The sequence below is a fragment of the Oncorhynchus mykiss genome, chromosome 27 (genome assembly GCF_013265735.2).
Source record: "Oncorhynchus mykiss isolate Arlee chromosome 27, USDA_OmykA_1.1, whole genome shotgun sequence".
Taxonomy (NCBI): domain Eukaryota; kingdom Metazoa; phylum Chordata; class Actinopteri; order Salmoniformes; family Salmonidae; genus Oncorhynchus; species Oncorhynchus mykiss.
Window position 1 is genome coordinate 15,493,238 of NC_048591.1, and position 288,358 is coordinate 15,781,595.

General features: G+C 43.2%; 6 protein-coding genes and 1 pseudogene across 33 annotated transcripts in view; 3 read left to right on the forward strand and 4 right to left on the reverse strand.

Annotated features, from left to right (window-relative positions):
• Positions 1-9,474: 9,474 nt before the first annotated feature.
• LOC110507175 lies at positions 9,475-29,292 on the reverse strand (annotated as a pseudogene).
• A 31,140-nt stretch (positions 29,293-60,432) lies between these two features.
• Positions 60,433-65,308, reverse strand: LOC110507169. The gene is made up of 5 exons (XM_021587059.2): positions 65,126-65,308; positions 64,769-64,949; positions 63,772-64,008; positions 62,265-63,450; positions 60,433-61,629 (listed from the first exon to the last, which is right to left on the reverse strand). The coding sequence occupies exons 3-5, from the start codon at positions 63,908-63,910 to the stop codon at positions 61,443-61,445; spliced, it is 1,512 nt and encodes a 503-aa protein (XP_021442734.1). The 5' UTR covers positions 63,911-64,008; positions 64,769-64,949; positions 65,126-65,308; the 3' UTR covers positions 60,433-61,442.
• A 13,836-nt stretch (positions 65,309-79,144) lies between these two features.
• LOC110507160 (alpha-2-macroglobulin) lies at positions 79,145-110,924 on the forward strand. 4 transcript variants are annotated; one of them, XM_036965762.1, is made up of 36 exons: positions 79,145-79,307; positions 80,006-80,189; positions 81,344-81,500; positions 81,681-81,733; positions 82,222-82,242; positions 82,415-82,583; positions 82,704-82,788; positions 83,046-83,160; positions 83,301-83,412; positions 83,496-83,605; positions 83,805-83,972; positions 84,133-84,369; positions 86,284-86,347; positions 86,655-86,800; positions 87,923-88,072; positions 88,547-88,777; positions 89,085-89,187; positions 89,276-89,399; positions 89,502-89,727; positions 89,886-90,012; positions 95,621-95,742; positions 96,596-96,647; positions 96,796-96,879; positions 97,191-97,367; positions 97,840-97,921; positions 99,270-99,426; positions 100,052-100,126; positions 107,145-107,310; positions 107,413-107,609; positions 107,911-108,126; positions 108,326-108,444; positions 109,222-109,312; positions 109,554-109,622; positions 109,840-109,945; positions 110,361-110,404; positions 110,563-110,924. In XM_036965762.1, exons 1-35 carry the CDS (start codon positions 79,231-79,233, stop codon positions 110,402-110,404), a joined length of 4,416 nt encoding a protein of 1,471 aa, XP_036821657.1. In that variant the 5' UTR covers positions 79,145-79,230; the 3' UTR covers positions 110,563-110,924. The 4 variants fall into 4 exon arrangements, with proteins under 4 accessions (XP_036821657.1, XP_036821656.1, XP_036821658.1 ...); XM_036965761.1 differs by having other exon boundaries at positions 110,361-110,400; XM_036965763.1 differs by having other exon boundaries at positions 89,085-89,175; positions 110,361-110,400.
• Positions 110,925-110,931: 7 nt separating this feature from the next.
• Positions 110,932-221,373, reverse strand: LOC110507155 (pleckstrin homology-like domain family B member 1). Of its 23 annotated transcripts, none has more exons than XM_036965742.1 (29): positions 221,082-221,373; positions 188,604-188,705; positions 186,757-186,880; positions 182,767-182,937; positions 171,366-171,491; positions 157,335-158,860; positions 139,947-140,258; positions 139,038-139,184; positions 138,611-138,748; positions 138,074-138,133; positions 135,418-135,546; positions 132,682-132,837; positions 130,744-130,854; positions 130,236-130,325; positions 129,071-129,196; positions 128,010-128,129; positions 125,555-125,713; positions 125,034-125,174; positions 121,652-121,768; positions 120,786-120,888; positions 120,322-120,414; positions 119,328-119,622; positions 116,434-116,524; positions 116,005-116,151; positions 115,652-115,871; positions 114,421-114,506; positions 114,184-114,213; positions 113,459-113,497; positions 110,932-112,925 (listed from the first exon to the last, which is right to left on the reverse strand). In XM_036965742.1, the coding sequence occupies exons 1-29, from the start codon at positions 221,106-221,108 to the stop codon at positions 112,785-112,787; spliced, it is 5,127 nt and encodes a 1,708-aa protein (XP_036821637.1). In that variant the 5' UTR covers positions 221,109-221,373; the 3' UTR covers positions 110,932-112,784. The 23 variants fall into 23 exon arrangements, with proteins under 23 accessions (XP_036821637.1, XP_036821641.1, XP_036821640.1 ...); XM_036965746.1 differs by lacking the exon at positions 221,082-221,373 and adding an exon at positions 209,952-210,292; XM_036965745.1 differs by lacking the exon at positions 221,082-221,373 and adding an exon at positions 191,692-191,858 and having other exon boundaries at positions 139,998-140,258.
• Positions 221,374-251,767: 30,394 nt separating this feature from the next.
• Positions 251,768-274,885, forward strand: LOC110507625 (major facilitator superfamily domain-containing protein 1). Of its 3 annotated transcripts, XM_021587729.2 has the most exons (17): positions 251,894-251,976; positions 252,216-252,268; positions 252,505-252,583; positions 252,775-252,887; positions 253,502-253,544; positions 258,449-258,516; positions 258,597-258,705; positions 258,814-258,916; positions 262,574-262,672; positions 264,562-264,673; positions 269,892-269,948; positions 270,226-270,382; positions 270,673-270,770; positions 270,941-271,053; positions 271,132-271,179; positions 271,374-271,440; positions 271,978-274,885. In XM_021587729.2, the coding sequence occupies exons 4-17, from the start codon at positions 252,778-252,780 to the stop codon at positions 271,979-271,981; spliced, it is 1,188 nt and encodes a 395-aa protein (XP_021443404.2). In that variant the 5' UTR covers positions 251,894-251,976; positions 252,216-252,268; positions 252,505-252,583; positions 252,775-252,777; the 3' UTR covers positions 271,982-274,885. The 3 variants fall into 3 exon arrangements, 2 of the variants coding, with proteins under 2 accessions (XP_021443403.2, XP_021443404.2); XM_021587728.2 differs by lacking the exon at positions 252,505-252,583 and having other exon boundaries at positions 251,768-251,976; XR_002471155.2 differs by lacking the exons at positions 252,505-252,583; positions 271,132-271,179 and having other exon boundaries at positions 251,770-251,976.
• Positions 274,886-275,137: 252 nt separating this feature from the next.
• Positions 275,138-276,145, reverse strand: LOC110507085 (P2Y purinoceptor 4-like). The gene has a single exon (XM_021586958.1). It carries the CDS (start codon positions 276,143-276,145, stop codon positions 275,138-275,140), a length of 1,008 nt encoding a protein of 335 aa, XP_021442633.1.
• Positions 276,146-282,967: 6,822 nt separating this feature from the next.
• LOC110507626 (schwannomin-interacting protein 1) overlaps positions 282,968-288,358 on the forward strand; it is a 355,356-nt gene continuing 349,965 nt past the window's right edge. Inside the window, exons 1-2 of the mRNA XM_036965812.1 lie at positions 282,968-283,005; positions 283,269-283,359. Of these exons, the coding sequence (XP_036821707.1) occupies positions 282,983-283,005; positions 283,269-283,359 (114 nt within the window). The 5' untranslated portion in view covers positions 282,968-282,982. The remainder of the gene's footprint in view (positions 283,006-283,268; positions 283,360-288,358) is intronic.

A 288,358-nucleotide genomic window follows, 5' to 3' on the forward strand; every position in this document is an offset into this window, starting at 1 on the left:
CTCCTCTAAACAGGCTGATTTATTGTTGAGACATTTTTATTTTGGCCTGTTCCAAATTTCCAAATGTAATGTATAATTTACTCCTGGGTTTTAGGGAATGCGGTGTGGTACTTTTTTGGTCCTGTTTTTTTGGTCTTGGGTTTTTCTCATCTTAAGTCTGATCTTTACAATGACGAGATGTTTTGTCGCTGTATGTGTTCCCCTGTATTTTCATGGTTTCAGTAGAGGTCTTTTCCATTTGCCATTAGACCTAATTACCCGCAGTACATATAAGTCCCAGTCTAAATGTGTCCTGACATTTTACTCTTTGAAGACAAGGGATGATTGAGGGCAACCTTTTCATTCCCAGTGTTGCAAGAGGGCAAGTCTGAGCATGAACTCTGCTCATAGCTATTGTATTGCCAATACACTGTGTTGATGTAGCATTTTTTTCACACAGAATTTCTCCCAGTAGATGAAAACTCAGATTGGTCTGAACCTGTCTGAATGCATCTCAAAGCAAAGGTTGATTGCTTGTGCATTTGTACGTCATGAATATACAGTCAGGTCCATCATTATTGGCACCCTTGAGAAAGCTGAGCAAAAAATGCTGTATAAGATATATAATACACGTTCTTAGCTATATTGTATGCAAAACAAATAGGGAAATGTTATTATTTTATACTAATACAATTGCTGAGAGAAAGAGATTTTGTTTAAAAAGTCATTTAAAAAAACTCAAAAAGATACAGGTCAAAATGATTGGCTCCCGTGTTTTCAATACTCTAGCACTCTCCCCTTATGAGGTTAATGACACTAAAACCTTTTTCTAAAATGTTTACTTCTGAATTAATGAAATGTTCGTATTGATACTTGAAGAATATAACTTCTAAATGCCTTCTGAGCTTAGTTAAACCGTCATACCCTATCAGAACCCCAAATATAAGCTTGTTTCAATCCAATGTTGGTAAACAAAGTAAATGTGAACAAACACTTTATAGCCCCAAAATATGGTTAAAACTATAATCTTTATGTAATGGATGGTCAGTCCTTACATCCATAGCTCTGTCTATGAATTTGAGAGTGGTTACATTTCCCCAGCCCCATCCTTCAGCTTTTTACCAAAACTGGGGTGAGGAGGTCGCTTTGTTATTGTCTCAACTGCTGATTGTCGCTTTAACAAGGGCCCCAGGACCAGTGGAAGCAAAATAGCTCCATAAACATCAAAGATCCACCAGCATATTTTACCATAGGTATATGAGGTACTTTTCTGCATATGCTTCCGTTTTTCAACTCCAAACCCATCACTGGTGTGTTTGAAAAAAGGCTATATTTTCATGGCATCTGACCATAGCGCTGGTTTAAGTTTGATAAACAGAATTGGCACTTGGATTGGAATCGGTGCTATGATCAGATGACATGAAAAAAGGTGTGTTTGGCGTTGAAAAACAGAAACATATGACGAAGGTACCCAAGGGGGAGGGTGCTAGAGTATTGAAAACAGGGGTGCCAATCATTTTCACAATTTTTTTGTATTATTTGTTAAACCATTCTCGTTCTCAGAGCAGTTGTATAAATATAAAAGAATAACAAAAATATATATAATACGACCTCTTCAATCCAGGTCAAAGAAGTTGTAAATCAACAGACTTGTTGATGCAATTAATTCTTTTTTAGGCCCAAATAAGTTGCAGAATGCATCAATCACTTAAATGATGCACAACGCACCCTGCAAAGTGTATGCTTTACACCTGTATAAAATTGTAATTTATTACTCCACAACTATAAACTCATTTATTTCAAGCATATGAAATCCAATGCATAGAACTACGTTGCTACACTGGAGACTTTGCATTATAGAATTATTACTTCCAAGATCACTTGGGGAGAAAGAATTACTCCTGAAAAAGATAGCTTTCCTGCAGTCAATGACCAAAAGCTCCCCCTGGCCTCATGGGTGGAACGTTATTCACATGTGTTATAATTTATAATGAATAAAGATTATTTCCAAATATCCGGGGTTTCTATGTCAAACATTTTAAAATATATATATTTCAGTCTTCTGTGCTGTATATAAAGTGTAATATTGGAATGCAAACTCAAAATGTAATATATTTCAACTCTATGTCTGACATGGTACAGGTGTTTTCTTTAAAAAAAATTAAGTCCATATGTAAGGTTCTGTATTTATTTTCTTAGTCAACCTTGTGTTCTGTTTCGTTGTGTTCTTGAACGTAGCCCTGTCTTTCATTTTTGTTCATTGATTTCACCTGTTAGTTACTCACCTGGTTTCATCAGCTCCTTATTTAGTTCAGTTCATTCTGTTTGTGCCTTTGTGAGGTATTGTTCGTTTAGACTCTACTAAGTCTTTTCCTAGCTCATTTGTGAGAACCAGTTATAGCCTTCAGTCCTAGTTTTGATTCACCTGCCTGTTTGCCTACTTGTGTATGACCATTGCGTTCCTGTGACCACGATTCCTGCCTTCTGTGAAGGTGAAATAAACACCTGCAGCAATCAGCGCGTGAATCTAGACCTTTTTCTCTCTGAGTATTCATTACACCATAAGCATGTGTGTGAGGTGCATACTTTTGTTTCAAAGTAGATTTTTTTAAGACTACCAAGAATCACTCTGTGTGACCCTGATTTAGCCAACTGCAGTAAAAGGTTATTAAACAAGATTTTACAGCAAGTTGAATGTTATAGTAAAACCACAAAATGTGACTCTGTAGGCTGGCTATGTACGATGGCAAACCAGCCTATAGAAGCATCTGGCATGTGCTGGAATACAAACACTAACTGAAGGAGAAGATGAATTTACCTGATATCAGGCCAATAGCAATCTCACCCATGGCACCTTCCATGGCAGAGATTGGATGTGGGTTTTCCCCCCCATCTCTCAAAGCTATGAGATAAGAAAAATACCTGTTTATGCATACAGTACCATTTACCAGAACCACAATTACATGGTCTAGCTTCTGAGTTCATAAAAATACAATTATTCCCAGCAGTGCTTAATTTACAGAAACATTATTTATTTTTTATTTATTTTTTGAAAGTGAATCACCATTGAGACCAATATATATTTTATAAGTGAACCCTGCAAATACACAAGTTATAAAATATGTAAAATAAAATACAAAATATTATAAATATTCAAGAAAAACAATCACATTCCTCAGCAAGGAGGTACCTAAACAACATTTTGAACTGCCCTAGAGGCACCAAAACCTGCAGTTGTAGGGAACTCTGGTTGTTCAATATATGGGGTGAAAATAAACTAAAAAAGCAGATTTACCTAACTCTGAGGAGACCGAAGGGGTTTCCAGAATGTTCCATCCCTGAGACCGGGCATGGTAACTCATACTCGCAAGGTTATTCATTATCTTCAGATGAAAAATGTTTCATTTTTAACCCTACCTGTCATCATAGAACCCTTTTGTTTTAAAGCGCTACTCAAAACCAATATCACAGGAATTAAATGTGAAGTATTTCACACAATACCTAACTAATCCTTGTCTCCTGAAACCTGTTAGATCATGGAGAGTGCCCACCAGAGCGCTGCCTTTCTGTGATGCTTCTTGGCAGCCATAGCATATGTCCCGCCCTCAGTCTCAGGGCAGCTGTGCAGGCATGTTGGAGCATCTCTTTAGCCAGAATGAAGGTGCTGCATTCTTAAAATGATACAGGAGATACACTGGCTGCATTAGTTGAGAGCCATGATAAGAATCACACACTTCAGAGCTAATGACATAGTGCATTTGGAAAGTACTCAGGTCTGTACATACACTTAGGTTGTGTCAGAGTATGTGCTACTGGTGTTGAAGTCAGGTGCAGGAGAGCAGAGAATTGTGATCAGGCGCACACTTTATTCGGCAGAAGCAAACAACAGACGGACGCAACAGTGTCCAATAAACCTCCAGCCAAAGGCAAAAGTGCAAAGCGCGACAAATTCACAAATAAGCAAAAATGTTTAACAATTAAACATACTCCTGGTTGAAACATAGTACCTGGGGAAAAACCAGCTAGGCGCGTCAATACAAAACACGTAACAAAACAATCCCACACAAAGACATGGGGGGGGGGGGGGGGGACAGAGGAATATGTACATGCAGTTGATTAGGGAATGTAAACCAGGTGTGCAGGGAGCAAGATAAAACAAATGGAACAATGAAGAATGGAGCGGCGATGGCTAGAAGGCCGGTGACGTCGACCGCCGAACACCGCCCAAACAAGGAGGGGAACCGACCTCGGCGGAAGTTGTGACAGGTTGGAATAATTAAAACTTGTTTTTCAACCACTCCACAAATTTCTTGTAAACAAACTATAGTTTTGTCTACTTTGTGCATGACAAAAGTAATTTTTCCAAAAATTGTTTACAGACAGATTATTTCACTTATAATTCACTGTATCACAATCCAGTGGGTCAGAAGTTTACATAGACTAAATTGACTGTGCCTTTAAACAGCTTGGAAAATTTCAGAAATTTATGTCAAGGCTTCAGAAGCTTCTGATAGGCTAATTGACATACAGTAATTTGAGTCAATTGGAGGTGTACCTGTCGATGTATTTCGAGGCCTACCTTCAAACTCAGTGCCTCTTTGCTTGACATCATCGGAAAATTCAAAAGAAATCAGCCAAGACCTCAGAACAAAAATTTGTAGACCTCCACATGTCTGGTTAATCCTTGGGAGCAATTTCCAAACGCCTGAAGTAACCACGTTCATCTGTACAAACAATCGTACGCAAATATTAACACCATGGGACCACGAAGCCATCATACCGCTCAGGAAGGAGACGCATTCTGTCTCCTAGAGATGAAAGAACCTTGGTACGAAAAGTGCAAATCAATCCCAGAACAACAGCAAAGGACAAGCTGCAAGCTGAAGAACACCATCCAAACGTGAAGCACGGGGGTGGCAGTATCGTGTTGTGGGGGTGCTTTATAGCAGGAGGGACTGGTTGCACTTCACAAAATAGAGGGCATCATGAAGATGGAAAATTATGTGGATATATTGATGCAAAATCTCAAGACATCAGTCAGGAAGTTAAAGCTTGGTCGCCCATGGGTCTTCCAAATGGACAATGACCCCAAGCAAACTTCCAAAGTTGTGGCAAAGTAGCTTAAGGACAACAAATTAAAGGTATTGGAGTGGCCATCACAAAGCCCTGACCTCAATCCTATAGAACATTTATGGGCAGAACTGAAAAAGCATGTGCGAGCAAGGAGGCCTGGAAACCTGACTCAGTTACACCAGCTCTGTCAGGAGGAATGGGCCAAAATTCACCCAACTTATTGTGGGAAGCTTGCGGAAGGCTACCCAAAATGTTTGACCCAAGTTAAACAACTTAAAGACAATGCTAGCAAATACTAATTGAGTGTACGTAAACGTCTGACCCACTGGGAATGTCATGTCAAAAAATAAAAGCTGAAATAAATCATTCTCTCTACTATTATTCTGACATTTCACATTCTTAAAATAAAGAGGTGATCCAAACAGACCGAAGACCGAACATTGTTACTAGGATTAAATGTCAGGAATTGTGAAAAACTGAGTTTAAATGTATTTGGCAAAGGTGTATGTAAACTTCCGACTTCAAAAGTATTCATCCCCTTTGCTATGAGAATCAAAATTGAGATCAATTGCATCCTGTTTCCGTTTATCATCCTTGAGATGTTTTTACAACTTGATTGATGTCCACCTTTGGTAAATTAAATTGACATGATTTGAAAAGGTACACATCTGTCTATATAATGTCCCACAGTTGACAGTGCATGTCAGAGCAAAAACCAAGCCGTGAGGTCTAAGGAATTGTCTGTAGAGCTCCGAGACAGGATTGTGTCGAGGAACAGATTTGGGGAATGGTACCAAACCTTTTATACAACATTGAAGGTCCCCAAGAACACAGTGGCCTCCATCATTCTTAAATGGATGAAGTTTGGAACCACCAAGACTCTTCCCAGAGCTGGCCGCCCGGCCAAACTGAGTAATCAGGGGAGAAGGGCCTTGGTCAGGGAGGTGACCAAGAACCGGATGGTCACTCTGACAGAGCTCCAGATTTCCTCTGTGGAGATGGGACAACCTTCAAGAAGGACAACCATCTCTCCACAGTACTCCACCAATCAGGCATTTATGGTAGAGTGGCCAGACAGAAGCCCCTCCCCAGTAAAAGGCTCATGGCAAAATTACTGAGGATAATAGCGGACTACACTTCCATTCCTATTTGCCATATCTTCAATTTAAACATACCAGAAAGTGTGTGCCCTCAAGTCAAAAGTTATTCCGCTACCTAAGAATAGTAATGGCCCCTTTACTGGCCCAAATAGCCAACCAATCAGGATGTTACAAACCCTTAGTAACGATTGGGAAATAATTGTGTTTGACCACATACAATGCTATTTTACAGTAAACAAATTGACAACATACTTTCAGCATGTTTATAGGGAAGGACATTCAACAAGCACAGCACTTACACAAATGACTGATGATTGGCTGAGAGATCACAGAGGGTGTTATTTAATGGAAACCTCTCCAACATAATCCAGGTAGAATCAGGAATTCCCCAGGGCAGCTGTCATTTTCATTTAATCTTTACTAACGACATGCCACTGGCTTTGAGTAAAGCCAGTGTGTCTTTGTATGCGGATGACTCAACACTATACAAGTCAGCTACTACAGCTTCTGGAATGACTGCAACACTTAACAAAGAGTTGCAGTTAGTTTCAGAATGGGTGGCAAGGAATACGTAAGTCCTAAATATTTAAAAAACTGAAGGCATTGTATTTGGGACAAATCATTCACTATATATTCACTAATATATTCACTAAATATTGTAATAAATCATGTGGAAATTGAGCAAGTTGAGGTGACTAAACTGCTTGGAGTAACCCTGGATTGTAAATTGTCATGGTCAAAACATATTGATGCAACAGTAACTAAGATGGGGAGAAGTCTGTCCATAATAAAGTGCTACTCTACCTCCTTAACAACACTATCAACAAGGCAGGTCCTACAGGCTCTAGTTTTGTCGCACCGGGACCATTGTTCCGTCGTGTGGTCAGGTGCAACAAATAGGGACTTAATAATATGCATGTCAATCTCTCCTGGCTCAAAGTAGAGTAGAGATTGAATTCATCACTACTTGTATTTGTGAGATGTATTGACATGTTGAAAGCACAGAGCGGTCTGTTTAAACGACTAGCACACAGCTCAGTCACCCTTGCATACTCCACAAGACATGTCACCCGAGGTCTCTTCACAGTCCCCAAGTCCAGAACAGACTATGGGAGGCACACAGTACTAAATAGAGCCATGCAACTCTATTCATGCAACTATATTCCACATCAGGTAACTGATGCAAGCAGTATAATTATATTTAAACAACAGATAAGAACAGCAGGGACTGTGAAGCAACACAAACATAGGCTCAGACACATGCATACACACACATGATAACATATGCACTAGACACACATACACATGGATTTTGTGTTGTAGATATGTGGTAGTGGAGTATGGGCCTGAGGGTGTTGTGTGTTGTGAATTCTGTGATGAATGTATGGTAATGTTTTTAAAATTGTATAACTGCCTTGATTTTGCCAGACCCCTGGAAGAGTAGTTGCTGCCTTGGCAGTAGCTAATGGGGATCCATAATAAACACAAATACATATACAGCTCATTTGGGGTTTGCCAAAAGGCCCCTGAAGAACTCAGACCATGAGAAACAGCTGCAGGGACTGGGAGAGTAGTCATGATTGAGGGAAAGATGAATGGAGCAAAGTACAGAGAAATCCCTGACGGAAACTTGCTCCCAATCTAATATCTCTAGAGTGACCTGAAAATAGCTGTGCAGCGACGCTACCCATCCAACCTGACAGAGCTTGAGAGGATCTGCAGAGAACAATGAGAGAAAGTCCACAAATACAGGTGTTTCAAACTTGTAGCATCATATCCAAGAAGATTTGAGGCTGTAATCGTTGCCAAAGGTGCTTCAACAAAGTACTGAGTAAAGGTTCTGAACACTTATGTAAACGTCAATTATTTTTTGCAAAATGTTCCAAAAAATCGGTGTTATTGTTGTGTAGATTGATGAGGGGAAAAATAGTTGAATCAATTTTAGAATAAGACTGTAACGTAACTAAATGTGGAACATGTCAAGAGATCTGAATACTTTCCGAATGCACTGTATCATCTCAACATAGCTGTCATCTTTCTTCTTAAGTACTATCAAGCAATGCAAACACAAACACAAAGAGGCTACAAGGTAGGTCAGGACCTTCATCCTAAGGGCATTAACACGTTATAACAGGAATAAAAGGTTGAAGGCCTGATGGAGGACGTTGTCATTGGTGATAGATTTTCAAGATGTGCCAAAAAATATAGATATATTTTAGAGATAAGACTGTGGTTCCCTTGATGATTTATTTGGAGTTTAAAACACTTTTATTATGCCACACTGTTAGCTGTGTTTCATTTCATACTTAATTTTGATAAGATAAAGATAAGCATTTTCTGTTTAATCTTCAACTGAAAATCAGAATGTTCTGTAATAGTTGTGTTTAGAGCATATCGTGTGAGGCCTTAGAACTGTCAGTTCTGTCCACTCTGAAACGTATTAGTATGCTATTGAAGTCTTAAATTGAGTAATGGCATTCAAATGAATTTACAAGTTAACTTTCATTAAAAACATACAGAAAGAGTAGAGGTTTGACAATTATTGACAGAATATGTTTGACATAATACATTTTGAAGCCTCACACGGTCTTCAGGATCTCTAAATACTGTAATGTAACATACTGTAACGTAACATTCCTTCAAACACAAACCAATAAACTGAAAGTCTTGCTGGACCTCAGACCTGTAGTAGTTGGTTTTCTTCAGGTGGGTGTGGCAGGTGTGCTTCAGAGCCCCTTCTCTGATGGTTTCCCCTGGGGCCTGGGGGGTGGTAGACATGAAAAACCCACAGGGGAGCCACAGATGGGACGGCCAGATAAACAGAGAACCAAGGCCTTTCCCACTCTTGGACCATAGTTAGCTGACAGCCATAACTTCTGATTTCAAAAGATAATGACAAGAGAGTGCAAGGCTACAGGCAAGATGATGTTTTCATGTTTTATGTCAAATACTCTTCAAAGCAGACCCTGGATAAATATCAATATGGGTTCAGTTAACAATTGAATGACATCTCAGAGTAACTACTTTTAAAACAACTGTATTCGATTATGGTTGTCAGAAAGGAGGTATTTCTTTAACAAATAAACATCTTACAAGTAATTTAAATTGATTCGGGACAAATCATTCAAGGCCTGTCTTTCAGTTACAGCATCTATAATACATGACAGCAGTTATTTTAAGCACCATGTACCTGAATTATGAGCAATAGAAATACAAGGGTTACCGACATAATACATTCATTTATAACCCATAGATAAAACATTCATAAGCATTCTGTAAACATTTCAAAAATGATTATGACTGGTTCCAACACTAATATATCTTAGACACTGGGGAAGAAGTTTGAGGAACTGTTCACATATGTGTATTTGTCATCCTGATCCTGGTCCTCCAGAAGTTTCTCCAGAGGGTTGGGCTCTTCAGCCACAGCAGGACTCTGCTCCGGGGGCTGGGGGTCCTGCTGGGGCATGGTAGGGGTCACTGTCATGGACATGGGAAGCAACTGAGACCAGCCAGAGTGGCAGGGTGAAAGGCAAACTGCACGCCCGATGTAGGGATGGTGGTTAGCGGCTGGGTCCACGGGATATAAGTCAACACTGAGTCCTGGAGGTCCACTTGCGTGAGGGCTGTGGACGTAGGTGCTAGGGTCTGAACCGACAACAGTGGATGTGTTTGTAGTCAAAACCCAGCTGTGTTACAACTATTTTGTACAGGTGAAGGTGTATATTACTATGCTCTGTGGATATGATGGAATGTTTACAGAGTTTATGCTTTAAACCTCTTAAAGATCATACCCTTTTTTTCAATTTTTGCCTAAAATGACATACCCAAATCTAACTTCTCAATCAGGGACAGCTGTCTATCGTTGTCTCTGATTGGGAATCATACTTAGGTTGCCCCTTTCCCCTCCTTTCAGTGTGGGTAGTTGACTTTGTTAGAGGCATTATAGCCGAAGTTAAGCTTCACGGTCGTTTCCTTGTTTTGTTGGCAACATTTCTATAAATAAAAGGAAAATGTACGCTCACCACGCTGCACCTTGGTCCGCTTCTTACGACGCCCATGACAAACTGCCCATACATAGCTCAGGACCTGAAGCAAGGATATGCATATTCTTGATACCATTTGAAAGGAAACACTTTGAAGGTTGTGGAAATGTGAAATTAATGTAGGAGAATATAACACATTAGATCTAGTAAAAGATAATACAAACAAAAAAACATACTGCTCATTCTGTGCATGATTTCCTGCAAGACAGGAATGTCATTGTTCTGCCATGGCCAGCGAAGAGCCCAGATCTGAATCCCATTGAGCACGTCTGGGTCCTGTTGGATCGGAGGGTGAGGGCCAAGGCCATTCCCCCCAGAAATGTCCGGGAACTTGCAGGTGCCTTGGTGGAAGAGTGGGGTAGCGTCTCATAGCAAGAACTGGAAAATCTGGTGCAGTCCATGAGGAGGAGATGCACTGCAGTACCTAATGCAGCTGGTGGCCACACCAGATACTGACTGTTACTTTTGATTTTGACCCCCGCCCCCCTTTGTTCAAGGACACATTATTCAATTTCTGTTAGTCACATGTCTGTGGAACTGGTTCCGTTTATGTCTCAGTTGTTGAATCTTGTTATGTTCATACAATGTTTACACATGTAAAGTTTGCTGAAAATGAACACAGTTGACAGTGACAGGACGTTTCTTTTTTTGCTGAGTTTAGAAAGAAAGCCAGAGACAGGTCATTCCTACATTTGAACATATACATTTATTTGATCAAACAAAACTATGCTACATTTTATCTCTGGGATCCTCAGCATGACAAATCAGAGCAAGATTACTGAATGTAAGTACATTATTTCCCTTCAGAGGTGAATGTATCAAAACAGTTGACGTGATAAAAATGTTTTGTTGTTGTGCACTCTCCTCAAACAATAGCATGCCATTTTTCACTGTAATAGCTACTGTTAATTAGAACTGCAGTTAGATTAACAAAAATGTAAGCTTTCTGCCCATTTAAGACATGTCTATGTCACAGAAAGTTGGCTGTTGTTTAAAACGTCATTCTATTCAAATTAGCACACGTTAGCATCCATCCCGGTTTAGGGACACCCATCCCGTAGAGGTTAATTCAATTGGCATCAAGATTAGTTGCTCTTTCACTCTCCCCAAAGTTGGTAAAAAGAGGTGTGTGTGTGTAGGTGAGTATGGAGGATGGGCCCACCATGTACATGTCAGTGGGGAGGGGCAAGGTGGTGGAGGTAGTGGTGGTGGGGTCATGTTGTTGGAGGTACTCTGGGTAGGACCAATGGTTAATGGGCTGGAGAGCAGTAGCTGCAGGCTGGGCTATCCAACCTGCACAGAGGCCGACATCATTGACTGTGGAGGAGTCATTGGATAGGCTACTAGCCACTTCAAACCTGGAAGTCCCTATGGATATACCATACTGGGTTAGCACTAGTAGCCAATAGTAATGTTTAGTAGTTGTGCAAATGGTAGCCAATAGTTTACCATTAGCACTAGTAGCCAATAGTTTAGATTTAAACTTATCCAAATAAATGATGGGAATATATACTCCAATTCACTTACCAAGACGTGCATATGAAGGCAAGTTGTTGTTTGTGATCCCAACCTGTGAAAAATATGTACTGAGAAATCTACCTGAAGGAAGGGAATCTAAATTCACTCCACTTCACTCTTTATTATTTAAGCTGAGTTACAATGGTATTTGGGCTTTAAAGCTCAGGAGTTTACATTCAAATGCTGTATGTGCATTATCAACGGTAAACCCCGGGTGGTGAGTGATTTTAATCCTTTTAAATGCCAACATCATTTCAACAGTAGCTACAAATCCACTGGCTTATATAGGCATGATCCCTGTGTGTAGAACAATGTATTCACTTGCATTACTTCACAGTTGAATAATAAGTAAATGATATCCATTTATGTGTGTGTGTGTGTGTGTGTGTGTGTGTGTGTGTGTGTGTGTGTGTGTGTGTGTGTGTGTGTGTGTGTGTGTGTGCGTGCGTGCGTGCATGTGTGCGTGCGTGTGTGTGTGTGTGTGTGTGTGTGTGAAGTATGTGGGAATTTGGAGCAAACAGTGGAATGGCAGAAAGGATCTGGAACAGGAGACTATTAAATTGAATCCAGGCATGCAAATTCACTTGGCAGGCTGGAGCACTTAATCGTATACTGTATATTGTTGTTGCAAGAGGTGTTCCATATATTATATGGTATATTCATCTATTACTTCATTTTGCATTTCTCTTTTTTTTTTAAAGACAAATACCACACATTTAGTAAAATAAATTGAACTCAGTCTAACTTCTTCTACTGATCAGCTGAACCCTTCCCGGAACCTCTGAGAACCTCTCTTTTTAGACTATCAAGTCCCTCTGAGAACCTCTGAGATTCAAGTAACACAGTCCATTTAGTTGGGTATCCCTCCTTATTTTAACAGGCCCTCGATCTTTCTATCGCATCAGGGTCTGTTGTTTGGAGTGTAGTGTTGAGAATGCCGTACTCTGTGTGCCTTGTGAGTTTTCAGGTAATTAATAGGTTGAGAGGTTGGTAAGAGGGCTCGTTGGCATGGCTGAGCGGAGCTGATTTGCATAGGCCCTGTGCCCAGCCTTGCAGCCAGGCAGTAACTGTCATGGAAAAACACCTGTATTATATAAGGAGAAAATCCCCTTTTCTACCCTGCTGTAGGAATCTGATCTGATCTTCTCCAGGCTCCTTTCAGTTGACGTTGTGCATGTCCAGCCGAACGAAAGGCCATCTCTCTCGGTTTTTAGGGCATGTTGTAAAGATAAGAAGAAATGCTGAAGATTCTGTTTGACGCTTCAGGATGACAGGTTGACACTTATCTAAAATGTTTCCAATTGCATTCCTGTGGCTTGGCCTCTGTTCTCTTTTGTCTCCTGCTCTGTCTTGTTCAATCCTCTTATAGAATGACAGGCTCACAAGCCCTGTCATTTTGAATTCCGTAAAGAGAGTGTGGAAGACGTGAAACAATTATTACTATCTATCAACAATGACAAACCACCGGGGTATGACAACTTGGATGGAAAATTATTTAGGTTAATAGCGGATGATATTGCCACTCCTTTTTGCCTTATCTTCAATTTAAGCCTACTAGAAAGTGTGTTCCCTCAGGCACGGAGGGAAGCAAAAATAATTTTGCTACCTAAGAATAGTACAAAAAAACAGAACTGGTTCAAATAGCCAACCAATCATCTTGTTACAAACTCTTAGTAAACTTTTGGAAAAAAAACGGTGTTTGGCTAGATACAACGCTACTTTACAGTTAACAAATTGACAACAGACTTTCAGCACGCTTATAGGGAAGGACATTTAACAAGCACAGCACTTACACAAATGACCGATGATTAGCTGAGAGGAACTGATGAAAAAAAGATTGTGGGGGCTGTTTTATTAGACTTTAGTGCGGTTTTTGACATAATCGATCATAGTCTGCTGCTGGAAAAACGTATGTGTTATGGCTTTACACACCCAGCTATATTTTGGATAAAGAGTTACCTGTCCAACAGAACACAGAGGGTGTTCTTTAATGGAAGCCTCTCCAACATAATCCAGGTAGAATCAGGAATTCCCCAGGGAAGCTGTCTAGGCCCCTTACTTTTTTCAACGACATGCCACTCAGTAAAGCCAGTGTGTCTTTGTATGCGGGTGACTCAACAATATACACATCAGCTACTACTAGGTAAAGCTCACTGGTCACGATGGCAACACCCATCCGTAGCACGCGCTCCAGCAGGTGTATCTCACTGATCATCCCTAAAGCCAACACCTCATTTGGCCGCCTTTCGTTCCAGTACTCTGCTGCCTGTGACTGGAACGAATTGCAAAAATCGCTGAAGTTGGAGACTTTTATCTCCCTCACCAACTTCAAACATCAGCTATCTGAGCAGCTAACCAATCGCTGCAGCTGTACATAGTCTATTGGTAAATAGCCCACCCATTTTCACCTACCTCATCCCCATACTGTTTTTATTTATTTACTTTTCTGCTCTTTTGCACACCAATATCTCTACCTGTACATGACCATCTGATCATTTATCACTCCAGTGTTAATCTGCAAAATTGTAATTATTCACCTACCTCCTCATGCCTTTTGCACACATTGTATATAGACTCCCCCTTTGTTTTCTACTGTGTTATTGACTTGTTAATTGTTTACTCCATGTGTAACTCTGTGTTGTCTGCTCACACTGCTATGCTTTATCTTGGCCAGGTCGCAGTTGCAAATGAGAACTTGTTCTCAACTAGCCTACCTGGTTAAATAAAGGTGAAATAAAATAAAATAAAATAAATAAATAAATAAACTACAGCTAGTGAAATGACAGCAACACTTAACAAACACTTAGTTTAAAAATTGGTGGCAATGAATAAGTTAGTCCTAAATACTGTATAAAAAAACCTAAAATAATTGTATTGGGGACAAATCCTTCACTAAACCCTAAACCTCAACAAAACCTTGTGGTGAATAATGTGGAAATTGAGCAAGTTGAGGTGACAAAAATGCTTGGAGTAACCCTAGATTGTAAATTGTCATGGTCAAAACATTGACACAACAGTGGTTGAGATGGGGAGAAGTTTGTCCATAATAAAGCATTGCTCTGCCTTCTTAACAGCACTATCAACAAGACAGGTCCTGCAGGCCCTAGTTTGGTCGCACCTGGACAAGATGGCGCCGATAGAGATGGCAGCTTCACTTCGAGTCCTTAGGATACTGTGCAGTATTTTGTTTTTTATGTATTATTTACATTGTGTATGTATGTATTACATTACATTTACATTGTTAGCCCAGAACACCTTAAGTGATATTACACACACCCGGGAAGAACTATTGGATATCAGAGAGACATCAACTTACCAGCACAACCAGCGCTACGACCAGGAATAAGACATTCCCAAAGCAGATCCTTTGTCTGCACCTCCCAGGGCATTTGAACTGATTTTGCTTTCCAAAGAGTTATCCGGGATTGTAACATACTCTGTTTCATGGAAACATGGCTAGCTGGGGATATGCTGTCAGAGTCCATACAGCCAACGGGATGTTCAGTGCATCGCACTGACAGGAATAAACATATCTCTGGTAAGAAGAAGGGCAAGGGTGTATGTTCCATGATTAACGACTCATGGTGTAATTGTAACAACATACAAGAACTCAAGTCCTTTTGTTCATCTGACGTAAAATTCCTCACTGTCAAACGCCGACCATATTATCTCCAAAGAGAACTCTCCTCAGTTATCGTCACAGCCGTCCGTGTATATCCCATCGCAAGACGGCCATCAAGGAACTTCATTGGACTTTATGAAAACTGTAAACCATACAGTTGAAGTCGGAGGTTTACATACACCTTAGCCAAATACATTTAAACTCCGTTTTTCACAATTCCTGACATTTAAACCTAGTAAAAAGTATCTTTCTTAGGTCAGTTTGGATCACCACTTTATTTTAAGAATGTGAGATGTCAGAATAATACTAGCCAGAATGATTTATTTCAGCTTTTATTTTTTCCATCACATTCCCAGTGGGTCAGAAGTTTACATACACTCAATTAGTATTTAGTAGCATTGCCTTTAAGTTGTTTAACTTGGGTCAAACATTTCAGGTAGCCTTCCACAAGCTTCCCACAATAAGTTGGGTGAATTTTGGCCCATTCCTCCTGACAGACCTGGTTTAACTGAGTCAGGTTTGTAGGCCTCCTTGCTCGCACCCGCTTTTTCAGTTCTGCCCACAAATTTTCTGTAGGATGGAGGTCAGGGCCTTGTGATGGCCACTCCAGTACCTTGACTTTGTTGTCCTTAAGCTACTTTGCCACAACTTTTGAAGTATGCTTGGGCTCATTGTCCATTTGGAAGGCCCATTTGCGAACAAGCTTTAACTTCCTGACTATTATCTTGAGATGTTGCTTCAATATGTCCACATAATTTTTTCTTTCTCATGATGCCATCTATTTTGTGAAGTGCAACAGTCCCTCCTGCACCAGTCCCTCCGGCTTGCAAGCCTCCCCCTTTTTCCTCCAAACATAACGATGGTCATTATGGCCAAACAGTTCTATTTTTGTTTTATCAGACCAGAGGACATTTCTCCAAAAAGTACAATTTTTGTCCCCATGTGCAGTTGCAAACCGTAGTCTGGCTTTTTTATGGCGGTTTTGGAGCAGTGGCTTCTTCCTTGCTGAGCGGCCTTTCAGGTTACATCGACACAGGACTCGTTTTACTGTGGATATAGATACTTTTGTACCCGTTTCCTCCAGCATCTTCACAAGGTCCTTTGCTGTTGTTCTGGGATTGATTTGCACTTTTCGTACCAAGGTTCTTTCATCTCTAGGAGACAGAATGCGTCTCCTTCCTGAGCGCTATGATGGCTTCGTGGTCCCATGGTGTTTATATTTGCGTACGATTGTTTGTACAGATGAACGTGGTTACTTCAGGCATTTGGAAATTTCTCCCAAGGATGAACCAGACATGTGGAGGTCTACACATTTTTGTTCTGAGTTCTTGGCTGATTTCTTTTGAATTTTCTAATGATGTCAAGCAAAGAGGCACTGAGTTTGAAGGTAGGCCTTGAAATACATCCACAGGTACACCTCCAATTGACAAATAATCTGTCTGTAAACAATTGTTGGAAAAATTACTTGTGTCATGCATAAAGTAGATATCCTAACCGACTTGCCAAAACTATAGTTTGTTAACAAGAAAATTGTGGAGTGATTGAAAAATGGGTTTTAATGACTCCAACCTAAGTGCATGTAAACTTCCAACTTCAACTGTAAATCCTGAGGCTGAATTTATTGTAGCAGGGTCTACAGACAATCACAGATTACAAAAAGAAAACCAGCCCCGTCATGGACATCGACGTCTTGCTTCCAGACAAATTAAACAACTTCTTTGCGTGCTTTGAGGACAATACAGTGCCACTGACGCAGCCCACTACCAAAGACTGTGGGCTATCCTTCTCTGTGGCCGACGTGAGTAAAACATTTAAACGCGTTAACCCCCGCAAGGCAGCTGGCTGGTGTGTTTACGGACATATTCAATCAATTCCTACTGCAGTCTGCTGTCCCCACATGCTTCAAGATGGCCACCATTGTTCCTGTTCCCAAAAAGGCTATGGTAACTGAACTAAATTACTATTTCCCTGTAGCACTCACTTCTGTAATCATGAAATGCTTTGAGGGACTAGTCAAGGATCATATCACCTCCACCCTACCTGTCACCCTAGACCCACTTCAATTTCCTTACCCCCCCAATAGGCCCACAGATGATGCAATCGCCATCACACTGCACACTGCCCTATCCCATCTGGACAAGAGGAATAGATATGTAAGAATGCTGTTCATTGACTACAGCTCAGCATTCAACACCATGGTACCCTCCAAACTCATCATTAAGCTTCAGACGCTGGGTCTTGACCCTGCCCTGAACCACTGGGTCCTGGACTTCCTGATGGGCCGCCCCCAGGTGGTGAAGGTAGGAAACAACATATCCCCTCCACTGATCCTCAACACTGGGGCCCCACAAGGATGCGTTCTCAGCCTCCTCCTGTACTCCCTGTTCACACACGAATGTGTGCCATGCACGCCTTCAACTCAATCATCAAGTTTGCAGATGACAATACAGTGGTAGGCTTGATTACAAAAAATGACGAGACAGCCTACCTGGTACGGCAACTGCATTGCCCACAACCGCAAGACTCTCCTGAGGGTGGTGCGGTCTGCACAATGCATCACCGGGGGCAAACTACCTGCCCTCCAGGACACACCCGTTGTCACAGGAAAAATATCATCAAGGACAATAACCACACAAGCCACTGTCTGTTCACCCCGCTTCCATCCAGAATGCGAGGTCAGTACAGGTGCATCAAAGCTGGGACAGAGAGATTGAAAAACAGCTTCTATCTCTAGGCCATCAGATTGTAAACAGCCACCACTGGCACAGAAATGCGGCTGCCTACCTACAGACGTGATATCGTTGGCCACTTTAATAAATGGAACACTAGTCACTTTAATAATGCCACTTTAAGAATGTTTACATATCCCGCATTACTCATCTCATATGTATGTAATGTATACTGTATCCCTCACTATCTATTCTTTACTATCTATTTCATCTTAGCCACTCTGTCACTGCTCATCCATATATTTTATACTTATATATTCTTATCCCATTCCTTTACTAGATTGTGTGTATTAGGTTTTGTTGAAGAATTGGTGATATATTACCTGTTAGATACTGCTGCACTGTCAGATCTAGAAGTATAAGCATTTCGCTACACTCACAGTAACATCTGCTAACCATGTGTATGTGACCAATAACATTTGATTTGATTTGAATACTGTTCAGTCGTGTGGTCAGGTATCACAAAGAGGGACGTAGGAAAATTGCAATTGGCTCAGAACAGGGCAGCACGGCTGGCCCTTAGATGTAATCTCTCCTGGTTCAAAGTGGAGGAGAGATTGACTTCATCACTACTTGTCATGTTGTCTTGTCTCTGTCCTTTCCCTTCACCCTGTCTCCCTCTGCTGGTCGTGTTAGGTTACCTTTTCTCCCCCGCTTTCCCCCAGCTGTCCCTTGTCTCCTCTAACTACCCATTCACCCCGTTCCCCACCTGTTCCCTTTTTTCCCTCTGATTAGGTCCCTATATCTCTCTCTGTTTCTGCTCCTGTCCTTGTCGGATTCTTGTTTGTTTGTGTCATTCATGCCTGAACCAGACTGTCGTCATGTTTGCTGTAACCTTGTCCTGTCCTGTCGGAATCTGCCGGTCCATCTGAGCCTACCTATGTTTGGTAATTAAAGAAGCTCTGTTTAAGTTGATTCGCTTTTGGGTCCTCATTCACGCACCGTAACAGAAGAATCCGACCAAGAATGGACCCAGCGACTTCGGATCCTCTCCACTCAGCCGTCGAGATCCAGGGAGCGATGCTAGGCAGACACAAGCAGGAATTGTCTGCTGCTCGACATGCCGTTGAGACCCTGGCCACCCAAGTCTCCAACCTCACAGAACAGGTTCACCATCTCCGCCTCGATCCACCGGCCACTTCCAGGGCTTTCGAATCTCCGGAGCCCAGAATCAATAACCCGCCGTGTTACTCTGGGGAGCCCACTGAATGCCGCTCGTTCCTCACCCAGTGTGATATTGTGTTTTCTCTCCAGCCCAACACTTACTCCAGGAGCACTGCTCGTGTCGCCTACGTCATATCTCTCCTTATTGGACGGGCTCGTGAGTGGGGCACGGCAATCTGGGAGGCAAGGGCTGAGTGTACTAACCAGTATCAAGACTTTAAGGAGGAGATGATACGGGTTTTTGATCGATCTGTTTTTGGGGAGGAGGCTTCCAGGGCCCTGTCTTCCCTATGTCAAGGCAATCGATCCATAACAGACTACTCTATTGAGTTTCGCACTCTTGCTGTCTCCAGTGGCTGGAACGAGCCGGCCTTGCTCGCTCGTCTTCTGGAGGGTTTCCGCGCAGAGGTAAAGGATGAGATTCTCTCCCGGGAGGTTCCTTCCAGCGTGGATTCCTTGATTGAACTCGCTATTCGCATTGAGCGACGGGTTGATCTTCGTCACCGAGCTCGTGGAAAGGAGCTCGCGCTCTCCGTCGCCTCCCTCTCCGCATCACTACCATCTTCCTCTGCCGGCTCGGGTGCTGAGCCCATGCAGCTGGGAGGTATCCGCATCTCGACTGAGGAGAGGGAACGGAGAATCACCAACCGCCTCTGTCTCTATTGCGGTTCCGCTGGTCATTTTGTCACTTCATGTCCAGTAAAAGGCCAGAGCTCGTCAGTAAGCGGAGGGCTACTGGTGAGCGCTACTACTCCTGTCTCTCCTTCAAGATCCTGCACTACCTTGTCGGTCCATCTACGCTGGACCGGTTCGTCAGCTTCCTGCAGTGCCTTAATAGACTCTGGGGCGGAGGGCTGTTTTATGGACGAGACCTGGGCTCGGGAACATGACATTCCTCTCAGACAGTTAAAGGAGCCCACGGCCTTGTTCGCCCTGGATGGTAGTCCTCTCCCCAGGATTCAGCGTGAGACGCTACCTTTAACCCTCACTGTTTCTGGTAATCATAGTGAAACCATTTCTTTTTTAATTTTTCGTTCACCTTTTACACCTGTTGTTTTGGGCCATCCCTGGCTAGTTTGTCATAATCCTTCCATTAATTGGTCTAGTAATTCTATCCTCTCCTGGAACGTCTCTTGTCATGTGAAATGTTTAATGTCTGCTATCCCTCCTGTTTCCTCTGTCTCTTCTTCACAGGAGGAGCCTGGTGATTTGACAGGGGTGCCGGAGGAATATCACGATCTGCGCACGGTGTTCAGTCGGTCCAGGGCCACCTCTCTTCCTCCACACCGGTCGTATGATTGTAGTATTGATCTCCTTCCGGGAACCACCCCCCCCCGGGGTAGACTATACTCTCTGTCGGCTCCCGAACGTAAGGCTCTCGAAGATTATTTGTCTGTAGCTCTTGACGCCGGTACCATAGTCCCCTCCTCCTCTCCCGCCGGAGCGGGGTTTTTTTTTTGTCAAGAAGAAGGACGGGTCTCTGCGCCCCTGCATAGATTATCGAGGGCTGAATGACATAACAGTGAAGAATCGTTATCCGCTTCCTCTTATGTCTTCAGCCTTCGAGATCCTGCAGGGAGCCAGGTTTTTCACTAAGTTGGACCTTCGTAACGCTTACCATCTCGTGCGCATCAGGGAGGGGGACGAGTGGAAGACGGCGTTTAACACTCCGTTAGGGCACTTTGAATACCGGGTTCTTCCTTTCGGCCTCGCTAACGCTCCAGCTGTCTTTCAGGCATTAGTCAATGATGTCCTGAGAGACATGCTGAACATCTTTGTTTTCGTTTACCTTGACGATATCCTGATTTTTTCACCGTCACTCCAGATTCATGTTCAGCACGTTCGACGTGTCCTCCAGCGCCTTTTAGAGAATTGTCTTTTTGTGAAGGCTGAGAAGTGCACTTTTCATGCCTCCTCCGTCACATTTCTCGGTTCTGTTATTTCCGCTGAAGGCATTAAGATGGATCCCGCTAAGGTCCAAGCTGTCATTGATTGGCCCGTCCCTAAGTCACGCGTCGAGCTGCAGCGCTTTCTCGGCTTCGCGAACTTCTATCGTCGTTTCATCCGTAATTTCGGTCAGGTGGCAGCTCCTCTCACAGCCCTTACTTCTGTCAAGACGTGCTTTAAGTGGTCCGTTTCCGCCCAGGGAGCTTTTGATCTCCTCAAGAATCGTTTTACATCCGCTCCTATCCTTGTTACACCTGACGTCTCTAGACAGTTCGTTGTCGAGGTTGACGCGTCAGAGGTGGGAGTGGGAGCCATCCTTTCTCAGCGCTCCCTCTCTGACGACAAGGTCCACCCATGCGCGTATTTTTCTCATCGCCTGTCGCCGTCGGAACGTAACTATGATGTGGGTAACCGCGAACTGCTCGCCATCCGGTTAGCCCTAGGCGAATGGCGACAGTGGTTGGAGGGGGCGACCGTTCCTTTTGTCGTTTGGACTGACCATAGGAACCTTGAGTACATCCGTTCTGCCAAACGACTTAATGCGCGTCAGGCGCGTTGGGCGCTGTTTTTCGCTCGTTTCGAGTTCGTGATTTCTTATCGTCCGGGCTCTAAGAACACCAAGCCTGATGCTTTGTCTCGTCTCTTCAGTTCTTCAGTAGCCTCCACTGACCCCGAGGGGATTCTCCCTGAGGGGCGTGTTGTCGGGTTGACTGTCTGGGGAATTGAGAGGCAGGTAAAGCAAGCACTCACTCAAACTCCGTCGCCGCGCGCTTGTCCTAGGAACCTTCTTTTCGTTCCCGTTCCTACTCGTCTGGCCGTTCTTCAGTGGGCTCACTCTGCCAAGTTAGCCGGCCACCCTGGCGTTCGGGGTACGCTTGCTTCCATTCGCCAGCGTTTTTGGTGGCCCACCCGGGAGCATGACACGCGTCGTTTCGTGGCTGCTTGTTCGGTCTGCGCGCAGACTAAGTCCGGTAACTCTCCTCCTGCCGGCCGTCTCAGGCCGCTTCCTATTCCCTCTCGACCGTGGTCTCACATCGCCTTAGATTTTGTCACCGGACTGCCTTCGTCAGCGGGGAAGACTGTTATTCTTACGGTTGTCGATAGGTTCTCTAAGGCGGCTCATTTCATTCCCCTTGCTAAGCTTCCTTCTGCTAAAGAGACGGCACAAATCATCATCGAGAATGTTTTCAGAATTCATGGCCTTCCGTCAGACGTCGTTTCGGACAGAGGTCCGCAATTCACGTCTCAATTTTGGAGGGAGTTTTGCCGTTTGATTGGGGCTTCCGTCAGTCTCTCTTCCGGCTTTCACCCCCAGTCTAACGGTCAAGCAGAACGGGCCAATCAGACTATTGGTCGCATCTTACGCAGTCTTTCTTTTCGCAACCCTGCGTCTTGGTCAGAACAGCTCCCCTGGGCAGAATACGCCCACAACTCGCTTCCTTCGTCTGCGACCGGGCTATCTCCTTTTCAGAGTAGCCTCGGGTACCAGCCTCCGCTGTTCTCATCTCAGTTCGCCGAGTCCAGCGTCCCCTCCGCTCAGGCTTTTGTCCAACGTTGCGAGCGCACCTGGAAGAGGGTCAGGTCTGCACTTTGCCGTTATAGGGCGCAGACTGTGAGAGCTGCTAATAAGCGTAGAACTAAGAGCCCTAGGTATTGTCGCGGTCAGAGAGTTTGGCTCTCCACTCAGAACCTTCCCCTTAAGACGGCTTCTCGCAAGTTGACCCCGCGGTTCATTGGTCCATTCCGTATCTCTCAGGTCATTAATCCTGTCGCAGTGCGACTTCTTCTTCCGCGATATCTTCGTCGCGTCCACCCGGTCTTCCATGTCTCCTGTGTTAAGCCCGTTCTTCGCGCCCCCGCTCGTCTCCCCCCCCCCCCCCCCCATCCTTGTCGAGGGCGCACCTATCTACAGGGTACGTAAGATCTTGGACATGCGTCCTCGGGGCCGTGGTCATCAGTACCTAGTTGACTGGGAGGGGTACGGTCCTGAGGAGAGGAGTTGGGTTCCCTCTCGGGACGTGCTGGACCGTGCGCTGATTGATGATTTCCTCCGTTGCCGCCAGGTTTCCTCCTCGAGTGCGCCAGGAGGCGCTCGGTGAGTGGGGGGGTACTGTCATGTTGTCTTGTCTCTGTCCTTTCCCTTCACCCTGTCTCCCTCTGCTGGTCGTGTTAGGTTACCTTTTCTCCCCCGCTTTCCCCCAGCTGTCCCTTGTCTCCTCTAACTACCCATTCACCCCGTTCCCCACCTGTTCCCTTTTTTCCCTCTGATTAGGTCCCTATATCTCTCTCTGTTTCTGCTCCTGTCCTTGTCGGATTCTTGTTTGTTTGTGTCATTCATGCCTGAACCAGACTGTCGTCATGTTTGCTGTAACCTTGTCCTGTCCTGTCGGAATCTGCCGGTCCATCTGAGCCTACCTATGTTTGGTAATTAAAGAAGCTCTGTTTAAGTTGATTCGCTTTTGGGTCCTCATTCACGCACCGTAACACTACTTGTATTTCTGAGAGGTATTGACGTTGAATGCACCGAGCTGTCTGTTTGAACTACTGGCACACAGCTCGGACACCCATGTATACACCACAAGACATACCACCAGTGGTCTCTTCACAGTCCCCAAGTCCAGAACAGACTAAGAGAGGCGCACAGCACTACATACAGAGTACACAGAACTCTGTTCCACATCAAGTAACTCATGCAAGCAGTAAAATTAGATTAAACAACATAAAAAATAAACCTTATGGAACAGCGGGACTGTGAAAAGACACAAACACAGGCACAGACACATGCATACACACACATGATAAAATACGCACTATACAGACATATACACATGGATTTTGTGTGGTAGATATGTGGTAGTGAAGTAGTGGCATGAGGGCACACACTTAATGTGTTGTGAAATCTGTTGTGAATGTATTGTAAATGTTTTTAAAATTGGATAACTGCCTTAAGAGTAGCTGCTGCCTTGGTGTAATAGGTAGAAATATAAATACACTAAATTCGTAGTTCTTGTTATGTTTCCCTCGCCGCTCTAGGGGGCACTGTCTTGGCATTGTGGAGATGAAGTCCTCGTTTCCTCGTCAGCAACCTCGTTTCCTCGTCTGAGTCTCAGACTCGCACCCCTTGCTATGGCTTTTCATCAGGCAGCCCTAAGGACGGCGCTATAGAGTCAATCACAGAAAGGAGAAACTGTCAGTTAGCTTATATCCGTGTGTCAGGGCAGCAAAGGGTTGAGTCTGCAACTTAAGACCTGTAGTTAGCTGCCCTGGGACTACAGGTGCAAATGAGCTTTGGCTATCCACGGCACATTTACATGGATGTTGCATTACTGTAGTATTGTGTAATATAATGTGCATTTTCCCCTGTAAATAAAAATATAAATATTATTAATTGATTGCTCTTTAAAAATGTAGGTTGAATTTCTTATTGTTTGCTTCATGGGTGTGGTGGGGAGGTGTGCCCCTTTCTGTCCTGAGGTAATTTCAAGACAGTATTTTTGTCCATTTAGGAGACAGCTTTTGGCTCGAGAGCACCCCTAGTAACAAAAGTTATGTAAACAGTCTTTAATAAGAGGTATCATAGATGTGATTTGCTCCACTGATAGTGGTTCTGATTGGATAAGTGAACAGGAAGGAACATAATAGAAACAAAAGTTGAAGCTCAAGCTCAAGTGTGCTACACCCAGAAAACCGTATGTCTGTAGGCACTAAGACAGACCGAAACGCATGCTACCTCAGACATTCTGCATGTATTAGCTTGAAATGAGTGTGGTGGCCTCTTTAAGTAGGCCAAGTTGGAATTTGAAACGCACTTCTATTGTGAAACAAATATTTTCAACAACATGAGAACAGCACATACTCACTTGCTATATAAACTGTAATCTTTTTACAAACAATTTACTTGTCAATTTGATAGACTAGAATAGGCTATAGAGAATTTAATGCTGAGACATTATAAATAGAGGGAGCCATTTTCCCATAGGCATGTCATTAATGACAACATATTCAGAGTTTGATCGATGGACTCAGCGTGAATGAAAAATACCTTTGAGTCATAAATTGTGAGCAGCTCTGTTATCATTGTTGAAACGGATATTTTGGAAGTATAACTGTTACCAGTTCACATCTATTCCCTTCGTCGACTCCCACTTAATTAATTAGTTTTTAATTAACAATCTTCTCTTAATGATATGAACCAGTAGATATTTAATGCACATTCATGATAACTTTGACTCACTATCAGACACACTACCTGATCTTTCTCAGTGACATAATTAATCAAAAGGTTCAAAAGTTAGACATCACTCAACTAAGGCAAGGCATCTGCAGATGAAAAATCATGGTCTTTAGGCTCAGGAAATTGGTCCATAAAAATGTTACTTATTTAATACACACTTGGTTGACACCGGAAAGGAATATCATACCTTGCCTTTGACTTATACATTCCCCAGGTTTGACTATATGGTTTGACTATATTTTTTTAAACTTTGCCTTTAAAAATCACTGTCACATACAATAAGACACTGTTTGTCTGTGCACGTGTGTGACCAAGGTGTGTGAAACCGTGGGAACCCTTTTCCTGTTGTCAAGTGTCTAGAGACTGATGATGATATATAATGCAGAGAGTAAGGCCCTATGGTTTCAGATCTGGCTGTACACTGTAAGCACTTGGCCTGTTTTGTTAGCTGGATCGAGTCCTGCCACTTTCCTCTCCAAATCTAAATCAGAACATGAATGATTTACCCCCCAGCACAGTAAAGTACACTGACTCCAGGAGAAGTCAGCTGATTTAACTTTTTAACCAAATAACAATTTTAAATTACATTCACATTATCATTCAACTCTATAAGGCCCAATTATTAGCAGACAATAATGTAATAACAATTACTACTCCACCCCCATCCCCCCTACCCCTGCTGCATTCCTACATATCACTCAATGAGCCCATCAACGCTGCACTAAATGTCCTCCTACATCTACCAAGGGGCGGCAGGTAGCATAGTGGTTAGAGCGTTGGGCCAGTAATCAAAAGGTTGCTGGATCGAATTCCTGAGCTGACAAGGGGAAAATCTGTCAGGCAGTTAACCCACTGTTCCCCGGTAGACTGTCATTGTAAATAACAATTTGTTCTTAACTGACTTGCCTAGTTAAAAAAAAATGTTTTTACACTTAACTTACTGTGGTGCAAAAGACTGTAACTCATCCCATTGTAGTACATAATTCTGAATGTGTTGTTTCACCTGGAGTAGGATCAATGAGTAACTTCATATTACTGAATTGTTGATTATTTTCCATATTAACTACAGTATGGAGTTGTTGTTTCATCCAAACAGTGAAACTATAGTAAACAACCAGCTAATTACAGTAAAACTTTAGGCAAGTTGAAGGATAAGCATAAACTTAAAAAGTGAACTATCACTTTAATTACATTAAGTGTGTCTGTACTGTAGTCAAACAGACCTCATGCAGCCCCCGAGAAAGCTGTGGGCTCTCACAAGCAGTAACCACATGTATAGCATGCATGTCAGTGGGAAAGGAAGCTACGGCACACAGCATTACTCAGAGGTCAAACCATTAGAACCAACGGAAGGTAAAAGCATTAGCTATATAGCTGTGAAACGGAATACAGTGCATTCGTAAAATTATTCTAAAATGTATACAATTATGTTTTTCACTCATCAATCTACACGCAATAATGACAATGCGAAAACAGATTTTTTGATATTTTTGCAAATGTATTAAAAAAAAGAAAACAATAACACCTTATTTACATAAGTATTCAGACCCTTTGCCATGAGACTCGAAATTGAGCTCAGGTGCATCCTGTTTCCATTGATCATCCTTGAAATGTTTCTACAACTATATTGGAGTCCACCTGTGGTAAATGTAATTGATTGGACATGATTTGGAAAGGTACACACCTGTCTGTATAAGGTCCCACAGTTGACAGTCAGAGCAAAAACCAAGCCTTGAGGTCGAAGGAATCGTCCGTAGCACTCAGAGATAGGATTGTGTCGAGGCACAGATCTAGGGAAGCGTACAAAAAAAATGTCTGAATCATTGAAGGTCCCCGAGAACACAGTGACCTCCATCATTATTAAATAGTAGAAGTTTGGAACCACCTAGAGCTGGCCGCCTGGCCAAACTGAGCAATCAGGGGAGAAGGGCCTAGGTCGGGGAGGTGACAAAAAACCCGATGGTCACTCTGACAGAGCTCCAGGAAACCTAGCACCATCTCTATGGTGAAGCATGGTGGTGGCAGCATCATGCTGTGGGGATTTTTTTCAGTGGCAGGGACTAGTAGACTAGTCAGGATCGGGGGAAAGAAGAATGCAGCAAAGTACAGAGAGATCCTTGATGAAAACCTGCTCCAGAGGAGTGGCTTCGGGACAAGTCTTTGAATGTCCTTGAGTGGCCCAGCCAGAGCCCGGACTTGAACCTGATTAAAAATATCTGGAGAAAAACTGAAAATAGCTGTGCAGCAACGCTCCCCATCAAACCTGACAGAGCTTGAGAGGATCTGCAGAGAAGAATGGGAGAAACTCCCCTAATACAGGTGTGTCAAACTTGTAGCATCATACCCAAGAAGACTCGAGGATGTAATCCCTTTTTTTAAAACTGTTTTTGCTTTGTCAGTATTGGTGGATTGTGTGTAGATTGATGAGGAAAAAAACGATTTAATCCATTTTAGAATAAGGCTGTAATGTAACAAAATGTAGAAAAAGTCAAGGGGTCTGAATTCTTTCTGAATGCACTGTATCATGTCATGTAAAATGCTGAATTTCATACGTTTGGAAGACCTTCATTATTTCTTTAAATAATGCATTATTATATTCCACTACCTATTGGTGAATATAACCTCTTAATGTAACTGCAGCAACCAGAAACTGTACAAATGGAAATTAGATTGAGCGAGTGTGTGAGGGGGTGTCCACATGTAATATGAACAAGAGCAGTTCTATTTATATATTTAATTGATATTAAATACAGCGATCTAAGAGAACATTAAAAAAATCGCGATTTCAGTCCTATTCCTCATAAACACAAACACTCACGAGCATGCACGCACGCCAAACACACTCAGACACGCATGCACACACACAATTCTGAGCTGTACAAAAGAGGAAGCAACGCAGCTGTGATGTGTTTTACAGTGGTGTGGCACTCAAGATTTTTGGCAACATGAAGACCAACCTCCAAATGATTGCCTTCCTGTTTCCAAAGGGGCTTCAACATAACGCTTTCTCCAGTGATTCTGACAACATTGATTTTAGCACTTTTACCACACGTCAATATGCTGAAGTAGGCAGTTACTCTCGTTAAAATTGTGGATCTCAAATTAGGATTTGGTTTGAAGTGCTACTTAAACACCATCCCTGTCTCTGATTAAAGAATGCAAAAATCCTTCTGTCCAAACAGAGGCCTACTCTTTTGTTCCTTTTATACTGGCCAAAGTATTACATCTCCATCTGCTGCTTTAGAAATACTTTCTAAGTCAAAAACCACAGTAAATCATCTTAACCATGACACTAGAGTGCATAACGGTGAGGAAGCTTGGAGAAGACTATCCATCAAGACTGACCTGAAACATGTCGCCACACGACCTGAACGGTTGACTCAGCAAATACTAAGTAGAAAATCCTTTTTCTGTAGGGCATGTTGTATCAATTATGACCCTCAACCTCTGACCCCAACTTTTAACCCTCAATGACAATGTGCAAAATGCTCATTCTCATGCCATAGTTCTCAGTGCTGTTATCTTGTAGTAATCATATGGACTTGTTCAACACTGTGCACATTTCCACAGCGCCCACATACAGTACGTACTGTATGATGACTGGTCAGTTGGAGGAGGTAGGCTAATTGACACTGAGTCACTTGCTATTACTTTCCATGCAATAATATGTTAGCATGCTGTAGTAAAGAATCTAACTGATTCTGTTAGGCAACATTTGATAAATTGATTAAAAAAAAAGTACAATATCATGCTTTTGAATACAGCACAACATTTGGTCAGATAAATGAATTAATTAACGAGTTGATGGGTCAACATTTCAAATTTCAATTTCGATTCAATTTTTTGAAAGGATCATGTACTTACATTTCTCCCAGGGCATGCTCTACAGCTGTCAGATATCTCAAGCTCTGAGTAATTTGTTGAGTTGCTTGACTTTTCTTAATAGGATCTGAGTTATGAAACAGAACCACAGTGAGTGATGGGTTTCAGTGACTTTCTTTATAGCAGCCGCTACAAAACCTCAAGTGATGTCACATCTCTTCCAACCACAGGTTTCCCTGAGTGGTCCCAGTGTCACCAACGCTCCACTGACATTGACTGAGAGCTTGACTACTACACTCTTTTACACTCTAAACATGTCAGTGTTCACCAAGATCCATTAGATGAGATGTATTTTACTTGAATGGTACCTACATAAGGACTATGAGAATTTGCGATAAATGTTTTATTATCCACACAATTCAAATAGTAACTATTAATAGTTACTGTTTTCTTTACATTCTTTATATTCAAACAAGATTACAACAGAGTAAGTATTGCTGCACAATATTGTACATGAAACAGTTCTTCCCCTCGTAAAGCCTGTAGAAATGTTGATTCATGGGGAAAACAAAGATAAAAATGTGCAGTTTTACGGCTAATCTCATGCTATTCTACACATTTTGCCATGAGGCTGAGAGAAACTGTTGCCGTTTAAAAGCAAATTTCCTGAAATTCTACACATTTTGTCATACTTGTGGCAAAGGCAGACAGATTAATAGGCTACACATGCAATAGTGTCTAAAAGACACATATAATCAACATTTCCAGGGTTTGAGACATCCATTGTAATCTTCCTGATATGTTACCTATAGCTACTATTTTGACCAGAACTAGAACATAATGAATACGTTTTAACTTACATTATCATGGTGAGATAATTATGTAGTTCCAGCTACTACTACTACGCCCTTGTCTAAAAGTTATCACTGTTCATTCTATTTTCTTCCCATGGCTTTTGAATGAGTGCACTGACTGATGCAAAGTATGGCTTCATTTAGATAGCTGATGCAAAGGAGCTGTTATAGAGGGGGTTTCAAATGATCACAGAGGTGTTCTGTGGCATTAAGCAAAATGAGCCGCTTGGATTACAATGAACATTTATATTCACCATGATGTATTTTGAGTGTAACTGTATTGTAACACTGAGGTTGTGTCTCTCAGAAGTAGCTTTCTGATTTCACAAAGGAAGACACCTCTCTGACTGACACATGCACATTACATACCCAGACACGCACACACACACATTTTCAAAATGTTTACAAATTAATACAAATAAAAAGTTGAAATGTCTTGAGTCAGTGAGTATGCAAACCGTTTGTTATGGCAAGCCTAAATAAGTTCAGGAGTAAAAATGTGCTTAACAAGTCACATAAGTTGCATGGACTCATTCTGTGTGCAATAATAGTGTTTAACAGTGTTAATAGTGTTTTTATTGACTACCTCATCTCTGTTCCACACACATACAACTGCACATACAATCTGTAAGGTCCCTGCATCGAGCAGTGCATTTTAAACACAGATTCAACCACAAAGGGAGGTTTTCCAATACCTTGCAAAGAAGGGCTCCTATTGCTAGATGGGTAAAAAAATAAAATAAGGGAATTCCCCTTTGAGCATGGTGAAGGTATTAATTACACTTTGAGTGGTGTATCAATAAACCCAGTAACTATAAAGAAACTGACAGAGTGAAAAGAAGGACGCCTGTACAGAATAAATATATTTGAAAACATGCATCCTGTTTGCAACAAGGCACTAAAATATATATTTTTTAAATGTGGCAAGCAATTCACTTTTTGTCCTGAATACAACATTTTATGTTTGGGGCAAATCGATTAAAACACATTACTGAGGACCACTCTCCATATTTTAAAGCATAGTGGTGGCTGCGTTATGTTATGGGTATGCTTGCAATAGTTAAGGACTGGGGAGTTTTTCAGGATAAAAAAATAAATAGAATGGAACTAAGCACAGGCAAAATCCTAGAGGAAAACCTGGTTCAGTCTGCTTTCCACCAGACACTGGTAAATTAATTCACCTTTCAGCAGGACAATAAACTAAAACACAAGGCCAAATCTACACTGGACTTGCTTACCAAGAAGACAGTGAACTTTCCTGAGTGGCCGAATTCAAGTTTTGACTTAAATCTGCTTGAAAATCTATGGCAATGATCAACCACCAATTTGACAGGGCTTGATAAAAAATAAAATAATGGGCAAATATTGCACAATCCAGGAGTGGAAAGCTCTTAGAGTCTTACCCAGAAAGACTCACAGCTGTAATCGCTGTCAAAGGTGCTTTTACAAAGAATTGACTCAGGCATGTGAGTCAATTCTATGTAAATGAGATATGTATTTATTTAATTTTCAATAAATGTGCTAAAATGTATAAAAATATGTTTTCACCTTGTCATTATGGGGTATTGTGTGTAGATGTGTGAAAACAAAATCTATTTAATCCATTTTGAATTCAGGCTGTAACATGTAGAGTAAGTTAAGGATGATTAATACATTCTGAAGGCACTGCTCCTGTGTAGGGATACCGATGACTCTGGAAAAAAACAAAGAATGTGATACTTATCTTCCTGTATCTCTACTAGTACTTTATTCCTCTCTCACATGTAAAATCTCCATTTAGAAATCCTTAAACCCTCAACAAAGCAGAGGAGTTTACTGGAACGGATGGTTCAATATATGAACAACGGATTAATATAATTTCTGAGAGAGAAATATAAATTAAACTTGGACAGCACAGATTTGTTTTGGTGATGGTATCAGAAATGAGTATGACATGGGAAAAGTACGAACCGCGAGGAAAATGTAACTCTTAACATCGTAATTTACTATGTCAATTACACAGACATGAACGGATGCATGCGTGCAAGCACACTCTCTCTCTCTCTCTCTCTCTCTCGCTCATTCACCATTTTAATCCCGCTTTCAGCCCCTGTCTCCATGTCACATGCACACACTTGCTGGAGAGCAGTGAGGGGGTAACATGATGTTGCTGATCTAAGAGGGAATTTCCTCAGGATGCCCACAAGGTAAAGCTAATGTATTATGTTTCAGCCCAAAGGTTGTAGTCAGCGTCATTAGTGGAAGTGTAAACTGTATAAGGGGCTTTAAACATACGATATCAGGTGGTTGAGCCAATCTAAATTTGGCAAGCAACATCGGTATGATCTATTTTCTCCTTATGACCACAAGGAGGCAACCAAAGCCCCATGAGAAGCAAGCAGAAGCTCTCACTTAGATTGAAAAGCTAATATCAAAATGGACAATCAGTCGTTGAAACAAAAATGATTGACTGTCTCTACCTTATCATTCTGTATCTAAATACTGTATGAGGAAACATTCCCAAATTCAGTGGTATCAGGATTCAATGTGTTCATCAGGATTCAGTCAAGTTCTCCTCAGACATTGATGAACATATCTGATCAAGATAGTACCTCTGTCTAGACAGGAGGTAATGAATGTGATAATATTAAAAGATGTTCTAGATGGGACGGTGTGTGTGTGTGTGTGTGTGTGTGTGTGTGTGTGTGTGTGTGTGTGTGTGTGAGTGCATGCACCAGTTTGTGAGGTGTGAGGGCAGTATCATGAGATTACCCGGAGCAGTGTGTTTGTGTGTGTGTGCCAGGCCAAGTGAGGGCTGTGCTAGTTCCTACGGCCTGTGTGTACATGCCACCTCTCCAGAGAGCTGCAGCAGGCCAGGACCTGCTAAAACAAACATGAGCAGCCTGCTCCAGTGGCTGTGCACTTCCCTTGCACTTCTACTCCCCACTCAATCCCACTGCCATGAGATCAACAAGTCTAAGTCTAAGTCTAAGGGTCTAACACGGGTGAGGATTTAAGACGCCATATAGCCCCATCTCCAGGAATAAAACTTGGGTTACTTCGGACATCTTGAATGAATCACTTAGTACATTTTGTAAAAAGGCTTGCACAGCTGTTAGTCTTCATATAATGGTCAGCAACAGGAGATTTGGGGTGGAATATGTCAATAGATCTGTAGAGTGTTGGTCTTCAACTGTCCTGGTTCTTCCCAGTGTGGGAAAGGCTATACACTAGGTCTGAGTGAGTAAATACTTAGCAAATACCGAAAAAAGGGTTCAAAGGAACCGGTTCAAAGGAAGTAAGTTGATATCAATCAATATACAGTACATATCCTGATAACAAAATGGTACTGATAATACAGAAACACAGCTGTAAAACTACTCCTACAAGTAGCTATACAAGACAGGTAACAGTGGACTTTAACCAAATGACATAAATGGCATAAATTGCTCCACACTATGCCAAATACATTAACTGGAAAAGAAATTCAAGTTTTCCACTACGTTTTGTTATTCACTGTAATACACTACCTTTTTTTGCCTTGCTTACTTAAAAGCGAGCACTGTTTTTAGACATGGAGTTTATGGTTTGTTTAATTGCTCGATAAACCAGTTTGAGTCTCTGTGCGGCTGTCTGAGACCTGCATTCTTTTTGATCAACAGTTAATCAGTAGGTGTTCTGTAATGTTTTATATGGTCATGATGCCCAACGAGAGGACACTGAGGAGGATGTTCATATCGATAGTTTAGAAGGAACTAGAGCTGGGAAATTCCCTATTCCTCCCCAAGAAAGATGAACTCCTTCACGGATGACAAATTACTTAAAAAACAAGCTATGGCAAATCAGTTACTGTATGAGTGACATGCTAATGTAGGCTAAAATAGAGTACTGCATGACACAGAGGATTTCATACATGTAGAGTAAGTGTGTGATGCCTGTGGGGATATTTCCTTCACAGAGCAAACTATTATTTGTAATGCACCTGAGCAGTATCTGCCGTTGGACTCTGCCACTGAAGCAAATAATGAAAGACAATACCCAAAGCTAGCTAAAAAACACTGAATTATGCTATCTTTCACCAAGAAGCGCTCCCCTGTTTCCAAGTACCATAATACCCATGGCAGAGTATACTATGTACTCTCCCTGAGAATCCTGTCTGTCATCTTCTCACTCATAGACGTCAGCCATGGTTCTCAAATGCACATGGACAACACTTAGGCAAGCGATTTACCTCCTTGCCACAGATTTGTAAATCACTACATGATTCTAGCTATCTCTATATCAACTCTGTGAGGAGGACAATGTACCGTTTATGATGGATATGTTTCTATGTTGTGAACAAGACAAGACATCACCTGCTAAACTTGAGCTATTTTGGCATACTGTCAATTGGACACACGTTGCATACACGCTCTGAAATAGTTTTCCTAAATTAACTATTACTCAAGTTGGATTGACACCCTTCAGTGCCTCACTTCCTCATTCAGTGACTGAACGATGATAAATGGTGCCCTGTGAGGGACTTTCTCAGTATAGCTTGGTTAAACAACAGCTTTCCACTGAAAAGCACATACTGTACGGCCATGCAGCCATGCAGCCAGGCGTGCAGTCAGTCAATGGACCACTCACAACTGTCTTTTTTCTCCCAATAAACATCTGGAGCAAAGTAGCCTATTTAGGTTGCCTTTGTCACAATACGACAATGACATCAGAGAACTGCCTAAAAGGTACATTTTCTTGGAAACATGAGATCTGAAGACTTTCTCTCTAGTTACTACACTCTTTGGTAAAAGGGTTCTAAAAGGGTTATTTGGCTGGCCTCATAGGATGACCTTTTTTGGTTCCAGGTAGAACCATTTTTGGTTTTAGGTACAGTAGAACACTTTTGGCTTCCACATAGAACCCTCGGTGGAAAGTTTTTTTCATGGAACTATAAGGTGTTCTACCTGGAACCAAAAATGGTTCTTCAAAGGGTCCTCCTATGGGGATAGCCGAAGAACCATTTTAGGTTCTAGATAGCACCATTTTTTAAAGATTGTATTATGAGTCCTACAGCTATTAAAGAAAACACAATGAAAGTGGGGAGAAGAACAGCTCATAGGCCAACTAAAGTGAACTACTGTAAGGCCACAATAAATCATTAACTTTAATAATGCAATGATGCAATAACACTAATCCAACATTGGCTGGTTTCAACCAGCAACATTTTAATGTATTACAGAATCATGACACTGCTGATTTACTGTAAACTTCTCGCAGGAATGCCAGTTAAATTATAAATGATGAAATAGGTGGGAGGCAGGGGCAGGCATGGCTGGAGTCGGAATCAGGAGCAGGTCTTTGAGTTTAATTTTTATGGGGGGGTTTTAAGAGCAAAATACCATGGAAATGGGCATGCCCTTTTCAGTAGAAATTCATACATAGATAGCATTGACAAAACTAGGCAACAATAAGCCCCAGCAGAACATCTTACATTGAATACAAACAAAAAATAAAATCTAACTTTATTTGTCACAAGCGCCGAATACAAGTGTAGACCTTACCGTGAAATGTTTACTTAAAAGCCCTTAACCAACAGTGCAGTTCAAGAAGAGAAAATATTTACCAAATAAACTAAAGTAAAAAATTATAAGAAGTAACACAATAAAATAACAATAACGAGGCTATATACAGGGGGTACCAGTACAGAGTCAATGTGCAGGGGTACAGGTTAGTCGAGGTAATGTGTACATGTAGGTAGGGGTGAAGTGACTATGCATAGATAATAAACAGCGAGTAGCAGCAGTGTACAAAACAAATGGAAGGGGTGTGTCAATGTAAATAGTCCGGTGGCCATTTGATGAATTGTTCAGCAGTCTGTTAAGGAGCCTTTTGGTCCTAGACTTGGCACTCCGGTACCGCTTACCGTGCAGTAGCAGAGAAAGTCTATGATTTGGGTGACTGGAGTCTGACAAGTTTTTTGGGCTTTCCTCTGACATCGCCTATTATATAAGTCCTGGATGGCGGGTAGCTTGGCCCCAGTGACGTACTGGGCCGTACACACTATCCTCTATAGCGCCTTATGGTCAGATGCCGAGCAGTTGCCATACCAGGCGGTGATGCAACCGGTCAAGATGCTCTCGATGGTGTTAGCTGTAGAACTTTTTGAGGATCTGGGGACCCGTGCCAAATCTTTTCAGTCTCCTGAGGGGGAAAAGGTGTTGTCGTGCCCTCTTCACGACTGTCTTGTTGTGTTTGGACCATGATATTTAGTTGGTGATGTGGACACCAAGGAACTTGTTACTCTCGACCTGTTCCACTACAGCCCCGTCGATGTTAATGGGAGCCTGTTCAGCCCGCATTTTCCTGTAGTCTACAATCAGCTCTATTGTCTTGCTCACATTGAGGGACAGGTTGTTATCCTGGCACCACATTGCCAGGTCTCTGATCTCCTCCCTGTAGGCTGTCTCATCATTGTCGGTGATCAGGCCTACCACTGTTGTGCCGTCAGCAAACTTAACGATGGTGTTGGAGTCGTGTTTGGCCACGCAGTCGTGTTTTTTCCATAAGGGTGAGGACTATGTTAGGATTTTTGTACGATGTTCTCAAGACATTTATTTTACCAGTTGTCAGGACGTCACTTGATGTCCCTGATGGTCACAAACCATTATAATTAAAATAATGTTATGGTTGTTTTAAAGTAAGTGGTACGCTGTTCAACTAAAATATGACCCATTCTGGGAATTGAAAACACAACCTCTCGATGTGAGGTGCGCTGATCTTTCTGTATCCTCACAAAGTCTGTAGCATTACCTTACCTATAATGCATATTTTTACTCAGTAAAGGAGGGTTTTCTGTATAGTTGTCTAATGTTGGTGGGGTATATTATTCTGTTTCAATCTTATTCCTGAATCACTATGATAGTTTTTCTTGAGTGTATGTTTTACAAAGCTGAGATTTACTGCAATTTACACAGATGTGCAGGCTTGGGTAGGTTACTTTCTAAATGTAATCTGTTACAGTTACTAGTTACCTATCCAAATGTGGATTACCCAAACTCAGTAACGTAATCTGATTACATTCAGGTACTTTTAGATTACTTTCCCCTTAAAAGGCATTAGAAGAAGACAAAAATGTTACCAAATGAATGACATCTATTGCAGGGTAAATCAATGTTAAAGTTTACATTGCTGGACATATATTCCAAACCATCACTTTCTACTACATATAATAATACGATTAAATTGTATCTTTACATTAAAAACCAAATTCTGAATTCCAGTCATTCCAATAAATTTTATACCCCTTGATCTTCAAGAATAGGACTTGGAAGTATAGATAAGCCAAATTGTTTTACCTGAGCATAACCCCATAACTAAGGACTTATTAGCCAGGCCTACTCTGTTGTCATGGAGGACTGATTGGGCTTACTGATTCAAGTTTTTAAAATGTTTTTATTGTCACACCCTGATCTGTTTCACCTGTCTTCGTGATTGTCTCCACCCCCTCCAGGTGTCGCCCATCTTCCCCATTATCCCCTGTGTATTTATGCCTGTGTTCTTTGTTTGTCTGTTGCCAGTTTGTCTTGTTTGTTAAAGTCAACCAGCGTTTTGTGTCTCAGCTCCTGCTTTTTCCAGTCTCTCTTTTCTCGCCCTCCTGGATTTGACCCTTACCTGTCCTGACTCCGAGTGCGCCTGCCTGACCACTCTGCCTGCCCCTGACCCTGAGCGTGCCTGCCGACCTGTACCTTTGCCCCCCTCTGGATTACCGGCCTCTGCCTGACCCTGAGCCTGCTTGCTACCCGGAACCGTTGCCCCACCTCTGGTTTACTGACCCCTGCCTGCCTTGACCTGTCTATTGCCTGCCCCTGTTGGAATATTAAACTATTGTGCTTCTACACCTGCATTGCTTGCTGTTTGGGGTTTTAGGCTGGGTTTCTGTACAGCACTTTGAGATATCAGCTGATGTACGAAGGGCTTTATAAATCAATTTGATTTGATTTTGATTTTGATTTGTTTATTCGACGTGGTCTGCATCTGGGTCTTATCTTCATACCTTATATTTATTTTATGTAACGCTTATTTTTCCAGGTAAGTTGACTGAGAACACATTCTCATTTACAGCAACGACCTGGGGAATAGTTACAGGGAAGAGGAGGGGGGATTAAAGAGCCAATTGTAAACTGGGGATGATTAGGTGACCGTGATGGTATGGGGGCCAGATTGGGAATTTAGCCAGGACACCGGGGTTAACACCCTTACTCTTACGATAAGTGCCATATGATCTCTAGTGACCACAGAGAGTCAGGACACCCGTTGAACGTCCCATCCGAAAGACGACACCCTACACAGGGCAATGTCCCCAGAATTGAACACTACTGTCAGAAATGAATGCCATATGCTGCATTTGCTATAGGCCTATTGCTATTGTTTACCATAATCCACAGATGAAACAATTACAAAATGGTTGCCCCGCCTCTGTTCTGGGCCTGGAGAAATGTAACCACTCTCAGATTAATAAAATGCAAGGACTGACCATCCATGACATCAACATTATTGTTTTAACCATGTTATGAGGCTATACCGCATTTACAATGTTTACAAACATTGGAAAAAAACAAACTTACATTTTGGGTTCTCATGGAGTGTGACAGTTGATCTAAGCTCATGAGACATTTATAAATCATATTCTTCAAGAATCAGTGGATATATATATATACAACTACAGATTGCCCTTTTAAGTCTGTCAAAAGTGTGCGAATTTGAGCATATGTCCATTAAAAACGTATGGGTTTATTTATTTTATCAGTGTGAATTAGATTGAGCAATAAAAGCCCCACTTTTATTCCACAGGCTGGGATCCGCACTGTGCAGCTGTTGCAAGAGCGCATTTTTCACTGGCTGTCCACTGGTTCCAAAAACAATGATTGATAGGCAGTTTACATTTATTGAATTAAACCATTATTGGGTTCAAATACACATTTAGATTTGTGAAAAGCCGTCCACAACAACCACAATCCGTAAGGCGCAAATAGCTAAATGAGAGAGCAGCAGTGTGATTCACATCAATGAGCTTTGTAGATATCAATAATAAATTATATCCGTATCGCCATAGACTACACCACTCCTGTCATCCTTACCGCCAAGCGTTTATTCAAGTTGGATAATTTTAGGATGCCGACAGCAGTCACATCATTGGAAGACATTGCTTGGACTGTAGCCTAAAAAAGCCTATTTCTGCTCTTTTCCCGCGATTGATCAAAAACATTTGGTGTGTCATCATAGTGGTCTTTGACTTGTGGTCAGACTCGCTCAGGTGGAACAAACTTAAACTTGCGCATTTTTTCAATGCGGATTTGAATGTCATTGAGAAAACAGAGAAGTGTCAATATTTATTTTTGCAAACATCCTTTCTGAATTTAAAAGTAATCGTCTAGTTTTTCTAAAGTATCTGTAATCTGATTACAATATTTTTCTGGTAACATAACGGATTACAGTTACCGTTTTTTTGCAATCCCTTACATGTAACGGATCTGTTACATGTAATCCGTTACTCCCCAACTATGCAGATGTGGAGGCACAACAGAAAGATTGGAATGCTGTGAACCAAGAAGTTGCGAGGTCAAATCTCCGGTGATGAGATGTTGAATAAAAATGACTGTATATACAACGCAGTCATGTGTGTCAAATCTGTCAATTGAAAACACTGTATGTCCTTTGTTTTCACGTATGAAGTGTTCCTAAAACACATTCACACACGTGAAATCATGTCGTTTTTCGGTGAGGGCTAACTCAATGACGAACATCTTTAGAAAAGTGATCCTCAATGAAAGCATATTGGCATTATCTATTGAAACAGATCTAAAGATGACTTACAGCCCCAACAGAGCATGTAGAGGCTTGTTTCATAATGCCTATAGAAAGTCACTCTTCCAATACCCACCCAACACATTCATGGTGCTCCAAGTATCAATGAAACGTGATTCATATACCTGCTAATGCGAGACAAACGCTTTCGTAAATATTTGTTCAAGGCACGCAAACTGTAAATCTGAATTTGTTGTTTCAAGGAGAACTTTCAGCAAGTTTTGGATGAGTAGTGGTACTATATGTCCTAAATATGTCTTGTTCATTCTCCCTACACTCAACAAACCAGTTTAACGGTTTACATTCATAAACAGTTTTCTGGGAAAGTTTGCTAGAGTGATGGGATGATAATTCTGCATTCCTATTGGAGTTTCGACTAAATGGTCTGAGTACAGTTAATAAGTTACACATGCAGTGCCCGATTTAAATTCCAGAATAGCAGGTTGTATTATGAATGGAAGACATAGCCCCACATAACACCAAGGGCCCCCAAAAGGGGGGCTGGCTCTGACTGCATGTGTAGGTATGGATGTGGGTACACAGACCCGCAAGCCACTGGAGCCCCTCATGATGAGTTCAGATTTTTTGTGTCCCCCCCACCCCTATCAACGGTGCCCATCCCTAAACTATATCATTGGAAGTTGTTCTTATTATACTGTATATCAGCTGAAACAGTAGCATGAACTGAACCATTTATTTTCTACTTCCTCAGGATTTTCCTGTCTGGCAAAGTCTGCTATAATACTGTGGTATGGTCTTCTAAATTCAGTACCTTATTCAATAAAATAAAAATGTATGAATTGGTATTCCCCCTCCTATTATGCTACATTCCAATACACTACTGCCACCTAGTGTAGATATGGACTAACTACCATAATATACCACACTGTAAAACAGTAACTGTCGGGCATGCTATACTGTATCACCAACAGCAGAGGGTGCAAACGAATTGAAACAATTACGTAAGTTTAAAAAAAAACACTTACAAATGTACACCTACAAAAACACCATAGTAGAACTCAAGTAATGAGGTAGTTTAATAGGCTAAATGCATTGTTAGCCGGCAAGGAGGACATGAGGAATCAATACAATTGAGATTCACTCAAAGACCCCAGCCTACATTTCCTTGGAGACATGATATCTATAGATTGCTTATTAAATCCTTTAGATGGCAGTGTTTTACGACTATGCACCAAGGATTTTTCTCAACTCTCTCCTTTCTGAGCCCTATTGAACTGTGTCGTTATCCTCACAAGGGGAGTGTGCTAGAGTATTGAAAACAGGGGAGACAATAATTTTGACTCCTATCTTTTAATTACTTATTCAACAAAATACCTTATTTATACAAAAGTATATGGACATCCATTCAAATTAGTGGGTTCTGAAATGTCATATTCACCCATTGCTGGCAGGTGTATGACATCGAGCACACATCCATGCAATCTCCATAGACAAACATTGGCAGTAGAATGGCCTTAATGAGGAGCTCGGTTACTTTCAACATGGCACCATCATGGGATGCCACCTTTCCAACAAGTCAGTTTGTCAAATTTCTGCCTCGCTAGAGCTGCCCCGGTCAACTGTAAGTTCTGTAATGGTGAAGTGGAAACGTCTAGGAGCAACAACGGCTCAGTCACGAAGTGGTAGGCCACACAAGCACACAGAATGGAACCAAAGAGTGCTAAAGAGCGGAGAATGTACAAATTGTCTTTCCTCAGTTGCAACACTCACTACCGAGTTCCAAACTGACTATGGAAGCAACGTCAGAACAATAGCTGATCGTCGGAAGCTTTATAAAATGGGTTTCCTAGGCTGAGCAGCCACACGCAAGCCTAAGATCACCTTGCGCGATGCCAAGCATCGGCTGGAGTGGTGTAAAGCTTGTCGCCATTGGACGGGATTGATGAATCATGCTTTACTATCTGGGTTTGTAGTTTGCCAGGAGAATGCTACCTGCCCGAATGCATAATGCCAACTGTAAAGTTTGGTGGATGATGAACAATGACCCTTTCTTTCAATTTTTGCCTAAAATGACATACCTCGGACCGATCCTGTAAAGGTTAATGGTTCGGGCTAGGCCCCTTAGTTCAAGTGAAGGGAAATCTTAACGCTATTACATTCTAGACGATTCTGTTTTTCCAGTTTTGCGGCAACTGTTTGGAGAAGGCCCTTTCCTGTTTCAGCATGACAATGCCCCCTTGCACAAAACGAGGTCCATACAGCAATAGTTTGTCAAGATTGGTGTGGAAGAACTTGACTGGCCTGCACAGAGCCCTGACCTCAATCCCATCGAATATCTTTGGGATGAAATGGAACGTCTACTGCGAGCCAGGCCTAATCGCCCAACATCACAGCCCGGCCTCACTAATGCTCTTGTGGCTGAATGGAAGCAAGTAACCGTAGCAATGTTCCAACATCTAGTAGAAAGCCTTCCCAGAAGAGGGGGGACCAACTACATATTAATGCCCATGATTTTGGAATTAGATGTTTGACGAGCAGGTGTCCACATACTTTTGATCATGTAGTGTATCTTTCTATGAGTAATTGAATTGCTAAAAAATAACATAATTTAAAAAATGTTTTTGCATAAAATATAGCTAAGTATATGTCTTGTTTATTTTATACAGTCTTTTTTTTTTGCTAATCTTTATCAAGGGTGTCACTAGTTATGGATCCCACTGTATATACAGTGCCTTTGGAAAGTATTCAGACCCCTTGGCTTTTTCCACTTTGTTACGTTACAGACAATTTCTAAAATGTATGAAATCGTTTTTCCCCCTCATCAGTCTACACACAAAACCCCATAATGACAATGCCAAAACAGTTTTTTTAGACATGTTTGCTAATTTATTAAAAATTAAAAACTGAAATATCAGATTTATATAAGAATATTTACTCAGTACTTTGTTGAAGCACCTTTGGCAGCGATTACAGCATAATAAATAATACATGTATATCTAGATATGGCTATAGGGATATAGGCTATTAGTTTTCAAATAAAAATGACAAAAATGTAAATAAAGAAGAGACACTGAAGAATAGTAGGAAGAGTGCACATGCGAAAGTGAGGGACTAGCTAGGCCAGTACTGAACATTTCTCTCTTCTTTTCTACTTCTGATTTGAAAAACAGGTGTGGTAAGAACAATTTAGCATTCGCTCCACCAGGTTCTTCATTTAGGGCAGGCTACCGCCCCACTGAGGGATTTCAGACAAAACTGACCTTGAACGCTGATATTTACAGGCAAGGACTTCCAGGTAAACAGTCCGTCTGTTTCAATATATTGAGAGTGCTCCGTTTGATTTTTGTTTCCAACTAACTTTACTACATTTCCCTGCTGCTGCAAAGGGGAGCGAGATGCGTGAGCGATATAAAAGTAAGGAGAATGCGGGCAGTGAGTGCATCCATAGTTTTGAGAGGAAACGGGCGATTGGAAACAGGCTGTTTAAGAGACACGACGCACCTATGCCAGGAGAACCTGCCAGCTACTCGGCGAGGCCAAATTCCCCTACTGGAGGTATTCTGACAAGTTTGGACCACTACCATGGGACTGGGCCGACAACGCTGGACTCTTTGACAGATTAGCACAATTTAGTGACTGCCTTCCTTGTTTAATCAAATGTCATTATCTAACCAAATATATGAATTTAAGGGGTTGACGTCCATAAATGTTTTAACTCACAACTTTACTGAAAATGAGAATGACCACTTCAATGTGTCAACTTGTGTCGAGTAGTCAACATTTAGCCAAAAGGTGCAATACACAATATTTCTAGCAACACTTTACATCCCAATATGGTCTCAGAGCATTTCGCATTATTCTGTACGTTTTACAATTCGTATCCTATGTTACAAATTTGCAAAAATGTACAATGTTACCAATTTGCAAAATGTAAAATATGTTACAAATTTGCAAGAGGTATGATATGTTACGAATTCCAATTTGTTGTGGCTAACTTTAGCTAGCTGGCTAACGTTAGCTAAGCCAGGGGTTGGGGTTAAGGTTAGGATTAAAGTTAGGAGTTAGGTTAAAGGGTTAAGGTTAGGGGAAGAGCTATCTAACATGCTAAGTAGTTGCAAAGTAGCTAAAAAGTAGTAAGTCGTTTTAAAAAGTTGCAAATGAGCTAAAATGCTAAAGTCTTTTTGTTTTTGCCTTAAGTAACCTGCTGTCTTATGTAACCATGCCATACCAATCCTAACATAGCATACTAATTTGAGTGTCCCGGAAATACGATTACTATGTTACGTCTAGTGTATGAGACCAGGCTGCACATCCAGGTATACTGCTTTATAACTTGTTATAAGCATGTATGAGCCTTTATATTGTCTTACAAGCAAGGCTCATACTGTTCATTTTTGAAAATAACAGTGAGTAATGTTTTAGGCCTTGCTATTTGGAATGAGTGATACATTTTAGGATAATCGGATCATCAGTTATCACATTTCTTCTGTCTGAATTCACAAATAAATTGCATTCTGTTGCAACATGGTTTTATTAATTAGGTCCAAAACGCTCCAACTATGACAGTGAGAAAAGGTACCTAGGAGTCAGGGTCAAAATGCCTGTGAGAGACATGCTTAATAATATTTGCATAGCAAAGGGACTGGACCCCAAAAATATCCAGGTATTCACTGTGACTAAATTGCTTGAAGACAATTTCCACATTCCCCAGTCAGATGTTTTGACATATTCATGATGTATCCTTTACGTCTGTCTACAGGGCAACCGCAGCAAGGCATTGAAAGGTTGAACACTTCTGTCAGCCTCCTTAAAAATGGCTCAGCAGTCAACACTGCATACTTATTATGTGTGCCCGCTGTGTTTCAGAGAAAACAACCTACTTGCCATAATAGTGGAGGTATTGGAGCAGGATCTCAAAGCTAGCAAGCCATACAGCCAGTCTAACACGTCTGAGTCACCCAACTACAGCCCAGAGCCCACTAAGCAACCATGGAATATTCCAGAGCCACTCCAACATAGCCACTCAATGAAGTTCAGTCAGGAAAACAAGATGCCACAAAAAGCATCTAAATTACTATATGTCAGAGCTCAAGTTATTCCGCTCTGCAGACAGTCACAACACTAGTGTTCCTCCGCTGAACTCCCAAGGAGGGTATATCAACGACGAATCCGACAATATGATGCCCAGTCCAGATTCATATACTGTATGTCTTACTCCCCCAGCAACACCAGTGAATATCAAGTGCCATCTCCCCAAGATTCGGTCTTCGCTAGCCCCCAGTCCTCCAGCTATGAGTTAGGTCAGAATGGAGAAAGTGACTACCAGGATAGCTTTAGCCGTCAGGATAGGTTTAGCTTCCAGTGCCAGGATAGCTTTAGCCCCCAAAGCCAGGACAACTTTAGCCCCCAGTGCCAGGACAACTTTAGCCCCCAGTGCCAGGACAACTTTAGTCCCCAGTGCCAGGATAGCTTTAGCCCCCAGTGCCAGGATAGCTTTAGTCCCCAGTGCCAGGATGGCTTAGTCCCCAGTGCCAGGATAGCTTTAGTCCCCAGTGCCAGGATAGCTTTAGCCCCCAGTGCCAGGATAGCTTTAGCCCCCAGTGCCAGGACAACTTTAGCCCCCAGTGCCAGGACAACTTTAGTCCCCAGTGCCAGGATAGCTTTAGCCCCCAGTGCCAGTATAGCTTTAACCCCCAGTGCCAGGACAGCTTTAGCCCCCAGTGCCAGGACAGCTTTAGTCCCCAGTGCCAGGATAGCTTTAACCCCCATTGCCAGGATAGCTTTAACCCCCAGTGCCAGGTTAGCTTTAGCCCCCAGTGCCAGGATAGCTTTAGCCCCCAGTGCCAGGACAGCTTTAGCCCTCAGTGCCAGGATAGCTTTAGCCCCCAGTGCCAGGATAGCGTTAGCCCAGCTACATGTGCCAGGATTGGAACGGCATGGCATACTTCTGGAACCAGCTGCAGAGGGAGGAGAGCTTACTGACGGGTGTTTCTGACCGAGATTGTGGCTACAGACAAGAGCGTAAGGACTTAAGGTGGAATCACAATTTTTATTTGACCCTTTTCATATTACTGAGCCTTGCTGAGCTGTAGCCTGGTCTTGTTAGACATCCACCAGAGTGCAGGAAACTACCACAGTGCTTGCAGACAGTGCTAGTACATCATAACTACACCAACTATTCAGAACTTCATGATAATTGTCAATAGCATTTTCACACCACATGACCAAGGGATTATTGTGTTGTCTTTCCTGGGAAAACACTTTATATGTTAGCCTGTTGATTTTAAATGGTATACCCCCCCCCCCCCCCCCGAAAGGCTATAGCAGTATAATGGGTGGAATATTTCAGACAGAAATATGAGATGATATCATTCAGTTTGTCATTTAAAGCAGTGTACAGAGACTGTGACAGTATGGTGAATGGATGCTTAACCTGTGACAGACATATTCATTTTCCTACAATAATTCACAAACAACAAATGATGCGGAGACATATTAGCATAGTATTATTTTGTTGTGAAATTCCATGTTCTTGACATACTTGATAATGAAAAAATTGATTATTACTTTCAAGCTACCACTGATTCGAATCAGGCATTGGCCAGCCACAGTACAAAACAAAACTCCCACATTGTTGATGCAGGATTGCCATGCAACTTTTTAATTTTTTTTATTTTCTATTTCACCTTTATTTAACCAGGTAGGCTAGTTGAGAACAAGTTCTCATTTGCAACTGCGACCTGGCCAAGATAAAGCATAGCAGTGTGAACAGACAACACAGAGTTACACATGGAGTAAACAATTAACAAGTCAATAACACAATAGAAAAAAAAGGGGGAGTCTATATACAATGTGTGCAAAAGGCATGAGGAGGTAGGCGAATAATTACAATTTTGCAGATTAACACTGGAGTGATAAATGATCAGATGGTCATGTACAGGTAGAGATCTTGGTGTGCAAAAGAGCAGAAAAGTAAATAAATAAAAACAGTATGGGAATGAGGTAGGTGAAAATGGGTGGGCTATTTACCAATAGACTATGTACAGCTGCAGCGATCGGTTAGCTGCTCAGATAGCTGATGTTTGAAGTTGGTGAGGGAGATAAAAGTCTCCAACTTCAGCGATTTTTGCAGTTCGTTCCAGTCACAGGCAGCAGAGTACTGAAACGAAAGGCGGCCAAATGAGGTGTTGGCTTTAGGGATGATCAGTGAGATACACCTGCTGGAGCGAGTGCTACGGATGGGTGTTGCCATCGTGACCAGTGAACTGAGATAAGGCGGAGCTTTACCTAGCAAGGACTTGTAGAACTTTTAAAGGAGGAACCATTGTATCATCCAGTACATTAATGTCAAACTGCATTTTAATGCGTTCATGTTGTTAACCATTCAAACTCACAGTGACATTTATGTGGGTTGACTATAAATATGTTTATTTCTTCTTTCTTTAGAGCTCTCCACAGTTGTGAGTCAAGGCAACAGGGCCCTGGGATATGTGATTGCCTAAAGGATGGCAGCTCTGAACAGGCAGGATGTCAAAGACTCAGAGGGAAAGGTGAATCAATCAAAAAATACACTGAACAAAAATATAAATGCAACGTGTAAAGTGCTGGTCCCATATTTCATGAACTGAAATAAAAGATCCCAGAAGTTTTCCATATGCACAAAAAGCTTATTTCTCTCAAATTTTGTGCACAAATGTGTTTACATCCCTGTTATTGAGCAGTTTCACCTTTGTAAAGATAATCCATCCACCTGACAAGTATGGCATATCAAGAAGCTGATTAAACAGAATCATTATTACACAGGTGAACCTTGTGCTGGGGACAATAAAAGGCCACTCTAAAATGTGCAGTTTTGTCACACGCTGACTGCAGGAATGTCCACCAGAGCTGTTGCCAGAGAATTTAATGGTAATTTCGCTACCATAAGCCACCTCCAACGTCGTATTAGAGAATTTGGCAGTGTGTCCAACCGGCCTCACAACCACAGACTACGTGTAACCACGCCAGCCCAGGACCTCCACATCCAGCTTCTTCACCTGTAGGATTGTCGGGGTGGGCGAGCACTGAGGAGTATTTCTGTCTGTAACAAAGTCCTTTTGTGGGAAAAAAAAACTCCTTCTGAGCCCCTGCCCAGTCATGCGAAATCAATAGATTATAGAACTGTAACTCAGCAAAATCTTTGGATTTGTTGCATATTGCGGTTTATATATTTGTTCAGTATAGTATGACTTAATTTGTTCAGCCATTCTGATAACTTTGAATCAACTGTGTACTAGTGCTGATTGATTAGTGCTTTTTGATGTCGGTTCAGTTTCGGTATATAATCAAAAAAAAATCCAATTTCTGTTTAATGCACTAGGCATTATGTTGGTTGAATGCTGTAACAACACATAATAAAATAATTAATACAAGTCACATGATGGTAGTGACATTACTACTTATCACTTATTAACCATAATTTTATATTCACATTACTTTAATAAAGTATTTGTTTCATTTGATGACTTTATTATTTCATTACAAGTCATCCATTCATTTTTTTATAGGTAGGCCAGTTGAGAACAAGTTCTCATTTACAACTGCGACCTGGCCAAGATAAAGCAAAGCAGTGCGACAAAAACAACAACACAGAGTTACACATGGGATAAACAAACGTACAGTCAATAACACAATAGAAAATCTGTATACAGTGTGTGCAAATTAAGCAAGGAGGTAAGGCAATAAATAGGCCCTAGTGGCAAAGTAATTACAATTTAGCAATTAACACTGGAGTGATAGATGTGCAGATGAGGATGTACAAGTAGAAATATTGGTGTGCAAAAGAGCAGAAAAAAATATGGGGATGAGGTAGGTAGTTGGTTGGATGGGCTATTTACACATGGGCTGTGTACAGCTGCAGCGATCAGTAAACTGCTTTGAGAGCTGATCCTTGAAGTTAGTGAGGGAGATATAAGTCTCCAAATTCAGTGATTTTTGCTTTTTGTTCCAGTCATTGGCAGCAGAGAACTGGAAGAAAAGGCGGCCAAAGTAGGTATTGGCTTTGGGGGTGACCAGTGAAATATACAGTGCCTTGCGAAAGTATTCGGCCCCCTTGAACTTTGCGACCTTTTGCCACATTTCAGGCTTCAAACATAAAGATATAAAACTGTATTTTTTGTGAAGAATCAACAACAAGTGGGACACAATCATGAAGTGGAACAACATTTATTGGATATTTCAAACTTTTTTAACAAATCAAAAACTGAAAAATTGGGCGTGCAAAATTATTCAGCCCCTTTACTTTCAGTGCAGCAAACTCTCTCCAGAAGTTCAGTGAGGATCTCTGAATGATCCAATGTTGACCTAAATGACTAATGATGATAAATACAATCCACCTGTGTGTAATCAAGTCTCCGTATAAATGCACCTGCACTGTGATAGTCTCAGAGGTCCGTTAAAAGCGCAGAGAGCATCATGAAGAACAAGGAACACAACAGGCAGGTCCGAGATACTGTTGTGAAGAAGTTTAAAGCCAGATTTGGATACAAAAATATTTCCCAAGCTTTAAACATCCCAAGGAGCACTGTGCAAGCGATAATATTGAAATGGAAGGAGTATCAGACCACTGCAAATCTACCAAGACCTGGCCATCCCTCTAAACTTTCAGCTCATACAAGGAGAAGACTGATCAGAGATGCAGCCAAGAGGCCCATGATCACTCTGGATGAACTGCAGAGATCTACAGCTGAGGTAGGAGACTCTGTCCATAGGACAACAATCAGTCGTATATTGCACAAATCTGGCTCTTATGGAAGAGTGGCAAGAAGAAAGCCATTTCTTAAAGATATCCATAAAAAGTGTCGTTTAAAATTTGCCACAAGCCACCTGGGAGACACACCAAACATGTGGAAGAAGGTGCTCTGGTCAGATGAAACCAAAATTGAACTTTTTGGCAACAATGCAAAACGTTATGTTTGGTGTAAAAGCAACACAGCTGAACACACCATCCCCACTGTCAAACATGGTGGTGGCAGCATCATGGTTTGGGCCTGCTTTTCTTCAGCAGGGTCAGGGAAGATGGTTAAAATTGATGGGAAGATGGATGGAGCCAAATACAGGACCATTCTGGAAGAAAACCTGATGGAGTCTGCAAAAGACCTGAGACTGGGACGGAGATTTGTCTTCCAACAAGACAATGATCCAAAACATAAAGCAAAATCTACAATGGAATGGTTCAAAAATAAACATATCCAGGTGTTAGAATGGCCAAGTCAAAGTCCAGACCTGAATCCAATCGAGAATCTGTGGAAAGAACTGAAAACTGCTGTTCACAAATGCTCTCCATCCAACCTCACTGAGCTCGAGCTGTTTTGCAAGGAGGATTAACTTAAGGGGGCTGAATAATTTTGCACGCCCAATTTTTCAGTTTTTGATTTGTTAAAAAAGTTTGAAATATCCAATAAATGTCGTTCCACTTCATGATTGTGTCCCACTTGTTGATTCTTCACAAAAAAATACAGTTTTATATCTTTATGTTTGAAGCCTGAAATGTGGCAAAAGGTTGCAAAGTTCAAGGGGGCCGAATACTTTCGCAAGGCACTGTACCTGCTGGAGCGCGTGCTACGGGTGGGTGTTGCTATGGTGACCAGTGAGCTGAGATAAGGCGGAGCTTTACCTAGCAAAGACTTATAGATGACTTGGAGCCAGTGGGTTTGGCGATGAATATGTAGTGAGGACCAGCCAACGAGAGCATACAGGTCACAGTGGTTGGCAGTATATGGGGCTTTGGTGACAAAACGGATGGCACTATGATAGACTGCATCCAATTTGCTGAGTAGAGTGTTGGAGCCTATTTTGTAAATGACATCACCAAAGTCAAGGATCGGCAGTATAGCCAATCATACGAGGATATGTTTGGGTGAAGGAGGCTTTTTTGCGAAATAGGATGCCGTTTCTAGATTTAATTTTGGTTTGGAGATGCTTAATATGAGTCTGGAAGGAGAGTTTATATTCTAGCCAGACACCAAGGTATTTATAGTTGTCCACATATTCTAAGTCAGAACCGTCCAGAGTAGTGATGCTAGTCGGGTGGGTGGTGCGGGCTGTGATCGGTTGAAGAGCATGCATTTAGTTTACTAGCGTATAATAGCAGTTAGAGGCCATGGAAGGAGTGTTGTATGGCATTGAAGCTCATTTGGAGGTTTGTTAACACAGTGTCCAAAGAAGGGCAGACACATACAGAATGGTGTCGTCTGCATAGAGGTGGATCAAAGAATCACCTGCAGCAAGAGCGACATCATTGATATATACAGAGAAAAGAGTCGGCCCGAGGATTGAACCCTGTGTCAGTCTGGGTCCGGACAACAGGTCCTCCGATTTGACACACTGAACTCTGTCTAAGATGTAGTTAGTGAATCAGGCGAGGCAGTCATTAGAGAAACCAAGGCTGTTGACTCTGCCGATAAGAATATGATGATTGACAGAGTTGAAAGCCTTGGCCAGGTTGATGAAGACGGCTGCACAGTACTGTTTTTTATTGATGGTGGTTATGATAACGTTTAGGACCTTGAGCGTGGCTGAGGTGCACCCGTGACCAGCTCGGAAACCGTATTGCATAGCGGAGAAAGTTCGGTGGGATTCGAGATAGTCGGTGATCTGTTTGTTCACTTGGCTTTCGAAGACTTTAGAAAGGCAGGGCAGGATGGACATAGGTCTGTAACAATTTGGGTCTAGAGTGTCTCCCCCTTTGAAGAGGGGGATGACCGCGACCACTTTCCAATCTTTAGGAATCTCAGACGATACAAAAGAGAGGTTGAACAGACTAGTAATAGGGGTTGCGACAATGGCGGCGGATAATTTTAGGAAGAGAGGGTCTAGATTGTCTAGCCCAGCTGATATGTAGGGATCCAGATTCTGCAGCTCTTTCAGGACATCAGCTGTCTGGACTTGGGTGAAGGAGAAGCGGGGGGGGGGGGGGGGGGACTTGGACCAGTTGCTATAGGGGGTGTAGAGCTGTTGGCCAGGGTTTTGGTAGCCTGGTGGAAAGCATGGCCAGCCGTAGAGAAATGCTTATTGAAATTCTCAATTATCATGTATTTATCGGTGGTAACAGTGTTTCCTAGCCTCAGTGCAGTGGGCAGCTGGGGGGAGGTGCTCTTATTCTCCATGGACATAACAGTTGCCCAAACCTTTTTGGAATTAGTGCTGCAGGATTCAAATTTCTGTTTGAAAAAGCTAGCCTTTGCTTTCCTAACTGATTGTGTATATTGGTTCCTGACTTCCCTGAAAAGTTGAATATCGCAGGGACTATTCGATGCTAGTGCCGTGCGCCACAGGATGTTTTTGTGCTGGTCAGAGGGCAGTCAAGTCTGGAGTGAACCAAGGGCTATATCTGTTCTTAGTTCAACATTTTTTGAAAGGGGCATGTTTATTTAAGATGGTGAGGAAGGCACATTTGAAGAACAACCAGGCATCCTCTACTGACGGGATGAGGTCAATATCCTTCCAGGATACCCGGGCAAGGTCGTTTAGAAAAGCCTGCTTGCAGAAGTGTTTGACAGTGATAAGGGGTATAACGGACGCAGGCAATGAGGCAGTGATCGCTGAGATCCTGGTGGTGTATTTAGAGGGCAAGTTGGTCAGGATGATATCTATGAGGGTGCCCATGTTTATGGATGTAGGGTTGTACCTGGTGGGTTCCTTGATCATTTGTGAGATTGAGGGCTTCTAGCTTAGATTGTAGGACTGCCGGGGTGTTAAGCATATCCCAGTTTAGATCAGCTAACAGTACGAACTCTGACAATAGATGGGGGGCAATCAATTCACATATGGTGTCCAGGTCACAGCTGGGAGCTGAATATAACAAGTGGCAACAGTGAGAGACTTATTTCTGGAGAGATGGATTTTTAAAAGTAGTAGCTCGAACTGTTTGGGCATAGACCTGGATAGTAGGACAGAACTCTGCAGGCTATCTGTACAGGAGATTGCAACTCTGCCCCCTTTAGCAGTTATATCTTGACGGAAAATGTTGTAATTGGAGATGGACATTTCAGAATTTTTGGTGGCCTTCCTAAGCCAGGATTCAGACACGGCTAGGACATCAGGGTTGGCGGAGTGTGCTAAAGCAGTGAATGAAGCAAACTTAGGGAGGAGGCTTCTGATGTTAAATTATATTGTAAATTGGAATGGTAGAGTTATGTCCTTCATGGAGTTATCAGAATTGTATGGGAAGGTCTGCTTAATCCAACAGTACAACCAATTGGTTACAGCATTACCCCAAAAATGAAGGAGGCGGGTGGCAGCGGGAGAAGGTAGGGAACTAGTATGTCTGCCCAATATAAAGGGTCAAAACTTGCGGAGGAATAAAATAGCATAAATAGTATACCAGTTTCATTTGAGGACCAGGATGTTCCATACAGATTGCAAAATAGTTGGGAAGAGAGTTTTGATGTACCGATTCCATGGTACAGAGTGTATGAGTTGATATATACAACAAAGCAAGATTCAAGACTTCGCGCTTTTCTACAAAAATTATTATATAGAATTCTTGCCACCATCAAAATGTTGAATATTTGGGGCATAAAATCATCGAAGCTCTGCAGATTTTGTTGTGAGGATACAGAATCAATAGACCATTTGTTTTGGTATTGCCCTCTGGTAGCCTGTTTCTGGTCTCCGGTTCAGGAATGGCTGAAAATGTTGATCTAAAATTGACCCTAGAAATAGTCCTGTTAGGAGACCTGGAGAGACCGGGTCAGTCAATTACTAATATACTAATACTCTTAGTAAAAGTATTTATCTTCAACTCGCAATCTATAGATTCTATTTGATTAGATAAATTGAAATTGTACAAAAAACATCACAGCACAGTTGAAAGATATGTGTTGCATAGAAACCTGAAGAGGGTGGCCAGCAGAGATACAGTGCCTTGCGAAAGTATTCGGCCCCCTTGAACTTTGCGACCTTTTGCCACATTTCAGGCTTCAAACATAAAGATATAAAACTATATTTTTTTGTGAAGAATCAACAACAAGTGGGACACAATCATGAAGCGGAACGACATTTATTGGATATTTCAAACTTTTTTAACAAATCAAAAACTGAAAAATTGGGCGTGCAAAATTTTTCAGCCCCTTTACTTTCAGTGCAGCAAACTCTCAGTGAGGATCTCTGAATGATCCAATGTTGACCTAAATGACTAATGATGATAAATACAATCCACCTGTGTGTAATCAAATCTCCGTATAAATGCACCTGCACTGTGATAGTCTCAGAGGTCCGTTAAAAGCACAGAGAGCATCATGAAGAACAAGGAACACACCAGGCAGGTCCGAGATACTGTTGTGAAGAAGTTTAAAGCCGGATTTGGATACAAAAAGATTTCCCAAGCTTTAAACATCCCAAGGAACACTGTGCAAGCGATAATATTGAAATGGAAGGAGTATCAGACCACTGCAAATCTACCAAGACCTGGCCGTCCCTCTAAACTTTCAGCTCATACAAGGAGAAGACTGATCAGAGATGCAGCCAAGAGGCCCATGATCACTCTGGATGAACTGCAGAGATCTACAGCTGAGGTGGGAGACTCTGTCCATAGGACAACAATCAGTCGTATATTGCGCAAATCTGGCCTTTATGGAAGAGTGGCAAGAAGAAAGCCATTTCTTAAAGATATCCATAAAAAGTGTCATTTAAAGTTTGCCACAAGCCACCTGGGAGACACACCAAACATGTGGAAGAAGGTGCTCTGGTCAGATGAAACCAAACTTTTTGGCAACAATGCAAAACGTTATGTTTGGCGTAAAAGCAACACAGCTGAACACACCATCCCCACTGTCAAACATGGTGGTGGCAGCATCATGGTTTGGGCCTGCTTTTCTTCAGCAGGGACAGGGAAGATGGTTAAAATTGATGGGAAGATGGATGGAGCCAAATACAGGACCATTCTGGAAGAAAACCTGATGGAGTCTGCAAAAGACCTGAGACTGGGACGGAGATTTGTCTTCCAACAAGACAATGATCCAAAACATAAAGCAAAATCTACAATGGAATGGTTCAATAATAAACATATCCAGGTGTTAGAATGGCCAAGTCAAAGTCCAGACCTGAATCCAATCGAGAATCTGTGGAAAGAACTGAAAACTGCTGTTCACAAATGCTCTCCATCCAACCTCACTGAGCTCGAGCTGTTTTGCAAGGAGGAATGGGAAAAAATTTCAGTATCTCGATGTGCAAAACTGATCGAGACATACCCCAAGCGACTTACAGCTGTGATCGCAGCAAAAGGTGGCGCTACAAAGTATTAACTTAAGGGGGCTGAATAATTTTGCACGCCCAATTTTTCAGTTTTTGATTTGTTAAAAAAGTTTGAAATATCTAATAAATGTCGTTCCACTTCATGATTGTGTCCCACTTGTTGTTGATTCTTCACAAAAAAATACAGTTTTATATCTTTATGTTTGAAGCCTGAAATGTTGCAAAAGGTCGCAAAGTTCAAGGGGGCCGAATACTTTCGCAAGGCACTGTAGATGGGATGGGCTGTGGAATTGGAGACAAGTGGGAGGGGAGTTGCTGTGCAGGAGATAGAATGATGGTCAAAGATAAAAGTTTTTTTTTTAAGTCTAAATAAAACATAATAAAAAGTATGTTTGAATGACACTGAGGGGCAGTGTTTTTACAACTAATACCGATTTGCCTGAGGCTGATGCCATGCAGGTGTTTGTACACATGCATATACAGTACACACACTCTCATTCAAATAAATACGTACAAGAACACACACTTACATGTAATAGCGCCAGACATGTAGACAAACATATACAGTTGGAAATGCTGTTATGATTTTACTTCTCCTTGGTGTCCTTTGTTTTTTTGTTTATTTATTTATATATATATTTTAATGTGCATTGTTTGCTGTTTTCTTCTGTCTTTTTCTTTTTTCTCTTTAGTTCATTCTCTTAATTGTTGGTGCATTGGGGGGGGGGTTCTTAGGAGTGGGAAATGGAACAAATTGTTTTAAAAAAAATGTATTCTTGGGGGGCACTGTGGGAGGGGTCTCGAATGGTTGAGAGACAGCTATTGGGGAACTGTGGGGGGATCTTGGAGGGTTTGGGTTCACGTTTGTTGGCCTGGTGGAAGATCTGTCAATGTGCCCTTGAGCAAGGCATTGACCCTGGATGCTTCTGTGTGTCGCTCAGAATGGGAGTCTGTTAGAGGACTGGCATGATGTAGTTGTTGAGCGGCTTCACGCCAAATCTCAAAGTGGTTTGGTAGGATTTCTATAGACTTCAGTATCAGCCATAACTCATCTCTGTTTTTCCTAAAGTAAAATTAATAATATGCACTTATGCTCAAAGCCAACATGGGTTGATCATGCTGCATTTTCACATAGAATGATAGATCAGTGAATTAATAATGTCACATCAGAAGCCCCATCAGATGCCTCTAAACTGAAGTTTACATTCAATAGATTAAGCATCGTTACACATCGCTCCACAAAAGCCGCGGCCCTTGCAGAGCAAGGGGAACCACTACTTCAAGGTCTCAGAGCAAGTGACGTCACCGATTGAAACGCCACTAGCGTGCACCACCGCTAACTAGCTAGCCATTTCACATCGGCTACATAAACATAACACTACAAATCACATGATGTTACTGTTTTCATGTATGGTGTTATGTTATGTTGTGTTATGGCTTGCCTTATCACAAACAAAAATTAATCTTTAAAGGTTAGTGCTTTAAGGAAAAACAAGTTTCATATTTCCATTAACTTGACATTTCACATAAATTACGCTGTAGTGGAATTACTATGTTAACAAACAAATCTATGGCCTGGGTGCCTTGACATTATTCACAATGTAGCTGTCTGTCAGGCACTTAAACAGTGCCAGTATCTCCTGTCAGATTTGTCAGAGCATGTCTGTACCAGAATACCTGTATAAACTCAATGTAGTCATCTGAGAATTAGAATCAGAAAAATGTCCAGTGTATGTCTCTAACACCGTAAATCTGGAAATATATATTAAATTAACCAAATGGTCACTGGACCATTTTCTGTGTGAGTTTCTGTGTCTTCCCAGAGCATTGCCGTAGATGTTTCCATACTGGCTGTTACCATGTAATATTGGTGTTAAAGATTTCTAGTTTAAGAGTCAAGTGAGAAAGACAAGCTATTGTAACTAAAAAAATAATACTTCTGTAGAATCCCCCATCCATTTGTTTTTTACACTGCTGCTACTCGCTGTTTGTTATCTATGCATAGTCGCTTCGCCCCTACCTACATGTGCAGGTTGCCTCGGCTGGCCGGTACCCCCGCACATTGACTCGGTACCCATGCCCCCTGTATATAGCCTCGTTGTTGTTATTTTATTGTGTTACTTTTGATTATTTTTTACTTTAGATTATTTGGTAAATATTTTCTTAACTCTCCTTGAACTGCACTGTTGGTTAAGGGCTTGTAAGTAAGCATTTCACGATAAAGTCTACACGTTGTATTCGGCGCATGTGACAAATAAAGTTTAATTTGATATTCTCTGGAATATGTCTTGTTTGTAGTCAGATTTGTGAAATCCCCTCTTCCAGGGATAGGCTACAATACGGCCAATGTTAGTCACCTCTTTTCTCAGGACCTGATAGGCCTTTTATTACATCTCTGCAGCTGTGAATATCCAACAATCTAAAAAGTGATCTATCAGATGAGTTATAAAGGCAATGCCCCAAAGCAACCACATGAACAACTCTCAGAGAGTTGAAAGTTTCTACCCTCTGTCTACCCTCTGTCTACCACTGTCTACCCTCTGTCTACCCTCTGTCTACCACTGTCTACCACAAACTGTGCAATGTATCCCTGTCTACAGTACAGTGCTGGTTGGTTAACTACAGCTATAATAGGATAATTGGAGGGGTGACTTTTACTGTACAATGGCACACTATAGGATTAGTGTCTCTATAGGATTAGTGCAAAGCATACAGATTGTGGTCTTAGAAAGATTGATGTTTCTAAACCCATTTGGCTCATCGAAACAGTGATTGACACCTCCAGAAACATTACAGAGAAGACATTTAATAAGGGATTGTTTAAGTTATACAACACTTTTCAAGATGTTCAAAGCACTTTACATTGTATGGGGCTTAACTCATCTCTTCCATTAATAATGTGTAGGACCCACCTGGGTGACCATAGAGAATCAGGATTTTATCTTAATATCTGATCTAATGGATGGTAGCCTGTACAGAGCAGTACCCCCAACCCTCTACTACCCTGGCATTGTTTTCTGTTCAAGTTTCTGTCCATCTGATAAATTGAGCAATGTATTATTTTTCACAAGAATAAAATATATAATGTTTACTGAACTAACTGCAAGTATAACTAAATTAACCTCCAAATGTGCTATACTATCAATACAAATTGAATCACAAAACACGAGAGGAGTATATCACCCAACCACCCTGTGAGAAGACAGTGAAGCACTAGAGCGAAGCATACATTTTTAAGCCTTCCAGCAACACCCTCTTTCTCTCTCTGATCTGCAAGAATTGTATAAGATTGCCTCATACTTTCAGAGGCCCCTGTAGAATAGATATGGAGATGTTTCACACACCCTCCTAGTAGTGGTGGATGAGATTAGGAACTTCAGTTGTCACTCCAAGAGACAGATACCAGCCTTCCTCATTGTGCCTTTAGCCTCTGGGTATGCAGCAGATTATTACTTTAGCTTCAGATGACCTGGCCTCCACAATCACCTGACCTCAACCCAATTGAGATGGTTTGGGATGAGTTGGACGGCAGAGTGAAGGAAAAGCAGTCAGCAAGTGCTCAGCATATGGCAGAACTCCTTGAAGACTGTTGGAAAAGCATTCCAGGTGAAGCTGGTTGAGAGAATGCCAAGAGTGTGCAAAGCTGTCATCAAGGCAAAGGGTGGCTACTTTGAAAAATCTAAAATTGATTTTGATTTGTTTAACACTTTTTTGGTTCCTACATGATTCAATGTGTTATTTCACTGTTGATGTCTTCACTATTATTCTACAATGTAGAAAATAGTCAAAATAAAGAAAAACCCTTGAACGAGCAGGTGTGTCCAAACTTTTGACTGGTACTGTATGTATAAATTACCCTTTCTGTCACGCCCTGATCTGTTTCACCTGTCCTTGTGATTGTCTCCATCCCCCTCCAGGTGTCGCCCAGCTTCTCCATTATCCCCTGTGTATTTATACCTGTGTTCTCTGTTTGTTGGTTGCCAGTTCGTCTTCTTTGTCAAGTCAACCAGCGGTTTTTGTATCAGCTCCTGCGTTTTCCCAGTCTCTCTCTTCTCATCTTCCTGGTTTTGCCTGTTCTGACTCTGAGCCCGTGTGCCTGACCACTCTGCCTGAGCCTGCCTGCCGTCCTGTACCTTTGCCCCTGTTGCTGTAATAAACATTGTTACTTCGACACGGTCTGCATCTGGGTCTTACCTTTATCCTGATACTTTCTATGTTTTCCTCCGTGACTTTACACTAGAGAGTGATCTCCTACAACCGTAGTGACTTTGCAAGCATTGTAGAAATTGTGTTTGTAAAATGTCCCATATTTCTATGGAAAACACAAGATTTTATGGTAAACAGAACATTTACTAATTTTCATCATAATATGCGTCATGATTCCTTACTGTCTTCCCTCTAGTGGTAAAAAAATATATGTACTTACTCACCCTGCAACGCAGCCAACCAGACCAGAGGGAGTGAAATCTCAGTTCAAAACTGACATAGAAGAAAGGGGCATCTCACATCCTACTCTTGTCTATGACTTTGAGAATACAGCCCAAATAGAATGCATAGCCTTTTGGGATATGAAGGAACTGAATAAGTGTTACAAAATAGTGATACAGTACTACACCTATAAAGGGTTTAAGGGTTTCGCCATATTGCTACACCAATCTGATTCCTTCAGATCTACACACCGACATACTGGCAGGTCAAGATGGATCCACCTTAGCCTGGTGAAACCACCCTGATCGCTGCATTCATTATTCTGTAATATGTTACGTGAAATAGAATGGTGAATGCAGCAATCACGTTGGTCCTGCCAGGCTAGAACCTGATGACATATTTACCACACTGTCGGGTCTGTAAGAGTTTGACTGGGAATCTTTCAGCCTGTGTAACGTTTCTGTCTTTTTTCTTACCCTTGCTCCGCTGGATGTCTACGAGTTTGACCTTCCGGTCTGCATAATGCCCCTGCAATGCCCCTTACCACCCCATTGGGGTTCTATGTCTTTCGGCCTGTGTAAGGCACGACACAGCGGTGTCTGGGCCGATGGTGAGACTCCCTCTTGATCTACCTTGACAACATTGTTGTTTATTCGCTGGACATTGACAGACATTGAGTCCACATTTAACTAGTCTTCCAGAAGATACATTAAGCTACATGAACAAGGCTTGGAAATCCTGCCCTTGAAGAGAATCAGGTGTGTTAGCTGGGCTAAAACAGAAAAGTGCACTCCCTCTGTGGGTCCCACAGGAATGGCTTGAGCAACAATGATGTAAACTGTCTGACTTCTATAACAGTGTAATAACAATGTATTGTAATAACAGTCCACAAAGAATAAATGATCAAACATAACTGGTTTATTTGACTGCAATTTACCTGATAGTTACCTGATATAGTCATCTATCAAACAAGTAGACCTGAATTCAACACATATTCATTCACTAAGATTATCATGAAGACATTATGCCCAGCAACAATTTATTGTTGTGTCAACAGGTGATTGTTTTTTCGCAAAATACAGCCAAGAAAAAAGCAAGATGATAAAACAGTGATAGCCATGTCAATTTTCCTCATTATGTAAAAGTGGACAAACATCCTGAGTATAAAATAAATAGTTTAGAGTAAAGCTCTGTAGAACTTCAGCTAATGAAACTTAAACAGTTAAAGCATGACTTGGGAAAATGCTCTATGGAAACCATTAAATCAGGAAGCCATGCAGTTAAAAGAATAGTCATTTTCAAATAACAAGCAATCATGCTTTTTTAACAATCAAACATGCATTGGGTACTTTAGCAAGGTCTAGGTGGTTTCCTACATGTTCTACATCAGCCTTTTAGCAATAAAATGTTCTAGTAGTTTGCAGCATTTATGAACTTTTCCACAGCATTTTAAACATTCCTTCTTCAATCCCTTATACCAAATGAGTGGACAAAGCAAAAGGTGATGAATAAATAAAACAAAACATACATCATCACAGCATGAAACATCCTTCCTTTATGCTGACATTGACTGTCAATAAAAACAGGCATAATTCAATCGTTTCTATTACGGTTAAAAAATGACTGTAAAAAGGTCAATCTTTGCAAGCTCAAACTCCAACATTACAAGGCTGTGAGTGCAGGTCAGTGTCACAGTGGTCACGGACAGTTTATAGTTTCCTCCTAAATTCACCAACTAAGCCCTGAAGTCATTCAGGGAAACATTTGGAAAGATACATTGTGTGGCATATTGTCTGTAACAATAATAAAGCGATTATATTTTTTAGAAAAACTACCAAAATCATGCAACTATCATTTTGAACAAACAAGTGCTCTTGATGCGAGTGCTGGTGTTGTGGGTGGGAGATTAGGCACTGGCATCTTGCTTTAGGCGTTGACTACGGGCTTTGTAGACCTCGATGAGTAAATCTTTGACATATTGAATCTCTCGTTCCACTGACTCCGCCTTGTCCTGGAGCTCCCGGTTCTGTCCCTCCAGCCCATGAAGCTCCTCCTCCAGTATGTCCAGCTCCGCCCTCTTACGCAGTCGATACCTTTAGTTTACAAAATACCAGGATCAGCTTGCATCTACCATTGGAGCCCCCCCCTCCATCTTTTCCCCTTATTTTGCCCTTCTCGCACGCCCCACGGCAACTGGCAGTTGCCAACCCTGTCCTACACCCACAACATCCCATATGTCCAAAAAACCCTACCACAGGACTTTCTGTATCTTTGTAGAAGCTACCATGTCTGGGTCACTGAGCTACAGTAGGCTGGCAGTTCAATATCAGTTCTCTCTAATTATAGAGAAAGCTAACGTCATGAATTTAACATGGACATGTTTTCCCACCCTCATCCCTCAAGAACTAGATTTTCAGATATGCATCTATGAACATCCAAGATAGCGGGACCTATCAGAAGAAGAGTTCAGATTTCGTCTTTTATAAAACACATTTTGTAACTAAGCAATTCTAGTAGCATATCACATCAGTGAAAAGCCACAGTTATCCCATTCAAACCAGATATTAGAGTCTACAAAAAAGTTCAGTTTTTCAACTTTAAAAGATTAGTTAAAATGTACACAGATGTTTCTTTGGTCAAACTAAGAAAATGACCAAACATTCTATACTCACAGTTTTTATTTAAACTTCATAACATAAAGAAAATCACTACATTTTTCACAAAATACCTGTGAGCAGCTGTTTTGTTCTGGTCTCTCTTCTTCTGCTTCCGTTCTCCGGTATGTACTTCCAGAGGGACAGAGACAAGGCCTGGTTTGAGGCAGCTCAGGGGGCATGGATCTTCCTTTAGCCTCTGTACTGCTTGCCTGTGAATGGGCGAGTCCACCATTGGCCCCTCGCTCTCTCCTCTTGACAGACATTCGTAGCTTTGGTCTCCGATGCATTCTGGGAAGAGGTAGTGGCCATGCTGGGGCTCTATACCATGTACTTGTGTAGGCTCTTGGATTTCACCGATAAAGCTATGATAAGGCTCTGTATGAGCAACGTTCGGGTGGTGGTGGTAATAGCCATCGTTTGCCTCTGGCTCTTGAGGAATAGTTCCAGAGAGTCCACCATCTTTGTTGCAATGCAAGACCTCCAGCCCCATACCATCATAACCACTAACCTTCATACCATGCATCAACTGTCCTTCTCTCTTGGGGTGGGTATCGAAGGACCCAGCCATACAAAAACCTCTGGTCATCTCTTCACTGCAAAACACGTCCTCTGTAAAACAATAACTTTCCTCTTCCTTCAACGATACACCACATTCTCTGACTTTCTTAACACTGCTAATGCTCTTCCCCACGGTTTTCAATGTAGAACAGTGGTTAACAGCCACCTCTGTGCTTCCTGAGTAACTTCCTTTGGCACTCCAGGTGTCATGCTCAAGTTCCTCTCCAACTTTGTTGACACCATCTGAAACTATTCTTCGGCAATTATTGTATGAACGATGATGATAGTTGTATGGGGCTGGTCTCGCCATTTTGGATCTTCCAACGGGACCACCACAGAAGCTCACCCGGTCGAGTTCCCCTGTTGCCAGGGTAACAACCAGTGGGCTTGTTTCTGATTGGTTGCCACTGTACGAAGCATAGGGCAACTGGTAGTAAGAATGGGCACCCATTGCTTGGGCGCCTTTGTCACATTTTGGTGATTTGTCCAATTTGGTTGAAGTCGATTCAGACCGGAAGTAATCCTCAAGCTGAGCAAGCTCCTCTTGCAAAAGAGAGGTCATGACCTCCAAGTCAGAGGGCACCTTGACATCATGTTCCAACGGTGAGGGCGGAGAAGATGAGCTAGAAGAGGATTCAGTAGTCGACTGGAACGAAGACAAATCAACTTTTTCCGTCATCCAGTCCGTCTGACCATCACCTACGAAAAATACAATTTTCGTTAAAAATATTTAATTTGAATGTCCATATTGCAGGCATAAAAATTAAATGAGGATTTTTTTAAAAACAGTCCTTTAATATCTGATGATAAATGTAGAAAAATCTGAAAATGAAGACGATAAATGTAGAAAAGTAAAAATATCCTTGAAAAACTAACCGATCATTTGAAAATGATTGAACGCCATCGTCTTCATTGGGAAAATATCCACTTAGCTTTACTCACTGTACGACATTAGCTCGTACTGCAGTGCGGTTCCACCTGGAATGTGGAAAAATAAAAAAGCGTATTGCAGTAACTCACCAATTATGTGCGGTCTCTCCAATAACTCCGCCCCCTTCCTTCCCCAGGATTGGCTGTCGTTAGCTTGTTGGAGAGAGGGAATAATGAGGTCGACCATGCAAACAAGAGGAATTTTCCTGCGAAGGATCGATGCAGCCATCGTGTCTTTTATTTAGGTCCAAACGGTGAAATGCACTAAGTGTGCGAGGGTTTGAGAGAAGCGTCACTATGGGCAGAGTGGTGGGAACACTTGAAGACCTGTAAATGACAAAAAATACAAATGAAAACAAATCAACAACTCTACTGAATTTCCACACCCAAACACCCCATTACACCCGACTGCCACACCCCCAAAACCACCACAGTCTCAAAACACCTATACAAATAGTGCAATTATCAGAGAGTCCAAAATTGGTTAAAGATTCCTGATAATTGCATGTTACATGCATAAAATAACATCTAAGTTTTATTTTTATGAAACTACTGAACTTTGGGAAAATAAGTTAGGAAATGTTACAGGGCTATATACTTTAACACTGTCTCTATGAAAACTCACTCCCCTCATAAATGCAACTATAATATCTCAACAACATATCAAATTGTATTTATTCTAATCCATTTCACAGTTCAGGAGAGTGGTGTCTGCAGCATGGTAAAAAACTTTAATGTTAGTTAGCCTATGTGTATTATAGATCAAATACCCCAAAAAGTATTAATTTCCTCCAACTATTGTTATGTGTTAATGTTTTTAACATACATAACTACGTTTGAAAACTATAGTTTTACTATAGTAGTCCACTGATCAAATATGTTTCACTGGCAATTCTCACTTCTGAGCTCAGTAGGCTACTGTAAAACTGTAGATTCAAAATATCTGTTAGACTAAAAGGTGATTACAATAACCCCAACATCATTTCAGAAATAGTTAATAAAACAATTACAATGTCAAAGCTAACATATTCAACACATTATACTTCACAACTACTGTAGTATAAAGAGAACAAACAATGTCACTTACCCCATTATTACTGGATAGTTTTTTGGAATTGCGTTGCAAATGCAGAGCACAACGACTAGAGTGACAGTGGGGTCAATTTAATAAGCCATGTCTTCCTAAGAACACAATGACTTCACATGGACTGTTATGAAGACGAGTTGCAAACAGAAAGTTTTGGGATCCGCTACTTCTTCTGGAACTCCTAAAGCAGGACCGAATCACACAAATACAAATCAATCCGCAGTTTACATTTCACCTTTTTATCGCGTCATATGCAAGGGACTTTCCACCTTCTGTTATTTTCAAAGGTCATATAGAAATAAAATGGAAAGAAAACGATGTACTTTTAATTATTTAAATTGAAAAGCATATACCTACATTTCTACACCCACACTTCTGTTGCAATAACGTAATTCACTTCTGCATCATGGTATTTTTATGGATAATATTTCCGAGCTAATGTCTTGTTAGTAAATAATATGTCTCCCACAGAGAATGTCTTATAGCCTTCTGTAATAACTGCAACGGTTTATGAGGAACTATTTGGTCACACACCCGGGAGGAAGGATACAGTCTTGCAGTTGGAAGGTGTAACTTTTGTTGCAGCCTTGTTGCATCAGATACGCAGGGGATTCGCCGAATGCTGTAAGACTGTGGTCACACTATTGGTTTATCTAGACTGAACCGCTTATTGGTCTATTATGAATCGTCCAATGTTTTTATTTGTCATAGATCCAATGTTACTTTGTATACGTGTGTACAAGTAGTAAGGAGACAGAGGCCATCTGCCTCTTTTAGTATTTATTATTTACTACATAAGACATTACCTCTTTAATAATTATAATAAGAAGGTTGCAACCTTAGAACTTATAACGAATGAGCAACTTTTATTATAAATGTAATGCACTTTAGTGTCGTCAACCAGAGAAACACTTAGTAGGCTACCAGCCATTCATTTCATCTCAGCTAAAAATTGTCAAATTTGTATAAAAAAATTAATTATTTCCATATTCTGTTAATAGAAATGAGTATAATAATAATTCCAAAGGGCCATATGTTTAGAAGGACAAAAGGACACACAGGAGGACAAATCGGCTTACACTTGACTTTATCTCTCGTTAGTACAACAGTTACACCACTCCCTGTCTGGAGTTGCTATGCATTTTCCTCACTGAGAAACCCAAAGCTGATTGAAGCAGCCATGTCTTCTTCCTGTTGCTATAGTAATAGGGAACACTGCCCCCCTTTTGAAATGTGTTTTTTTCGGCATGTCTGTTGCCAAGGGTTTAAAATAATCCCCTTACCTCTGTGCTTACAATGTTCTTGTTATTGCACTCGTTGCAGCTTTTGTGCATATTTAACCTCTCAATTCTTTGCATTTGTAATATGCGTGTCATGAAGTTCATGAAAATGTCCTGCAGTCGTCTGACCCTCTCTACATCTAGCGTAGGGCCAGTTACCGAAAGGTTGCTGGATCGAATCCCAGAGCTGACAAGGTAAAAATCTGTCGTTCTACCCCTGAACAAGGTAGATGTTCAGGGACAGGCCCGGTAGGCCTTCATGGTAAATAAGAATTTGTTCTTAACTGACTTGCCTAGTTAAATAAAGGTTGCATTTAAAAGAAATCTAATATATGCAGTGCATTCGGAAAGTATTTAGACCCAGTGACTTTTTCCACATTTTGTTATGTTACAGCCTTATTCTAAAATGGATTAAATTAATGTTTCCTCATCAATCTGCACACAATACCCCATAATGACAAAGCGAAAACAGGTTTTTAGAAATGTTATTGAAATTGATTGCATTTTTTGTTGTTGCTTAGGTGCATCCTGTTTCCATTGATCATCCTTTCTACAACTTGATTGGGGTCCACCTATGGTAAATTCATTTGATTTAACATGATTTGGAAAGGTGCACACCTGTCTATATAAGGTCCCACAATTGACAGTGCACGTCAGAGCAAAAATCAAGCCATGAGGTCGAAAGAATAGTCCGTAGAGCTTCGAGACAGGATTGTGTCGAGGCACAGATCTGGGGAAGGGTACCAAAAGATTTCTGCAGCATTGAAGGACCCCAAGAACCCAGTGGCCTTGATCATTCTTATATAGAAGAAGTTTGGAACCACCAAGACTCTTCCTAGAGCTGGCCGCCCGGCCAAACTGAGCAATCAGGGGGAGAAGGGCCTTGGTCAGGGAGGTGATCAAGAACCCGATGGTCATTCTGACAGAGCTCCAGAGTTCCTTTGTGGAGATGGGAGAACCTTCCACAACCATCTCTGCAGCACTCCACCAATCAGGCCTTTATGGTAGAGTGGCAAGACGGAAGACACTCCTCAGTAAAAGACACATGGAGTTTGCCAAAAGGCACCTAAAGGACTATCAAACCATGAGAAACAAGATTCTCTGGTCTGGTGAAACCAAGATTAAACTCTTTGACCTGAATGCCAAGTGTCACGTCTGGAGGAATAAAGGCACCGCTAATCACCTGGCCAATACCATCCCTACAGTGACGAATGGTGCTGGCAGCATCATGCTGTGGGGATGTTTTTCAGTGGCAGGGACTGGGAGACTAGTCAGGATCGAGGGAAAGATTAATAAAGCAAAGTACAGAGAGATCCTTGATGACAACCTGTTCCAGAGCATTCAGGACCTCAGACTGGGGCAAAGTTTACCTTCCAACAGGACAACGACCCTAAGCACACAGCCAAGACAACATAGGAGTGGCTTCGGGACATGTCCTTCAGTGACCCAGGCAGAGTCAGGAGTTGAATCCGATCTCTCTCTGGAGAGACCTGAAAATAGCTGTGCAGCGACGCTCCCCATTCAACCTGACAGAGCTTGAGAGGATCTGCAGAGAACAATGGGAGAAACTCCCCAAATACAGGTGTGCCAAGCTTGTAGCGTCATATTCAAGAGGACTCGTGGCCATAATCTCTGCCAAAGGTGCATCAACAAAGTACTGAGTAACGGGTCTCAATACTTATGTAGATGTGATACTCCGTTTTTTTTTTTTTTTATAAATTTGAAAAAAAATCTATAAAACATTTTTTTCTTTGTCATTATGGAGTGTAGATGTGTAGATTGATGAGGGGAAAAACAATTGAATCCATTTTAGAATACGGCTGCAACGTAAAAAAATGTGGGAAAAGTGAAGGGGTCTGAATACTTTCAAAACGCACTGTATGCGTTCATCTGCCACATATCATCTCGTATCCCATACCTATATAATTTGATGCTATATTTTCTTCATTTTCTATGTACATTTCATTTATTGAAAAGAATACAAATCATATTTTCTGCTGCAAAAGCATTGCCCCTTTTTGAGCATTATTGCCTTCCATCATTCTGCAACTACTGTACAAGAAGCTCTGAGAGATCTGACCCTGCAGCATATAGAGAAACGCTTTCAAAGGAAGGCTTGCACTTCGCAAGTGTGGCACATTGGTAACAGTTACAGCATAGTTTCATCACCAGCTCACTGCAAATCCTGCTTACATTAACTTTTCACAGGGATTGGTAACATGGGAAGCAACACTACAGGTTACTGCCAATGCAGGCACACTTTTGATACCTTTAATCCACCCTCCCTCCCACATTACTTGTGTTTAAGATGTAATTGTAGTGATTAAAACCTGGACTATAATAATCAACATAATTGCTTCCTTTACTTTCTGTATGTATATTTTGTCAAAATCATCCTTTACCGAAATTAATTTGCATAGAATAATCCTGAAAAATAAGATCAGAGGCAAATATACATAGATATGACCTTTAATTTGATGAAACCTTTTTCTTGAACGTAAATCATCCCTGAGGAAGCTTGGTAGAAATAGGGAGAAAGAGGGAGTGTCATCCTGTCATCTTATCATGCGGATGGTGTGCTGCATTGTCAAATGTGGTTCAATCACGAGCTGGAACTAACAACTTTTCTAAGTCTGTATGACATTGAGAAGAATAAATCATCTCTGTGTTGAATTAATATAAATGCTCATACGAAAATACTTTGAATCATATTGACCATGACCATCAATTTAACAATTTAGCAGGAAGAGTGAATTAGAGGCTAAAGACAATTTTTTTAGCATGTATTTTAAGGCAAGGCTTCTAAGGTTCTCATTACATTTCATTTCAGTTGTCATTTAATTTCATTAATCATACCTGTGACATTTTTTTCACCTTCATCTTAAACTCTCTCAATGTCACCTCCAGTCAGTAACTGATCGTGGCTCAGATTGGGGAGGTAGCTAGTATCCAATGCCCCACAGCCCTGACTGTGAGCTGACCAGGACCAGGAGAGCTAAGGCAGCAGACCACAAAATAACTGTAAGTTGCTCTGGATAAAATTACCTAAATTACTAAAATGTCAAATGTAAATCTAAACTATTTTTTCCAGGGCCCATAGACTCTGGTCAAAAGTCATGCATTATTTAGTGAATAGGGTACAATTTGGGATGCAACTTCTGTATGGTCTGTCACGTAAAAAATGACAAGCATGTCTGTGAGAGCCAAGACAATTAATACATCAACAGGACCTGGGTGGAAGATGGTGGGAGGAGGGAGACACTATCCTCTACCTTCACAACACCAGCCTCTGGGATGACAACAGTATTAATGCTTTGTTGTTATGGAGCCCTATTAAAAACAGTCACGATGGGAAGATCCCTGAAGAAGAGCTAAGAAACGACCAAATCCTAGACAGTAGTATTTCAAAGGGAGGACATAAGGGTTACAGTTATCTGTTCAGATAATGTTACTGGATTACTGAATCTTATTTGAGTGCTGCATAACAATATGGGTTGGAATAGAGAACGATCCAGTGATTTCAAGCCATTGTAGTTTTATCACAGAACACAGAATAATAATAAGCCGGGTCTTTGATCGTAGAGCCAAAGGGAACAAGTGTTTTACAGTGTTCAAATAATGTTCTTATCTCTCCCTCAGCACCTTACTTACTCCCACCCGACAGTCTATTGTGAATCTCACCCTGAGAATATTTGTGGAGTGCTAGTCCACCAGGGGTTATCCTGAGGGATTATAGATACTGGATACTGGATAGGAAACTCAGAGTGGGTAGGACACAGCAACAGGGACGCTCCCGAACAGCAGTACTGCCATGATCAGTCACTCCTCCCATGACAACAGGGGCCTTTTGAACCTCAGCAGCAGTCTGAGTCTATAGGGAACTAACAGGCAGCAGCAGCCAGCTGCTCTCCTGTGTCAGCCACAATCACAGGCTTAATCAGTCCCTCATAAAGAGGCCAGACACGACAAATGTCCCCAGTACCCTCACACAGGTGCCACCATACGGCTTCTGTATACTAAAATGAGATGATGTGTGCATCGATGGACATTCGGTGTCAAAATGCGTCAATGGGCATTTGTTTTTGTTACTCTGATCTTTAACATTTTGATGAAGATGTAGCAGATCACTTCAGAAGGAGCCTCAAGAAAAGTATAGAGTAGACTTGTCTTGGCCTCATGAGGTGATTCAGATACTGCAATACAATGCCCATGAATTAGATATTGATCAGTATTAGATATTGACCAGAAATAACTATTATTCTGAATTACATCGTTTAAATATATTAATCTATCAAGTACGCAATGATTACTCAAAATGAGCCCATCCCAAAAATGCCATGGGTTCTTGATATGCTACTGTGCTTGAGTCTGCTGCCCTCTTCTGTTACTTGTTGTAGATGACTGTGAAACTGAAACAACTTCATTACATTCAGGAGATCCTCCAGTACCACTTCTCTCACTTTTGTTCTGTTGAGAAGGAACAAATGATTGTCCAGCAACAACAATTAAGAGCACACATACAACACACACATGCTGAATCTTGTCTGTGTGTGTGTATGTGTGTGTGTGTGTGTGTGTGTGTGTGTGTGTGTGTGTGTGTACGTGCGTGTGTTTGTTTGTTTGTGTGGTGCATGTGTTCGTGTGCGTGTGCGTGTGTGTATGTACAGTGCATTCGGAAAGTATTCAGACCCCTTAACTTTTTCCACATTTTGTTACGTTACAGCCTTATTCTAAAATGGATATAATAAAATAAATTGTCAGCAATCTACACACAATATCCCATAATTAGAAAGTGAAAACAGGTTTTTACAAATGTTTATGAATGTATTAAAAATTAAAAACAGAAATACCTTATTTACATACAGTGCCTTGCGAAAGTATTCGGCCCCCTTGAACTTTGCGACCTTTTGCCACATTTCAGGCTTCAAACATAAAGATATAAAACTGTATTATTTTGTGAAGAATCAACAACAAGTGGGACATAATCATGAAGTGGAACGACATTTATTGGATATTTCAAACTTTTTTAACAAATCAAAAACTGAAAAATTGGGCGTGCAAAATTATTCAGCCCCCTTAAGTTAATACTTTGTAGCGTCACCTTTTGCTGCGATTACAGCTGTAAGTTGCTTGGGGTATGTCTCTATCAGTTTTGCACATCGAGAGACTGACATTTTTTCCCATTCCTCCTTGCAAAACAGCTCGAGCTCAGTGAGGTTGGATGGAGAGCATTTGTGAACAGCAGTTTTCAGTTCTTTCCACAGATTCTCGATTGGATTCAGGTCTGGACTTTGACTTGGCCATTCTAACACCTGGATATGTTTATTTTTGAACCATTCCATTGTAGATTTTGCTTTATGTTTTGGATCATTGTCTTGTTGGAAGACAAATCTCCGTCCCAGTCTCAGGTCTTTTGCAGACTCCATCAGGTTTTCTTCCAGAATGGTCCTGTATTTGGCTCCATCCATCTTCCCATCAATTTTAACCATCTTCCCTGTCCCTGCTGAAGAAAAGCAGGCCCAAACCATGATGCTGCCACCACCATGTTTGACAGTGGGGATGGTGTGTTCAGGGTGATGAGCTGTGTTGCTTTTACGCCAAACATAACGTTTTGCATTGTTGCCAAAAAGTTCAATTTTGGTTTCATCTGACCAGAGCACCTTCTTCCACATGTTTGGTGTGTCTCCCAGGTGGCTTGTGGCATACTTTTAACGACACTTTTTATGGATATCTTTAAGAAATGGCTTTCTTCTTGCCATTCTTCCATAAAGGCCAGATTTGTGCAAAATACGACTGATTGTTGTCCTATGGACAGAGTCTCCCACCTCAGCTGTAGATCTCTGCAGTTCATCCAGAGTGATCATGGGCCTCTTGGCTGCATCTCTGATCAGTCTTCTCCTTGTATGAGCTGAAAGTTTAGAGGGACGGCCAGGTCTTGGTAGATTTGCAGTGGTCTGATACTCCTTCCATTTCAATATTATCGCTTGCACAGTGCTCCTTGGGATGTTTAAAGCTTGGGAAATCTTTTTGTATCCAAATCCGGCTTTGAACTTCTTCACAACAGTATCTCGGACCTGCCTGGTGTGTTCCTTGTACCTCTGAGACTATCACAGTGCAGGTGCATTTATACGGAGACTTGATTACACACAGGTGGATTGTATTTATCATCATTAGTCATTTAGGTCAACATTGGATCATTCAGAGATCCTCACTGAACTTCTGGAGAGAGTTTGCTGCACTGAAAGTAAAGGGGCTGAATAATTTTGCACGCTCAGTTTTTCAGTTTTTGATTTGTTAAAAAAGTTTGAAATATCCAATAAATGTCGTTCCACTTCATGATTGTGTCCCACTTGTTGTTGATTCTTCACAAAAAAATACAGTTTTATATCTGTGTTTGAAGCCTGAAATGTGGCAAAAGGTCGCAAAGTTCAAGGGGGCCGAATACTTTCGCAAGGCACTGTATATCTGAAGAGTTATCTACAAACAGGAGTGCTCAACTCGATAACATACATGCAGTTTTGTTGAACGTTACTCAAAGTAACACGATTCTACTCAAAACGCTGCAGACCAAAGACGATCAGTTAATGAACACAATGACAAAGTTTGATGACAAATCAGCAGAACTCATTGAAGTTGCTGAACAAATGAATGATGAGAGAACTCAAGTGAAATATTGCTTTCTAAGCAAGCGGAGGAAATCTCATCACTGAATCTCTCGCTCCATACTCAAGACCTCTATCTGCAAACCATGACAGATACGTTTGAGATCGAAAGGCGCAAGTGTGACACTCACATGTCCAAAATCAGTACTCTGTGCTCAAGTGGACTCTGCAATGCAGCAGAATACCACCCTTAGGTACCATCTGGAGGAAGTCCAGAATGGTCACGCTCTACAGCGTAACTACCAATCCAAGCAACCAGAGCCCTGTACTCACAGGAGTAAAGACGATAGGTTTCAGACCTTGCCTCCCTCATGTGTCCCTCAGTCTTCTCCTCTTGGCCATTCGGCACTGAGTAATATGGCGCCTATTGGCCAACAACAACAAGGCTTGGCTTCTCCTCTTGGCCTTTCGGCCCCAATCTCTCCACAGGATGAAGCCAACCCTCTCCGCCCCCTTGACAAACTCATCAAGAATTTCCCCACCTTTGACCCCGTTCCAGATCAGCCAAACGATACTGAGACGTTCGTAGCTGACATAGAGGACGCGTTGGATGGCTACCCGAACGCTACGGGTTCTGACAGGGTTTACCTGTTGAAGCGAACATCGAATAGACACGTGACAAGGTTAATTCGTCTACAACAGCAACACGTGCTAAATGACTATGCTAAACTTGCCACAGCTTTTAAATTAGAATTCAATGGTTCTGCGACTCGCAAACACAATTGCTCACTGGCTAACACCGTCAAACAAGCTCGGAATGAACACCCACAAGCTTACTATCGTAGGCTTCGTTCAGCTTACTATGGCCTACTCGCTGAAACAGGCATGGAAGACCTGTTACCTTTTAAACAATTGTTCCTGTCGAACATGTATCCTACCGTCATTACCTAATTGGGCCCTGCCGCCCACGTTGGCGTGCCTATCTTACAACTCAGAGCTTGCAAGCACAGCTTTTGAGGCATCAAAAGTTCACAACGCTAAGAGCCCTGACCACTCGCTTTGAAGTTTGACCAGGAGCACTCACTCCAGTTAGAGGGTGCATTATCAGATATTGGAGCATTGAGATATGACGCACAACAACAGTTTCTACCACGAAACCATGATTCCAATAACCTCCGCGGTCGAAATAACTGTAAAGTACGTCGCCATCAACATAACTACGACTACAATCGACCTGTTCTACGTTCCTACACCCAATCCACAAAGTGTCAGAGCACAAGGGTAACAAAGGGTTGAAGTCGATCAAAACGTAGACCAATGTTCTCCAGAAGTTCCACTACGGGAAGAACTAAAGCGAGAACAATTTGATAAAAGGGTAAAAGATAAGTCACAAGGACTAGGCGAGGAATTACCGGACATCAGGTCCGCAGGAATTAACACCCATAGCAAGGACGTTAAAGTTCTAATTTCTCCCGCTCTCATTCAAGACCCTATCCAGGGCCCGCTTGATCAAGAAACAAGCCCCCGGATTTGTCTATAGACTCTGATACAAAGGTTGCGAAGAAAAGGTCAAACGCTTCGTTAAAGGCAAACCCCCTCAAAATCGGCAAAGTCAATCTGCTTCCACCTCGAACAGAAATGGCACATCACGTCGTTGTGAACGACCACTCCACTTTGTGGGGAATATGTCCACTAACCACGAATCTAAACGGCCATACCTGGAAACAGTCTTGGAGGACTGCTTAACTTGTCATGTGCTAATTGATTCGGGTGCGACAATATCACTCATCTCTCAAACATTGTTTGATGATCTCAAAATGGCTTTGAAGCCAACTAAAAGTTGGTTAAAAGTGGAACGATGCGACACTACACTTCGAGAGGTCACTCAGACTACCTCGCCTCTCACATTGAGAGTCATGCTGAAACTACACTTCAAGAACCTATCGCTCGTTCACCCTGTGTATGTTACCAGCCTCGAAACTGCAACCCTGCTACTTGGAGCAGACTTGATGGATCGGTTTCTCCCACTGATGGATTGGAAAACCAACCAGGTATGGTCACAGGCCACCGTGCCTTCTCCACTGACCACACGGTCTCCCCCTAACGCTAGCTGCAACGCAGTCATTCACGAGGGGTATCTGTCGAAAGCACCCCTTGGGAAAAGGACGTTTAGAAACCTCTTGGGGCAGAATCCGATCCAAGGAGATATTACGATATTTCGACACATTCCATCAGCCAACTTGATTGACCATTATTTTCATGATTTCGAGCCAGCTGTCTCTGTGAATAAGCAACTTCCCTCCTCTCTGCAGTCGTGCAATACGGTAGTTGAGATGAACTTCTCTTGCCCTTCGGACACTTCCGCAAGCACTGCGGCCGTCTCAGCAAGAAAAACATTGAAGCGCAGGGTATACTCTGCTTCCGATGATACACCTTCCGCTTTGTTAGGGGACTGTCACCCCTTACAATGATGATAATAATGGCGTCAGTCCAGCAACTGACCCGATGACTCCCACTGGTGCAACACTTTGCGATATCACAGACCGATATCCTCGTCTCAGTTCGCAGGTACTGAAGAGATTGCCACACGCGGACACGGTGGTGACTGACATGCCTCGACAGCCACTTAGCGTTTTGAAGCACAAACGCCAGGAGATTTGGTTGAAAGGTTACAGCCATTCTCATAACGTGGCTGCTGACAACTCGTACATAGGGTCCGACCTTTTCGTTTGCGCCTCGGACACCAACACCACCCGCTGGTGGGGGGGTCCGGAGACACAAAGGGGGGGAATAGTAGCCCAGACCCATGATGAGCCGCATCGAGGCCGGTGGGGGGGTCGAGACTACGGACAACACCGTACGAGGCCGCCAGAGCATAAATCAAATCTAGTTGTGAACTCCCCTATGAGAACAGTGAGGAGCACTAGAACACATCTAAGATAGTACTGAGGTGTACCACACTGGTCGTAAAGGAAGTCCAGTGGACTTGTCCACCTCCAAAACAAATGGCAACAATAATCATTCCTCGCCATGTGTAGGTTCAACTACAATACAACTAGTAAAATGCTCCAATCATGTGTTCCGGTAGTATAATATTTCAGAATAAATCGGTAGGATAACTGGTCCCTTTGAGCACCAGTACCAATACCAGCGACAGTCAGTCCAGCTACAATCAGTAAGAAGGTTAGAGACCTAACCAATCAAATTACCCTTGACAACAGCGACATAGGAGTCACGCAGAGTGCAACACGTGGAAGGGAATCTCCAGTGCACTCTTCCAATGGTTAACACTCATGTCACTAATAAATAGAATCCTCCATTCAGGAGGAAAATTATTAGAAGTCATTAACCATGATCACACCACGTACGACTGGTCCAATACTTAGTGTACTTCCGTCGTGAGGTTAGCTCCTCCGTGGATAACATAGCTATGAAATAGACTTCATACCTATCACCACTACAATAGTGGAAGACACAGTGACTTGTAGTAAAACTACTACAGACTCACTCAACACCAATTCTGACTGACCACCAGGCATTGACCTGAAAATGACCTGACTACATCAGACTTATTCTGAACAAGTTGTAATCTGCCAGGATACTTGGTTTTCTTCCCTTGACATGCGCGCTTGTGTAAGCATAAACGCACATGCACAACAGAACATCTAATTAGGATTTATGCTAGGATCAATTAAGGGTCCAAGCAAAATATCAGCCTTAGTAAAGTTGAACATTTACTTCTAGGCCTTTGACTCTACAGCACTCACCAGTATTCTTCTCAGAAGTCCATAGGTCATCCCTGTAGACTGCCCAATACTAGTGCCTTACAGCGTGACTACCAATCCAAGCAACCAGAGCCCTGTACTCACAGGAGTAAAGACAATAGTTATCATATAGTTATCAACTTAGGATAGTTCCTAAGCAACACACCAAGTAGGAAAACCCTAGATATGGCATTAGAGACCTGATAGTCATTTTGCCAGAACATTGGACGTATATAGAATACAGTCCAGTTAGATGATTTTTGTGTGAGAACTATATTTTGTATCTTTTGTTTATGCTTTCATTCCTTTTCGGTTCAGTTCCTTTGACACTTAGGAAGTGATGGAGCCATAAACAAAGTCCCCATACAACCATCACTTACTGCCACAACGCCGCTCATTGGGGAATGAATGTAATTATATATATTTCATGAGTGTGTGTGCGTTGGTAACATCTGCCTAAGTTACTGCCCAGATCTTCCAGTCTGGACGACGACCAGACTACGGGTCCGGAACGGCGACCCCAAATCCGGACACCCACGGCCCATCCTTGTGGCGGCATGCCCTGCTGTCAGGGAGCCTACCAAGGGGCGCAACGGCGATCACCAACCAGGACATCCCCTGGCCCTCCCTGGGGTACTTTGCAGCTTCCAGGGAACCTATCAAGGTACATCACTAGAAGGGACCGCAACGGCGATCACCAACCGGACATCAACTGCCATCCTTGTGGTGGACTGCTCCGCTTTCAGAGAAGCCTACCAAGTTCAACCACCAGAGGGGATTGCAACGATGATCTACAAACAGGACATCACGTGTTCATGATTTTATGTTGATTTGTAACTTGCAGAACAAACAAGATCAAAACCACCAGGGTGGGGGGAATGAATGAATGTCACTCTGAATTATCCCCCCTAACCACAACCGAGAGAGACGGACAATTCTACAAAAGAAACAAACTTTTCACCAGCGATCAAGACGACACACTGAGCATAAATATATATATTGGTTGCAAATGTTCCCGAATGAGTGAGCGTTCATGTGTAAAGGATTGGCATTTCAATTGTTATAATTATTAACTCTGTAGTGACTTCTTAGTCGACCCCCACTTCCCCTTTTGTCTAACAAGCCGCCATGCTGGTTTAGCCCATTAGGGCACATTCCCCAATCATTTATTGTAACCACATTTACCTTGTTTGTTTATGCATTTCTGTGAATTATTTAGTTAGTAATAAATAAATTATTTGATGTATGGATGACTCATAGTGAAGACTGGGTTCATGCAGATAACCAACAATTTACGACGTTTGGAATGAGACTAACGTGAGGTAAAGTAAATGATTCATTAATCAGAAGACTATGGCTCAGATATGAAATAACTGAAAGGTTATATTAGGAAATTCTAACCTTGTAATCTGAATATTTTTCCTTGGTGCCCCGACTTCCTAGTTAATTACAGTTACATGGTGAATCAGTTGATCGCAAAAGTACTAATTACAGAGAATATTTGATAAAAACTATAAGTCTTCAATTTAATGATAATAAAGACACAACACTTTATACAGCCTGGAAGTGTGTTGGGTCATTGTCCTGTTGAAAAACAAATAATAGTCCCACTAAGCACAAACCAGATGGGACGGCGTTTCGCTGCAGAATGCTGTGGTAGCCATGCTGGTTAAGTGTGCCTTGAATTCTAAATAAATCATTGACACTATCACCAGCAATGCACCATCACACCACCTCCTCCATGCTTCACAGTGGGAACCACACATGCGGAGAATATCTGTTAATCTACTCTGTGTCTCACAAAGACATGGCGGTTGATTCACACAGTCTCCTCCGCACTTTTAAAGTTCTTGAAATTTTCCAGATTGACTGACCTTCATGTCTTTCTCGTTGCTTATTTGATCTATTCTTGCCATAATATGGACTTGGTCATTTACCAAACAGGGCTATCTTCTCTATACCATTGAGAGACTCAAACACATTAACAAGGAAAGAAAATCCACAAATTAACTGTTAACAAGGCACAGCTGTTAATTGAAATGTATTCCAGACGACTACCTCATGAAGCTGGTTGAGAGAATGCCAGGACTGTGCAAAGCTGTCATCCAGGCAAAGGGTGGCTACTTTGAAGAATCCCAAATCTAAAATATATGTTTAACACTTTTTTGGTTACTACATGATTCCATGTGTTATTTCATAGTGTTGATGTCTTCACTACTATTCCACAATGTAGAAAATAGTCAAAATAAAGAAAAACCCTGGAATCAGTAAGTGCGTCCAAACTTTTGACTGGTACTGTATATTGATCCACTATGTTCACTGTTAGATTGGATGACAATATTTCGCTGTTGATATTGACATATTGCTGACACAGTAGGGAAATAAATATGCTATTGGTGAGCTAATATGTTGCATTTTATCAGTCAAAGCAGAAAGCTGTAGCCTGTGGTGGCTTTTTACATGGCTAATGGCTAAATTGACAGGTGGGCTAAATCGATAGGTCAGCCAGGAAACACAGGCATTTCTTCTATCAAGTGTTCCCGTCTAAATGTGTCTGGAAAGATAGCTTGAGGTGTTTTGGTCGTCATTGTGACCATCATATTAGTCGGGGCTGTGCCTATTTGAGAATTTAAGTGGAATTATGTGGGAACGGGAGGTGGCTGCAGTGTTCCAAACAATTTGGAAGGGTGGGTGCGAGGGTGCATTTGGGTATAAATAGCACTGTTTGTCCAACCTTTCTGACCATATCATCTGGACGAGGGAAGGGAGCATTTCAAAGTGCGAAGGAAGACCGGCTGTGTACCGAAGCTATTGCCATGGCTCTCCGCTTACTTTGCCTTGTATTGATAACCTCAGTGATTTTACAAACTGTTACATCGAGCACCTTCAAATCGTAAGTACGCTACAAAACATTTGATGTAGATGGTAGTAGATTAAACACACAATCAGCAATTTGTATTTACATGCCTTACTGCATGCAACATCATTAATTATGCTCCGTATTCTACACACTACGCAGGTGTAGAATAGTCCACCTGAGCAATTATTTTACTTATTAACCTAATATTACATCATGTAATCGTTTATATTTACTGATTTAACTGAATATCTGCTTGCAATTTTCTCAATGTGTGAATAATGATACAACAAATATAGTGGTAAGGCCACAGGACCTCTGTGCATGTGAGGCTTTTCATATGATTTGAGACATGCTGGCAATTAGAACTATAGATTTTTGGGTTTAAAATTCAAATAGAGCCCTTATGTGCACCTGAGAGATGTTGACAGACACTGCCCCCTACTGGTGTGCTTTCTTCCAATGTCTCTCTGTTTAATCATCCCCAAGACATGGTTGACAAACCATTAAAACAACTCATTGGTATCCACTCAAACACTCTCCAAAGCAAAATCAATTGTGCCCTCCATTTCTCATTGTTTGGCCTCTCTGAGTGGAGCACATAGCCAGAGATGATTAAGATAACTTTGTCCCCAACTTTAAAACATCAGTAGGAACAAAAGAGCAGTTTGAGTACACTGCCACTTAAGTATTATTACCACAGCTGCATTCATGCTGACTCTTTCCCCTTTAAGGATTTACCTGGTGACGGTCAGCTCGGAAGTGGTAGGAGGGACCACAGAGAAACTTTGTGCTCAGGTCCATCAAGTCACAGAGCCTCTGTCATTGAAGGTGTCAATGGAGATGGAGGGTGGCAGCAGCACCATTTTACTGGAGGCAGCCGTAACAAAGGATTTCTATCGCTGCACCTCCTTCCAGGTCAGCTGCAGCTGTTCTGCGTTCAGCAGGCTACAACATTGTAGAAGGCCTTGATAGAAATATATTATGTAGAACCAACATGCCTCTCTGACATGTAGATTAAGGAATCATGCCAGCTCTATCTATGACATTTCTAACTGCGAAGTTCCACAACAATGTGATCTACTGAATGTGGCCCTATTCTATCTTCTCACATGCGAAAGCATCTCGACTACAGTCAACAAGCCAATTTGTTAAATGTTGACGTCATTTGTTTACTTAACTAACACTGATCGGAGCCATGAGCTTTAATTGTAGCTGACCCTTTGAATTGTGTCTCTTTCCCGTCAGTGTTGGGTGTTACACAACCTGTTCCTCGCTTCATATTGATTTTAGTTGAACAGTAACCCCCACAAATTGTACATACACTGAGTATACCAAACATTAAGAACACCTTCCTAATATTGAGTTTTGCCCTTAGAACAGCCTCAATTTGTCGTGCCATGGACTCAACAGTTGTCGAAAGCGTTCTACATAGATGCTGGCCCGAGTTGGCTTGACGTCCTTTGGGTGGTGGACAATTCTTGATACACGCGAGAAACTGTTGAGTGTGAAAAACCCAGCAGTGTTGCAGTTCTTTATACAAACTGGTGCACCTGGCACCTACCATACCCAGTTCAAAGGCAATTCAATATTTTGTCTTGCCAATTATCCCTCTGAATGGCACACAGACACAATCCATGTCTCAAGGCTTAAAAATGATTCTTTAACCTGTCTCCTCCCCTTCATCTACACTGATTGAAGTGGGTTTAACAAGTGACATGAATAAGGGATCATAGCTTTCACCTGGATTCACCTGGTCAGTCTGTCATGGAAAGAGAAGGTGTCCTTAACTATACGCATTCATTCAGCAACACACATTCATGCCAGTCTTTTATTCTGAATAGTTTGGATGTAATTCAGTCATGTTGTGTGGAACTCAACTTGGTTTCCAGGCTTTATGCAAAATGATCCAACCTATGACATGTAATGGCTGTTATTTTAACCTCAGCATAGCGAAGTATGACTATCCACCATTTTAACAAAAAGCGCTCTTCTCAAACTACTGTTAGGAGAGCCAAGCTATGGTTAGGAGCTAGAGAAACATCCATTGTCCTGTTCTTCATGTTGTACAGGTACCTACAGTGAAGACTGACAGTGTGGCCACTGTACATGTTAGCATCAAGGGGAGGAAGGATGAGATGAGTAAAAAGACCAAGATCTTGATCAAGCCCAAAAGATTCCTCACCATTTTCCAGACAGACAAACCAGTCTACAAACCTGGACAGACAGGTAGTTAGATACATTATTTGATCAACACTGAAATGTACTAAACTGACCCTTTTCGTCTAGGCTACTGTTAATGTTGAATGATGATTATACATACTCATTTTGTGAGGCCATAAGCTTGAGGAAAGGTCATGACTGAAATGGATGATGAATATACTGTACATGTTTCTACCACTTTCCCAGTCAAGTTCCGAATCGTCTCGCTGGATGCTAGTTTCTTGTCATTCAATCAGATGGTAAGTTACTCTCAGTGTTATTCAATAAAAATAAAGTTAGTCTTTGAAAGCAATTTTAAGTTGGGTTGTACAGGACAGCCCAGTGTTAGTCAGCAATGGAACATTCTAGGGAGGTGCTGTGTCGTTTGGGATATGTTTACCGTAGTTGAGTGAGGAAGGGAGCAATGATTCCATTCTCTTGCAGTCCCATTTTTTTTTTTTATGGGGCCGTGTGGGTGGCTGGGTGGGTGGGTGGATCAGCAAACATGTGGTCAGAGTTCATTTGGCCCGGCTGTTTGATCAGAGCATCGAAAGGATTGAATCGAAAGGGGCTCAAGGCCTGCTCTGTACTGTAGCTCTGTAGATGCCTCTACTGTGGAAACTGTTTTGGAAAGTTATGTATTTAATGTTTTAAACCCATTTCTGACACCAAACAATTCTGGGAAGAAATACAAATACAGTTTAAACATGCACAATGTAAATGCTGAATGTTTGTTTCTCTTTTCTAGTATGAAACAGTGGAACTTCAGGTGAGACTCATTCAAATCTATTGCACCTAAAAAACCAAATCTGCATATATAAGCAATAATAATGTCATGATCTCCCTTCGAAAATATTTCCTGCCAATATGTACTGCGGCATAAATTGATACAATGCCTGCCTCTGTAACAAACATACCTTCCTTCAACCTACTATATACAGGACCCCAACTCCAACCGCATTGCTCAGTGGTTGAACCAGTCAACAGTGAGTGGAATTCTGGACCTGTCCCACCCCATGTCCGCAGAGGCAAAGCAAGGAAGTTACATCATCACTGCATGGAATGAGAAGGGAGAACAAACCTCCCAAAACTTTGACATCAAAGAATATGGTGATGTCTTCTGTCTGATTCTATTGTTTTTACATTGTGATTAAATTGTGGTCTGTGATTTTGTTTTTGGTGTAGTTCAACAGACATTGAAGACGTAATATCAACATGTATCTTTTACAGTGTTGCCCAAATATGAGGTGAAAGTCCATCTTCCCCAAATAATAACTATTCTGGACAATCAAGCAACACTGAGAGTTTGTGGGAAGTAAGTGAATAAGACGATGGCGCGTGACAGACAATAAGATGATAATGACCAGCAAGATAATGATAATGACAAACAAGCTTTTACCCAAGGACATTTTATGGGCAGAATATTAGGACTTAATGTGTGTGTTGCATAGACTATACTTTATAGATACTGTCCCATGTTTGATACTTGCTCATGTTCATAGCTGTTTATTTTACAACACATGTGTATATACCATTATTGAATTGTCATTCTTCTGGTGATTTTGTTTCTAGATACACTTATGGAAAACCAGTGCTGGGGTCTGTCACGATGAAAGTTTGTAGAAATGCCATTCGACATCACTGGTTATATGGTTCTAGAAATATCTGCGAGTTGTATATTATGAAAGTAAGTATTTTTTATTCTTGTTACGCTAAATCCTTCGATGACAAATAGAACTCACTGTGGTGAAATTTGTGAGGTTTATGGAAGCATGCTTTTGTTGTGGAGCTAAGCTGACCTACAATAACTGTACTCATTCTCTCTAGACCGACAAAACTGGTTGTGCAACCCAAATTATTGACGTGACCCGATTTGCTCTAAATTATTCAAGTTTTGATGACTTTGAAGTGGATACTGAGATTGAGGAATATGGAACGGGTAGGAGAGAACTTCCATCTTTAACGTAGAGGTGTTTACATGCTCAACTGTTAACCTCTGACCCTTGCCTGTGTTCTCTCCAGGGGTCATCCTTAAAGGTAGTGGCAAGGCAAGCTTTACCAATGTCATTGTAACTGTTTGTTTTGAGGACGTGCCCCAAGCATATAAACCAGGGTTTGCATATGAGGGGAAGGTGAGGACAAAATATATTAAATGCCTTTTTAATAACACTGCAGGGAAACAGATTTCTCAGGAAAATCTTTGAAAGATGTTATGATAAATGTTAATGCATCATTTGGAGCATCTAAACCATGATTTTGATGTGTTGTGTGCAATGGGAGTTTACATGTAGTATATTGGACATCTGCAGTCATCCTGTCCTGTGTTTTCAGATCAAAGTGACCGGTCCAGTCTCTACTCCCATTCCCAATGAGCCTGTGTATCTCTTCCTACGAAACAGTGGCACATCTGAGAACTGGACTCTCACCACAGACAGCAAGGGCATTGCTTCTTTCTCTCTAGACACTTCTCTGTGGAGTTCTGAGTCTGTGTCTCTGTCGGTCAGTTGTCACTCACTCATGGTTTCCTCTAAATATTTAATGATATATTATTTAAATATGAAAATGTTTGTTCAGAATGAGATCATTAATTTCTCATGGTGTATTCTCTAAGGTTACTACAATTGTTTATTTTTCATATTTTCTGTATTTCTTCAACCAGGCTCGTTATCAAAAGGTTAGGGAGGATTATCCGTACATGCACAGTGTGCGTAGACCAGGATATAAATCCGCTTACCATTTCGCAAGGAAATTTTATTCCAAGAGCAACAGCTTTGTGAAGATAATGCAGGGCGAAGGGAAGTTCTCCTGTGAGAAGGACGGTATTGTTCTTGCTCGCTACATCATCCAGGGGGAGGAGCTGATGAAGGGACAGAAGACCCTGAACTTTTTCTATCTGGTAAGGTTAGATGTTTCACTCAAAATACAACCTAATTTTCCACTTACTTTGACTGTGGTTTTGGAATATATATATATATATATATATTAGTGCCTTGCGAAAGTATTCGGCCCCCTTGAACTTTGCGACCTTTTGCCACATTTCAGGCTTCAAACAAAGATATAAAACTGTATTATTTTGTGAAGAATCAACAACAAGTGGGACACAATCATGAAGTGGAACGACATTTATTGGATATTTCAAACTTTTTTAACAAATCAAAAACAGAAAAATTGGGCGTGCAAAATGATTCAGCCCCCTTAAGTTAATACTTTGTAGCGCCACCTTTTGCTGCGATTACAGCTGTAAGTCACTTGGGGTATGTCTATCAGTTTTGCACATCGAGAGACTGAAATTTTTTCCCATTCCTCCTTGCAAAACAGCTTGAGCTCAGTGAGGTTGGATGGAGAGCATTTGTGAACAGCAGTTTTCAGTTCTTTCCACAGATTCTCGATTGGATTCAGGTCTGGACTTTGACTTGGCCATTCTAACACCTGGATATGTTTATTTTTGAACCATTCCATTGTAGATTTTGCTTTATGTTTTGGATCATTGTCTTGTTGGAAGACAAATCTCCGTCCCAGTCTCAGGTCTTTTGCAGACTCCATCAGGTTTTCTTCCAGAATGGTCCTGTATTTGGCTCCATCCATCTTCCCATCAATTTTAACCATCTTCCCTGTCCCTGCTGAAGAAAAGCAGGCCCAAACCATGATGCTGCCACCACCATGTTTGACAGTGGGTATGGTGTGTTCAGGGTGATGAGCTGTGTTGCTTTTACGCCAAACATAACATTTTGCATTGTTGCCAAAAAGTTCAATTTTGGTTTCATCTGACCAGAGCGCCTTCTTCCACATGTTTGGTGTGTCTCCCAGGTGGCTTGTGGCAAACTTTAAACGACACTTTTATGGATATCTTTAAGAAATGGCTTTCTTGTTGCCACTCTTCCAGAAAGGCCAGATTTGTGCAATATACGACTGATTGTTGTCCTATGAACAGAGTCTCCCACCTCAGCTGTAGATCTCTGCAGTTCATCCAGAGTGATCATGGGCCTCTTGGCTGCATCTCTGATCAGTCTTCTCCTTGTATGAGCTGAAAGTTTAGAGGGACGGCCAGGTCTTGGTAGATTTGCAGTGGTCTGATACTCCTTCCATTTCAATATTATCGCTTGCACAGTGCTCCTTGGGATGTTTAAAGCTTGGGAAATCTTCTTGTATCCAAATCCGGCTTTAAACTTCTTCACAACAGTATCTCGGACCTGCCTGGTGTGTTCCTTGTTCTTCATGATGCTCTCTGCGCTTTTAACGGACCTCTGAGACTATCACAGTGCAGGTGCATTTATACGGAGACTTGATTACACACAGGTGGATTGTATTTATCATCATTAGTCATTTAGGTCAACATTGGATCATTCAGAGATCCTCACTGAACTTCTGGAGAGTTTGCTGTACTGAAAGTAAAGGGGCTGAATAATTTTGCACGCCCAATTTTTCAGTTTTTGATTTGTTAAAAAAGTTTGAGATATCCAATAAATGTCGTTCCACTTCATGATTGTGTCCCACTTGTTGATTCTTCACAAAAAAATACAGTTTTATATCTTTATGTTTGAAGCCTGAAATGTGGCAAAAGGTCGCAAAGTTCAAGGGGGCCGAATACTTTCGCAAGGCACTGTGTGTGTGTGTATATATATATATATATATATATATATATATATATATATATATTCCAAAACCACAGTCAAAGTAAGTGGAAAATTAGGTTGTATGTATGTATGACTTACTTTGGTATTTGATTGTCATGTCTGGAAAGATTTTAAGAATGGATCAAGCAAACCGTACAGTACTTAACTTTTCAGCTGCATGTAATCTTATATCCCAGGTTATATCTAGAGGCAGCATTCAGCAGCATGGCTGTCTTCCTGTGACTGTTAATGAAGGAAGAGGTAAATTAATTGGTCTTGGATTCTCCCGAATGCTTCCTGACATTTTTTTCTTTAGGACTTCACAGAACCTCACTTGATTAGAGAATATACCTCGTCGAAAGGCCTAATGGCATTAAACTGGCATGGGATGAAAATCTGTCACGATAGGATTCAATCAGCCAGATTATATCTTCAATACAAGTTATTACTGCACAGTGCAAAGTATATTTAAATATCATAGACTAATCACAGATCACAATGTCTATATTGGATGACTGGTGGTTTACAGTGATTTAATTTAATTCGCATTGTCTGTCTCTCATTTCAGTAAACCAAGGGGAGCTGACGCTCTCGCTGCAGCAAATGTCTGAGCTGACCCCTTTAGCCCAGGTAGTGGTGTATACCATGCTGCCTGATGGGGAGGCAGTAGCAGACAGTCGAGACTTCCCCATTCAACTCTGCCTGAAAAACAAGGTAGGCAACTAGGCACCTTTCACCAGCTACATGAGGTGTCAAAATGTCACATCAGAGAGCCGGAGCCATATGGATATATCGGGGCAACGTGCACTTCAATCGATTTCCAAAATGACTTTGCATCAGACTATGATATGAAATGCTTCAACTGCACCTCTTGGATCATCACAAAATTGTTGTCTGTTTCTGTTCCTCTACACAGTACTCCAGCACTGTTATTATATGTGGGCTCTGTTCCAATATGCACATCAGTTTGCTACTGTACTTGAAATGAACCAATGGGTTGGACATATATGTTAGTATACAGTACCTTCAGAAAGTATTCAAACCCCTTTACTTTTTTCACATTTCATTTTGTCGTGTTAGACGGAATTTAGAATTGATTGAATTTAGATTTTGTGTCACTGGTCCTCATCCTGTTTGCAACAAGGCACTTAAGTAATACTGCAAAAGTTATGGCAAAGAAATTAATTTTATGTCCTGAATATCAAAGTGTTTTGTTTGGGGCAAATCCAACAAAACACATATCTTAGTACCACTCTTCATACTGCATTTTCAAGCATGGTGGTGGCTGCATTGTGTTATGGGTATGCTTGTCATCGGCGAGGTCAATTCCATACCTGGAGTTGCTTACCAAGTTGACATTGAATGTTCCTGAGTTACAGTTTTGACTTAAATCGACTTCAAAATCAATGGCAAGACTTGAAAATGGCTGTCTAGCAATGATCAAAAATCATGACAGAGCTCAAATATTTTTTTTTGCTTAATGGGCAAATATTGTACAAGCCAGGTGTGCAAAGCTCTTAGACTTAACCCCAAAATACTCACAGCTGTAATCGCCACCAAAGGTGCTAATACAAAGTATTGACTCGGGATGAATACTTGTGTAAATTAGATATTTCATTATAAATATATTTACGAACATTTCTAAAACATGTTTTCACTTTTATTGTTGTGTGTGTGTAGATGGGTGAGGGGGAAAAAACATATTACATTTTCTTTTGAATTCAGGCTATAACACAACAAAATGTGGTATCAGTCAAGGGGTATGAATACTTTCTGAAGGCATTGAAGATATATTTAAACATTTGCTGTGACGTGTTCTCCTTTTCTCTTCTCCAGGTGTCCCTGAAGTTCTCGTCCCTCCAGGAGTTGCCAGGGGAGAAGACCTTTCTGAGCCTCCAGGCCCACCCAGGGTCTCTTTGTTCTCTCAGGGCCATCGACCAGAGTGTGCTGCTGCTGCAGCCTGAACAGGAGCTCAGCTTAGACTCTGTAAGTTCTCCATGGGTGTGTCCCAAATGGCACCCTATTCCCGATGTAGTGAACTACTTTTGGGCCTCAAAGGGGTTTGGTATAAAGTCGTGCACTATATAAGGAGTAGGGTGCCATTTGGTACAGTACACAGCCCATCCATTGACTAACCATTGATCACACAAATCCCCCTTTGCCATTGATTTTGTTGCACTCATGTATTTCAAGATAGGATCCGGCTTACTTTCAGCTTCTTCTAACTATGTTTTAACAACTGTCTGATACTTAAAGTTTAAACTTTTGGGACTATTCCATTGGTTCTCTTGTACCACTCAAGCTAAATCAAGTATTTGCTATATGTATTTAACCCAGGTGTTATCCTATGCACTGACCTTGTACTGACCCTGTAACCTCTGATCACTTTCTGACCATGTCAAGATGCTGTGGATGATCTAGTCAGTATTACAAGAGGTATGTTACTTCCCTTTTCTGCAGGTGTTCAGTCAGCTGCCCGTTCAGAAGTTGTCTGGCTATTCATACAAAGTGGAAGACTTTGACCCCTACCCATGCCTACCTGAAGTGGAGATAGAGATGCCCCCTCCACCTGTACCTCAACAGGCCGAGGATTTGGAAGCAACACCCGTACCTGATAGGAAAAAACGCTCATTCTGGTTTGGCCCCAGAGACGACAGCGACGACAAAAACAACGTTTACAGCATCTTTAAAGTAAGAGTCTCAAATAAGTTTGTTATTGTTTTGTCTGTTTGGGATATGGAAAGTGTGTGTGTACTTAATAATTAAGTAAGAGGTTCAAGCTAAAATGCGGTCTTTTTGAAGTAGACACTGAATAAATTAAAATGGAATGTGGTCTGAAGTGATGTTTCAGAAAGAAGTAGAAAGACATGTACACAGTATTTACAGAAATGTTTGGGTTTTAAAACTAATACCCACATAATTTAGCTGATCTGAAATACAGGTATGATATGGCCTTTAGACACGGTTTTAGAATTTTCTGTACATTTCTTAATTTTAGGAAGTTGGAATCAAGATCCTGACCAACTCTGACGTGAAAAAACCTTTTGACTGTAACCTTTTGACTGCAAGATTTCTTGTGGGATCCAACGGTATTTTAGATGGTATGATACACTAATGTGTGAACATTTCTAGTCTTAACCTAGTAAAGGATTGGTTTCTATTTACATCCTATCCTATTTAAATACGTAGATGAAATGAATGATCCATTGCTAGTTGCTAACATGATGCCAGAGACTTCAGCCTCTGCCGGGCCTAAGGAGACCGTCCGCACATACTTCCCTGAGACCTGGATCTGGGACCTGGTGCCTGTGGGGTAAGCACTGTAACAGACACCATATTTGTAGTCCATGACCATAAACCATGTGTTCAAATGGTAACATATGTTTTGTTTTTATTGCACCCTTTTCACCACCAGAGATACAGGAAAGGTGGATGTTGAGAAGACTGTCCCTGACACCATCACCAAGTGGGCTGCAGGGGCGTTCTGTACTTCCTCAGTGGGTTTTGGCCTGGCTCCCAACACTGGCCTCACTGCCTTCCAACCCTTCTTTGTGAGCTTGACGCTGCCCTACTCCGTCATCCGGGGGGAGGTGTTCACACTCAAGGCCACAGTGTTCAACTACCTCTCCACGTGTATCATGGTAAGCCCTCCCAGTATTGTCTATTTCTTTTACCTCTCCAGTCCCACTTCATTTGGATAGTCCCTGTAGACAACCTGATGCTCTGACACTAAGGACGAGAGAAGAGGACGCGTGGAATCTAGGAAAGACTTGAGATTGACCCCATGTGTTTCTCCTAGGTGAAGGTGATTATAGCTGAGTCGGACCAGTTCACAGCCAGGCCATGTGAAGGCTGCCAGTACACCCTGTGTCTGTGTGCTGAAGAGAGGAGAACCTTCAAGTGGATCCTCACCCCAACTGCTCTGGGTGAGCCATACAGTACTTTCTGTCAATCTATCACAAGGCTACAAATGTACTCCCTGCACCCTGGTCCTTCCCACTAATTCTTCTGTAAGGTGTAATAAATATGGTGGTAACTCCACTAAACTGCTTATACCTATCCAGACCCTTAATTAATGCAAATGTTGACAGGTTAGGGCCAAAGAGGGGGTAGGATGTGAATTTTGCTGTCTGTGGTACCACTGTAGTGCCTAAGGAAAGCGTTATTCACTTCGCACAGCTCTCGTCAGACTGAAATGTAAGAATATTCAGTTATGTACAGTGGGGCAAAAACGTATTAAGTCAGCCACCAATTGTGCAAGTTATCCCACTTAAAAAGATGACAGGCCTGTAATTTTCATCATATGTACACTTCAACTATGACAGACAAAATGAGAAGAAAAGAAATCCAGAAAATCACATTGTAGGATTTTTTATGAATTTATTTGGAAAATAAGTATTTGGTCAATAACAAAAGTCTCTCAATACTTTGTTATATACCCTTTGTTGGACGCAAACTATAGTTTGCAGTGCATCAGTACCACTGTCATGGAGGACGTAAACTCAAGCACCGAAGTAATAACTGAGGTGGAACCAACAACAGGAGTGGAACTCACCGAGCCTCCCAGACCTGCAGTCGAGAGGAGACTACCAGGACACAGGCCGTATGTGAAGTGGCCTGGCGCCAGTGACAAGAAGTTGTGGGAAACAGTGAATACTGACCTTACCTTGACCCTCGAGAAACTTTGAGGCACAGTGGAGAAGAAGTTGGAGAGGACGGGGGACATTATCTATGAGTACGGGACAGAAAGATTTGGAGTGGAAGAGGCAAAAGGTGGGAGAAAGGTTCCAACCCCACCAGTTTCCAGGAGGCAACAAGAAATCAAGGGCCTCGTTCAAGAAAGGCGACAGCTTAAGAAACAGTGGAAGAAGGCCTCGGAAGTGGAAAAAGAGGGCATAGAGGCACTTCAGGCTGATATCAAAACCCGGTGGGCATCCCTCCGCAGAGCAGAGAACCTACGGAAACGCAGAAGGAAGAAAGAACAAACTAGAACTCGATTCTATAAAGATCCCTTCAAGTTCCTTAAAAGTCTCTTCACGAAGGAAAAAAGTGGAGCTCTAAAAACAACAAAGAAAGACATAGAGGAGCACCTGAGAACAACAAACTTTGACTCAAAGCGACATGAACATCTGGCCATCCCATCAGATATCCCACCTATTGAACCCCCGGAACATCATATTGAGACCAGCCCTCCGACATGGAAAGAGGTGGAAATTTTTCATCGGAGATGACCAAATCCCAACAGTGTCTGAGCAGCCGGTAAAAAGCCTTGGAAGGTGGTATGATGCAAGCCTGAAGGACAAAGACCAGGTGCAACAGCTGCGCAAAGACATCAGTAGTAGCCTACAGTTCATCGACAACACCCAGCTACCTGGAAAGTTAAAGGCCTGGTGTCTGCAGTTTGGTCTCCTACCCCGGGTGTTGTGGCCCTTAGCAGTGTATGAGGTTCCAATCTCAACAGTGGAGAAGATGGAAAGAGGAGTCACAGGCTACTTAAAGAAGTGGCTCGGAGTTCCACGATGCCTTACCACCATAGGCCTCTATGGAGATGGTGTCCTCAAGCTGCCCCTCACCAGTCTAACAGAGGAATTCAAGTGTTCAAAAACCAGGCTCCATATGACACTGAATGAATCTCGAGACCCAGTGGTGAGCAACAACGCGCCGACCTTGGCAACTGGGCGCAAATGGAGGCCAGGAAAAGCAGTCCAGGAGGCAACAGCAGCCCTCAGACATGCTGACATTGTGGGTTATGTTCAGCAAGGGAGAGGAGGCCTTGGGCTAACTAGCCGTGCTGCTTGGAGTAAGGCCACTGCACCAGAGCAGCGGAAGATGGTAGTGCAGGAAGTACGCCATCAGGAGGAGGCTGCAAGGTGGGCCAAGGCAGTCTCTCTTTCCAAACAGGGACAGTGGACTCGATGGGACAGTGTGGAGAAGAGGAAGATCAGCTGGAAGGATCTGTGGGCCATGGAAGCGAGGCGGTTGAGCTTCTCCATCAGAGCAACATATGACGTCCTTCCAACTCCAGTTAATCTTCACCAATGGTATGGTGAAGATCCGGACTGTTCCCTCTGTTCCATGCCAGCCAACCTCAGGCACATTCTCACAGGGTGTAAAACAAGCCTCACCCAAGGACGCTACACTTGGCGTCACAACCAAGTCCTTAAAAACCTTGCGTCCGCCCTGGAGGACAAGCGAGCTGCCACCAACTCCCTACCACCCCCAGCAGCATCACACCCCTTACGGACAAACTTTCAGTCCGCGAAGGGGCTAAACCACCGAAGCGCGGCTCGACACCATTGGAGCGAGACCAGCTGCGCTTGCCCGCGACTGGAAAATGCTAGCTGACATTGGCCGGCAACTTGTGTTTCCTCCGGAGATCGCAACCACCACCCTAAGACCTGACATGGTGCTCTGGTCCCGTTCGCTCAAGAAGGTCTTCATCATTGAGCTCACAGTACCCTGGGAGGACTCAGTAGATGAGGCTTATGAGCGAAAGCATCTGCGCTATGCCGATCTAGCTGCCGAAGCACGGCATCATGGCTGGAACACAGAAGTCCGACCAGTGGAGGTGGGCTGCAGTGGTTTTGTGGCAACATCTACAACCAGACTGCTTAGAGACCTTGGAATTAAGGGCCAGAGCCAGCGTTCGGCAATCAAAGCTGTATCGGAGGCGGCAGAAGGCAGCAGTCAGTGGCTCTGGATGAAGAGGAAAGACCCCAGCTGGGCCCCGACGTGAGAGGGCCAGGAGGTATGCGGTCAACAATGCTTGACTCAGGGAGGAGGATGCCCCTGCCATGCATAGTCCCATGGGATGTTGGCTATCATCAACAAGGCAACTCCTATGACTAATTGGGAATGGGACGCAAGTGTAGGATTGATCACCCTGTCGCTGGCCGCCTTTGGGGAGGGTGTATAGTGTGAAAGGCCGAAACACCATAGGAACCAAAGGTACACTACTGACGATGCGCTCCCCAAATTTCACCAGGCTCACTGTTCATTAACTCTTGGAAGTGCTTGCACAAAGGATAGTAACATCTCATCCTGTGTTCTTGGAATCTGTTGGTAATGACAGAGGTGAAGACTTACACAAAACGTTTGACAAGGTTTTCACACACTGTTGCTGGTATTTTGGCCCATTCCTTCATGCAGATCTCCTCTAGAGCAGTGATGTTTTGGGGCTGTTGCTGGGCAACACAGACTTTCAACTCCCTACAAAGATTTTCTATGGGGTTGATCTGGAGACTGGCTAGGCCACTCCAGGACCTTGAAATGCTTCTTACGAAGCCACTCCTTCGTTGCCCGGACGGTGTGTTTGGGATCATTGTCATGCTGAAAGACCCAGCCACGTTTCATCTTCAAATGCCCTTGTTGATGGAAGGAGGTTTTCACTCAAAATCTCATGATACATGGCCCCATTCATTCTTTCCTTTACACGGATCAGTCGTCCTGGTCCCTTTGCAGAAAAACAGCCCCAAAGCATGATGTTCCCACCCTCATGCTTCACAGTAGGTATGGTGTTCTTTGGATGCAACTCAGCATTCTTTGTCCTCTAAACATGACGAGTTGAATTTTTACCAAAAAGTTATATTTTGGTTTCATCTGACCATATGACATTCTCCCAATCTTCTTCTGGATCATCCAAATGCTCTATAGCAAACTTCAGACGGGCCTGGACATGTACTGGCTTAAGCACGCCTGGCACTGCAGGATTTGAGTCCCTGGCGGCGTAGTGTGTTACTGATGGTAGGCTTTGTTACTTTGGTCCCAGCTCTCTGCAGGTCATTCACTAGGTACCCCCGTGTGGTTCTGGGATTTTTGCTCACCGTTCTTGTGATAATTTTGATCGCACGGGGTGAGATCTTGCGTGGAGCCCCAGATCGAGGGAGATTATCAGTGGTCTTGTATGTCTTCCATTTCCTAATAATTGCTCCCACAGTTGATTTCTTCAAACCAAGCTGCTTACCTATTGCAGATTCAGTCTTCCCAGCCTGGTGCAGGTCTACAATTTTGTTTCTGGTGTCTTTTGACAGCTCTTTGGTCTTGGCCATAGTGGAGTTTGGAGTGACTGTTTGAGGTTGTGGACAGGTGTCTTTTATACTGATAACAAGTTCAAACAGGTGCCATTAATACAGGTAACGAGTGGAGGACAGAGGAGCCTCTTAAAGAAGAAGTTACAGGTCTGTGAGAGCCAGAAATCTTGCTTGTTTGTAGGTGACCAAATACTTATTTTCCACCATAATTTGCAAATAAATTCATTAAAAATCCTACAATGTGATTTTCTGGATTTTTTTCCCTAATTTTGTCTGTCATAGTTTAAGTGTACCTATGATGAAAATTACAGCCCTCTCTCATCTTTTTAAGTGGGAGAATTTGCACAATTGGTGGCTGACTAAATACTTTTTTGCCCCACTGTATCTAATAGACGTGGCTCAAATACATTCCTTGTATATGTCCTAGCCCTGTAAAGAAATGTTGACAATCGCTTGTACTAACAAGTCAAGAGGGATATCTGAGAAAGATCTCCCTTGGGGTATCAAATAAATGGAGGGAAGGAAGGAAGGAATGAGGGTGGGTACCTTTTTTTTTTTTAACCTTTATTTAACTAGGCAAGTCAGTTAAGAACAAATTATTATTTTCAATGACGGCCTAGGAACAGTGGGTCAACTGCCTGTTCAGGGGCAGAATGACAGATTTGTACCTTGTCAGCTCGGGGGTTTGAACTTGCAACCTTCCGGTTACTAGTCCAATGCTCTAACCACTAGGCTACCCTGACCTAAAATGACAACACAGCACGGCAGCAACACATGGCAGGAGCACAACATGGTAGCAGCACAAAATAGGGTACAAACATTGTTGGGCATAGACAACAGCACAAAGTTCAAGAAGGTAGAGACAACAAAGCATCAAAGCCACAACGGTCAGTAAGAGTGTCCATGATTGAGATTGAAATAAAGATGTCCAGTTTGAGTGTTTGTTGCATCTCGTTCCAGTCGCTTGCTGCAGTGAACTGAAAAGACGAGTGACCCAGGGATGTGTGTGCTTTGGGGACCTTTAACAGAATGTGACTGGCAGAACAGGTGTTGTATGTGGAGGATGAGGGCTACAGTAGATATCTCAGATAGGAGGGAGTGAGGCCTAAGAGGGTTTAATAAATAAGCAACAACCAGTGGTCTTGCGATGGGTATACAGAGATGACCAGTTTACAGAAGAGTATAGAGTGCTGTGATGTGTCCTATTAGGAGCATTGGTGGCAAGTCTGATAGCTGAATGAAAAAGAACATCTAGCCGCTCGAGCGCACCCTTACCTGCCGATCTATAAATTACTATAAATCTATAAATTAGTCTCCATAATCTAGCATGGGTAGGATGGTCTTCTGAATTAGGGTTAGTTTGTCAGCTGGGGTGAAAGAGGAGGGATTACGATAGAAGAAACCAAGTCTAGATTTAACTTTAGGATGAGAGGGTGACAGGAAGCAAGCTGATGCGTGACTGGTCTAGACTGGAATGTTAATGTCTCCCTGTCCTGAACTATAGGGGAGGTGAGTGTGAAAGTGAGCGCCGAGGCATTGAAGACTGAGGAGCGCTGCGGCAACGAAGTGGCCTCGGTGCCAGAGAAAGGATGCATTGACACCATTGTTCAAACACTGCTGGTAGAGGTGAGTGTCTGTCCTGTATAGCAAGTCCACTGTTTCTCCCACTGTGATAACATGTTTTCAGTAACACTAGGGTGAGGGTAAATGCATTAGACTTTATATCCCCTGCTATTGTATGTTTGGTATTTTGATGAGGAGACCAACATGGTTTGGTGTTTTAAGCTTAAATACAGTTAGACACCGGCCCATGCATAATAAATAAAAAGGAAATATTTTTACAAGTTTGAAGAAAAATGTAATCTGTGAATTAATTAATTAATGCATATTTTTTGGATTGAGTCGTATAGCTGGACTGACACAATAGACTACCTGGGACGTAGACTTATCTGAACAGTGTACTTTTCAGGTCAAAAGCCTCCCGGGTGGCACAGTGGTCTAAGGCACTGCAGTGCTAGCTGTGCCACCAGAGACTCTGGGTTTGAGCCCAGGCTCTGTCGCAGTCGGCCACGACCGGGAGGCCCATGGGGCGGCGCACAATTGGCTTAGCGTCGTCCGGGTTAGGGGAGGGTTTGGCCGGCAGGGATACCCTTGTCTCATCGCGCACTAGTGACTCCTGTGGCGGGCCAGGCGGAGTACGGTGTTTCCTCTGACACATTGGTGCTTCTGGGTTAGATGAGCGCTGTGTTAAGAAGCAGTGTGGCTTGGTTGGGTTGTGTTTCGGAGGACGCATGGCTCTTGACCTTCGCCTCTCCCGAGTCCGTACGGGAGTTGTAGCAATGAGACAAGACAGTAACTTCTAACAATTGGATACTACGAAATTGACCTCTAAGTGATTACCATATAAATTCTAGGATCAAATGAACTAGAGTTTTATTTTGGTGCTGTTTTTCCTGAAAATTGTCAGTTTCCCTCTTAGGCCGAGGGAACCCAGCAGACGGTTAGCCACAACGCCCTGCTCTGCCCTGCAGGTGATCTCCTGACCTCAGTCTTTTTACTTTCTCATAATTACCCTGATGATTAAGTTGACATGCATTTGTTTTGGTTTAGATTAAATACGTTTTAATTGGTTATACCAGTTTTCAAGTCACTCAGTCTGTCTCATTTATCTGTCTCCAGAGGGCCCAGTGGAGAAGGACATCTCTCTGAAGTTGCCTGAGGTGTTTGTGGAGGGCTCTGCCAAGGCCTCTCTCTCAGTACTAGGTGAGAATACCCCGCCTGTTTTGCTGAGGTTTCACACCTAATTCTAAGTTTTTTAAAAATGTTCAGGATATGTTTTCCTTTTGGTGCAGATGAAGTGTAGGCAAGGATTTTTCATCCATGTATTCATGATGGGGGAAGTGGATATTCAACTATTCAACCTGCAGATCTATGATTGCCTTAAGGTTATGGGTGAGGACAGGGATAAGCATTGATTGTTAGGGTAAGGAACAGGGATCTGCAGGTCAAATAACTGCCATTAACTAGAGACCAATGTTTGATTGCTTGCCTCAATGGTTGGTCTCTTTCACCAGGTGACCTGATGGGCCGGGCCATGAAGAACCTGGACAGCCTGTTGCAGATGCCCTATGGCTGTGGAGAGCAGAACATGGTGCTGTTTGCTCCCAACATCTACATCCTCAACTACCTGCAGAGCACCAGGCAGCTCACCAAGGAGATCCAGACCAGGGCCACAGGCTTCTTAGAGAGGGGTGAGGAAGCTGGGTCTGGTTCAGTAAGGCACAACATAACAAAACTGTTTTAAAATATGTTGCAACGAAAAATAAGCATTTATTATCAGACCTGTTCAGTTACAGCCTACACTCCCCATTTTACTCAATAGCATTAAAAACAAATCTCCCTACTGGACACAACCCTGGTAAATAGGCTGCTAACTATTCTGAAGACAAATGCTTAATTTAATACATATAATGGGATATGACAAAATAATTTGCAATAAGCCTTGTGCTTTAAAAATAAAGACTTGTGATTGAACAGGACTCTGAAAAGATGAACACGGTCTCTGACAGTTTGTAGTCTGATCATTTCTATGTGCAGCTCCCCTCTGACTAGCAACAACATGTTGCCTATATTTGGCACAAAACCAGTTAACTGCACCTTCCACATACAGTACCTGTCCCTAGAAGGAGAGTCTGTTTGTTCATTTGGCCATTTGTGTTGCAGGCTACCATAGAGAGCTCAACTACAAGCATGATGATGGCTCCTACAGTGCCTTTGGGAAGAGTGATGAGTCTGGAAACACCTGGTCAGTTTATTGCAAGTCCACACAGTCATAATACCATCTCTTAGATTATTCTACAATTTAGTTTTTTTAAGTCCCTCTAGAAAATGACATTTGATTTAAGGGTGTTAACAGTATGTAATAAAGGTAGAATGTGATTGTCTCAAATGCATATTAGTATGTGCTGAAGCCAATTGTTATTGTGGCAAAGTTAGGGTTGGCTTTCAGCACATACAGTATGGCTTCTAGCCACTTATCTAGATTCTATGATTCATAGTTTAGGTAAGGCTCACCACATCGAAATTCAGCAAAAAAAGAAACGTCCTCAATGTCAACTGCGTTTATTTTCAGCAAACTTAACATGTGTAAATATTTGTATGAACATAACAAGATTCAACAACTGAGACCTAAACTGAACAAGTTGCACAGACATGTGACTAACAGAAATTGAATAATGTGTCCCTGAACAAAGGGGGGGGGGGGGGGGGGGTGAAAATCAAAATTAAGTCAGTATCTGGTGTGGCCACCAGCTGCGTTAAGTACTGCAGTGCATCTCCTCATGGACTGCATCTGATTTGCCCGTTCTTGCTGTGAGATGTTACCCCACTCTTCCACCAAGGCACCTGCAAGTTCCTGGACATTTCTGGGGGGAATGGCCCTCACCCTCTGATCCAACAGGTCCCAGATGTGCTCAATTGGATTGAGATCCGGGCTCTTCTCTGGCCATGGCAGAACACTGACATTCCTGTCTTGCACGAAATCACGCACAGAACGAGCAGTATGGCTGGTGGAATTGTCATGCTGGAGGGTCATGTCAGGATAAGCCTGCAGGAAGGACCTGCCTTGCAATATGCCTACAAGCCCTCAGTCCAGCCTCTCTCAGCCTATTGCGGACAGTCTGAGCACTGATGGAGGGATTGTGCTTTCCTGGTGTAACTCAGGCAGTTATTTTTGCCATCCTGTACCTGTCCCACAGGTGTGATGTTTGGATGTACCGATCCTGTGCGGGTGTTCTACGTGGTCTGCCACTGTGAAGACGATCAGCTGTCCTTCCTGTCTCCCTTTTGCGCTGTCTTAGGCATCTCACAGAACTGACATTAAAATGTATTGCCCTGGCCACATTAGCAGTCCTCCTTGCAGCATGCCTAGGGCACGTTCACGCAGATGAGACCTTAATTGCCTATCGTCTGTAAGCTGTTAGTCTTAGCGACCGTACCACAGGTATATGTTCATTAATTGTTTATGGTTAATTGAACAAGCATGGGAAACATTATTTAAACCCTTTACAATGAAGATCTGTGAAGTTATTTCAATTTCTACGAATTAGTTTAGTCTTAGTAACTCCAGAAACATCTTCCCTGTGTCCTCTCAGGCTCACCTCCTTTGTGCTGAAGTCCTTTGGCGGGGCCAAGCCCTACATCTTTGTGGACCCGGCCCACATTGCCCAGGCCAAGGCCTGGTTGGCCAGTCACCAGCAGAATGATGGCTGCATCACATCAGTAGGGAAACTCTTCCATAACGGCATGAAGGTAAAGGGGAATCAGAGTTTAGCTGGAAGTAAGAGGAGGAGGAGGAGTATCTTACTGCTGCCACCTAATGTGAAAAGGTGACGTTAAGGGCAGAGATTCAGAAGGAGGTTCTGGTGCAAAAGTGTCCCATTCTATTTAGTGCAATGGTGGAGTCGGTATAAAATCCTAGATAACTGAACACAAAATACTTGATAACAATACATATCGTACAATCAAATACGTGTACTTTACATAATTAATCCTGCACTGACACCTGGGATAATGTACTGTTCAGGAGGACCTTAGGACCCCACGTGTGCCCCAAAAAAGCACATGCTGAGCACAACAAGAATCCCAAGCATGTTTTAGCCTGCCCTGAGAACACACCACCTCCCCAAAGTTACCAGAGTCTGACTAGTCCTGACATCTTTTGTGTATCTCCAGAACAGTACACTTGTGTCTGAAGGACTTAACAGGTTTTCCCACCCTGTTCTTTATCTTGGTGCACCATACATAATGTTGTTTTAAACACTCAATTATTTTTTTCCTGATATCGGTTGATATCAGTGTAACATTGAAACTCTGTAGCACCTGAGAGTACTGTATGATATTGGATGAAGTTTACTGTCATCCTTTGGTGTTATAGGGAGGGGTCGGGGATCAGGTGTCGCTCACTGCCTACATTACCGCTGCACTGCTGGAGCTGGATGGCAACACTACTGTGAGTTATGACCTTTCTCTCTTTCCATAGCCATGTCTTTTTATATCATATTGATAAACAAGAAGACCACATTTGGTGCTTTTATCAAAAAATGTACAGCCCTAGGGGATATTTCTGCTTAGCCGTCTCACTATTTCATAGATAGAAATACATATCCATCATTGCATTCGGAAAGTATTAGACCCCTTGACCTAATCCACATTTTTTTACGTTACAGCAGGGCTGCACAACCCTCTTCCTGGAGGTTTTCAGTCCAACCCTAATTTAACACACCTGATTCTACTAATTAGCTGCTCAACAAGACCTTAACTAGCTGAATCAGATATGCTAAATTAGGGTTGGACTGAACCCACAGGACCGTAGAACTCCAGAAAGAGGGTTGGATTGCCCTGCGTCTCAGCCTTATTCTTAAATGGATTAAATTAAATGTTTTTGTCATCAATCTACACACAATACCCCAAAATGACGACAAAGCTGAAGCTGGTTTCTAGAAATGTTTGCTAATTTATTAAAAATAGAAACAGAAATAACGTATTTACATAAGTATTCAGACCCTTTGCTATGAGACTCGAAATTGAGTTCAGGTCATCCCGTTTCCGTTGATCATCCTTGAGCTGTTTCTACAACTTGATTGGAGTGCACCTGTGGTAAATTTAATTGATTGGACATGATTTGGAAAGACAAGATTCTCTGGTCTGATAAAACTGAACTCTTTGGCTTGAATGCCAAGCGTCACGTCTGGAGAGAGCCAGGCACTGTGTGGACATGTTTAACTACTCTTGTGGGGACATCTGGGGACATGTTGGTCCCCACAAGGTCAAATGCTATTTTTAGGGTTAGGTGCTAAAGTTAGAAGCTAGGGTTAGGTTTTTGGGTTAAGGGTAAGGTTAGGGAAAATAGGGTTTTGAATGGGACTGAATTGTGTGTCCCCACAAGGTTAGCTATACAATACTGTGTTTAAATACATACAGTACCAGTCAAGTTTGGACACACCTACTCATTCCATGGTTTTTCTTTATTTTTACTATTGTAGAATAATAGTGAAGATATCAAAACTATGAAATAACGGAATGGAATCATGAGTCTGTAATACCAACATGTTTCAAGCAGACCACCATAGTCCCTGTGACCAAGTACACGAAGGCAACCTGCTTAAATGACTACAGACCCGTAGCATTCACATCTGTAGCCATGAAGTGCTTTGAAAGGCTGGTATTGGCTCACATCAACACCATTATCCCAAAAACCCTAGACCCACTCCAATTTGCATACCACCCAAACAGATCCACAGATGATGGAATCTCTATTGCACTCCACACTGCCCTTTCACACCTGGACAAAAGGAACACCTATGTGAGAATGCTTTTTGACTACAGCTCAGCGTTCAACACCATAGCACCCTCAAAGCTCATCAAATCAAAACAAATCAAATTTTATTTGTCACATACACATGGTTAGCAGATGTTAATGCGAGTGTAGCGAAATGCTTGTGCTTCTAGTTCCGACAATGCAGTAATAACCAACAAGTAATCTAACTAACAATTCCAAAACTACTGTCTTGTACACAGTGTAAGGGGATAAAGAATATGTACATAAGGATATATGAATGAGTGATGGTACAGAGCAGCATAGGCAAGATACAGTAGATGGTATCGAGTACAGTATATACATATGAGATGAGTATGTAAATAAAGTGGCATAGTTAAAGTGGCTAGTGATACATGTATTACATAAGGATACAGTCGATGATATAGAGTACAGTATATACGTATGCATATGAGATGAATAATGTAGGGTAAGTAACATTATATAAGGTAGCATTGTTTAAAGTGGCTAGTGATATATTTACATTTCCCATCAATTCCCATTATTAAAGTGGCTGGAGTTGAGTCAGTGTCAGTGTGTTGGCAGCAGCCACTCAATGTTAGTGGTGGCTGTTTAACAGTCTGATGGCCTTGAGATAGAAGCTGTTTTTCAGTCTCTCGGTCCCAGCTTTGATGCACCTGTACTGACCTCGCCTTCTGGATGATAGCGGGGTGAACAGGCAGTGGCTCGGGTGGTTGATGTCCTTGATGATCTTTATGGCCTTCCTGTGACATCGGGTGGTGTAGGTGTCCTGGAGGGCAGGTAGTTTGCCCCCGGTGATGCGTTGTGCAGACCTCACCACCCTCTGGAGAGCCTTACGGTTGAGGGCGGAGCAGTTGCCGTACCAGGCGGTGATACAGCCCGCCAGGATGCTCTCGATTGTGCATCTGTAGAAGTTTGTGAGTGCTTTTGGTGACAAGCCGAATTTCTTCAGCCTCCTGAGGTTGAAGAGGCGCTGCTGCGCCTTCTTCACAATGCTGTCTGTGTGAGTGGACCAATTCAGTTTGTTTGTGATGTGTATGCCGAGGAACTTAAAACTTGCTACCCTCTCCACTACTGTTCCATCGATGTGGATAGGGGGGTGTTCCCTCTGCTGTTTCCTGAAGTCCACAATCATCTCCTTAGTTTTGTTGACGTTGAGTGTGAGGTTATTTTCCTGACACCACACTCCGAGGGCCCTCACCTCCTCCCTGTAGGCCGTCTCGTCGTTGTTGGTAATCAAGCCTACCACTGTTGTGTCGTCCGCAAACTTGATGATTGAGTTGGAGGCGTGCGTGGCCACGCAGTCGTGGGTGAACAGGGAGTACAGGAGAGGGCTCAGAACGCACCCTTGTGGGGCCCCAGTGTTGAGGATCAGCGGGGAGGAGATGTTGTTGCCTACCCTCACCACCTGGGGGCGGCCCGTCAGGAAGTCCAGTACCCAGTTGCACAGGGCGGGGTCGAGACCCAGGGTCTCGAGCTTGATGACGAGCTTGGAGGGTACTATGGTGTTGAATGCCGAGCTGTAGTCAATGAACAGCATTCTCACATAGGTATTCCTCTTGTCCAGATGGGTTAGGGCGGTGTGCAGTGTGGTTGAGATTGCATCATCTGTGGACCTATTTGGGCGGTAAGCAAATTGGAGTGGGTCTAGGGTGTCAGGTAGGGTGGAGGTGATATGGTCCTTGACTAGTCTCTCAAAGCACTTCATGATGACGGAAGTGAGTGCTACGGGGCGGTAGTCGTTTAGCTCAGTTACCTTAGCTTTCTTGGGAACAGGAACAATGGTGGCCCTCTTGAAGCATGTGGGAACAGCAGACTGGTATAGGGATTGATTGAATATGTCCGTAAACACACCGGCCAGCTGGTCTGCGCATGCTCTGAGGGCGCGGCTGGGGATGCCGTCTGGGCCTGCAGCCTTGCGAGGGTTAACACGTTTAAATGTCTTACTCACCTCGGCTGCAGTGAAGGAGAGACCGCATGTTTTTGTTGCAGGCCGTGTCAGTGGCACTGTATTGTCCTCAAAGCAGGCAAAAAAGTTAATTAGTCTGCCTGGGAGCAGGACATCCTGGTCCGTGACTGGGCTGGATTTCTTCCTGTAGTCCGTGATTGACTGTAGACCCTGCCACATGCCTCTTGTGTCTGAGCCGTTGAATTGAGATTCTACTTTGTCTCTGTACTGACGCTTAGCTTGTTTGATAGCCTTGCGGAGGGAATAGCTGCACTGTTTGTATTCGGTCATGTTACCAGACACCTTGCCCTGATTAAAAGCAGTGGTTCGCACTTTCAGTTTCACGCGAATGCTGCCATCAATCCACGGTTTCTGGTTAGGGAATGTTTTAATCGTTGCTATGGGAACGACATCTTCAACGCACGTTCTAATGAACTCACACACCGAATCAGCGTATTCGTCAATGTTGTTGTCTGACGCAATACGAAACATGTCCCAGTCCACGTGGTGGAAGCAGTCTTGGAGTGTGGAGTCAGCTTGGTCGCTAAGGATCCTGGGACTAAACACCTCCCTCTGCAAGTGGATCCTGGACTTCCTGACAGTCTGCCCCCAGGTGGTGAGGGTAGGTAGCAACACCTCTGCCACGCTGATCCGCAACACAGGAGCCCCTCAGGGGTGCGTGCTCAGTGTCCTCCTGTTGGAGGCGTGCGTGGCCACGCAGTCGTGGGTGAACAGGGAGTACAGGAGAGGGCTCAGAACGCACCCTTGTGGGGCCCCAGTGTTGAGGATCAGCGGGGAGGAGATGTTGTTGCCTACCCTCACCACCTGGGGGCGGCCCGTCAGGAAGTCCAGTACCCAGTTGCACAGGGCGGGGTACCTCCTGTACCTCCCCGTTCACCCACGACTGCGTGGCCAGGCACGACTCAAACACCAAGTTTGCATACGACACAACGGTGTCACCGAGAATGACGAGACAGCCTATAGGGAGGAGGTTAGAGACCTGGCCGGTTGGTGCCGGAATAATAACCTATCCCTTAACGTAACCAAGATTAAGGAGATGATTTGTGGACTATAGGAAAATTAGGACCGAGCACCATTCTCATCGACGGGACTGTAGTGGAGCAGGTTGAGAGCTTCAAGTTCCTTGGTGTCCACATCACCAACAAACTATAATGGTTCAAACACACCAAGACAGTCATGTAGAAGACACGACAAAGCCTATTCCCCCTCAGGAAACTGAAAATATTTGGCATGGGTCCTTACATCCTTACAAGGTTCTTCAGCTGCAACGTCGAGAGCAAAAAGGCTTCTCAACAGCTTTTACCCCCAAACCAGAAGACTCCTGAACAGGTAATCTAATAGCTACCTGGACTATTTGCATTGTGTGCAAATATTTTAGAAATCGATCCAAATCCATGTTATTTAATTATTGCACCAACGAGCGTCTGTGTTGCCAAGGGCTAAAATTTAAGTCATTCCTATTTCTGATGCAGATCGCGCTGCAAGTTCTGCCTCTCCCATCTCCTCATTGGTTTATAGAAGCAGGTACCCACTTGCCATCTCCTCATTGGTTATACACACGTGGGTGATTGAAATACTAAATGTTTTGCCTGTTGTCGTGGTAATACTATGGAAGTGTAGATGCCAATCACCATATAAGTTCAAAGATGAAAAAGCCTGGAAGGAGGAGAGAAGACGATTCGGTTGGCCGTTTTATGTGTGGATTAATTGTTGGACCTTGTGCATTTCAGGTAAAATAACAACTCAATGTTTATATCCCAGGACAAATTAGCTAGCAACAGCAAGCTAGCTAAATAGGACAAATTAGCAAGTGCAAGCTAACTAGCTAAATTGCCATACATGTTTAATGCTTTTCGACCTGTTCCCAAATGAATTTGGGAGTTTGTTTTGATATTTTAACCTGCGTGTCGGGATCGCGTTTGGTGTAGGGGGACAAAATGCATGTACGTACGATAATACCTTTTTTTTTTAAAGAAGAAAAAATAAATAAATGTTACCCCGTTTTCTCCCCAATTTCGTGGGATCCAATTGTTTTGTCTCATCGCTACAACTCCTGTACAGGCTCGGGAGAGACGAAGGTTGAAAGTCATGCGTCCTCCGATACACAACCCAACCAAGCCGCACTGCTTCTTAACACAGCGCCATCCAACCCGGAATCAGAGGAAACACCGTGCACCTGGCAACCTTGGTTAGCGTACACTGCGCCCGCACGCCACAGGAGTCGCTGGTGCACGATGAGACAAGGATTTCCCTACCGGCCAAACCCTCCCTAACCCGGACGACGCTAGGCCAATTGTGCGTCGCCCCAGATAATTCTTAAAATATATATATATATATATATATATATATATATATATATATATATATATATTATTTTTACTTAGAAATTGCACTGTTGGTTAGTAAGCATTTCACTGTTGTATTTGGCGCACGTGACAAATAATTTGATTTTATGTAATATATTTGAGATTCTTCAAAGTGGCCACCCTTCGCCTTGACTGCTTTGCACACTCTTGGCACTCTCTCAACCAATATTCAAGTGCAGTTGCAAAAACCATCAAGCGCTATGATGAAACTGTCTCTCATGAGGACCACCACAGGAAAGGCAGAACCAGAGTTACCTCTGCTGCAGATGATATGTTCATTAGAGTTACCAGCCTCAGAAATTGCAGCACAAATAAGGGCTTCAGAGTCATACAGACACATCTCAATATCACATTTTCAGAGGAGAATCAGGCATTCATGGTGGAATTGTTGCAGTGAAACCACAACTAAAGGACAACATTAAAAAGAGACTTGCTTGGGCCAAGAAACATGAGCAATGGACATATGACTGGTGGAAATCTGTCCATTGGTCTGATTCCAAATTTGAAATTCTTGGTTCCAACCGCTGTGTCTTTGTGAGATGTGGAGTAGGTGAACGGATGATCTCCGCATGTGTAGTTCCCACCGTGAAGCATGGAGGAGGTGTGGGGGTCCTCTGCTGGTGACACTGTCAGTGATTTATTTAGAATTCAAGGCACACTAAACCAGCATGGCTACCACAGCATTCTGCAGTGATACGCCATTCCATCTGGTTTGCGCTTAGTGGGACTATCATTTGTTTTTCAACAGGACAATGACCCAACACACCTCCAGGCTGTGTAAGTGCTATTTGACCAAGAAGGAGAGTGATGGAGTGCTGCATCAGATGACCTGGCCTCCAGAATCACATGACCTCAACCCAATTGAGATGTTTTGGGATGAGTTGGACTGCAGAGTGAAGGAAAAGCAGCCAACAAGTGCTCAGCATATGTAGGAACTCCTTCAAGACTGGTTGAGAAAATGCTAACATTGTGCAAAGCGGTCTTCAAGACGAAGGGCGGCTACTTTAAAGAAACTCAAATATATCTAGAAAATAGTAAAAAATAAAGGAAAAACCTTTGAATGAGTAGGTGTCCAAAGATTTGACTGGTACTGTGCATGCATGCACCTAATTTATTTGTATTGCTAACATTATTCAGTACTCATACCCATATTAAAGACCTGATAAAAGGTCTTGGTTGTATTAAATAGGGAACGCAGTGGAAAACCCATAGACATTTTGCAACTGAATTAGCATTTTTTTATTGGTCCAGGTATTCCCTCATAGTTTCAATCAGTGTTCCTCTGTCTGGTGCCTAATGAACACAACACTGTTGTATTTGTATGTGGGTGTGTCAGGACCCCATGGTGGAGAAGAGTCTGGTGTGTCTGAAGGCAGCAGTGTCTGACCAGCTGGACAACACCTACACCACAGCCCTGATGTCCTACACATTCGCCCTGGCACAAAACCAGGATATGAGGGCCAAGCTCATCACCCACCTGGACAAGATTGCTGATACCTCAGGTATGTGTCTTGTCTCTTTGTGAAAATGTCTTTGTCTTTACCTGTCTGTCTGACTGCCGTGAAACAGTCACTGTCGACAACTGACAACGAAAATTACCACAGGTGGCAATCGTCACTGGGAGAGAGCAGAGGCTTCTGGGCGGAAGACAGACTCTCTGGAGGTGGAAATGACATCCTACGTGCTGCTGGCGCTGCTCTCAGGCCCCTCCATGCCAGGCTTTGGGCTGGACTACTCCACCGCCATCGTCCGCTGGCTGGCCCAGCAGCAGAACCCCTACGGAGGTTTTGCTTCCACACAGGTACTTTTTTGGTCTGGTAGACATTCATTCACTAGCACCTCATCTGCGTGTCGCTCCTACTGTTAGTACATGGTTAAACATTGATCACACCAAATACTTATTTTATATGAAATGTAGCATATTGGACATTTTATTTAAGCCTTACTTCATAACACATTGTATGGATTTCCTTGAATTGTTGTGATTCATTTTATTCTCAATGTATTTCTTTGTTATATTGATTCTCTCCATCTTTACCCAAGCTACAGTCATCCAGATTTGTTTTTGCAACAGTATCTCCCTCTTCTTCCCCTGTCACCAGGACACAGTGGTAGCACTGCAGGCTCTGGCCAAGTACGGTGCTGCCACCTTCAGTCCAGAGGGCGCCAGTACAGTCAGTGTGAGCTCAGCCGGAGGCCTGAATATGGAGTTGACTGTGAATCAGAACAACAGGCTTCTCTATCAGGAGGAGCAGCTGAAGGAGGTCCCTGGGGACTACAACATCAAGGCACAGGGCAAAAGCTGTGTGTTTGTGCAGGTCAGGCTCCAGTCATTTGCCCTTTGCTGCCTCTACATGCAGTCCTGAGTGTCTGGTTTGTGTTCAGTAGGGCACACTGCACAAAAACTAACGTTTCAACCCTAGTGTCAGCATTAATGGAAATGCCTGTGTACTGTACATTGAAATGTGGATGTTGAATTCATGCATCTCAATGGTATTGTCTCTGTTTTCTTTTCAGATCGCCATGCACTACAATATTCCCCCTCCTCCTGATTTCTCTGCTTTTAACATCTCAGCAGAGACGCTGGGGAAATGCAACGGCACCAAGAAATCAATGATTGTGTCTGTGGATGTAAGGTACGGTGGTATTCCTTTTAACCTTGAAATAGCACCTGACTGATTCTGGTAGGACAAGTGAACAAAGTAACTGAACCACCAGTGTGTAGATGTCAATATCTTTAAAGCTGCTATATGTAACTTTTTGGGCAACCCAACCAAATTCACATAGAAATGTGAGTTATAGATCTGAAATTCTCATTGACAGCAAGTCTAAGAAGCGGTAGATCTGTTTTTATGTGCGCTATTTTTATGCTTCCCATTCTTACGTTTAGTTTTTACATCTTTTACTTTCAGTTTTGTACACCAGCTTCAAACAGAGCAGAAAATACAATATTTGTTTTTATTGAAGATATATTTCAGAGGTTTAGGTGGTACAATGATTCTCTACACCATAGAGCCCCTGAATGGAGGTGTCATAATACCCAGAAAACCTAGCGGTCAAGCAGGGAAATGGTTCAGGTTGTTTTTTTTTATCATTTATTTTAGAAACACTTAAACACATTTTTGGGGGATAAATACAGGCTAATATATATATATTGATAAGTCATCTTGTCCTAGAGAGATTTACACAGTTATCAAAATATCACGCCAGGTAGAAAATGATTGGAACATTTCCCTGTTTGACCTCTAGGTTTTATGGGTATTATGACTCATACTGTGGTACTCCTTGTGTTGTCACATAAACATAAATTAGGCAAACTAGTAGAATTGTAGCAACCAGGAAATGGTGCGATTTCTGCAACTTTTTAAGGTAATACAGTATGTTACCTTCATCTGACCCGGTTTGACTGACAGGTACAACGGTCGGCGAGAGGAGACCAACATGGTGATCATCAATGTCAAGCTTCTCTCCGGCTTCATCCTGGACAAGTCCTCCCTCAGGCCTGTGAGTCAATAAGAGAGCCTTAGTTGAGGGGAACGCATATACAGTTTAATCAGGGCCAGGAGTTTTACCAGGTTGGTGAACACTCCTGGCCCTAAGTATAATCCCCTCCAGGATTAGTTATTGTATATTAATGATAATGGCGTCTGTTCTAATTGTAAGTATTGTAAATGCCAGTGGTTGTCCTTTGGACTAATCAGCTCTACTGTCTATGACAATGTTAACCTGTGTTCGGTTCTTCCAGTTGAAAAATGACCCCACTGTCAAACGAGTTGACCTGGAGCAAGGACATGTCATCATCTACCTAGATGGGGTAGGAACATGAATAATGAATGTTGCGTCTAAACAGGCTGCTGTCTTTATCGGTCACATTAACCTGGTTGGATGTGGTCTCATTTGCATCCACACACTGGATTTAACTTGAACAGTAACATCAAAGTAAGACCGTAGTGGATAATTTATACAGGAACACTATATGAATCAATAACATTGAACTGCAGTGTCAAATGTATTATTTCCTTTTCTCCCAGCTTATTCAGAAGGAAACTAAGACGTACAGCCTGGCCATAAAGGAGGTTGTGCCTGTGAGGAATCTGAAACCAGCTGTGGTGAAAGTGTATGACTACTACCAGACAAGTAAGAATTCCATTTAACACCGACAGTAAAAACGTGTTCTCATGCACCGAAAACATTGTTCCCCATAGTCTATATTAGTCCTTTGAAACAGCGCACCATGAATTGAAAATAACAACATATACAGTAGTTGTTTGGATGTTGCTTTTTTTGTTGTCTATTAATGGAGACTACACATTTCTATTAACCAGTTTCCAAACCACCCATTTCTCTCTGAAATATTTGATATTTGGTGACACTGGCATACCTGTCTGGGTTACATACATATCTCTTATTCCCTAAAGAAGGAAACAAGACCGTGAGGTGGGCCCATTGGTTCACCCCTGAAGTGGGAGTTTAATGATGTTGACTGACAGAAAGGGAAGTCAAGTTAGCATTAGAAAGAAACTGACCTCTGCGTTATCTGTTCTGTTCTCAGGTGATGAAGCTGTGAGTGAATACAGCTCCCCATGTGCAGAGTAAGTACAAAACCATTCTATAACCAAACCTACTCGTCTCATACTTCTCTTTGTGAAATTAGCCTAAATGTAGATATTAATGTGTATGTTCACTGTTTGTTTTATAGAGTAAAATCCTAGGACAAGCAGGGAATGCTCTATTGATGTTTGACATTTTCACAGGTGATGAAATCAATGAAGTGTGAAAGACAGAAAGCCAATCACAAGCTGACTGGACCATGGCTCAACCAATTGCTTTCCTATCAAGGAAGTCATGTTTTTAGGTAGAGCTCATAAAACCTCTACAGTTCATGGTACCACATTGACCAACTTGTGATCCGTTTTTAACATAAGTGAATTTTTAAAATGTGTTTAATAGATGGGCATTAGAATGTACTTTTAATTCTGTTTTTTTTTTTGTAACTTTGATTTGTGCTAACACGTTGTAACCCTAAAACGATTGTGAGATCGTTGTTTCTACTGCGACGATGAGAATGAAATGTTTTAATAAAACCATGGCCATGTTGCTATGATTTCAAACCAGACTCACAGTAACATTTCTGTTTTAATAGATCTGACAATATCCAGAAAATCCATACATGAAAGTGCCGTATAAAACAGTGTACCGTCAACATAATATAGTCTGAAGATGGTGTTCTACACAGTGTTGACAGTTGTATGACCCTGTGAGTGTTCTTTTAAGTATACTGAAGTGTATTCTGACCATTCTTTTGAAATGACAAAAACAAGTAAATTGCTTTTTATACAATACTGGTTGAATGAGTAAATTACATTTTCATACAGGCATTTTTTCTTTTATATATAACACTATGATATACCTCTGCCCAATGCTGAATATTTGGTTGCACCCATTTCGGTGTGGGGAAAAAATAAACAGGTAAATATATTAAGGTCTTTTCTCACTAGTCTCTTTTCCTCTACTGGACAGTTTACAGTACTACTGTATCTCAGGCAGGTTAACCATAAATAGAAAAAGAGAACTACATTTCACAAGGCTTCTCAAAAAACCTAAACACTCAGGTTTACATGTTCAAAATCACAGCATAGTCTTCTTTAAAAAGATATTCAGATGGTGATTTATAAATGTTGTGATCGTGTCGCCTGTCTGAGTCCCTTTACAATGATTATGTCAAGCTACCAGATCATTTGACGTTCTATTAAAGCTGAAATGCACCCTGAGTCTGAAAACAAGCCCATATACCATGTGCACTTGTGTAGATCTGTGTACGCAATAGTATATGGCGACAATTCCACATTGCGTATCAGAGAGCGATATGTAGCTACCACCTCTTTACCAATCATCTCAGATCAACACAAGAGCGTAGGATGTAGTGGGGGATGGAACTTGGAATTCAGGGGATGTTACTGTTCACATGTACTTGTGTATTGCTGCATCAAAACAGCAGTCAGACTCCCCTCTCTCTTCCCCATGCAAGTCTGTTGAATTCTGATACTGTTAACAAAGATTGTAAACCAGCACGATCAACAGTTACAGACTAGGAGTATTACGACACATCAAGGCACAGAATGATTAGCATTATTATAATGACATGTACTGTTGTCTCATTTTATGTAGTCCCTAGAGCTCCTGGTGTTGTAGGCTGGCAGTGATGGAATGGCTGCTTACGCAAGGGGTCAAGTTATCAGGACTTGGCAAACAGACTGTGTGTCTTTAGGAGTAGTATAAGACGGACACAGTGGAATCTAGTTCAGTAAAGTAAGATCACAGAGATGGATCAAGATCTAGTTTCATCTGTGGAACTTAAATTAAGTATGGACTCCTGAGTTGGTGTGTTGTGTCATGGTCTTACTGATTTAAATTCGGTTTATTCTCCATTTTCAATAGAATTTCTTTTAAGCATTTCTTAAATGATTACATCTTTCGCTCACTGATAAACTTAAGTAGATTTGGGCAAATGCCTTTGTATTCCATAAAAACGACCATCTGTATGAAACCATTGTTATGTCATTTGGCAATATTCCACGTGTGTAAAAAAAAAAAAAAAAAACTATCAGACATTTACTGATACACAAAATAGGTCTCACGCAAGAGACTAACTAAAACAAGATCTCCATTTGGCAATATAGAAAGGCTTTTGAGCAGAAAGTCTGACAGTTATGTCGTTTGGTTATATACAGTGTGTGTGTCTCTTCCAGGGCTCCCTTTTTTAATGAGTGGGCAGAAGCAAGTAGAAAAACCAGCGGAGAAAAAATTTATATTGTAAAGTGAGAGATGTGAGATTTAAAAATAGATATAATGAACTTAACAAAATAAAAAGGCAATTTCCCAATATTGGGAGAGGCGCTAGAAGGAAAGGCCTGAATCTCTTGAAGTGTTCCTGCCGAAACAGTCTCCTTATGTCAATGTACGCAAGTCTCCAGTATTAGTTCATGAACTGTGTGTAGCCCTCGGCTCCGGTTACTATAACGTCCATCCATATCCTCATGGCCTCCGGGGCAGGGGCCACCATGTAGTAGAGTCTGTCATGAGTCTTCACACAGAAGGTCAACGAGGGATTGGGGCTCTGGGATTGGAGGAGAGAGAAAGGTCAAAGGTCAGTAATATGGAGCTGAAGTATAATTTAATGACTCCGATTTAGCACTCGATGTTAAGGGGTGTGAAAGTGCAGAAGCTACCCATATCCTTTTGGGGGATCATTGGAGGCTAGATCGAATGCAGAATGTGGGTGGAGAGTTTTTTTTCTACGCGCTACCCTCGGATATTGTCTCTGATTCAACTAAAATAATCAATATCATGCTCTGTCCCTATATATTTTTCCTAAATTAATTGGTCATGATGGTTAGTACAATGGGTGTGCTACAATAATCAAATATAAACGACAACCCCAAAAAAACCACAGGCAAGGGTTAGTTGCTACACATTTGCCCATATAGATTATTTTCAACTGATTGTCTTGTTGCCGGACAGTGGGGCTTCTCCTAGGCCGAGTCACACGTCTGTCTTTTGAACAAGTAAAAAGAAAAGTGAGCCCTACGCTGCGCTACCACGTGTTTATCCACAACACACAGTTAATCAGGGCGTGGCTGGCACACACACCTCTCTCCGAAACTGAGGAGGCAGGAGCTCAGAAAAGTGCTGAAGGAGACAGAGTCAAAACAGGATATAAGAAATACAGCAGGACAGTACACACACACACACACACACACACACACAAAACATGACATTCTCCACACAAACTATAAGACGCATGTGCCCATCGCACATATTTTACAGTTGCACACATGCACGTCTTAGGAGTTCATAAGCTATATACAGTGTATGAAATACAACGCTGATACACGCAAACACACACCTAGATAATCCACCCTTATTTAGTCTGTTTCAATTGTATTAATTGAAGGGACAGATTCAAACACAACCAATTCCACAGAGGAGCAGACAAGTGAATTATCACTAAGAAGGCTTGCTTTGGCAAACAACTCCAATGCAGGCACTTCAGACAAATATGAAACTAAGGGGGGAAAGGGAAAATGTGAGGATCCAGAGATGCACTGTTCTGTAATGGCTGTGTAATCATGCATGATTACGCCCCTGGTGGGTATTCAACTGAAAGTTGCAGATAGCAATGAAATATGTAGAGCTGACACAAATCCTTATTCTACATGACAGACAATCCTATCTATTCTACATGACACATTTCTATCTGAACATTCTGTGTAAACAAACAACCAAACCAACCAACAAACACACACACTGGGGTAAGGGGGGCAGAACAAGCAATGGGTGGGTCTGTGAGCTCACAGACAAAAAGTGATACATACATTGGCCAAATTGAGGTTGAAAAATCCTTTCTGTGAAGCCAGCCAGTCAAAGCAAAAGAGTGAGAAGAGAAATGAAAGCGTAGAAGAAGCAAAACGTGTATAAAACAAAAGATTGTCAAGATAAATATTTAATCAGTGCAGTGAAAGCGTAAAATGAAAAAGTGATTCAAATAGGATTTCATTGTGTTCTGCCTAAAGATTGTTTTCCGATTGTTGGGTAGATAACACAGAAAGTACCTTCGTGGCGATACGCAAGTGATCGTAGTAGACCTCTTCAATGGCCTGGAAGTAGATGACTCCTTTCAGTTTGGTCTCGTGCTTGTCTGTAGAGGAGATAAACATCACATTACTTTTTTCGATTCCTACAGTACAGTTTCCTTGATGACAGAGGGAAAGAGGGTCATGGAATATATGTAGATACGGACAATCCTTTTCATTGTTTATCACAATTCTATTCTTGAGCTCCTACAGTATTTCCTAAGCCAGTGTCATAAAAGGAATATACTGTATCATCATGTCCATTTGAAGAATATTTCAGCCAAAAAAGCTCCTAGAAATATATGTATGTTTCAAGTAATGTTTTTGTAGAGAACACGGCTTCCTTTTTGTTTTAAATAGGTTGCAGTGTCTGACTACTATTGTATTTTAGACTTGGGGCTCTATTCAATCCTCCTCACAGAAATTCAGCTTTACAGCGTGATTGGAATTTAAAGGCAATACCCAAAGGCCATCAAACCATCACGGTCACCTAATAATCCCCAGTTTACAATTGGCTCATTCATCCCCCTACTCTCCCCTGTAACTATTCCCCAGGTCGTTGCTGCAAATGAGAATGTGTTCTCAATCAACTTACCTGGTAAAATAACGGATAAATAAATAAAATAGTGGAGACTGCATTCACAGTAAACGCTGCATGTTGACTCAATCGGAAATTACTTTTAATCTATATTGCGGAATCTGTAACGCTTGAACAGAGCCCCTGATTTCTACATTCTTACACCCTTATGGTACAATATTGCAGATTATTTCATCAACCATTGCAAAAACACAAGAGGGGGGAGGGACCGGGGGTAACTTTATGCCCCTTTTTACCTTCAGGCATAAACTGATCCCTGCTACATAAAAATAATAATAAAAGCATAATTTTCTAGGAAAGTAGTTGCAATTTATATAAAGTAATTATTTCATAATTAGCAGTTTTATCATTCAAATCGCCAAGCATTTGCATATTACTGTATCTAAAGCCTGCTACCAAACTGCTAACCACAAATCTGCATTACCCTTGTGTATCCTAATGTTCATCTCCACTGACTTAATTTACACCACCTTTCACAAATACGGTCTACATTAAGGTCAAGGGGTATGAATATGCCATGTACTGTATCTCCCATTGGCTCGATCAGAGCAATAAGAGCACACAAATATGTCTGTATATAAACATGGATATAAATGGCAGCATTTTCCTTACCAACGTAATAGGAGAAGGTCCTTTTGAGGCGGTCGAAGACAAACCAGCGTTTCTTCCACGACTTGATTTTGCCGCCCATCTTGACCAGGTAACCCTTGCACATCTTCTCTGTGAGGATCACGTGGTGAGAGGTCTCCACGTTGTGGCCGGATGACTCGATGTGGGAGCGCAGGTCAAATTCCTCCTTGCGGATGGGCAGGTAACGAGTCATAGGACGGGCCTGAGGAAAGAAGGAAACAGACGTGTAACCAGTCATTCTGTACGACTAACAGAGGGTCAGAGAGACAGACCTCAAACTGCATATTCTTTTTGATTGGATTTTGTAGGTTGTTGTTGTCGGGCCTGAGTCTCACCTGGGAGAAGTTCTTGCTTCTCATCTTCACCTCCTTGTCCACCAGTTGCTGCCTGTGCACCGTCTCCTCCTGCAGCCTCTTCTCAGCCTCCTCGCGCCGCCTCCTCTCCTCCTCCAGCATCTGCCTACGGGCATGGCTCTCACGCTCCTGGAGAGAAGGACGGAGGTGGAGCGAAGATCATGAACATAAAGCCCTTTTTACATCAGCAGTTGTCACAAAGTGCATCACAGATACCCAGCCTAAAACCCCAAAGAGAAAGCAATGCAGAGGCAGAAGAGTGGCTAGGAAAAACTCCCTAGAAGGCAGGGACCTGGGAAGAAACCAGGCTCGGAGGTGTGGCCAGTCCTCTTCTGGCTGTAAACACTGAAGTAAGACGTTAGTATGGGATCTGATAGGAAGCTAGACATGGTGTGTGAGGTGGTGTCTTACTCTGGATTCTATGAGCCTGGCCTTCTCTAGGTGGGCTTCTTTCAGCATCTTCTCCATCTCCTCGATCTTCAGCGCGTCCATCCCACTGGCACTGCAAACCGGACAGTCAGAGTTACATCTCAACTACCAATGACATCCATCATTCAATATATTTATGGGTAACAGTTTATTAATACTTTTAAGTCCTAAAACTGTGGCCCGTCATGGAAAACCACGCCCAAAATGGCTAAAGATCGGCAAGCTTCTTACATAGGAACGAAGAGGATTACGTAAGTAAGTAAGTCCTAAAAACACCTGTCATCATTGGTCATAAAAACAGTAACTTACTATGTGGACACTAACTAACACAAACAGTTATTAACTATCCCAGACAGTTATAAAATGGGTCATGACATGTCTATAACTGTTTAGAGGTCCAATACACTGGAAATGTCCCGTACAGCCAGGTGGTACCTAGCGGACAGCGAGTGCAAGGTTGTGTTCATTAAGGCATGTGAAGGTCAACATTCTAAAACGCTTTGCAACAGAAGACAAATTACTGTTTCTCATTGGACATGTCCAGATAGTAGCCTTCCATCTTCGGACAGTTTTTTTCTCTCAATTTCCTGCCCACTGAACACAACCCTAATGAGTGCTTGGGCCTGATAAATACATGCAATCTTTGATTACCTGTTTAAAGTGGAGAAACAGCTGTGCTTTCACCAGATCCAAAAGGGGATGGTCACATCTGCCTAATCTGTGTGACCACACACACACCCTACCTTTCAGACCAACTGGCTCAAGGAAACCCCTCTATCTGTGCAGAGTGTCTTTCACTAGTCTTAAAAGACTATATTTCACTAGTCTTAAAAGACTATATTTAACTAGTCTTTTGACTATATTTAACTAGTCTTTTGACTATATTTAACTAGTCTTTTGACTATTTTTAACTAGTCTTTTGACGATATTTAACTAGTCTTTTGACGATATTTAACTAGTCTTTTGACTATATTTAACTAGTCTTTTGACTATATTTAACTAGTCTTTTGACTATATTTAACTAGTCTTTTGACTATATTTAACTAGTCTTTTGACTATATTTCAGCAGTCACTCATGTGTTTATGGAAGAGCGTTTCCCTGTTGACATTTGTGTAGGCCTCATTATGGCCGGTGATAACTCATGCACGACAACAAACCAACAAACTTGACGAGTTCTGTACGGACTGGGAGTGCTTTTCACTGTCACAAAGATGACCTGTTCACATTTGAATTCTAAGTTGTAGAATGTTTGAACTGGATTTAGAGAAATATAGATTTTTCACACTGTCGTGCCGACTGAAACCCAGCTGTGCTGGCTCGGATACTTTACACACCGTCCTTTTCGGCATTGTTCCAGCACACCATCTCAGGACAGACAACCTGGTTAGGTTCCAGCACACCATCTCAGGACAGACAACCTGGTTAGGTTCCAGCACACCATCTCAGGACAGACAACCTGGTTTGGTTCCAGCACACCATCTCAGGACAGACAACCTGGTTTGGTTCCAGCACACCATCTCAGGACAGACAACCTGGTTTGGTTCCAGCACACCATCTCAGGACAGACAACCTGGTTTGGTTCCAGCACACCATCTCAGGACAGACAACCTCCAGCACACCATCTCAGGACAGACAACCTGGTTTGGTTCCAGCACACCATCTCAGGACAGACAACCTGGTTTGGTTCCAGCACACCATCTCAGGACAGACAACCTGGCTTGTTCCAGCACACCATCTCAGGACAGACAACCTGGTTAGGTTCCAGCACAACATCTCAGGACAGACAACCTGGTTTGGTTCCAGCACACCATCTCAGGACAGATAACCTGGTTTGGTTCCAGCACACCATCTCAGGACAGACAACCTCCAGCACACCATCTCAGGACAGACTACCTGGTTTGGTTCCAGCACACCATCTCAGGACAGACAACCTGGTTAGGTTCCAGCAGACCAGTTCAGGACAGACAACCTGGTTTGGTTCCAGCACACCATCTCAGGACAGACAACCTGGTTTGGTTCCAGCACACCATCTCAGGACAGACAACCTGGTTTGGTTCCAGCACACCATCTCAGGACAGACAACCTGGTTAGGTTCCAGCAGACCATCTCAGGACAGACAACCTGGTTTGGTTCCAGCAGACCAGTTCAGGACAGACAACCTGGTTAGGTTCTAGCAGACCAGTTCAGGACAGACAACCTGGTTAGGTTCCAGCAGACCAGTTCAGGACAGACAACCTGGTTTGGTTTCAGCAGACCAGTTCAGGACAGACAACCTGGTTTGGTTCCAGCAGACCAGTTCAGGACAGACAACCTGGTTAGGTTCTAGCAGACCAGTTCAGGACAGACAACCTGGTTAGGTTCCAGCAGACCAGTTTAGGACAGACAACCTGGTTTGGTTTCAGCAGACCATCTCAGGACAGACAACCTGGTTTGGTTCCAGCAGACCAGTTCAGGACAGACAACCTGGTTAGGTTCCAGCAGACCAGTTCAGGACAGACAACCTGGTTTGGTTCCAGCAGACCAGTTCAGGACAGACAACCTGGTTAGGTTCCAGCAGACCAGTTCAGGACAGACAACCTGGTTTGGTTCGGCTCAGTAGCGTACATTAAATATCCACCAGAATACTGACAACAGCTGAGCAGACACATAGGCTTATTTTGTCACTGTTAGACAGACAATAATGAATAATGAGCTGATACAAGACACCTGTGGTTACTTATCGGAGATTCCTTGGCATAAATTAGTCAGTATTTGTGTGGAATTTGTGTATCATGTAAGGCTGAGTGTTCCTCGCTCTGACCTGGACATGTCGGTGAAGTGTGTGTGTGTGTTCGAGGATATGCGTGTGGGGTGTGTGTCTGTACGTTTCTCTGACCTGGACATGTTGTCGGGGGAGCAGGCTGAGTTGTTGCCGGTGGAGACGCTGGTGTCCATGCTGTCAGAGCTCTCCAGACTCAGTGTGTCGTATGGCTGCTCGCCCGCCGGTGGCGGCTGGTGGTGCAGGATGGAGTGGTGCACCATGGGAGGGCCTTGGGCATGGGAAGGGGCATACTGGGTGTTGAGGTGGGTCTGAGAGCCGTGGAGCGCATCCCACTGGCACTGGGCCTCCACTGCAGCCCGCTGCTTCAGCTCAGCCAATCGACGCCGCTGCTCCTCGATCACCTGGTGGCCTGGGGGTGGAGGGAGAGGGAGGAAGTAGGAGGTCACAGCTGATCTGGGGGGTGGTTTCATCACGTCCAGGGATACCCCATTATGTCCCATGATGACAGTTCCAGGATGCATGGCAACACCCTCAGCATGCAGACACACATACTCACCCACTAACCAACTCAAACACACTCACATCCACTTGCCAAGAAAAAGGTCCTGATGATCAGCGTCACCCGGCTATGAAGAGAGAATACCTAAAGATTGCCTGTGAGTCCATGTAATGTAGATACCACAGGTCAGCGACAGATGAAACCATGCCCCACACATACATCAAACAAACATGTATAGTATGTGCTCGGTAGCCCAAGCACAATTCAACCGGAAACACGTTTCCTCATCACCAAAGCCTCCTAAGTACATTAGCAGCATAAATACTAATACAAAATTATCCAGTAACCCAAGGAAGTCACCTTCAAGTTCAAACCCATGCTCGCTATCCATCATATAGCTGACAGATACCTCTTTTAAAAACAGCCGCAAAGTTAAAGAGGAACAACGGTGGCCCGACAGATGAAGAGCACTGCTTCTACCAAATGCATGCATTGTTGATTCTCAGCAGGGGGATGGAGACAGACAAGAACATGGAGAAGAAGAAGGATGGAGAGTTTATATGAGACGAACATCAGACTTTTAGGAAATTAACATGAGACCAAACCCACTCCCAGGCTCAGAGGTCTGTCTGTCTATCTGTCGGTCTGTGGGATTGTCCATGGTGGAGCAGGGAGACTCAGGCGTGGAAGGCAAGGAGGACTCTGTGACATGGAGAGTGGAGGACAGTAATGGAGAGAGGGATGGTTGGATGGAGGGACGGAAGGACAGGGTGACAGACAGGAGGACAACATGGTGGTTAAATCCGAGCTACAGGAGGGAAGCGTGGGAGGGGTCGTAACCGTGGAAGCAGAGACTGGGTGAGGGGGAAGTGGGGTGATGAAGACAGGGACGGGGTGTGGTTTCTCTGAAGCACGACAGGAAATCTTGAAAATGACAGACAAAACTTGGAGAGGACCATCTTAAACACATTATAACTATATTTATTCCATGTTGATGTTTACTGCTGAAACTCTCACCTCAGACCAGAACATGAGACAGAGTAGCCTGGTGAAAACCCCCAAAAGGTGGTTACCTTTCTGCTGTAAGGCTAGCGCTCTCTTGGTCTCTATGTCCTGCATGGTGGCAGCCAAGTTACGTGGCAAACTGCCGGTACTGTTGGGAACCATCAGTGGGCTCTAGAAGGACACAAAAGGAGGAGAGTGATTGATTTATTAAATTAATTCAATTAAATTAACAATGAAAAACATATACAGCAACATATCAATGCAATGGAAGTACACAAGTGACAAGCCATCAAGGTTTACACCAAAATATTGATTTCCAATGTGGTCGTCATTGACTGGCAGGCAAGGCCAAGAGCCAATAAGATATCCAGTGAATGGGACAGTATATAAACCATCATATGCTATGCATTTAAACTCTCGGTCTTGTTAGGTCAAATATCAAATGGAATCTGATACTATCATGTAACACACAACACATAACAACATGCCGTTGTTTACCAGTATGTAACCATATGCTAGGTCAAATCGATCACCAGGTGACCTGAGCAAGATACATGCACTACATTCAGATTGATTGTGTATAAAGGGCATTATGTACTTTAGTCTTCCTCATAGAAACTTAACACAAACTATTATGATGAAGCTAGCTAGATTGCAAGTTTACAGCAAAGGGCTGCCTCAGAAGAGATCTGAACGAGCTACAAAATCCAGCCACAAACGTGACCTCCCTCCTACACCAGTACCTTCTATTTAGTATTTTCATGTGGTTGTAGGCTTGTGTAGGCTGCAATTTGGCTTTTAGTTGCAAATGTGTGCTATTCAAATTAACCTTACATAAACCTCACATTATAATAATAGTTGATTACTACATGATCCGCTGAGGAGCCTACTACTAGCCAACCAAAAGAGATGGAGCGGAGGTGACAAGGTTTACCTTGGAGGTTGTGTTGCGTCCCAGTGTGGCAGCTCCACACTGCAGATGGGATCCGGAGCCTGCTTTGGGTTGATGTACCGTCTGTCCAGCATCACTGTCCAGCTTGGAGCGGAACACCTGGGAGGAGTGAAGATGGACCAGGATCAGCTATCAAACACAGTAAACTAATTGTTCGAGGTTACCCCGCACATAGTAAAACATGTATTACATTAAATGGAATTAGGAATATAAACTGTGATGCTTACTCAAAACTAGTCTGGTGGGAGATGCTATGAGAAGTAGAGTAGGGTACAAATACAAAAAATGTTGGCTTTTTTGGAGTTTCAAAGGAATTTCAATTCAACCTACATACTGACATTGATTGATATCTTTGAAATGTTAAAGCAGCCTACTTTTGGTGAGTGTACTTTAAATCACTACAGCTACTACTGAGATATCAGACAGACAGAGACAGTGATTATTATGGCAGCACCAACAACATGTCACGACTTCCGCCAGAGTCGGCCCCTCTTCTTGTTAGGGCGGCGTTCGGCGGTTGACGTCACCGGCGTTCTAGCCATCGCCGATCCACTTTTCATTTTCCATTTGTTTTGTCTTTGTTTTCTACACACCTGGTTTCAATTCTCGGCAGCACCATAGATCGCGTTCTACAAACCAGAAGAGTTCCTCCAGCGTCTCCACCAGCACCACCAGTCTCACCATGACTCACCCTTCCTTCACCCGTGCCCAGTGGGATTCGGCTCTCCCTCCCGACGGAGTATGATGGAACGGCGGCGGGTTGTCAGGGGTTCTTGCTCAAGCTAGAGCTCTACCTGGCAACCGTCCACCCGGCTCCTTCGGGCCGTGAGAGCGTGGCCGCCCTCGTCTCCTACCTCTCAGGGAAAGCCCTGGAGTGGGCCAACGCCGTATGGGGGGGAAGAAGTGGTGTTGGACCACTTCGAGGATTTCACCCGCCTCTTCCGGGCAGTCTTTTACCACCTGCCTGAGGGTAGAGCAGCGGGTGAACGTCTAGTCCACCTGAGGCAGGAGACGAGGAGAGCACAGGTGTTTGCGTTGGATATCCAGACCCTGGCTGCCGGCGCGGGATGGAACGACAGGGCCCTGATCGATCACTACCGGTGCAGTCTGCGTGAGGACGTCCGTCGGGAGTTGGCCTGCAGGGACACAACTCTTACATTCGACCAGCTGGTGGACCTGTCCATCCGGCTGGATAACCTTCTGGCTACCCGCAGACGTCCAGATCAGGGTCTGTTGGTTCCATCCCCAAGCACCACCGCTCCGACACCCATGGAGCTGGGAGGTGCACTTAGGCGACCGGAGGAGGGGCCGCTCCATGCACTATCTGTGGCCGCAGAAGGCACACTGCCGGTCGGTGCTGGGGAGGTTCCTCTGGGAGTCGAGGCAGCAGGCAGGGCACTCTCGTGTCACCCCAGGTGAGTCGGCACCAGGCTCACCCAGAGCCCCCTGTTGCTCACATGGTTTTGTTTATTAATTTTCCTGAGTTTTCCCCGCATTCCCAGCATAAGGCGCTTGTAAATTCAGGCACAGCTGGGAATTTTATTGACAGATCTTTTGCCCATAGTTTATGGATCCACATTTTTCCTGTGGATATGCCCTTCCCTGTGCACGCCCTAGATAGTCGACCATTAGGGTCAGGGCTAATTAGGGAGGCCACCGCTCCCCTGAGCATGGTTACGCAGAAGGGTCACAAGGAGAGAATCAGTCTCTTCCTTATTGATTCTCCTGCGTTTCCCGTGGTGCTGGGCCTACCCTGGTTGGCCTGTCATGACCCCACTATTTCGTGCCAACAGAGGGCTCTCACGGGGTGGTCACGAAAGTGCTCGGGGAGGTGTTTAGTGATTTCCGACGGTGCTACTACAGTGGAAAGTCCAGACCAGGTCTCCACCGTGCGCAACCCCTCTGAATATGCCGATTTGGCTCTCGCCTTCTGTAAAAAGAAGGCTACTCTAGTTTAGTGCAAGAGGGGGTAGTGTGCAGACCTCACTACCCTCTGGATAGCCTTACGGTTGCGCACTATTTCTCCGGTGCGTCTGCACAGCCCAGTGCGTCCTGTGCCTGCGCCCCGCATCTGCAGGGCGAAAATAACCATCCAGCCAGGACGGGTTGTGCAGGCTCTACGCTCAAGACCTCCAGTGCGCCTCCACGGCCTAGTGTATCCGGTGCCTCTGCCTAGGACAGGGCCTCCTGTATGTCTCTCCAGTCTGGTGAGCCCTGTGGCAGCTCAACGTACCAGGATGCCCATACGTCTCCTCCCTCCAGTGATGATCCATGGCACGAAGCCTCCAGTGATGATCCATGGCAAGAAGCCTCCAGTGATGATGCAAGGCACGATTCCTCCAGTGATGATCCATGGCGCGACTTCCTCCAGTCCGGAGCCTCCAGAGATGGCCTCCAGTCTGTGGCCCGCAACGCGGGTGCCCAGTCCGGGACCCGCAACGAGGGTGCCCAGTCTGGGGCCCGCAGCGAGGGTGCTCAGTCCAGGGCCCGCAGCGAGGGTACCCAGTCCGGGGCCAGCAGCGAGGGTGCCCAGTCCGGGGCCCGCAGCGAGGGTGCCGAGTCCGGGGCCAGCAACGAGGGTGCCCATTCCGGGGCCTGCTACGAGGGTGCCCAGTCCGGGGCCCGCAACGAGGGACCCCAGTCCGGGGTCGGCGATGACGGTCCCCGCACCAGAGGTGCCACCAAAGTGGGGTGAGCCAGTGGTGGAGCGGGGTATGCGTCCTGCACCAAAGCCGCCACCGTGGATAGATGCCCACCCAGACCCTCCCCTATAGGTTTAGGTTTTGCGGCCGGAGTCCGCACCTTTGGGGGTACTGTCACGCCCTGACCTTAGAGATCCTATTTATGTCTTTATTTTTGATTTGGTCAGGGTGTGAGTTGGGGTGGGTATTCTATACTCTATTATTTGTATTTCTATGTTTTGGCCGGGTAGGGTTCTCAATCAGGGACAGCTGTCTATCGTTGTCTCTGGTTGAGAACAATACTTAGGTAGCCCTTTTTCCACCTGTCTTTGTGGGAAGTTGACTTTGTTTAGGGCACATAGCCTTTGAGCTTCACGGTTTGTTTTTGTAGTGTTTATTGTTTTGTTCGGCGTCTTTTTTCAAATAAAGAGAAAATGTACGCTCACCACGCTGCACCATGGTCCTCTCCTTTCAACAGCCGTGACAGGAAAACTAAATGCATGAGTGGCAGCAAGCCCAGGCAGACCATCGATGAACAATTAGCTCAATCAACAAAGCACACTGCACTTGAAAAGGCATTTTCATCGGAAGTGAGAACATGAAGACAGAACAGAAACAATGGAAGAGTAAAACATGGGGAGGAATAGAAAAGAGGAGGAGAAGGCAGCACCTCTGAGAATTACCTGCATAGGCCTGCGAGGGGAGAGAGATTTAGCTGGGAGAGGGGGGCAGAGATGGCTGCTCACCCCAGCAGCCATCGCCTCCTGGTACCACTGCTCTAAATCGAGAGTGGGGATTTGAGGCCTACTGCGCTCAGGCTGGTACTGGAGGGCCGCAGTGAAGAGTCCACAGTAAGAGAGGCAAATGACAGGATGGACAGCAGTGAGGCAAAGGACAGGATGGACAGAGCAAGGGAGTGGAGGAGGAAGAGAAATAAGAAAACAAAGCATTAATGAGCAAATAAGAGGATCTGGTAGTTTTCTAAATGTTATGTTTTTTTAATGTTAATTCTCATCTTCTTGAAACATCAGCAAATGCTGACAAATAGGTCTCTCAACGGAAAAAAACAGTTGAAATGAATGATGTCATTTCAACTAGCTTTGTCCACTGGGGTAGAGGAGTCATTTGGGCATCTTCACAGAAACGAGAGGTGGAGGAGAGATGGGTGAGAAGGAATAGAGCGAGAGAGAGACCAGACACACACCTCAACAGAGAGAGAGAGGGAGGAACCGTGAGGAACGGAGAGGCAGGAGAAGGCAGGGTCTCCCGCTCCTGACTGGAAGGGCCGGAGAGGAGAGGTAGGGGAGGACTCGACCTTCGGCATCCCAAAGATCTGAGTTAACTGGCCCACAGTCAAATACTCCTTTCATTCAGGGAGCCACATATAAACAGGCAGACAGGATGTCAAAGGGCAAACAGGGAAGATAGAGAAACACAGGCAGAGAAGGACACACGTCAACAGGGAGGAAAACAGAAGCTACAAGGACAGCATGTGAAATACATGTCAGTAAACCTGACTCTCATATGGATAGTCTTTCAATAATATCAACCCATTGTACCATCCAGACCTGGGTCAAATACATACAGTATGTCAAATACTTGAGCTGTGCTTGATTCAGTTTGCCTGGTACAATGGAACCAATGAAATAGTTCCAAAAGTGCAAGCTCCAAGCTAAATCAAGCTCACCTAAAATATACTGGCAAGTATTTGAATGTATATGACATACAGTGCCTTGCGAAAGTATTCGGCCCCCTTGAACTTTGCGACCTTTTGCCACATTTCAGGCTTAAAACATAAAGATATAAAACTGTATTTTTTTGTGAAGAATCAACAACAAGTGGGACACAATCATGAAGTGGAACGACATTTATTGGATATTTCAAACTTTTTTAACAAATCAAAAACTGAAAAATTGGGCGTGCAAAATTATTCAGCCCCTTTACTTTCAGTGCAGCAAACTCGAGAAGTTCAGTGAGGATCTCTGAATGATCCAATGTTGACCTAAATGACTAATGATGATAAATACAATCCACCTGTGTGTAATCAAGTCTCCGTATTAATGCACCTGCACTGTGATAGTCTCAGAGGTCCATCAAAAGCGCAGAGAGCATCATGAAGAACAAGGAACACACCAGGCAGGTCCGAGATACTGTTGTGAAGAAGTTTAAAGCCGGATTTGGATACAAAAATATTTCCCAAGCTTTAAACATCCCAAGGAGCACTGTGCAAGCGATAATATTGAAATGGAAGGAGTATCAGACCACTGCAAATCTACCAAGACCTGGCCGTCCCTCTAAACTTTCAGCTCATACAAGGAGAAGACTGATCAGAGATGCAGCCAAGAGGCCCATGATCACTCTGGATGAACTGCAGAGATCTACAGCTGAGGTGGGAGACTCTGTCCATAGGACAACAATCAGTCGTATATTGCAAAAATCTGGCCTTTATGGAAGAGTGGCAAGAAGAAAGCCATTTCTTAAAGATAACCATAAAAAGTGTTGTTTAAAGTTTGCCACAAGCCACCTGGGAGACACACCAAACATGTGGAAGAAGGTGCTCTGGTCAGATGAAACCAAAATGGAACTTTTTGGCAACAATGCAAAACGTTATGTTTGGCGTAAAAGCAACACAGCTCATCACCCTGAACACACCATGCCCACTGTCAAACATGGTGGTGGCAGCATCATGGTTTGGGCCTGCTTTTCTTCAGCAGGGACAGGGAAGATGGTTAAAATTGATGGGAAGATGGATGGAGCCAAATACAGGACCATTCTGGAAGAAAACCTGATGGAGTCTGCAAAAGACCTAAGACTGGGACGGAGATTTGTCTTCCAACAAGACAATGATCCAAAACATAAAGCAAAATCTACAATGGAATGGTTCAAAAATAAACATATCCAGGTGTTAGAATGGCCAAGTCAAAGTCCAGACCTGAATCCAATAGACAATCTGTGGAAAGAACTGAAAACTGCTGTTCACAAATGCTCTCCATCCAACCTCACTGAGCTCGAGCTGTTTTGCAAGGAGGAATGGGAAAAAATGTCAGTCTCTCGATGTGCAAAACTGATAGAGACATACCCCAAGCGACTTACAGCTGTAATTGCAGCAAAAGGTGGCGCTACAAAGTATTAACTTAAGGGGGCTGAATAATTTTGCACGCCCAATTTTTCAGTTTTTGATTTGTTCAAAAAGTTTGAAATATCCAATAAATGTCGTTCCACTTCATGATTGTGTCCCACTTGTTGTTGATTCTTCACAAAAAAATACAGTTTTATATCTTTATGTTTGAAGCCTGAAATGTGGCAAAAGGTCGCAAAGTTCAAGGGGGCCGAATACTTTCGCAAGGCACTGTATGTACAGCATTTCATCCAGGTCTGGTACCATTATCCTCAAAATTCTCATTCTCAAATCAGTAATGCAGAGGTTAGTTGAGCTGATTATAACAAGGACAGGGCCATCTAGCAGAAAGCCAATACACCAGTATGTAAGTACAGTAAGCTACCTACAAGAGGACAACTAGAGAGAAGAGCAACAGGTAAAGAATGAAAATATGGACTGATAAGTAGAGAATAGAGTGAGACAGAGATAGGGAGGGAGAGAGAGAGAGAGAGAGGTAGGAAGTGATGGAGAGAGTGATAGAAAGAGAGAGCAGTGGTACCTCGCAGGGGACAGCTGTGTCTAGGATGAGCGAGAGGCCGTGCTGAGCAGTGGTGGTGAGTTGGGTGTCATGGCAATCTCTCCCATACATCCTATAGACATCCGAGAGCTTCATGTACTCCTGAGAGCCAACGCAACGCAAACCAAACAGGACAAGAGGCCATGAGCTCACTCCATGACACGTCCTTTTCATAATATGCATACTCATACACACACGGATGTGCACCCATTTCACACACAAGCATATAATATACGTACACTTTACAACCACCTAAGACAAGCTGCTGCTTTATCTTGTGTTTTTAAAACATAAAACACATATGTGTGAAAAACATGAACAACTACATGAACGGAATACATAAGGAGCACAGCATCTCTCTACCCTGTAATTTCCCACAATTCCCCAAGCCTCACATCGGGCTGGAGAACTGCAAACACGCTGCGAAAGAATAGACTAACAGTGACGTCAACAAGCTCTCGCCATCTTCAAAGGATAGCAAAACGCTAATTGAGAGAAGTGTACTACACAAACCAAACAGAATAGTACACTTCAATGAGAGACAAAGCACCATGCATGTGAGCCTCTGGCTAAACCGTCACACAAACACAGCATCCTCACACCCCAGTTGTAGCATGAGTTGTTTATGCTTTTGCCCATTCTAAAAGTTGAAGAGACACATCAATTAAAATGGCAACAGTTAATCCAGCAGACCAAGTATTTCATAAAGACAAACAATGACGACATTCAAATCAGTACTGTATTTCAAGGGCCTCACAGGATGACCAAATGTGTTTTTAAGCTACATATGGGGGGCGGGGTGCAATTTGCTGGGAGTCATTGGGGGTAACAAGACATAACTCACGCAGACCTCTTAAAGGCCCACTCCTTAATTAAAAAACAACAACAAAATGGCAACCTCGCACCTTGGTTTCCTATAAAGCTGTAAATATCACAGAGTGGGCCTTTAAGTGTTGGGCAAGACACACTGTGCATAGGGGGGTTACAGTGAGTGAGCTCAGGTGTCATGCAGGAACAGTTACACTGACAGTTAATCTGGTTACCTCTGTCGGGCTGCCCCCTGGGTATAACTGAAAGGAGGAGCTTAAAAAGAAAGCAGCGGGTCGGCAGAGAGGATGCTGGGAGTGGGAGTCCTCTAACAGGTCAATCTCGCTGATATGGAGCACTTCCTGTTTCAACAGGGACAGTCAGGGGCACTGGTCTCAGCTCCAGCTCCAGTTGCTGTACTGTACAGTTACTGTTTATGCCCCTCTAAACTACACAAGTGTCAATACAGTATTGGGGTAAAAACTGTCAATCACAAAAGGGTCAAACATAGGTGTTACTGCACATTGAGTGCCCTTGTATGGGTTATATTCAGTTTAATTGGTCTAGTTTACAGTGATCTAAATGAATATCATTGTTGAATATCCAATTCAACAATGAAACTGATAGCCATCTCATGTAATGAACGTGGTCTAAATGCATAAGAATGCAGGTTGATAGGATATGTTAGAATTGGACGAGGGTTTAGCACCAGACTAATCGGTTCATGTTTTCAGACTAAACCACACAGCCCACGGATTCAGTATCTCGCTGGCCTGAGTTGAGATATGTACAATCCATCATCAAAGTGCAGATGTTTCCAATCCAAAAGAATATGTCTGTCGGATCTGAATTATCAGATCAAACCGGTCTTACTGATGTGATCAGCTGCATCTAACTATCCGAACGCAATGTAAATAAGGCCATACTTCACAAGCGGACACCACATTGTGTTAAACACAGTAAATAAATGGTTACTCTGGCACGCCAGTGGTAGAACAAGCACACACTAGACCTACACCGCATGTAAAAACAGAGAGATATACCAAGTTCTATTCATCAGTCAAACATTCTACCATCTCAACTATGAAAACCATCAAATTCCCCTTAAAGCCACAGTCTAATTGTGTAACTTTAAATAATTCATTGAGGACAACGGATGTATCATAGAAATCCAGTATCCTTAGACTACTATTTGCATGTGAAAATGTAATGGAGGCCATTTGCTCCATTGTTAACATCTTTAGTGGTGGTCTTTGTTAGTCTTTGCCAGTATACACAAATTAAGGAGTGTGGCTTTAGACAAGTGATCAGAGCGGAGGTCCGTTCATATATCTGCGTCATGGTAGATAACTGTCCTTGGCGGTGTGACCCCTGAAAGACCGTAAGATAAACCCCCCTCACCTCTTTCATGGTGCTGGAACTCTTAGGGAAAGTCCTTCCTCCTGTAAGGCTGAGGTACCTCTTCTCCAGGGCCGATAGTCTCTCTTTCTCCTAGAACACAGAGACACCAGAACACATAAGTATCGGACTCTGTCCTGACTATGGATTGCCATAGTTTCTTCACCAAATTAAAAAATGTTCCACTTGCAGAAAAGCTGGGGACAAGGCAGCACATACGCCGAGATTGAAAGTGAAATGTCGACAAATGGGAAAAACGCCAACAAGCTCTTAGTTAATAGACTTAATCTGAGGCATGGCACAATGCCCTTCATTTGGTGATGACTTTGTGTGCAATTCTCACATTGTCAAGGAAGACCAGAGAGTGATAATGATTAGATTCTAATTATATTCATTTTCAAAGTGGTTCCATGGGAATCACCAGTCCATTTACAAAAAACAGAGTAATAACCAACCAATGTGTAGATTGTAGTGGCTGCTGGGCCAGATATAGACTGTATTGTAATGTTACCTTATGGAGCATCTGCAGGGTAAGGTTCCTGTCCTTAGCCAGCTTGTCACACTCCTGAGACGCCTGCTGTCCCAGCTGACTGGCCTGGCCTTCCAGAGCTGCCACCTTGTCCTGGAAGAAAACATGTTTAAAGAGTTATTGATGAATTAAAGGGGTACTCAACAAGATAACTTTAAATTGAGAAAATATACACTACCATTCAAACGTTTGGGGTCACTTAGAAATGTCCTTGTTTTTGTCCATTAAAATAACATCAAATTGATCCAAAATACAGTGTAGACATTGTTAATGTTGTAAATGTCTATTGTAGCTGGAAACTGCACATTTTTTATGGAGTATCTACATAGGCAAACAGAGGCCCATTATCAGCAACCATCACTCCTGTGTTCCAATGGCATGTTGTGTTAGCTAATCCAAGTTGATCATTTCAAAAGGCCAATTGATCATTAGAAAACCCTTTTGCAATTATGTTAGCACAGCTGAAAACTGTTGTTCTGATTAAAGAAGCAATACAACTGGCCTTCTATAGACTAGTTGAGTATCTGGAGCGTCGGCATTTGTGGATTCGATTACAGGCTCAAAATGGCCAGAAACAAAGAACTTTCTTCTGAAACTCGTCAGTCTATTCTTGTTCTGAGAAATGAAGGCTATTCCATGCGAGAAATTGCCAAGAAACTGAAGATCTCGTACAACGATGTGTACTACTACCTTCACAGAACAGCTCAAACTGTCTCTAACCAGAATAGATAAAGGAGTGGGAGGCCCCGGTGCACAACTGAGCAAGAGGACAAGTACATTAGATTGTCTAGTTTGAGAAACAGACGCCTCACAAGTCCTCAACTGGCAGCTTAATTAAATAGTACACGCAAAACATCAGTTTCAATGTCAACAGTGAAGAGGCGACTCTGAGTTGCAAAGAAAAAGCCATATCTCAGACTGGCCAATAAAAAGAAAATATTAAAATGGGCAAAAGAATGCAGACACTGAACAGAGGAAGATTGGGAAAAAGTGTTATGGACAGACAAATCCAAGTTTGAGGTGTTCGGATCACGAAGAAGAACATTTGTGAGATGCAGAAAAAAATGAAAAGATCCTGGAGGAGTGCTTGACGTCATCTGTCAAGCATGGTGGTGGCAATGTGATGGTCTAGGGATGCTTTGGTGGTGGTGAAGTGGGAGATTTGTACAGGGTAAAGGGGATTTTGAAGAAGGAAGGCTATCACTCCATTTTGCAATTCCATGCCATACCCTGTGGATGGCGCTTAATTGGAGACAATTTCCTCCTACAACAAGACAATGACCCAAAGCACAGCTCCAAACTATGCAATAACTATTTAGGGAAGAAGCAGTCAGCTGATATTCTGTCTATAATGGAGTGGCCAGCACAGTCACCGGATCTCAACCCTATTGAGCTGTTGTGGGAGCAGCTTGACCGTAGGGTACGGTACGTAAGAGGTGCCCATCAAGCCAATCCAACTTGTGGGAGGTGCTTCAGGAAGCATGGGGTGAAATCTCTTCAGATTACCTCAACAAATTGACAACTAGAATGCCAAAGATCTGCAAATGGAGGATTCTTTGACAAAAAAAAAGTTTATAACCTTGTCAACGTCTTGACTATATTTCCTATTCATTTTGCAACTCATTTCATGTATGTTTTCATGGAAAACAAGGATATTTCTAAGTGAGCCCAAACTTTTGAATGGGAGTGTACACTACACTCAAAACAACGCAGTGATCATGTATCATGTCTTTGTCAGGTATCCCCACCAACACCATTCTTGATGTGAATGATCATACTATTTACACTCAACCTGTAAAGGCATTTTGCCATCATCAGAAATGAGCTAGATTCTCTGACAGACATTCATATTCACAGCTCCAGATATGATGAAGGGTTGCCAGAATTGATAGGAGCAGCCATTGTGGTCCAGTCCATTACCTTCCTCTTGGCCATGCTGGTGTGGTACTCGGCCCTCTCCTGCAGCAGCTGCTGGCTGATGGTCTCCCTCTCCTCCTCCAGGCTGCTTTCCCTCTCCAGCTGCTGGAACTCCAAGTCCTCAAACTGTTTTGTCTCTGACTCCAAGGTCTCGCCCTCCTGTTGAACCCCACACAGAGCCCATCACAATGGGTCACAACCACACCAGGCCTCAGCCTCCTATAATATACAGTTTTCACACTGCTGAGCCGAGCCGAGCTGTATTTGGCCTGCCTGTTCACGCATTCCTCATAGAAAGCACAATGTGTTTAGAAAATACCTGAGCCAGCAGAGTCTGGTGTGGGTTGGCACAATAGTGTGAAAAGGGTTCTAAAGTACCAACAACTACCAACCCCAAGAGACAGACAGCCCCACCACACCCCACAAGGTCACCACAGGGTCAGGCCAACCCCCTCCGCCCCCTTGACACTCTCCAATGACCATGCTCCTCAGCCACGGCGGTCAAGGCCCAAGCCAAGCCAGCACAACCAGGGGTGATAGGCCACGGAATGAATGTGCTTCAAGTCCAGAGTAGACTGCATGGAGGTTCTATCTAACGATTGGTGGAGTTCTGTTTAACACTCTGACTACGTTGATCATGCTTTGATAGATTTGAATATTATGTTATTTGGGTTAACTTTGCCATTAGACTCTCTCTTCATTGTATCCTAGGTTCCTAACTATGCCACCAATGGAGAAGCACCATAACATTATGAAAATGTTGTGGTATACAGCAGCAACAACAATCAATATTACATGCATATCTGGAGGAAACTGCCTCATTGCGAATCTCATTGGTTGAAAGATTTTATAGCCCAGTAGGTTGATTGAATGGTGACAAGCAGTCTTCTCTGCTGCACTATCTATCTATATGTTACAAAAGGTAATACTGTGCTTTTACTCTTGTAATACTAAAGTACTTATACAGTACTATCTTCTATACTGAATTGTATAGCTGATTTGCATGTGAGAACCCAACTGAATGCCTTGATCCTTTACCATAAACCGAAGAAACCCACACAGAGATGTGAGGACTTTGCAGGGGGAAAGACAAGGGCCTGCCCTTGCTGTCAGTTCATCAGAGCGTTACTGACGTTGACGAGAGAAGGCTCATGTCAACACTGACATCTTCAGGCCCTCTGTGTTTGGAGAGCAGGCCACTCAAGAGCCTCTGTCGCACTTCTGAAGAATGTCTACAGCAAAGCAGGGTCGTGTTCATCAGTGTACGCAACGGAAAATGTTTTGTTTATTTTTGTCCAGGTGGACCCCCCCCCCGTTTCAGTTACATTTTCCTCCATTCGGTGCCTAATGAACATGACCCAATGAGACGTACAAGGCGGCATTTGCAAATGTAGAAGTATACAAAATGTATTATATCTGCTTTCTGTCCTGTAACGAAGGGAAATTGCATAGCAATTGTTCTCATGTCAAGTCGGTCAGCCAATATGTCATGCTACTTTACGTGGATAGGACAGCAAAGTGACTAGAGCTAACGTGCAAAATGTAATTGGCTGATAAACAGTTGCACTGCCTGACAAAATGTAAAATACATTTTCTATGGACTGACTTTTCAGAGAGCTGACGATATAAAACATTATTCAGACACAAAACAAACCCATTTCCATTTAGAGGAAAGACATGAAAAGAGAGTAGGACAGGGAGTGGAAAGTGTCTACATTAATAGATTAGTAAGCAGTTATTAAGGGGTAATAAGCCATCACTAATCAAGAAGAGAGGGAGGGATGCTTCCAGATGCAGAAACTGTATCAACCAGACAGACAGCACACACACCTCTGTGTGAAATGCCTACAACGCACATACGGCCCAGAAATCACCACAATGCAGCACCTCGCCCCAAAGTTATCAGGAGCCATATTGACACTCCTTCTGATTGCTCAGAGGCAAAGCACATCGTTGTGGCGGAGAGAGGAGAGGGGAAATTCCAGCAGCTTGTGGCATTAGCACATAGGAGAAGGGCATAAGACAGGATTTTCATACGTGCAGAGTGCAACAGGTCCCGGCTAAAGGGGTAAAGGTCCCAGTAACAGTATCTGAAGAGGTATGCACCAGGTCTTATGATACCAAGATAGTGTTTTGCATACTATGCAGCAATCACCGACCGGCATCTGGCATAAACATTACAGGCAGGTTTCCCAGACACAGATTAAGCCTAGTCTAGTCCATGTAGAATCTCCATTGAGCATACTTTCTAGTCCAGGTCTAGGATTAATCTGTGTCCAGGAAACCTACCCTAGATCTGTATGCCATCTTCTTGGATGTTACGAACATTTTTCAGTGTTCATCATAGAATTTGAATTCCAATTCCGTTTCTTTGGCCGTCAAGTGCAGCCTTCTATGCACTTTATCCAGGAGATCAGTAGACATTACACTTGTAAATAACTTTATCCAGGAGATCAGTAGACATTACACTTGTAAATCCGTCAGTACACCACTTCAGCTTTTCCTGAAAATGCTATTCTATTACTGGGTACTTCAATAATCTGGAGGTAAGTATACGCTAATTGTGATGTGGCTCTGCTGGAATTTCCCTTCAAAATGTTGGATTGGTGTAGCTCAGAGGCGAGGGTGGAGGAAATGGGTGGGTGTGTGGAGGGGTACAAGGGCTGGGGGGACACTGCCTGTCTCTGGGTCTCAGGGGTGGTTGGGGGTGGTGGTCTTGGTGGTAGATTGACGACTGACCCTTTTGAGCTGTTCGTGTAACTGCTCCCTCAGTGACTCGGGGCAGTTATGAAGCTGGTTCTTCAGCTCACTGTAGCCCTCCTGGAGGCTCGCCAGGGCGCGGCGCTCTGCGTCAACATTTGCCCTCTCCTAGAAAGAGAACACACCGTCCGGGTGGGAGGGAGGAGAGGAAGGGGGGGGACGGACAACAGAGAGAGAAAGCAACAAAAAAAAAACACTTGCTCAAATCCACGCCATGCAAAAAGCTTCCGATGTTAGAGGTCACAACAGTGGATAAGCCAGATAAGCCAGAGGACGAGGGACATGGGGCATCTGTGGAGTTTATAATACTGTGAATTCAATCCCCAGTGACTAACTTTAAAAGTGCTGGACTGCAGGGCACAACACTGAAAACATAAAAAAAAAAAATTGCAATGGAAAGCAAAAATGTCAGTTTCTTATTGGACAAGTCCAGGTACATTCTCCTTGTTTAAGTCAGTTGTTTTCCCCTTTCGGTGCCTAATGAATACGACCCAGGCCTCAAACAGGTCTGAACAGACTTCTTGTTCCCAGACATTTCCAAGCTGCAGGGTTCGATGCTCATGATAACACTGGTCTGCGATGGAACGGGAGATTTTGCTATTTGATCAAACATGAAATAGTTTCTGTTTTGGCTAAGCTGTGGTTGTTTTTTCACTTCACTACTTTGAGTGGTGCCTCTCTTTATCATGTGGCTTGAATTTTTTATTAAATAATAATAATAATTGGCCTATCCAGATTTTCATGTGACTTTGGTATTAATACTTTAGGTCAGTCCAGTTAGTTTCGAACCGGATGTGTAGGCATGCTAGAATGATCAGAAGTCACATTCATGCTTCTTCGGGCTTCCCAAAATGAACCATGAGCAGCATATCGTTACTAATTAGTGTGTTGCTTTAGTTATCATGGTTGACTACCATTGTGTTTGAAAATGTTTTTAAAACAGTTGTATTATAAAACAGCAGTAAATATCAATCCATTATTTTCCAGGCACTTTGTGGGTTTCACTCATACCAAATTAGACAAAACAGTAGATCAGAGTAAGGCCCACTGCTAAAGCATGAATTACAGAAGGTCAAGGGTAGCAGGGTTGGGTATCCTCTGGGCATCTGGTTAAAAGCTTACGGAACGATCAATAACAACAGATCTTTGTTGTTATTGCAGCATGTGAGTGCAGGCGGTGTAAGCATGGGTAACTAGTGCTCTGCACTACTGCCCTACTGGCACCCAGGCTGTGATATCAAAACCCCCGGAGGGAATAAAAGCTTTCACTGGTACAGTATGGAGCTCTTTCGCAATAGGCCCTCCTCAATTCCCCGCGTCGGCTCTCCTCGTCTCATTCGAAACGGATGGAAGGTCAAAGGGGAAAAAAGGGGAAAAACCTTGGATCTTTTCCTCCAATATGTTTTGAAGAAGAGGAGAGGATGTGTGGAATAAGGAGAGAGAGAGAGAGCCTGAGTCTGATTGTAGTGAAAGCGCCTGGTAAACTACCTCTAGAGGGCCACTGTACAACCAGTAGACTAGAGTAAACCATGCATGAGAGAGAGGGAAACGATCTGCAAACTTAGAACCTTTTTAGCATTACTGCATTATCTATAGTCACATGGTGGGAGAGGGGTGTGGGCGGTGCTTTGGAGTTTGAGTGGCACTCCTTTTCTCCAATCTGCCTAACTGTCACCCTGCTCTGGCTCCACCTCTGTCTGTGACCAATGGCAATAACAGTAGAGAAGAGGACAATACAATACAGGTAGTTTTTCTAGTTTAAGATTTTGTTTTGATTTGTAGTTTTAGCTGAGACAGACCGACAGGGTCTCAAGGTTCTAACTTGAACACAGGAAGTGAGAGCGAGAGAGAGACTCTCCGAAATTGTCAGGAATATACAAATAACAAGATTTTTTTTTAAAGCCTTAAGAAGGAAAGACAAGAAAATGACCCCTTTCAGATTCTCAGTTTAAGTGTGTCTACATAAAGCCTACATCAGTGGAGTGACATGACTAGGTGAAAACAACATACAGTTGTGTAAAGCCTTCAGATAGAGGCCCTCTGTAATGTTATGAACTACAGTATTTGGTGGGCAATGTAGCCTACACAATAGTCCTAAAAAGACTCCCACAGATATACTTTTAGTGGCCAGCCACTCATACCCACTAGCATCCTGTCCCGAAAGCTTCAGCGAAGTAGAACCTAAAAGATCAATTCACACCTACGTCCCAAATGGCACCCTATTCCCTTCATAGCCCATAGCCTGGTCAAAAATAGTACACTGTATAGGGAATAGGGAGCCATTTGGGACACGTTAAAGACAAGTGATAATGACATACATGGATTTCAGGCTGACAGTGGAGGAAAGGAGGAGAGGAAATTGCTGAGTGAAGCAGTGAGAGGATTAGAGGTTAATGGAGGATGGTTAGTGGAGCCGAGCTGCAGAAGAAGAAAAATCCCTGAGGAGAGAGACAGAGAAACCACCAAGGAAAATGAAGAACCAAAAAGAAAGAAAAAAAACACCCATACTTAAGTCTAAGAGCCATCGTCCAAAGCTCTTCTAAGGTAAAACACCAATGAATACAACAGATGGAAGAATGGAGCATTCCTCGCTGGGGGAGGTTGAAGAGCGACTGCTACGGCTGGGCGAATTTACCTTGGGATGGCAAAACCAACTAGATACGGTCTTGGGAAGCCATCCAGGATTTGGCAATGCCTTTAAGGAATGTCAAGATACCAGAAAAGGCTGTTCAGTCCCTTTGAGGCTTACATGATGTATAGTCAGTGATGTGAAACGTTCGGAACGCTGCAGAAACAACACGAATAGAACTGCCATGAATCCTTTTTTCTATCCATCAGAAAATGGTATATATTGTTCTACAGGATACATTTCTACGTGAACGTTCTGTAACGTTACATCCACCTGAACAGGAACTATAACAGACAGTCCAGTGGAGGGAAAGGTGGGATGGGTTGTGTCTGTGGTGTTTAAACACAATGTTGAGATCTCACAAATCTCACCTCCCTGTCTGCATACCCACCGTCTGTCTGTTGGTTTTCTCCATTAAAATACAATACAGTAACGTTGGAATGACAGGTTTATAAATGGAGCTAAAAGTCATCTGCAGGTGGTAAGACTGGTTACTGTGTACAGGAGATTTTACTGTGTGTGTGTTTTCCCCCAGGGTCCGACCTTGTCTTTCTCCCTCTGGATGGTGTTCTCCAGCTCCTTGCGCTTGTGTTGCAGCTGTCTGATGATCTCCGTCTCTGCCTCCATCTGGTCCAGTTCCGCCTGCCTCTCCCCCTGTAGCAGGGCCCGCTCCATCTCCGCCTGGGAACGGGACACACCCGTCACACATGAGTCCCCCTGGCCCCCTGCTCCAATCACAGAGCTCCCTAACAGACAGCAGACCTAGCGGTGCATGTGACTTGACACCACCCAGAGCTCATTCAATCACTTTCTGCTTGTTTGTGTTACTAAATGTATGTGAATGCACACACACTCACAGACACACAAACAAACACACACACAGTATATAGTTTCCTTCAGCTTCCCCACATATCTTTCTAGTATTAGAAGTAGCTTACTATCTGGAAATTGAACTGATGGACTTTCTTACCTCCTGCTTGGACTCCTGTAGCTGTTGCTCCAGCTCTGTAATCCGTGATTTGAGCTCGTCGACTCGGGCCAGCACTCTGACCCTCTCGTCCTCCAGGTAACCCAGCTCTGCCCGCTCCACGCCGCCAGAAACAGACTGCTCTTCATGCTGAAGGGGGAGAGAGACAGAAGAGGCAGGCACATTGTCACATATAAGTGTGAAGAGCATGGCCCATTGGCAGTAGTTAACGGTTTCAGTCGGTTGCACGCACACACAGACACACACATTAGGTTAGGGAGGGACTATTTACATCACATGCCTCCTTGTTAAACACTGTCGCTTGGAAAACAAATGTGATCTTCCTCCTGTGTCCGTTTAACCATCAATCGTGTCAAAATTCAAGGTCAGGCTATGTCTAGCAATTTTCCACATTAAATGCATGCAGTAAGCTCTTGCATTCTGTTGTCATTTCAATGGCATGCCTGTAGTTCTCATAGTAAGTACTAATATGTCATGCCTGTAGTTCTCATAGTAAGTACTAATATGTCATGCCTGTAGTTCTCATAGTAAGTACTAGTATGTCATGCTTGTAGTTCTCATAGTAAGTACTAGTATGTCATGCCTGTAGTTCTCATAGTAAGTACTAGTATGTCATGCCTGTAGTTCTCATAGTAAGTACTAGTATGTCATGCCTGTAGTTCCCATAGTAAGTACTAGTATGTCATGCCTGTAGTTCTCATAGTAAGTACTAGTATGTCATGCCTGTAGTTCTCATAGTAAGTACTAGTATGTCATGCCTGTAGTTCCCATAGTAAGTACTAGTATGTCATGCCTGTAGTTCCCATAGTAAGTACTAGTATGTCATGCCTGTAGTTCTCATAGTAAGCAGTAGAAATGATGAAAGTGATAATAGACGGCCCTACGTCTGACCTGGTATCGGTCTCCATTGTGGAGGGCCTGTGGAGGAAGTGGCGTCCTCACCTCCTGATGGGTGCTCTCTGTACTGCTGCACTCCTCCTTGAGGTTCTCCTCGTCGCTCTCCCTCTGCTGTCTCTGGGCCATGCTACGACACAGCGAGCTGGACCCTGCCAAGCTGTCCATAGAGGGTCTCCTGGCCGCCCCCTCCCCCGGTCCCAGACCCCCAGGGAAGCCCATCCTCCCCTCTGCCTCACCCCCCAAGGGCCCGTCGCCCTTGTTGTACTCAGCACACAGGTTCAGGATGGTCTCCAGCCTCTGCCTCTCCTGTGGACAGACAGAAACATAGAAGATCTGATTACATCCAGCCTCAGCTGCAAATATGTCCTCCTCCTCGCCCTCGCCCCAAATCTCATTTCCTGTGTGTGGCTGCCACTGATGCCAATCTGGAAATGAGCAATTTGGAGGTGGGTGGAGATAAACAAAACCCTCCCCAGACCCTCCCCCACCTCCCCCCAGTGATGGCATCTTTCCTCAGGAACCAGGTCTTATCAGGGACAGATCTAGCTCCAGCAATGGCTAGGCCAGACCAAGCTGGTCTAATACGCAGTACAGATCACACTCCTACGAAACAACACAAAAAAACTCCCTTAACTGACATGTTTGTGGATGTTGGTGTGTTCATAGTTATTGTGTCATTGCCTATAACTGGGTCACAGGAAGTTAGTAGGTTAACTATAGGTACTATACTGACGACCGTGTCTTGATCCCAATGAGCAGACATATAGACTGCCTGTGCACCCCTGAAACAACAAGATGTATCACAGCTGGCAGTGCATTGCCAGTGTCTAGAGGTCCTACTCAGGGGTCTCAACAAACACAGTGATTGTAGAAACAGGTGTCATTCTAAGAGGTGTGCTGGCCCACATCTGCAACAGTCCATTGCTGCTCATCACCAGGTGACCCCTGAGGTGACCTTTAACGTCTAAAATTCAACTGGCCCCTGCTGTGAATCCTTTGCTGCAGACGCTGCGACTCTGGTTTTACAGAGACACGAGTTCCTTTTCACTCTATTGTGCCGAACCAACTGTACTGTGCTGACTTGGACTTGGCTTTTCTTTTTACATTGTTCTTTCCAGCACGGTTCCGGTAACCGGGCCAGAACAGTACAGCTCGACTAAGTATTGTGAAAAGGTTATTAGGCAGTCAGTAGAATACAGTGCCCAGACAGATAAACACAGACAAAGAATATTAGAAAACAATTTTTTTTCCAGATGAGTAATGTTTGGTATTTTCAGACGAAGGAGATGTTTTGATCACATGGAAATAGCACCCGTACCACATTACTCCGTCAGATTTGACACCAGATCTAAAACCAGCTAGGTTTTAGACCTAACTAAGGATATTTGGGGTGGCAGGTAGCCTAGTGGTTAGAGTGTTGGGCCAGTAACCAAAAGGTTGCTAGATCAAATCCCCGAGCTGACAAGGTAAAAATCTGTCATTCTGCCCCTCTTCCTAGGCTGTCATTGTAAATAAGAATTTGTCCTTAACTGACTTGCCTAGTTCAATAAACATATGACTAAAGTTTTCAGGTGGTAGGCTCTAGAGTTTTTGATGCACACTCAGACAGTGATTCCCTGTGATTTAGGTAAGTGAGGTTCTCTGATTGGGGTTTCACACACCAAACCCTACATTACCTTAACCTGTAATCTGAGTCAGCCATCTTCACTTAACAGAGGGTTAGAAGAACAAGCCCTGGGCTACAATATGTTCACTAGAGATATGAGGGGAAAGCACAACAGTGTAGCCTCCATTTGCAATGCACAACACCCACATCTTACTGTCTTTCATCTGAAAATGGCACCATGCCTTCCCTTTCTGGATTCACTGATTAGTGAATTAGGTCTAGAAAATGCAGGCCTGACTACACCGACAGCTGAGAAAAACAGAAAATGTTCTCATTCCCTGCATTTTTGTTTGCTAAGAATGTAGTTTACTAAGAAACAGAGCATACCGATAGCAGGCATTCATGGGGCTTTAAAGTTTGTATGGCATAAATCCAGCAGCTTTTCTCTCATACCATGTAACAGGACCTGGCTGGCAGTGCATGGCCCTGGGCTATAGAGAATCAGACTTGGGTTCAATTTATTTAGATTTTTTTTCAGATACTTTGAGCATTTGATCGACCAAGCCTGAGTGCCATACGTGGCAGGTTTGCACTTTTGGGACCATCCCATTGGTTCCATTGTGCCAGACAGAGCTGCTTAAATATTTGGAAGAAAACACTATTTGAACAAAGGTCTGAAAATAATATCTGGATAACATAGTATATTCTCTCTCGAATCCCACCACCTCTCTGTGAGCATGTTTACTTTTTGATGCTGTTAGAAAGTTAACAGAGAGTCAACATAATCGCTGTGTCCAAACAGACTGTCTGAACACAATAGGCCTGTCTGTCTGTCTAGGTTCAAAGAGCCTAGGCTGATTTCTGTTTCTGCAATGCCCATGTGTTTCTCTGTACATGAATCAGCATGACAGCATCAAATTAGCGTAGACACAACTTTCGCATTATGTGATTTTCTGATCTTATGTTCAGTGACTGGTTGCCCGGTTTTTGCTAACTTCAGCAAATTGCTAGTACGTTTTTTTTCTTCTCGCACAGGCAGCTAGTGTCTAGCTAGAGCTAGTGTCTAAAGACCTTCAAGAGTGGAGCACCTCGCCATCTGACGCACCGTTTGAGCACCTCGCCATCTGATGCACCGTTTGAGCACCTCGCCATCTGACACACCGTTTGAGCACCTCGCCATCTGACGCACCATTTGAGCACCTCGCCTTCTGACGCACCGTTTGAGCACCTCGCCTTCTGACGCACCGTTTGAGCACCTCGCCATCTGACGCACCGTTTGAGCACCTTGCCTTCTGACGCATCGTTTGAGCACCTCGCCATCTGACGCACCGTTTGAGCACCTCGCCTTCTGACGCACCGTTTGAGCACCTCGCCATCTGACGCACCGTTTGAGTACCTCGCCTTCTGACGCACCGTTTGAGCACCTCTAATCCTCTTGTATAAGCACAAAGTACCCTCTTTTGTTTTACAAGCAGAGCTCCCAGTGCCTAAGGTGTTTTTATGTTGAAGTCCCAGGCCACCACAGACTTAAGTGTCAATATGTAACTTTTTGGATGACCTGACCAAATCCACATAGAAATGTGAGTTATAGATCTATTCTTCTACTTGAAAGCAACTCTTAGAAGCGTTAGATCTGTTCAATGTGCACTATTTCTATGCTTCCCGTTAATACGTTTTTTGGGGGGCTCCCGACTGACACAGCGGTCTAAGGCACTGCATCTCAGTGCTAGAGGTGTCACAACAGACCCTGGTTTGATTCCAGGCTGTATCACAACTGACCGTGATTGGGAGTCCCATAGGGCGGCGCACAATTTGCCCAGCGTTGTCCGAGTTTGGCCGGGGTAGGCCGTCATTGTAGATAAGAATTTGTTCTTAACTAACTTGCCTAGATAAATAAATGTTAAATTATGCGTCTTTTACTTTTGGTTTTGTACACCTGCTTCAAACAGCTGAAACAACAACATTTTTGGTTATGGGAAAATATATTTCATAGCGGGTAAGATGGTACAATGATTATCTACATTATACTATCTTATTTTGTCATATAAACTGAAATTAGGCAAACTATTAGAGTTTTAACTTCTTGGTGACAGGGGGGCAGTATTGAGTAGCTTGGATGAATAAGGTGCCCAGAGTAAACTGCCTGCTACTCTGTCCCAGATGCTAATATATGCATATTATTAGTAGTATTGGATAGGAAACACTCTGAAGTTTCTAAAACTGGTTGAATGATGTCTGTGAGTATAACAGAACTCATACGGCAGGAGAAAACCTGAGAAAAATCCAACCAGGAAGTGGGAAATCTAAGGTCTGTTGTTTTTCAACTGTTTGCCATTCCAATATACAGTGTAAATTGTGCACTTCCTAAGGCTTCCACTAGATGTCAACAGTCTTTAGAAAGTTGTTTCAGGCTTCTACTGTGAAGGAGGGGGGAATGAGAGGGGAATGAGAGAGGATGTCTGGCAGAGTGCCACAGGCTCTGACGCGCCAATGTAAAATGAGATTTTTTTTAATATAAATATGCACTTTATCGAACAAAACATACATGTATTGTGTAACATGAAGTCCTATGAGTGTCATCTGATGAAGATCATCAAAGGTTAGTGATAGATTTTATCTCTATTTGTGCTTTTTGTGACTCCTCTCTTTGGCTGGAAAAATGGCTGTGTTTTTCTGTGACTAGGTACTGACCTAACATAAAACATTGTGCGAAACATTGTGGTGTTTTCGCTGTAAAGCATTTTTGAAATCAAACTCTGTGGCTGGATTAACGAGAATTTAATCTTTAAAATGGTTTAAAATATTTCTATGCTTGAGGAATTTTAATTATGAGATTTTTGTTGTTTTGAATTTGGCGCCCTGCACTTTCACTGGCTGTTGGCGAGAAGGGACGCTACCGTCCCACATATCCCAGAGAGGTTAACAACCAGGAAATGGCGGAGGGATTTTAAAAAGGTAAAATCCCTCAGTTTATAAGCCTTAAACAGTCTCTGTAGATGTCATTAGCTGTCTCCCCCAGGGTAGAGGCACGGCAGAGGCAAGGTGGGACTAAAGTTTTCCAAGCACCTTTAAAGCACACGATACCAAAACCTGGTGGCACAGTCAGAACCTGAGGAGGCGAGAGGAAAGGAGAAGAGGGCGACTCATTGGATCTCCAAGTTGGCTCACACGTCTCACTCTGAACCTGCAGCTTCCGCTCCGTGTAGGTCTAAGTTACTGACTGGTTCCAATCACAACATAGCATATTACTTCACATCCACAACCTATTAAACACATGGCTGTTAATGGTCTATCACCCGCTAGTCTCGTGCTTTGATACCGATTATATGACACAGAGAATTCCAAGAGTTTCCTCGAGTTCCACAACCAGCATGGCAGCATCCACACAACACTATGTAGGCCTAATACTACACTGAACAAAAATGTAAACCAAACATGTAAAGTGCCGGTCCCATGTTTCATGAGCTGAAATAAAAAAATCCCAGAAATGTTCCATAAAAAGCTTATTCCACTCAAACTTTGTGCACAAATTAATTTACATCTCTGTTAGTGAGCATGTTAATCCTTTGTCAAGATAATCCATCTACCTGACAGGTGTGGCATGTCAAGAAGCAGATTAAACAGTATGATCATTACACAGGTGCGACTTGTGCTGGGGACAATAAAATGTGCAGTTTTGTTACAAAACACAATGCCACAGATGTCTCAAGGGAACGTGCATTTGGCATGCTGACAGCAGGAATGTCCACCAGAGCTGTTGTCAGAGAATTGAATGTCCATTTCTCCACAATAAGCCGCCTCCAACATTGTTTTCGAGAATTTGGCAGTGTGTCCAATCGGCCTCACAACAGCAGACCACATACAAGCACGCCTGCTTAGGACCTCCACATCCGGCTTCTTTTCCTGCGGGATTGTCAGATGGGTTGAAGAGAGTGGGGGGGGGGGGGTAGTTCTGTCAGTAATAAGGCCCTTTTGTGGGGAAAAACTCATTCTGATTAGCTGGGCCTGGCTCCCCAGTGGGTGGGCCTATGCCATCCCAGGTTTTCTTATATGAACTGTAACTCAGCTAAATCTTCAAAATTGTTACATGTTGCATTTATATTTTTGTTTATTTTGTTGTTTAAAGTTCACCATGTTCAAGAGTAAAAAACAACAACTATCAATTATTAAATCAATCAACCAATGAAAATTCAATTTGTTCATCTACAGTACAGCAAATAAAAGTCAGCAAATCAGTGGGCTACTTACTCTCATTGTGGAGGTGTGAAAAGGCACAGCTCTAGGAGGACAGTGAGACTCATTGGAGTCCCGTTCAAACAAATCCAAGTCTCCCTCCTTGAGACAGATAAACAAACACAGCCCTTCTACAGAGTCCCACCCCCAAACCCCTCCATTGTCTCCAGACCTGTGTAAACGCAGAGATGTAGGGCTGACAATGAAAGATATTTAGTGCCCTCAATAAACAACAGGCCTCTGACTCACATTCCTACCTAGTGTATAGTCGTGGCCAAAAGTTTTGAGAATGATACAAATATTAATTTTCACAAAGTCTGCTGCCACAGTTTGTATGATGGCAATTTGCATATACTCCAGAATGTTATGAAGAGCGATCAGTTGAATTGCAATTAATTGCAAAGTCCCTTATTTGCCATGCAAATGAACTGAATCCCAAAAATTATTTCCACTGCATTTCAGCCCTGCCACAAAATGACCAGCTGACATCATGTCAGTGATTCTCTCGTTAACAAAGTGTGAGTGTTGACGAGGACAGGGCTGGGGATCACGCTGCGATGCTTATTTGAGTTCGAATAACAGACTGGAAGCTTCAAAAGGAGGGTGGTGTTTGGAATCATTGTTCTTCCTCTGTCAACCATGGTTACCTGCAAGGAAACACGTGCTATCATCATTGCTTTGCTTTGCACACATCTTTCACAGGCAAGGATATTGCTGCCAGTAAGATTGCACCTAATTCATCCGAAATCTAAATTTATCGGATAATCAAGAACTTCAAGGAGAGCGGTTCAATTGTTGTAAAGAAGGCTTCAGGGCACCCAAGAAAGTCCAGCAAGCGCCAGGACCGTCTCCTAAAGTTGATTCAGCTGCAGCATCGGGGCACCACCAGTACAGAGCTTGCTCGGAAATGGCAGCAGGCAGGTGTGAGTGCATCTGCATGCACTGTGAGGCAAATACTTTTGGAGGATGGCCTGGTGTCAAGAAGGGCAGCAAAGAAGCCACTTCTCTCCAGGAAAAACATCAGGGACAGACTGATATTCTGCAAAAGGTACAGGGATTGGACTGCTGAGGACTGGGGTAAAGTCATTTTCTCTGATGAATCCTCTTTCCGATTGTTTGGGGCATCCGGAAAAAAGCTTGTCTGGAGAAGACAAGGTGAGCGCTACCATCAGTCCTGTGCCATGCCAACAGTAAAGCATCCTGAGACCATTCATGTGTGGGGTTGCTTCTCAGCCAAGGGAGTGGGATCACTCACAATTTTGCCTAAGAACACAGTCATGAATAAAGAATGGTACCAACACATCCTCCGAGAGCAACTTCTCCCAACCATCCAGGAACAGTTTGGTGATGAACAATGCCTTTTCCAGCATGATGGAACACCTTGCCATAAGGCAAAAGTGATAACTAAGTGGCTCGGGGAACAAAACATTGATATTTAAGGTCCATGGCCAGGAAACTCCCCGGACCTTAATCCCCTTGGGAACTTGTGGTCAATCCTCAAGAGGCGGGTGGACAAACAAAACCCCACAAATTCTGACAAACTCCAAGCATTGATTATGCAAGAATGGGCTGCATTCAGTCAGGATGTGGCCCATAAGTTAATTGACAGCATGCCAGGGCGGATTGCAGAGGTCTTGAAAATGAAGGGTCAACACTGCAAATATTGACTCTTTGCATCAACTTCATGTAATTGTCAATAAAGGCCTTTGACACTTATGAAATGCTTGTATTTATACTTTAGTATTCCGTAGTAACACCTGACAAAAATATCTAAAGACACTGAGGCAGCAGACTTTGTGAAAATTAATATTTGTCATTCTCAAAACTTTTGGCCACTTCTGTCCATACTGCATGTTCTCATGTCTGACCTATTCAGATGGAAGAGTTGAATTTGATGTTGCTCCAGCGTTGAAGTAGTAGCAGATCCAGCTTGCTGACAGGAGGAACACTGACTGGATTTCCTAGCCAAGCTAAAGACTTATTCCTTATCTGCTAAAGCGAGACTCAAGGGATCAGCTCAGTCACAAGTCTAAACCACAACCAGCCTTACAGTTACACTACAGTCTGCTCCACAGGAAAATACTTAATGAGAAGTAAAATACTGTACAACAAGGTCCATCCCTGCTATGGCCAACCTGGGATTTGAACCCACAGACCCAGAAAAGCCAAGGTCTGGGTTGACAGTCCTACTCAATAGTCAAACTGGTTGCAATTCAAAGATGGCAGTACTCCCACCAACTAACCCACCCACATTCCATTTATCCATGACTCATTCCTGGTTATTTCATGTTGTTCTGCACTGTTTACTGAGTCATTCTTCCTCCCACCTCCATTTAAATTCATCGACAGACAAAATGTGACAGCACAACACAAACTCGCAGCGAGCTCTCTAAGCATCATTAGCTTTCCTTCTCATATTAACAAAATGTACTTAGCCTGTTTAGCTAACTGACTGGCAGCGATCCAATGAGTAATTGAAGTGTACAGTTAAGAAAGTCAAAGGAGATTAAAACCCAGGAAAATGTTAGGGTAATTGCTTGACATGAGACCGATTTGATAAAGAGTCTGGAGTGAGGATAAATGGTGTCTTGCAGAAAGTGATTGATGCTCCTCGTTGGGACATTCAGGCACACTCATTTCTAGCCAGCGATTTTAAGGCATTCCCCAAACACCGGGACTCTATCTATCCCTCACTCTCTCAACATCCTCTTTCTTTGAGTGAGTCAGTAGCTTTCCCACAAACCCACTCTCCCTAACGTTTAACGACTAGGCCTATTCTTTGAATCAAAGCATCTCTTCCTTGCCTTCTTTCCAATGTGAATCTGTGGTTGTACCAGTCTCTCTCCCTTCTTCCTCCTTTTTTTCTGTTCCTCTCTCTCCTGTCCTTGTTATGCACTTTGCATCATTTTCCCAGTGAGCAAAGCTGTTTACAATGACATATTTTCTGATGGCATGGTCAAATTACACTGAGTTTACAAAACATTAAGAACACCTTCCTAATTTTGAGTTGCACTCCCCCTTTTGCCCTCAGAACAGCATCAATTACTCAGGGCAGGGACTCTACAAGGTGTAAAAAGCGTTCCACAGGGATGTTGGCCCATGTTGACTGCAATGCCTCCCACAGTTTTGTCAAGTTGGCTGGATGTTCTTTTGGTGGTGGACCATTTTTGATACACACAGGAAACTGTTGAGCGTGAAAAAAACAGCACCGTTGCAGTTCTTGAAACAAACCGGTGCACCTGGCACCTACTCCATACCCAGTTCAAAGGCACTTAAATATTTTGTCTTGCCCATTCACCCTCTGAATGGCACACATACACAATCCATGTCTCAAGGTTTACAAATCCCTCTTTAACCTGTCTCCTCCCCTCCATCTACACTTTTTTAAGTGGATTTAGCATAAATAAGTGATCATAGCTTTCACCTGGTCAGTCAGGTGGAAAGAGCAAGTGTTCTTAATTTTGTACACTCAGTGTATATACACTGACCAGAAAACAACCAACACCCCTGTGGGGAATGCCCATATTGTAGGCATCTTGTCAGCCGTTGGATTGGAACATGTTTTGTTATTGCTTAAAATGTTGCACTGTAGACATGCAACAAGGACAGCCACCAAGTTACCAAGAACAAATTCAGAGTCTCACTGATGCAAAGGCATTCTTCACAACTCATAACCCAAGGAAAAAAAGAACGTCACACTCTCCTTAGTGCAGCGAACACTGGGAAAACAACCACATTGAAGATATCTCTCTCTCTCTCTCTGATGAAAAATCACGGCGGTTTCTGTGGCGCTAGTCACTAGCTCGCGCTAATTAGAACGGCAGCTTCAAACAGCCACATGGAAGACTAGCCCTCCAGCAGCATCCAGTACTGGTGTCCATGTCCCAAATGATACCCTATTCCCTATACAGTACACTATTTTTGATCAGGTCCCATAGGGTAAAATAGGATACCATTTGGGATGCAGCCTGTATCACTGACTATGTTTGAGAGGAAACTTGTTGTCCCTGGTCGAACTGGTTTGCATTCAAAACTAATGATGCCTCTATTAATGAGACAACAGCCCCCTTCCCCTGGATGTCTCTCTGAGTGGCAGTAAGGCCGGTCTTACAGCCACATGTCAAATAAAAAACAGAGACAAGTTTCGAGGAAAGATGCAAGTGAAGTATGATCCCGTTTTAGAAGCTGACTAGATGACAAAGGTTTCCAAACCTATACATTGTGTTGTGCCCATCATCCATCCCACAATATTTAAATGCAAAACAATGTACTACAGGAGAACATAGAAGCACCAAGTCTACACCACCATACAACTATTAGCTTTTATGATACTGCAGCATGCTTTCTATGATATCCATAAGACCAGGTTTGTCCAGGTGAGGTTAAATGAACATACGGTCTCTCACTCTCTGTCTCCCCACTTTCTCTCCCTCTCTCTCTGTCTCCTCCCTTTTGGCTGGGCCCCTGTCTGAGAAGACAGAACACACTGGCACGGCAGGATGTTGACTAGGCTAAACTCAGACTTCACAGCCACACAGTAGAAGATGAATGACCCCTGACCTCCAAACATTTACACCCTTCACTGTGGCCTGAGTTGTGCTCATTAAAAAGGATAGTTCACTCAAATAACAAAATTACATACTGGTTTCCATACAATGGAAAATGAAAATGAGCCCTGAGTCTAGGTTATCAGTCTATTTGGTTCCTAACTAACACGACTCTAGAATCTCTTAGCGACAGACGCAGAGGTCTTGAAGCTGAGTGTGTTTGACGTTGTGTGGATAGGATGCACTTTGAAAGGAAGCGTAAGAGTTTCATGGTATGTTTCTCTGTGAGTATTGAATCATTCAATTCAAGGTCATCTTAGCATAACATTGTTAACCTCTCTAGGGTAGGGGGCAGCATTCGGAATTTTGGATGAAAAGCATGCCCAAATTAAACAGACTGCTACTCGGGCCCAGAAGATATGATATGCATATAACTGGTAGATTTGGATAGAAAACTCAAAAGTTTCCAAAACTGTTCAAATAGTGTTTGTGAGTATAACAGAACTGATTTAGCAGGCGAAAACCTGAGAAAAATCGATTCAGGAAGTTTTTGGGGGGATTTTGTAGTTTTCTATTCAATGCCATTACAGTATCCATTGACTTAGGACTCCATTTGCAGTTCCTATGCCTTCCACTAGATGTCAACAGTCTTTAGAAATCGTTTCAGGCTTGTATTCTTATAAATGAGGGAGTAAGGCCAGTCTGAACGAGTAGACCCTAACGTGATGCAGAGTTTTTTCAGGCGCATGTGCATTTCTTGTTTACCTTTTATATTGACGACGTTATTGTCCGGTTGAAATATTATAGATCATTTAGGCTAAAAAACAACCTGAGGATTGAATATAAACATCGTTTGACATGTTTCTATGAACTTTACGGATACAATTTGGATTTTTTTGTCTGATTGTTTTGACTGAGTTTGAGCCTGTGGATTACTGAAGAAAACGCGCTAACAAAACTGAGGTTTTTTGATATAAAGAGACTTCTTCGAACAAAAGGAACATTTATTGAGTAAATGAATGTCTTCTGATTGCCACCATATGAAGATCATCAAAGGTAAGGGATTCATTTTATCTCTATTGAAGCGTTTTGTAACGCTTCTGCTTGGCTGGTTACTGTTTGTAATAATTTGTCAACTGGGCTATGTTCTGGGCTAGGTATGCTTTCGCCGAAAAGCATTTTATAAATATGACACTGTGGTTGGTTTACCAAGAAGTTAATCTTTAAACCTATGTAAAATATGTTTTGTTTTCTGAATGTTTATAATGAGCATTTCTGTAATTGAATTTGGCGCTCTGCAACCTCACTGGATGTTGGCCAGATGGGACGCTAGCGTCCCACATACCCTAGAGAGGTTAACAGTTTAAAAACTTGTCTGTGTAGCTCTCTCTTGCTAATGCAGTTATAACCGATGAAACAATGAATACCCGACACAAGTCTTTAACACCATCCAAACACACAGACACATAACAAATCACATTTAAATATAGACAGAGACAGCAGCAACAGTTCCACGATTGCTAATATTAGAGTTGTCCCCTGTTACCCTCATGAGTGCAGTCACATTGGAGAGGAAAGCTGGGTACTCCTGAGCCAGAGAGAGTAAGTACAGCATGGCTTGGTCCCTACTCTGTCCCGCTGTGTGTGCTTCCGATCCGCTTCCATTGAGGACATTACGTTGCTCCATTACTGGTCCTAGATCAGTGTAGTATGTACAGTCAAGCTTTGGCTGCACTGTGGCTCTATTGCTAGGTTATTTTCCCAGTGCTGGCTTGTTCAGTTGTGATTCACCTCCTCACGTTTCAACAGAGCTCGGATGGAGATCATTCCTCTGTCCTCAGGCCCAGGGGGAGAGGCTTAGACACTGGGAGGAGGGGTCAGAGCTCACTATATGGGGCTGACTTCCTCAAACGGGATGTGGCTTACATAACCACGCCTATGTTACTGATTAATATTTATATCCTAATAGAATTTGATAAAATATAGCCAAATCAACAGATCAGAAAAACAAGTTATTGGGGGCCTATTTGTTTACAATGCTCTAGTCTTAAGACATGTTTCTGCACACCCTTGGGAGACCATAAAGTAGGAGTTCTCCTAAAATAAAGTAAGGTAAGAATAGTGCCTTTTGTGGAAATATTTTTTGATAATTTTTTTTGTTGTCAAGATAGCATTTCTTGTCCTCTTTTCAGACAGAGGGTTTTTGACCGCTTGCAACTTCTGGAAATGAAGCTTCTCCTCCCGGTCGTTCCAATTTGCTCGTAAAATGATTTACCTAATTCATGTAAAAATGAACAACTGCTATTGGGTAAACTTGATCTACTTGAATATAAAGTGTAATCCCCCTTCATCTAAAATGAATGCATTAAGATGGTAATGACAAAAACAAATTTCAGATCACGGTTATTGTCCATAATAGTCGGCTACACGATTACACAATAATTGTGACAGCCCTATGACCTCTATCTCCCTGAATGTTCTTTGAATGCAGATAGCCTAACTTATTTTTGATCACCTCACATGCCATCTTAAGCACCCAAACAACGATTGCTTTGAAACAGCATGGTAGCGTGCCATATTTGGCAAATTGTGACAATGGGGCAGTAGAACTGACACAGAGAACCTAAAATAGACACAGAGCATATTTATTGTTATTCACACAGAAAAGACTACAATAGCTTCCCTTCAAATGGAGTATGAATGAGAGATTTGCTACTTACTGTCTACTCACAGATAATCTGGAAGGAACCCAATTGAACATCTCTGGAGAGACATGAAAATAGCTGTGCAGCGATGCTCCCCATCCAACCTGACAGAGCTTGAGAGGATCTGCAGAGAAGAATGGGAGAAACTCCCCAAATACAGGTGTACCAAGCTTGTAGCGTCATACCCAAGAAGACTCGAGGCTGTAATTGCTGCCAAAGATGATTCAACAAAGTGCTGAGTAAAGGGCCTGAATACATATGTAAATGTAATATTTCAATTTCTTATTTTTAATACATTTGCTAACATTTCTAAAAACCTGTTTTTGCTTTGTCATTATGGGGTATTGTGTTTAGATTGATGAAGAAAAAAAAAATCACGGGTCAAGGGTCCTGAATACTTTTCAAATGCACTGCATGTCCCTCGAGCTAGAGAGAACAATAATAACCTAAATCGTATCCATGCTAATTCTGAGACGCTCAGCTGACAAATAAGGGTATTTTTGTTTAGCTAAGTTTAGAAATGTTGCTGTGAGCATGACGAAACTTGTCCGCATTATAATGGTAACGGAATATGTGATATCATCATCCTTGGACCTCTCATTACAACAATGAGATCCTCTTCAGTAGACTGCCGTTTTCACAACACTGTCTGACAGTCAGAGCAGCCAGCCAGTGACTAACGCCATATGCCAAGTGTCTTGGCCAAGGCAACGCTTCACTAATCAACCATGTATAGCACTACAACTCAAAGGCAGCTCAGACGTGACAAATAATATCCTTAACTGTCTGGACTCCTATATGATATAGAGCTCACCTCTGAAAATAACATCTTACGGTACCGTTTCACTGTTTTATGTGGCACGTTATACTTGGATGAAAGAGAATGAAGGCGCTGTGTAAACATTGCAAACAGAGGTCGTGAGGTCGTCCCTGGTGAACACTTCCGTTTTCTCGGTCCACAAATCACACAAATGTCTTTCCAGAACACTCAAATAATTGAGTATGCTTGGTACAGTAAACAAGTCTTATGTATAAACCCTGCTGATAGTTTCAGGATGCCAGAGAGAGCCTGTGGTGCCTCCCTCTGTAGGGATAGATAGCTGTACCCAGCATACCTCCTTGCTTTGGGCATGACACTGATCCCCAGGGTCTGACTGACTGCATCCGAAAATAACTTGGCGACAAAGTGTAGTTAGTTACCCCTGGCTTGGACAGACCAGACCAGACAGACAGACATGGTCCATGGGTACAGAAAGTGTGGCTCTTTTGGGGTAAATATAGCCTCAATGATTGGACTGTACACCTCCCCCCACCTCCCCTTCCCCCATATCCCTGTGAGAGACACTGAGGACCTGTGTCACGCTAGGCTCGCTGCGCTGCTTCTCCCCATCTTGCACCACGGCAGGATTCTATGGCCTTCCACTTACAAGGACCTTATGCCATGCTTAGTTCTGCACAGTTCTTTCTGTGTCTAGTTGCTGGATCGTAAAGACCCTTTCAGAACAGAATCTTTGGGTGTATTAAAATGGATGTAGAAATAGCTCATGGTAATAATGGCTACGGGACCCAAATCCTTCATTCAGTGCTGCATGAGCTGAGCACACCTGGGTTCACAGTGAACACATACAATACCCCTCTCGATCCCTCCTAACAAAGAAAATACTATCATACCAGTGGCAAAGCTCATCTTAATCTGGTTATATATGGTTATACTTGGGATAGCTAGCTCACTAAGCTAAAGCCTAGGCATTTGCTCAGGGAGCAAATGCAAGCCTTCTGGCTTCAGACAAGGTTACTAATCACGCAGGCGTTACGTAATTCGCCAAACCACCCGTCTTACATTTGGAAAGTAAGAACGACAGTTGACAAAGAAAACGTAAATCCCTACAATCTGTCCCCCTTCTTAGCACCTTTCTCCATAAACCACATGCCTTATCCGCATGGTTTATGTACATTCCCCGAGATTCCTTCTGCTATTTACATTCTGTCCTATGTCAATATTTCCCAGTCTAACGGCACAAGGTTAAGACCAAAGGTCGTTATGGTTCGCTGTAATAACCACCCTTTCAATTTAAACCCCATCCATACAGAGAGAATTACAAATACAATTTAACTGATAAGGTTGGGGGACCTTTTTTGTCCTTAACAATCCTGACAATTGCTTTTCTCGTAGAATCTGAACAGAGATATTTCTCCTACACTTAGGGCAGCAGCCTACTCCAATACATGGGGGTGACGGAGGAGACAGAGACAGATTGTGTCCATTCTGGGATTGCCAGACATGGTTTTACTGCTGTGTAATGGAAGTAATGCTCCTGTTGGGAACCAGAGCATAGCCCAGTGTACACAGAGTTGCAAGTCATTCTTCCTCTGACCAAAAGAACTGCCCTTATTTTGGCAGCAGCACCCTACTCATAGAAATAGAATGTACCCATGACTGTAACTTCATATTGCCAAGGTCTGAGGGGGGTTTCCCAATCTAGTCATTCTATTGCTATGGTGTACCTACAAGGAGGCAGACGAGTATTCATCACACAGATATAAAAGGACATTGTCTCAGGCGCTTCATCGGGGACACAGACGGATCCAAGATGTCTACCGCTCCCGCCCCCTCTTCAGTGCAAAAAAGGACAACAAACAATGGGGTTGCCATGGAAAAACCTGGGCGTTTAGTCACCGCACGTTGGCAGATTAGAAGGTTTCAGTCGGGATTCAGAGTTTTTTTTACAATCCATACTCCTCACAAATATGGACTTCACTGTGCTCTCCTCTCCCATCCTCTTAGGTTAAACAAATGGTTAACTGGTCATGTGGAGGAACACTTGAGTGGAGACAGACTAAACATGGTGGTTAAAAAAAGGCTATACGACAAAATACAGCTCAGCACATCCAGTAGCTTCATCATAAACATGTTGTGTATGACGGTATAACTCTGATTTAATTCTTATGTGAAAACCACGAGGGGGCCAATCTAACAACATTCTGATTTCATTGTTGTTTTTATTGGATAAATAGTGGAGCGAGAGAGACAAGCAGGGAGAGATTTTTCTGTCAGCATAGTGTCAGGGGCTGGATTTGGGAATATTCCCAGGCGGCTGAGTTATCCCCTAGGCCACTGGTCACCAACCTTTTCTGAGTCCAGATCACTTTCTGAGTCAAAATGCAAGCCGAGATCCACCGCTCAGATTTTGCTGAACATTGCTTCAAAAACGTAAGCTTATGCAACATGAACCTATTAAAAACACAGTACTGTAGCAATGAGACACAGCGGAGCGACAGAGAAGCCATTTGAGGGCTCGCCTCAACGTACCTCCGCTCTCCCTTTCCTCCGCTGACACTGACCAAAAAGATACACTGCCTTTCAACTGAGGGCGAAACTTGAGTCGCACTGCATTATTTCATGCACAAATTCATGTTGTCACTCCTATGAACAGAGAAAGTGAAATATTCCTCAATATTAAAAAGACACAAGACGCCAATAATAACGATACACTTACCTACTCATTCACTACAGCTGCAGTGCTGGTTGTAGCACAAGTGAAAGTAGGAAGAACGTGCATTTTATGGCTTATAAAAGTGTTGAAAACAAAGTGTTGACAGAGCTGAGTAAGAACTTACCCTCACTCATAAAAACAGCAGCTCTTTGCTGTATTCGTTGACAGTCTCTCTCTAGTCATGGTTTTAGAAGTTTTCAAATCTCACAGTATCAACTTTGCTGTAACATTCTTTTACGTGTGCTATGTTACTGCAGGCATGGTAATCTGAGCCATCCGATTGGCCAGCGGCAGGCCTATGGTGCACTTGATTTGCTCTCCGGGCCCACAGGGAAGGCAGAGTTTGTACCTTCAGACACATGAAATGGTTAAAAATGGGAACACTTTGCCTACCCGGCACGAAGGGTAGCTAAAAAATAGGAATAAAAAAAATGTAAATAGGAACGCAAGGCTTTATAGTTGTTATTTTTTATAGAAATGTTTGGCGATCGACTGGCCGATCTCCAAGGCATTCCTAGTCGATCACCAAACATTTCTGTGAAAAAAACAACGATAAAGGCTTGCGTTCCTATTTTTGGTGACCACTGCCCTTGACCATCTTGATGACCAGTAGAAAAATGAATGGTCATTTAATTGATAGTATTACTTGGATAAATATTGTTCAACCAATCCAATAACTTCTAGGTTGCTATTACCCTGCATCTCTGTATCACGTAGGTCAATGATGATTGGTGTGAACGACTAGCCTAGCTCACAGCTAACAGTTGATCCAGCTAAGGGCAGGCCGCTCTACTTACCAGTCTTTCCATCTCCTGCTCCCTGAGCCTCTCCTCTCTCTGGCGCCGGTGGTACTCCAACAGCTCGTCCTCGTTGTCGCTGATCTCAGAGATGCTGTTTTTGCGCTCGCGCATGCCCGGGTGGGGGCCCCTCAGATCCCAGGGGCCCCCAGACATCTTCCTATGGCCCCTGGGGCTGGCAAGAGGAGAGGAGCCAGGCAGAGAGCCCAGGCTGTAAGCTGGGGAGAGGGCATTCCCAAAGCTGGCCTTCCTCCCCCCTCCCCCGCTCTCCATCATCATCAACCCTGAGGTGGGGGAGGGGCTGCGGGCTCGGACCACACTGCCGCCAAACTGGTCCTCCGCGGGGGACTCGGCCTTGCGTTGGAGCCTGGGGCTCTCCGGGACTCCCAACTTCCCCAATGATGATGGGCTCTCAGGTGTTCTCAATGTGGGGATACTTCCAGGGAGAGCCCCCGGGAGAACAGGCACCCCTCTGCGAGCCATGGAGGGGCTGAGAGGAGGGAGCTCCTTCATGCTGCTGGCCCCGCTGCTGAGCTCAAGGTTCCTGCGAGACAGTCGAGGGCTCTCTGGGGGCTGCAGCGTGCGGGGGTGGGCGAAGGGGTGGTGCTGCTGGAGTGGAGAGCCCCCCTGGATGATGTGGACGATTGGGTCCAGGGGAGGCTGAAAGGCCCTGCTGTGCTGGGATAGCAGCTGTCTGGAAGGGCTGGAGGTGAGGGAGTGGTCCACTTGCTCTCTGAAGGGGCTGGCCGGGCGCTCCTGGAGGATGGTTCCCGCTTTCGTCCTTGGACTGGATGGGGAGGAGGTGGTGTAGGGGAACTTGGCCGTGAATCTGGGGCTACTTGGCACTGCATTCCTGCCCATGTACCCGGCATCGGCTGAGGCAATAGATAGGTGGGTCAGTCTAGGGCTCTCTGAACCCACCCCCCCTGGGCTGTCCAGGCTCTGGCCTCTGCGGGCTGGCTTGGGGCTCTGGGGGGCCTCCAGGAGACCTTTTCTCTGGTGCCTAGGGCTCTCAGGAACCCTCTGCACCCCGCCTCCAGGGCTGTAGTTGGTCAGTGTGGTCCTTGGCTGAGGGATGGGTGGTGTAGTTGTGTAGTTGTAGCTGGATGAGCGGACCGGCACGGGGGGCAGGGATGGGTCCTGGGGGTCCAGGCAGCCGCTGGGAGAAGGGCTGGTGTAGCTGCCTGCGCTGCTGGCCGCCGAGGGAGAGGACAGGGGGGAGAAGGGTGGGGAGGTGTTCTCATAGCTGGAGCCCACAGACATGGCTCCTGGGCTGGTGGGAGGAGAGAGGAGGTATCGGCCTCCTCCATTGACCATGGGGGACAGCGGGGAGTGGGGGATGGGGTGGTCTGAAGAGGGAGGCTGGGGATCATCCATGACTAGGGAGTCCATGATGTCCTGGAGGTCCTTTTCGATGGAGCTGACGATGGCACTATGCTCGGAGCGGGAGTCTCTTTCCCCGGGGGCTGGGTGGCGCAACTGGGACGCTCCTGACTGATGGTTCCCATTGACCAGGCCCTCTGTATCTGTAGAGAATACATAACTAATATCAGTCTCAGGTATACAGTACATAGGCCTACTACACAGTACACATACATGTAAAGAGTGGTCAGAGTAAATATTATGATCACTCACTAGGCTATACTATGAGTAAAGACTATGATCACTGCAATATATACGGTATATATATATATTATACAGTATAGATACCAAAATGTGCAATATGTACAGCATGGTATATCCCTGAAAACAAATAGAAACAGGCATAGGCTCTAAGAGCTGAATAGATAATGAGATGTTGAGAGAAATGAATGCACCATAAAGTTCATAAATGGACTGTATCTTACGGTTGCATCACCTCTCATTAATATAAAGTGCCTTGTTACTTATATGATTTAACCAAAGCCCTTAGCACAAGTACCTACAATTGGCACTTAAGTTTTATAGGTTGGCTACACTTCAATCCATCAATTATCTTAAAGCGCTTCTAAATTTAAACCCACCTGCTGCCCAACTTAATTTACCCAACCCACAATTTGCATGAAGAAATGCTACTGAGAAAAAGGAGGGATAAAAGAGGCAGAGAAAGAGTGAGAGAAACAGACAGAGAGAAAGATTAACAGAGAGACAGACAGACAGACAGACAGACAGAGGTAGACAGACAGACAGACCGGAGACAGACAGACAGACAGACAGACAGACAGAGATTTGTACATTGTTACAACACAGTACAGTGCCTTGCGAAAGTATTCGGCCCCCTTGAACTTTGCGACCTTTTGCCACATTTCAGGCTTCAAACATAAAGATATAAAACTGTATTTTTTTGTGAAGAATCAACAACAAGTGGGACACAATCATGAAGTGGAACGACATTTATTGGATATTTCAAACTTTTTTAACAAATCAAAAACTGAAAAATTGGGCGTGCAAAATTATTCAGCCCCCTTAAGTTAATACTTTGTAGCGCCACCTTTTGCTGCGATTACAGCTGTAAGTCGCTTGGGGTATGTCTCTATCAGTTTTGCACATCGAGAGACTGAAATATTTTCCCTTCCTCCTTGCAAAACAGCTCGAGCTCAGTGAGGTTGGATGGAGAGCATTTGTGAACAGCAGTTTTCAGTTCTTTCCACAGATTCTCGATTGGATTCAGGTCTGGACTTTGACTTGGCCATTCTAACACCTGGATATGTTTATTTTTGAACCATTCCATTGTAGATTTTGCTTTATGTTTTGGATCATTGTCTTGTTGGAAGACAAATCTCCGTCCCAGTCTCAGGTCTTTTGCAGACTCCATCAGGTTTTCTTCCAGAATGGTCCTGTATTTGGCTCCATCCATCTTCCCATCAATTTTAACCATCTTCCCTGTCCCTGCTGAAGAAAAGCAGGCCCAAACCATGATGCTGCCACCACCATGTTTGACAGTGGGGATGGTGTGTTCAGCTGTGTTGCTTTTACGCCAAACATAATGTTTTGCATTGTTGCCAAAAAGTTCAATTTTGGTTTCATCTGACCAGAGCACCTTCTTCCACATGTTTGGTGTGTCTCCCAGGTGGCTTGTGGCAAACTTTAAACGACACTTTTTATGGATATCTTTAAGAAATGGCTTTCTTCTTGCCACTCTTCCATAAAGGCCAGATTTGTGCAATATACGACTGATTGTTGTCCTATGGACAGAGTCTCCCACCTCAGCTGTAGATCTCTGCAGTTCATCCAGAGTGATCATGGGCCTCTTGGCTGCATCTCTGATCAGTCTTCTCCTTGTATGAGCTGAAAGTTTAGAGGGACGGCCAGGTCTTGGTAGATTTGCAGTGGTCTGATACTCCTTCCATTTCAATATTATCGCTTGCACAGTGCTCCTTGGGATGTTTAAAGCTTGGGAAATCTTTTTGTATCCAAATCCGGCTTTAAACATTTTCACAACAGTATCTCGGACCTGCCTGGTGTGTTCCTTGTTCTTCATGATGCTCTCTGCGCTTTTAACGGACCTCTGAGACTATCACAGTGCAGGTGCATTTATACGGAGACTTGATTACACACAGGTGGATTGTATTTATCATCATTAGTCATTTAGGTCAACATTGGATCATTCAGAGATCCTCACTGAACTTCTGGAGAGAGTTTTCTGCACTGAAAGTAAAGGGGCTGAATAATTTTGCACGCCCAATTTTTCAGTTTTTGATTTGTTAAAAAAGTTTGAAATATCCAATAAATGTCGTTCCACTTCATGATTGTGTCCCACTTGTTGATGATTCTTCACAAAAAAATACAGTTTTATATCTTTATGTTTGAAGCCTGAAATATGGCAAAAGGTCGCACAGTTCAAGGGGGCCGAATACTTTCGCAAGGCACTGTATAATAATATGATATTTGTAATTTCTTTATTGTTTTGAAACTTCTGTATGTGTAATGTTTACTGTTGATTTTTATTGTTTATTTCACTTTGTATATTATCTACCTCACTTGCTTTGGCAATGTTAACACGTTTTCCATGTCAATAAAGCCCCTTGAATTGAATTGAAATTGAGAGACAGAGAGAGAGACAGACAGACAGACACCGCAAAAGACAGGCTTTGGAAAGATAAAGATTGAGGAGAAAATGTGCCAGTATAACCCACTTAGTGTGTGGCTGAAGAGCAGCGCACGCCAGGGCACAGTGGTAATTCAATCGAAATCTCAGGCAACTCGCTGCCTCGCCATAATGTCAATGTGGTAGATTAGGGAGCACAAGGGGACATCCAGGTGTAACCTATGGTATTAATATGATATGCTTATAGGCTCTAATAGAAATAAGCAACATCATCATCGGTATGATGGCAGGCAGCCTAGCGGTGAGAGTGTTGGGACAGTAACCGAAAGGTTGCTGGTTCGAATCCCCAAGACACTTAACCTTAATTTTCTCCACAGGCGTTGTACTACTATGTCTGACCGTGGAAAACAACACATTCCACTGCACCTATCTGATGCATGTGAAAATAACGCTGCAGGGTTTTTCATGTTCAACAGTTTGTATCAAGAATGGTCCGACATCCAGCCAACTTGACACAACTGTGGGAAGCATTGGCCTTGCCTTACCTCCCTAATCTTACTACATTTGCACACAATGTATATAGATTTTTCTATTGTGTTATTGACTGTACGTTTGTTTATTCCATGTGTAACTCTGTGTTGTTGTTTGTGTCGCAATGCTTTGCTTTATCTCGGCCAGGTCGCAGTTGTAAATGAGAACTTGTAAAGGTGAAATTAAAAAAGACATTTTTAATAATTGGAGTCAACATGGGCCAGCATCCCTATGGAACGCTTTCAACACCAACACCATTTTCAAGTCCATGACAAATTGAGGCTGTTCAGAGGGCAAAAGGATCGGAGGGTGCAGCTCAATATTAAGGTGTTCTTAAATGTTTGGTATACTCAGTCATATATATATATATATATATATACACACACACACACTGAGTATACCAAACATATATATATATATATATATATATAAATTCATCCAGTTGGGTTTACATTCAGACATGACATGGATATGGTGAGAACATGTGAGCGAGTACGATGTCATTAATGTTTGTTGGAATTTATGTAGGACTGAGTTTGTGTTTTTGTCTTCAAGTTGAAGGTTGACCATTAAGTCACAGACAATGTCATGTCTAGGTTAGTGGATCCATGTCTGTGGACTGTTCAGTTGTCTATTGACTTTTGTCTATGGCTATTTTCTATTGTCTAAAAATGTAAATATTGTAAAGAAAAGATATCACAATCAAAAATACCTTGCCATAAGATGTCATAGTGCTACAATGTCACTGTACAGTACATTACAAATTAGCGAGATCATGCATCTTTGGCAACTATTGTATTTGGAAATATGTACTGTGTGTAAGCGAATATGTATGTGAACACATTTCTGTGACATGTCTATATCATGCACATGCCAAACGTGAAAGCCATTCTAAATCCAGCTCGGTTTTAATCCCCTTCAAATAGGCTACTTTCAGTCCAGGATAAACAAGCTACTGTGTATCACTGCATTAAATAATCATCTTAATTAAATAGCCCATGTGATTTTGCGTTCTATTCATAAAGATGATCTCATCGCCCTGGATGATGAAGTGGCTTCACAAATAATGCATAACCACTATTTGTTCAGTAAAGAGCTGGGAGTAGCCTATCTGTCTTTCTACAATGACTCAACCAGAGCTCTTCTTCTGCTAAGCAGAAAACTATCCAAGCAACATGACGTTTTGAGTGACAGCACGACCACCATATGGCCCCAATACATTTTGGTGTATATTACAATTATATGGATATTTTTCGGTTATTTGGTTATTCATTTCCCCCGTTATTTTCTCAGCAGGCCACATGGTCGTCGCCAGCATTTCGTTTGTCAAACGTCTCAGAATATGAATAGGCCCATGTCTAAAACGTAGATAATGACCGTGAAAATACATTATTCTCTGTCCCTGGACGGACCCCATCATGTCCAACACCAAAGCGCCAATAATAATAATTATCAGTACTGACATGAATGGGTAATCTTGCGACTAAGTCGTTTATAATGATTTATAGCCCAGCTAAAATCCAAACGCTGGAGCCCGGCATTCCTACCTCAATAAAGCTGCCTTTACCGAAGCCTGTTGTAGCCTACCCGGGTCTCCGCACCCGGGAAGGTTGAGAGAGCCTCTGCCGACGTGATATTCCAGCCGGGTTTCGTGTGCCAGGCGCCGCTATCCTGCTTGCTCGCTCCCCCTCCCTTCCCTGTCCACGGTGCTGATGTGACCGCCTGCTAGATTTACCGGGGCGGCAACTATGTCGTCTGTTTTTCTTCTTAAAGGGGCAAAGCAGTCAAAAACGTGATTTGCATATGCTTTATAAAAATATATTTCCACACTATGAGGTTGGAATATTACTGTGAAATAGTGTAAATTATGATAATACAGTTTGAGAGTAAGTGCCGTTTGAAAAGATTGCCTGAAATTTGTTTAGTATGGGTGGAGTTTTGGCCTGCCTGGCGGAATCACCAGGAGGTAAAAGTAAATAGACCAATAACAAAGAGAATTTCAAACCTCTTCCAATAACAGCTAGTTTCTATGTTACAGATCCCTCTCATTAGACTCCTCCAATTAGGTCCCTGACTCAAACCACTCCCAGACTGGTTGAATATGTGCTTGAGAAATGTATTTTTGCTATTTTAATTAAAGACCATAACAGTAGCTAGGTTTCCATCCAATTAGTGACAGATTTTCATGCAAATATCCTAGAATCTTCATAAATAAAATATGCATATTTTCACACCAGTGCTGTTTCCACCAAACAGACTTCTGTGGATACAAATCAGTGCGTGATGCCCTAGTGCACACAACGTTTATTTTTTTGCTTAAGTTTTCATGTACCAAATAAAAATAATGTGTTTCCATTTCAACTCTACCTATAGTTTTGTCACAAAAACTGTTAAATAGCTAAATAGCAAATGTGCCTACCTGAGTCTGGGCAAATGTGCCTACCTGGGTCTGGGCACCTGCGCTCTAGCCGACAGCTCGCAGATACAGTGCAGGTAGGCTGTGTGAGTACAGTAGGCTAGTCTACATGATGAGATTATTATGGATAAGAAGGAAAATATTTGTATTTGTCAAATGGCAGTCAAGCATCGATCATTTCACCAGAATAAGACCCTCGATATTTATTGGAAAGCAGCATCAAGCTCATCACCGTGTACTTTCACAAAACCCTGGGAAGTTCCTTGTAACTTATTTAATCTGTAGCCTAATAAACTGCATGGCTTCCCGAGTTATAGTGGGAGGCCCACACACCATATCATCGCACGACTCCAACATCAAGTCTGCTGACGACACGACAGTGGTAGGCCTGATCACCAACGACGATGAGACAGCCTACAGGTAGGTCAGACAGCCTACAGGTAGGAGGTCAGTGACTTGGCAGTGTGGGGCCCCAACAATAACCTCTCCCTCAACGTCAGTAAGACCAAGGAGCTGATCATGGATGACAGCAAACGGGGAAGGGAGTATGTCCCCATCCACATCGACGGGGCTGCACTGGAGGAGGTCCAAATCACACGTGCACCGTTGTCAAGAAGGTGCGACAGCGCCTCTACCCCCTCAGGAGGTTGAAAAGGGTTGGCATGGGCCCTCATAAAGTTCTACATTGAGAGCATCTTCACAGGCTGCATGACTGCTTGGTATGGCAATAGCACTGCCCTCGATCACATGGTGCTACAGGGGGTGGTGCGGACAGCCCAGTACATCACAGGGGCCAAGATCCCTGTCATCCAGGACCTCTATATCAGGAGGTGTGAAAGGAGGACTCCAGCCACCCAAGCCATAGACTGTTCTCTCTGCTTCCACACAGCAAGCTGTACCAAGTCTGACACCAACAGGCTCCTGAACAGCTTCAATTCCACATGTCATAAGACTGCTAAATAGCAAACTAAATAGCTAACAAAATGGCTACACAAACTATATGAGTTGAACTTTGTATTTGTACAGCCTCCAGTATTTATGCTGCAGTATGTGTCGGGGGGCTAGGGTCAGTTTGTTATATCTGGAGTACTTCTCCTGTCCTATTCGGTGTCCTGTGTGAATTTAAGTGTGCTCCCTCTAATTCTCTCTTTCTCTCTTTCTTTCTCTCTCTCTCGGAGGACCTGAGCCCTAGGACCATGCCCCAGGACTACCTGACATGATGACTCCTTGCTGTCCCCAGTCCACCTGGCCGTGCTGCTGCTCCAGTTTCAACTGTTCTGCCTTATTATTATTCGACCATGCTGGTAATTTATGAACATTTGAACATCTTGGCCAAGTTCTGTTATAATCTCCACCCGGCACAGCCAGAAGAGGACTGGCCACCCCACATAGCCTGGTTCCTCTCTAGGTTTCTTCCTAGGTTTTGGCATTTCTAGGGAGTTTTTTCCTAGCCACCGTGCTTCTACACCTGCATTGCTTGCTGTTTGGGGTTTTAGGCTGGGTTTCTGTACAGCACTTTGAGATATCAGCTGATGTACGAAGGGCTATATAAATAAATTTGATTTGATTTGATTCATTCTTTTGCACTGTCGCTATGCATATTCACAGAGCCCTACACACTACACTCACTGATACTCCGACACACATATAAACACTCACTCCATCATTTGCTCTCACACACACACACACACACACACACACACACACACACACACACACACACACACACACACACACACACACACACACAGCTGCTACTCTGTTTATCATATACAGTGCCTAGCAAAGTATTCACCCTCTTGGCGTTTTTCCTATTTTGTTGCATTTTATGTATGTCCATGTAAAAAAAATAAAAACGTAAAAGTGGTGAGCATATGTGTTCACCTCGTTTGCTATGAAACTCCTAAATAAGATCTGGTGAAACCAATTACCTTCAGAAGTCACATAATTAGTTAAATAAAGTCCACCTGTGTGCAATCTAAGTGTCACATGATCTGTCACATAATCTCAGTATATATACATACACCTGTTCTGAAAGGCCCCAGATTCTGCAACACCACTAAGCAAGGGGAACCACCAAGGAAGCGGTACTATGAAGACCAAGGTGCTCTCCAAACAGGTCAGGGACAAAGTTGTGGAGAAGTACAGATCAGGGTTGGGTTATAAAAAAATATCAGAAACTTTGAACATCCCACGGAGCACCATTAAATCCATTATTAAAAAATGAAAAGAATATGGGACCACAACAGAGAGGGCCAACCCAGCGTCTGAATCTAATTCATGATCCCTGCTGTATATAGTATGCTTACTTTATCGTGTTGTTCTTATTTTTATATCTAGTGTGTTTTTGTTCTACCTTGTTATTTTTAGTATTACAATGTTATCGATTACTGCATGGTTGGCGTTAGAGCTAGCAAGAAAGGCATTTCACGGTACTTGTGCATGTGACATTAACATTGAAACTAGTGTGAAATCATACTGTCATTCATATTTCATTTAATAATATGCCTAGGCTATATAGTATTGAGTCTTCCACGTTATCTACAATGTGATATACAGTGGGGCAAAAAAGTATTTAGCCAGCCACCAATTGTGCAAGTTCTCCCACTTAAAAATATGAGAGAGGCCTGTAATTCATCATCATAGGTACACTTCAACTATGACAGACAAAATGAGAAAAGAAATCCAGAAAATCACATTGTAGGATTTTTAATGAATTTATTTGCAAATTATGGTGGAAAATAAGTATTTGGTCACCTATAAACAAGAAAGATTTATGGCTCTCACAGACCTGTAACTTCTTCTTTAAGAGGCTCCTTTGTCCTCCACTCGTTATATGTATTAATGGCACCTGTTTGAACTTGTTATCAGTATAAAAGACACCTGTTCACAACCTCAAACAGTCACACTCCAAACTCCACTATGACAAAGACCAAAGAGCTGTCAAAGGACACCAGAAACAAAATTGTAGACCTGCACCAGGCTGGGAAGACTGAATCTGCAATAGGTAAGCAGCTTGGTTTGAAGAAATCAACTGTGGGAGAAATTATTAGGAAATGGCAGACATACAAGACCATTGATAATCTCCCTCGATCTGGGGCTCCACGCAAGATCTCACCCCGTGGGGTCAAAATGATCACAAGAACGGTGAGCAAAAATCCCAGAACCACACAGGGGGGCCTAGTGAATGACCTGCAGAGAGCTGGAACCAAAGTAACAAAGCCTACCATCAGTAGCACACTACGCCGCCAGGGACTCAAATCCTGCAGTGCCAGACGTGTCCCCCTGCTTAAGCCAGTACATGTCCAGGCCCGTCTGAAGTTTGCTAGAGAGCATTTGGGTGATCCAGAAGAAGATTTGGAGAATGTCATATGGTCAGATGAAACCAAAATAGAACTGTTTGGTAAAAACTCAACTCGTCGTGTTTGGAGGACAAAGAATGCTGAGTTGCATCCAAATAACACCATACCTACTGTGAAGCATGGGGGTGGAAACATCATGCTTTGGGGCTGTTTTTCTGCAAAGGGACCAGGACGACTGATTCTTGTAAAGGAAAGAATGAATGGGGCCATGTATCGTGAGATTTGAGTGAAAACCTCCTTCCATCAGCAAGGGCATTTGAAGATGAAACGTGGCTGGATCTTTCAGCATGACAATGATCCCAAACACACCGCCCGGGCGGGCAACGAAGGAGTGGCTTCGTAAGAAGCATTTCAAGGTCCTGGAGTGGCCTAGCCAGTCTCCAGATCTCAACCCCATAGAAAATCTTTTGGAGGGAGTTGAAAGTCCGTGTTGCCCAGCAACAGCCCCAAAACATCACTGCTCTAGAGGAGATCTGCATGGAGGAATGGGCCAAAATACCAGCAACAGTGTGTGAAAACCTTGTGAAGACTTACAGAAAACGTTTGACCTCTGTCATTGCCAACAAAGGGTATATAACAAAGTATTGAGATAAACTTTTGTTATTAACCAAATACTTATTTTCCACCATAATTTGCAAATAAATTCATAAATAATTCCTACAATGTCATTTTCTGGATTTTTTTCTTCTAATTTTGTCTGTCATAGTTGAAGTGTACCTATGATAAATTACAGGCCTCTCTCTCTCATCTTTTTAAGTGGGAGAACTTGCACAATTGGTGGCTGACTAAATACTTTTTTGCCCCACTGTATTTCCTTGCCTATTGTAATTTGTACTGCATAGACAATGACCTGAGGGATTTTGACTACATCAAAAAACAGTGTGTAAGCTAAATCAGACGTTCTAGGCAGAGCCCAACCATTTGGAATTATGGAATATTAAGAATGAAGCTAGGAGATCATTAAGATAAAGAGGGCATTTAAATCCCCTCTGTTAACCTAAAATACACAGGGAAAAGGGTGCGGTGCAGGAAAGGTTGAGGAAACACACAGGAAGTGGAAGATGGAAGAATAGGGTGGAGGTTTAAAAATAGAAACAGTAAAAGATACCCCTCAACTTAAAATAAGCAGTGCTTAGCCAACAAAGCTTGCCTGGCTGGCATACGAATGAGCCTGGTAGGAAATGTGTCAGAGCTGCTCACTGAGCGTGGCTGAACTACTGTATAGGCCTACTGCAATGTACTGTTGGTGACTGGGTTGTGTTACCAAGCAAGCGCTAGAAATGTCTTAGAAATCATACTCATAAATCAAATCTATCGACCTTAATGTGACACGCAATAAATCCACAGTTTAAGTACTTCAAGGGTAAGAACAGAGACTCTCTACCGACCTCACCAAGGAATACACATCTAAGGAGAAATTAAGCCCTTTAAACAACAGTGAAAAGCATTAATTTCCAAACCAGGAAGATCCAAACACCCAATATGTATATGCGCTATACTTATCACCGGTGGCACGTCGGCAACAAGCAACAAAATAAGGAAATAACAAGATGCTGGGACAGATCCCCCGAAGGTGGCCAAGGGGAAACACTCCACTGTGCCTGCGAGGAGAGGACAGGGCAGGGCTAGGCAGCTGAACACTTCTGCCTAGAGAGGAATGAGATGCTCATAAAACATGCATGGTGTGAAACCAGGGCCAGCAGGCCAGGCAGCCAGGGTTCTGTTGCACCCTGTCTCCACCCAGGCCAGAAATGGAAAGGCAATAGGGCGTGTGGAACTCTTCTGTGGCGTGTGGAACTCAGCACCTGTAAGGGAGCTGCTTCCTTTGCCACTAACAATCTGAGCCATTCATCTGTGGCGACACAGAAACAAGGACCTTGGGTGCAGGAAGTGAAGCCCTGTTTATTCAGTGTCTTTTCATTTGACGGGGTATTCAAAATGTCTTTATAATACCTGCCTTTTAACCCTTTGCTTACTTTGAGATATACCCCAGAAGTTTATATTCAGTGTGTGTCATTGTACTCCAACGTTGGTTGCCATAAACTGACGTCGGCCATGTATTCTGAATATTATGCTAGCATTGAATTTGAAAGGGTTCAAGGGAAGTGATCACAAAATGTATCTTGTAACATCTACATTTGATTTTCATACAACAGTAGGCCTATACCTTGAGTGTGTCATGACAGTACTGTATTACCTGTGACAGTATTGTATTACCTGTGACAGTACTGTATTACCTGTGACAGTACTATATTACCTGTGACAGTACTATATTACCTGTGACAGTACTATATTACCTGACAGTACTGTATTACTTGTGACAGTACTGTATCACCTGTGACAGTATTGTATTACCTGTGACAGTACTGTATTACCTGTGACAGTACTGTATTACCTGTGACAGTACTATATTACCTGTGACAGTACTATATTACCTGTGACAGTACTATATTACCTGTGACAGTACTATATTACCTGACAGTATTGTATTACCTGTGACAGTACTGTATTACCTGTGACAGTACTATATTACCTGTGACAGTATTGTATTACCTGTGACAGTATTGTATTACCTGTGACAGTACTATATTACGTGACAGTACTATATTACGTGACAGTACTGTAATACCTGTGACAGCACTATATTACCTGTGACAGTACTATATTACCTGACAGTACTGTATTACTTGTGACAGTACTGTATCACCTGTGACAGTATTGTATTACCTGTGACAGTATTGTATTACCTGTGACAGTATTGTATTACCTGTGACAGTACTGTATTACCTGTGACAGTACTATATTACCTGACAGTACTGTATTACTTGTGACAGTACTGTATCACCTGTGACAGTATTGTATTACCTGTGACAGTACTATATTACCTGTGACAGTATTGTATTACCTGTGACAGTACTGTATTACCTGTGACAGTACTATATTACCTGACAGTACTGTATTACTTGTGACAGTACTGTATCACCTGTGACAGTATTGTATTACCTGTGACAGTACTATATTACCTGTGACAGTACTGTATTACTTGTGACAGTACTGTATTACCTGTGACAGTACAATATTACCTGTGACAGTATTGTATTACCTGTGACAGTATTGTATTACCTGTGACAGTATTGTATTACCTGTAACAGTATTGTATTACCTGTGACAGTATTGTATTACCTGTGACAGTACTGTATTACCTGTGACAGAACTATATTACCTGTGACAGTACTATATTACCTGTGACAGTACTATATTACGTGACAGTACTGTATTACCTGTGACAGCACTATATTACCTGTGACAGTACTATATTACCTGTGACAGTACTATATTACCTGTGAGAGTACTATATTACCTGACAGTACTGTATCACCTGTGACAGTATTGTATTACCTGTGACAGTATTGTATTACCTGTGACAGTATTGTATTACCTGTGACAGTACTGTATTACCTGTGACAGTACTATATTACCTGTGACAGTGCTATATTACGTGACAGTACTGTATTACCTGTGACAGTACTGTATTACCTGTGACAGTACTATATTACCTGTGACAGTACTATATTACCTGACAGTACTGTATTACTTGTGACAGTACTGTATTACCCGTGACAGTACTGTATTACCTGTGACAGTACTGTATTACCTGTGACAGTACTGTATTACCTGTGACAGTACTATATTACCTGAGTGGATTCTGTAGTTCCCACCGGAGCCCCTGCTTCCCCCTGGCATCATGCTCTTCATCCTGAACGCCTCCTCTGGGTGGTTGAAGCGGAAAAAAGCCGACTGGCCAAAACACAGCATACAGCCTGTAAAAGAAAACATGGGAGGTTGAGAAAGCAGCAGTTGTAAGGGAGGTGTTTCAGTGAACCATGCTCGCGTGATGAGTAACCTTGCCTAAGACCTAAACACTTGCATTAACTCCCCAAGGTCATGCTTGTCACATTGATATCTGTATCTTCAGGTCAACAGCTTTAGCTTCAACTGATGCTGCCTCTGTAAAATGAGTGAAACACATCTAATAAGTCTGGACAGTGTTAATGGAAACATAACTGATGATGAAAAGATAAAGTATCACAAGTCACTGGGGTTTGGCAGCTTGATAAGGTGGAAAAGGCAGGCAAAGCCTGTAACTCACTTCTATGTAAGCAGTGATGATTGCCTTGTGAGTGAACAGACCATAAATTTAGTTTTTATCTCCATGGAAAAGACTCCCTATGCTTGTAGTGCCTATTCTGATCGACTTACAGCCTTACTTGAAAAATCAAAAACATATCAAACCTTCTTATTCAGTCCTGTATGCTACTAACAGAAAGCAATCAGGAGAAAGCAATGATCCCTCCTGTACTGTCCAAACATAGTCCCATTATACAGTGAATAGCTGAAAATAGATTTTAGATTGAGGTAAATAGGGGGTGGTGGTCTGCTAACTGATATCTGTCATCAGCAACCAGTGAACCTGGGGGTAAAAAGGCTTTCATGGAAACTTTTCCATCAGAGCACCATCACTGTACAGTGGGTGCGATCCAGATTCAACCTGTTCCCTTTACAGTGCACTACTTTGGACCAGGGTCCATAGGGCATTGTTCAGAAGTAGTGCACTATATAGGGAATAGGATTTCATTTCGGACACATGCAGTGTGTACAATGCAGCCAGATGCCTTTTTATTCCATGGAAGTGGGGAAGAATAGTTGATTACTTCACAGGCTCTGACAGGACAGCAAGTGATTAGGACACAAACACAGGCACAGCTGACTTACCGTGGTAACTATCACATCAGTGTAGGGAGACGAGATGACGTCAATGCAGAGGAGCAGAAGATAACATTTTTTTGTGTCGACAGTGAAGACTTGGTGAAAACATTAGCTTTAATTGTTCGCCTAAAGGGAAATTCTAAAAGTTACAGACAAAATTCATTTCTATATAATGTTTATTTCCACATTTGATAATAAAGTATGAAACAAACATCTCTGGGGTGGCAAGAAGGGAAGCTAACGTAAAAACAAGTGTCATAAAACAAGACGATGGTAGTACTGAGACGGATTACATTTTATAACAGTATTATTTAAGATTTTAGTGGAGAGCGCCACATCAGCTGAATTTCTGTCTGTACACGCTCTCTGTTCTTCTTCAGCAGATAGAGATTGTGCATTTTGGCAGGCCGATTTGTGGCAAAACTCAATCATGCCCAATGTCAGACCCACCCTTCAAATGACATAGCCCCGGGGCTACAGCCATCACACACCGTAAGCCAACTCAACCTCACAACTCATTGGCTATTCAGAGAGCACACACGCGCTGTACAGGCCTGATCCAACGTATTAATAGCATGGATAAAACTATGTTTCACACCCTTCCATCATGGTCATATAATAGCAGGAAAACATGGCAAAATGCAAAGTGAGAATGGAAAATGCACTGTTATGTGTGATTGTAATGACTTGTACGTGGTTGTATCTGACACCACAAATTTAAGGTCGACCAATTATGATTTTTCAACGCTGATACCAATACCGATTATTGGAGGACCAAAAAAGCCGATACCGTAACGGTCGTCGTTGGTGGAAAAGGTGAGGACCAAAGCGCAGCGTCGTAAGTGTTCATATTTTTAATAAAATAAACTGAACACTATACAAATACAAAATAACAAAGTGAAAGACAAACTAACAGTCCCGTAAGGTGAATGAAAAAACACTAAACAGAAAATGAACACCCACGAAACACAGGTGGAAAAAGGCTACCTAAGTATGATTCTCAATCAGAGACAACTAACGACACCTGCCTCTAATTGAGAACCATACCAGGCCAAACCAACGTAGAAAAACAAACAGACTGCCCACCTCAACTCAGGCCCTGACCATACTAAAACAAAGACAAAACAAAGGAACTAAGGTCAGAACTTGACAGATACCGATTAATCGGCCAAACCGGGGACACCATGCGTAAGGCTGGTGACATGTACCCCGGCCCGAGGAGACGCACTGGAGACCAGATGCGCTGAGCCGGCTTCATGGCACCTGGCTCGATGCCCAACCTAGCCCAGCCGATATGCCTGCGCACCGGGGACACCGTGCGCCTCACGGCATAACACGGTGCCTGCCCGGTCCCTCTCTCTCCACAGTAAGCACGGGGAGTTGGCGCAGGTCTCCTACCTGACTTCGTATTTTTTTATTTGTAATAATGACAATTACAACAATACTGAATGAACACTTATTTTAACTTAATATAATACATCAATAAAATCAATTTCGCCTCAAGAAAATAATGAAACATGTTCAATTTGGTTTAAATAATGCAAAAACAAAGTGTTGGAGAAGAAAGTAAAAGTGCAATTTGTGCTATGTAAGAAAGCTAACGTTTCAGTTCCTTGCTCATAACATGAGAACATATGAAAGCTGGTGGTTCCTTTTAACACAAGTCTTCAATATTCCCAGGTAAGAAGTTTTAGGTTGTAGTTATTATAGTACTATTTCCCTCTATACCATTTGTATTTCATTAACCTTTGACTATTGGATGTTCTTATAGGAACTTTAGTATTGCCAGTGTAACAGTATAGCTTCCGTCCCCCTCCTCGCTCCTCCCCGGGCTTGAACCAGCAACACAACGACAACAGCGTGCGCTATTAGCGGTTACACAAGCCTAATCTCGGGAGTTGATAGGCTTGAAGTCATAAACAGCGCAATGCTTGACGCACAACAAAGAGCTGCTGGCAAAACGCACGAAAGTGCTGTTTGAATGAATGTTTACGCGTCTGCCTACCACCGCTTAGTCAGATACTTAGATGCTTGTATGCTTGTATGCTTGTATGCTCAGTGAGATTATAGGACACGCTAGATAATATCTAGTAATATCATCAACCATGTGTAGTTAACTAGTGATTATGATTGATTGTTTTTTATAATATAAGTTTAATGCTAGCTAGCAACTTACCTTGGCTTACTGCATTCGCGTAACAGGCAACGAGAAAGAGGCAGGTCGTTATTGCATTGGACTAGTTAACTGTAAGGTTGCAAGATTGGGTCCCCCGAGCTGACAAGGTGAAAATCTGTCGTTCTGCCCCTGAACGAGGCAGTTAACCCACCGTTCCTAGGCCGTCATTGAAAATAAGAATGTGTTCTTAACTGACTTGCCTGGTTAAATAAAGGTATCAAAAAAAAAATGTTTTAAAGATCGGCGCCCAAAAATACAGATTTCCGATTGTTATGAAAACTTGAAAATCGGCCCTAATTAATCAGCCATTCCGATTAAATGTTCCCTAGGGAAAAGTAAAGTATTTAAAAGCATGTAGTCTGTGCAGAATGCAGATATGAACTGTGAATCCAGAACCCTAACCCAGTAAAATACTGTCAGGATAACATGGCCTTGTTTACTGTACCCGTTACAGCTGTACAACTCAGCTCTATTGGAACACAGGCAGTGGACAAATAAGCAGTATGCATGGTGGGCTGATGTATGCAGAAGAAGACTGAAGCTCTTTCTGAAGCTCTTTCTCTTTTCCCCTCAGGGAGTCTGATCCAAAGATCTCGGCAGCCGTAGGACCCCGTGTGCCCCTCTATGTCTGGAGCTTCCGGTGAGAGTTAACTAAAAGTGCCTGCTGCACCATCAAATTGTGTTGGTAAACAACAGGTGAAATGCTTATTTTACGGGCCCTTCCCAACAACGCAGAGATAAAAAAAAAAGAGAGAAATTATCAAAAAATAATAACACAAGGAATAAATACACAATGAGTAATGATACACACACACACAGCCCCAGGGCAGAGGGGCAGCGAAGCCTCACCCTGCTGCCTGCTACATCTACAGCTGAGCAGTGACACCACAGACCATCAAGGATCAGACAGGCAGGTTGAGTCAGCAAACCACACAAAGAGCTGCTCCTCACACCATTTCCAAACTACAGCAGTGTGTGTGTGTGTGTGTGTGTGTGTGTGTGTGTGTGTGTGTGTGTGTGTGTGTGTGTGTGTGTGTGTGTTCATAAGCCATTAACCAGGAGTGGACAACAGAGTAGGACAACACACTGGACAAGCACAGGCATCAAACTGGGTCTGAGTCAATGACATGACAAGTTTAAGAATTTTCAATCTCTCTCAACTAACTTTTGACTGGCTAGCTAGTACGAACCGTGAAGTATGGCTCATGAGATGACTGCATTTTTTTATATTTTTTCTTTCCTTGGACTGGTGGTTGATCAATATCAACGCAAGGAAAATATAGTGAAATTACCATATGATTAGTTGTGTGAGTTACTGCACGGACAATATTAAAAATTGATGACAGCTGCATAAATGGCTAGTCAGTAGCCACTCATAGTGACAGGACAGAGTCATTCTCTGTGAAACACATCATTGCCAATGAGGACTCATCAATTCAGCCATTAGAGACCTACTTATATTGATGGATCACTTGGCATAGGGAAACACTAAACAACAGTATGTGACTATAGATTTACAGAGTGCTGAGATGTGAGGCATGTATTTATGTCCTGAAATGGTAGTATAGCTCAGCCATGCATCGTGTAAACTGTACCTGGTGACAGTGGCATAGCCAGAAATGTATTTTTGGAAAGCAGCTAATTTCCTGCAATTTTACACATTTTGCCATGGGGCAAAGATTCAAATGTACCGTTTTATAGCTAATCTCATGTTATTCTACACATTTTGCCATGAGGCTGAGAGAAAATGTTGCTGTTTTAAAGCATAGTTCTTACAATTCTATACATTTTGCCACGAACAGAGAGGAAAATTTGCAGTTTTATAGCTTCTTGTGCTATTCTACACATTTTGCCAAATGTAGCATTTCTAAAGCGTATTAAAGATAAAATATGGGTGTGTTGACTTTTTTTGCTCAATCTGATCTGGTTGGTCCTGGCTTGCCAATGGGTTGGCCTGGGCCCACTTAAGCCCACCCGTTTCTTCATCCGGGGATATTCCCTGACTGGAATCATAAATTAGGTCTAATTAGGTCTAATCACTATACGGGACACGTAGAATAGCAATCTGCGATTATAGTGCCTCGTTTTCATTTTTAACTATCTTTCACAATAACAAATAGTAATTGAGCGAGTCAATACCATTAGCAAGGTCCCTAGGCAATCACTGTTCTGGAATTCAATAAATCTAGCAGTCGTTTGTTGCAGCTATAGCTAATGTACAGAGGAATAGATAAATGGAGAATTTGCATACAGAAATAAAAATGGATTGATGGTGGCAACACATTGAGAATGAATATCATGAATAATTTGTTGTTGGTTTGGCGGTACAACAGATCAACATACTAAGAATCGTCCACGTTTACTGTTTGCCTCATGTCATCAGACTTAGCTGGAAGTGAACATTTGTCTGGAGACTGAAGGCTTCCATACTTACTCTCTTCATTCACAATTTGTCTGTATTAAGAGTAGGGCCCGGCGTATTTCCAGACCATGTGACCTGACCAGGGAAAACTAATGGCACGAAGTGTGTGTGTGTGTGTATAAGCAGTCTACTAAGAGTAGAGTATACATTGAGTATACATTGTTGATATGATAAGCAACTGTGTGGATGTTGCTAATATTTTGGCATCACGACACTGAACTAAAAATTCTCCCTTACATTAAAAAAAAATCTCAGGGTGTGAGCTCCTCATTGCAGCACCTTCCGTCACCACAATGCCCTTGTCATGCTGTCCGACTGTGCCTCTGTCTAGGGGTCCCTCCTCTGCTTATCTCTACTGAGACAGCGTTGTTGGGCAAATGACAGTTTGCTGTCTTTTAACCAGACCACAATTATGCCAAATCAGACTACAGAGATACCTAACCCAACTCCCTAGGTGGTCCATGGAGACCTCCACTAGAGCACTTGTAGGGGTCACATTCCCATTGGACCTTCCCTCGTCAATCACCTTTGGTTAATCATAGGAGATGACAGAGTATAGGCAGCGACGGCACTAAACCAATGACAGGGTTGTAGAATAGATCCTTGGGTTCTCCACTCCAGGGGTGGACTGGCCATCTGGTATTTCTGGCAAATGCCAGATGGGCTGGTAAATTTTTAGACCAGTTGCCCTGTCTAACATTGTTTTTTTGTGCAAAATTATCCTTATCTGGCTCGAGGAAAAAAATGGGCCAGTGTGGGGTCCTCAAGGAAAATAATGGGCCAGTGTGGGGTCCTCAAGGAAAATAATGGGCCAGTGTGGGGTCCTCAAGGAAAATAATGGGCCAGTGTGGGGTCCTCAAGGAAAATAATGGGCCAGTGTGGGGTCCTCAAGGAAAATAATGGGCCGGTGTGTTAGAAATTCCAGGGACAATTTTTGGTCCCAGTCCGCCACTGTTCCACTCATCACTCCATATGCTCTCAGCTCTCCCCAGATTTGAAGTGAAGAACCTTTTTATCAGAGACAAACATCTCAGAGATTCCAATAACGTTTAATCAAGTGTTTGCTAAAACAACCTGACAGTAAAATATGACACGTTGCCATTTTTTAAATAATAATTCATTACATCATTTGGGAGAGGACATGCTTCAATGGTAAATGAAAAAACCTTCACAGAAGATAATTCATTGGGGCTGTTGGAAGAGAACGGGGGTGGCGGCTGCGCAGCCAAGATCTTCACAGTTAATCAGCGAGATTGATTCTCTCAACGTTGCGAGGCAGAGTTATCCTTTAACACTCCAATATTGGCAGAACTCATGGGTTCTCATCACAGCGAGTGCACTTTGGGAATGGCTCCAAAGTACATCTTTCATATCTCGTATGGGGTTTTCTCTGCAAGTTACCATATTCATGTTATTCAATTACAACAAAAAGGGTACCATGTAGCCTACTCAAGTAGAATACTTGATTGCGAGAAGTCAACGGGTTAATTGACATTACTATATTTTCAATACTCTAAACAGAAAATCACAGATGAGGTTGTCTGAGATGGGTGTGGATATGTCTTTACTTCAAGGTAACTTTGACACAACTAGAAGTGACACCAAAGAGCACAGACCATTATTCCCTGAAAACACTTGGACACTGGCAGGGATTCAAATCTCCTCAAGAGATATTCTTTCATGAAAACCTGGTAGATGAAAGAAACCATAGGAGAAGGTTGGGTCGGTGTACCTGAGGGGTACTACATTGGTTTATATCACTGTAGTGTAAAATAAATTGAGACCATATTCCCTGGAGTTAAACCCTTGCCAAGCAACAATATGAAAGCATTTTCATATCATCATTTAAATTTAGTATAGTTAGCCAAAAACGATCTTCATTGTTAAGCCTTGGAAAGTAAGCTATTGGGACCACTGAAATAAGATCTAGGAAACTGGGTTAAGAGCAAATACTTGGAATTGTGATTACGTGAGGGCATGTGTGAAGAATAGAGATCGACTGAGTTTCAGTTGGCTTCAACAAAGAAAGAGTCCCTCTGACCCTCCATCTGTGACTAACCTGAACTACTTTCTCAAGTTCAGATAAACTTTTCATTACTTTAAAATCAATCAATAAATCAACTTCTAGTAGTAAGACCAAATGTATTTTCATTCCTTTACTACTAGTTAACTATCATTTAAGATCACAGTGTTTCACAATTTCACATTTAACTGTGTCATCGTAAAACACAGAAGACCAGACACTAAACCTAGAGTGTCAGATATCTCTAAAGCAGAGGACACACTGGACAAAGGGATGCCAAAAAGTAAGCAAGACAGTTGCCATGGCATTGTTGTGTTTTACTGCTTAAGGAAAGGCCAGACACTTTCAAGCTCACCAGTTAATCACTCAAAGCTTTAGCCAATGCAGAGGCCATAAAGTGCAGCCACACATACCAAGAGATAGAGAGGAGATACACAGGAAAGCAGTGGAAGTTATCATATGACCATTCTATTTTCACCAACATAACGAAGTTGGCATATCCAACATAACTGAGTTGGTATATCAATACATGTCATAACTATGACGTCTGCCCACTTTCTAAAGTGGGTAGAGGTATCCTATACAGCAATACCCGATGAGACATTTTAAGCTTGTGATGAATAAAATGAATGATGGTGACAGTCAAGTATTTTGGTAAGATACAATCCACTTAATTTGAGACAGTCAACCCCTTACAGTATAGAATGTGGCATTTGACACCATTGATACTGATTTCACGTTCCCTCTTCATATACTTTCATAATTGAGAAATCTATTCCATAACATTTATCCCAGATACAATATCCTGAAACTATCTGCCATCTCCTGTGAGTGGCATAATGAAGTGTCAGGGGGTCTAGTAACATATGTGCACTGTTCGCACTCCCTCCCTCACCTCCTTTTGCCAGAACAACATAAGACAATAAATACTCCTGCTGGTCAAGTCGGTGAAACAGATGGCTATGGGTTATTTCTCTATCCACACTCTGTGGATGTGGCCTCACAAACAGAAGAGTCCAGGTTCAACCAAGCATGAGCAGCAGGATATGTGGCTCACCGAGCTGTAAACAAGGAGTGAATTTTAGGGCAGCCTGATGCTTGTTTGCAGAGGTGGTACACCTCCTGTCTCTTTATGCATGCAATGGGGGTCAATGCAATGTGTCAGAAATGACAGATTTTGGAAGGGGGGAGTTTTGAGTGGGTTTGCTAATATGAGAATAGACTGCGTCTAAATTCTAGACAGGGTTAACAGCATGCTTAGGTCTCATGGACCAGGAATAGAAATGTAACAGTATACAGGCACCTGGTGACCATGCCAAAATGAAAAGAGATCACTGCCCTGACATAGTGGAGGATTTGGCTAGAGATTTTATCCTTGTATATGTTTTGCTGTCAATATTAATACAACAGGTCAATGTTACTTTACTGGTGCAGGTGTATTATTTTTTTTACGATATCAATAAAGGAGACAATGTCTACTTTCGAGATCAGGGCACAATGAATCATTTGAATGTTACAACGTAATACTTACTGTACGTCACCCATCTCCTGTAACGAATCTAGCAACTCGCTTTTAAAAAAAATATTTTTTACAACTGATGTTTAACCAATTGCAAAAAGTTGGTAGATACAATAAATTCACACAGCTGCAATACTCTACAACATAGACATTACCTTTCATTCTGACTATAACACTTACTTTAAATCCAAATGAAAGTCCTCTTGCCCTCTGCTGTTAACATCGCAGCTGCTCCTTTAAAAACAGCCACGTGTTTTTCCTGAATGGAAAATGATTGTTGAAGAAGAAGAGAGCGGCAATGCGGGCTTGTCCTGATTACTCCTTTGTTATGGTAATATGTGTCAGTATTCTTCCACAGGCTACTCACATAAGCTACGTTATGTTTTCACAAAATACGCTGTCCACCTGCCTTGTAGTGCAGTCTGTAGAACAGTTGGTTCATCCAACGCGTACTGTAAGCATACAATCCATTTCAGTGAAATATGTTGCGTTACAATTCGTTGTATATTGCTCCTTCCAACGCAGCCTCGCGCAACGTCCTATTTATCAATCAGTCACCATAGCAGTGGACTACACACGCATGTTTGTTTTGCCTGGGCTCCTTGCAGCAGGAGAGATGGTCGAAGTTGAACAGCTGTTTCCGACACTGGCTCAAACTAATATCCACCCCAGAGAGAAAGAGAAAAAGGTTTGGTGTGGTGGGAGGGGGGCTCAGTGGGGTGGGGTGAGAGGAGCACTAACCCTGAGTCAGAGCTTCTATGTGCAATCCCAAATCTCTGTCATCTGAATCAACCTCACCCCATTTCCTCCAGTATTAGTTTAGTATCTTCTGAGTCTGTTTGACTGACTGACTACCGAGTTATTATGGGGAAGGGTTCAATGGATTTGTTGTTCACATGTTAACATCATACACTCAGCTTTAAACAAAGCCCTCAATATGTCTCATACTCTCTTCACAGGACCACTGCTCTGTGCTATAAATCAGAGAAAAATGTATATACTGTACCTTCTGAGATGAAAATGTAATATCAACCCAATTTTCAAGTCTGGATTCAGTCTATTCTTTTTCAATAGCTTACCACTCACCCAGAAAAAAACAAGGAATTTCTGCATCTTGAATGACAGTAGCAATTCCAGCTTTTCACTGATGCCTGTTACATAATATGACCGCCACAGTGTCAAAGGTATCTAGTATCAACTAACTCATCTCTACATATTATGACACAGATCCCGAGTCAGCACAATCAATGACACCACCTTGGTCTTGAAGTTATTCTTCACCAGTACAATTCATTTTTTTGTACCAAAAAATATACATATATCCATGATTCCCTCAAAAATCATTATTTGACCTTTTACCCCCAGGGGTAAAGGGGGATCTGTTGGGGTAAGAGGGGTGGAATAGAAATAGCAATGTCCCTGCTCGGATTTACAAGAAAATCCAGGTTGGGGGATGCCAGGAGACAGGCAGTGTCATCATTAGCCTCCAACTCCAGCTCTCTCGTTACTGTTTTTTAGTTTATGACTATTAAGTTCCCGTGATTCTATGGAGCCAAGAAGCCATTGAGATACTTACTGTAAGTACTATGACTAATGTCATAGATACTCTCCCAGCGGGAGGGCCTGTTGCTTTATTTTCTGTTGGTCTTGTAGCATAAATTCAGACATCCTGGTGAAAGAATGTGATGTATTGGAAATCAATAGGCTTCCTTCCAGCCATGTTGTAATATTCCAGTGTGCTTGAAATGATTCACTACAGTCCCACAGGAACGTGTGGTTGTTTCTCAATAGATGTGTTTAGAAAAGGCACACATTTGCATTTACTGAATAGATTTCTTGACTCTAATACTCCCATCTTAATTGATTTGGGGTTTGTAAGTGCTGGTTACACAGTTAGCAAATAGGCATCGATCTTTGGCATTAATTGTACACATGTGCATTGGTTAGTCCAGGAATGTAATTGAGTTCCTCTCAATGACCAAAGCAATATCACATAAAAATGTTTCATTGCATGTGTGTTTTTTGTCAAATCATCTTGAAACAGTATGTGCGTCTGTTGCTGTACGTCATTATTCTATGTTGAATGTGATACTATAATAGATGACAATAAGAGTTGTAGGTATGCAGAAACAGACTCCTTACCAATGATGTTTATTTCCACAAGTCAGTTTGTTTGTAAGGAGCCATACCTTGTGACAGGCGGACCGGTTTGGTGACAGGAAGCCCGTCTATGGCACACTGGTTCCCACAGGGGTGGAGAGTGATGATCCCTGCCCGGTTCTCTATGTAGCAGTGCTGGCCGGCAACTCCTGGGCCCTGGATGCTGATGTCCATGGCCCCATGGCCCAACGTGGTCCTACCTGTAGGAGCAACACCCAGAAGAGTATGAGCAAAAGATGAACACTGGAACTGAGGGATTCTAGCCTGGTGGTAGCCTGATCTGTCTGTTCAAATAAAAGAGACGGCTAAAGAAGCACTAAAATATTTGACTACCAGGCTAGAATGATCCCTCAATGTTCATAGAAACAGTCTCTCATCAAACTGTGTTACCAAGAGAAGAATGTGGCTGTATGTTGACTGTGGCTGTTAGTGGCTGTAAATTGACATTCAACCACAGTGTTTTACTTATTGTGTTCAACGTCCATGTTGTTACTGTATAATGACAAAAATACCTATTTATTAAGTGACAGAATAACTTGCAAGAGAAGTGAAACCTTCAAAATAAGTGAATGATTACGTAATCTTGTTTTATTCTGATATAGTCCATTGGACAAGTCTTTGTAACTCATGGCGGGAGTCAATGTCATATCCAGCAGTCGTGCATTAAATTAGGCAGACACGCTAAAAAACAGAAATGCTTTGTAACTAAATCCACTTTCCACCCTTCACAACCCCCTCCCTCTGCCCAACAGTGACCCTGTCCAGCCTCATCTCTACTGGGGCTCCAGATAAAAGGAGAAAACCCAGTGGAATGTCACATCACAGTGCAACACACATTCTCATCCTCGCTCCCCTCTGGACCAAGGCTGCCCATCCCAAATAGCACCTTATTTCCTATAAAGTGCACTACCTTTGACCAAGGCCCATAGGGAAGAAGCTGCCATTATATAGGGCATAGGGTGTCATTTGGGATGGAGCCTTCTCAGTGCATTCCATACCCAACTCCCTGCAGAACTCCAGACAGAGAGGGGCATGGAGAAAGGAATTCCCAGGATGAATGGTAGCAGTGGTGGACAGTGCAGGAGGTAGGGAGAGGGTAGTAAAGCGGTGTTAGGGAGGGGTGGTGGACAGTGCAGGAGGTAGAGAGAGGGTAGTAAAGCGGTGTTAGGGAGGGGTGGTGGACAATGCAGGAGGTAGAGAGAGGGTAGTAAAGCGGTGTTAGGGAGGGGTGGTGGACAATGCAGGAGGTAGGGAGAGGGTAGTAACGCGGTGTTAGGGAGGGGTGATGGACAGTGCAGGAGGTAGGGAGAGGGTAGTAAAGCGGTGTTAGGGAGGGGTGGTGGACAGTGCAGGAGGTAGAGAGAGGGTAGTAAAGCGGTGTTAGAGAGGGGTGGTGGACAGTGCAGGAGGTGGGGAGAGGGAGAGGGTAGTAAAGCGGTGTTAGGGTGGGGTGGTGGACAGTGCAGGAGGTAGGGAGAGGATAGTAAAGCGTTTTTAGGGAGGGGTGGTGGACAGTGCAGGAGGTAGGGAGAGGGTAGTAAAGCGGTGTTAGGGAGGGGTGGTGGACAGTGCAGGAGGTGGGGAGAGGGTAGTAAAGCGGTGTTAGAGAGGGGTGGTGGACAGTGCAGGAGGTAGGGAGAGGGTAGTAAAGCGGTGTTAGGGAGGGGTGGTGGACAGTGCAGGAGGTAGGGAGAGGGTAGTAAAGCGGTGTTAGGGAGGGGTGGTGGACAGTGCAGGAGGTGGGGAGAGGGTAGTAAAGCGGTGTTAGAGAGGGGTGGTGGACAGTGCAGGAGGTGGGGAGAGGGAGAGGGTAGTAAAGCGGTGTTAGGGTGGGGTGGTGGACAGTGCAGGAGGTAGGGAGAGGATAGTAAAGCGTTTTTAGGGAGGGGTGGTGGACAGTGCAGGAGGTAGAGAGAGGGTAGTAAAGCGTTGTTAGGGAGGGGTGGTGGACAGTGCAGGAGGTAGGGAGAGGGTAGTAAAGCGGTGTTAGGGAGGGGTGGTGGACAGTGCAGGAGGTAGGGAGAGGGTAGTAAAGCGGTGTTAGGCAGGGGTGGTGGACAGTGCAGGAGGTGGGGAGAGGGTAGTAAAGCGGTGTTAGAGTGGGGTGGTGGACAGTGCAGGAGGTAGGGAGAGGATAGTAAAGCGTTTTTAGGGAGGGGTGGTGGACAGTGCAGGAGGTAGAGAGAGGGTAGTAAAGCGGTGTTAGGGAGGGGTGGTGGACAGTGCAGGAGGTGGGGAGAGGGTAGTAAAGCGGTGTTAGGGAGGGGTGGTGGACAATGCAGGAGGTAGAGAGAGGGTAGTAAAGCGGTGTTAGGGAGGGGTGGTGGACAGTGCAGGAGGTAGGGAGAGGGTAGTAAAGCGGTGTTAGGGAGGGGTGGTGGACACTGCAGGAGGTAGGGAGAGGGTAGTAAAGCGGTGTTAGGGAGGGGTGGTGGACAGTGCAGGAGGTGGGGAGAGGGTGGTAAAGCGGTGTTAGAGAGGGGTGGTGGACAGTGCAGGAGGTAGAGAGAGGGTAGTAAAGCGGTGTTAGGGAGGGGTGGTGGACAGTGCAGGAGGTAGGGAGAGGGTAGTAAAGCGGTGTTAGGGAGGGGTGGTGGACACTGCAGGAGGTAGGGAGAGGGTAGTAAAGCGGTGTTAGGGAGGGGTGGTGGACAGTGCAGGAGGTGGGGAGAGGGTGGTAAAGCGGTGTTAGAGAGGGGTGGTGGACAGTGCAGGAGGTAGAGAGAGGGTAGTAAAGCGGTGTTAGGCAGGGGTGGTGGTGGGGGTTGAGGTCAGGGCCAAATTATGGAGTAGAAATTTGGGGGTACGAATAGTTAGACAGAGAGTCCATGGGGTCAATTATATCAATAAAAATTCAAACATTTCCTGCAATTCTAGACAGTTTGACATGACTTCTCTTTGGTATTTTGAGGGGTATATGGAGGGGTATTTTGAGTACACAGTATAAGTGGAAAGATAATTGGAAGGCCCCCCAGGAAAAATGACTAACCTGCATTTCAACCCATTTTGCCATGGGGCAGAGACAAAAATTTGCAGTTTTGTAATGCTATTCTACACATGTTGCCATGAGGCTGAGAGAATATGTTGCAGTTTTAAAGTAACTGTGTGGCTACCCAATGAGCATGAGCGACCCAATATGCACTGGGTCCATTCTTAGCAAGGTTCCGTCGGCCACATAGTAACGAATGACTTTGTTTTGAAAACTACGTTGCTCTAGGTAGCTATGTTAGCGTCAACTATGGGTAGCTATCGCTAGAGTTTGGACTTCTGTTAACGTTACGACATGATGTCCTTGCTAACAATGGACCCCGTGCGAATTGGGTAGCCCGTGATCATGCCACCCAATTCGCACGGGTTCCATAGTGACGAATTACTTCTTTAAAGCTAAGCAAGCTGTTATAGAAAACTGTTTGTCAACAACCAGAAAATAACTAGCTGCTTCCGAGATGGGGGCGAATGACACTGTGTACCTCTTTTTAACGTTAACAGAAGTCCAAACTCTTGTGGTAGCTACCCATAGTTGATGCAAACGTAGCCATGTAGTCATTTGTCGCTATGGGGCCAACGGAACCTTGCTACAATGGACCCCTGTGCATATTAGTTAGCCCGTGCTCATTGGGTAGCCACAACTGGCCAGTGAAAATCTTACTTTTAAAAGTTCCTATTCTGTTAACTCATCCTCTAGTCGTATTTGTGGCCAAAGCATAAATTTGAGAAAAAACACTGTGAGTGTGTGTGTGTGTTTCTGGCTGGGGTATAGCCAATAGAGGTTCTAGTGGTATTGAAGTGAACACTGCAGGGTGAAGGACATGCCACTGTCAGTTTTATGCTCCTGGGGCTGATGTGTGAGCATGTGCATGTTCTTGTATTCTGTGCTCCAGTGTGTGTGTGTGCATGCAAATCCTCACTGTTCAAAAGCACACATATGAAAGAGCAAAAGCGGTGTAAGGACCAACCAAATTCGTACACCTCACCTATCTACATTCCTTGACATTTGGACAGAAGCAATATTAGCTCACCTTCAGGAAGGGGCAGCAGTGTGATGGCCGTGCTGAGACGGCCACTGCCCAGACTGACCAGATGGGGGCGCTCTGCCTGGACCTTCAGCGCCTTGCCACTCTCAAACAGATCCAGTGGCGTGCTCTACGAACAGAAAGGTCACAGACTCAATTATCATTGCATTAGCTCCATTTGGCCTCATATGGCAGTATAAGTTAATGATTGGAAGCAGACTTAATATCATCAAATGTTTTGGAAAAGCTAAATGGGGTAGAGAATAGAGACAACTACCCTCAAGCTACAGTTGGCCTTTTGACGAACCATTAATGCATCCCAAATGGATGGATGCTCCCTTTCACTGCAAAAGATAGTCACACAAAAATGTTCACTATCCAGACAAACAGCCAGTACCTAACATGATATTATATGACTGTGTTGGCTATTCAGAATGATCCCTTTCATTCCTTCTCAATTCATGAGAACAATATGTTTTAGTGCTGTTTTAGCAGCTACACTGGATCACAGGCCTACATTACGGTTCATTTCATAGCCCAGGGACATCCAGCCTGTATGAATGTCTTCTCTGTGTGGTGGCATTGCTCTAGCTGACTGCTGGTGCTGTTTACATATCGCTTTATACAGAGAGAGTGTGAGCTGTGAGGGAGCCTAGTTATGCCTGCAGAGCAAAAACACCAGCATGCGGCTTTGGGAGAAGGAAACGTTGTCATGGTAACAGCACTCGCTGGAAACCACTGAAGCACTGCAATTAAGAGACATTACCTCCTGGAAGACATACATGAGCTAAGCTGTGAAGAACCTCTTTGTCATCATCAGCATAGCATCTCTCTGAATGTATTGCACATGTGGGGTTTGCATTACATTTTTAGTCAAAATTAATTCATTTGATGCCAAGGCTACTCTAACATTGTACTGTAGAAGACTAGAGGGAGTAAAATGGTTGAACCCAATGATCATTAGCCCAATGTATGGCATGCTACTTTGAGTCTGTTGTATAGCCTTGATGATAATCTTTCTCCTTCACCTGTTACAATCAACCCATCTGCACACCAAGCAGCGTTACGACAGACCATGAAGTCAGCCTCTCCTTTGGGTGGCAACCCATGGCTGTCCAAATAGTATGATTTACTTTCAATTAGATTGATCTGTTAAAGCTGGGCCCAGGAGAAGAGAATTGGGGAGATAGATGATAATAGCTTTAAGGCAAAAGCCAGCTAGCAGTAGTGACTAGATGTAGTAGATGAGGGCCCATGAGTGCTTTGAGGGATAGTGCAATTACATTTTGGACTAGTAATAGGCCTAATCACATGCCACCATTTTGTAGCAGGTAGTGGTGATGAAATATTGAAATGCCACAGGGTCTCTTTGTCATCAGGATGGTGTTCAGTAGGGACAAAACGTTTTATCGTTGCCAATTTGTTTTGCTACAGTGTGCCCTACTGAACACAACCCCAAACCTTACTAAGACCTCTCTGAAGAGCATCCAAGTGTTTCCTGCTTGATAGGGCAAAGGCCTACTGTAACAAGTTCAGTCTCTTCTATCAGCCTCTCTTTGATATTTTACACTTTGATCTTATGCTGGTTTAATCATTGTCTCTCTCCTGCATGTCAGAATAGGCTACTGTGTTAGTGGTACCCAGCTGCAGTTTCCTGTGTGCTACTGCTCCCCTGTGGCACTCCAGAGTCTCTCTCTCTCTCTCTCTCTCTCTCTCTCTCTCTCTCTCTCTCTCTCTCTCTCTCTCTCTCTCTCTCTCTCTCTCTCGCTATGTCATGGAAAGGGCAGGTGTTCTTAATGTTTTGTATACTCAGTATATATATATATACACACACACACACACATGCACCTCACCTGTAACACCTTATGGGTCTGCCATCCGCGTTCAGGCAAGTTCCTGTTCAGACTGTCCATATCCACTGCGTTGTCGATCATGCCCTCTGACACATGAAGATCCTATGGAACAAAACATGACACACCTGTGAGAGGATCATCTAAGAAAGGAGACTAACAGCGATGAAAGGATTCAAAGGCCTTCTGCCGTTACTGACTCCTGCTGTTTACAAAAGGCAACATGAACACTTAATCTACTCTTTGTGTCTCTGTCTTCAGTCAAGTCTTGTCTTATGTGGCGTTTATACTGTACATGCACGGTTCTATACATTGCAAGTGAAAGACAATGGTCCAGAATGTTTATCTAGGCTTGGCCAATGGGACTGTGAAAAGTCAGACCTTACAAGTTATCAATGAGTACGCTTAGAGAAAGACAGACACTGCTGATTGGGATTCCCCCTTCAGCTCAGGATGAGTCAGTAATGTGATTCATTAGATGAGAACACACACCACACACGGGGAGACAGACAACGTTTACACACAAATAATGCTGATGTCCCCTGTTATAGAACTCAGCCAACACACACATACAGTACCAGTCAAAGGTTTGGACACACCTACTTATTCCAGGGTGTTTCTTTATTGTTACTATTTTCTACATTGTATAATAATAGTGAAGAGATCAAAACGATGAAATAATACATACGGAATCACATAATAACCCAAAAAGTTTTGAACAAATTGATTCTTCAAAGTAGCCACCCTTTGCTTTGATGACAGCTTTGCACACTCTTGGCATTATCTCAACCAGCTTCATGAGGTAGTCACCTGGAGTGCATTTCAATTAACAGGTGTGCCTTTGTGGATTGTCTTACTGCGTTTGAGCCAATCAGTTGTCTTGTGACAAGGGTAGGGGTAGCACACAGAAGATAGTCATATTTGGTCAAATACCAAGCCATATTTGGTAAAATACCAAGTCCATTTTATGGCAAGAACAGCTGAAATAAGCAAAGAGAAACGACAGGCCATCATTACTACAAGACATGAAGGTCAGTCAATCCGGAAAATTTCAAGAACTTTTAAAGTTTCTTCAAGTGCAGTCGCAAATACCATCAAGTGTTATGACGAAACTGGCTCTCATGAGGACCGCCACAGGAACGCAAGACCCAGAGTTACCTCTGCTGCAGAGGATAAGTTCATAAGAGTTAACTGCAGCTCAGATTGAAGCCTAAATAAATGCTTCACCGAGTTCAAGTAAGACACATCTCAACATCAACTGTTCAGAGGAGACTGCATGAATCAGGCCTTCATGGTCAAATTGCTGCAACGAAACCACTACTAAGTTCACCAATAATAAGAAGAGACTTGCTTGTGCCAAGAAACACGAGCAATGGACATTAGAATGGTGGAAATTTGTCCTTTGGCCTCAGTCCAAATTTGAGATTATTGGTTCCAACTGCCGTGTCTTTGTGAGACACAGAGTAGGTGAACAGATCTCCGCATGTGTGGTTCACACCGTGAAGCATGGCGGTGTGATGGTGTGGGTGTGCTTTGCTGGTGACACTATCTGTGATTTATTTAGAATTCAAGGCACACTTAACCAGCATGGCTACCACAGCATTCTGCAGCGAAACGCCATCCCATCTGGTTTGCATTTAGGGGGACTATTATTTGTTTTTCAACAGGACAATGACCCAACACACCTCCAGGCTGTGTAAGGGCTATTTGACCAAGAAGGAGAGTGATGGAGCGCTGGATCAGATGACCTGGTCTCCACAATCATCCAATCTTAACCCAATTGAGATGGTTTGGGATGAGTTGGAACACAGTATGAAGGAAAATTAGCCAACTAGTGCTCAGGATATGTGGGAACTTCTTCAAGACAGATGGAAAAGCATTCTAGATGAAGCTGGTTGAGAGAATATCAAGAGTTTGCAAAGGGTGGCTTCTTTGAGGAATCAAAAATATATTTAGAATTTTTTAAAACACTTTTCTGGTTACTACATGATTCTATATCGTACAATGTAGAAAATAGTAAAAATAAAGAAAAACCCTTGAATGACTGGTACTGTACGTACGAACACACAAACACCCACACAAACATACGTGGGCACACGTTCACACACACACACACACACACACACACACACACACACACACACACACACACACACACACACACACACACACACACACACACACACACACACACACACAGGGTGATCTCCCCTGAGACCTGACACATCCAGAGGAATGCATAGCAGCCGCCTTGCGTCTGTCGGTCTGTGTCTGTCTGCCCTCCCATCAGTCTCTACTACATCCGCCCCTCTCTTCCACTCCCCTTATCCCACAAATTATTTCTCTCTCATTCAATGCTTTTTGGCTTGTCCACAGAGTCGGCCCACAACAGATTGCTATACATACTTTTTCATGTCTATATTTGTACACGTGTTATAATTGACCAGATTTGAGAGTGAGTGTATGTGAGACTAAGAAAACACATGCATCCATTATCTATGAAATTAGAGGCTTGTGGGCAAATTTAGTTGAGAAACCACAAGCAATGTTAACCAACCCATATTTATAGTCATCTTTGTACATTTAAGTGTCTTGGGTGGAAGTCTTCTCAGAGTAATTAGCATCCCTAAAATGTTGTGCAGGGTTGGAAAATGTGTTTCTGATGCATCACGATATACAACATAGAGATTCAAATGTTCTTTATCATTAAGTTTATCCTGTTGTCATGATAGAACTCAGCCAAGAAATTAGCTAAAATATCTGATCTATCTATAGAAATGACAACAGGGAAAGGGAAAGTGGGATACCTAGTCAGTTATCCAGCTGAATGTTCAACTGAAATGTGTCTTCCGCATTTAACCCAACCCATCTGAATCGGAGAGGTGCCTTAATCGACCTCCATGTCTTCGGCCAGGATCAAGCATTAAAAAAATACTATGATCAGAACAAAACACTTCAATCTAAGTTATATTTCACATGACCATATATACTAAGAAACTCCTATATGTGAGAGACCCAGTAACCTCATGATATAGCCATCACGTCCCTTGTCATATCTCACAGTGTAGTTGTAGGGCGATCCAATAATTACCTTTCGCCAGTTGTCCAGCAAATACACGTCCTCCATTTGCGAAATTATTCTAGCTCTCAACTACCGAGTGAGCGAATTAGAGCTTCCTTCAAAGCTGCTACAGTATCTACTACCTGCCAGCAGCTCTACCTACTGGTGTATCGTCTACCTCAACAATCACCGCTGATTCGCTACCTGCTCCCATTTACAACACCAACCTGTCTGTGCTTGCTACACTGAACTAAGCCCGCATTCCTGCCTGGCAGCCACAAGCCCTGATAACAGATGGAGATAGGAATGTATAAAGGACAGAGAAAAATAGGGAAGGGAAAAGTGAGAGAGGAAGAGAGGTGAGGGGTAGAAGTAGCCTTTAGAGTGAGTTGACCATGAAGCAGAAACAGTGTATATTAACCCTATTAGAGAAATACAAACATGCAACAACTCAGAGAGAATAACTCCATGTAGGCAATGTAGGTCAACTGGAGAGCTGGATAGAACATACAATAGGCCGCTGTCTAATCCAATATATCTCTGTGATCTAGTCTGGTTTGATCTGATTCCAGCCCCTATTCTCAGCCAGTTCCCACCACATGCCATCACATTCATCAAAGCCTCATCTCTCTCTCGCTCTCTGTCCAAATACTGTTGACAGCCTTTTCTCCATCGATGAGCTCTAAAGAACCAGCCCACTGCTAACTACACGCACACAGATTAAAGGAGCAACAATGCAAAGAATGGCGGCCTGGAGTCACTGCTATAAAGGCAGGCGTTGTTTTCAAATGAGCATGCATGGATCTTTCCTCACACATTGAGGAATATTTGTTGATGGGGATATGAGTTGGAGAGCAGAAATGTTGGAGGGAAGGAGGGAGCTTGTGGCTTGCTGAAGGCATGCGGGTATGGGCAATAGCGGGGCATAAGTCCCACGACTGTCCCATGAGTCAAACAAATCAGTCACTCAGACATGTTGATGACAATCTGGGAGAAGTGTGGAAAATTTGTGAATTTGTGAATTTCTTCCATATTTTTGTCCCCTAGTCAAGACAGGGAAACTCCTAAACATCAGTGGTAGTGTAGAACTGAACGTCCTCGACTTAACAACAAGATATGACCTCCTTAGACATCCTACGGTAGCTCATGTCAAAAATCCTTTTTAGGCCTTTATACTGCATGGAGGAGGAGATTCCTGTGTCAGGGGTGGGTGTCAGAAAGAGCTACATGAAATGATGCCTTCATTTAACCACAGGGTTAACAGTTGGATATATAGTAACGCCTCCGCTCAAACTACGCTCTGGAATATCCTCTCCCTACCATCCAAACACAGCATTTGCAGGTTTTATCATGCATATGAATGCACGTGGGACAACATTCTCCACAGATTCTCTACCCATGGGCATGAATTTCAAATGAAGAGACGCTTTGTGAGCTTCCACAATGCTGATGCATCTGAAACAAATAGCTATTAGAATATAAATGAATAGTCTCGTATGGTGTCCTGTAGTTCCAGGGTAATGATTGGCTTCCTGTTCCTTCCTACCCAGAGGATTACTCAACACTGGCATTAGAACTGAGGTGGGAGAGAGAGAGCGAGGGAGAGGATGGTATTTTCAATGGCTGGTTTATCTTCCTCTGCCAGCTCTGAGCCCTGCCTCCTCCACCTGGTGATGAACCACCTTGTTCTAATCGTCTCTCTCGTGACACCAAATAAACTCCCTCACTCCTTTTCTTTCCCCAACCCACGCACGCACACGCGCACACACGCACGCAAACACATACACACACACACACACACACACACACACGGGTGTTACTCTAACTGTAAGAGAGACATGAGAAGAGCCTGATCGCAAAGGGGAGGAAATCAAATAAGCCAATGAGGACATTTGACTGTTACTCATGAGGTACTGTTACATTTACTGGTGAATAAACAATCAATCATTTCAGTTACAAATGCCATATCTGCTCACATGACTGTTTTATCCTCATCCTTTTACTTTTTGTTCTCGTAATAAAATATTCACTGTCTCTATAAACTGTAAGCAATCTCTCCCTGAGGCCTGATGTGTTTCTCACCCGGAGATGTTTCACACTGAGATAACATCTCGGAAATCATCTGTTCTAATATTCACACTAGCATACTACCTAGAATGAAGCAATCAATGATTGTGCTTGCTGGCATGGACATTGACACTAAATGGCCCCGTTACAATATCAAAACTAGCTTACCTTCTAGAATGAAGCAATGTATTGGGCACATATTGTAGCTAAGTGGTATGTTTGTATGGACACTGGAACGCCAACATGTCAGGGAACAGGTTAGAGAGGGGAGGACAGTAGTTCTAGTAGTAGGCACCATGTACAGCCTACTATAGGAAACCAAGTGGCTGCACATAAATACTTGGCATTTCAAAGAACATATGATTATGGCAACAATGTTACTCTGCAATGTTCCTTAGCTATTCACAACTGGATGTGGCTGGAGCCAAATAGCACCTTCTGTTTTTAGGGCCACAGAAATATAGCAAACAACTGTGGGAAGAGGTCCAGCATGCATCTTTTAGGCAGTCTTTACCAGATACCGTAAATCAGATCATATAAAGATTCATGCAATATGCACAATATGGGGATATTGCTACAAGAATACAAAGCAACAAAGCAACAGTAAACATGTCGTCCCCCACACACATGATGTTGCGGCCCCCTTGGGCCAAACAGTGTAATTTTGTAAATGACGGATCTCTATGGCAATGAATATCCTTGACAGATTTATATGCATTTATGTACCAGGCAACGAACATGTGAATTTATATTGGTCAGTAACGGCCATTTTGTTTTAGGTACTAGTCTGGAAAGTATTGCGTTGAGAAACCTTTGTCCATAGATGCCACATATCAAGTTTTGTACAGATTGATCATTCGGTGCCAAAGGAGTGTTTTTCACAAAATCAAAATGGCGGAAAATCCATCATGACCTTATGGGTCCCTGAATCTAATTATTTCCTTGTGAGGAGAGAAATCTATGTGCCGAATTTCATGACTTTAGGTCAAACGGAGGGAGGGGCATGACCTTTCGCATTTTCTATCACGTGTTATAGCGCCACCATCTGGCCAATCAGTACAATTTTGTAAATGCCAGCTCTCTATGGTAAGACACATCATTCACCCAAGTTTAGTCCAAATCAGGCCAGTGCTGTCTGAGATATCGTGTGTGACAAACAATGTACGTACTAACGGATGGAGACAGAGCCACAGGCCCCTCCCCGATTTCATTGTGGGGGACAATCATACTACTTTATGTGATCGACCCAAGTGATATATTGAGAGTTACTACAGCCATTGCATCACAAGAAAGCACACAACCTACTGAAACAAAGTGGTAGTAGAAGTCTAGGAGTTGGGACCAAACCTGTTGCCACTGAAAACAAATACAACACAAATAACTTCCATGGTTACTACATGAACGTGATGAAAAGTCCTGCTACACGCTGTTGTTTAACTTGGTCTGGTTTTCACTCGGTGGACTAGTAAACTACTGGTAAATTCCTAATAACACACAACATAAAGCATTTTCAAACAACATTAGAACCACATTGAGGGGTTAATTTAAAATCTGTCTGAAGAAAGAGTAATAAATTAAGAGTTTATGGTTATTTTGCTTACTGCCGTTTGCTTGAGCAAAATGTCACACTTTGTTGCATGGAATGCAAAACAGTTCAAAAAGTAGGTTTAGCTCAAAACAAGAACTCAATTTATGAGATGGAAGGAGAGGCAATTTAAAATGTGGTATTGCGAAAGTGCCCTTCTGTGGCAACACCCTTCCATGGTCTATCACCCAAACAAAGTTTATATTTTCTCGGGCTGAGAATACAGCATACAATACCATACAGTCGTGGCCAAAAGTTTTGAGAATGACACAAATATACATTTTCAAAGTCTGCTGCCTCAGTTTATATGATGGCAATTTGCATATACACCAGAATGTTCTGAAGAGTGATCAGATGAATTGCAATTAATTGCAAAGTTCCTCTTTGCCATACAAATTAAATGAATCCCCAAAAAACATTTCCACTGCATTTCAGCCCTGCCACAAAAGGACCAGCTGACATCATGTCAGTGATTCTCTCGTTAACACAGGTGTGAGTGTTGACGAGGACAGGGCTGGAGATCACTCTGTCAGGCTGATTGAGTTCGAATAACAGACTGGAAGCTTCAAAAGGAGGGTGGTGCTTGGGATCATTGTTCTTCCTCTGTCAGCCATGGTTACCTGCAAGGAAACACGTGCCGTCATCATTGCTTTGCACAAAAAGGGCTTCACAGGCAAGGATATTACTGCCAGTAAGATTGCATCTAAATCAACCATTTATCGGATCATCAAGAACTTGAAGGAGAGCGGTTCAATTGTTATGAAGAAGGCTTCAGGGCGCCCAAGAAAGTCCAGCAAGCGCCAGGACTGTCTCCTAAAGTTGATTCAGCTGTGGGATCGGGGCACCACTAGTACAGAGCTTGCTCAGGAATGGCAGCATGCAGGTGTGAGTGTATCTGCAGGTGTGAGTGCATCTGCACACACAGTGAGGCGACGACTTTTGGAGGATGGCCTGGTGTCAAGAAGGGCAGCAAAGCCACTACTCTCCAGGAAAAACATCAGGGACAGACTGATATTCTGCAAAAGGTACAGGGATTGGACTGCTGAGGACTGGGGTAAAGTCATTTTCTCTGATGAATCCCCTTTCCGATTGTTTGGGGCATCAGGAAAAAAGCTTGTCCGGAGAAGACAAGGTGAGCGCTACCATCAGTCCTGTGCCATGCCAACAGTAAAGCATCCTGAGACCATTCATGTGTGGGGTTGCTTCTCAGTCAAGGGAGTGGGCTCACTCACAATTTTGCCTAAGAACACAGCCATGAATAAAGAATGGTACCAACACATCCTCCGAGAGCAACTTCTCCCAACCATCCAGGAACAGTTTGGTGATGAACAATGCCTTTTCCAGCATGACGGAACACCTTGCCATAAGGCAAAAGTGATAGCTAAGTGGCTCGGGGAACAAAACATTGATATTTTGGGTCCATGGCCAGGAAACTCGCCAGACCTTAATCCCATTGAGAACTTGTGGTCAATCCTCAAGAGGCAGGTGGACAAACAAAACCCCACAAATTCTGACAAACTCCAAGCATTGATTATGCAAGAATGGACTGCCATCAGTCAGGATGTGGCCCAGAAGTGAATTGACAGCATACCAGGGCGGATTGCAGAGAGCTTGAAAAAGAAGGGTCAACACTGCAAATATTGAATCTTTGCATCAACTTCATGTAATTGTCAATAAAAGCCTTTGACACTTAAGAAATGCTTGTAATTATACTTCAGTATTCCATAGTAACATCGAACAAAAATGTCTAAAGACATTGAAGCAGCAAATTTTGTGAAAATGTATATTTTGTGTCATTCTTAAACATTTGGCCACGATTGTACACAAATCACTATACAGGTAACTGTCAAAATAAAGGAAACACCAACAAAAAGTGTCTTAATAGTGCATTAGGCCACCACGAGCCGACAGAACAGCTTCAAGGAGCCTTGGCATTGATTCTACAAGTGTCTGGAACCCTATTGGAGGGATGCAACACCATTTTTCCTTGAGAAATTCCATCATTTGGCGTTTTGCACCACTCCACCACTCCATAATCCCCCATAAGCATTCAAATTGGTTGAGCTCTAGTGACTGACACACACACACACACACACACACACCTTAAACACCCTATGCTCATTTGAGTCACCTCTTTCAAAGTCACTGAGATGTCTTGTTCTAGCCATGGTAGACAAAATAATGGGAAACATTATTTTCATACATGACCTTAAGAATGATAGGATGTTAATTGCTTAATTAACTCAAGAACCATACATTTACTCAAGTGTTTCCTTTATTTTGGCAGTTACCTGTACAATAAGTGCCATGAGTATAGCTCTACAACTCACAAAACCAACTTTAATTTCGAAGGTTATTTATTTATCAATTATTTCTTAGGTATTTCTAAGAAGACCAAATGCATGATGGAAGATTCCACCCAAAAACTCTATTTTGATATTTGTTTCATTAGTCCATTGTTGATATGGTCCTAAAATGTTTTGTCGGTCAGCAATCAAGTTTTCAAGATATATACAGTGCAGTCGGAAAGTATTCAGACACCTTGACTTTTTCCACATTTTGTTACGTTACAGCCTTATTCTAAAATGGATTAAATCGTTTTTTTCCCTCATCAATCTAGCTCTGTCAGACCATCAGGTTCTTGGTCACCTCCTTGACCAAGGCCCTTCTCCCCCATTGCTAATTTTGGCAAGGTGGCCAGCTCTAGGAAGTGTCTTAGTGCTTCCAAACTCCTTCCTTTTAAGAATGATGGAGGCCACTGTGTTCTTGGGGACCTTCAATGCTGCAGACATTTTTTGGTACCCTTCCCCAGATCTGTGCCTCGACACAAATCTGTCTCGGAGCTCTACGGACAATTACTTCGACCTCATGGCTTGGTTTTTGCTCTGACATGCACTGTCAACTGTGGGACCTTACATAGACAGGTGTGTGTCTTTCCAAATCATGTCCAATCAATTGAATTTACCACAGGTGGGCTCCATTCAAGTTGTAGAAACATCTCAAGGATGATCAATGGAAACAGGATGCACCTGAGCTAAATTTAGTTGCATAGGAAAGGTGAATACTTATGTAAATAAGGTATTTCTGTGTTTTATTTTTAATACATCTTCAAAAATGTCTAAAAACCTGTTTTCGCTTTGTCATTATGGGGCATTGTCTGTAGATTGATGAGCAACATTTTTCTTTAATCCATTTTACAATAAGGCTGTAACGTAACATAATGTGGAGAAAGTCAAGGGGTCTGAATACTTTCCGAATGCTCTGTCACTTTCGAAATACAGAAATACAGCCGGTAGGATTTTTTCCTTTAATGCTTTTTTCCTGCAAATATTACCATTGATAATCACAAAATTTGTCATTGTTTCCACCTGTGTCGCGTTCAGTAGGACACACCGTTTAAACATTTTAAAATGCAACGGAAAGGGTAATGGAAAAAGCTTTTTCATTGGACAAGTTCAGGTAAGTATGTACCTCCTCATTTCAAAACATTTGTCCCTACTGAACACGGACCTGATGAGGATGTGTGGGAGAGGCAATGTGACGAGGGAAGTGTTGATGGGAGTGATTCCCTCATCCCTCCCTTCCTTTCACTTCCAGTGACCTCTGACCTTAGTAGCTGCTTCTCCGAGTTTTAAAAGGGCCTGACGCCAAACCACTCCTCTACCTAACCACTCCTCTACCTAACCACTCCTCTTGCTTAGATCATGCTGTTTAACATGGGCTGATTGCATCATTACGATCATTAGGACACCTGGGACAGGCAGGAGGGGTGTATATCCTAATATGTACACCGTACAGGGTGCTAAACAGTGAACAGACTCAAAGGCTTCCCTCCCTACTCTCCTTCTCTTTAGCACCAGCGAGATATATGACTGTTTATTATAGGCCACAGAGAACAAAGGGAATCTGGAATAGGCAGTGTAAAATGCCAATCAGGGTCAGTGGTTGGGGTTGGTCAGTCTAACATAGTAAAAAAGAGAATCTCAGTATAGACAATCTTCTTAACTGGATAACTGGCCTCACAAGTTTGGATTTATTTAGTGTTTCACGATTCATTGTAACGCCATCCAAAGCTTTCAAAGCATAACAGAAATCTAAGAATGGATTCATGAATAGCATTGGTAAACGGGATACAGCCAATGGATGTGGCCTCCCAGACAGAATAAATGGTTTCCACTTTTGCACATGGCTAAAAGTGTTGTTTATGGCTATATGTTTAGTGAGCAATGCACAGTATTTAACTCAAGTTATGGTCGCCATGTATAGATAAAACTGGCCAGTATGATGGTACTTTCTCATAAAATTCTCCATTTAACAAGCAAAATCTTATGAAAGCACCTATGAAAAACCTTATTGTAAAATCAGGCAATAATTTAAGAAAATAGACCTTGAGAAAGTCAGTAGATGGACTTGTTGTGTGAACTGTGAACCATATAAGAGATTGTATCCCTTCACGGAAGAATCAAGGAAAGACAGAGTGAAAGCAAGAGGAAGATGATGACAAACAAAGGAGGACAGCCAGAAGACTCAACGGTCCTGTGCCACTATATGTGGACATCCTGTATGGCCGACAGAGGCAGCTTTTCCTGTAGGGCTGAGGCCAAGGCCAGGTCCGATAGTGGCCCCCAGGTCCGATAGTGTCCTCCAGGTCTGATAGTGGCCCCCAGGTCCGATAGTGGCCCCCAGGTCCGATAGTGGCCTCCAGGTCCGATAGGTCCTCTGTCACTTTCTTATAAGGAACAGGGGGATACAAGGATATCTGTGTGTAGTTCAGGAAACCCGTCCAAGAGATCAGGGTGCAACAGACAAAAATGCAAACAGGACATTTAACATTTGCTAACAACAGATGCAGATGTTTTAAACACTAAATTGGAGATTTGATATGCACAATGATGTTTCAACTAAATGGTCACTTGCGCTTCTGATGCCGAGTTACATTTTATAAAGTGCAACTATTTCTGATTTACAATGAATCGTTCTGTAGGAATAATAGGAGTGTCGAACCAACCGACCACATGTTCCATAAGCAGCTAAAAAAACACGGGTCAAAATGAAAATAAAGCAATGATATCAATATTGACATACTCTGCATTGCCTGGAAGAGTTTTTGGCATTCTTTCCTCAGCTGATGGTGTGCTCTAAACACACAGGCTCAGTGCCCTGGCCCAGAGCTATCCGTTTTGGACCACAGCCACTCTCTGCTGCAGGCTAAACACACCACCTGCTCCACCGTGGGGAACAGCAGAGCTACAGAACACAGACTCACAAGATCATCATACCCTTTGTGAAAGGTACGACACTTTAATTAGTTAACGCATACATGTGTCATAATGCTTTATAACTTATTTGTGGCCGTTATTCAGTCAATTGTGATCATTATCAGATCAAAATCAAATCAAATTGAATTTGCCACATGCGCCAAAGACAACAGTGAAATGCTTACTTAAAAGCCCTTAACCAACAATGCAGTTTTAAGAAAAATAAGTGTAAAAAATCTAAAATACAAATAATTAAAGAACAGCAGTAAAATAACAATAGCGAGGCCATATACAGGGGGTACCGGTACAGAGTCAATGTGGAGGCTATATACAGGGGGTACCGGTACAGAGTCAATGTGGAGGCTATATACAGGGGGTACCGGTACAGAGTCGATGTGGAGGCTATATACAGGGGGTGCCGGTACAGAGTCGATGTGGAGGCTATATACAGGGGTACCGGTACAGAGTCAATGTGGAGGCTACATACAGGGGGTACCAGTACAGAGTCAATGTGGTGGCTATATACAGGGGGTACTGGTACAGAGTCAATGTGGAGGCTATATACAGGGGGTACCGGTATAGAGTCAATGTGGAGGCTACATACAGGGGGTACCGGTACAGAGTCAATGTGGAGGCTATATTCAGGGGATACCGGTACAGAGTCAATGTGGAGGCTATATACAGGGGGTACTGGTACAGAGTCAATGTGGAGGCTATATACAGGGGGTACCGGTACAGAGTCAATGTGGAGGCTATATACAGGGGGTACCGGTACAGAGTCAATGTGGAGGCTATATACAGGGGGTACCGGTACAGAGTCAATGTGGAGGCTATATACAGGGGGTACCGGTACAGAGTCAATGTGGAGGCTATATACAGGGGGTACCGGTACAGAGTCAATGTGGAGGCTATATACAGGGGGTACCGGTACAGAGTCAATGTGGAGGCTATATACAGGGGGTACCGGTATAGAGTCAATGTGGAGGCTATATACAGGGGGTACCGGTACAGAGTCAATGTGGAGGCTATATTCAGGGGGTACCGGTACAGAGTCAATGTGGAGGCTATATACAGGGGGTACCGGTATAGAGTCAATGTGGAGGCTATATACAGGGTGTACCGGTACAGAGTCAATGTGGAGGCTATATACAGGCGGTACCGGTACAGAGTCAATGTGGAGGCTATATACAGGGGGTACCGGTACAGAGTCAATGTGGAGGCTATATTCAGGGGGTACCGGTACAGAGTCAATGTGGAGGCTACATACAGGGGGTACCGGTATAGAGTCAATGTGGAGGCTATATTCAGGGGTACCGGTACAGAGTCGATGTGGAGGCTATATACAGAGGGTACCGGTACAGAGTCGATGTGGAGGCTATATACAGGGGGTACCGGTATAGAGTCAATGTGGAGGCTAAATACAGGGGGTGCCGGTACAGAGTCGATGTGGAGGCTATATACAGGGGGTACCGGTACAGAGTCGATGTGGAGGCTATATACAGGGGGTACTGGTACAGAGTCGATGTGGAGGCTATATACAGGGGGTACCGGTACAGAGTCAATGTGGAGGCTACATACAGGGGGTACCGGTATAGAGTCAATGTGGAGGCTATATACAGAGGGTACCGGTACAGAGTCGATGTGGAGGCTATATACAGGGGGTACCGGTATAGAGTCAATGTGGAGGCTAAATACAGGGGGTGCCGGTACAGAGTCGATGTGGAGGCTATATACAGGGGGTACTGGTACAGAGTCGATGTGGAGGCTATATACAGGGTGTACCGGTACAGTTAAACAACAGAGTAGCGGCAGCGTAAAAGAGGGGGTGTGGGGGGGCAATGCAAATAGTATGGGTAGCCATTTGATTAGCTGTTCAGGAGTCTTATGGCTTGGGGGTAGAAGCTGTTAAGAAGCCTTTTGGACATAGACTTGGCGCTCCGGTACCGCTTGCCGTGTGGTAGCAGAGAGAACAGTCTAAGACTAAGGTGGCTGGAATCTTTAACAGTTTTTAGGGACTTCCTATGACACCGCCTGCTATAGAGGTCCTATACCTTTGTGCCTTGCGGTCGGAGGCCGAGCAGTTGCCATACCAGGCAGTGATGCAACCAGTCATGCTCTCGATGATGCAACTGTAGAACTTTTTGAGGATCTGAGGACCCATGCCAAATATTTTCCTGAGGAGGAATAGGCTTTGTCGTGCCCTCTTCACGACTGTCTTGGTGTGTTTGGACTATGATAGTTTGTTGTTGATGTGGACACCAAGGAACTTGAAGCTCTAAACCTGCTTCACTACAGCCCTGTTGATGAGAATAGGGGAGTGCTCGGTCCTCCTTTTTCTATAGTCCACAATCATCTCCTTTGTCTTGATCACGTTGAGGGAGAGGTTGTTATCCTGGCACCACACGACCAGGTCTCTGATCTCCTCCCTATAGGCTGTCTCATCATTGTCGGTAATCAGGCCTACCACTGTTGTGTCATTGGTAAACTTAACAATGGTGTTGGAGTCATGCCTGGCCATGCAGTCATGAGTCTACAGGGAGTACAGGAGGGGACTGCGCACGCATCCCTGAGGGACCCCCGTGTTGAGGATCAGCTTGGCGGATGTGTTGTTACCTATCCATACCACCTGGGGGCGGTCTGTCAGGAAGTACAGGATTCAGTTACAGAGGGAGGTGTTTAGTCCCAGGGTCCTTAGCTTAGTGATGAGCTTTGAGGGCACTTTGGTGTTGAACGTTGAGCTATAGTCAATGAATAGCATTCTCACATTGGTGTTAATTTTGTCCAGGTGGGAAAGGGCAGTGTGGAGTGCAATAGAGATTGCATCATCTGGGATATGTTGGGGCGGTATGCAAATTGGAGTGGGTCTAGGGTTTCTGGTATAATGGTATTTGATGTGAGCTATGGCCAGCCTTTCAAACCACTTCATGGCTACAGACGTGAGTGCTACGGGTATGTAGTCATTTAAACAGGTTCCTTAGTGTTCTTGGGCACAGGGACTATGGTGGTCCGCTTGAAACATGTTGGCATTACAGACTCAGTCAGGGATAGGTTGAAAATGCCAGTGAAAACACTTGCCAGTAGGTCAGCGCATTCTTGGAGAATACATCCTGGTAATCCATCTGGCCCTGCGGGCTTGTGAATGTTGACCTGTTTAAAGGTCTTACTCACATCAGCTACAGAAAGCGTGATCACACAGTCGTCTGGAACAGCTGATGCTCTTATGTATGCTTCAGTGTTGCTTGCCTCGAAGTGAGCATAGAAGTAATTTAGCTCGCTGGTAGGCTCATGTCACTGGGCAGCTCGTGGATGTGCTTCCCTTTGTAGTTTGAACAACAACTCACACCAACAAATACTGAAACTACAGTGAGCAGCTCAGTGGATAGAAGAGGGACACTATAATTATCGGATTAACATTTCCATACAAAATATATCCTTCACATGCAAAAACACTTGTTGTCCGCAATCTACTGCTATCTAATAAATGCATGACCAGCATGGCAAGCTTGACTAAAACTAAACCCCTGGCTTAAATGCAAGTGCAACCGTTAGGGAGTGAGTCATTCTTTCTCAGGCTCCGATATTTCCCTACTACCATTAGGGGATAGGGCAGAGGGACTTTGAGAGTTAGAGTGGTATTCCCTGGTATTCCAAAAGCAGGTTATTGCTCAAAAGTTCCGTTGACTTTGGCTGTTTGTTTCCCAAAGACACGGAGCTCTACAGAAATTCCAGTGCTGGTCGGCACAAAGAGCTCTTTTCAATGTCCATAATCCCCCAGAGGAGAGAGGGAATGGACTAGGTGACTGGACCCTCCTCCACTCCACTGGGTTACAGGGCTCAGCCACCCCATACAGTTGCCCCACCACACATGCTGATACAGACAGCACATGGCCAGGGAAACCCCCAGGGAATTATTGGACAATGTGTGTGAGAACAGAGCTGACCGATAACCTTTGGGAAATAGCAACTGATATCGTAACCACATGATGTAAAGAGAGAATGAGCGAGAGAGAGTGAGGGGGAACCATGTTGATTAGTATACACATCTGGTCTCCAAATTCACCATTTCTACTTTCCATTTCCACAGTCCAACTGTTTTTGTTATACAATGAGACATTAAATGACAGTCAGTTACCCTACGTTAATCTAAGCTCAGCCAATAAATGCCCTTCTGAGCATGTTTCACAACATGTTTCACAACATGCCAACGATGAGGCTCACTAAAGTATCAAATGTTTTCCTTATTCATTTATCCATCGCCACAACTTAATCTCTATACTCCCACTTACCTTCGGTACAACCTGGATTTTAGTTTGGGGATTTGACGGCAGAAATGTTTTGACCCCAATGTTAGCTGAACAGAGATAATGCTCCATCGCTCAGGTCAGTGGGCAGAAACGCTGGTGCCATGGTTTACTGGATCCTCAAAACAGACTATCCCAGGACTTGCTCCTATGGTATACACAGAGTTCCTTCTTCTCCAACTGAGAATTCTCCAAATGGAAACGACAGCAGGCAAATGCAATACTTCTCTTTCTCCAAGCGAATCTAAAAGTCTGTAACTCTATACCAGCCAGGTGACGTTTGGCTGGAGTGTCAACTGGTGCCACCTTCTTTGGTGCCAGGCTGTGCCTCACCAACAGTCCTTTGATAGACTCCTTGGTCTATTCATTAATCTTGCAGTCCCCCTTTTTAGAAAGAGAAAACCAGACAAAGAGGAGCAGCGAGCCAGGAATTTGAACGTGGTGTTGCCAGAATAAGCTGAGTAACAAGTACACAAGGCCCTGTGTGTCAGTGCAACAAAACAGCAGCCACCCTCCCTCGTTTTTGGAGTTAAAAGGCAACCCTTTCACACAGTATGTTGCTTGTCGAGAGTGTCACAGACTCGCCCTCCCCTTTCTCCTTTTGACTCTAGATTGGTCCTCCTCTTCCTCAAGTGGTAAATGTCAGTCAGTTACAAGAGAGAGGTCTTCACAAATGAGTTCAGAAATCCATAGAAATGTCCAACTCAAACCCAGTCCGGTGTGTAGAGGAAAAAGTATTGCTTGTTGTTGTTGCTAAGGACAGCACTATGGGAAGACGGAGTAACAGGCAAGAGGTGGAAGCAGGGTTGGGGTGGGGAGGAAACGACAGTGTGGGATATATCCCTTTAATTAATGGAAACCGATCCTCTGGATGGATGGATGGATGGACAGCAATCCTCTACTCCCACTCTGCTACATTCAGGAATCTCCTTCCCAAAACAAGTCTATTTCTAATTGCTCATATTCAGATATTCAGAATCACAGATTCCAACCTGGTGAATATGAATCGAAAGCCTGCAATATATCATAGTAATGCAGTTCTTGTTTTGGACAAGCATCCTGTGTTAATGTGTATTCAATTGATGTGGCCTGTAATGAGACATTTTCCAGACAAGTAGCCAGAGAGAGAGCGGTTTCCTTGGAGAAAATGACAACAGGTGCACTATTCAACTGCTGTAAATGTCACCAGTGCCTCACATGATGACATCATCTCATTTGGACTGCCAACCATGTGTTACCATGACAACACATTTGGAAAACACCCCAACCATCAGTCTGGCGTGTTCTCATATACAGTGCCTTGCGAAAGTATTCGCCCCCCTTGAACTTTGCGACCTTTTGCCACATTTCAGGCTTCAAACATAAAGATATAAAACGGTATTTTTTTGTGAAGAATCAACAACAAGTGGGACACAATCATGAAGTGGAACGACATTTATTGGATATTTCAAACTTTTTTAACAAATCAAAAACTGAAAAATTGGGCGTGCAAAATTATTCAGCCCCCTTAAGTTAATACTTTGTAGCGCCACCTTTTGCTGCGATTACAGCTGTAAGTCGCTTGGGGTATGTCTCTATCAGTTTTGCACATCGAGAGACTGAAATTTTTTCCCATTCCTCCTTGCAAAACAGCTCGAGCTCAGTGATGTTGGATGGAGAGCATTTGTGAACAGCAGTTTTCAGTTCTTTCCACAGATTCTCGATTGGATTCAGGTCTGGACTTTGACTTGGCCATCACACCTGGATATGTTTATTTTTGAACCATTCCATTGTAGATTTTGCTTTATATTTTGGATCATTGTCTTGTTGGAAGACAAATCTCCATCCTAGTCTCAGGTCTTTTGCAGACTCCATCAGGTTTTCTTCCAGAATGGTCCTGTATTTGGCTCCATCCATCTTCCCATCAATTTGAACCATCTTCCCTGTCCCTGCTGAAGAAAAGCAGGCCCAAACCATGATGCTGCCACCACCATGTTTGACAGTGGGGATGGTGTGTTCAGCTCTGTTGCTTTTACGCCGAACATAACGTTTTGCATTGTTGCCAAAAAGTTCAATTTTGGTTTCATCTGACCAGAGCACCTTCTTCCACATGTTTGGTGTGTCTCCCAGGTGGCTTGTGGCAAACTTTAAAAGACACTTTTTATGGATATCTTTAAGAAATGGCTTTCTTCTTGCCACTCTTCCATAAAGGCCAGATTTGTGCAATATACAACTGATTGTTGTCCTATGGACAGAGTACCCACCTCAGCTGTAGATCTCTGCAGTTCATCCAGAGTGATCATGGGCCTCTTGGCTGCATCTCTGATCAGTCTTCTCCTTGTATGAGCTGAAAGTTTAGAGGGACGGCCAGGTCTTGGTAGATTTGCAGTGGTCTGATACTCCTTCCATTTCAATATTATCGCTTGCACAGTGCTCCTTGGGATGTTTAAAGCTTGGGAAATCTTTTTGTATCCAAATCCGGCTTTAAACTTCTTCACAACAGTATCTCGGACTTGCCTGGTGTGTTCCTTGTTCTTCATGATGCTCTCTGCGCTTTTGACGGACCTCTGAGACTATCACAGTGCAGGTGCATTTATACGGAGACTTGATTACACACAGGTGGATTGTATTTATCATCATTAGTCATTTAGGTCAACATTGGATCATTCAGAGATCCTCACTGAACTTCTGGAGAGAGTTTGCTGCACTGAAAGTAAAGGGGCTGAATAATTTTGCACGCCCAATTTTTCAGTTTTTGATTTGTTAAAAAAGTTTGAAATATCCAATAAATGTTGTTCCACTTCATGATTGTGTCCCACTTGTTGATTCTTCACAAAAAAAATACAGTTTTATATCTTTATGTTTGAAGCCTGAAATGTGGCAAAAGTTTGCAAAGTTAAAGGGGGCCGAATACTTTCGCAAGGCACTGTATATAGGACCAGTAATGATGATGATCAGCTACTTTTGGGTTTCATTCATTGTAAACTAACTACCGCCAAACAAATCTGTGAATGCTAATATGGTCAGTTAGCAGGCGCTTTTATCTAAGCAACGGTGTGTATATCTGGACCAAGCAGCAATGGAACCCACAACCCGGGTGTTGCTAGCACCATGCTCTACCTCACTGAGCCATTGGAACCACCAATTTGAGGAGAACAATGTGAAGACTGATGCTGAGCTCACTTTCCAAGGCCTTGCAAACAGGCAATAACCGACTATGAAATAGAAAAAAAGATTGCAAAGGACGATTCGGGCAGAAACTGATTATCTCTTTGTTTTGGATGAAGCGCTTGCCTCGAGGCGAGACATAAAAGAAGAAGAAGAGTGAAGAAAGGAAATCACATGAGGAAAGAGCTTTTAGTAGAGGTCACCCAGTCTGTAGCATCTACAAAGACAGGCACCGCCTGGTAGTGTGTGAAGCCCAGATATTGCAGCTGTTGGAAAGGCCTGAAGTCCCAGGCCGTTTATAACAATAACACTCTCTCACAGACAGGCATCCTCACAGCTTGGGAAACTACTCATTAGATAAAAGAAAGATAAATATGCTACATGACAGGTAGTCTCTATTGTATACAATATATAAATATATATCCCTCAAAAATAACCTATTTGATCTGACCGTGAAGAAGGACAGGGAAGTAAGGAGAAAGTGTGTTACTGGGTTAGAAGGGCATTGGCCAGATTTGACCTCACACCAACACCAGCATACATGTGCACTGAAGGAAGCATCCGTAACCGCTTGAGCACACCAGAGAAGACCACTTATTTCTGTTCTGTCAGTACTGTACATTTCTCTGACGGGGTAAAGGGATCATGCATCTTATTAAGACAGTTATAATGTATCAAAAAGGCTCTCACATTCCGGGTAGCCAACAGCAATAAGCAATGGGGCTACCGAGTGGCACAGCGGTCTAAGACATTAAATCTCAGTGCTAAAGGCGTCACTACAGACACCCTAGTTCGTATCCAGGCTGTATCACAACCGGCCGTGATTGGAAGTCCCATAGGGCGGTGCACAATTGGCCCAACGTCTTCCGGGTTTGGCCGGTGTAGGCCGTCATTGTAAATAAGAATTTGTTCTTAACTGACATGCCTATTTTAAATAAAGGTTAAATAAAATAATGAAATTAGGAACAGGTCAGTCGAAGTACACACATTAGAAGTCGGACTGGTGGAACAACACAGTCACATTTGACGACATGGCCCTGATTGCTGTGTGAACATAACAAAACAACCTTCCATAACAAAGGAGTTATTATTGCAGTTTAAGTCAATGTCTAGAGAGCATTTCCCTGTCTGCTAGGCCCCCAAGACGTGTCTGACCCACTGTAAAACCACTCCCTCTATTTCTCTCAATAGTATCCACTGTTTGAGGGGTGGGAAGAAGAAGGGACTAAACATGGCAATGACTGTTGCCTTTGTAACGGGTCTGTGCCCTCTCTCTCTCTTCCTCTGTCTCCCCCCTGTCTCCCTCTCTCTGTCTTTCTCCCTCTATCCTTCTGTCCCTCTCCCCACCCTGATAAGATAATCTGCAAAGAGACTATGAGAGAACAGTTAGAAGAGGCAGAGGTACACAGACATGATCATTGTCTGTTGGTCTCCATCGTAGCCAACTAGCCAAACAATACCTATTTAATCTGCCCTGTAGATCTCAGCTTCCAGTGTGCAGACTCAGGGGAGGACAACCTAGGCTTGTGTTGTGTCTGTCTGAGGCTCTGATAAGCCATGGCCAGTCACAGGACCCACTCCTGTAGGTTGGCATTAACACAAACAACCAGATGCTATCCAACCAATGATTTCCAACCAAGAGTGACTATACAATTCCTCCATAATCTCAACCAATTATAAAATGGTGTTATGTATTTAGTTCAGTTTGTTTAAACCCCTTATAATTCAATAATAAAGTAGAACAAGAATAACAAGCGCATGATCCACTCATTAGTTAATTCATTCATGATTCTCCCTCCTTTTAAACCAGCAACAGAAAATACAGAGTAAACTATATTGAATAACATGCAAATAGACAAACTCATCAATGAACCTTTAGACTACTGACAGATCTACACATGCAGCCAACACAAAGTGAGTAATGTGTCTCACCTGGAGTCTTTTATACACCACTTCTCTCCCAGCTGATTGTCAGTCTGAAAAAGTAAATCCTTCTAACAAAGCATGATGGAAGTTGACTTTACCTAAGGGCAAGTTTCCAGTAACAACAAAAGAAAAACAGCAGGACTTAGCAAACACACAGCTTGTCACGTAGAGTGCACCACTGTCAGTCTTCTTCATGTACAGCAAAACCCAAACAAAAAATATCCTGGATGGAATCCAAATAGAGGGAGCAGGAGTTTGTTTTTCTTCGTCTCTCCCCTGTCCCCAACACACTCTCTCACATCACACTGTCATGACAAAAAGAGGGAGAAAGCAATGTGTCCTGTACTCTGCTCTGCTCTCTCTCTCTCTCTCTCTCTCTCTCTTTCTCTGTCTCTCTCTCTCTCTCTCTCTCTCTCTCTCTCTCTCTCTCTCTCTCTCTCTCTCTGTGTGCTGTCAACCACTCCTAGCAGGACACAAGGTAGTCATTCTTCTGGCTAAAGAAATCCTGACTTGTTCTCACAACGCCTACAGAAACAACTTCACCTTGAGTCACTAGCATATTTTGGAGGAGATTAAAATGACTGTAAGGTGCTGGGACTTTTCATTGGACGAGAGCAATTTACTCCCTACTCTCTTAGAAAAAAGGATTCCAAAAGAGTTTTTCGGCTGTCCACATAGGATAACTATTTTTGCTTCCAGATAGAACCTGGAACCTAAAGGGTTCTACCTGAAACCAAAAAAAGGGTCATTCAAAAGGTTATCCTATGGGGGACAGGCAAATAACCCTTTTAAGTTCTGGATAGCACCTTTTTTTCCAAGAGTATAGAGGGGCAGCAGCTCATATAACAGGGCAGTGACTGCATAGTGTGGAGTGGACCTCCACCTTTTCCCAAATAGTCATAACATGAGAGCTAGATATAATTGTGTTCTTTGTGTTCTTAGATATGTCCTGAACGGCTCAGTCTCTCTGTCTCTACACCGAAACAGTTATTCAATTAGTTATTTTGACCTACTGCGTTCCTGCATTTTAATAGCAGATGCTTCACTTCTTCAACAGAAAATAAACAAGTCTATTTTTTCCTTAAACTCTTATATTGTAAACTCTATATTTTTTGCAGCTCATTTGGTTGACTGAGTCAAACATGACTGAAACATAGCAAGTGGTGAAATCAGCATATAATACAACAACTAGCTGGGGCAGTTACTAATCACATAATGGCAATGTCTATTATTTTCAAAGTGAACGTAAACTGCAGACGTCTGCTGTTTGTAGATGCTCAGAGCCTCAGACTCAGCTGTCGTAATTGGTTCAAGCTGTCATGGCTGACCTAACCAGAGATGCTGCTGCTTGTCAGCCTGGCTCTAACACAGACAGAATACAAACACGGGTCAGATATTTGGAAAGCCCGTATAACATGTAGAAGTCATTTAGGATGGAGAGAACTATTTGCCTAAAAAGCTAGCTGTGGATTGGAGAGCAGCGGCACTCTTTCATCAACCTTGCGTGGTCTGTGCTTCCCTAAGCCTAAACCGTCTATTTAAATGTAATTAACCTCCCCACAGAGAGAGACTAGCAGAGAGCCAAATTCCACCCCAAACCGTGTGTGTGTGTGCGTGTGCGTGTGTGAAAATGATGAGGAATTATTTTAAGCTAGGGAGAATGATCATCTGTGAATGTATTGTAGGTATGGTATACATTACTTGTATCAAAAAGATTCATAATAAATGGTGCTCTGCCCATGTCCATTACACAGACATTAGATGAGAAAATATAGTGTACCTTATTATCACTTTAACCTCAATGGATGGTTGTTTCTCTACTCATCCAGGTGGTTTCAACAGAGTGCCTCTCTACATCCACAACTATTCTATTGATCACATTCAAGGTTTTACATGCTTTATTTAACCTTTATTGAACTAGGCAAGTCAGTTATGAACAAACTGTTATTCACAATGACGGCCTACCCCGGCCAAGCCCTAAGCTGGACAACGTTGTCCGCCGCCCTATGGGACTCCCAATCACGGCCGGTTGTGATACAGCCTGGAATTGAACCAGGGTCTGTAGTCACGCCTCTAGCACTGAGATGCAGAGCCTTAGACCGCTGCGCCACTCGGGAGCCCCCCCCCCCCCCAAGGTTCTTCAGAGCTTCACTCACTCACAACCATGTCCAGTGGACTATAAATACCCTATAAATACACACAATGTTCTCAGGAGCCACTATTAAATATGCACTGTATCTACAGCCCACTATTGATCTGCAGACTGTAAACACATAGGCTGCATGATAAATTACACCCTATTCAAGTGCACTATGTAGGGATTAGGGTGCCATTTGGTATGCAACCCTACAGTACACTGTTAAACTAAATGAAGACACGACAGGCTGTGTCAGTAGAAAGCTTGCCTCTGCTTTCCTTTCATCTTTAATGAATAGCATATTTCTCCTACCCCCCTCCCACTCAATTCCTATTGGCTTTGTGGGAGCATGTATGAAGGGCCCAGGGCCTAATTTGAAGGAAATGTTCATTACAGACATCAAAAGAATTGATAGGCACTGACTTGATCCTTTGAGCTGGTTTCAACGTCTCAATCGGTGAACAAAACTACCTATTCCAGGTCTGGAACAGTACTGCAGTCTGGGCTGGAAATTCATGGAGTGATTTCAGACTACAATATAGTGGGAATTCAGAGATTCCAAGGAAATGGGTCACCATTTCTCCAGAAGCACAAGTGGATTATTCAATATTTCTACTAGCTGCAGGCTAAATGTGTAAAATGTTACTATTCTGTAGCCACATATCCTTTTATGTTAGTATTTCCTACAGTAACATCCGCATAAAGTGAGAACTCAAGATGACCATATGAATGATCGTAGCTGCTCTCTGGTAAATAGGTTAATCACTGTCCATAGGAGATTACTCTCCATTCTAAAGTTGTTAGGCTGGCAATATGACAACAGACCACTTTGAGTAGTAGTGCCATGAGGAATTAAAACAACTAGCAAAACTCACTATCCCTTCATGTATTCTCCCATTCTAGTTCACTCTTAGCAACAGACTGCTCTACAGCTAGAAATGACCAAGTATCAATTGGATACTCTATCCTTTCAACATGAGGGTTGTATGTATGAAGCATCTTAGAGTAGGATTACTGATCTAAGATCAGGTTCCCCCTGTCCATGTAATCTTATTCATTATGATCTAAAAGGTCAAACTGATCCTAAATGAAATTCGTGATACATGTGGACCCAGAGCCATACAGAGATATACAGCAGGGATCTGAATATTATGTAACAAGAGTGCCGCCTAGTGGAAGTTTAGTGTAAAACAGTGATAGTTTAAAATTAGAGGTAGAAACCCCAAACCGGTATAAAGCATGGGCTATAACATGATTAACTAGGCCAAGAAACTTAAATACGTTCGGCTAATGGTGGTACAATACATAATTCATTCCACTTGTCTCTGTGAAATTATTGAATATCGAAACATGTTTTTTGACAGAGGAATAACAAATACTTGAAAGAAAACAGTGGTTTTGTTTTAAGATTCAAACAGCAGTCTTGCTGTATACCTTTGTATACCATGCGCTGCTTTAGGAAATGGAAACAAGTAGGATTGCTAGGCCTCCGTAAAATAACATGTAAGTGATAGGATTAGGATAGACCCTAACAAAAGCATGCTGATGGTCTGTTTGGGAGAGAGTGGGTCTCTCACACATAACAGCAACACTACTGTTTCAAATCAAATCAAAGTTTATTTGTTTCGTGCGCCGAATACAACAGGTGAAACAGTGAAATGCTTACTTACAGGCTCTAACCAATAGTGCAAAAAAGGTTTTAGGTGAAAAATAGGTAAGTAAAGAAATAATACAACAGTAAAAAGACAGGCTATATAAAAGTAGCGAGGCTATATACAGTAGCGAGGCTATATACAGTAGCGAGGCTATATAAAAGTAGCGAGGCTATATACAGTAGCGAGGCTATATACAGTAGCAAGGCTATATACAGTAGCGAGGTTATATACAGTAGCGAGGCTATATACAGTAGCGAGGCTATATACAGTAGCGAGGCTATATACAGTAGCGAGGCTATATACAGTAGCGAGGTTATCTACAGACACCGGTTAGTCAGGCTGATTGAGGTAGTATGTACATGTAGGTATGGTTAAAGTGACAATGCATATATTATGAACAGAGAGTAGCAGTAGAGTAAAAGAGGGGTTGGCGGGTGGTGGGTTGGACACAATGCAGATAGCCGGTTAGCCAATGTGCGGGAGCACTGGTTGGTTGGCCCAAATGAGGTAGTATGTACATGAATGTATAGTTAAAGTGACTATGCATATATGATCAACAGAGAGTAGCAGCAGTGTAAAAAGAGGCTTTTGGGGGGGGGGGGGGGGGGGGGGGGGGCACACAATGCAAATAGTCCAGGTAGCCATTTGATTACCTGTTCAGGAGTCTTATGGCTTGGGGGTAAAAACTATTGAGAAGCCTTTTTGTCCTAGACTTGGCAATCCGGTACCGCTTGCCATGCGGTAGTAGAGAGAACAGTCTATGACTGGGGTGGCTGGGGTCTTTGACAATTTTTATGACCTTCCTCTGACACCACCTGGTGTAGAGGTTCTGGATGGCAGGCAGCTTAGCCCCAGTGATGTACTGGGCCGTACACACTACCCTCTGAAGTGCCTTGCGGTCAGAGGCCGAGCAATTGCCGTACCAGGCAGTGATGCAACCAGTCAGGCAGGATGCTCTCGATGTTGCAGCTGTAGAACCTTTTGAGGATCTCAGGACCCATGCCAAATCTTTTTAGTTTTCTGAGGGGGAATAGGCTTTGTTGTGCCCTGTTTATGACTGTCTTGGTGTGTTTGGACCATTCTAGTTTGTTGATGATGTGGACACCGAGGAACTTGAAGCCCTCAACCTGCTCCACTACAGTCCCGTCGATGAGAATGGGGGTGTGCTCAGTCCTCTTTTTCCTGTAGTCCAAAATCATCTCCTTAGTCTTGGCTACGTTGAGGGATAGGTTGTTATTCTGGCACCACACTGCCAGGTCTCTGACCTCCTCCCTATAGGCTGTCTCATCGTTGTCTGTGATCAGGCCTACCACTTTTGTGTTGTCTGCAAACTTAATGATGGTGTTGGAGTCGTGCCTGGCCATGCAGTCGTGGTTGAACAGGGAGTACAGGAGGGGACTGAGCACTCACCCCTGTGGAGCTCCAGTGTTGAGGATCAGCGTGGCAGATGTGTTGCTACCTACCCTCACAACCTGGGGGCGGCTCGTCAGGAAGTCCAGGATCCAGTTGCAGAGGGAGGTGTTTAGTCCCAGGATCCTTAGCTTAGTGATGAGCTTTGGAGGTACTATGGTGTTAACGCTGAGCTGTTGTCAATGAATAGTATTCTCACATAGGTGTTCCTTTTGTCCAGGTGTGAAAGGGCAGTGTGGAGTGCACTGGAGATTGCATCATATGTGGATCTGTTTGGGTGGTATGCAAATTGGAGTGGGTCTAGGGTTTCTGGGATAATGGTGTTTGATGTGAGCCATTACCAGCCTTTCAAAGCACTTCATGGCTACAGACGTGAGTGCTACGGGTCTGTAGGTCATTTAGGCAGGTTGCCTTTGTGTTCTTGTTCACAGGGACTATGGTGGTCTGCTAGAAACATGCTGGTATTACAGGCTCAATCAGGGACATGTTGAAAAATTCAGTGAAGACACCTGCCAGTTGGTCAGCACATGCTCGGAGTACACGTCCTGGTAATCCGTCTGGCCCCGCAGCCTTGTGTACAGTGCCTTGCGAAAGTATCCGGCCCCCTTGAACTTTGCGACCTTTTGCCACTTCAGGCTTCAAACATAAAGATATAAAACTGTATTTTTTTGTGAAGAATCAACAACAAGTGGGACACAATCTTGAAGTGGAACGACATTTATTGGATATTTCAAACTTTTTTAACAAATCAAAAACTGAAAAATTGGGCGTGCAAAATTATTCAGCCCCTTTACTTTCAGTGCAGCAAACTCTCTCCAGAAGTTCAGTGAGGATCTCTGAATGATCCAATGTTGACCTAAATGACTAATGATGATAAATACAATCCACCTGTGTGTAATCAAGTCTCTGTATAAATGCACCTTCACTGTGATAGTCTCAGAGGTCCGTTAAAAGCGCAGAGAGCATCATGAAGAACAAGGAACACACCAGGCAGGTCCGAGATACTGTTGTGAAGAAGTTTAAAGCCGGATTTGGATACAAAAAGATTTCCCAAGCTTTAAACATCCCAAGGAGCACTGTGCAAGCGATAATATTGAAATGGAAGGAGTATCAGACCACTGCAAATCTACCAAGACCTGGCCGTCCCTCTAAACTTTCAGCTCATACAAGGAGAAGACTGATCAGAGATGCAGCCAAGAGGCCCATGATCACTCTGGATGAACTGCAGAGATCTACAGCTGAGGTGGGAGACTCTGTCCATAGGACAACAATCAGTCGTATATTGCGCAAATCTGGCCTTTATGGAAGAGTGGCAAGAAGAAAGCCATTTCTTAAAGATATCCATAAAAAGTGTTGTTTAAAGTTTGCCACAAGCCACCTGGGAGACACACCAAACATGTGGAAGAAGGTGCTCTGGTCAGATGAAACCAAAATTGAACTTTTTGGCAACAATGCAAAACGTTATGTTTGGCGTAAAAGCAACACAGCTCATCACCCTGAACACATCCCCACTGTCAAACATGGTGGTGGCAGCATCATGGTTTGGGCCTGCTTTTCTTCAGCAGGGACAGGGAAGATGGTTAAAATTGATGGGAATATGGATGGAGCCAAATACAGGACCATTCTGGAAGAAAACCTGATGGAGTCTGCAAAAGACCTGAGACTGGGACGGAGATTTGTCTTCCAACAAGACAATGATCCAAAACATAAAGCAAAATCTACAATGGAATGGTTCAAAAATAAACATATCCAGGTGTTAGAATGGCCAAGTCAAAGTCCAGACCTGAATCTAATCAAGAATCTGTGGAAAGAACTGAAAACTGCTGTTCACAAATGCTCTCCATCCAACCTCACTGAGCTCGAGCTGTTTTGCAAGGAGGAATGGGAAAAATTTCAGTCTCTCGATGTGCAAAACTGATAGAGACATACCCCAAGCGACTTACAGCTGTAATCTCAGCAAAAGGTGGCGCTACAAAGTATTAACTTAAGGGGGCTGAATAATTTGGCACGCCCAATTTTTCCGTTTTTGATTTGTTAAAAAAGTTTGAAATATCCAATAAATGTCGTTCCACTTCATGATTGTGTCCCACTTGTTGTTGATTCTTCACAAAAAAATACAGTTTTATATCTTTATGTTTGAAGCTTGAAATATGGCAAAAGGTCGCAAAGTTCAAGGGGGCCGAATACTTTCGCAAGGCACTGTATGTTGACCTGTTTAAAGGTCTTACTCACGTCGGCTACAGAGAGCGTGATCACAAAGTCGTCCGGAATAGCTGATGCTCTCATGCATGCCTCAGTGTTGCTTGCCTCGAAGCGAGCATAGAAAAATTTAGCTCGTGTGGTAGGCTTGTGTCACTGGTCAGCTCGCAGCTGTGCTTCCCTTTGTAGTCTGTAATAGTTTGCAAGCCCTGCTACATAAGACAAGCATCGGAGCCGTTGTAGTATGATTCAATCTTAGCCCTGTATTGACGCTTTGCCTGTTTGATGGTTTGTCGCAGGGCATAGCAGGATTTCTTGTGAGCTTCTGGGTTAGAGTCCCGCATTGTGAAAGTGGCAGCGCTACCATTTAGCTCTGTGCGAATGTTGCCTGTAATCCATGGCTAATGGTTGTGGTATGTACGTACAGTCACTGTGGGGATGACGTCCTTGATGCACTTATTGATAAAGTCAGTGACTGATATGGTGTACTCCTCAATGCCATCGGAAGAATCCCGGAACATGTTCCAGTCTGTGATAGCAAAACAGTCCTGTAGTTTAACATCTGCTTCATCTGACCACTTTTTTATAGACCAAGTCACTGGTGCTTCCTGCTTTAATTTTTGCTTGTAAGCAGGAATCAGGAGGATAGAGTTATGGTCGGATTTACCAAATGGAGGGCGAGGGAGAGCTTTGTCCGCATCTCTGTGTGTGGAGTACAGGTGATCTAGAATTTCTTTCCCTCTGGTTGCACATTTAACATGTTGATAGAGATTAGGTAGAGCTGATTTAAGTTTCCCTGCATTAAAGTCTCCGGCCACTAGGAACGCCGCCTCTGGGTGAGTGGTTTCCTGTTTGCTTATTTCCTTATACAGCTGACTGAGTGCGGTTTTAGTGCCAGCATCTGTCTGTGGTGGTAAATAAACAGCCACGAAAAGTATAGCTGAAAACTCTCTAGGCAAGTAGTGTGGCCTGCAATTTATCACAATATACTCTACTTCAGGCGAGCAAAATCTAGAGACTTCCTTAGATTTCGTGCACCAGCTGTTGTTTACAAATATGCACATATGCATATGCTCGGAGTGTGCTGTTTTATCTTGCTGGTGCAGCATATATCCCGCTAGCTGAATATCATGTTGTCATGTCGTCTGTTTGTAGCGTCATGAGAAGGAAATTCCACATACTCTCACAGAATGCATCCAATTTCCTTTTCCTTCTGTCTCTCTATCTCTGGCACTGTCTCTCTCTCACTCTCTCTTTCTCTCTCTCTCTCTCACACACACACACACACACACACACTCTCTCTCTCATGGCCCATGGACAGGAAAAGTGGCAGTCTTGAAGGGATGGGTGACAGGTGAGAGTGACCAAAAATAGGAAGCTCCTTCTCAGGGACAAAGAGCACAATACCGTTTGAAAGTATTCAGACCCCTTGACTTTTTCCACATTTTGTTACATTACAGCCTTATTCTAAAATTGATTTAAAAAATGTTTTCCCTCATCAATCTACACACAATACCCCATAATGACAAAGCAAAAACACGTTTTTGGAAGTTTTTGGAAATGTGTAAAAAATTACAAATCTGAAATGTGACCTTTACATAAGTATTCAGACACTTTACTCAGTACTTTGTTGAAGCACCTTCAGCAGCAATTACAGTCTTGAGTCTTATTGGGTATGACACAACAAGTTTGGCACACCTGTATTTGGGGAGTTTTTCCTATTCTTCTCTGCAGATCCTATTAAGCTCTGTCAGATTGGATGGGGAGCGTCGCTGCACAGCTATTTTCAGGTCCCTCCAGAGATGTTTAATCGGGTTCAAGTCCAGGCTCTGGCTGGAACACTCAAGGACATTCAGAGACAAGTCCCGAAGCCACTCCTGCATTGTCTTGGCTGTGTGCTTAGGGTCGTTGTCCTGTTGGAAGGTGAACCTTCACCCCAGTCTGAGGGCCTGAATGCTCTGGAGCAGGTTTTCATCAAGGATCTCCCTATACTTTTCTCCTTTCATCTTTCTCTCAATACTGACTAGTCAACCAGTCCCTGCCACTGAAAAACATCCCCACAGCATGATGCTGCCACCACCATGCTTCACCGTAGGGATGGTGCCAGGTTTCCTCCAGACGTGACGCTTGGCATTCAGGCCAAAGAGTTCAATCTTGGTTTCATCAGACCAGAGAATCTGATTTCTCATGGTCAGAGTCCTTTAGGTTCATTTAGGCAAACTTCAAGAGGGCTGTCATGGGCCTTTTACTGAGTAGTGGCTTCCGTCGGGCCACTCTACCATAAAGGCGAGAATGGTGATCTGTGCCTCGACACAATCCTGTCTCGGAGCTCTACAAACAATTCATTCGACCCCATAGCTTGGTTTTTGCTTTGACATGCACTGTCAACTGTGGGACCTTATTTGGACAGGTGTGTGCCTTTCCAAATCATGTTCAATCAATTTAATTTAAAACAGGTGGACTCCAATCAACTTGTAGGAACATCTCAAGGATGATCAATGGAAACAGGATGCACCTGAGCTCAATCTAGAGTTTCATAGCAAAGGGTCTGAATACTTATGTAAATAAGGTATCTGTTTTTTATTTTTAATAAACATTAACATTTCTAAGAACCTGTTTTCTCTTTGTCATTATGGGGAATTCTGTGTAGGGGAAAAAATTATTGTATCCATTTTAGAATAAGGCTGTAACGTAACAAAATGTGGAAAAAGTCAAGGGGTCTGAATACTTTCCAAATGCACTGTATATCATGGTGTCAAAAAAAGTCCACATGTTCAGAGTAGTCTTATGATGATATTATACCACACCCTTAAACCCCTACTCAAAGTTAACTAGATCATCTGTTGTTGACGCTCAACCCCAAGCCCTAACCCAGGCAACCTCCAACCAAGTGGTTGTGTTATCTTTCCCAGGAAGAGAAGCCCGGTGTCATAATTATCACCTGGGTGTCACCACATGGGCCACAACAGCAGGCCTAATTTGAACTGCAGCGCTAAGGTCAATGTCCACCGGCTGTGAATAAGTGGGGATAACCAACTCTAATCTACTGAGTAAATACAACATTCTATCTCCTCTGTGACTCCACTCTGTGGAATGCAAAAGGGATGAATGTCATCATATTAGATAGGATTCATCAAGCGGGTGTATAGCCGTATAATGGGCAGTCAGTGTAAGCTGACCAAACGTGACACAGAGGTGACATGGACAGTACACAGCTGTTGAATGTTGAATTTCAAATACAGCATTTATAAATAAAATGAAAATTTTCTATCCCTGGTTAAATCGGTGTGATCTTTAACACTACAAATATTTTGGGAAGTTTTTACAGTGCTTATAAAGAGGTTATAAAACAACACATATCTATTTTCAGGTCATTGGTCTTAAGTTCCTAAGCTTGATGTAAAAAGAAAATACAGATTCAGCAATTGTCTAATAAAGCAATACCATTGCTAGAATCACGCGTCATAATAGGGCCATGTATTTTGGTTAATCATGTCACATGGCCTGGATTTGAACCTTTATTTTAACCATTTTCCAGAAATGAGAATTAGACCAAAAATGAAAGCAATTGTTTGAGGATGATGCTGAACCATCTGACATAAAAATAAAAGGGACAGTTTAACAAAAAAGCTTTAAATAAATGATGAAATCCAGGTCATGTGACATGATTAACTCAACCACAGGGCCCTACACATGCCCTGACTAAAAAAACAACATAAGAGAATAATAGCTTACCTTGAAGCGGACCTTCTTGAGCATCATCCTCGAGTCCAGGTGAACAGGCTGCTTCTTACAACAGATTCCCAGCAGGTCTAGAAGCACTTCCAGTTCTACTTCCACTGTACTGAGTTTGGACTGCACTCACCAAACCATACAGGAATCACACCACAAACACCAGTGTCCAAAACAGCCAGAACAAAGTAAAAAATCCTATGTAGTTCACAGGTTTTCTGACAGACTGAATCCTGAAATCAGACTCTCTAACAGCATACCAATGATAATGGTGTTCTGTTGAGTCTATTGTCTGTGCCCAGCTCTCCCCTCAGCCTCTCTCTCCTTTGAGACCCTTTACAAAGCCCGGCTCAGTGCTTATCTGCCTGTTCATTCATTCGTTTAAAAAAATGACGAAGAGCTGCTATTAGCACCCCCTCCTCACCCCCCCCCCCCCCCCCCCAAACCCCAAATAAGGATGTTGTTAACCCCCCTGGCCCATTTGACCCCCCCCCCCCAACCCCAAATAAGGATGTTGTTAACCCCCCTGGCCCATTTGACCTCACCCCCCTTCCCCTTCCTTTTCCACGGTTGCCCATCTGTTTGAAGGACCACAAAGGATTTGTCTGTCCCCGTGTCACCAACCATTTCCATCTAGATTTGTTGTATTTAATATCTCCCTCTTTGTAGTTTCTAATATCATCCCCCAGTCTGTTTCCATCCATGTTTTCCATGTCCCAATCCCCTGCAAACTTCCCCAGTCGGCTCTCATCCTTTCAGCTGCTCCTCACTCCTAGCAATCAATGCACAAATCAGGTCAGCCCTGAACTAATCCAATGCATGCTTATTCCTTCATGCCTGCTTATTTATGACACTATCCAGCTCCCTAAATCAACTGTTAAATATGTTTGACTGACCCCCCCCCCCCCCCCCCCCCCCTCTTGAAAAATCGCTTTAGGAAAATAAATAGATTTCTGTTATCCAGATTTGATCAGAAACAATCCCACAACAAATCACCCCTGCTGGCCCCTGGAGATGGTCATTGGTTGTGTGACTCACTAGGTTCAAACCCGGGTCTCTGTCACCACACAAGACTGTGTTAGCCCACTGCGCTCAGGTCTCAGGTAAGGTTACTCAGCATGTGATTGTGGTTCACGCCTCCATTACGGTTGCATGGTCCAGTGAATGCAGAAGCAACATATTTTTGAAGATTGTGGTTTATCAGGCCTATTGTATGTCTGAATCCTCATCGTTTGGTCATAACTTATCATCTGAATTTCATTGTTTTCATAGTTGGGGAGGAGTGTGTTTCAGAGGACAAATTAGAGTATGGTGTTTAAAGGGGCATTCTGGGATTGGGGCATCCTTTTATTACTTTTCAATTAATTGTATATAGCCATTGATTTTTACATTTGCATTTAGGTAATTTAGCAGACTCTCTTATCCAGCCAGTACATTCCATGAAAGTAGATAGAACAACTACATATTACAGTCATTGCAAATAAAATAAAGAAATCTATAAAGCAGCTGCCAGCAAAATCAGTGCTGGTGAGAAAAGCCAAACATTTACAAGTTATATTTTGAAGAATATAACTTGTAAATGTATCATGAGTTCAGCTGTGTTACCTGAACAGAACTATGAAACTACGAAGCTTAGTTTACACCATTGTTTGTCCAAAAAAATGACATAGCAAACAAACACTTTATACTTTTAAAACATGGTTAAACTATCCTTTTGATCTCATGTATGGTCAGTCCTTGTAATACATTCAAAGCCCTGTCTATGAAATTGACTGGTTACATTTCTCCAGCTCCATCCCTCTGCTGTTTGCAAAAGAACGTGTTGGGGAGTCCATTTTGTTGTTGTTTGAATCCTAGATTCTCCCTTTACAGTAGTCAGGGGGCTACAGTTTATAGTGGCGGATTATTGTGTCCATTACCATTAACTCCACCTGTCAGGTGTCATGTCACACGTGTGGTACTGCTCACAGACCTACCACTGAATTACAGAAATATGGCATTGTAGAAACTTGATGAAATGTAGGTCAGTTGTGCCATGTCAGCGGTAGTATTAGTGCTCTACTGTTCCACTCTATTTTTTAAAACTTGTGATTCACTTTGGTTATCATTATCACCATAGGTTTTAGGGAAACTGAAACAAATGACATAAATGCCTAGATTAAAAACACACACAAAAGATCATATTTTGAATATGCCATTTTGTATTAGGCCGAAGCTGTAGATCTGTAGGTATCCACCCTGTCCAGCCCCCTGGATCCCTTTTCGCCAGAGCTGAAGATCCGGATCATGTTCTGCCTGTTACGATCTACTAGGTGTGGTGGTTGGAATCAGGCGCAGAGAGCAGGGTTCAGTCGTTTCTTCACATTTATTCCCCAGCGCAACAAAAACAGTCACGCCAACACACAGGGCGTAAAATAAGTTGCCAGTCAAAAACAGGACTAAACAGTCCGGAGAATAAATACAGGAAAAAATCACACCATCAAAACACAGAGTAACAAAAACAAGCCCGCACAAATACCCAGCGGGCCTAGTGCCCCTAAATACCCTACAAACAAATCCTAATACAAAACAGGTGTACCCAATTAACCAATAACCCAAAACAAACGGAAAGGGAATCGATGGCAGCTAATAGGCCGGCGACGACGACCGCCGAGCACCGCCCGAACAGGAAGAGGCACCATCCTCGGCGAGGTTCGTGACAGTACCCCCCCCTGACGCGCGGCCCCTGCAGCGCGCCGACCCCGGCCTCGAGGACGACCCGGAGGACGAGGCGCAGGGCGATCCGGGTGGAGGCGATGGAAATCCCTCAAGAGGGAAGGATCTAAAATGTCCCTCCCCGGTACCCAGCACCTCTCCTCCGGACCGTACCCCTCCCAGTCCACGAGGTACTGCAGGCCCCTCACCCGGCGTCTCGAGTCCAGAATAGCTCGTACTGTGTACGCCGGGGACCCCTCGATGTCCAGAGGGGGTGGAGGGACCTCCGGTACCTCACCGTCTTGTAGGGGACCAGCTACCACCGGCCTGAGGAGAGACACATGAAACGAGGGGTTAATACGATAATAAGAGGGAAGTTGCAATCTATAACACACCTCGTTTATCCTCCTCAGGACTTTAAATGGCCCCACACACTGCGGCCCCAGCTTCCGGCAGGGCAGGCGGAGGGGCAGGTTTCGGGTTGAGAGCCAGACCCTGTCCCCTGGTGCGAACACCGGGGCCTCACTGCGGTGGCGGTCAGCGTCTCTCTTCTGCCGTTCACTGGCCTGCCTGAGAGAATCCTGGACTGCCCGCCAGGTCTCTCTAGAGCGCTGTACCCACTCCTCCACCGCAGGAGCCTCGGTCTGACTCTGATGCCATGGAGCCAGGACCGGCTGGTAGCCCAGTACACATTCGAATGGCGACATATTCGTGGACGAATGCCGAAGAGAATTCTGGGCTAACTCTGCCCACGGGACGTACCTCGCCCATTCTCCTGGCCGGTCCTGGCAATACGACCTCAGAAACCTGCCCACTTCCTGGTTTACTCTCTCCACCTGCCCATTACTTTCGGGGTGATAACCAGAGGTAAGGCTGACCGAGATCCCCAGACGCTCCATAAACGCCTTCCAAACCCGAGATGTGAACTGGGGACCCCGATCGGAGACGATATCCTCTGGGACCCCATAGTGCCGGAAGACGTGGGTAAAAAGAGCCTCTGCAGTCTGTAGGGCCGTAGGGAGACCAGGCAATGGGAGGAGACGGCAGGACTTAGAGAACCGATCCACAACGACCAAAACGGTAGTGTTCCCCTGAGATGGGGGAAGATCAGTAAGGAAATCTACCGAGAGATGGGACCATGGCCGTTGTGGAACCGGGAGGGGCTGTAACTTCCCTCTAGGAAGGTGCCTAGGAGCCTTACTCTGGGCGCATACCGAACAGGAAGATACATAGAGCCTCACATCCCTAGCTAAGGTGGGCCACCAGTATTTCCCTCTAAGACCCCGCACTGTCCTATCGATCCCCGGATGACCCGCAGACGGTAGTGTGTGAGCCCACCGAATCAACTTATCACGGACACCAAGCGGTACGTAACTTCTACCAGTCGGACACTGTGCAGGCGCAGGTTCAACCCTCAACGCCCGCTCGATGTCCGCGTCCACCTCCCATACCACTGGGGCCACCAGCCGAGAAGCTGGGAGGATGGGAGTGGGTTCGATAGACCGGTCCTCGGTGTCATAGAGACGGGACAGCGCGTCGGCCTTAGTGTTGAGGGAACCTGGTCTGTAAGAGATCGTAAATCTAAAACGTGTAAAGAACATGGCCCACCTAGCCTGACGCGGATTCAGTCTCCTCGCTGCTCGAATATACTCCAGATTACGGTGATCAGTCCAGATGAGAAAAGGGTGTTTAGCCCCCTCTAGCCAGTGTCTCCACACCTTCAGGGCCTTTACCATAGCTAGTAACTCCCGGTCCCCCACATCATAGTTCCGCTCTGCCGGACCCAGCTTCTTAGAAAAGAAAGCGCAGGGACGGAGCTTCGGTGGCGTGCCCGAGCGCTGAGACAGCACGGCTCCAACCCCAGCCTCGGACGCATCCACCTCCACTATGAATGCTAACGAAGGGTCCGGATGCGCCAACACGGGAGCCCCAGTGAACAGTGCCTTCAACTGGTTGAAGGCTCCATCAGCCTCTGCTGACCACCGCAAACGCACCGGCCCCCCCTTCAGCAGTGAGGTAATGGGCGCCGCTACTTGGCCAAAACCCCGGATAAACCTCCGGTAGTAATTGGCAAACCCTAAAAACCGCTGCACCTCCTTTACCGTGGTCGGAGTCGGCCAATTACGCACGGCGTTAACGCGGTCACACTCCATCATCATCCCCGAGCTGGAAATGCGATAACCCAAGAAGGAAACGGCTGGTTTGGAGAACACACATTTCTCAGCCTTGACGTATAGGTCATGCTCCAGCAGTCGCCCAAGAACCTTGCGCACCAGGGAAACATGCGCGGCGCGTGTGGCAGAATAAATCAAGATGTCATCAATATAGACTACCACACCCTGCCCGTGCAAGTCCCTGAGAATCTCATCTACAAAGGATTGAAAGACGGCTGGAGCATTTTTCAACCCATACGGCATGACGAGGTACTCATAGTGGCCTGATGTGGTACTAAACGCTGTTTTCCACTCGTCTCCTCCCCGAATACGCACCAGATTATACGCGCTCCTGAGGTCCAGTTTTGTGAAGAAACGCGCTCCGTGGAATGATTCCACCGCCGTAGCGATGAGAGGTAGCGGATAACTAAAACCCACTGTGATCGAATTGAGACCTCGATAATCAATGCACGGACGCAGACCTCCCTCCTTTTTCCTCACAAAAAAAAAACTCGAGGAGACGGGTGACATGGAGGGCCGAATGTACCCCTGTCTCAGAGCTTCCGTGACATATGTTTCCATAGCCAGCGTCTCCTCCTGTGACAGTGGGTACACATGACTCCGGGGAAGTGCAGCGTTCTCCAGGAGGTTTATCACGCAATCCCACCGTCGATGGGGTGGTAATTTGGTCGCCTTCTTCTTACTAAAAGCGATAGCCAAATCGGCATATTCTGGGGGAATGCGCACGGTGGAAACCTGGTCTGGACTCTCCACCGTCGTGGCACCGATGGAAACTCCTATACACCTCTCTGAACACTCGTCTGACCACCCCTTAAGAGCCCCCTGTTTCCAGGAAATAAGGGGATTGTGAATAGCCAGCCAGGGAACCCCCAACACCACCGGAAACCCAGGTGAATCAATAAGGTAGAAACTGATCCTCTCCCTATGATTCCCCTGCGTTACCATGTCCAGCGGAATCGTGGCCTCCCTGACCAGCCCTGACCCTAGCGGTCGGCTATCTAAGGAGTGCACGGGGACAGGTGGGTCTATCTGCACTAACGGAATACCCAATTTACGGGCGAGTCCACGATCCATAAAACTCACAGCTGCGCCTGAATCGACTAGCGCCTTATGCTGAAGAGAGGGGAAAAATGCAGGGAAAAAATTAACAAAAACATGTGACCAACAGGGAGCTCTGGGTGAGTTTGGTGCTTACTCACCTGGGGTGGCCGAGGAGCGTTCTGCCGACCATCTCGACTCCCAGAAGGACTCCTCCAACACCGGTCCGAAGTGTGTCCTCTCCGTCCACAATAGGAGCAGGAGGAGCCCCCTCTGATCCCCCTAGATGCAGCTCCTCCCAACTCCATCGGAGTGGGAGTGGGAGAGCTGGAAGGTGGAATTAACAGGACCCCTTCTGAACGCCCGCGGGCAGCTAGCAGGTTGTCCAATCGAATAGACATGTCTATTAGTTCATCCAGGGAGAGAGTTGTGTCCCTGCAAGCCAGCTCCCGGCGGACGTCCTCCCGGAGACTACACCGGTAATGGTCCATCAGGGCCCTGTCATTCCACCCAGCACCAGCAGCTAGGGTCCTAAACTCCAACGCGAAGTCCTGCGCGCTCCTCGTCTCCTGTCTGAGGTGGAACAGTCGCTCACCCGCCGCTTTACCCTCTGGTGGATGATCGAACACTGCTCGGAAACGGCGGGTGAACTCCAGGTAGTTGTCCCGAGCCGAGTCTGGACTGTTCCAGACTGCGTTAGCCCAATCCAGGGCCCTGCCCGTTAAACAGGAGACGAGGAGGCTCACACTCTCCTCACCTGAGGGAGCCGGACGCACGGTAGCCAGGTAGAGCTCCAGCTGGAGCAAAAATCCCCGGCACCCAGCAGCCGCTCCATCGTACTCCCTCGGGGGGGAGAGACGTAGTGCGCCGGACCCAGAGGACGACGTAGGTGGAGTAGGTGGTGTCGGCAGTGGGGGAGCTGGGGTAGACGTCGGGAGACCACTCCTCTCCCATCGTTCCATCCTCTCCATCATCTGGTCCATCGCGGTACCAATCCGATGGAGGACAGCTGTGTGGTGATGAACACGCTCCTCCATAGTGGGGAGAGGAGTGGTCGCTGCTCCTGCTGACTCCACTTCGAAGGTGCGGGCTTCTGTTACGATCTACTAGGTGTGGTGGTTGGAATCAGGCGCAGAGAGCAGGGTTCAGTCGTTTCTTCACATTTATTCCCCAGCGCAACAAAAACAGTCACGCCAACACACAGGGCGTAAAATAAGTTGCCAGTCAAAAACAACAGGACTAAACAGTCCGGAGAATAAATACAGGAAAAAATCACACCATCAAAACACAGAGTAACAAAAACAAGCCCGCACAAATACCCAGCGGGCCTAGTGCCCCTAAATACCCTACAAACAAATCCTAATACAAAACAGGTGTACCCAATTAACCAATAACCCAAAACAAACGGAAAGGGAATCGATGGCAGCTAATAGGCCGGCGACGACGACCGCCGAGCACCGCCCGAACAGGAAGAGGCACCATCCTCGGCGAGGTTCGTGACACTGCCTGTGTTTCTTTACCTTCACTTTATGTGAACCTTCTTGTCCTCAGCGTCCCTTCACATTTCTCACTGTCAATCTTTAATGATAATTCTTCAGGTTTTACCTGTGAAACTCCCATGAAGCATCTGCATACCAACCATTTGATCTCAATCAGTTTTGTGGGGATATGCAATTAGATCTTCTTCAGTCATACTGTATTGTTTCTAAGTAGCCTACAGTGTTGTACAGTGAGCAAATTTTTACAGCAGACGCTGTTAAACTGTATAGCACACCTGTGTTTAGTTTCAATCAAAGCACATATTTTGTCTAGTGGCGACATGAGTTTTGGCCACATGAGAGAAAAATGTGACCATTGGCGCAATCAACCTAAAATCTGGAAATTTGGCGTTTTTTTTACTGACAGTAAGTCATAATATTATATTTGGTTATTTTATGTAGAATACTATCATATTGTGATCTTGCAGACATTGATTTAAGTTTGATCTAACTTTAATTAGACGAGCACCCCCTCCTGAGTAGTCTGTTCTCTGAGCAGTTGAACTAGTAGAGCAGAGACTGCATGAAGTAGAAACCTTTCACCGTAGGGAAGAGGGGTCCAGAGAAGTCGGATCCACAGCCACTCCGTTAATGTCCAGGTCTATGTATTTACAGGAAGTGAGCTATAATCATTAGTCATACACAAGTATAGTGAAAGAGCCATGAGTTATAATATGTGGGAATCGTAATGTTAAGAATCCAATTGGTAGCATATTACATGGGAAATCCATGCTTAGTGTATAATTTACAATGTTATAATGCACGTTACTGATGATTTCTATTATTTGATGGGCACATTTCACCATTTCATTTACTAATGGCTTTGACCACAGTTTTGAGGTGTAGGTTATTTGATGTTAGCAGGCAGCACAAACAAACTCTTCACCTACCATAAAACACCAACAATCTCTGCAATCCTCTTTCATGCCATTGACCTTATGATTTTGTCTCTGTGTTCTAGCAAATCAAATCAAATAGAGTTGGAAAACCAGACACAGCGGTGATTGCCTTTCCTCCATCTCTTTTGGTTGTGCTTGTCTGGAACTAATGACCGGTGGAACTATGTTTCATGAATGGAAGCTTTTCAAGCAAACATCTGCTCCTCACCTGATTGGTTAATGGCAGTGGTGGACACATGCAATTTGCATAAAGTAGAGAAGAGCTGAACTTTTTCTATAGCTCCGCTAGTTCGCACTGCTCATCATCCCACAATCCACTGCGCATTGCTCCTCGTGCTTCCGTTAAAAATGAATTGGGGTGGAACTTCGTCTGGCAAGTGCTGGAAACCCTACGTTATTCTGCCCATCTGCATCCACTGCACCTACTGTATACACATAGAGAACAGGATAGAACATCAGATATTGTCATCACAATCTTGTTACATTACACTAGTGGCGACCCTCCTTCAATCAGTGAAAACCCCCACATAAGCTTCAACTCAATAACCCCCCTGTGCTGTTATTCTCTTCAACTATTTTGCCTCTGGATCCTAACTAATGCTATGGCGTTCTCAACTCCAGGGCATTTAAAAACTATGACCCAAATTTCTCATGATTTGATAGGACTACCCATCAACCAGGATGTTACCCACAACCCAAACACACTCATGTAGTAGGCCTAGGTCAAATCATATTGCTTAATCTCATGGCCCTTATTTGCAAAGAGACCATCTATGGGTAATGTAGTCATTTGACAGTTTCCAAATTGTCTACAACCCCTTGAGGGACCTGATGTTTTTTATTGGAAGGGGGTGCGAAGAAAATTGGGGTGTCGTAATATTTTCTATTTGGGTCACAGGGAGCAACAATTATTTTTATTTTGATCACCAGGGAGGGTCCTGCATTTTTCCTGTCAGGCCATCATGTAGGCTAGAATATTCTATGCTTATCCAAAGATGGTGGATAAGTTCATTGACTTCCACTGAACCAGAAAACAAACAGTGAGTGGTGTCTCTCTTCCTCTTCTGTCTCTGGCTCATGTACAGTGCAATAACTCCCTCTAGTGGAATTGCAATGCATTGACTCAGAAAAACCCTACTAGTGTAAATTATGTGCCTTTACAACTAGATTTATGTACATTTACGATGGATTGAAACTTACATAATGGAGACCTGGAGGAAAATAGGAGAGGCTCATGCATTTTCAATTTCAGTCAGGGGGAGGGTTTAGTGTTTTTTTAAATATAGTCCAGGGGAGGGTCATGTAATTTGTAAATTATGAATTTCACTATTGCTTAATGTTTTAGAAAATGAGTTGCTTATTAGGCTGTATATCAATATGTGCCCGATGCTGCCCCTCATCTCTGATTTTCTGCTGGGCGCACAATATCAAGCACTATTTATTTAGTGTGGTCTCAATCAAATGATCCATAGCCTATAAGCTATAGGCTACAAAGTGCATGCTCGGAGAAGCACAGATCAACGTTATTTTTCAAGATAGCTGCTGGGACGGTGTAATTAAACTAGGCTGCATTACAAACTGCAATGGATATTACAACCCTGAGTCCAGCCTGCTTCCAGGGAAACACTTTTGGTTAAGCCATGGAAGAAGGGTAGCCAGCAGTTAAAGCTTACATTTTTCTGCGTCAGTAAGTCGACTCTGTCTGGGGTTGAAAGGTAGGCCTAACTTTTGAAAGTACCATGCTCAGATTCCTAATGACGTCTAAGATTTAATTATTTGCCAACAGGGACAGTTTCATTGCAAACTAAACACACGGATTCGAAACAATGCCACTGGGGGGGGGGGGGGGGGGGGGGGGGGGCTGTGTGTTTTTTCACATTGTATGCATCTTATTTTGAACATAATGTTGTTGCCACCGAAAATAGCTTTTTTATTTAATGAGTCTGAGTCTCCCAGACAAGGCCTAAATCCCCGTCATTCACATGAATAAAATACGGAAATACAGGGATGCGGAGATCAGGGTGCCTTGTGAGAATTTGTCAGTGAGTGGGTAACCCGCCTCTACCATGATTTCTATTGGTCAACGTGCAATAAACTGGATGAGTTTTGTTTAAGACTATCCTACCAACTGGACATATCTGTAATATCTTATGTTTCACAGAGTCAGGGCTGAACCACAACATGGATAATATACAGTTGGCTGGGTTTTCCGTGTATCGGCAGGACAGAACAACTATGTCCAGTAAGATGAGGGGTAGTCTCGCGGAATTGCTCGCCCGAGGTAGAGTACCTCATGATAAGCTGTGGACCACACTATCAACCAAGAGAGTTTTCATCTATATTTTTCATAACCGTCTATTTACCACTACAAACTGAAGCTGGCACTAAAACCGCACTCAATGTGCTGAATAAGGCCATAAGCAAATAAGAAAATGCTCATCCCGAGCGGTGCTCCTAGTGGCCGGGGACTTTAATGCAGGCAAACTTAAATCCATTTCACCTCATTTTTACCAGCATGTCAGCTGTGCAACCAGAGGGAAAAAAAACTCTAGATCACCTTTACTCCACACACAGAGACGTGTACAAAGCTCGCCCTCCATTTGGAAATTCTGACCAAAATTTGTGGATGCTACGCTACAGGACTGTTTTTATAGCACAGTCTGGAATATGTTCCGGGATTCATCCAATGGCATTCAGGAGTATACCATCTCAGTCACCGGTTCCATCATTAAGTGCATCGACAACGTAGACCCGACAGTGACCGTATGTACATATCCCAAACAGAAGCCATGGATTACATGAAACATCCGTACCGAGCTAAAGGCTAGAGTTGAAAATTTCAAGGAGTAGGACACTAATCCGGACTCTTATAAGATATCCGCTATGTCCTCCGACGAACCATCAAACAGGCAAAGCATCAATACAGGACTAAGATTGAATCCTTCTACACCTGCTCTGATGCTCATCGGTTGTGGCAGGGCTTGCAAACTATTACAGACTACAAAGGGAAACCCAGCCATGAGCTGCCCGGTGACGCAAGCCTTCCAGACGGGCTAAAGGCCATTTATGTAGCACTCACGCCGGTAGCTTTGAAAGGCTGGTCATGGCTCACATCAACACCATCATCCCGGAAAACCTAGACCCACTCCAATTCTCATACCGCCCCAACAGATCCACAGATGGCGCAATAACAGATGACGCACTCCACACGGCCCTTTCCCACCAGGACAAAATAAACAATGTGAGAATGCTGTTCATTGACTACAGCTCAGCGTTCAACACCATAATGCCCACCTTAGCTAAGGACCCTGGGACTAAACACCTCCCTCTGCAACTGGATCCTGGACTTCCTGACAGGCCGGCCCCAGGTGGTAAGGGGAGGCATCAACACATCTGCAACGCTGATCCTCAACACGGGGCCCCTCAGGGGTGCGTGATTAGTCCCCTCCTGTACTCCTTGTTCACCCATGACTGCGTGGCCAAGCACGACTCCAAAACCATCATTAAGTTTGCACACAACCGTGGTAGGCCTGATCACTGACAAAGATAAAACAGCCTATAGGGAGGAGGTCAGAAACCTGGTAGTGTGGTGCCAGGATAACAACCTATCCCTCAATGTCAGCAAGACAAAGGAGATGATCGTGGACTACAGGGAAAGGAGGGACAAACACGCCCCCATTCACATCGATGGGGCTGTAGTGGAGCGGGTTTCGAGTTTCAAGTTCCCTGGTGTCCACATCACCAACAAACTATCATGGTCCAAACACACTAAGACAGTCATGAAGTGGGCACAACATCGCCTTTTACCCCTCAGGAGACTGAAAAGATTTGGCATGGGTCCCCAGATCCTCAAAAGTTCTACAGCTGCACCATCGAGAGCATCCTGACCGGTTGCATTACCGCCTGATATGGCAACTGCTCGACATCCGACCGTAAGGTGCTACAGAAGGTAGTGCATACAGCCCACTACATCACTGGAGCCAAGCTTCCTGCCATCCAGGACCTGGCGGTGTCAGAGGAAGGCAAAGACTCCAGTCACCGAAGTCATAGACAGTTCTCTCAGCTACCTCACGGCAAGCGGTACCAGAGCACCAAGTCTAGGTCCAACAGGCTCTGTAACAGCTTCTACCCCCAAGCTATAAGACAGCTGAACAAATACTAAAATGGCCACCTGGACTATTTGCATTGACCCCCCCCCCCCCTTTGTTTTTACACTGTTGCTACTCGCAGGTTATTATCTATGCATATTCATTTTACCCTTACCTACATGTACAAATTACCTAGACTAACCTGTACCCCCGCACATTGACTAACCTGTACCCCCAGTGTGTAGCCTCATTCTTGTTATTTTATTGGGTTAATTTTATTTGTTATTTGATTTATCTACCTCTTTTTTAAATATATTTATTTTACTTTAGTTTATTTAGTAAACATTTTCTTAACTCTTTTTTTTCTTAAAACTGCATTGTTGGTTAAGGGCTTGTAAGTAAAAATGTCATGGTAAGGTCCTGTTGTATTCGACACGTGACAAATAACCATTTCTTTGATTTGGCATTGGGGAAATATGATAAGATAAACATTCTGTCCATTCTTAGCCTGTAATTTCGGTAATTTCTGTGGTATTAAAACATATCTGCTAATATGTAAAATGATGTAGAATTGCATGACATTTTTATGAAAGGCTATTTTTTTCTCGGACTTGCAAATACGATGATAGATTCATGCAATGTTTGTACTGTAAAGGAGATCCATGTAATGCTCACAGGATGAAGAACAGTTTCTAAAATGCCCTATCTAAGGCTCTGGTCTGTCCAAAAAAGTTTTGGTAAATGGTAGACATGCTCTCTGCTATCCACTTAATGTTTGAATTATTATTTTGGGTATAGGGGAGGGTTTAGGTAAAACTCGCAGACACTCGGCTCTCCGTGGAATGAGTTTGACACGTGAGATACTACATCATTAAACCTAATGTGGATTTGTTTGGTTTGTTCGGCCCCCTGCTCTGTGCTATGCTGGATCTAGAGACGTGGCGTGTCATGTATGCACTGGGAACAGAAAGCAGAAAGCCCTCATGTCTTGTATGGTGTGTCTGTTGTCTTACTGTGAGACTCACCTCTAACCTCACTATGAATCTACTGGTTTCAGGGCGCACACTTTTTTCATAGCCACCGAACAACTACTGGAGAAGATCTGCTCTCATCACCACAAAGTGCTGGATCTTTATTGCTGTACCGATCAACAGTGTTCAGTGTGTTGAACATAAAGGCCATGATACAGTGTCAGCTGCAGCAGAGTGGACTCAGAAGCAGGTAAGGCCAGAACAACTCAATGGTAACTCTCTGAAAAATAAACAGTGCCTTCAGAAGGTATTCACAACCCTTGGCCTTTTCCACATTTTGTTGTGTTACAAACTGGGATTCAAATGGATTTAATTGTCATTTTGGTCAACGATCTACACAATATACTCTGTGATGTCAAAGTTGAAGACAAATTCTAACATAATTTTTTTAATAATGAAAAATAAGTATTCACTCCCTGGGACAATGCATGGTAGAAACACATTTGGCAGTGATTACAACTGTGATTATTATGGGGTAAGCCTCTAAGAGCTTTGCACACCTACATTGGACTATATTTTCCAATTATTCTTTTAAAATTCAATGTCGTCTTGGTAAGCAACTTCAGTGTAGCCTTGTGTTTTAGGTTATTGTCCTGCTGAAAGGTGAATTTGTCTCCCAATGTCTGTTGAAAAGCAGACTGAACCAGGTTTTCCTCTAGGATTTTGCCTGCTTAGCTGTATTCCTTTTCTTTTAATCCTAGAAACACTCCCTAGTCCTTGCCGATGACAAGCATACTCACAACATGATGCAGACACCACCATGCTTTAAAATATGAAGAGTGGTGTGTTGTGTTGAATTTTCACCAAACATAACACTTTGCATCCAGGACAAAAAGTTAATTTCTTAGCCAAACATTTTTTTGGTACTTAAGTGCCTTGTTACAAACAGGATTCATGTTTTGGAATATTTTATTATTTTCACTATGTCATTTAGGTTCGTATTGTGGAGTAACTACAATGTTGTTGATCCATCTTCAGTTATCTCCTATCACAGCCATTAAACCATGTATTTTTTTTAAACCACCATTGGCCTCATGGTAAAATCCCCGACCAGTTTCCTTCTTCTACGGCAACTGAGTTAGGAAGGACGGCTGTATCTTTGTAGTGAATGGGTGTATTGATACACCATCCAAAGCCTAATGAATAACTTCACCATGCTCAAAGTGATATTCAGCATCTGTTTTTTTTATAAAGGGGTTGAATACTTATTGACTCAAAACATTTCAGCTTTGAATTTCTGTATTAATTTCTAAAATGTTCTACAAAGAAAATGCTCTCTCTCTGTCATGTTCTGACCTTAGTTCTTTTGTTATGTCTTTGTTTTAGTATGGTCAGGGCGTGAGTTGGGTGGGTTGTCCATGTTCCTTTTTCTATGTGGTGTTTTTGTGTTTGGCCTGGTATGATTCTCAATCAGAGGCAGGTGTCGTTAGTTGTCTCTGATTGAGAATCAGACTTAGGTAGCCTTTTCCCACCTGTGTGGTGTGGGTGATTTATTTTCTGTGTGTTCCACACAGAACTGGTTTGGTTATTTTGTTCTTGTTCAGTGGTCTATTAAAAATAATCATTAACACGTACCATGCTGCGCATTGGTCCTCCGATCCTTCCTACTACTCCTCGTTAGAGGAGGAAGAAGACCGTTACTCTGTCTGTCTTCTAACAGCGCTCTTCAAAGGCAGCAGTGGAGGACAGTGAGAGGATCTTTGCTGATCTGCTCCACCAAGAGAAGGCACTCTGAGATGAAGGAGCTGATCAGAGCCCAGGAGAAGACTGAATTGAGGTGAGCTGAAGGACTCCTGGAGCAGGAGATAGCTGAGGAGAGGTGCTGAACTGGAGGAGCTCTCACAGAGGATCACATCCATGTTCTTCAGGTAACTATACTGCCTTGTTAAATGTTGCAATAACATATTACATTTAACACTGACTTAGACCTAGAAGTGCCCCTTAATTGACCCTGCAAAATATCCCCCTGAATATGATATGAAAATGAACTTGAAGGAATGTAAAACTGTTTGTTTCTCTCTCTGGCCCTCTCTCTGCTTCGCTCTCTCTCCAGAGATATCAGTCTCTCTCCTGTCCTAGTGAATCTTCAGACGTACCCATCGTTGTCCGTCCTCTTCAATACTTTGGAGATGTGAGCAAGTCTGTCTGAGCTGAGACAAACTAGAAGACTTCCTTAAAGGAGAATGGACCAAGATCACCACTCCAGGTGGGTTGTAAATACTAAAACTATTTACTTTAAACTTTAACGCTCAAGATTTATATGGACAATTTGTATCATGTAACCCCTGCTGACCAACCAAACTTCACTTCAGGGACAATAAAGTTGGTTGGTTGTCTAGTCTACTTTAGACCAATGAAAAGGTCCCACAGCCATCACTATGTGTAATATGAAGGGCCCTGTGTTTTGCAAAATCATGTGACATAGCAAGATGTATTGTGTATTTTAAGCCTCATCCAGAATGAGAATTACATCAAAAATAAAAGCATTTGTCTGAGGATGATGCTGGACCATCTGACATAAAAAGAAATGGGGACAGTTTGATGAAAGCTTTAATTACATATTTTGAATCCAGATCCTGTGACATGATTGTGCAAAATGCAGGGCCCTAGAATATGGCACGATAATATTCCCTCTCTGTGTGAATGTGTGTCTGCAGTGAACACAAATATTTTACAGCCTCCTCCAGAGCCCCAAGACCAGGGAATAGTTCTTACAATGTGAGTCTTTACCCTGAAGTAAACAGTCTGACACAATCCTAAAATAATAACAGCAATAGTAGACAGTATCCAGTCACTGAATACAGGCAGGTGACGTTACTGGTAGGTTGAATTAAGTGATGGTACTGACACAGCAGTGTCATATTAAGAGACAAGGAGGGGACACCTTATTTTGATACAATGACAAGTCCTGGAGTTTAGAGTGCTCTAGGGATGGTTATTCTTTCTCACACAATGTTACAACTGAAGTATCAGGCCCTCAGTCCTTCAGAGATGGCGTGTTCCTGGATCCCAAGGCAGGTACTTCTACGGCATCTCACACAATGCCCCCCTCCAGAGTCCAGCCCACATTCACTCAGCCCCTCGATCCTGGGTCTTGGGTTAACCAAAATACTTCAGCTGAGCTGTGTAAGCTGTGGTAAAGTTACACAGATGCTTTATTTGCATAGAGAATGATTAGAGGCCTCTTGTGGCCAAAAGACAGTTTGAGCATGGGCAGCACCATTTATTCTCAGCGTTTCGATCTTGTGTATTGATATCTCCATGTAAAACAAAATATGATTTATGAATTACAATAGGTAATTCAGTGTTTTGTGATTTAACCCTCTAGTGGTGACAATGTAACCAATGAAATGGAATGTCTTCACTTTAAAGCATACCACCCAATGATGTCGCCTCTATAGGCCTTGAAAGGCAGATGTGTGCTTCCACACACCTTTGCCTAGGCTACTTTTGTCCGAACGGTGCTAAAACTTTCAATATTGAAAGTTGAAAAATAAATGTCATACCTACAGAATGCTGAGACCCTCCTATCCCCAACAGTCACATCAGCAGGCCTACTGCTTTCTTCTCGCGACTGCATTTTAAAATGTTGCGCAATCAGAATGCATTTCATTTCCTCTCTGATGCTGGCTGTTGCTTTTCACATTAAAAAGGTTCAAGTCTGGAACAGTTGTAGTACATTGTTAAAGATTTATTATCAGTACATGTGAGAATGGTTGGACATAAATCAATCAGTCAGAATAAAATGGCTAAAACAAGGATAGAATGTCTAAATGTGCAAACGTGCCTTAGTTCATCATTGCATTATTGCAAACAATGTGCCTCACAACACAATGCAAATAGTCCGGGTAGCCATTTGATTATCTGTTCAGGAGTCTTACGGATGCTCTTGATGTTGCAGCTGTAGAACCTTCTGAGGATCTCAGGACCCATGCCAAGTCTTTAGTTTCCTGGGGGGAATAGGCTTCGTCGTGCCCTCTTCACGACTGTCTTGATGTGTTTGGACCATTCTAGTTTGTTGATGTGGATACCGAGGAACTTGAAGCCCTCAACCTGCTCCACTACAGCCCCATCAATGAGAATGGGGGCGTGCTCGGTCTTCCTTTTCCTGCAGTCCACAATCATCTCCTTAGTCTTGGTTATGTTGAGGGATAGGTTGTTATTCTGGCACCACCCAGCCAGGTCTCTGACCTCCTCCCTATAGGCTGTCTCGTCGTTGTCTGTGATCAGGCCTACCACTTGTGTCGTCTGCAAACTTAATGAGTCGTGCCTGTCCATGCAGCTGTGTCAACAGGGAGTACAGGAGGGGACTGAGCACGCATCCCTGTGGAGTTCCAGTGTTGAGGATCAGCGTGGCAGATGTGTTGCTACCTACCCTCACCACCTGGGGGATGGCCTGTCAGGAAGTCCAGGATTCAGTTGCAGAGGGAGGTGTTTAGTCCCAGGATCCTTAGCTTAGTGATGAGCTTTGAGGGTACTATGGTGATGAACGCTGAGCTGTAGTCAATGAATAGTATTCTCACGTAAGTGTTCCTTTTGTCCAGGTGTGAAAGGGCAGTGTGGAGTGCAATAGCTTGCATCATCTGTGGATCTGTTTGGGCGGTATGAAAATTGGAGTGGGTCTAGGGTTTCTGGGATAATGGTGTTGATGTGAGCAATTACCAACCTTTCAAAGCACTTCATGGCTACGGATGTGAGTGCTACGGGTTTGAGTTTATATATTTTAGTTTTACAGGGACAGTGCACATTAATCAACGTTTCAGTAAAGTGCTGGTTTTAGCCAGCCGGCTAATTTTCAACTGCAGTCCCTGAGCAGGTTATTAAAAACAATTACAATCATTGAGCAGTGAGCACACGCAGAGCAACATGGGGCAAGACATAGCATACAGACAGAGCAACACAACAAGCAAGACATAGCATACAGGCAGAACAACATAGAACAAACAAAAAAGCAGCAAGACAAAATTCATAAAAGCAAAGTGTTTCCACACCTCACAAGCTACAGACAACATGGAAAGTGACAATACACAGCTAGGAATTATGATCACAAATCTGATTGACCTTTAGCCATGTCTTCATGCATTTTGTGAAAGTGTGATGTGGTGCAGTTGTGTGTGTGTGTGTGTGTGTGTGTGTGTGTCTGATGGCAGTGTATTCCAGACATGGGAAGCTCTCACAGAGAAAGCGGATTTACTTAAGGTGCTTATCCTTAAGGGAACTATAGTCCCCTCTCATGGCAGACCTTGTGGATCTGCTGCCATATGTTTGGGTTTTCTGTTTAACAAAATAACTGATTGGAGGGGGAGCCAGGCCATTTAGGATCTTGAATACAAGACATGCGTCAGATTTTCCCAACTCAGGAGCTCATGCTTTCTGAGGATGTAACAGTGATGATGGCTATTGGGCTTCCTATCAAGCACTTTGAGAGCCTGTTTGTAGACAGACTGAATAGGTTTTAATGTTGTACAGCAACCTGTTCCCAAGTCAAGCAGTATGTTAAGCGGGGGAGTATCATAGATTTGAAGTACAGTTTTGATACCTCTGTAGTCAAACAGTTTTTACATTGAGATGCAAACAAGTCACTGAGCCACTTTGTAACCTGGACCATTACCGTAGTGAGTTCTTGTGCAGTTTGTTGTATGCTCTTTGCATGCACATATATCACTATCAGCTGCATACATTTGAACTTCAGACCCAGTACAGACAGAAGGCAGATCATTAATGTACAGGCTGAACAGGAGGGGCCCCAGTATTGACCCTTGGGGCATGCCCACAACATAGCTAAGAGTGGGCGACAGCTCATTGCTCACTCTGACACACTGAGGGACTGGGTCTGTAGTCATTCAGGCAGGTTGCCTTTGTTCTTGGGCACAGGGACTATGGTGGTTTGCTTGAAACATGCTGGTATTAGACTCAATCAGGGACATTTTGAAAATGTCAGTGAAGACACCTGCCAGTTGGTCAGCACATGCCCGGAGCACACGTCCTGGTAATCCGTCTGGCCCAGCAGCCTTGTGTATGTTGACCTGTTTAAAGGTCTTACTCACGTTGGCTACGGAGCGCGTCTTACTCAGTTGTCCGGAACAGCTGATTCTCTCATGCATCCCTCAGTGTTGCTTGCCTCGAAGTGCATAAGTGATTTAGCTCGTCTGGTAGGCTCATGTCACTGGGCAGCTCACGGCTGTGTTTCCCTTTGTAGTCTGTAATAGTTTGCAAGCCCTGCCACATAAGACAAGTTAAGTATTGTTGTAGTTTTACTGTGGTCTTATGTCGCACTATTAGCATGCTTTAACATTAGTCTGGCCTACAGCTAGCACAGCATTTAGATGACAAGTAGGCTAATTCCAAAGCTAATACTCACTGGAGGTGTAGAATAGGACATAACAGTTTAACTGGCATGAATCTACAGTTTATTATATAACCTTAGTTGTACAGGCAGGTGCTTTAGCTCCAGCAAAACGGAACATTATGCATCGTCATGTGGGTTTCATTTTACCTTCATAAACCAGATTTCCAAATGACCAACAGACACAGTATGCAAGTAGCATCTATGAACATGTGACCTATGACATAACAGTGTGTTTAAAAAGCAGCTTTGTGTTGAAAGGCCACTGATTGGCCAGCTCATCTTCCTTAGGAGGATGACATCCTTTATGAGGAATTAGCAAGCATTTTTTTTAAAACGTCTGTTTGAGATACAAGTTGAAGTTGAGTTTTTTTAATTGTTGTTTTTTCCAATTTATACTTTGGCCACACATACGAGTAAACGGCTTTCCTCTTCCTCTTGAGGAGTAGCAAGGATCGGACCACTACGCAGCGTGGTAAGTGTTCATCTTAGTTTTTTAATTAGAATAATGAACACTGAACAAAACCATAAACGACCATGTGAAAAAACACAACCGAAACAGTTCCGTGTGGAACAAAACACTGACACGGAAAATAAGCACCTCAAAAGTGAAACCAGGCTACCTAAGTATGGTCCTCAATCAGGGACAACGATTGACAGCTGCCTCTGAGAACCATACCAGGCCAAACACAGAAATCTCAAATCATAGAAAAAAGAACAGACAACCCACCCAACTCACGCCATGACCATACTTAAAACAAAGACATAACAAAAGAACTAAGGTCAGAATGTGACAACGAGTATAGGATGAGTCAACTAAATTATTTGGGTATGAGTAACTTTTATGAACGTTTAAAAGTGAGATTCTCACTGGACAGTTTAACACTTAATTTTAATGAATCCAAATAAGTTTAGCTGATCCTAAATCTACACTTTAGGGCAATTGTAGCTTTTGAGAACCCAAGGGGGCATACAACCAGCTCTATAGGGTTCTCAGTTGAATGTATGGACCATGTGTACTACAATGCTGACGCTCTGTTTTAACGTTGAGAAATGTTTATAATAATCCTAGCTTGCGATATGGTTTTGGAAAACTTGAGCTTAACTTTCATATCACAGATATATATCACAGATGTTTTAAAAGAGATTTGCGTTGCACATTTACCACAACGACACCACCGGCTGAGCTAATGGAAACCGGGAGGGGGGGAAAAAGATTTACCAAGATTTTATTTTCTTCTCAAAGCTGTTACACAAAAACCTCTGTGGGATTCTGTGGTAAAACAGCTGTACCTTTTTGTATTGGTAAAGTTATTTTTGGATGATAATTTAGTGTTCAATGTTTCCAAAACCGTATAGCAAGCGAGGATTATTAACGTTTATACAGAGCATTGAGGCAGCATCGGAACGTCAGGGCATTCCCTCCGCGTGGCAGATGGTAAGGCGCCAGCATTAGCCTACAATCTATGAATGGGCTAGGGTAAAGGTTGTCTCCCGCAACATTGAACTCTGAGACAGTGGGGCTGGGGTAGGATGGATCTCTGTGTGATTCTGTAACAACAGATTAGGATGTATTATAATCCATCACTGATGGGTAAGACACAGGGTATACCAGGCACACTGCTCTGATGGGAATTAGGTAGCAGTGAAATCTGAACTGAAGGGCCTTTGACCTGCAACATCAAGAGGCTGGCAGGGATGTATTATTCATTATCATACTGCCATTTTATCAGATACATTTTTTAAAAATTGAGTTAAATATATTGACCTGAGTCAGGTTTCTGGAGAGTCACAAAATGGGCGTGGGGATTTAGGACACCTCCGACCTGATTTACTTTCGTCTCATTAATATAATATCATCTCCCTCCCCATCCAGCAACAAGGCCTGGTATTTGGGCAGGAAATGAATGAGCTACAATGCCGTTAGAGCGGTGAGTGGAGCCAGGTGAGGCCCATTCTTCAGCCTTATATTAAATTATCTGGCAGATGACCCTGCAGAAGGGAATTGTGGGAGATTCTGAATGACATTAACGGAATTATCATAAACCCCGGAGATACTGTAGTGTTCTCAGCGGAGAAAGTTTTGAAAAATTATAGAAACTGAAAAGAGCCATGGGCTAGGGGTTAAAATTCACGTGATTACAGTTAGTGAGCGGGCCTATGATTTCATGAGGGTCCTGACCCCATTACCTCAGGGCATGCTTGCAATCCCATGAGAAATGTTACTCACTTTGTAGAAGTGTCAAAATGTCTGCCTGTGATGCATGTCTACTACACACACTCGTATAAAGTAAATAGTTGACTGCTAGTGGTGCAAAGTGTTTTGTCGTCTTCCACAATCTGCAGCGACGAGTTGTTGTCCCTGGCAATGCCATGGTGGTGTTAGTCATGTGCACTACTTACCTTACTCAAAGAGGGGTTGTAGATATCCCTTAACAAAGCCATAGTGGTGTCAGCAGTGACTCCAACTCCTTTGGCTCCTGCTTCTGGCTGCTCTGTAGGATACAGACAGAAACAAAACACACTTCCCCAAAGCTTACCAGCTTACCAGTAGCTTTACATTGTAGAATAATAGTGAAGACATCAAAACTATTAAATAATACATATGGAATCATGTAGTAAACAAAAACATCAAAATATATTTTATATTTGAGATTCTTCAAATAGCCACATTGGCCTTGATGACAGCTTTGCACACTCTTGGCATTACACAAACACACTCCAACACAAGGCAAAATATTGTAGCAATTATCTAAATGCTAGATATTTAAATTGTAAAATTCAAAGGTCTATAATAGCTACTTTTTGGGCCTTTTTTTCTAAACATGCAATAAAGGAAAAACTTACTTTTAACCCCTCTTTCCAAAAAAGAAACAGTATCCTACCAAGATATATGCACATAAAACCTTTACTTGAACTGACAGTGTTTGGGGCTTAGCGTTCCCCTTAACACCCTGATTGTGTGATCAAATAAATAATTTTCTAAAGAAAATGTTACATTTGATTAAAGACTCACATCAAGAACCTTATCAGTGCATCAAGCAATGGAAAGACTTGACAGTTTCTATACATTTCCTTAGGAAATGTAAGACTCTGCATTGGTCCTCCAAGGTGAGGGTATCCTCATCAACGTCCTCATTACAAGGCCAGACAATCTTGTCCAGAATCATCCAATAATAGAAGAATTGGTTAAGTTGCATTCTTAAGGATTAAGCTTCTTCAGACCTACATTAGTTTGGTCATTTACAAAGGAATTTAAAAAATACACTTCTACAGATTTACACAACTATCTAACAATTTATGAATGAGACCAGAATGTAGAAATTGTATTGTTAAAAGGTAAGTTTTGAGCAAGCTACGGTATATCATAAAACAAATCTTATGAATCAAAACTAATGAAGTTTTAAATCCAAATGTACAGAGTAGCATGATTTATCATGACAAGGGTCTTTCAGATATCTGGCACTGTAGCCCTGATTGGGGCATGGGACAGGTATAATGAGGATCTGTGTAGTTCCAGAAATGTTCAGTAGCTCTTCTCAACTTTGGAAACTAAGTTAAAATGAACTCCACAAATTCTTGTGAGCTTTCTTGATTACCTGTGAGATAATGACTAACAAAACATATATTTAACTTGCAAACCTGATTTTTATCATTATATACTTTTTTTTTTATAACATTTTATTAGGTACACCTATCTAGGTACTGGGTAGGACCCCCTTTTGCCTCCACAACAGCCTGAATTATTCCCGGTGTTGTATGTTAAGATGTCCTTCTGCACACCACTGTTTTAAACATCTGTTATTTGAGCATTTGAGGCCTTTCTGTGAGCTTGAATGAATCTGGACATTCTCCTCTGACGTCTCTCAGGTGTTTTTGCCCACAGAACTGCCGCTCACTTATCATACCATTCTCTGTAAACTCGAGACTGTAGTGCGTAAAAATCCCAGAAGGGGCAGCTGTTTCTGAGATGCTGGAACCACCATGTGTGGCATCAACAATCATACCACGGTCAAAGTTGCTTAGATTATGCATCTTGCCCGTTCTAATGTTTGGTCGACCAACAACTCAAGCTCTCTACTCTATATACTCGAGACTGAGTTGCAGGCAGCCACATGATTCATTCGAAGGAGCAGGCTATTTGCGTTAATACCTAATACCTAGTAAAGTGGCCGGTGAGTGTACATATCTGACAGGCCCTTCAAAATGATGTGATATCTGGGCCAGCTGTCCAGCTTCTTGCACTATGGTGCAGATCTATGATCACATTTCCCCTGTCTATATTCTAGCCTTATTCTTTGATAGCAAAACTGACCCTAGATCGGCACCCATACTCTGAGAAACTTGATAACTACATGCCCAGATTAGTTTTAATCACATGAGTAGGATTTCATATTTTATAGCCATAGAAGTTATCAGGCTTCTCAGAGTACAGGTGCCGATCTAGGGTCAGTATTATACACTATGCAAATTGAAATCAAATATACAAGAATCTCTTCATAACTCAACAAGAAACCCCCTTACACATTAAAGTTATATGTTCTGAGACTTAGATTTGTGCATGCCTGTGCACACCATAAATCCAATTGTCACAATATTGCACAACAATTTGGTTCACTGTTGATTGACTTTAAATGTCTGGTTGAAGGCTCCCTTTTGTCTATCAAGTGGTGACCATGATTATTTTTCAGCACAACTTTTGTCAGATGGCATACCTCGAAAGTTCAGGCACCTCTCAACCACCCCACTCGCTGGAGGTGCTCTTTGCCAACCCTGCTTGAGACAGTGTCTTTTCGCCCAAGACAGCAAAATGTGTGGGTGTACGTGGAAAGTGTTTGTTTGGGTGATCCTTGGTTTACTCCTTGACCTTGTTTGGTTATTATACGCACCAAATAGCCTTGTAACTTCCCCCTTTAGAAAAAAACTATGATTTCAAAAATATATTCTAAACCAATAGATCAGCTTAGCTTGTCATGTCTAATATTTTAAGTACACTAGTCTTATGCACAAGTAAGTTAGGCTATATAACAGAAAATTAAGTGATATGTCAGTAGTCGGAGGCACATTCTTTACACTTGGTTTGCACTTGGTTATAAATATGTAATATGAATTATAATACATTATATTTGAATATTAGCTAGCTCACCATCAAGTGTCTCGGCCTACTCAACCCCCTGCAGTAACGGATGCAGTAACGGAGGAACTGTTTCAGCCTCCAGTATTTATGCTGCAGTTTGTGGGGTGGGACTAGGGTCAGTTTGCTATATCTGGAGTACTTCTGTCTTATCCGGTGTCCTGTGTGAATTTAAGTGTGCTCTCTTTAATTCTCTCTCTCTCTCGGAGGACCTGAGCCCTAGGACCATGCCTCAGGACTACCTGGCATGACTCCTTGCTGTCCCCAGTCCACCTGGCTGTGCTGCTGCTCCAGTTTCAACTGTTCTGCCTGCGGCTATGGAATCCTGACCTGTTCACTGGACGTGCTACCTGTCCCAGACCTGCTGTTTTCAACTCTCGGGACAGCAGGAGTGGTAGAGATACTCTTAATGATCAGCTTTGAAAAGACAACTGACATTTACTCCTGAGGTGCTGACTTGCAGCACCCTCGACAACTACTGTGGTTATTATTGTTTGACCATGCTGGTCATTTATGAACATTTGAACATCTTGGCCATGTTCTGTTATAATCTCCACCTGGCACAGCCAGAAGAGGACTGGCCACCCCTCATAGCCTGGTTCCTCTCTAGGTTTCTTCCTAGGGTTTGGCCTTTCTAGGGAGTTTTTTCCTAGCCACCGTGCTTCTACACCTGCATTGCTTGCTGTTTGGGGTTTTAGGCTGGGTTTCTGTACAGCACTTTGAGATATCAGCTGATGTACGAAGGGCTATATAAATTGGATGCAGTGTTGGATGCAGTCTTTCTCCCTCTCTAGGGAGGACCTACAGTCGCAGCCAAAGTTGAGAATGACACAAATATAAATTATTTTAATCAGATGTTACTATGGAATAATGAAGTATAATTACAAGCATTTCATACGTGTCAAAGGCTTTTATTGACAATTACATGAAGTTGATGCAAAGAGTCAATATTTGCAGTGTTGGCCCTTTTTCAAGACCTCTGCAATCCGCCCTGGCATGCTGTCAATTAACTTCTGGACCACTGATGGTAGCCCATTCTTGCATAATCAATGCTTAGAGTTTGTCAGAATTTGTGGGGTTTTGTTTCTTGAGGATTGACCACAAGTTCTCAATAGGTCTGGGGAGGTTCCTGGCCATGGACCCAAAATATCAATGTTTTGTTCCCCGAGCCATTTAGTTATCACTTTTGGAAGAAAAGTGATTCCAAGCACCACCATGCTTTTGAAGCTTCCATTCTGTTATTCAAACTCAATCAGCATGACAGTGATCTTCAGCCTTGTCCTCGTCAACTCTCACACCTGTGTTAATGAATCACTGACATGATGTCAGCTGGTCCTTTTGTGGCAGGGCTGAAATGCAGTGGAAATGTTCTTGGGGGATTCAGTTCATTTGCATGGCAAAGAGTGACTTTGCAATTAATTGCAATTCATCTGATCACTCTTCATAACATTCTGGAGTATATGCAAATTGCCATCATACAAACTGAGGCAGCGGACTGTGAATTAATATTTGTCATTCTCAACTTTTGGCCATGACTGTACAACCTATCCGCTCTCTGTCACGCCCTGACCGGAGATATCTGTTTTCTTTATATTTTGGTTAGGTCAGGGTGTGACTAGGGGGGTACACTAGTTTTCTATTGTCTAGGGTTTTGTAGGTCTAGGGGTTTTTGTAATTATATGTTGGCCTGATATGGTTCCCAATCAGAGACAGCTGTTTATCGTTGTCTCTGATTGGGGATCATTTTTAGGTAGCCATTTCCCTTTGTTTCTGGGATCTTGTTCTGTTTTAGTTGCCTGTTTGCACTATTCGTATAGCTTCACGTTTCGTTTGTGCTTGTTTTTTTGTTTTGCTGCGTTTCGGTTTAATTAAAAACATGTGGAACTCTACTCACTTGCTGCGCCTTAGTCTCATCTTTATAACGAACATGACACTCTGGGCTTGATTGCTATGCCTGAATGTTGAAGTCCCACCTCATCATTTGCATAGGGAAGAAATGCATGAATAAATACATTAAGAAATAAAAGTTGGCAAAAATAAAGAAATGGGGACAGAAATATGGAAATTAATAATTAGGAAGATACATATTTTGGCAAAATAAGTAAATGCAAAATGACTCATATCAAATTGTGTTATTGATTTTCTGTGTACATTTATTTTTACATTTACATGCATATATTTAAATTATGCATTCATTTATTTTTGATTTTGGCCTTGTTTCTATATATTATAGTGAAATTAATTTCATTCAATATATGGGGTGATATATTCTCTGACTGAATGCCCCGCTGTAGCAATCACCATTGTATTGAATGTTCTAAAATAAAACGCATGTTATTTTCAGACACTGATCTTTTGTAGTGATGGGCGTTCCGGCTCTTTTCAGTGAGCCGGCTCGTTCAGCTCAGCTCACCAAAAAGAGACGGCTCTTTTGGATCCCAAACGGCTCTTTAAAAAAAGTAGGTTTTGTATTTTTTCAAGTCAAACAGTTTGCGATAGTTTGACTATGATTGTTAAAACAATTCTAATCAAATGAAATCATACTCTAACTTACTGACTTTATTGTCCCCATGGGGAAATTTTGTTGCAGTGTCATGTACACATTTAAAGTGGCAAATAAACAAAATTGACAATACTATTATTGGTGCGTAACCTATGAAAGTTGTAAGAAATGAAACATTAAATACAGAAGAAAAGACTAGCCTGCTGGCCTTACGAAGTCAATGGGAACATTCGCCTGAGCTATTTAGGAGGGATATCACACCTGGCACAAATGATTCTCGTTCGGTTTCTCCTGTATTTAAAAATGTATTGGTTTATGAAAAAGAATGCTATTAAACATTTGCATTTAAAGTATAACTTTTTAATGTATATAAGTGCATAAATCTGACCATTCAAAACAAATACAATCTGAACAGCATAATAGAATATTGCACCATATCAAAGAAAATGAATAACAATTTACAACACAGTATCCCACATTGAAATAAATGTAAAAGGATGCTTTACACGTGCAGTTAAAGTATAACTTTTAAATGTATATAAACAAAGTGCATAAATGTAACAATTCAAAACAAATACAATCTGAACATAAGAAATAAATAACAATGTGCAAAACTGCAGCATCCCACTTAAAACAAACTGGTCCCTCTTTTCTCTCCTTTTATGCCATGTCATAACCAGCAGCACACAAATGCTGACCCATATTTAGCTTTTATGAGCGATTTGCATTCATAAATGCAAGCTGCCTCACTTTCAAGGGGCTGATGTGGTTTCTTCTCTCAGTAATTATTTGTCCCGTTTTCAAGAAGACCCTCTGAGGGAACGGATGTGGCTACGATGCAAAGCCTCTCTGTCATGACTTTAGTAAGCCTTGGGTAGACAGAGGCCTTGTTCTTCCACCAGCTCAGAGGGCTCCTCCAAATAGGATCGGACCTCCATTATGGCATCTGCTGAGGGATTCCTTCGTGCTGCATCCCCAGTTGCCCTCTCGTCAAACAGCATCCAAACAGCAGATGTTTGTGGCACTACTGCTGGTGCTTCTGCTCCATCTGTTCCCTCTTCTTCCTGTCGCCCTGGTGCCTGAGCCAGCTGACTGCTGGGGCTGTCCCTTCCTGCTGCTGAGGTTATTCTTTGAAGAGTCTCATCAATCGCTCTGGCATCACTGAAGGCTAACTTCTTAAACCTGGGGTCAAGTGCAGCGGTTTCTGTTAGCACGTGATTATATTCCATTCTGTGGAACTTTCTGTCCATTGATGAACATAGGGTGCCCATCAACTCTGCGGTTACATTTGCTTCTCTCTGGCGGCTGGCTGTGATTCGCTGCAGACCCTTACACAGGAGTATCATTTTTGAGGCTGTCACATAGCTGAAAAGAGAGAACAGTAACTTATTAGTTCAGGTTCATGTTTTGTCTACTGATACTACATTCTCATCTACTGCTCATATACATATATAATACTGGATTAAATAATGATGTAGTAATAACTGCTTACTGTACCTCTCTCCACTGATCTCCACAGTGACCTGCTCAAAGGGTTCCAGGACTCTGCACACCTCCACCACCTCCCATTCCTCTTGGGTCAGAGCATCAACAGGTGCATTGACAATGGCCAGGGTAGAGATGATGGCATCCTTTGACTGAAGAAATTGCTTCAACATATAAAATGTTGAATTCCACCTTGTAGTGCAGTCTTATTTAGGCCTCAGCTCAGGCATCCCCATCTGGCGTTGTGTAGACTTGAGTTTTTCAGCATCTACTGTGCTCCTGTGGAAGTATTCCACAGCTGCTTTCACTTTGTCCACAGTGGGCTTCATCACCTTCAGAGCATCTCTTACAATCAGGTTGATTGTGTGGGCAAGACATGGATGATGGGTCCATTTAAACATTTTCATGGCTTTGGTTGTTAGCTGCATTGTCGCTAACACAACAGACCACTTTTCCATCTACTTGCCATTCTCTGGCCACTCTCAACAGTTCCTCTGCCAAGTTCTCTGAGGTATGTCTGTCGCTGAACTCAAAGCAGTCCAGAAGACAGCTAGACATCGACAAATCTTCAATGAAGTGACATGTAACCGACATGTAAGAAATGGTTACCCTTGATGTCCAGCAGTCAGTGGTAAGGCAAACTGCATTAGCTTTTTGGACTCTTTACCGCACTGAAGCCTGTGTGCTCTCGTACAGGAATGAGTGATTTTGAAAGGGTTTTCCTGCTTGGAATTGTGTACATTGGATTTAGACTATTGCTATAATTTCTAAAACCTCTCTCCTTCACGATCTAAAATGGCTGGAAATCGGTGGCAATCATTTTAGCCAATGCAATATGAATTTGGCCCTGTTTTGCTACAGACATAGACTTTGGCATAAACTGATCCATAGATGACTGCATTGCTGTGGGTCGCGGAGTAGGCCTACTTCACTGAGTGGATACATCTCCACGTGTGAAGGTGCTGGCTCCACCACTATCACTAGCAGGCCCTTAAGTTTCTCAATGCACAAGGTCCTCTACTCCGACAATTAGAATCGTTTCTAGTCATCTCTCCTCCTTCCAGGCTTTTTCATATTTGAACTTATATGGTGATTGGCATCTACACTTTTACCACGACTACCGGCAAAACATTTCGTCTTTCAATCACCCATGTGGGTATAACCAATGAGGAGATGGCACGTGGGTACCTGCTTCTATAAACCAATGAGGAGATGGGAGAGGCAGGCTAGGAATTACTTCTATTTTAGCCCTTGGCAACGCAGACGCTCGTTGGCGCCGCCAGCAGTGTTTCTACATTTATTTTGCAAGGCTCTCGCACTCGACTCAGATCTGGTCAGCATGTTAGTGTGTGACTGTGAGTGAGTTGGCTCGGCCCTCCCTCACGCATCTGTGGTTCATTGGTTGACACTGCATGTCTGATTGACAGGAACAACAGGTGAGGCCAATAGTCTGAGCAGAAAGTCAGAACGAATGTGTGCGCTTGAGCATTTAGGCCTATACTATTATTTATTTTTTTCTTCCTTTGAATTAGTTAATTCTATTTATTTAAATATTTTGATTAGTCATAACTTAATTTTTAAAATATTTTTATAAATAGTTTGGGCTCTTCTGATATGCGAGCCGGCTCCAAACGTTCACCGACAAGAGCTGGCTCTTAGAGCCGACTCGTTCCCGAACGACCCATCACTACTTTTGGGCTCCTTACTGCTGCGCTCAACCCGAGGCGAGTCACGTGGAGCAGTACGTCATTTGACTATCTGCGCGCTATTAACCTTTTCCCTTCCATTCCAAAACACAGACGAAGATGGCGGAAGAGCGACAGAAGCTTTTGGACGAGGAAGGGGGTATCTCTTCTTCAGATCCCAGAAATGAAAGCGGACCGGTCAAACCGATGTCCGCGCTCTGTGACCCGAGACAACTGCTTCATCGCATTTTCGTCCTGCTTTTTATGTGCTTTCTCGGATTCGGTGAGCAGTGCGGTTCCATCAACTCTTTGGAGAAAGTTTAGGCTTCATTCAGCTGTCAGACTAATTGCTTTTGGATATCAGACTTCGTTGAATCGTTGTTAGTTTGGTTATCTTTCACCACGCCGTAGCCTTTTATGACCGTATCTATCAAACCAGAGCGGGTTTAGAATGTAGCGGCACGTTGATGTACCAAACACAATGTATCAATTCTACCCACTAACAGCGTTACTTTGTTTCAGGAAGTTACTTCTGTTACGATAACCCCGCTGCTTTGCAGACTCAAGTGATACAGGTGAGGAAGGAGGACTGAAGTTTCCTTTTGACACATGCAGAACTTTGGTGTCATGACAACGTCATGCCACCCTGTCGTCATTGTAGTCTAGCCTGCTGTATGCCAGAGCCTTCCTCCGATGCTTCAATATAGAAAATAACTTCACAAAATGTTTTGTAGTTATTATAAGTCTATGGCCCATTGTAATTATATGTGTAAGTCTGTTGACTCTTCATGACGATGTTGTAAACTTGCAGATAAGTGAAACAAAGCAATGTGTCGTCTTTGGTGTTCTGTCGGCACTAACAAGGAACTGGCTCATTAGAACTAGCATAGGTACGTTTCTCTATGGCTGTACTCAAAGATTTTCTAATACTGTAAACAGACCAATATCAGGTCATAGTTAGTGTATGGTTGGTCCATGCACTCAGAGTTCATATCTGTTTTCCTGCCTTTTTGTTTTACTTTTTCTAGTAATTTGGGCTTACAATGCACTGACATTCTCTTTCCTCTCTGGTCTGCACCAGGACATGAAGCTCAACACATCCATGTTCATGCAGCTCTATGCCTGGTACTCCTGGCCCAACGTGGTGCTCTGTTTCCTGGGGGGCTTCCTGCTCGACAGGGTCTTTGGAATCAGGTAGGACTACAGGTTACTAATGAAACATTACTGTACTAGCACATCATCCCTACATGGAATAGTTGTTTATTGCCTCCCAAGGACAACAGCTTTGTACAGGCGCAGACATGGTATTTAACCTCTTGCCTCCAGTGACAACCTGGTTACAGTCACACAACTCATGCATAGTGCTGTGCTGCTCAGAGCAAAAACTATGTGTACAATTCGTAGATACGGTGAGGTTTACACAATAGGGACCGTGTACGTCACATTTATATAATATGACAAGGGATTCTGTAATCACTCTGGTGCAGATTCCTGTTGGAGGTGTGTTTTCCCCCACACTCTCCTCCATGGACAATACAGCCCGTCTACCCACTGTAATATGGGTAGTGTTTGTCTTCCAGTGCTCTAGTAGGAAATCCCTAGTCTCACCATAAACCTCTGACAACAAAAGATGCTGGGGTAATTTTGTGTGTGTGTGTGTGTGTGGAGGATTAATCTGAATCTATGATGAACTAGGGCAGTCATCTCCAGCAACACAATGAGAGATAACATTGTGATGAACATGTTCATATTCACTTCATATCATCCCCAACTTAGTTTCTGTCACTGTGCTTCTCCTATCCTGTTAGGCTAGGAACGATAATCTTCGCCTTGTTTGTCTGCGTTGGACAGGTAGGTAAACACCACATGATGGATATGTATTTGAGAGCTGCTCTACTTCAAAATATGTAGTACAAATTCAATTGGTTTATTTCCAGTGGTGTAATGTACATGTATAAAAATACTTTAAAGTACAGAAGTAGTTTTTTGGAGTATCTGTACTTGACTTTTTACACGACTGTTAAGATGTTTGGGCCTCCCAGTTTGTGCTGTTCTTTGACGGGAGTAGTACACACCGTTGTACGAGATCTTCAGTTTCTTGGCAATTTCTCACATGGAATAGACATTTCTCAGAACAAGAATAGACTGGGTTTCAGAAGAAAGGTCTTTGTTTCTGGCCATTTTGAGCCTGTAATCGAATCCACAAATGCTGAACCCCAGATACTCAACTAGTCTAAAGAATGTCAGTTTTATTGCTTCTTTAATCAGGACACCAGTTTTCAGCAGTGCTAACATAATTGCAAAAGGGTTTTCTAATGATCAATTAGCCTTTTAAAATGATAAACTTGGATTAGCTAACACAACGTGCCATTGGAACACAGGAGTGATGGTTGCTGATAATGGGCCTCTGTACGCCTATGTAGATATTCCATAAAAAAAAATCTGCCATTTCCAGCTACAATAGTCATTTACAACATTAACAATGTCTACACTGGATTTCTGATCAATTTGATGTTACTTTAATGGACAAAAAAATTGGCTTTTCTTTCAAAATTAAGGACATTTCTAAGTGACCCCAAACCTGAACTATTGTGTGTGTGAACACAGTTGAAGTCGGAAGTTTACTTACACTTAGGTTGGATTCATTAAGAATTGTTTTTAAACCACTCCACAATTTTCTTGTTAACAAACTATAGTTTTACCTGTGGATGTATTTCAAGGCCTACCTTCAAATGCAGTGCCTCGTTGCTTGACATCATGGGAAAAACAAAAGAAATCAGCTAAGACCTCAGAAAAAAAATGTAGACCTCCACAAGTCTGGTTCATCCTTGGGAGAAATTTTAAAAATGCCTGAAGGTACCACGTTCATCTGTACAAATATTAGTATGCAAGTATAAACACCATGGGACCACGCAGAGATAAACGTACCTTGGTGCGAAAAGTGCAAATCAATTCCAGAACAACAGCAAAGGACCTTGTGAAGACGCTGAAGGAAACAGGTACAAAAGTATCTATATCCACAGTAAAACGAGCCCTGTATAGACCTAGCCTGAAAGGTCGCTCAGCAAGGAAGAAGCCACTGCTCCAAAACCGCCATAAAAAAAGCCAGACTACTGTTTGCAACTACACATGGGGACAAATATCATACTTTTTGGAGAAATGTCCTCTGGTCTGATGAAACAAAAATAGAACATTTTGGCCATAATGAACATTATGTTTGGAGGAAAAAAGGGGATGCTTGCAAGCTGAAGAACATCATCCCAACCATGAAGCACAGGGTTGGCGCAATCATGTTGTGGGGGTGCTTTGCTGCAGGAGGGACTGGTGAACTTCTCATGAAGCCATCTATTTTGTGGATGGAAAATTATGTGGATATATTGAAGCAATATCTCAAGACATCAGTCAAGAAGTTGAAGCTTGGTTGCAAATGGATCTTCCAAATGTACAATGACGCAAGCATACTTCCAAAGTTGTGGCAAAATGGCTTAAGGACAACAAAGTCAAGGTATTGGAGTGGCCATCACAACACCCTGACCTCAATCCCATAGAGAACTTGTGGACAGAACTGAAAAAGCATGTGTGAGCAAGGAGGCCTACAAACCTGACTCGGATACACCAGCTCTGTCAGGAGGAATGGGCCAAAATTCACCCAACTTATTGTGGGAAGCTTGTGGAAGGCTACCCGAAATGTTTGACCCAAGTTAAACAATTTTAAAGGCAATGCTACCAAATACTAATTGATTGTACACTGCTCAAAAAAATAAAGGGAACACTTAAACAACACAATGTAACTCCAAGTCAATCACACTTCTGTGAAATCAAACTGTCCACTTAGGAAGCAACATTGATTGACAAATTTCACATGCTGTTGTGCAAATGGAATAGACAACAGGTGGAAATTATAGGCAATTAGCAAGACCCCCCCCCCCCCCCCCCCCCCAATAAAGGAGTGGTTCTGCAGGTGATAACCACAGACCACTTCTCAGTTCCTATGCTTCCTGGCTGATGTTTTGGTCACTTTTGAATGCTGGCGGTGCTTTCACTCTAGTGGTAGCATGAGACGGAATCTACAACCCACACAAGTGGCTCAGGTAGTGCAGCTCATCCAGGATGGCACATCAATGCGAGCTGTGGCAAGAAGGTTTGCTGTGTCTGTCAGCGTAGTGTCCAGAGCATGGAGGCGCTACCAGGAGACAGGCCAGTACATCAGGAGATTTGGAGGAGGCCGTAGGAGTGCAACAACCCAGCAGCAGGACCGCCACCTCTGCCTTTGTGCAGGAGGAGCACTGCCAGAGCCCTGCAAAATGACCTCCAGCAGGCCACATGTGCATGTGTCTGCACAAACGGTCAGAAACAGACTCCATGAGGGTGGTATGAGGGCCCGACGTCCACAGGTGGGGGTTGTGCTTACAGCCCAACACCGTGCAGGAGGTTTGGCATTTGCCAGAGAACACCAAGATTGGCAAATTCGCCACTGGCGCCCTGTGCTCTTCACAGATGAAAGCAGGTTCACACTTAGCACATGTGACAGAGTCTGGAGACGCCGTGGAGAACGTTCTGCTGCCTGCAACATCCTCCAGCATGACCAGTTTGGCGGTGGGTCAGTCATGGTGTGGGGTGGCATTTCTTTGGGGGGCCACACAGCCCTCCATGTGCTCGCCAGAGGTAGCCTGACTGCCATTAGGTACTGAGATGAGATCCTCAGACCCCTTGTGAGACCATATGCTGGTGCGGTTGGCCCTGGGTTCCTCCTAATGCAAGTCAATACTAGACCTCATGTGGCTGGAGTGTGTCAGCAGTTCCTGCAAGAGGAAGGCATTGATGCTATGGACTGGCCCGCCCGTGCCCCAGACCTGAATCCAATTGAGCACATCTGGGACATCATGTCTCGCTCCATCCACCAAAGCCACGTTGCACCACAGACTGTCCAGGAGTTGGCGGATGCTTTAGTCCAGGTCTGGGAGGAGATCCCTCAGTAGACCATCCGCCACCTCATCAGGAGCATGCCCAGGCGTTGTAGGGAGGTCATACAGGCACGTGGAGAACACGCACACCACTGAGCCTCATTTTGACTTGTTTTAAGGACATTACATCAAAGTTGGATCAGCCTGTAGTGTGGTTTTCCACTTTAGTTTTGAGTGTGACTCCAAATCCAGACCTCCATGGGTTGATAAATTTGATTTCCATTGATAATTTGTGTGATTTTGTTGTCAGCACATTCAACTATGTAAAGAAAAAAGTATTTAATAAGAATATTTCATTCATTCAGATCTAGGATGTGTTATTTTAGTGTTCCCTTTATTTTTTTTGAGCAGTGTATGTAAACCTCTGACCCACTGGGGATGTGATGAAAGAAATAAAAGCTGAAATAAATCACTCTACTGTTATTCTGACATTTCACTTTCTTAAAATCAAATGGTGATCCTAACTGACCATATACAGGGAATTGTTACTAGGATTAAATTTCAGGAATTGTGAAACTGAGTTTAAATGTATTTGGCTAAGGTGTATGTAAACTTCTGACTTCAGCTGTACGTAGATTCAAATTGTGCCGTCTGGTTTGATGTAGAACTTTTGCTTGTAACTTTTACTCAAGTATGACAATTGTACTTCTTCCTGCACTGTACTTAAGTAATTTAAAACCAGATACTTTTTTACTCACGTAGTATTTTACTGGGGGACTTTTGCTTGAGTCATTTTCTATTAACTTCTTATGGCCAAAAGCCAGGGAAAATGCAGTACGGCAAATTCAAATAAAATTATATAACAACCAAACTTTCATTAAATCACACATGTAAGATCGTAAATTAAAGCTACACTCATTGTGAATCCACCCAACATGTCAGATTTTAAAAAGGCTTTTCGGTGAAAGCATAAGAAGCTATTATCTGATGATAGCACAGCAGTAAACAGAGGGTAGCATATTTCAACCCTGCAGGCGCTACACAAAACGCAGAAATAAAATATAAAACATGCCTTACCTTTGACAAGTTTCTTTTGTTAGCACTCCAATATGTCCCATAAACATCGCAATTGGTCCTTTTGTTTGATTAATTCCATCCATATATATCCAAAATGTCCATTTATTTGGCGCGTTTGATCCAGAAAAAAACAGCTTCCAAATTGCGCAATGTCACTACAAAATATTTCAAAAGTTGCCTCTAAACTTTGCCAAAACATTTCAAACTACTTTTGTAATAAAACTTTAGGTATTTTTTAAATGTTAATAATCGATCAAATTGAAGACGGGTCTGTGTTCAATACAGGAAGACAACAAACCAAGCTACTTTTCAAGTCTTGCGCAACTCTCAACAGTGTTACGCAGTTACTAGATGCCCATACTTCTTCATTGCACAAAGGAATAACCTCAACCAAATTCCAAAGACTGGTGACATCCAGTGGAAGCGGTAGAAACTGAAAACAAGTTCCTAAGAAATATTGTTTCCCAATGAGAACTACTGGACAGAGACCTAAAAAAAAAAAAAAATCTGAATGGTTAGTTCTCGGGGTTTTGCCTGCTACATAAGTTCTGTTATACTCATAGACATGATTCAAACAGTTTTAGAAACTTGTGTTTTCTATCCAAATCTACTAATAGTATGCATATCTTATATTCTTGGCATGGGTAGCAGGAAGTTGAAATTGGGCATGCTATTTATCCAAAAGTGAAAATGCTGCCCCCATACCTTAAGTTAAGCTAGCTTTACTTTTCAGCATGCCTGCTGTTTTTTTTCCACCACTGTGTATTTCCACAGGTTATAGTTGCTGTTGGGGCACTTCTAGATCTATTCTGGTTAATGGAGATTGGACGCTTTGTGTTTGGGTAAGATGCTTTTTAAAGCTTGTCCTTGCTACAGCTACAAGCCACTTCTCTCCCCCTAACTAAGTGCTCTCTCTGGGTAGGATCGGCGGTGAGTCCCTGGCGGTGGCCCAGAACACCTATGCAGTGAACTGGTTCAAAGGGAAGGAACTCAACCTGGTGTTTGGTCTTCAGCTCAGCATGGCCAGGCTGGTAAGAACACGCTGGAAGCTATACACTGTATATAAATACAGAAGCAAATACTTAAGGCATTATTTATGTGGCTGATCAGGGAGTGTTGGCTTATCTCCTCTCCCTCAGGGTAGCACGGTCAACATGAACATCATGGGCTCGGTGTACAACCGTGTCGCTGACCTGGTAGGCTTGACAGGACACACCACTCTCGGAGTCTCACTCATGATCGGTGAGTTAAGTGTGTGTGTGTTGGTGATGCGTGGGGGAGCTGTTTGTTCACCCGCACCCGCCTACAACTGATAATAACCCACCCACAACCACCCGACCTATATCTGCTAAAGAGAAAATCTGAGGCCCGCACCTGACCCTTACCTGCAAATATCCAAAATGCGCTGGGCAGTTCATTTTTCTTTTCTTCTCTTAAACAATTTATTGAACCATTACATTTCTCTTGAGCATTTAAAAAGGCTTGCGCCTATTGAACAGTAGTCTATTATTTTACTAAAACAAAATGTGAAACTGTGAATGGACATCTTGTGGCGGACTGCCTGTCTGGGCTAATATACCGGTATATTAATTATTTGAAGAAAAAAAAAAAATATATATATATATATATATATCATAAAAAAATAGGTTTAGAAAATAGATTATAACACACAAGTTTAGAAAATCTAAATACCAGCTGTCCAGTTATGGATATATAAGTGTACTCTGTCTTGCTTTCTTTTGCAGCACTGTTAAGAAATGGAATAGGGTCCACTGTGCCAGGTTTCAGGTTGCGCCTGGATTCAACAACGCGCCCAGCAGTGCTGAAGATGCGTTCACTCAATGTGCTTGATGCCGGAACGCAGAGAATTCTCTTTGCAAGAGTCCGGAGTTGAGCTGCTTCTCCCAGAAAGCAAGCAAACTTTCCCTAACACAATCCTAACACAATTATGAATATCCATAACCTACTAGTTTAGACTTACTTAAAGATTCAGGCCTATAGCAGTCTAAATCATAAAAATACCTAATAAGAATAGATTATTATTATTATTATTATGTTATCTTGGATGAAATCCTCTGTCCGTGGTGATGCAACTCAATCAGCGTCGACACAAGGCACTGTGGCTGGACAGGTCCGCGGTGCTGAAACTTGACTGGCTCTGTCAGTCTCCTGGCTTGGTCGTACATAGCGACTCGTTCTTCGTTGAGGTGCATCTTCAGTGTTTTGAATTTTGGGTGTGGCGAGTTTCCGAGTGGGAGTGAGCAGCATCTTCTTGGTGAGGACCTGCGCGTAGAGTGGATCCCCGCGTAGAGTGGATCCCCGCGTAGAGTGGATCCCCGCGTAGAGTGGATCCCCGCGTAGAGTGGATCCCCGCGTAGAGTGGATCCCCGCGTAGATTGCTGCCTTGAAGACTGATAGGAAGTCGATGAGTACTCAGCTCATCCTGGTAAATGCCCTTAATTCAACCCAGTTGGTCTCTGTCTTTGAGTAATTGCCGTATTTCTGTTTACTGCTTGCTGACCGACTTCAGCATGTCGGCCTTCAAACTCCACGCTGGTGATGACAACGCAACTTTTCAGTTGCCAATCGTCGGTCCAAAAATGGCGCGTAAGCACGGTGTATGCTCTTCTCTTGAAATCATCCGTCCACATGTCTGTGGTGATGGCAACGCCACCGTCATTTAAAGTGTTTTTGATTGATTTGAGACAGTGTAGACTTCTCTGTTGCAGCCTGTTGTTTGGCTCTCTTGTCTGTCTGTGCGGGATGATAGAGTTGGTGTTGACCGCTCTATAACAGGCTCCAATGTTAATAAGTCCCTGTGCCATGGAGGTGAAGCCCTTTCCCGAAAACAATGTCCACACAAACATCAACGAACTTGTATGTCACCTGCGGTGGTACGTTTTTGCTGTCAGAGTACATGTAAGATGAGATGGGCTTGGGGCTGGAGACCTGACCTGCTGGTACGCGGTTCGGCTGGTTGGGCCTGCTCTGTCTGCAGGTATGACGGGCCATATTTGAAGTCTTGTGACTGTCTAATTTGTATAGTGCCTCAATCATCACACATAACACAGGCTGCACTGCTATCATCCTCTTTTACCAATTCAACAAATCTTTCCCAAACATGGCTTTTCTGGCCCTCCCTTTTCCTTATTTTCACCTCTCGTTTCTGCAGCTTTTCTCTTATTGAATTCAACTTCGACACGGTCCTTTTTGCCTCAGTGGATTGATGTTAGTTTTCTGCCCAAGTTCCCAAAAGCATTTTGGAGATTGGCACATGTATTTGGCATGCACACCATTAGGCCCTTTATCTTAGGCTTAGGCACTAATGCCAGATACAAAATATGAAACTCAATGTGGCCTATAGATAGGAACAAGAATATATACATTTATGGATTTTTATAATGAATTGTTTCTCTTTATTCAACCCGCCCGCCCTTCATCCACACAATATTTCATGACCCTACACCCACCTGCCCCCCAATATAACCATAGGGACTGCGGGTTGTGAGTCAACCCTCGCATCAATAGCGTGTCTGTATTTTATTAGGATCCCCATTAGCTGTTGCTTAAGCAGCAGTTACTCTTCCTGGCGTCCACATTAAACTTCACATAATATAGAACCACACATTGTGTGTGAGAGATGCGTGTCCACATTTGATCAGGAAGAGAGTGAGCTAGATTTCCAGGCCTGCTGTCTACATTGAGCCTCAGGTTACATATCTCTCTCCAGCTGCATCACCATACCATTTCTATCACAAATGCTCTCTAATCTCAGCACTGATAGAGGGATGGATTAAAAAAAGGGGGGGGGGAGACTAAGAAACTGAGAGAGGAAAACATGTGAAAAATGAAGCCTGTGAGATGGGTCTAAAATATCCATACCCTACTGTTAGTTCAAACCAAAACCTACCTGCTTTAGCCACATCCTGTACTTATTGAAATTTCACCTGGTTAATAGAGAATATTTGATGGACCACAGACCCCTCTGCTGTAGAGAGGGGATATGATGTGAAAGAGTTCGAGAGTTCGGTCACATACATGTGTTTAGCTGGTGTTATTGCAGATGTAGCGAAATGCTTATGTTTCTAGCTCCAACAGTGCAGTAATATCTAACAACAACAATATACACAAATCCAAATTAAAGGAATGGTTATATAAATATTTGTACGAGCAATGTCGGAACGGCATAGTATATACATATGAGATGAGTAATGCAAAATATGTAAACATTATTAAAGTCACATGTTCCCTTTATTAAAGTGGCCAGTGATTTCAAGGCTATGTATATAGGGCAGCAGCCTCTAAGATGCTACTGATGGCTTTTTAACAGTCTGACGGCCTTGAGATGGAAGCTGTGTTTCAGTCTCTCGGTCTCAGCTTTGATGCTTTCGTTCTCTCGCCCAACAATCGACCACCTCCAAGAAATTGAAAGCATTCCGGCAACAGCTCTCGACACTAAATCCAAAGTAAAACCTTGAGCTACTTTGTTATCTAATTACTGTGACTGTTGGGCCTAAGGAAGCAGATATAAAAAAAAAAACATGAGCTGGCGCACACCCAGAATAATAGTTTGTGTGGAGGTGCTGACTAACGGCAAATAAACTATCAAAATAAAGTCGCACTCTCCATGTATAATCTCCCAGGAATTGAATGGGTATTTACCAATGTCTCGGCATCACTGTGCCTTCCTAAGGAAGCAGTCATGTTTATTTAGACTAAACTAGACGGGGCTTTACAGATCCTTCCCAGGCTCTTCTCTTGAGGACTTACCCTGTGGTGATGCTGTGGGTTCATGAGACACACCTACCTGTTCATAGCTGATGATTTCCTGTCTCCCTTATCCCCTCCTCACCCTTTCTCTCTCTTGCTCTCTCCATCTCTCTCTTTCTCCTTCTCCAGCTGGGGCGACCTGTATATTCTCTCTGGTTTGTGCTCTGGTGTTGGGCTATCTGGACAAGCGAGCCGAGAGGATCCTCAACAAGGAACAGGGAGGGACCGGTGAGTTAACATGGCACTCTGTGACCACGTCAGATGCGTGTTCCAATCAGAGCTGAATAACACCGGGTAATGACATTGACAGGGATGATGGTCATTATCTATGGTTATCATGTCCACTGAATTCTGACAGCGTTAGTGTGAGGAGGGAGGTGATGGAGGGTAGGTTCCTTCTACTAATCTGTTACCTGTCACCATTAGCCAATCTTAATTTTGCCTTGATGAATTTAGTTGATTTGACTGTTATGGCTGCAATCCCGATACCGGGATCGATATGACAACTACCAGTGAAAATAGAGGGCGCCAAAATTCAAACCACAAATCTCATAATTACAATTCCTAAAACATACGTGTCTTATATCATTTTAAATCTATTTTCGTTGTTAATCCCACCAAAGTGTCCGATTTCAAATAGGCTTTTCAGCGAAAGCACTACAAACGATTATGTTAGGTCTCCACCAAACCACAATAAGCACAGCCATTTTCCAGCAAAATATAGCCTTCACAAAAACCAGAAAAAGATAATTCAAGGTTAGTGATTAATTTTATCTTCATCAGATGACACTCATAGGACTTCATGTTACACAACACCTGCATGTTTTGTTTGATAAAGTTCATATTTATATATAAAAAAATCTGAGTTAGATTCACTAGTTCCAAAAACATCAAGTGAGTTTGCATAGCCACATCATTCAACAGAAATACTCATCATAAATGATGATAATATAAGTTATACACATGGAATTATAGATATACCTCTCCTTAATGCAACTGCTGTGTCAGATTTTTAAAAAAAGTTTATGGGAAAAAAAAAATGCATGCAATAATCTGAGACGGCGCTCAATTTAACAATACCACAGCCACAAAGATAGCGTCAACGTAAACAAGAAATTACATGATAAATGTTCCCTTTGATCTACATCAGAAAGCACTCCATGAATCCCAGGTCCACAATAAATGTTTGTTTTGTTCGAAAATGTCCATTATTTAGGTCCAAATACCTTCTTTTGTTAGAGCGTTTGGTATACATATCCAAACGCTAATTCTGGTCAGCGTTATATTGGACAAAAACTTTAAAAAGTGATATTACCGGTCGAAGAAACATTTCAAACTAAGTACATAATCAATCATTAGGATGTTTTTAACATATAGCTTCAATAAAATTCCAACCGGAGTATTCCTTCTGGTCTTCGTGAGCCATGGAACACAAGTGACTACCATGAGGAAAAAGTGGGATCACAAAATGGCTGCTTGATGGACAGCTGATATATTCTGCACTCATTCACTCCCACAACAACATAGAAGCTTCATTATAATTTCTATTGATGGTTGACATCTAGTGGAACCCCTAGGCAGTGCAACATTCATATCTCAAGGGGATTTCATTGGGGACTCTGGTGAATACATACAAGCTCAGATTTCTGACTTCCTGTATTGATTTCAACTCAGGATTTTGCATGCCAATATGAGTCCTGTTATACTCACAGACATCATTCAACCAGTTTTAGAAACTTCAGTGTTTTCTATCCAATACTAATACAAATTTGCAAATATTAGCAACTATGACTGAGGAGCGGGCCGTTTTGATATGGGCACCTTTTCATCCAAGCTACTCAATACTGCCCCTGCAGCCATAAAAACTGAAGTAGTTCTTTATCCACCTGGGAAACCTCCAACTCCCAATTGTGTTGTGTGTAATCTTGTTGTCAGGATTGATCATTGTGAAGGTAGCCTGTGTTTCCCTTGGCTGGCTCTAGTGTGACCGGGGCGGAGGCCAGGGGTCGTAGTACTACTTCCTGTGGGTTATTGACTGGCTGTTGTCATACCTCTTTCCCAAAGTGATGCTTTAGCCAAGACTGGTTCTGTGTGTTGAACATGTTCTGTGTGTGTAGGGGAAGTGATCAAGCTGACGGATGTGAAGGACTTCCCCTTCCCACTGTGGCTCATCTTCATCATCTGTGTGGGCTACTACGTGGCCATCTTCCCCTTCATCGGATTGGGACAGTGAGTAGCACACGAACCATCACTCATCATGTCTTATCAGCCAAAACCATCACCAATATGGCCTGCTTTTTATCACAGGCCCGTCCCCTCGTTCAAGCGCGTCCCCTAGAACACAATGTCTCTTCTCCGTCATGTAAAATACCTCGGATAAATATTATCTTTAGTTACTCTTTTAGAATATAATATTTAATTCCATTTCTCCCTTGCTGATTAAAACATGTATTAACAGTTGGTGACCATGTAATCTAATCCTTTGAGTGGGTAGGAAAGATAAAGGGACTCTGAGACCTGAAATAGCCTTGTTAAATTACAATGGCTGTGTCTGATCAATAGACAGACTGTTACAGGGTAGAATAGTACATCTCTTGGTATAAAAAATAACCAATCCATAAGCAAAGAGAGAACAAAAGTGGAGAGAGGGATACGGGGGATACGGGGGATGGTGGGAGGAGTGAGAGATACGGGGGATGGTGGGAGGAGAGAGAGATACGGGGAATGGTGGGAGGAGAGAGATACGGGGAATGGTGGGAGGAGAGAGATACGGGGAATGGTGGGAGGAGAGAGGGATACGGGGAATGGTGGGAGGGGAGAGGGATACGGGGAATGGTGGGAGGGGAGAGGGATACGGGGAATGGTGGGAGGGGAGAGGGATACGGGGAATGGTGGGAGGAGAGAGGGATACGGGGAATGGTGGGTGGAGAGAGGGATACGGGGGATGGTGGGAGGAGAGAGGGATACGGGGGATGGTGGGAGGAGAGAGGGATACGGGGGATGGTGGGAGGAGAGGGGGATACGGGGGATGGTGGGAGGAGAGGGGGATACAAATCAAATTTTTATTTTTTTTTATTTTTTTTATTTTACCTTTATTTAACCAGGCAAGTCAGTTAAGAACAAATTCTTATTTTCAATGACGGCCTGGGAACAGTGGGTTAACTGCCTGTTCAGGGGCAGAACGACAGATTTGTACCTTGTCAGCTCGGGGGTTTGAACTCACAACCTTCCGGTTACTAGTCCAACGCTCTAACCACTAGGCTACCCTGCCGCCCCAGGAGACGTGGGCTCAGTAGTGTGTGTGGCCTCCACGTTCCTGTATGACCTCCCTACAATGCCTGGGCATGCTTCTGATGAGGTGGCGGATGGTCTCCTGAGGGATCTCCTCCCAGACCTGGGCTACCTCTGGCGAGCACATGGAGGGCTGTGCAGCCCCCCCCCCCAAAGAAATGCCACCCCACACCATGACTGACCCACCGCCAAACCTCATGCTAGAGGATGTTGCAGGCAGCAGAACGTTCTCCACGGCGTCTCCAGACTCTGTCACATGTGCTCAGTGTGAACCTGCTTTCATCAGGGCGCCAGTGGCGAATTTGCCAATCTTGGTGTTCTCTGGCAAATGCCAAACGTCCTGCACGGTGTTGGGCTGTAAGCACAAACCCCACCTGTGGATGTCGGGCCCTCATACCACCATCATGGAGTCTGTTTCTGACCGTTTGAGCAGACACGTGCACATTTGTGGCCTGCTGGAGGTCATTTTGCAGGGCTCTGGCAGTGCTCCTCCTTGCACAAAGGCGGAGGTAGCGGTCCTGCTGCTGGGTTGTTGCCCTCCAACGGCCTCCTCCACGTCTCCTGATGTACTGGCCTGTCACCTGGTAGCGCCTCCATGCTCTGGACACTAAGCTGACAGACACAGCAAACCTTCTTTCCACAGCTCGCATTGATGTGCCATCCTGGAAGAGCTGCACTAGCTGAGCCACTTGTGTGGGTTGTAGACTCCGTCTCATGCTACCACTAGAGTGAAAGCACTGCCAGCATTCAAAAGTGACCAAAACATCAGCCAGGAAGCATTGTAACTGAGAAGTGGTCTGTGGTCACCACCTGCAGAACCAGTCCTTTATTGGGGGTGTCTTGCTAATTGCATCTAATTTCCACCTGTTGTCTTCCATTTGCACAACAGCATGTGAAATTTATTGTCAATCAGTGTTGCTTCCTAAGTGGACAGTTTGATTTCACAGAAGTGTGATTGACTTGGAGTTACATTGTGTTGTTTAAGTGTTCCCTTTATTTTTTTTGAATAGTGTGTATATATAACACACACACACAGAGCTCTGGAAAAAATTGAGACCAATGCAAAAAGTTTCAGTTTTTCTGTATTTACTATTTATAGGTACAGTGGGGCAAAACAGTTCTCCCACTTAAAAAGATGAGAGGCCTGTAATTTTCATCATAGGTACACTTCAACTGACACTTCAAGACAAAATCAGAAAAAAAATCCAGAAAATCACATTGTAGGATTTTTAATGAATTTATTTGCAAATTATGTTGGAAAATAAGTATTTGGTCAATAACAAAAGTTTATCTCAATACTTTGTTATATACTCTTTGTTGGCAATGACAGAGGTCAAACGTTTTCTTCAAGTATTCACATTGGTTTTCACACACTGTTGCTGGTATTTTGGCCCATTCCTCCATGCAGATCTCCTCTAGAGCAGTGATGTTTTGGGGCTGTTGCTGGGCAACACGGACTTTCAACTCCCTCCAAAGATTTTATATGTGGTTGAGGTCTGGAGACTGGCTTGGTCACTCCAGGACCTTGAAATGCTTTTTAAGAAGCCACTCCTTCGTTGCCCTGGCGGTGTGTTTGGGATCATTGTCATGCTGAAAGACCCAGCCACGTTTCATCTTCAATGCCCTTGCTGATGGAAGGAGGACTCAAAATCTCACGATACATGGCCCCATTCATCCTTTCCTTTACACGGATCAGTCGTCCTGGTCCCTTTGCAGAAAAACAGCCCCAAAGCATGATGTTTCCACCCCCATGCTTCACAGTAGGTATGGTGTTCTTTAGATGCAACTCAGCATTCTTTGTCCTCCAAACACGACGAGATGAGTTTTTACCAAAAAGTTATATTTTGGTTTCATCTGACCACATGACATTCTCCCAATTTTCTTCTGGATCATCCAAATGCTCTCTAAACTTCAGACGGGCCTGGACATGTACTGGCTTAAGCAGGGGGACACGTCTTGCACTGCAGGATTTGAGTCCCCGGCGGCGTAGTGTGTTACTGATGGTAGGCTTTGTTACTTTGGTCCCAGCTCTCTGCAGGTCATTCACTAGGTCCCCCCGTGTGGTTCTGGGATTTTTGCTCACCGTTCTTGTGATCATTTTGACCCCACAGTGTGAGATCTTGCGTGGAGCCCCAGATCGAGGGAGATTATCAGTGGTCTTGTATGTCTTCCATTTCCTAATAATTGCTCCCACAGTTGATTTCTTCAAACCAAGCTGCTTACCTATTGCAGATTCAGTCTTCCCAGCCTGGTGCAGGTCTACAATTTTGTTTCTGGTGTCCTTTGACAGCTCTTTGGTCTTGGCCATAGTGGAGTTTGGAGTGTGACTGTTTGAGGTTGTGGACAGGTGTCTTTTATACTGATAACAAGTTCAAACAGGTGCCATTAATACAGGTAACGAGTGGAGGACAGAGGAGCCTCTTAAAGAAGAAGTTACAGGTCTGTGAGCCAGAAATCTTGCTTGTTTGTAGGTGACCAAGTACTCATTTTCCACCATAATTTGCAAATAAATTCATTAAAAATCCTACAATGTGATTTTCTGGATTTTTGTTTCTCTCATTTTGTCTGTCATAGTTGAAGTGTACCTATGATGAAAATTACAGGCCTCATCTTTTTAAGTGGGAGAACTTGCACAATTGGTGGCTGACTAAATACTTTTTTGCCCCACTGTATGTATTGGTTAAAATGAACACTTGTTTCATTCTATAAACTACTGACAACATTTCTCCCAAATTCCAAATAAAAATATTGTCTTTTAGAACATTTATTTGCAGAAAAGGACAACTTGTTGAAATAACAAAAAAGATGCAGTTGTCAGACCTCGAATAATGCAATGAAAATACTTAGGAAGAGTTCAGAAATCAATATTTGGTGGAATAACCCTGATTCTCAATCACAGCTTTCATGTGTCTTGTCAGGCTCTCCACCAGTCTTCCACATTGATGTGTTGGCTGACTTTATGCCACTCCTGGTGCAAACATTCAAGCAGCTCAGCTTTGTTTGATGGCTTGTGACCATCCATCTTCCTCTTGATCACATTCCAGAGGTTGTCAATGGGGTTCAGGTCTGGAGATTGGGCTGGCCATGACAGGGTCTTGATCTGGTGGTTCTCCATCCACACCTTGATTGACCTGGCTGTGTGGCGTGGAGCATTGTCCTGCTGGAAAAACCAATCCTCAGTTGGGGGACGTTGTCAGAGCAGAATGAAGCATGTTTTCTTCCAGGACAACCTTGTAACGTGGCTTGATTCATGAGTCCTTCTGGAAGACAAATCTGCCCGATTGTAGCCTTGCCAAAGCACCCCCAGATCATCACCAATCCTCCACCAAATGTCACAGTGGGTGCGAGACCTGGAGAGGCTTTCAAGCCACACTGTCTCGTACCTTATTTGGTGGAGGATCAGTCTGACAACCTCTTTTTTTTGTTATTTTGACCAGTCATTTTCTGCAAATGTTCTAAATTACAATATTTTTATTTGGAATTTGGGAGAAATGTTGTCAGTAGTTTTATAGAATAAATACAGTGGCGATGCCTGCTGAGCAAATAAATGTCAAATACAAATTGTCAGACTCAAGTCACCCAAGTCAGACTGTTCACTCTGCTACAGCACGGCAAGCTTTATCAGAGCTCCACGTCTAGGACCAAAAGGCTCCTTAACAGCTTCTACCCACAAGCCATAAGACTGCTGAACAACTAATCAAATGGCCACCGGACTATCTTCTATTCCCCCCACCCCTTTGTTTTTACACTGCTGCTACTCGCTGTTTATTATCAATGCATAGTCACTAGGCGCTGCGTCTTAGTGCAAGAAGCGTCACTGCAGTCCCTGGTTCGAATCCATGCTGCATCACATCCGGCCATGATTGGGAGTCCCATAGGGCGGCTCAATTGGCCCAGCGTCTTCCTGGTTTGGCCGGGGTAGGCCGTCATTGTTATTTACAATTTGTTCTCAACGGACTTGCCTAGTGAAATAAAGGTTAAATAAAGGTAATAGCAGCATAAAGAGTACATTGGTCTGACCTGTGAGGATTGCCAATAGGACAGGAGCAGGCATGTGCTTAATGTGGTGGTGGGATGTGTTACAGTGATCGTATGGACAGACTCTGGTCTGCTGTGACTGACTGTCCTCTCACCTCTGTCTGTCTTCCCCTTGCAGGGTTTTCTTCATTGAAAAGTTCAACTTCTCACCAGCTGAAGCAAGAGCAATCAACAGGTAACGCACAGCACTTCACCCCAGTCTGAGATGCTAGAGTAATTCAATAAGACGAGTGATCCCATTTGGACGGAGTGAGGCCTGTGTTAGTTCTTCAAAATTAGGTTTGTTTTAGCTCTCCTCACCTCAGGCTAAGAACTGCCACAACACATTGTAACTATACGTTTCTCTATCCCCCTTCTAAACACTTTCTCCTTTCCCTTTTCTCTTCCTTCTCCTCCTCCCTTCCTCTCCTCTCCCTCCGTATCCCTCTCTCCACCCTCTTCTTCTTTCCCAGTATTGTGTACATCATCTCGGCCCCAGCCTCTCCTGTGTTGGGCTTCATGGTGGACAGGATAGGGAAGAATGTAATCTGGGTGCTGTGTGCCGTCGTCACGACGCTCATAGCCCACATGATGCTCGCCTTCACCTTCTGGAACCCCTGGATCGCCATGGTGATGACCATTCTCCATTCGGTTACCGTTAGAATGGTACAGAGTGGTTCACAGCAAAATATGCCCTTGGGGACATTTAGTCACCTGGTGTATGCAGTGATTAGCAACCTTGGATCACTGGCTCCTTGAACACTCAATTTGTTTAGTCCTGCAAGACAACATCAGATTTTCAATGAGTTTATATATATTATATAATATATAATGTAGTTGTATTGTGACTGGGTAACCAGGTATAGTGAATGGTGTTGGTAACAGTGTTGATAACGGTACTGTCTATCTGTGTCCTCCAGTCCCTGTTGGGTTTGTCCTACTCCCTGCTGGCCTGTGCCCTGTGGCCCATGGTGGCCTTCGTGGTGCCAGAGCATCAGCTGGGGACAGCCTATGGCTTGTAAGTATACTTGCTCCTACCCACCCCTTCTGTCTGACCAGAAAACGTCCTCATACCTACAGGCTTTTGCATTCTGGCCACCATCATTTGTGCCTATGATGATACTGCTGTTGATGGTGACGCTGCTGTTGATGGTGGTGGTGATGATATATGGCATTCCTACCTCCCAGCATGCAGTCCATCCAGAACCTGGGCCTGGCTCTGATCTCCATGGCAGCAGGATCTATTCTGGACAACAAGGGATACCTCTTCCTGGAGGTCTTCTTCAGCGCCTGTGTCTGCTGTGAGTAAAACTTTTGTGTGTCTGTGTGTGTTGAGTCAACCAATAAATCTGGTCTCTCTCTCTCTCTCGCTCTCTCAGTGGCACTGATTGCAGTAGTGATGCTGTACTTTGTTGATTGTCTACGAGGTAAGAGAGATGGGAGCGGGCCTCCTGCTCCCCTGACACCGTTACACCACTCACTGTGGAGCGTGCCTTATGATATCATCACTAACCATGCTCTTTGATATCCCTCTCCTGTTCTCTCTCCCCCACCCTTTCTCTTTCTGTCCTTCTCCCTCTGTTTCCTCTCCCTACCACTCTCTCCCCTCCTCTCTCTTCAGGAGGAGATCTGAACCTCTCAGCCTCTGCCCGGGCAAAACTCCTGAAGTGCTCCAATTCAGATTCAGAGTGAGTATCCATGACCTTTCACCTCCCCCCCCCCCCCCTCTCTTCCTCTCACACTCAATACACAAGAGCCACTGAATGTTAGGTTCTCAACCCACTCATAAGGAGAAAGGCAAGTTCCTATTATCAATCTATTATTAAACATCCAACTGGTGCTGGATTTTAAAAAAAGCCTGCAACTGTGATATTCTTCACTTCAGAGTTCCCAACCTCTCACCTTATCTGAAGGCTCAGAGAAAGTTGTAAGAGAAACTCTACCATATATGATCCCAAGTGGGTTTAATGAAAACATTTGAGAAAAGCCATTTCAGAGGTTTGTAGTTAACATTCTGAATGAACATGTGCAAGCTTAGTAGATCATATGACTGCTCTGGATTGAGTAAAAACGGGATGAAGTTAAGGTTTCACTTCTCTACTGCCCTTGTTGAATTGTTGATAAGGATTTATTTTCTAGTTTGCTGTTGGTGTGTGTGTGTGTGTGTGGCTGTGTGCAGAATACCCCAGACTAACGCATTGGCCCTGTACTGTGTTGTTTTCCAGGTGAGCGTGCACACAGTCTTGGGCCACAGCTGTCAATCACCCCCTAGGGACCCTACTGGCTCCTCCCATCTGCACACTGACCCATTCCTGCAACGTAACTGATCCCTCCCAACAACATACTGACCCATCACAGCTCAGATGCTGACCCCTCTGCTCTGACATCACATACCGACTCCTCCTCACTGACTCCTCCCTCCTGTGGCTGTGTGAGGGCTGGCTAATGACTGACTGGTGTTTGTGTGCATGTTTGGAACCTCAAACCTCAGCACCAATCACACTTTAATGTCAGTAGAGTGGGGTACCAGAAAGCACTTTAAGCTGACTTTGAAAGGTTTTTAAATGTCTGTGGAACTAGGCCCCAGGCTGAGTGACTTTTACTTCAGGGATGTAAAGTTCTTCACCGATAATGTACGCCTGGATGTGTCTTATTGCTTAGCAAAATCATCTATGCTATAAGAGGTGAACGAACTGGTTCAATATTCTTAGAAAATATATTTTAATCATCTCTCTAAAACCAGGGTGTTAGAAAGGACTTAATTGTCCATCAATGTTATATTATGCATGTTTTGTTAAATGTATATTGTTCGGAAAGGTCTTTACATTTTTACTTCAGGTTTTTGATCATCTGAAACAAACAGTTGGTGTGCTTAACTTTTAAACACCCACAAATGAATAATCTGTGTAATCATCATGGAGAAAATGTCAAACTGGCAACCGCAAAACCAACCCATCTCCTTTCCCGGCGTTTGCATACAGTGAGGTCATTCTCAATAGTAATCATATACGCATCATCTAGTTTGACAGATTTATGCTGGACCATTTCAGAATCTGCATTGTGTTAAATTCTTTATAGCGCCGTTCCTTCATTAAATTCCTTTTCTCTTGGCTCGTAAAACTTGACTCTGTCACACCATCAAGGCTAAGGCAGACCTTGTCAAAGTGATAAAGGAATTTAAAGGGGAAACATTTTTGATAGTATTCACCCAATGTATAATTACGTTCCATTTCTTAACTTTTAACTCAAATTTTGAATGCAGCAGTTTTTAGTGACCTTCATGAAAATGACCTGGCTTATGTCTAAGAAGAAGAACTTTGAAGAAACCTAAAACATTGGGAAAGGGGGACACCTAGTCAGTTATACAACTGAATGCATTCAACTGAAATGTGTCTTCTGCATTTAACCCAACCCCTCTGAATCAGAGGTGTGGGAGGCTGACTTAACATTGGCAATTGGGTGGAAACCCTCTTTGCTGTACAACTGAATGAAGGATAAATATTTTTTTTGCTGATATTTATTGACCACTCTCAGGAAATTGCCAAGAGACACTTTCATGTGTTGAAAACCACTAAATCAAATGATAATTCTGTCAATCACTTTTGATGATAGTCGTTCTCTTGTAATGAATGATCGCTTCAAATTCTTTAACCCTGAATCAGTTGTCTGCCGGACATCACGAGCTTTAACTAAGTGGCTTGCCGTAGCATAGTATTAGGTCAAGTATTGTGGTGGAGGACGCCTGTCCATATACCACTAAAGTTGTGATGGCTGTTTGTCTTTGTTAGATCCAGAATAGTCTCTGTGTAAATTGCAATGAGTGCTGTCTGTTTAGAGTTGATCTCTCTAACAGCTCTAAATAACATATGTGTTCTATGGGTACTACTGCCTAGAGCAAAGATCTCCAACCCTGTTCCTGGAGAGAAATTCATATTTTATTTTTTGCAATAAAAAATGACAAACTACATGTACTTTTAGGCTATTTTAAATTGCCACAGTTAAATTTATGAAGGAATGAAAAAAATACCTGTTTTTGTTACATATGTTCACTGTGTTTGTTAAAGAACATTATCAGGCCATTGTGTCCTTGCCAGAACTGATTGTCATTCTGTCTGATCAAATGTACTTTTATTTACTACAGTATTGTCTCAGGACGTCAAATAAACTTTTGTATTTTTACCATGATGATTATGCCACTCCCCCTGCTGTCCTTGTAGAGTTGAAAGGTGTCAGAGGGTCAGTCAGCAGACTGGGGAAAAGCTGGCCAAACTCAGGCCCATGTCTGGTTTTGGCCTGCGCAACCGTTACCTGTCCAGACTAGGAGCTCAGGTACACACAAACACCGTATGCAGATGGATGCTAAATTCCCTTCTACTTCCTCCAGCTCCCAGATCACTGCTGTACCCCCCCCCCCCCCCCCCCCCCAGTCTTCACTGGCACACAGAAGTGTACTGAAGTGATGCGGCCTACACTGCACAACCCCCCTCAACTTAGAAATTCAGCCTGTGTCCATGTCTCTGGACAAAAGGTACTTTCAGGTGTTGACCTGACGTAGAACTGATAAGCTACTGCTGTATTTTGTATATGTTGCTGTGAAGCCACACGTGCCTTTTTGTTTCTGTATTACTGTTTCTAAGCGAATCACAAAATTACATTTGATGGTGTAAATGAGCTACTATAGACATCGTAACTATGTTTGTATCTTGAAAGTACTATTTGGTGTAATAATGTATGTTTTCCATGCCCTGTACAGTAAGTGTGAAGTCTTGAGTAAGTGTATTTATTTTTTGTCTGCATGGCCCTCAGAAATGTGGATATGGTTATCAACTGTGCCAGCAGCAGAGGGCACTATTTATCTGTGATACAATATGAAAGTCAACGTTGGAGTCCATCTGAGTTTGAATGGACTACCTTTTTGTTGCACATGCCTACAGGTGAGGATGTTACCTTCATGACTGAATACAGCCATTGCCTTTATTGGTATGTGACTGAGAAATGTGTATGTAAATTGCACTATATTTAAGTGTCAGTAAGATATTGAAGGTGTTTGCTTTGGTATTGTAATGAGTTCTGTACTTTGTTGTTTGTGAAATGGAAAATCATGTGGTTCCAATAAACTATCTGAGAAAGAGATTTGCTGTGTGTTATTTCCAGAATAGGGGACAAAGGCCCTTAAGAACACATCAGATAATCAGTCTTTTAACCTCTTGTCACTTTGACTGAGTGGCAGAGTATAGTCCAGTAGAGGCTAAGATGGACCCATCTGTATGTAGCAGGGCTGCCTGACCAAATGGGTAATTCTGTGCCAAAAGGCGTAGAACAAAATGGGCCATTCACCTACTAAAATCAAATAAGAATTCTGACTTGCAGAGAAAAAGGAATCAGTCACTGATTTCTGGCAGTACCAGACACGGTGGGTACTATATCTGGCTGTACTGTGCACACCAAGGGATGGACCATCTTACTCCTAAATAACTGGGCCCAGAGCTGCTTCCGTTGCCTGTCTGAACCCAGGAAGTACAGCAGTGGGTTTGCGCAGCTGTTGAAGCTGACCAGGGGTTTCCATATCTTATAGCCGATCATCACCAAGTTGATGACTCTACAGTCACTGGACACATAGACGCGTATGAACAGGCACACTATCCGCGCAATGTGATAAGGCACAAAACACAGCACGAACATCAAGCACACCGCCAGAATGGTGCGTATGGACTTGTTTAGATTCTCTGTCCCTACCTGTGAGTTGTCCCTTCCAGCCCGGTAGAGCACTCTCATCATTGAGCAGTAACAGATTATAATAATCATGAAAGGTACCATAAATCCAACCACGTCCAGAAACATGTCGTAAGGAAGGTAAGTATACAACTGGCCAGGGTTGGTCATTTCATAGCACACCGTCATGTTGTTGATGAACCCGGTGTGGGCAAATAAAAGAGTTGGTGATATCTCCAGCATCACCAGGACCCAAACCGAGCCAGACATCAAAACAGCCAGGTTTTTGGTCCTGAACCGGAGTGCAGTAATCGGGTAGCACACACCGAGGAACCGGTGCACGCTGATGCACATGAGGAACATCATGCTGCAGTGGAGGTTCGTACAGAAGAAGAATCTGACGACTTTGCAGATTATGTCACCGAAGGGCCATACGTCATCCATGGCATAGCTGACAATGAGCAGTGGCAAGGACAGCACGTACAGCAGGTCAGCCACGGCCAGGTTGGTCAGGTAGATGACAGAGCAGCTCCAGGTCCGGGTCCGGAAGCACATCACCCACAGCAGTGCTCCATTTAGGGTCAGACCCAGAACAAACACCAGGCTGTAGGTCAGTGGGAGCAGGATCCTTTTATAAGAGTCCGAGATCGGACACAAGGTGAAGTTATTGTTCCCATTCATATTGTCACAGCCACATAGATCACCTGGATGTCTTTTGAAGTCAACTGATCTCTCGTCTCCTCCCTCAGGTCTCCATTGGAGAGCCTCTTTCACCTGGGTTTACCCAAGCTTGTCTTCAGTGATATCCAGCATGAGCTCTCATGCCACACTGCCTAAAGACTGATACATCCAGAGATGTACCCGGCTTTAAAATGACTGAATGCTTGTATCGCTGTTTGTTAAAGCCTTGTGTCTCTTTACCCAAGCCTTAGCCTGTGTGCCATTACTAAGGCATCAACGTCTCCTGGACTAATGGGCAAATAAAGGACGCGCTCCAGGAATCGATTATTACCAGGGCTACATAAACCTTGCACAGCAGAGTCTGTGGGTTACCAGAGGGTATATGTGTAGATCAGGACTATTTTCTTGTACTTCCAGTGACAGTGTAGATGTAGCTTTGTAGACAAATGTTACACACACACTTTTTTCTATTAGCCCTATCAGTTCCGAGACCCCAACAAAAATGGGCTTTTCATTTATCTTCCTTAATATCCAGCCCTTATAATTAGCCTCACTTATTTCAGGACAACCAGGGATACAAGTAGAACACAAAAACAACTTGAGATTAAAAGTTGCATTCATGATTTTTTGGGACAAATATCAATAAAAAATACAAGGGCCACCAAAGGAAAAACCTGATCAACATGAATTCACAGTACCTTCAGAAATGATTCACTCCCCTTGACTTTTACACATTTTGTTGCGTTTCAGCCTGAATTTAAAATGGATTAAATTCAGATGTGCCACTGGCCTACACACAATGTCAGTGGAATTATGTTTTTTGAAATATTTACAAATTAATTAGAAATAAAGAGCTGAAATGTCTTGAGTCAATAGGTCACATAATAAGTTGCATGGGCTCAATCTGTGTGCAATTATAGTGGCTCATATGATTTTTGAATGACTTACCTCATCACTGTACATGTAATTATCAGTCGAGCAGAGAATTTCAAACACAGATTCAACAACAAAGACAAGGGAGGTTGGTAGATGGTAGATGGGTAAAAATCTATTGGTAGATGGGTAAAAAATAAAACAGACACCTTTGAGTATGGTGAAGTTATTCATTACGCTTTGGATGTTGTGTCAATACACCCAGTCACTACAAAGATACAGGTGTCCTTCCTAACTCAGTTGCCAGAGAGGAAGGAAACCACTCAGGAATTTCACCATGAGGCCAATTGTGACTTTAAATCAGTGGCTGTGATAGGAGAAACCAGAAGGGATCAACAACATTGTAGTTACTCCACAATACTAACCTAAATGACAGAGTGAAAAGAATGAAGCCTGTACAGAATAAAAATATTCCAAAACATGCATCCTGTTTGCAATAAAGCACTAAAGTAAAACTGCAAAATATGTGACAAAGAAATTAATTTAATGTCTCGAATACAAAGCGTTATGTTTGGGGCAAATCCAACACAACACATCACTTAGTACCACTCTTTATGTTTTCAAACATGGTAGTGGCTGCATCATGTTATGGATATGCTTGTTAATGGCAAGGACTAGGGAGTTTTAGAAGAAAAACCTGGTTCAGTCTTCATTCCAACAGACACTGGGAGACAAATTCACCTTTCAGCAGGACAATAACCTAAAACACAAGACCAATTATACAATGGGTGGGTCTAATCCTGGATGCTGATTGGTTAAAACCGCATTCCAGCCAGTGTCTATTCCACAAGTTACCACCGGCTAAAACTATGATGTTGAAATGCCTATATATTCTGTGCCATCTCACTGCGCAATACACTGTCTCATCAGCCCAGCCAGGCAATATATAAACTTGATCTCCACTATAAAGAGCCTCTAGATATTATCTCTCATTTCTTTTAGACTAGCATTATATTTTCTGACATTTACAACATTGTTTCAATATTGAAATTTGATCTCCAGCCCTCCCATAGTAATGAATGTGTCGGGACGAGACAGACTGACAGACAGCTTTTCTCAGCCAGTCGAAATCATGAATCAGCTGGCATAATTGTTATGGATATATACAAAGAAATGTCAATAGAAAACAGGTAAAACGAAATGCAGCTAGTTTGCAGTCTTTCCAGCTTTAGTTTGAAGTGATCGTGTTACTGTAGCTGTGTTGTTGGCTAGCTCCTCTGAATAACAGTTTCCTGATGAGAGAGCAGATTTTCTATGCCAGGCGAAATTGTGCATCATTAGCTCATTGTTATGGATGTATCCAAATAAATGTCACTAGTAAACAGCTTAAATGCAAATGCAGCTACTTTGCAGTTATTCTAGCTGCACTGTTTGACGTGACTAAGTTAGCCGTAGTTGGCTAGGTAGAAAGGGATAAGAACGTTGCAAGCCAGTATGGCAATGGAACATTTAGAACGAACGACTGGGTCCATAGATACAGAACAAAAAGACTTAACGACTGGGTCACATCTCTGGCAACCGAACCGATAGAACGAATGACCAGCCGGCTTGGGTAGCAACCTGAGATTTGTGTCAGGACTATATCTCGTGGAAGGATGAAATAGTATGAAAAATTGTATAAAAATAACGTTTTTAATGAAAATATGTCAATCCTTATTTGAATATGTTGCTAAACAGTTGTATAAATTCCCTCAAAGCCAGTGCTTGGAGGATTTTTGGCACTGTTTGCCGATCCTCAACTTCGTCTCGAGCCTAACAACACCCATGCCAATATATCCTCCAAACACTTCTCGGTCATTATCACTTAAATATACCCTGGACTTACTTACCAAGACGACATTGAATGTTCCTGAGTGACCTAGTTACAGTTTTGACATAAACTGGCTTGAACATCCATTGCAAGACTTGAAAATGTCTAGTAATGATCAACAACCAACTTGACAGAGCTTCAAGAATTTTAAAAAGAATAATGATCAAATATTGCACAATCGAGATGTGCAAAGCTCTTAGAGTCTTACCCAGAAAGACTCGCAGCTGTAATTGCTGCTAAAGGTGATTCTAACATGTATTGACTCAGGGGTGTGAATACTTATGTAAATTATATATTTCTGTATTTCATTTTCCATAAATTAGCAAAAATGTCTAAAAACATGTTTTCACTTTGTCATTATGGCATATTGTGTGAAGATGGGGGAGAAAAATATATGTAATCCCTTTTGAATTCAGGCTGTAACACAACAAAATGTGGAATAAGTCAAGGGATATGAATACTTTCTGAAGGCTGTAAGTACAGCAATTGTTTGCTCAACTATTCAGAGACAACTGTGAGGAGTTTGGAGTTTGTGACAGCAACTATGTGAGCTTATTACAGTATTATAGACACTATGTCCTGGGGTTTCCTATGGTCTTCTATGTAGAATAACCTCTTACAGTATTATAGACACCATGTCCTGGGGTTTCCTATGATCTTCTATGTACAAGAACCTCTTACAGTATTATAGACACTATGTCCTGGGGTTTCCTATGATCTTCTATGTAGAAGAACCTCTTACTTTCTAACGACTATCGTGTAGCTTGTGAGCATCATAGAGAAAAACAACAGCGTGTTCGTGAGAGTCTCAGCTTTTCATAGATAGCTTATTCATTTTTTTTAGCATGATTCTATTACAGCATATTTGATCACTGTTATTCATATTCATTTACCCAGCTCAATGTAACATCGATAGGTTTAGGCTACTACATGATCCTCGGAATTGCCCTATATAGACCCATCATGAGGGTTGCTACAACCTAGCTTACAAATGAAAGGTTTTAGCGTAGGTGCACAGTTCGAGAGACAAATTGGAGTAATCAAGGTGACAGACAGTGACACATTCAACACACGCTTGCCTATACCTAGCTGATCTGGGGTGTAATCATTAGTCCAAACAGGGTAAACAGGGTAGGAAGGAGAGTTTCTATAGAACAAATTCAGGTATGTCCATCAACGTTTCATTCTGTTTGCTTTTGTTTAAGAAACGTTTGGAACAGAATTGGCGTAATGAATACACCTGCACACACAGTTTACTTTCATCACTTTGCTCGTTGTGTAATTCCTTCTCACATCTACGTGCTCACCTCCTCTCACCTTTTCCCTTTGCTTGTGGACTTCAGTGTACAACACAACAGCTGTCTGTTACTAGGCGGAAAAAGCCTATCGAAGCTAAACCTTCATACCATAACCATTAACCGCGAACTGTCACCGTATTAGCTGACGTCATAGTCAACATAGCTACTAGAACTAAAACCACAATCCAATCCATGTGTACAATCACACAGTACAGTGTACAGCAAAGAGTTTATCAGTGGCAATAAATTAATCAAACAAAAAGCTTACCTTGACTTGTAAGAGTTGCAGTGTTGGATAGCCTTAGCCAGCTAGCAAACATAAATAGCATTCCTCTCTGTTTTGAGTCAGATTGTTGAGTAGGCTAAATTAGCTAAGTAAGTGAAAGGTAAATTAGGAAGAAGAAAATAATACAACAAAATATTGCTATCTCTCTCTGCTGCTTCTCATAACCTTTTAAGAAATGAATTTGTTCAAAACTGTTCAAATAATTGTCTTTCTCTCTTTGAGTGAACTACTCACCTGTCACTTGGTCCCTCTCCTTGTTCGGGCGGCGTTCGGCGGTCGACGTCACCGGCTTTCTAGTCACCACCGATCCATGTTTCATTTTCGTTTGGTTTTGTCTTCATTGTACACACCTGGTTTCCATTCCATAATCATGTTCCTTATTTAATCCTCTGGCTTCCCCTTTTGTTTTGTGCGTGATTGTTTTTGTCAAGGTGTTCCGTGTACGTGTTCTGGATTGTTCATGTTCATTGTTCCTTGTTGGATTATTGTTGATATTGAGTAAATATCGTGGCTTTACTCAAACCTGTGTCCTGCGCCTGACTCCGCTTTACTCCATTCACCTTGAACATTGACTTCACCACACTTTATGCACTGCAGTGCTAGCTAGCTGTAGCTTATGCTTTCAGTACTAGGTTCATTCTCTGATCCTTTGATTGTGTGGACATCATGTCAGTTCATGCTGCAAAAGCTCTGATACGTTGGAGGATGTCCTTTGAAGTCGTCATAATTACTGTGTAAGTCTTTGGAAGGGGGTAAGAACCATGAGCCTCCTAGGTTTTGTATTGAAGTCAATATACCCAGAGGAAGATGGAAAATAGCTGTACTCCGGCTACAGCTTGGTGCTACCCCGGAGAGTGCTGTTAAGGCTACTATAGACCTTCATTGCAAAACAGTGTTTTATTCAGTTATTTGGTGATCTACAAAGGATAACTTTAACATTCAACTGTTTTTGTATTTATGAATTTCGGTACTCCCCTTCCTCCTCTGAGTAGCTGCCGTGTGTGTGTGTGTGTGTGTGTCTAACTGTAACACAGAAACCATATTTATTGATCGAAATGCACATCTTGAGGATTCGATGTTGGTGGTGAACATATCCACTTTTCTTACCTTACTCATCAGAGAGAAGTTTATGTTTCTAGTCCCGGAAAATACCATAGTTGTGACGGCAGACACTCCAACTCCTTGACTTCTGCTGCTGGCTGCTCTGTAACAAATGGAGAAACAAAACACACTTCTCCAAACCGTACCAGTTTTTGTCCACTTGACTTACCTGGTTTAAGTTATGTAAAACCTAACATAACTCACCTCAATAAGACCACACTAAGCTACACCTAAAAAGGCTAAGCCAAGGAGCTAAGCTGATGAAGAATTCATTACATTTTTTCCAAGTTAATGCCATTCATAATAACATCTCTGTCTCTGTTGGAGACAGAGTGTCAGTCTACCCAGACCATCTCAAGCCACTTACAAAGTATATGTATAACTAACCCAGATAGTTCATCTGTGTCGTTTTCAATCAGCGCAAATAAAGCATAGTGGGCAGAACCATCAAGGAGGTGGGCAGAGTCAAGTACGAGCTAGCGAGATCCTTTGGTGTTCTAGTATGTATTTACATATTTACGTTAGGTAACGCCTTCTCTGTGTGCAAGATCTCAATTCGCCATTGCACTCCTTGTAAACAAAGTCATTTTTTTTCAACTCACATCTACAAAACTTAGTGCACTCTGTTTCATAACAGATTTTAGTTTTGGGCACAGAGAACTGTACCGGATGGCTTTTCTTTGATGAGAAAATCAGCCCAGTTCCATCTCATACTCTCCCACTGCCGGCCAATGGGCTTCCTCTCCTCACCATATGTTGTGGGGGGTGGAGATTCCAACCACTCCAACCAGATGCTTCAGATTTATACATCCGGTGAAACGTCTGGCTCCTTGTGCCGCCTATTTAAAAGGTTGGGTGCTATGACGTCATCGTCATGGCGTCATATATAACACAATCTCCTGCAGCGATTTGCTGTCATTACATTGACAAAATGTATCATCAACATGCTTTGATTTTCTTGAGGACTTTTCGGAAAAACCTGCCCAATAATGATCAAAAACAAGGGCACCTCAAGGGCAGCTTCAACAGTAGGGTAGTGTCAAATAAATACATGTGATTCATTCTATGTGCCCATATTCATCTCCCGTGTCTTACTCCATGAGTGGCGCCTGTACGTCCACTGGCGACACATGAGGATTGTAATTTCCCCCCCGCTTACCCTTGAATGAGAATATATATTTTAACGCCATGCTTTGCAGAGAGAGCTAACAAACTGGTTATTTACGTTGATTACAGCGCTCAATTACTCCCCCTTTGCCGCGACACACACGCGGTATAAATCATACACGACCTAAACATCTTATTGGATGAGAGAACAATTCCCAAGTCGGCTCTGTCTGACTGTCGGGCTGCTCCACTCTCTACTTTCTCCACTGCTGTTTTTTATCTGACGGTGGAAAGAGGCAGCTATGCTCAGGACCGGCAATTATCGGTTAGTCAAGATCTTACCCTGATATCACAGCGATGAACCCGTCGTGGGTGTTTGATAAGTGACATATTCTGTTATAACTTAGTTTGAGTGATGGAATCCTGCATCACGTTCTAGCTTGCATAACAAGCTCTATAGATGTTTACCAGCATCTCTGCGGAGAGACCTACTATAGTCACCTGCTTCTCACTCGGAGACATCTGTATTTTACTGTGTAAATGTAGATATTAGGCTAATTGACATAACTTTTGCATGTGTCGTTCCAGGAACATGTATCAAGGAGAAGGCACGAGGCTGCGTGGCGGGAGTCTCGGCGGCGCGCGGGAAGGGAAACGTCTTGCCCTGTGCATCAGCCAGGTAGGTTAAACACCAGCCTCCAGCGATCCCGTTGTTGTTTCAAATGCGTTAACATCGATCGTTTAAATATTACATTGTAGCCTATGGTGATTTATGACATGTTGACGATTATTCTGTAACCTACATATGATAGTTGTATGATTTTGAAATGGATTTGGGTTAATTATTGGTCTTGTCGTTGTGTGTGCATGGGCTGATTTCAGTTGGTTTGGTCATTGCTGGGATTGATAATGTGTGAAGAGGAATCCAATAAGTCTTTAGTCTTTTCAAATAAGTCTTTGCGGAATCCAATGGGCAAAGCTTTCCTAAAATATAACATAAACAGTTCCACTGGAATCGACTACTATGACATAATTCTAGTCTCGTTCAACAGCTGTCTACTGTGCAAAAGGTAGCCTACAGTAAAACTTAAAAGTCTTCCAAGCAAGCACTCAGTTTCACCAAGCCCAACCCGTTGAATTAGGGCTGGGAGTTGTTCTTTCAGCACCATGGACAGCGAAGCCCTGTATTTGTAGTGTAGTTGTTGGTCGTGTAGTTAGTACAACTCTCCCCCCCCCCCCCCTCTCTCTCTCTCTCTCTCTCTCTCTCTCTCACACACACACACTCACTCACTCACTCACTCACTCACACACACACATACTTTCCTTGTCTTCCAACTGTCATTTTGTTAACTGGCTTTGCCAGCCATTTCAAATAAAACAGTAGACTGAAGCAATTCGGTGTGTCATTCATCGTTGGTTTAGAGTCGTGTGCTGGCACTTTTCTCCATCTGCCAGCCGCAGCTGTAAAGGTCTCATTAAAACCCTATCCACCAATCTCCACACTCCGACTTTCAATTTCCAGCCGAGAAAAGGCAAATGCAGGCGACCTCTCACTCCTTAATTAAATCTCAGAATAAAATCTGATTCATTTAGTGCATTGAATGAGATAAACTAGGCTTACTTGTGCATAAGAATTACATGAAGGTGACCAGCAGAATTCCACCACTTTTGGTTCACACAGTAATTGTTATTTCTATTGAAAATTATCCTCGTGATTAGACCGACAATAATGGGAATAGCTGTTGCTTAAACAAGTCTATATGCCGTAGACAAATAACAGTTACATGACTCACACCAAAGTTGACAGTTTGACACACAGCGGAAGAAACAACTTTCAATGCTTGAGCTACTGGTCTGTGTGTGTCTGTGCATGTCCATGCATGTGTGTGTGTGTCCGTGCGCATGTGTTAGACTGCAACCAATCCACCTGGCCGCGCGCAGCTCGTGTATATTTAATACCAATGATGTAGTGTAGCGCATTATCGCGCACGGGGGTATTGAGCGCACGCGCACCTGAAAGCACTGCCCGATCCCGCATCTTCTAGCTCTGTGATATGTTATACTGATGCTGTCAGTGTTGTGATAATGCGCTGTGCTTTTCATCCCTCTCCACTTTGTTAGTTTTCAGTTGTATAGGCTACTCGGTTGTTCCCACTCTCATTCTAGATAAATTTGGTTATTTTTATTGCTTTCTTACACTCCTGCAGGATAGGATAATGGGCTATAAGATCTTCTAACTTGGTAAGGTCTTAGCAACTACAAACTGGGGTTAGTTACCCACAGCATTAATCCACTCAACAATAATTCATAACTGTTCCAATCAGCAGCCAGATGCAAACTATTTGATTTGATTAGTATTTTGTAAAGTGTGAAGAAATCAATACCCTCTAGCCCATACAGCTACCAGAGGATGTTTATAAAGCCAAGACAAGGAGGACCTGCTTAGAATACTATTCACTAATTGTCGAAAAATGTGTGGATAGAAACGTGCAGGTCATTGGTCTATACTGGAGCAAATGCACCTGCCTGAGATTAATGTGCTGGATAAGGACCCTGGGAACTGCATTCATCTATCCAACCATCCATCCTTTCATTACCAAGTAATCACTCATTCATCTATCCAACCATCCATCCTTTCATTACCAAGTAATCACTCATTCATCTATCCAACCATCCATCCTTTCATTACCAAGTAATCACTCATTCATCTATCCAACCATCCATCCTTTCATTACCAAGTAATCACTCATTCATCTATCCAACATCCATCCTTCCATTACCAAGCCATCAATCATTCATTTATCCAACCATCCATCCTTCCATTACCAAGTCATCAATCATTTGTCTATCCAACCATCCATCCTTCCATTACCAAGTATATCAATCAGCAAGCAGAGTTTTACAGCCAGCAGGTGGTGTTGTCAACCATTTATACAGTGGTTATTTAAACAGGATTGGAAAGAGGACATCGCAACATGTTGGACATGTTGTGATATTCACTAGTCCTGAAGGACTACAGTGGGTGCATGTAACCGTCAGTAGGTCACAGCAGCACACTTCTTGGATATGAAGAAAGCATTTGACACTGTTCACCACCACACGCTCTTGAGAAAGCTTGACAAACTAGGCTTTGACAGCACTGCGATCAAGTGGTTCACATCATACTTACAGGGGCGGAGGGAGTACACTAAACTGCAAAGCACGCAGTCAACCCAGGTACCTGTGGGGAATTAAATGCCACAAGGGAGTGTGCTTGGACCCCTGCTGTTCTGTATTTACATAAATAACCTTCCACCCGTGCTGGAGAAATGCTGTATACATATAGTGGGGCAAAAAAGTATTTAGTCAGCCACCAATTGTGCAAGTTCTCCCACTTAAAAAGATGAGAGAGGCCTGTAATTTTCATCATAGGTACACTTCAACTATGACAGACAAAATGAGAAAAGAAAATCCAGAAAATCACATTTATTTGCAAATTATGGTGGAAAATAAGTATTTGGTCAATAACAAAAGTTTATCTCAATACTTTGTTATATACCCTTTGATGGCAATGACAGAAGTCAAACGTTTTCTGTAAGTCTTCACAAGGTTTTCACACACTGTTGCTGGTATTTTGGCCCATTCCTCCATGCAGATCTCCTCTAGAGCAGTGATGTTTTGGTGCTGTTGCTGGGCAACACGGACTTTCAACTCCCTCCAAAGATTTTCTATGGGGTTGAGATCTAGAAGTATAAGCATTTCGCTACACTCACAGTAATATCTGCTAACCATGTGTATGTGACCAATACCATTTTATTTTATTTGATTTGATTACAACCATCAGTGAAAAACATGGCCTTTCAAGGCCATCTGAAGTTCTTTGTATCTTTGCCCTGGAACAAGCTGTACGTATCCACACGACAGCTAGCTAGCATGTCCACCTTCAAAAGAGCAGTACACATAGCTGTAATGTGAGCATTGTTTTGTAATGTGAGCGTGGTTTGCTCCCATGTATGATGTGTGTGCTTTTGTGTATGCTGGGATTTTGAAATTGTCCCAACCCTGCAATAACTCGCCTTTTTAAACTGTAATATTAAACCCTTGTCTACAGCTGAATCAGGTCTAGTGCTGGGCTTGAACAAAAGTCTACGCACATCACACTCTGTGGATCAGAAGTGAAGAGCACTGGTCCACTGTATCCCATTGAACATGTAGTTTACAGGATCCATGACAGTGAACTACTGCATAGTGGAGTTGGTACGGTAGTGAGATCTACTGTAAAAGTGTGTGAAGGAGGGGGTCATATTTCAGAAGTACATTATCGTGTCTCCATTTCCCCGTGGGACTCCACTCTGCTGAGTGCCGTCTCCGTTTCCCCGTGGGACTCCACTCTGCTGAGTGCCGTCTCCATTTCCCCGTGGGACTCCACTCTGCTGAGCGCCGTCTCCATTTCCCCGTGGGACTCCACTCTGCTGAGTGCCGTCTCCGTTTCCCCGTGGGACTCCACTCTGCTGGGTGCCGTCTCCATTTCCCCGTGGGACTCCACTCTGCTGAGTGCCGTCTCCATTTCCCCGTGGGACTCCACTCTGCTGGGTGCCGTCTCCATTTCCCCGTGGGACTCCACTCTCCACTCACATACACATACTTCCCTTCTCCTGGCAATGCAGTGCTCACTCACATTCCAACTCATTAGCATGTCTTGGAAGACTGGTTTGGGCTAAATGAGTGAGCTCAGTCTTTGATCACTGTGAGAGCCAGGCTCTCTGACACTGTGTGAAACCATGCAGCTCTGCCCCTCCTCTTTCTCTCTCTATCTCTCGCTCTCTCTCTCTCCCTCTCACCATATGTTTACCAAAGCAGCTCTCCACTTGCTAATTGCACCAAGGGAATAGTCCAAACCGCTCCATTTTATATTTTGATAGACCATATGATCATTTTCTCACTCTCTCACCTCTTCCATCACCCCACCCATCCCTCTCTCTCTCTATTCCCTCTTCCCTTTCTCCCATGTTCTCACTCCCCCTATCTCACTAGCCTTTTCTACTCCTTCCCTCACTCCTCATCATCTCTCCCATCGCCATATTCCCCTAACATCCCATTCTCATGCATCCAGCCTGGACGTGTGTGTGTGTGTGTGTGTGTGTGTGTGTGTGTGTGTGTGTGTGTGTGTGTGTGTGTGTGTGTGTGTGTGTGTGTGTGTGTGTGTGTGTGTGTGTTTGTGTGTAAGTATGTACTGTAAGTATGCATTTCAGGGGAGCAGATATCTTTGAATTGGATCCATAAACCCAGGGCTATCTCCAACCCTTGTGAAAATGGGGTTGTCTCACCCTTGATGAACTGCTTAATTATAGATATGAAATGAATTCCATATCTGCATGCTTGATGTCGCCTCCAAGGTGAGGCAGCTCCTTATCGCTGCTTCGTCGATCAGTTTCCACCTCCCTCCATGGCCTTTCTATTGATGTGTGTGCAACTGCCACTCTGTCAGGGGATCCTGGCCACTAATGTGGGTTATTACACACGTCATCCTGTCTGTCATCTGATCTGTTTGTCATCTGTCTGTCTGTCTGTCTGTCTGTCTGCGTCCGTCCGTCCATCTCCCCCCTATTCCCCACCTTGCAGATAGGTTCCTATTGACACAGAGAGTGGGACTGGGAAGAATCTCATCTATCCACTGCTGCTGTTTTATCTCATGGCCA

Bases quoted from the DNA above. Each gene is read 5' to 3' on its own strand.
- LOC110507169 (XM_021587059.2), bottom strand. From the start codon at position 63,910: ATGGCTGCATCGATCCTTCGCAGGAAAATTCCTCTTGTTTGCATGGTC. The intron at 63,451-63,771 runs GTGAGTTACTGC...TATTTTTCGTAG, and splicing joins GGAGAGACCGCACATAATTG to GTGATGGTCAGACGGACTGG. The intron at 61,630-62,264 runs GTATTTTGTGAA...TGTAAACTAAAG, and splicing joins AACAAAACAGCTGCTCACAG to GTATCGACTGCGTAAGAGGG.
- LOC110507160 (XM_036965762.1), top strand. From the start codon at position 79,231: ATGGCTCTCCGCTTACTTTGCCTTGTATTGATAACCTCAGTGATTTTA. The intron at 89,188-89,275 runs GTATGATACACT...TTAAATACGTAG, and splicing joins ATCCAACGGTATTTTAGATG to ATGAAATGAATGATCCATTG. The intron at 109,623-109,839 runs GTAGGAACATGA...CTTTTCTCCCAG, and splicing joins TCATCATCTACCTAGATGGG to CTTATTCAGAAGGAAACTAA.
- LOC110507155 (XM_036965741.1), bottom strand. From the start codon at position 191,727: ATGGAGGACGTGTATTTGCTGGACAACTGGCGAAAG. The intron at 121,769-125,033 runs GTAATTCTCAGA...CACTCCTCCCAG, and splicing joins CCCCTCGCAGGCCTATGCAG to GTGTTCCGCTCCAAGCTGGA. The intron at 112,926-113,458 runs GTGTGTGTGCCA...CTCCAATCCCAG, and splicing joins CTCCTCAGTTTCGGAGAGAG to AGCCCCAATCCCTCGTTGAC.
- LOC110507625 (XM_021587728.2), top strand. From the start codon at position 251,814: ATGGCGGAAGAGCGACAGAAGCTTTTGGACGAGGAAGGGGGTATCTCT. The intron at 271,054-271,131 runs GTGAGTAAAACT...TCGCTCTCTCAG, and splicing joins CTTCAGCGCCTGTGTCTGCT to TGGCACTGATTGCAGTAGTG. The intron at 271,180-271,373 runs GTAAGAGAGATG...CTCTCTCTTCAG, and splicing joins CTTTGTTGATTGTCTACGAG to GAGGAGATCTGAACCTCTCA.
- LOC110507085 (XM_021586958.1), bottom strand. From the start codon at position 276,145: ATGAATGGGAACAATAACTTCACCTTGTGTCCGATCTCGGACTCTTAT.